The following is a 288,358-nucleotide window of genomic DNA, read 5'->3' as shown; positions in this document are numbered from 1 at the left end:
CAGACCCCCTTTGTTGTGTAATAGTGTACGTGCATTTGCATGCAAGTATAAGCATGAATTCATAATTTTACAATTCTTCTCTTTCTTTTTTGCACTTTGGGCTGGGTTGAAACAAAAAAAGATGTTTCGTTTAATAGCAATCTTCATTTGTTCAATATTGACTCTTAAAATCACAAGATTTAAGATACATGCTTAAACGGTACAATAGCCTACTATTCAAAATTCGGTGAAAATGCCCATCTTGGCGAGGTATTAATGTAAACACAGTCATTTATGTCCAAATTAAATGTATGTATTACAATATTGTACTTGAATTGTAAAAGTAGTCTACTAGACCTGCTGCTGTCTATTATGTTGTTGTTATTAATATTGATCAAACAACAATTCAAGAAAATGTGAAAACCCTTCACTGCTCTTGGCTGGATAACTTAAGTAGCTTTAGATAACTTTAGGAGACATAATGTTGATAACCACAAAAAATTATTTTGACTTGTCCCTCCTTTAAAAAAAAAAAAGAAATAAAATGAACACTAAAATTTGTGTTACAGTGAAGCACTTACAATGGAAGTGAATGGGGCTAATGCATAAACGTTAAAATACTATTTCAAAAGTATAGCCGCAAGACAAACAATATGCATGTCAACATGATTTTAGTGTGATAAAATCGCTTACTAATAGGGATGGGACGATATATTGAATTTTGATATATCGTGACCCCAAAAAAATGACCATGGATCATGGACGAGGATCATTTCTTCTGTGTAATGTGTGTCCATCGAAGATGAGATCCCGCACTCCACTTTTATTGAATAATGTGTCTTAACACAAATAGTAGGGGGCCTGGATAGCTCAGTGGTAAAGACGCTGGCTACCACCCCTGGAGTTCGCTAGCTCGCTAGTTTGAATCCCAGGGCGTGCTGAGTGACTCCAGCCAGGTCTAAGCAACCAAACTGGCCCGGTTGCTAGGGAGGGTAGAGTCACATGGGGTAAACTCCTCGTGGTCGCTATAATGTGGTTCGTTCTCGGTGGGGCGCGTGGTGAGTTGAGCGTGGATGCCACGGTGGATGGCATGAAGCCTCCACACGCACTATGTCTCCGTGGCAACACGCTCAACAAGCCACGTGATAAGATGCGCGGGTTGATGGTCTCAGACGCGGAGGCAACTGGGATTCGTCCTCCGCCACCCGGACTGAGGCGAATCACTACACGTCCACGAGGACTTGGGCATTCCAAATTGGGAGAAAAAGGAGAAAAATAAAAAATAAATAAAAATAAAAACAATTTGCAAATAGCACAGCACTAAAAAAACTAGACTTCTCTATCGTTAATGAATGAACAGAAACACATGTGTGAGTCTGTGAGATGCGTGTTAAACTTTTAAAGTGACAGTACCATTATAGCACTTGTTATAGAAATGAACTTAATGTTATTACTTGTAAATTGTACACATTATTTCAAACATTGACAGCTCATATAATTATTATATATATTAATTGATAGAAAGTAGAAATTTTATATTTTTAAAAAGTTAACTTGTTATTATAATAATCAAGATAATTTATTACTAAAAATATACACATTCTCATACTTTTTTTCAGGACAGGTTCTGTTCAGTTTTATTGCTTGTTCTGCACCTGATCAGCCTGAATGTAGTCCACTAATTTTGAATCTTTTCTTATTGTACGCTTCATAGTGCACCACACATTCTCAGTTGGAGATGGTCAGGACTGCAGGAAGGCCAATCTAGCACCCGCACTCTCTGCTTATTCAGCCAGTATGTGGTTTGAAGTTGTCCTGTTGAAAATTCCGGGACGTCCCTGGAAAAGACGGTGCTGGATGGCAGTATATGCTGCTCCACAATTTGTACATATCGGTCTGCATTCATGGTGCCCTCACAGATATGCAGTGATACTAGACACTGGCTTTTGGACCTGATGCTGATAATAATAACTTGGATAGTTCTTTTCCTCTTTGGCCCGGATAACATGACGGCTGTGTTTTTCAAAAACTATTTGAAATGTGGATTAATCAGACCAAAAGACAAAGTTCCACTTTCCATCTAAGATGAGACCGAGCCCAGAGAAGTTGGCAGCGCTTCTGGACAGTGCTGATGTATGGCTTCTCCTTTGCATAATAAAGTCTTAACTTGCATCTGTGGATGCAGCGGCGAGTGGTGTTGACTAACACAGGTTTATTAAAGTAATCTCAAGCCCATGTTCATGATATTCATTACAGATGAATGAAATTTTTTAAGACAGTGACATCTGAGGGATCAGAGGATCACATGCATTCAGAAGTGGTTTTCGTCTTGCCGTTTATGTACTGAGATTTGACCAGATTCCTTGAATCTTTTAACTATATTGTGCACAGTAGAGGATGAAATGGCCAAAATCCTTCCAATTTTTCTTTGGGGAACATTGTTCTCAAAGTGCTGGATTATTTGCTGAAGCATCTGTTGGCAAATTGACAAATCTCTAATGATCCTTGCTCTTGAAGAACTAGGCTATTTTTGGAGGCTCCTTATATCCTATGACACGATTGCCTCACCTGTTTAACATCTCCTGTTTCACACTGCTTTAACTCATCAAATTGTTATTAGTCTTAAATTGCCCATCTAAACTTTTTTGGAGTATGTTGCAATCATCTGATTTGAAATTACTGTACATAAAACAAATCTTAAAAAAATTCACATGGTAAAACATCATATGTTTAGTTGTAGTGCTTTCAATATAGCAAAGGGTGAATATAATTTACAAATCGCTAATTTTTCTTTTTATTAGTATTTTTCATACTGTCCCAACTTTTTCGGAATTAGGGTTGTATATTTTAAAACACTAGTGGTTAGGTTTAGGCATTGATTTGGTAAGGATGTCTTTTTTATATGTCTCATTTATATTTTAAAACACTAATGGTTAGGTTCAGGAAAAGGGTTAGGGGGGTATGTTTAAAAAAAATTATATCTAAAATTCACCTTAAAACCGGGTTTGACATCATCCTAATTGCTTTTGGTGCCGCCAGCTGGACATTTCACTGCAAATGCAAAACTGCAGCCGAACATGTTATACAGCGCGTAAATTTTTAATTGCAAAAATGTTGTCATGTTCACGTAAATTTCACGAGACCACGCTAGAAGAATTAATGTGAGTAGTGGTCAACCGATATATCACAGAGGCCGATAAAACGGACGATATTCAGACTTTTTTAATTATCGCATCGGCCGATAAATTTTTCCGTTTGGCCGATTTGTTTCTTGAGGGTGCCAAAAATCGGCTGCTTGCATGTGAAGCGACAGAGACATGTAAACGACAAGTCATGGTTCATTTTGTTGTTACATGCCATCGTGTTACTACAATAATAGACTGGTGTGCAACACAGTGTCATTTAAACGGTCCGCATATCAGAGCTGCGGCAGACACGTTTGAGCTCATAATGTTAAAGTAGTCGCCTGTTTCATTCTCCCTCTCTCTCCTCAACAGTTCCCTGTAAATTTTAACTGTCTTGTCTAATGATAAAAAGGCAAATATCAATAAAACTAATATCATATACCATCTACAAATATGCGCATATCTCGTTAAAATAGATGTAATAAACAAACCTCACAAAACTTGAGCAGATCCAGCATCCATCATTTATTTACCTCTATGTATTCTATCAGCCTCTCCTCAGCAGTTCCTTGTCACTTTAAACTTTCTAATGATAAAAGGCAAATATCAATACAACTTCTATTATATACTGTACCGTTTGCAAATATGCAGATATCTGCAGATGTAATATACGAACCTAACGAAAATCCAGCTTTTTCTTCCTGTTGAGCACTCATCTAATATCTTCCTCTGAAGCACAAATTCGATCAGCCAGGAAGGACAGCTGATCAACCTCGCAGTGGCAGACCACGTGTAACAACACCTGCATAGGATCGGTACATCCGAATATCACACCTGCGGGACAGGTACAGACGCACAATCCCTCCATCAGTGCTCAGACTGTCCGCAATAGGCTGAGAGAGGCTGGACTGAGGGCTTGTAGGCCTGTTGTAAGGCAGGTCCTTACAAGACATCACCGGCAACAACGTCGCCTATGGGCACAAATCCACCTTCGCTGGACCAGACAGGACTGGAAAAAAGTGCTCTTTACTGATGAGTTGTGGTTTTGTCTCACCAGGGGTGATGGTCAGACTCGCATTTATCGTCGAAGGAATGAGCGTTACACCGAGGCCTGTACTCTGGAGCGGGATTGATTTGGAGGTGGAGGGTCCGTCATGGTCTGGGGCGGTGTGTCACAGCATCATCGGACTGAGCTTGTTGTCATTACAGGCAATCTCAACGCTGTGCGTTACAGGGAAGACATCCTCCTCCCTCATGTGGTACCCTTCCTGCAGGCTCATCCTTACATGACCCTCCAGCATGACAATGCCACCAGCCATACTGCTCATTCTGTGCGTGATTTACTGCAAGACAGGAATGTCAGTGTTCTCCCATGGCCAGCGAAGAGCCCGGATCTCAATCCCATTGAGCACGTCTGGGACCTGTTGGATCAGAGGGTGAGGGCTAGGGCCATTCCCCACAGAAATGTCCAGGAACTTGCAAGTGTCTTGGTGGAAGAGTGGGGTAACATCTCACAGCAAGAACTGGCAAATCTGGTGCAGTCCATGAGGAGGAGATGCACTGCAGTACTTAATGCAGCTGGTGGCCACACCAGATACTGATTGTCACTTTTGATTTTGACCCCCCCCCCCCTTTGGGACACATTATTCCATTTCTGTTAGTCACATGTCTGTGAAACTTGTTCAGTTTATGTCTTAGTTGTTGAATCTTTTTATGTTCATACACATGTAAAGATTGCTGAAAATAAAAGCAGTTTCTTTTTTTGCTGAGTTTATATTAACAACTTCTTCATGTGCATATAAATTAAAAAAATGTTACGACTAAACAGAAATCAGAAGAAACTGCTATTTACCATTTAAAATACAATATTCTTTTTTTAGATTATTTTTTACACAGTTAAAATTTTGTATGAAATTTAGTAAATATAGTGCTTTTAGCAATGTTATGTTTCTGTTATTTACTATATTAAATTGTGTGATATATCAGCATTGTATCGGCCACCTTGCTCTCTGGATATCGGCATCGGCCATTAAAAAACTCATATCAGTCGACCATTAAATGTAAGTGCTTTTATAAAATGATAAGCTTCACATTTTTGCCTTCAAATATCGGCCCCATTTACTTCTATTGTAAGTCCCTCACTATAACCTCGATTTCTGCTGCGTCTTTTTTTTTTAAAGAAAAGGAAGGACGAGTCGAAATTATTTTTTTGATGTAATCAACATTATGCCAAAAATGCTGTCCATTGAAGTTAACTTGTATTGAACCCAGAATTTTTTTTTCCTGCAATGCTCTATGATCTAAGACATCCTAATCCTCATTTCACACACTACATAGTATGGATATCATGCATATTACATTATTATGCAGCTTTCCTATCTCAAAGGTACACATTTCAATGAAATACTGTGTATTTCAGAAACATCTGCATCCATGTAACACTGGTCCTGACATGCAGAAACAAGGCATCCTTCTGAAAGACAGCCATTTATTCTGAGAGACACATTGGGATGCTGTAGATCTGAGAGTAAGCCCTACTGATTAGAATCTGGTATAATGAAACACTCATTCAGTGAAAACATCCCGTGACGGTACCGTTTCTGTACAGACAAATGACAAGAGTGACTCTGAGAAAGTAAAATAAAATGACTCTTCTTAGTCATCACTCCCTCGACAAACACTCTGAATGATGGCAAGCAAGCAAACACACACACACATACAGACTCACACACACAAAGTGACAGGCACTCACTGTAACAAGTTCTTCTGCATCTGCAGAGTGGTTCAGATCTCCAGAAACATCCATCTAATCAGATCATTAAAGGTCCCTCTCTCTGTTCATGTGCTCATTATCAGCCACTGAGTGACAAAGAATCAGATGGTTTTCAGGGTAGACCTAATTTAGACAGCCTACTATCATACCGCGGAAACACTCAATGTGTGCCTACACACACACTGCTGTGCTGACTAGTTTTACAAGGTGACGGCTTAAGATGATGTCACATTATGCAATCATTGTTATAAGCTGCAAACTGCATTGTCAGTGCAAGCCACATGTTGTGGGTGTTCATTCTCTCTCACACACACACACACACACTGTGCACCAATTCTGCAACATCTTGCATCATGCCTTGCCTCTTGTTGACAAAGCAGCATCACTCAAGACTGTTTCAGCACACTGTAAGAGTCATTTCTATCAAGACTACATCCAGGATAAAGACTATTTACTCTGTGCTTTTAAAGTCAACAAACGTTTCACTTAATGTTTAGCAAACAGTAGCCTACATTAGGTGAGGCATTCTTTAAACTGCAAATAAAACCACCATAATAGCTCGAGTAGAGTTTCTATTTTCTTGAGAAGTTAAATTATTACCAGTTCGAAACCTCAAAATAGCAGGATATCCCTTTGTGGAGGTATGACTTACCCTTGATGCTTATTAAGTAATAAACACACCAGTGATTGCACATCAGTTCAGTTGTATTCTATATTCTATATTAAACCAAGTTTGACTGATTGTTACAAATCTTGAATAATAGTGTACATGTTTTTGCAAGAAAAGCGGATTACAAAATCATTTCACCCTCATCTAGTGGGCTACATCTATAGCATCATATAACCACAAACAATTATGGGGTACAAAACAGTCTCTATGGTTGTTTCTTCAACTTGTGGGGCATTTTCATGTCCAATGGGCTGATTTTTATTTAAAACAAAAATATTTCAACTTTTTCTTTTTGTTATAAGAAGCTCTCATTAAAACTAAACTGGAAACTTTTTACCATGCCTTCATTTATTTTTGGTACAAATGATTTCTAGCAAGTTTTCGAAAATTACGACCCACAGTTGTGGCATCATTTCCATGATTCAAACAATTTTGCCACCAATAAAGTTCTTTCAAAAGTTAGTGTACTTGTCACCAAGTCAACAAACATTCAGTAAAGAGCATGCTTGAGATGAAATATGAGAGCAAGTGATGTTTGAAGAAGGTATATCACTTGTGAGCGGGATATTTTAATTGGCCATCATTTTCAATCGAGCTGTCACATTGCCAAATTATGCAAAACAAAAATTGAAAATATGATTTAATTGTGTGTTTTTAGGATACATAAAATGTTAGCTATAAAATTTGCCATAGCAAGACAAAAAAGAAAGTCGGCCATTTTATTTGAAAAATATTTTAAAAATGTAATTTTCAGCAGCGTCACTTCCACCACACAATTCTGTTAAACACAATGGGCCCATTTCATACTTCCGGGTTTTGTAAAGGACTGCACGGCAAATATAATTTTTGCTTATCCATTTTCTCCAACATCAAAAGAAAACTTTTCAAATGAAGAAAAAAATTTGAGAGTGGTGGATTACGACAGTCAGAAGAAAGAAGTAAAACGGGTCCATACATGACTTTCAGGGGGGAAAAATTACAAAAATGACATAAATCTCATGAATGTACACTGTTGAACATTGTAACTAGATAAACAAAAAGCTCTTTCAGAGTTTAATTTTTGAAGTTCACAGTGCTAAAGGGTAAAAGCTAAAAAAAATAAAAAATAAAAAAACACCCATATATAAATAGCTAGGTGTACAGTTGTTTTGCACAAGTGCTTAAAGGTGCAATATGTAACAATTTTCATGTAATATTCGCCTTTTTTTTGCCAATGAACCTTGAACGGCTTGTAACGCAACTTAAAAAATGAGCCCTTCCCGGACTTCCTAGGTTGCCTATTAAAACCCTCTAGACTGATTTTCATGTGAAGGGAGCGGGTCAGTTTTACCGGGAAAATCCAAAAGGATGTGACGTTTAGGCGCACTCCCGAGAGCCTTACCTCAGACAGTAATTGCTTCTCTTCCGCTATTCAACAGCGACAACAAACTGCAACACTAGGTAACATTACCTTACAGATGGAATCCAGCAAACGTCCGGCTCCCAGCACAACACCGACTCCTACACAAACTCAGAGTAAGCCCAAAAAAAAAAAAAACATTTATCTACTGAATAGAGCCCGTCTGGCTAAGCGGGAACGTGATCGTGGTCGAGTGAAAACTAGAGTGAACATCAGCAGGGTATTTGATTCCTGGAGGGACCTTCGTTCAGTTTTGGGGATCAAAACCGACCCTGAACTGGCGTTCTTCTTATTGGACAGGTAAGCTTACATAACTGCAAAGCATGTGAAATATAGTGCCATAAGGATTGATCTGTGTAGTTTTAGCTAACTTGATCTTGCCTGCTAATGCTGACGAATTACAAGCTACCTTGCTTCGTAACTTTCAAATAATTTAATGGATCTTCTCTTTATACTAAAAGTCAGGTATGCAGGATAAACTTAAGCAAATACGCTGGTTTCTTGATCGTAGCACAACATAACACACATAACAGTCTAGTGCAACAGTAAACTGTCTGGTGTAGTTCGGTAGTATGTAGCTGTATGTGTGTATCAGTATGCTATGTTAGCTGATAAGTAGTTTTAGTTTAATTTCAAAGTTTGTAGTAAAACAATCATAACTGTAATTTTAATTATGTTACCTCATCTGTCAGCATGATGCCGGTGGATCACGTTCAGTCTCTTTGTACGTTACGTCATTGTTTTGGCCGATGCTCACTCGCTCGTGTCCCTATGGAGTGCGTGCACGAGCGCGAGCAACATGTAGCTGACTGCAGTTCACTTAACGGCCACAGGTGTCACTAATAACAAGGGTTTCTGAATCTTACATACTGCACCTTTAATAGTGTGTATTTTAACAAACTACTGACCAATCAGCATTCAGGACCAGAAGTAACATTCTGCAAATTAAATCACAGCATAACACAACAAGCAGCTGTACATGACGGTACCACTATCTGAGTGCTGATTGGCTATGAAGAACCAGAACCAAATGTCACCACTCAGTGATTGGCTAGGTCTAACGCTGATGTAAATATCTGACCGACTTTCTCTCATGGGGTAAAACATGAGGTCAGGGGGGTCAGGCAGCAAGAATCACAATGAGAATCTATAAGTTAACTTATAGCGAGACAGTATGCACTGAAGCCATGGGTCAGAAACACAATGCAATTAAGAGCCCGCATGAATTATTGAGACGTGTGCCGCTACATTTAGCCGGCTACAGGGCACTGGTGTCGAGTTTCCATGGCAACTCCATGACGGGCTGCATACCATTAATGCTGATCACTTAACGAAATACCTCACTTCCTTCTGAGCAGCTCAATGATGACTTGCCAGACAAGCTTTAAATTAAAAACTTTAGTGGAGGCAAACAGCTTTCTTTGCTGATGATCTGCATGTGTTTATGTGTTTCTAATGGCAAAACATTGGACATCAAGAAGAGAGAGAGATAATGAGAGAATGAAGGAGTGAGAGATCATTATGGGGTCAAAATTGTTTCTAATTAACATACAAGTGGAAAGAGTTGATTGACACATAAATAGAATGAGATCCTCAAATATATGTTAGGAGTTTCACAAATAAATAAACTGAGATTTGTGGATCACAGCTAAAATGTGTGGATTTTTGAAACACTCCTCGCTGCAAGATGTGCCCAAAAATCCACAAATAAGTAGACTCCACCCACTGTCTGTCTACTCAAGCCAATCAGATAACACCCATTTTACTCTGACCAATCCTAGCACGTTCAACCAATCGCGTTTCATTTTAGAATCAGGACCAAGCACTCTTTTTAGCATGGTTTCTTCACAAGATAAAGTCTTCTAAACTTTACAAAATCCACAAATGTGTGCTGCGATCCACAAATGCACAGGTTCAAGCAATCCACAAATAAATGTGAGCGATTTACAATTTAATGCTGGTCAGAGTTGTGTTTGTGAGTTAAAAAACATATTTGTATATTATTATTTTTTTATTATTTGAAAATCTTATTTTATTTATTTGTGAATTCACTCAATCTTTGTGAAACTACTAACATATAGTTGAGGATCTCATTCTATTTATTTGTGAACCAACCCTATATTTGTGCATTTCCTTCCATTTGTATGTTAATTAGAAACCATTCTGACCCTATGAGTTGACAGAGCATGTCCTGTCCGACAGATCATAAGTCACAATCTGCTGTGCATGAATTAGACAAACATTTGTCCCACTACAACTTTCAAAGGCCAGTCTGGTCCATCTGTGTGCGTCTGTTACACCTGTAACGTCACCTGTAAATTCTTGTACTCACATCCTACCCAGTGAATAAATTTTTTTTTTTAAAAAAACACAAGCCATATGGCAGATGTGTATAACTAATTTACAAAGCAGTGTAATTCCCTCAAGATCCACCAGATCACCAGCTTTGATGCATTATGCAGACAACAAATGCTGCCATGTTTTCATCAATGTAGTTCTGACTGCAAATGTAATATCTAGTCTAGATCTACAGTTGAAGTCAGAAGTTTACTTACATCTTAGCCAAATACACTTAAACTCAGTTTTTCACAATTCCTGACATTTAATCGTAGAAAACATTCCCTGTCTTAGGTCAGTTAGGATCACTACTTTATTTTAAGGATGTGAAATGTCAGAATAATAGAAGAGAGAATGATTTATTTCAGCTTTTATTTCTTTCATAACATTCCCAGTGGGTCAGAAGTTTACATACACTTTGTTAGTATTTGGTAGCATTGCCTTTAAATTGTTTAACTTGGGTCAGACGGTTTGGGTAGCCTTCCACAAGCTTCTCACGATAAGTTGCTGGAATTTTGGCCCATTCCTCCAGACAGAACTGGTGTAACTGAGTCAGGTTTGTAGGCCTCTTTGCTCGCACATGCTTTTTCAGTTCTGCCCATTCATTTTCTATCAGATTGAGGTCAGGGCTTTGTGATGGCCACTCCAATAGCTTGGATCACTCTGTAGCTCAAGACTGGTTGCCTACTGAAGCTAAGCAGGGCTGAGCCTGGTCAGTACCTGGATGGGAGACCTCTTGGGAAAACTAAGATTGCTGCTGGAAGAGGTATTAGGGAGTCCAGCTGGGGGTGCTCACCCTACAGACTGTGTAAGTCCTAATGCCCCAGTATAGTGACGGAGACACTATACTGTAAAAAAGGCACCGTTCTTCAGATGAGACGTTAAACCGAGGTCCTGACTCCCTGTGGTCATTATAAATCCCAGGACACTTCTCAAAAAGAGTAGGGGTGTAACCCTGGTGTCCTGGCCAAATTCCCCCCATTGGCCGTAATCAATCATGGCTTCCTAATAATCCCCATTGGCTCTATCACTCTACTCTCTTCTCCACCAATAGCTGGTGTGTGGTGAGCGTACTGGAGCACTATGGCTGCAGTTGCATCATCCAGGTGGATGCTGCACACTTGTGGTGGTTGAGGAGAGTCCCCTTGTTCACTGTGTAAAGCGCTTTGAGTGTAGTATCAGAAAAGCGCTATATGAATGTAACGTTCATTCATTCATTCGTGTTGTCAAATGTACCGGTACTTCGGTAACAAGTCAATGCTAAAATAAAAAAAGATATAAGGATACCAATGTTTCTGCAATACCGGAAATACCGAGCACCGACTCTATCCGGTACCAGCAGACTGACACACGACTGCTTTAAAATGCTTACAGGCTTATTTTGAACGTGTGCTCTATTACTCCTTGTACATTGAAATTAACAATTAATCAAATTAAAATCGTGACATGTCCTAGTGTGATTTATTAAACCACTAAAAGGCTGCGATCTTACTGTGGACAAGATGCGTAATTTAAATAAATCTGACCGCTCATCCACTGGAAACTCCAGTGACATAAAGAATCATTCACGTTGTATGAGATGACAGAGCAGAGCACTAACCTACTGTGAACCGCGCAGCACATGTAAAATATATATTTATATAATTAAAATCACAGCATTTGCGCTTTAATCTCAGCTCAAACTTTATTTATATAGCATTTAAAACAACAGAGTTGACCAAAGTGCTTCACAGTAATACAATTTAAAACATAACATTTCAAAATTACCACATGCACAAACACCAGTCATCTAAAATCCAAACACTCCAAAACTGTGTCCTACATTTCATTTGTCAGACTCAAAAGGCCAGTGTAAAGAGATGAGATTTCAGATGTGACTTAAATGTCTTCAATGATCACACTGGGCCGTGGCACGAACTATTTATCCAGAAAAGTGAAGCATCCGGCAAAAAACACTCATCATAATAAAAGCACGATTCAAAATAAAATCTAGATGCCTGAAAATGAAGAAATTGAATACAAATATATTGCAACTGTATAGTAAAATGTAAAATTCACTTTAGTATTTTCGTGGGACATTGGAATGATTATGTCATCTGCTGCACTCATCAGCTAGCTCACTGAAGATTAGTTTGTCTGTCCGAGGAAACTGAATGGCTTTATATCGGCTGGAATTTGTTTTGTGAAGGAACACACCTTCGAGATGGTTCTGTGAATGAATCTAAACATTCTTTGTGTTTATTCTGCCTATTGGCTGGGGTTTGTTTTACAAAATATTTGATGTTATGTAATTTTGCCTTACAAATTTGTGAGGCAAAATTGAGCAATCCGATGGCAAAGTTGTCGCGGGGGCTTTCGTAGGCATACATGGACTCTTTGAGTTTAGAGGGATTGACGCAGGTTGGCGCTTTCGTGCGCGGGGTTAATGTGCACGTTTTTCTTTTTTCTGTTTGTTTTGTTCCGGGGTATGTTCGGGGTTTGATTATTTCACTAATGGGGAATGTGGTCTGTATAATTTTGTTTTTGACACACAATTTATTTTTTCTACTATATCAAAATGTCAAATGTTAATATGAGTGGATTATCTTTCTCCACATGGAATGTAAATGGGTTGGGGCACCCCATAAAAAGAAGGAAGGTTATTACTTTTCTTAAATGTAAGAAATATGATATAGTGTTTCTTCAAGAAACACATCTCTCCCCGCAGGAAGCTGAAAAATTTGGGAAGATATGGGGTGGACATGTTTTCTTTAGTGTTGGCTCAAGTAAGCGCAAGGGAATCATTATATTGGTAAATAAACTTTTACAATTCAAATGTTTCAAACAGTTTAAGGATAAATTAGGAAGTCATTATTGTTTTAGCAGAAATTCAGGGGCAAAGGTTGATTTTGGCTAATATTCACGCACCTAACGCTGATGATCAAGGCTTTTTTATAGATCTTGAAGGGATGTTGCAAGCTGCTGGCAACCCTCATGATATAATATTGGGAGGAGACTTTAATCTTTTGATGGACTCAGTCCTTGATCATAGTGAAGCAAAAGTGTGTAAGCCCCCTAGAGCAACACTGACACTTCACAGGATGTGTAAAAATCTTGGTCTTACAGATATTTGGAGACTTTTGAACCCATCTGGAAGAGACTATAAATGTTTTTCATCAGTCCATAAGATTTACTCTAGAATCGATTTTTTTATATATATATCCAAATCCCTCATTTCATCTGTTGTTGATTGCTCAATTGGAAATATCTTAGTCTCAGATCATGCCCTGGTGAATTTAGAGGTGTTGCCATATACAGAGAAAAAGAAATCATATAGTTGACGCCTTAATGTGTCCCTTTTGCAAAATCCTGATTTCCAACAAATGTTAAAGACTGAAATCAATGTTTATATGGAGACCAACTGGTCCTCAGTATCCTCTGTGGGCGTGGCTTGGGAGGCACTTAAGGCGGTTCTTAGGGGTCAGATCATACAGTATGCCCCATTCACCAAAAAAATCCAAAGCACGAGAACTCGTGGATTTGGAAGGAAATATTAAAAGTGCAGAGGCAGAGCTGAAGCACCATATGTCATCTGATGGCCTCAGAGAATTGACCCAATTGAAATATAGATATAATACTATTTTGTCGCGGAAAGTGGAGTTTTGGTTGTTCAGGGCAAGACAGTTATACTTTGAGTTGGGTGACAAAGCAGGAAAACTTCTGGCTAGATATATAAAGCAGAGAGAGCCTTTTCCTACCATTACCTCAGTGAAATCTGCTGGTAGTGAAATTTTTATCTCAGATATTAATAATGCTTTTAAAGAGTTCTATATTGATCTTTATAGTTCCACGTGTTCATCTACTGATGAAGATATTAGGAACTTTGTGGAACCATTAGATCTCCCTAAACTGACGACTGAGCAAAAAAATTATCTTGATTCTGAGATAACCTTGGAGGAGTTTGACGAGGTAATTAAGTCCCTACCTACAGGCAAAGCTCCGGGGCCAGATGGTTTTGCCGCAGAATTTTTTAGATCCTATGCTACAGAACTGGCCCCACTTTTGTTAGAAGTTTATACTGAATCATTAAAGAATGGAAAGCTTCCTCCAACCATGACACAAGCCCGGATCAGTCTGTTTCTTAAAAAGGACAAAGATCCAAGCGAGTTTAAGAGTTACCGTCCAATCTCCCTGATCCAATTAGATGTAAAAAATTTGGTCAAAAATTTTGGCTAACCGATTAAGTAAGGTTATGACATCTCTAATACATATAGATCAGGTGGGGTTTATTCGAGGCCGTAGCTCTTCTGACAACATCAGGCGTCTCATCAATATCATGTGGTCAGTAGCGAATGATCAGTCTCCGGTCGCTGCCATCTCACTTGACGCCAAAAAGGCATTTGATATGGTAGAATGGCATTATCTTTTTAAGATTTTGGAAATGTATGGGTTCGGGAGTACATTTATTGGTTGGATTAAGTTACTTTATAAACACCCTGCAGCAGCGGTACAAACAAATGGATTAATTTCAGATTATTTTACTCTGAATAGGGGCACTCAGCGGGGCTGCCCTCTTTCCACATTATTGTTCTGTCTTGCCCTGGAACCATTAGCAGCCGCGATAAGAAAGGAGGATGATTTTCCAGGGGTGGTTGCGGGAGGTGTGGCTCATAAACTTCCGCTTTACGCAGATTATATTTTATTATTTGTCTCTGAACCTACTAGATCTATGCCTTGCCAGAATCCACAGAATTATTAATTCCTTTTCCAAGTTCTCAGGATACAAAGTCAGTTGGGCTAAATACGAAGCTTTGGCTCTGACAGCGTACTGCCCAGAAACAGCTTTCCAGCCAGGCGCCTTCCAGTGGCCCAAACAGGGCATTAAGTATTTGGGGATTTTATTCCCAGCAAATTTGTCCGATTTAGTTTGTTATTTTTGACCCTTTAATAAAAATGTTTTAGAGCAATGTGGGCAGGTGGGCTTCATTACATTTATCGATGATTGGGAAGGTTAATGTTATTAAAATGAATTGTATTCCAAAATGTAACTACCTGCTACAATCTCTCCCTGTAGATGTCCCCCTCTCTTATTTCAAGCAATTTGATAGCATAGCGAAGTCCTTCATTTGGAATGGTAAACGTCCCAGATTGCATTTTAATAAGTTACATAGGCTGATAGACAAAGGTGGGCTAGGCCTACCCAAGATTTTGTTTTATTATTATGCGTTCAGTCTTAGACATTTGGCTCATTGGTCACTTCCACCTGAGAGAGCCCCTCCGTGGTTTGTTAATGAACAGGCAGTCCTTGCCCCTATTTCGGCATTACAAAGCATCTCTATCGAACTAATCGGAAAAGTTAAGTTACACCCCGTTATTTCACATTTACACTCGGTATGGACTAAAGTGTCCACATTGTTTAAATTGGACACTTATTTAAATGTTGCCTTGAGCATATGGCAGAACCCAAGATTGTGTATTGGCAAGTCCCCTTTCTGCTGGCCAGAGTGGATTGTGAGGGGGGTTGCTACACTCGGTGGCCTATATGAAAGTGGAGTGTTGAGATCGTTTGAAAACTTGGTCCAACATTTTGGGATCCCCAGACCTCAGTTTTATAGGTATTTACAACTGTGCCACCTGCTTTGTACTATTTTTGGGAGTAGCACACACACCCCTAAGGAGGCAGATGCTTTGGGAAAGGTGATTGCGGCTTTTGGAAAAGGTCATGAGGCATCAGTGTATTACTCCCTGTTAATTCAGAGTCTGGATTCTTAAAAACGTTAAGTCTGCATCTAGAGATGCAAGGGTGCGTCTTATACAATTCAAAATTTTGCATAGATTTTATTGGACCCCCTCTAGACTGCATAGGCTTGGTCTTAAAGACACACCCACCTGCTGGAGATGCCAATCGGAGGATGGAGACATGGCCCATGTTTTTTTGCTTCACAGTTGGGATGGTGTTCTTCGGCTTGCCAACCTCACCCTTTTTCCTCCAAACATAACGATGGTCATTATGGCCAAACAGTAGGGTTGGGTATCATTTCAATTGGATCGATTAGCCTACCTTTTATTCTTGGCACATTTAGGCTATAATCAGTAAACTGCCAACTTTGACAGGAAGGTTCCGTTCCTTTTCCCTTCATTTATAAAAATAAATATTACTCTTTCTTAAAAGGAATGATCAACCAAAACAATTACAAACCAAAACTATTTAAATAATGGAAAAATATAGCACATATATAGCATGTTTCTGATGTGCACAGGAGAATATCAAAGAAGGCTAAAGTCCATTGATATGGCTGTGAATAACCAGTTATCAAGAATGCATTTTGCATACCTAAATGGAGGAGACTCAACTGTAGCAAAGGGATGTAACCCCTTCACCACAAATCCACTTTTTCCTTGCTTTTCTTCCCCTTTATGGCTAAAGTGAAAGGAGTTTCTGTACTAGAGGGGGGTCTCTAGGGATGAAACGGAGTAGAGGTGTGCTCTCTGAAAAAATATATAAATTAAATAATTTGTAGACCATTCATTTACCTTCAATATAAAAGGCAAATGTCAGCTAATCTGTGTTTTGTACCTGAGCGTTAGATGCTGCTACTGCAAATGTTAGCGGTATCTGGGACGTTTTTGTGGCTGGGAGATCGCAACAGATCGAACACAGTGCATTACTACAGATTTACGCCATGTTGAAGTAAATGCTTCGTCATATTGGAGGTGCTTCCTTCCTTGCATGAAATATCCTTACTGCAGGTGTTGCATTTTGTTGTGTCGGTATCTTTTTTAGTGAAGCTGAACCAAACTTCTGAGCGTTTGCTGCGGTCAGCCATGGACTAGAATGTAAACATGTCCTGCGCATGTGCGTAACTAATGATGTGACATTAGGTCCTCGTGGCAGGTCCTGGCAGATCAGTGCAACTTTTATGGACTGTAAAATGCTCACTGCCATTCACCTCGCAAGCACGACTGAAAACGTTAGGAAGAATCGAAATGTTAGGCAGAATCGAAATGCACGTGTCTTATCAAATCCACGGTTGGAAACAGTTCTTGATACCCAACCCTACCAAACAGTTACATTTTTGTTTCATCAGACCAGAGGACATTTCTCCAAAAAGTAAGATCTTTGTCCCCATGTGCACTTGCAAACTGTAGTCTGTCTTTTTATGGCAGTTTTGGAGCAGTTGATTCTTCCTTGCTGAGCAGCCTTTCAGGTTATATCGATATAGGACTCGTTTTACTGTGGATATAGATACTTGTCTATCTGTTTCCTCCAGCATTTTCACAAGGTCCTTTACTGTTGTTCTGGGATTGATTTGCACTTTTCACACCAAACTATGTTCATCTCTAGGTGACAGAATGCGTCTCCTTCCTGAGCGGTATGATGGCTGTGTGGTCCCATGGTGTTTATACTTGCGTACTATTGTTTGTACAGATGAACGTGGTAACTTCAGGTGTTTGGAAATTGCTCCCAAGGATGAACCAGACTTGTGGAGGTCCACAATTTTTTTTCTGAGGTTTTGGCTGATTTCTTTTGATTTTCCCATGATGTCAAGCAAAGAGGCACTGAGTTTGGAGGTAGGCCTTAAAGAGCATCTATTATTGATTTAAAGGTCTTATACAATAGATTTACATGCATCCAAGGTCAAAAAACATTTTAATTTGCTCATAATTTAAATTGCAGCATTACCTTTTTTTTTCCAGTGTCAAAAACGATTCATTCAATGATCCGTTCTAAAGGATTCATTCTAAACTCCTCCTTTCAGAAAGCCTACTCTGCTCTGATTGGTCAGATGTCCCAGTCTGTTGTGATTGGTCTACCACTTAGTGTAGTGTTTGAGGGCGGGTCAAAGCTGTTTGCGAGCAGCCAATGAAGACCAGAGGTGGGTTTTTTGTTACCAAATTACATAGGTTAGTACAGGAAGTAAGTCTGGAATTACTAACGACTCGTTTCAGGTGTTCAGAATCGGTTCTTTCTTTTGGGAGTCAGTAACTCCATTTGTCGTACACTTTGATTTTTGAAACTTTGCAGACTATTTTACATTCACAAACAGCTATATAACACACTACATGAAAGGGAATATTTGAAAAACCATAATAGGTGCTCTTTAAAATACATCCACAGGTACACCTCCAGTTCAGCACACCTCCTATCAGACGCTAACTGGCTAATTGTCTAAAGGCTTGACATCATTTTCTGGAATTTTCCAAGCTGCTTAAAGGCACAGTTAACTTAGTGTAAGTAAACTTCTGACCCACTGGAATTGTGATATAGTCAATTAAAGTGAAACAATCTGTCTGTAAACAATTGTTGGAAAATTACTCATGTCATGCACAAAGTAGATGTCCTAAACAACTTGCCAAAACTATAGTTTGCTAATATTAAATCTGTGGAGTGGTTAAAAAATGAGTTTTAATGACTTCAACCTAAGTGTATGTAAACTTCTGACTTCAGCTGTATCTAGATAGCTTGGAAAATATAAAACAGGCTGTCAATGATCTAATTCACTCAGCTGACCAGATCTTCATACAGTCATATCACTTACCAAAACAGGGGCAAAACAGAGTCTTTTCACCAACAGTCCAAACTTACAGACACACAGATAATCGTTTATTGACCCTAAACATCATTATTAAGCCAAATATAACTGAACAAACAGACATCAGAGTATGACTGTTTATTACATCCAGACACTGACAGCACTACCACCATCATATAATTTACTAGTTGACAGGCTAAGCACATACAACCCAAAAACGTATAGTATAAATCACAGGTATCTCATCATCTTAATGAATTAATATAATCATAATAAATCCATAACAGATGAAAACGTCAATGTGGTCGAATACAGTGAAAATAAAACCCATCTGAAGTGAATTAAAGGCTTGTGTTACACTAAGTGAGCAGAAGCAGTACTACAGAACTGGACCAGAACCTCCAGAATGACAATAACAATATTTAAAGCCATAATAAGCAGAACCAAAGACCCACTGATACCATATTGACATACAGCTGACTGCTCTATTCATTAACACAAGAGCCTGTTCCGCTAAAAAACAAGCCAAAAACAGCATTTATGGGGCATTACCTGAAACGGGTTGCTAAAGTCCGGGTCCGCGAAGGGGTTGCTGTCAAAATCTGACATTTTACCGGTGTACTGGGACCGTTTTGTGCTGAAATGTGAGGTTATTTTAACGATGTTCGGTGAGGGAATGCAGACCGATCCGCAATGGCAAAATGGCAGAACCGGAAGTGACGTAATGCAGCGGGTATTTTGATATTTTTAATTATTATATTTTATTTATGTTCATTTTATTAAGTTTCGTTTTATGGCATTCTGTATCAATAAAAAAAATAACTGATTATTATTATTATTATTATTATTATTATTATTATTATTATTATTATTTTGTGCCCATCAGAACACAAAGTCCTACTTTAGCTTGAATCTTTTAAATGTTTCTTTTTTTTTAATCTTGTAATTGTGTTCCCTTTATTCTTTTTCATTTTGTTACACTATATTTTGTCTCATTCGATTTAACTTTATTGATTGTTTAATATAATTCTCCACGTTGTTACTGTTCATTGAGCTATTTCACGCAATTTATTCTGGTATATACAGTTTATACTAATGTTTATTTTATTTATTTATTTATTTATTTATTTTTAAATAGAAGAAAAGAGCTAAAACTGTTAGAAGACTAAATGTGGACATTGCTGCTACCTAGAGTCCATAAATATCCATTACAATTCAAGCAGAAATTTCGGATAATTATCCATTCGTAATTGATTGTTTATTAACTGAGACAATAATAGTATCTCATATATAGGTTAGCCATCTTATTTTGAATTTTTTAGATTTTCATTAGATTTTTGCATTGTAATCCAGAAATTCTGGCGTGTTTTTGGTTTGGTCAGGATAACCAATGTTTTTTTTTTTTTTGTTTGTTTGTTTTTCCTTTTTTTACAAACTGATTGAGAAAAATATGATTGGTCTTTTGATCTCAGGGGCTTAAATAACATATAAAATAACATTGTCTAGTTCTAGTATCAATGGTCTCAAGAAAGTATTGATAAGACGTTGGTGCTGTACACAGCTGCACCAGTCAAATTTCAATAGCAGTCAGACTGGTTGTAAGGAAGTATTTTTTTGACTCTGTGTTTGATTAAATTAAACTGTCCTAGCCTTAAGGGGAATTTTTACTGGGACAAACTCTACAGCATAAGAAAAGTGCAATATGAACAGATGAAGAAAAAAAAAACAGAATTATGCCCAATGCACACCCAAAAGTGTTCAAACTGAATCCTTAAATCATTGACCCTAAAGATTACAGATAACTCAATGGCTATGTACTGTAACTGAATATGTTTTTGACTCTTTCATTTTATTATTTTTTACCAGGTTTTAATTAGGGAGTAGCTGAATGGTGTCATGGTTCATTACAAGGACACTACACATCAAGATGCTTCTGGCATCTATATATATATATATTAAACATTAACAAACTGTGCCATAACAAGTGTTGCTGTGCAACAGAAAACCATAACATATTGACACAGCAATTCATTTCTGTTCACTGTGGCTATCTGTTTATATATATATATATATATATCATATTATTATTATTTGATATTATTGACAATATTTTAATTAAATATTTGATCAAATATAGTGTGATAATCACTTTATATAAAAATTATAAAATATAAATGCAATATTTTTCAAAGATGTTTATATAAAATGCTTCTATGCACAAATGTTTAGTGACTTTTTTAACTTCATTGTTTTTAATTATAGTTGCTTCAGCAAATTACAATGGAAGGTCTTTATACAAATGGTTGCTACAACCAGTGTTGGGTAAGTTACTCTAATTACTAACTACTAATTACATCTTCTACAGTGTAATTAGATTACTGTACTAATTACTCTGTTTGAAAGTAACTGCATTACTTATTACTAATGACTTTCTAAAACCCTGATCAACCTCGACCAGATGAAAATACAAGGATAGACATGAAACTGTTCTTTTAATTCTTTCAAATAAATCATATAAAATCAAATAAATTATTAATGAACCGGCCAAAGACTTTAAGGGGGCAGCGTTAAATTAGAAAACATATATTTTAACATTAGACGTTAAATTTCGATTTTAAATTCACTATTGTTTTATATAGAATTGTTCTATAGTCTATACAGTATTTAACGCAATTACATCAGAAGTAACTAATTAAATTACTGAAACATTAAGAGTAAACCCTTACTTTACTTTATTTTGTCAATGAAAAAATAATTTAATTACAGTAATTAATTACTTAGTAATGCATTACACCCAAGACTGTCTACAACAATTATCAACTGAAGGAATAACATTAATAAAATAACACATTAGGCAAGAAATGAGAAACAATAGAGAGGAAAAGAACAACAAAAAAGGAAACGAAAAGAGGGCATTAAAGGAAATAATAATCCAAGCATCTAAGGTTAACGGCAGTGCATACTGTAATTGTTCGAAGTGCTTTTTTGTATCAAATAATGTTTACAAATTCTACATGTTCCTGCTATCTATGACTAACATATATATGCATTAGCATGGAATTAAACTTATTTTAATAATGACAAATATGAATGTAATTCATTTTAGTAACGAATCTAATCTAAATTTTGCTGGGTTGAGTGTGCTGGGTCATTTTGTTGGGTTATTTTAGCACAGTGTTGGGTAGTTTCTAACCCAACTTAATGGCTGGGTTATTGTCACTGATAGTAAAATTCACCACAGCCAATCTGTACACAGGTTTATCTGTGCCAAACTGTCATTTTTGCCTCCTGTCCTGAGAAAACGTCCTGAGGGAAATCTTCCTCATTAAAAATAAGGTTTGTATTCACCTGTATTCCTATCAGTCATTACTGTACAGACAGGAACAACTTCTGTTGTCTCACACAGGGGCGTAGAGTCCAGGGGGGATGGGGGGAGGAGCCACCAGTGACAGTAACAGTCATATTGATACCAGTTGTCTTTCCACAGGTACCAGTGCACTGAGGTTGCTCCTTTTGCTTCTGCCACCTCCTAAAACATAATATAACTGTTTTTACTTAAAGGGATAGTTCATCAGAAATGTAAATTCTCTCATCATTTACTCACCCTCATGTCATCCCAGATGTGGGAACACAAAGATTTTTAGAAGGATATCTCAGCTCTGTAAGTCCATACAATGCAAGTGAATGGTGACTAGAACTTTGAAGCTGAAAAAGGACATAAATGCAGTATAAAAGTAATCCATACGACTCCAGTGGTTTAATCCATGTCTTCTGAAGTGATCCAGTTGGTTTTGGGTGAGAACAAACCAAAATGCAACTCCTATTTCACTGTACATTTTGCCATTGCAATCTCTAGGCACGAGCATGATTTCAAACTCAATTACTCTTCCTAGCGCCATCTAGCGGCTGTGCACATGCGTCAAGCAGAAGGAAGTGTAATCAAAGATATTGATATTACAGAAGATCTTGATTAAACCACTGGAATCTTATGTTTTACTTTTATGCTGCCTTTTGCTGCTTTTTGGAGCTTCAAAATGTTGGCACCCATTCACTTGCATTGTATGGACCAACAGACCTGAGATTTTCTCCTAAAAATCTTATTTTTGTGCTCTGCAGAAACAAATAAAAATAAAGTCATACACATCTGGGATGGCACAAGGGTGAGTAAATGATGAGAGAATTTTCATTTTTGGGTGAACTATCCCTTTAAATGTTTTATGAACATGTATGATTACTTTATGGATCTTAATGAATTTTTCATAATCATTTTACTTTTTAATTTTTGTCCTCAAATAAAAAATAAGTTAACCTAAACTGTTCTTGTGCTTATTTCATTCTTATCGAATCTTATCATATATATATATATATATATATATATATATATATATATATATATATATATATATATATATATATGCTATATTTAAAACAATTTAAAAAAATAATTTTTCATTTTATCTTACAGCAAAATCTCTATATACAGATTTTTCTGTAGAAATAAATGAAAACAATAACCATTTATTAGGTAAAATTAACCCAGCATATTGTCAATATGAGCTGACATGTTGGGTTAAATGTACAACCCAGCTTGTTGGGCTAGTTTAACACAACGTATGTTCTGTCCAATATTTACCCAGCACTGGGTTGCCAATTGTGTTATTTTTAATGTTGACTATAGTCAATATCTTGTGTTTTTTTAATCATCAAGCATGCAGATGTAATGCATTTGACATTTATTTCATAGCCTCTATAATAATATAATGAGCCAAATGAATATATCATCTTGTAATGTGTTGCCATGAAAAGTATTATAGCTGTAAATCTGGTATTGACACTGATTATGTAGTTTATTTATTTATTTATTTATTTATTTATTTTTTGTTAAATCAGCCAGCAATGTTTAATTAACCTGATATTTTTATCATATATTAGTATAGTATAATTCGTAAAAACAATTAAAAAAAAGATGTCATCTGATAATATGTTGGCATGTATATAAGTACATTTTTTTTATTGATACTAATTAAGGATGTTTTTGTTAAATCAGCAGTCTTACAGCAGTCAATTTTAATTAACCTGACATTTATATCATCTTTAATAATATATATTTTTCACCTAAGAAGCATAAATCATCTAATAATATATAGACATGCGTTGTGTTGACACTGTTTTGTTTTGAAACCAACCGTTGACACTTTAAGAGGAGTATATATTATGTTTAAACACGTTTAACCCTTGAGCGTCAATTTAAAAAAGTTACTCAGAGGTCCTTAGAGGACAAAAATGTCTGCGTCAGAAACTGCTATAATATTATATATTAATATTGTTTCCACTTTCAGTGAGTTAATTTTTTTAACCAACATCAGTTCCGATCATAACTACCAAATATTAATTAATTTTCAGGATTTTATCCCTTTAAATGCCAGTTTGTTTACATATTGCCACTACTGTTTTTTCACACACACACACACACACACACACACACACACACACACACACACACACACACACACATTCAAAACATACTCTGACATCCATACCAACACACCCACACAATTTTAGCTGCATCATTTATTCAGTTGTCCTGCAGTGCTCTATAATACAGCAAACAGAAAATAGGAAAAAAGCATGTATTTGCTCCATAGGCTAAACATGAGAAAAATGGCGCCATCTGGTGGAAAATATTTAAAATGTACATTTTGAAGCCAGGGCTCCGGAATGATAGCATAATATCATATAATTCATGATCTTATGCTTTAATGGCACTGGGATCAAATATTACAGTTTTAATGGGTTTCAATTGGGACATTTTTGTCCTGAAGGTCCTGAGTGTAACTATTTTATGTACACAGTGTATTACAGATGTATTATAGGAACTGAGGTTGAAATGTTATGCCGTTGGCATTAACACAGCCAAAATGACCGGGGAAAAAAGAAAAGACCAAAATGTCCCATAGTTCGTACAAAGGTTAATGTATAATATGTAGACAAAATATGACCATAACTGGCTTAACCCGGAGAACAAATGCACCAACATGCACCGTTGAACTCGACGGCTCCCAGGCGCGCAGGCGTCATACGTCATGCGTCATACGTCCTACGTCATGCGACGTGCGTCTTATGTCACGCATATACGTCATGCGCCGCACGCAAATGACACCACTTTTCCCAGGAAGTAACGGCTGTGAGTTGGAACCTGCAGGTTGTTTTCTTTCAGTTTTTAATCAAAAGTATCGATGACTCCGTAGTAAAATGACAGATCGGCAGCGTCGCACATACACTACCCTACTGCACTGCATCCTGATCTCAGGGGTGGTTGTGAAAGCCATAGAGCCCGTGTCCACCTCTCTAATAGTGGGCGCAGGAGCTGCTGCACTGGGGAAGAAACTCTATCGATATTTATTTGAGGTGTGCGATGAGAACTGGATCAACTTTAATGCAACAGGTAATATGGATTTTTATTAGTTTTTAAGTATCGTAGGTTGATTTGATCTGGATCAACATGCTTTTATGCATCATTTTATGCTCTGGTTGCACTAAAATACCCTTCTCGTGCACACTTAATCATTCTTTTCATTGCATTCTTATACTATGAAGTGCAGTACAGTAATATTTGTGGTTGGAGATGCAGGTTTATTATTGTTTTCATTGGTTTATTATACCGGTGTATTTTTGTCACGTACTATTTTAAAATTAGATAAATAATGGAGCCATATGCTTGATATTTATTTTCAGATTTTTTCCCCCTTTGTAAACAAAGAAACTTGTTTTGTAGTGCCAGTAATTTATTAGCAATGTGGATTTATCCAGGCATGAATAGTTTTGGTTTGATCAGTGTGTCATTTGCTAATTTATAATATTTTATAGAGCTGTCACGATTATGACATTTGGCTGACAATTAATAATTGCAATTATGATGATTAATTTTCTCTTTAAGGACTTTCACGATTAATTAGCATGTAAATTGTCATATTTCTTAAGGTGTGCTTTTTTTTGCATGTGTGTTTCATAAACCTTAAGAAGTCATTTTTACATATTTAACTTCAAATGTATAAATCAAATAATAAAAATGGGATATATGATTTCCTTTTAAGGCTTTAAAAACATATGAATGACATGAAAAATAATGTTTTAAATATCAAAAATATTTTTAGACAAAACATGTCTCTCTTTAAGGTCAACTTTAGTTTTGGTCAATTTTACATTTACAGTTTTGTTTTGTGAACTCATATATATATATATATATATATATATACTTTTATTATATTATGCAGTAGTAAAATATTTCTGTCCTAATTTCTTAACGTTCATATGTTATTTTAATGCTCCAATTAAACCCACAAGCCCTTATTTGTCATGAAGCAAAACCGTAGAGATTTCATTTCATCACTCCGCAGAAATAGAGTAAGTGTGCGTCTCCTCCGTGTCACTGCCTGTCATTAACACTGCGTGTATAAGTGGGGCCTGGGTAGCTCAGTGGTAAAATACGCAGGCTACCACCCCTGGAGTTCGCTAGCTCGCTAGTTTGAATCCCAGGGCATGCTGAGTGACTCCAGCCAGGTCTCCTAAGCAACCAAATTGGCTCAGTTGCTAGGGAGGGTAGAGTCACATGGGGTAACCTCCTCGTGGTCGCTATAATGTGGTCCGTTCTCGGTGGGGCACGTGGTGAGTTGCGTGAAGCCTCCACACGCGCTATGTCTCCGTGGCGACGCGCTCAACACGTGATAAGATGCACGGGTTGACGGTCTCAGATGCGGAGGCAGCTGGGATTCATCCTCCGCCACCCAGATTGAGGTGAATCACTACGCGACCATGAGGACTTAAAAGCGCACTGGGAATTGGGCATTCCAAATTGGGTGAAAAAGGGGAAAAATCCACAAAAAAAACAAAAAAACGCTGTGCGTATGAACCGGATACGGCCAAGGTAATTTGTCATTACACGATCATTTAAACCAGCTTCCGGACAGAAGCTGGTTGATGTCCGTGGCTCAATGACGCTCCGAGTTCAACTGAATGACACACACATATTTATACGATACATTCGCTTAAAATTCACTTTCTTTTTTTTTATGTTTTTATGTCACATTGAATGTGCCCATTAATAAGTGCTGCTTATGTCAAGAACATTCAAACTTGCAACATACACAGTATTCCTGCCTTCATTTGTCCTACAGTCCGCTCCACTGACAGTCATGTTCACCTTGTGCTGTGGTGTCTATTAAAGGTCCTTAGTGCAAATTCTATGAGATAAACGCAGACTACAGTACATCTCTCAGGCAGTTACTGCTGTTGTATTACATCATCGAGTCTCTTTCATTGAAGTCCTCATCAGTATCTGCAGTGATCATCAGTCGCTGTGACAATAAAGTCCATCCAGATTCTCATGGCTTCTGTGCAGTGAGCTACAAGGAAGAAGAGTCACTCGTACATTTTCACACAGAAGGTGAGACTCGGGCGTGGAGATGTTGAAGCCGTTCGTAGATGATCATAGTAAATTTCCTCAATGGCCTGAAAGTAAATCACTCCTTTGAGTTTCTTTTCATCGAGTTTGGTGTTGTATGCCAGTCTTTGGTGGTCGAGATCGAATATAAACCCCCTTATTTGGGTATCAAAATGTGATTGGAATTTGAATGCCCAATAATCACGGTTATCTCAAGTAACCGCGATCAGACGGTTATTTAATAATCGTGACAGGCCAGCTATTTGATTAATTTTACATTTATTTTAGCTTCATGGAAAAATGTAGCCATATTTTTACTGATTACTTCTTTTTATTATTGTAAACATTTAAACTTATAGAACATTCCATTTTTATTTTGTGCTTATAAATGTATCTTTTATCGAATCCAGGGTGTGCTGAGTGACTCCAGTCTGGCTTCCTAAGCAACCAATTGGCCCGGTTGCTAGGGTGGGTAGAGTCACGTTAGGTTAACCTCCTCGTGGTCACCATAATGTGGTTCTCGCTCTCGGTGGGGCGTGTGGTGAGTTGTGCGTGGATGCCGCGGAGAATAGCGTGAAGCCTCCACAAGCGCTACGTCTCCGTGGTAACGCACTCAACAAACCACGTGATAAAATGCATGGATTGACAGTCTCAGACGCGGAGGCAACTGAGATTCGATCTCCACCACCCGGATTGAGGCGAGTCACTACACCACCACAAGGACCTAGAGCGCATTGGGAATTGGGCGTTCCAAATTGGGAGGAAAAAAAAGAAAAGGAGAAGAAGAAATGTATCTTTTAAAGACCTCGATATACTTCCGTAGAAGTTCTTCTTCGTTCTTCGTTCAGGTGTAAAAAGAAGTTCTAAACAGCCGAGCAACGATATACTGTTTGCGAACATTCAGACACCTGCCACACCGATGTGGGAGGCATTTAGAAGAACATTTAAATATCAGGACACTACATGTAAAACCTTAAAAAAGTAGAATTCACATGAGGTCAGTAAAACAAGCTGTTTTAGCCACTCGATGATGATTTAAATTAATATATATGCAGTAGAAAATGTTTCATTTGTCTTGTTTACATTATGAATTCATGACACTAATGCGCTAACATGCTATACTATGCATGTATATATATGTGCCATAATACACTCTGCTATTGTAATTTATTATGACACTGATACCATTGCAAAGACGAGTGTATAAAAGTGTTAATGTGCAGAACAAAGGTAAAACAATGATGATTGAGGCATATCTTACTTTAGACAGATGTGTGAATGGCTTTTGCTGCAGATGGCACAAGAGTAAATGGGCACTTGAGAGTAATTGAGAAGATTTGATTCCTTTAGTAGACTAAAAAAATCACATGACATGGTCTTGGAAAATGTCTGAGTGAACGGATCGTACATGTGTAGGTACATTTGCATCAGCTCGCTAATAACTCTGCACATCGATGTGTTCATGTTGACTTATTTTGACTCACTGAACAACATAAAAAGAATTAGCCATCGGCCTCAAGGTAGGTGGAGCTCGGGGCCTGGGTAGTTCGGTGAGTATTGACGCTGATTATCACCCCTGGGGTCGCAAGTTCGAATCCAGGGCGTGCTGAGTGACTCCAGCCAGGTCTCCTAAGCAACCAAATTGGCCCGGTTGCTAGGGAGGGTAGAGTCACATGGGGTAACCTCCTCGTGGTCACGATTAGTGGTTCTCGCTCTCAATGGGGCGTGTGGTGAGTTGTGCATGGATCGCGGAGAGTAGCATGAGCCTCCACGGTGTCATGCACAACGAGTCACGTGATAAGATGTGCGGATTGACGGTCTCACTAAGTAGTGGGAATTGGGCATTCCAAATTGGGAGAAAAATAAAAAATGGTAGGTGGAACTCTTCGTCACACCTACCAATGATGTGGACCAATGACAGTAAGAAGGTGTTTAGCAACCGGTCAGAAGTTTTCCGAAAAGTTCACCCCAGCAAACTGTTACTAACTACAGAAACGAACTCAAAAACACCTTCTTTTTGGCCAGATTTTGTTCTGAATGTCGTCACACCCGTTCGTTCTTCGATTTCGTAGGAATTATATCGAGGCCTTAAGTTTGCAGTTAAAAGAATAATCCGGGTTTAGATCAATGGGACTTAAGTTATGATCAGTTGAAAGCATTTGTTGCATAATATCAATTACCACACAAATTTGTTTAGACTCAGCCCTCCATTTCTTAAAAAAAAAAAAAAAAAAAAAAAGAAAAAATCTGTTTTACAGTTAGGCACTTACAATGGAAGTGAATGGGGCCAATCAGTAAACATTAAAATACTCAGTGTTTCAAAAGTATAGCCACAAGACATAAACAATATACGTGTTAACATGATTTTAGTGTGATAAAATCACTTAATAACTTTTTCTGTGTAAAGTTATATATAATTTTCTAACTTCGTTGCCATGACGACATAAAGCCGTAAACCTTAAACCTAAAACGACTGTAAAAAAAGACAATTTAAACAACTTTACAGCTCAAATAATACATGAGTTTTAACAGAATAGTTAATGTAAGTGCTTTTATCAAGTTATAAGCTTCACATTTCTGCTTTTAAACCCTCCAGAAATTGGCCCCATTCACTTCCATTGTAAGTGCCTCACTGTAACCTCGACATTTGCTTTCTAATTCTTCTTTTTTTTTTTTTTTTTTTTAAGAAAAGGAGGGACGAGTCTTTTTGTGTGTGTGATCAACCTTGTGCCACAAATGCTGTTGACTGAGCTCAACTTGTATTGAACCCACGTATGTTCTTTTATATATAATTTTTTTTAAAGTGCAGTTCTTATTCTTTGTCCATTTATTACAATTGTAATGCAATAAAAGTGTGTGTGTGTGTGTGTTGTGGTGTAGTGGACTTTGGCTAGTAACCATATGGTTGTAGGTTCAAATCTTGCACTGGATGATCTTAAAATTGTATTCTGTGAGGTTGTGTAGTTGTGCAAGGACGTGTCATTGTACCCTCGAGCAAGACACTCAACCACTCAACAGGCCTTTGTTGTTAATGGTGTTAATGGTGTCTTTTTGTAATGCAACATTGTGAGTCTAGGAAATACATTGCACCGCTCCTGGCCATGGGGTGATAAATAAGATCCTCTTCTTTAATGTACTGTTCTCACTGAATGCTACTGACATGTTGCATGTCTTGTAAATTAATACCACATTTCTGATCATGCAAATCTGTCCTCTCATCCACAGGACTGAAGCATGACCTTGACACGAGGCTGTTCGGGCAGCACGTTGCTACGCAAGTCATTTTAAAAGCCGTCACGGGATTTATGAGCAGTGAAAACCCAAAGAAACCGCTGGTTCTGTCCCTTCATGGCTGGACTGGGACGGGGAAGAACTTCGTCAGTCAGCTCATAGCAGAAAACATTTACCATAAAGGCATGTCGAGCAGTTTTGTTCATCTGTTTACAGCCACAGCACACTTTCCTCATGAGAAGCACATAGATTCCTACAAGGTAATGTCTTTTTATATACACACAAACACTGAATGCACACTGACATTATATAAAATATTCTGTTGCACCACAAAATACCTTAAAGCTGAAGTGTGTAACTTTTTCAGTGTTAAAATACTTTCCCTTATCTCAGCATATTATGCAGACAACTATAAGAAAGCCATTTGTAAGTTAATTTCTTGAAAACTGTAAACACTGTGTCTCTGTGGCACTATGAAAATTGCTCCGTTTGTTTTTGAGCAACCAGTCTCTCAAGAGACAGTAACATTGATTCGACCAATGGCGTAAATTGGGGGTGGGACTGTCTGTTTGTTTGATCATCATGGGGTGTTTTCAAAAAGCTGATTTGAAAAGTTAATGTTTTATTTTTACAGTGGCACTCATGGCACAGAAATTATATACTTCAGCTTTAAAAATACAGTATTTTGCTGCAAATAAAACAAATGCCACGTGTCAAATTGAAGTGTGAAAATGCATCAATTTCAGTGCTTTTATTACAGAATACAATAGCCAATTAATATTACTATAATAACACCCAAATGTATTGTATTTTCTTAATCTGAAATACAATTCTTGACCTGTTTTCAGTTGTAAAATTGTTGCAGATTGTGCTGAAATCAAATGGAACCAAATTTCATATTTCATGATGCATAGTAAACTAAATATCACACTCAAAAGTTGTCTCTGCATTGTCATATCTATATTTAATTGTGTACATGTGTGTTTGTAGACACAGTTACAGGAGTGGATAAGAGGAAATGTGTCCAACTGCGCACGTTCAATGTTTATCTTTGATGAAATGGATAAAATGCATACCGGACTGATCGACAGTATAAAACCATATCTGGACTATTATGACAATCTGAACGGAGTGTCATACAGACAGGCCATCTTCATCTTCCTCAGGTCAGCTTAAAGGGATAGTTCACTCAGTCATGAAAATTCTCTCATCATTTACTCACCCTTATACTATCCCAGATGTGTATGACCTTCTTTCATATGCTGAACTCAAATGAAGATTTTTAGAAGAATATCTCAGCTCTTTTGGTCCATACAATGCAAGTGAATGGGAGCCAACATTTTGAAGCTCCAAAAATCACATAAAGTCAGCATAAAAGTAATCCATAAGACTCCTGTGGTTAAATCCATGTCTCCAGAAGCGATTTGATAGGTATGGGTGAGAAACAGATTAAAAGTCCTCTTTACTATACATTCTCCTCCCTGCCCTTTAATCAGTCAATGTCCACTTTAACTTTCCCATTCTTCTTCTAGTATTTTTGCTGATTCATATTCTTCGTGCACATCGCCCCCTACTGGGCAGGGAGGAGAATTTCTAGCAATATAGGACATAAAAATGTATATGTTTCTCACTCACACCTATCATATCGCTTCAGAAGACATGGATTTAACCACTGGAGCCGTATGGATTACTTTTATGATGCCTTTATGTGTTTTTTGGAGCGTCAACATTTTAGCGCCCATTCACTTGCATTGTATGGACCTACAGAGCTGAAATATTCTTCTAAAAACCCTAATTTTTGTTCTGCAAAAGAAAGAAATTCCATCACATTTGGGATGGCATGAGGGTGAGTAAATGATGAGTGAATTTTCATTATTGGGCAAGCTATCCCTTTAATTTAGATTGTTTATTAGCCTTTTCTTTTCCAAAGGGTTTTGAATGTTGTGCCATGTTTTAACAAAATCTGCTTGATGGTTACTGTGTAGATGCATTTTGGCAGTCGGATGCAATTGTTTGTTTTACATACTTGAATTAGCATTAATTTCATTCATTACACTGATTTTTGTGTTCATTTCTTTAGCAATGCAGGAGGAGAGAACATTGTTCAGGTTGCTCTGGATTTCTGGAAAGCAGGACGAGAACGAGAGGAGATCAAGCTGAAGGATTTAGAGATGGCGCTTTCACTGTCTGTCTTCAACAACAAGAATAGTGTGTCTCCCTGTTGTTCTCACTGTGTAGTATAGTAAAGGAAAGCAATAAGCTGTGAGACACCATGTGTTAAATGATTTTATCACAGTTAAGTGTTGTTAGGCCTAGTAAAATAAATGTAACACACAGCCTTAGCTTTTTTCTCCATATTTTATAAAAGCAGATTTACACTATAGTAAGCTGAATGCAGTTACTACTAATAAATGTTTACTTTATTATTTTGTCGTCTTTCCGTCTGTAGGTGGTTTCTGGCATACTAGTTTAATCGATAAGAACTTAGTGGATTTCTTTGTGCCATTTCTTCCGCTGGAGTACAAGCACGTCATTCAGTGCGGTTTGGCCGAGATGGTCACCAAGAATCACGTGCCGAAGCAGGAAGTAGTTGAACTGATGGCCAAGGATCTGAACTACTTCCCAAAAGAGGAACGTGTCTTCTCCATGCAGGGCTGCAAGATCATCTCCAGCAGACTGGACTTCTATATTAACTGAACGAGAGAGAAAACAGAATCGAAAACAGCGATTCATTATTGACTGTGTGATTTTATTTAATTTTTTTTTTCCCCATGGAACTGTGCGACTCTGTCCATCTAAGATTTGCATTTTTATACAGACAGAGTGAGTTGGGAATATTGTCTTGCTCATCTAGTACAAATCAAACAGTACTGCATTCCATGATGTCACAATCTCGGATGAAAGCAGGAGGACGATTTTGACTCAAAGCAAGTGTTCTCTTATGGAACTGTTTTATTAATTTGGGATCTTGCAGGTTAAGTCCTTGTTTCAAGGATGAGTCCGATAGAGGAAGCTTTTTTTAAAACTTTGCACATTGTGGCGCTGTGAATCACTGGCTGTCAGTGAGTTTTTTAATTTTATGTAATGTTGTCAATCTGTATTAATTATCATGAGAAAACGTGTATTTGCCTTTATCTTGAAATGTCAGATAAACATTTATTTCTGCCTTTTTGAAGAAGAAGAAGAAGAAGAAAAAAAACAAGACTTGGATGCTTAAGATGGTGATGATCGTCAGATGTCTCACAATTGTTAATTTCAATCTCGTTTTTGAACTTTGAAACTAAAGCAAAATTTTCTGAAACATGTAGTCACCGTCAAGGTTTATATTTGGGTTTGTCAAAGTTCAAGTTTGGTCGGAGGTGCTATTAAGCAAATCAGTGCCTGTTTATCTTATAAGAAGAACACTTAAATACAGTTGATGAGCATGTCAACATGCTATTTTCATATTTGTCATTATTTGATCATCATCTGCTTGGAACTTGTGCGTTTGAGATATTTGTGTAGGAAACCAAGATAAAATGGCAAAATACTTGAAGGATTCAATGTACATATTGATTTTGATAAAAGCTTTATGAGGTAAACAGATTTATTTTGTCTTGCAGAGAGTTATTCTTATACTGGCCTGTTGGAGATGTCTTTTTCTGATCATATTTATTTTCTTTTAAAAGTCTGCAAACTTCAAAATGTGCTTCATTTTCAGTATACTTTAAATTGCTTGATTTCTCAGCACCAGTTTGGCTAAATAATGTTCGGATAGATATTCACTAAATTACAATAATTTGACGATCGCTAGCCCTTGTAACTGGGCTCTTATCAAGCTATGGAAAAATGACAACGTTAAAGGCCTAAATACATTTGTTTTATAACTTAAAATTCTAATTATAGAAATTAATTCGTTTTAATAAAGTCCTTTCGTCACTTTAATTGTGTATGGCCATCAGTCATTTTTACATAGAGACTTGAACAAGAACGACTGGTTCACTTAAAACACATATTTTCAGAAGCAAAGATTTGCTCTTGAACGAAACACCTAGCCAGTGTTACTCTGATCAGTTCTCTGGGATAGTTCACTCAAAAATCGGCATAAGGGCAACAGAAGTGCTCCAGACGACTCTAGTGGTTAAATCCATATCTTCTGAAGGGATAGGATAGGTGTGGGTGAGAAACATCAATGTTTAAATCCTTTTTCCTTCACTTTCACTTTCTCCTTCAGTTTTTGGTGATTCACATTTGTTGTTTCATCACCAAAAACTATCGTATGTCTTTAGTAGACTTGGAATATGAATACTTTTATGACACTTTGGGTTCTTTTATTAAGCTTTAAAGTGAGTCACTAATAGCTGGCACTATATTAAAATTAGCAAATGGGACATCCTTCAAAAATCCTAATTTTATTTTCTGTACAAGGGTGAACTGTTCCTTTAAACTGTTGGCCAGTCTTGATATTAGATTATACATCTCTCTCTCTCTGCCAGCATGGTTATGATATAATCTAAGGTTTTGGAGTTATTGGGAGTGTTTGCTTCATAATCAAAACTATTAGCAGCACCTACAACACTTCTAAAAGATCACAAATATCTGATAGCGATAGGTCATTAGTGATGGTGTCTGCAGAGGTGCTAAAGCCATAACTAGATAGGCCTAGAATAAAGTATTTTGAAATGTATCTAATGTTATATAACAAACATCTTTTCATATGTATAATCTTCCAAAACTTAGCAACAAAGTTTCAGGTTCTTGGATGAAATCCAATATCTGGGCAGCTACAATGCTACAAAACAGGTTTTCTGATTATAAACACATGATGATAAATAAGCTGCTGTGACTGTGAGCTTTTATTTTCTCAAATTATCACTGAGTTAGTTGTTAAAATGAAAGAAAGGGACCATCTCTTTTACACTGTACTGCTGCTCTCCATCCTCATACAAGGCACCATTGGAAATGAAGTGATCATTGCCGTTTCTTATGGAACTTTAGGGGCTTTATTGGCACTGGGTTTTTATAATCAATATAATTGCGTACATGAAGCTTGTGATGGATACTGCATCGCCTTAAATGCCACCGGTAAGTCAGTGTGTAGGCTACATTTAAGACTATAAAAACAATATAAATGTGTAAAACACTTATCTCAGATGTTATTTATTATTTGACTTTAAGTGACTTTGCCTTGTATGCAGTGATATGAGGTGTGATGGTCAGTGTCAGTGCTGCTGGGTACGGACCTGGATTATGTAATCAGATCACAAAAAATAATGTACTTGTAATTAGATTAAATTACAATTTAATATACTCATAATCAGATTACAGTTTGCCTACTTTTTATGGATAACATGATTACATTTTAATCAGACAACTGCAGTCAGTTGTTCATCATTTATTGATCCCTCTTAAAAAAAAGTGTTATTTTTTTTTCTCGCCTTTTCTCCCCAATTTGGAATGCCTAATTCCCAATGCGCTCTAAGTCCTCGTGGTGGCATAGTGACTCAATCCGGGTGGCGGAGGACGAATCTCAGTTGCCTCCATATGGCAAGCCAAAAGGCTCAGAATATGCTATAGACTAATCGCGTTTTCATCCAAAACGCCATATTTAACGCCGTTTTAAACGACCTTAGCATCGTTAAATACGCCATAGTGATTGCAAACGGCGTAAAAAACACGCGAAAAATGTTAAAAACGCCATATTTCATGGGGCCTGGGTAGCTCACCCCTGGAGTTCGCTAGCTCGCTAGTTCGAATCCCAGGGCATGCTGAGTGACTCCAGCCAGGTCTCCTAAGCAACCAAATTGGCCCTGTTGCTAGGGAGGGTAGAGTCACATGGGGTAACCGCCTCGTGGTCGCTATAATGTGGTTCGTTCTCAATGGGGCGCGTGGTGAGTTGAGCGTGGTTGCCGCGGTGGATGGCATGAAGCCTCCACACGCGCTATGTCTCCGTGGCAATGCACTCAACAAGCCACGTGATAAGATGCGCGGGTTGACGGTCTCAGACATGGAGGCAACTGGGATTCGTCCTCCGCCACCCGGACTGAACCTCTGAGCCACAATCATTCTGCTCTTAGACTGCAAGTCTATAAAGTCTTATCACATCTAAAGTGAAATCATAAAATCTCCTCTGCTCACAAGTGATTACCCATCTATGCATTTTAGTGGAATACTGCAATGGATATTAAATATTTTCATCATATACCCTCATTGGCGGCTGAACTTCCTAAGACTGAAATCCTAGAATCATCCCTGACAAAGAGGTGCAAGCATTTCATTTGGAAAGCAGACTAACAATATTTGTCATGTTAGTAGAAGTGAACAGGCTATATCAAAGTTACTTCACACAGGCACATTTGTTTGGCAGCGATGAACTTGTCTGTTCTGACTCAGTTCATTGTTGATTGGGTGAGAACTGTTCAAACTTACTGGCTGTGGAAATCAGCGGGCGCGACTCATTATACTATAAGGAAAACGCCGCAAATAACGCGCGTATTTGTGCTACCAAAACAGCGTTTTAAACAGCGTCGTGTGGCAATCCAAACGGCGTTTAAAGCGGCACTTTTCACACACAGGAAAACGCTGTGAAATATGGTGTTTTTAAAGTTTTTTGTGCATTTTTTACGCCGTTTGCAGTCACTACGGCATATTTTACGGCACCACGGCCATTTAAAACGCCGTTAAATATGGCGTTTTGGATTAAAACACGATTAGTCTATAGCATATTGTGAGCCGGGGGCACTGGCTTATCCTACTCAAATGCATGTGACATCAAATAAACAAAATTTGGTCAGAAGTAATACAAAAGTAATCTAAAAGCAATAAGATTACTTTAAAAATGTAACTCAAGAGATTTGTTTCTGGCTACAATAACAGTCATGTCACTTGTAATCAACAAGTGTGCTGCCTGCCTGCCTGCCTGTCTGTCTGCCTGCCTGCCTGTCTGTCTGTCTCTCTGTCTGTCTGTCTGTCTGTCTCTCTGTCTGTCTGTCTCTCTGTCTGTCTGTCTGTCTCTCTGTCTGTCTCTCTGTCTGTCTGTCTGTCATTCATTCTCATCTCTGCTTGATGTCCTGTGAATTATTCTCTCATCCACAGGTCTGAAATATGACCTCGAGACAAAGCTATTTGGACAGCACATTGCTGCAAAGGTCATCCTACAAGCAGTCACAGGCTTCATGACAAATAACAACCCAAGAAAACCGCTGGTTCTGTCCATCCATGGCTCTACCGGGACGGGAAAGAACTTCGTCAGTCACCTCATAGCACAAAACCTTTACAAGAAAGGAATGTCGAGCAGTTTCGTTCATCTGTTTACAGCCACAGGTCACTTTCCTCATGCGGTGCATTTAAACATTTACAAGGTATCCTACTGTCTTTAAATATACATTAGATAAAGATACACTTATGAACTATGGCAAATTCATTAAAGGAAATAAAATATTTTTAAATGTTAACTCAAAACAAATGCAATATCATATTACAAATTACATCCATTTTGTACACGTGGTGTTAAAAAATGTGTGTTTGTATTAAGAATTATTTACAGGAGCAGATAAAGAGAAGTGTAATGAACTGCCCACATTCTGTGTTCATCTTTGATGAAATGGATAAAATGGATAGCGGACTGATTGACAGTATAGAACCATTTCTGGACATTAATGAAAACCTGAACGGAGTGTCATACAGACGTGCCATCTTCATCTTCCTCAGGTGGGTCTCAAACATTTATATCTGAGTAGAGGTCAACCGATATGGGTTTGCAAATGAGATGTACACAAAGTTGTTGTACACAAGACTTATCTTTCACAATATTTAGTCAAAATACCCTGAAAGTATTTGGAAACAGAAAATGTGCATCATCCGTTATTATAAATTATCAAAAATTACAATAGTCTCACTCTGATTTCTCTGATTAATATGCCTCGCCAATACAGTGGTTTATCATCATATTTGATCATAAAATCGTGCATATCAGATTTGTGTTTTCTTTTACATGTTGAGCAAACAGAAAACAGGATGGCATTATTTTTGTGTTCGTGTCTATAGCAATACAGGAGGAGACAACATCGCTCAAGTGGCCTTTGATTTCTGGAAAGCAGGAAGAAAACGAGAGGAGATCCAGCCGAAGGATTTAGAGATGACACTTTTTCAGTCTGTTTTTAAAAACGAGCACAGTATGTTTCCCTCTCTGTATGACCATCTGGCAGTATTGTAAAATGTATTATATTAGGATAAAGTATTAAGGTATCAATAAAGACTAGAGAAGTGACATTTTTACTTTTTTTTTTCTCTGTAGGTGGTTTCTTGTATAGTAGTTTAATTCCTAAGAACCTGGTGGATTTCTTTGTGCCGTTTCTTCCTCTGGAGCACAAGCACATCTTGCAGTGCGGTTTGGCAGAGTTGTACACAAGGGGTCTCGGCCCAAACATAGATGTTGTGGAAAAGATGGCCTGTGACCTAAACTACTTTCCTAAAGAGCAACCTGTCTTCTTGGTGAAGGGCTGCAAGACCATCCACAGCAGATTGGACTTGTATATTTAACTGAACAAGAGAGAGAATCAAAACAAAAGCAAGAATGAAAACATGAACAGATGTGTGCTGTGAATGAAACAGGGCAACAGGGTCATTCTACAATTGCTTAAACTCATTGATTATACATTAAACCTGCTTTATTATATTACTGAATGTCTCCTTTCTCTAATTTAATTCACAATTGGTTGATGTCTCCTAATCAAAGAACCGACAACCACTGATGAATTTCATGATAAAGTTTATTTCCATGATTGAGGATGGCCTTGCAAAAAACAAAAAGACTACCATCTATCTTAATATCACTGAAATATCAATATTTTCAGAAAGTATGATTAACAACCTACAGTAAAATACATGGCATAACAGGGTAAAACCATTTACAGTTCAAAATGACCCTTTAGTGTTTTGTTGTATATGCGGTAACACCACAGATTATTAAGTGATATAAATTAAACATACTAATTTCAATCTATGTCAATCCAAATGTACAGATTACATATTTTTTTCTACTTTTACAGTAATGTCTTTAAAACTTTATACTGTTCAAGTCAGAGTCTTTTAAATATATGCATTTCTATAGCAGTTGAGTACATTGCAGTATGACTATGAGTGAAAGTATCTGCCATCACAATTGTAGATTGTACAATGACTCAACTAAATTTAAAATGTACTATTAACGGGGGGTCTGGGTATCTCAGCAAGTATTGACGCTGACTATCACCCCTGGAGTCGCGAGTTTGAATCCAGGGTGTGCTGAGTGACTCCAGCCAGGTCTCCTAAGCAACCAAATTGGCCTGGTTGCTAGGGAGGGTAGAGTTACATGGGGTAACCTCTTTGTGGTCGCGATTAGTGGTTCTCGCTCTCAATGGGGCGTGTGGTGAGTTGTGTGTGGATCGTGGACAGTAGCATGAGCCTCCACATGCTGTGAGTCTCCGTGGTGTCATGCACAACGAGTCACGTGATAAGATGCACAGACTGACGGTCTCAGAAGCGGAGGCAACTGAGACTTGTCCTCCGCCACCTGGATTGAGGTGAGTAATCGCGCCACCATGAGGACCTACTAAGTAGTGGGAATTGGGCATTCCAAATTGGGGGTGTAAGGCTGGCACCGGAATGTCTACAACCAAAAGGCGCCATTTCTGGTAAAAGTCAAAGAACTCTGCGAGAATCAACGTCATAGAACTCTCTCACAAAAGCTGAAATCTACACCTGAATATCACCACAGTGTGATAAACTGCAAATCACCTTGCTGCCCCCCCTTCTCTCTCCCCCTTCTCCCCTTCATCAGCTCTGGACCAACACAATATATGTAAAAATATAACAAATACCATGAAAACAAAGAATGCAACTGTATGTGTTTGATATAATTTAAGAGGTCTCTGTGTGACTGGTATAGTGGTCTCTTTCCCATGTTGATAAAACTAATGGTAACAAAGTTATAAGGTCTTTGCCAAATATTGCATAATTCTGGAGGTCTATCCCCCTCCTTGACCTACAGTTGAAATGATCTCCTGTATGTTAACAAGGTTAAACCCCATGCAGTCAAGAACCCATTCACCCCCAAATCCTCATTGTTCAAAGGATAATACCATTTGGTACACAATGTTTATTCTGTCTGGATATTTAAGGAAAATTGGCATGAAGCTCTGGGAATCTGTAAGCAGATCTCCCATGCTATACCGCTGCATGTAGTTTTGTCAGGTATGTTTCTTTGACTTGTCTTTTATTTTTAGTAATGCTTGTTTATTCTGATCATGTGAAATTGGCTTTGATTTGAATTTCTGCAACAATGTTTTATATCCAACCAGACAAATAAATTGTTATTATTTGATTTATTCTGAATTCCTCTGAAATCCTTACTGGAGCTTTAATATAGGAGGAAGCCATTTAAAGACTCTCAGTCTGAATTTAAACCACTCAGGACAACCAGGTAGGACAACCACCTAGGACAGCCGTGTAGGATTTGAATTTCAATAGACCAGGGTAGACCATACTGAAGCTTTAATATAGGAGAAACCACTCAGGACAAGCGGGTAGGAGAAAGCCATTTAAAGACTCTCAGTCACTGCTCACCGCCCGTCTTAGCAAGTTGTATGTACATGACTAAGCGGCAATATCGTCTGGTTATAGTATAGTAGTAGTTAAAGACACCTGATATAAAGTGGGTCCATTTCTTTCATATCATTTTATTATCCATAATATATACACAGTATATACTCATTTCTTTATATTAATTTTATATATTAATTTTCTTATATGTTCTCATTTTATATTTTTCTTGCTATTATGGTTTATTGTTATGTTGTGTGCTGTATCCTCTTCCGAGATCACAAGACAAGAGTCAGTTTTCATTGTCTTTGCTTGGTATTTGAGAGTTGCCAGTTACTGGTTCCAGCTCTTTAAATTCCACTTGCTGATCAATTCATAAAATTTGGCTCTTCAGGAAAGCATAAATGCCTGTTTTCTCTTAATATGTCTGTAAATAATGTGTTATAACATTACCTGAATTATCTGATTGGGGGATAAGAAACACTGAGGACTAATGAAGTATGAAGACTAAAAAAATTGTAAGCAGAAACAAACAAAACAAACTCCATTTTAATTTATGCATTTGGCAGACGCTTTTATCCAAAGCGACTTACAGTGCACCTATTACAGGGAAAATCCCCCCAGAGCAACCTGGAGTTAAGTGCCTTGCTCAAGGACAATGGTGGTGGCTGTGGGGATTGAACCAGCAACCTTCTGATTACCAGTTATGTGATTTAATCCACTACGCCACCACCACCAATTTTATTTGAAAATAAACAGCACTTTATTACTGATCCACGTGATCCACGCTAAAATGAATGTGGGCGACTGTTGCCCAAAACAAGCTACAATGCCACAGAACAGACTTTCGTAATCACTTCATGATGACAGTCTGCATGGTCGGGTCTAAGGGGAGGCTGGGGGGGCATTGTCCCCCTAAATTTCCTTGTGCATTTAGTGAAGCATTTGGTACTGCATTGAAACAGATTTTGACGGATGTTTCTGTTTCTGTTCACATTGTCAGCCTGTTTTCTCTCTCAGCCAAAAAACGAAAACTGCCAAATTGTTTGGTCGAAATTTTGGAGCACATCATTCAGTGCGGTTTGGCAGAGATGTCCACCTGGGGTCTCAGACAAAGCATAGACGTGGTGAAACTGATGGCTTATGAACAGAACTTCTTCCCAAAAGAGGACAGTTTGTTCGCCACTCAGGGCTGCAAGAACATCCGCAACAGATTGGAAAAAACAAAGAATCAAAACAAAAGTAAGAATGAAAACATGAACAAATGTGCATCATGAAGGAAAACAGGGCAACGGGGTCATTCTACAATTGCTGAAACACAGTCTTTTCAATAAAACTCACTGATCTTAAAATAAACCTGCTGTGTTATATTAATCAGTTCACTGAATTATTTATCTTCTCTCTCATTTCTTACAAGGCCATACTATAAATGTTGGATTTCTAAAAAATGCATTTCAATTGGTGTCATTTTTTGCTCCCACATTTTTATTATCTGGGAGAATTTGGTCACTGTTGGCTATTTTGCTCAAGCTTTGGTTAATGCTGGTCTGTATAAAATGTGTATGTGGTATGTATGTGGTTCTATATGTGGCTTCTGTGCCTCCTTTGCAGTTTAAAGACTGAAGTGGGCGTTTCTTGCCCAGAATAAGCGTCAATGCGGAACAGACTTTATAATGATAGTCTAAAGTCTAACTCTGTGAGATTAAGTGGCTTTGAATGTGAGTTTGGTCCTTGCAAGTATTTAGTTATTAAAATGAAAGAAAGGGACCATCTCTTTTACACTACACTGCTGCTCTCCGTCCTTATACCAGGAATGGTTGGAAATGGTGTGATCATTGGCGTTGTTGGTGCAGCTGTTTGTGGAGTATTGGCAAAGGGTGTTTTTTATGTTTTTAATTATGCATATGAAAACTGTAATGATAACTGGATCGCCTTTAACGCCACCGGTAAGTCCTTTATAATCAGTCAAAGAGCAGCTGTCGATGTGGAGTTTGATTTGATCCCACATCATGTAACACGTTCTTTCTCTGATATAAATAGGGCTTTAACTAATTGTGACTGTTTCGATGATTTTGATAAACGATTCATCAGAACTGATAAACATGGGACTTTATTTTTATATCAAATAGCAATCTGTTCAAATCAAATCAAAATCAAATCACTTTTATTCAGGCCCTGATGTGGCAAAATCTCATCCCAACTTTAAAGTATGGTGGAGAACATTTTGCAATTGGGATGAGATTTTAATGTTGGTCTACTGTGCCTTTTTTCTTTGTGTTTTTCATCTATCTAATGCTTTATCTATGAATTCCAGATTTTCAGTATACGTGGAGCAGAGAGCTCTTGTTTCACACTGAAGGGGTTTATATCACGATAAAGACTGACTTATACATTATCCAGCTTATTACACAGCTACTTACCAAATAAATAAATATGGATTTTTTTTTTATAATTTGTGTTGAAATTATTTTGTGTTGAAATTATTTTATTATATGAGAAGAAAGAGACCGCAGAGTCTCCAGAAACAGCTGAATTCAACCTCTGGTTCGTGTGTAGTTGGTGTTTGTTTTGCAAAAATAACCATCTAACTACTCGTTATCCCACTTATAACAAGACTACTTACCAAATAAATAAATTAATGGATATGAAATATTGATTTGTGGTGAAATGATGTTATTAAATGAGAAGAAAGAGACCATGGAGTCTCCAGAAACAGCTGAATTCAAACTCTGGTTTGCTTCAGAGTTCTATTGGTGTTTATATTTTGTAAATTCGGGATGTCCCGATACTGATATTGATACTGGTATTGGAATCGGGTCCGATACTGCGCTCATGCACTTTTACTAATGCTCGTAAAAATGCTCAGATACCAAAACAAATATCATCTGACTTGTGAATGTCATTTAGTAAAGTAATCATTCAGTGCACAAATCAAAATCACATTATGTCCTACAGTGTTATTAAACCACAAAGGCTGCGATTTATTCAGATAAATACATAGTTTGCATGTGCTGCATGCTTCAAAGTGAATGTGTGAACGGCTGCTCATTGAAATATAGATATCTGTATGAAAAACACCATCATGAGCATCACACAGACTGTTTGTAGCAGATGACAGTGAGCAGAGTATTCACTTTGTAGTGTGCAGCACATACAGACTACATATTTATTTAATAGCTACCTTTTGCGGTTTAAAAATCATACTGTCTCTGCGATCCAAACGGGATAAATCAGCCTCCGACGGGCAGTTCGAGGGAAGAGCAATCATGATAGTCATGTTATAAGATCACAGCATTTCCAAAAAAAAAAAACTGAGAGTTCCAAATGAATGTTATTTTTGAGCCACACACCTTTCATACCTCCAGAAAAGTCTATGAAGGGAATAAGGCATCGGGATGATCACTTCTGAATGGAACACACCCAAAAGTCACGTAGCAACCTGCTTTTCCAGCGGTGAGAAGCTACCATCAAAAACATATAGAAACGGAAAGGGCTTCACTCCAAAATAAAAGCTCCATTTAAACAGAAAAATAAATGTGAAAAAAATAAATCACTACTGAATAGTTAAGCACTTTAATACTACTACTACTGCTAATAATAAAATAATTATTTTATATTGTATTTAAGCAATATCTCACATCTGTGATGCTTTGTTGTGCAGTACTTTATTTGACCAAAAAAAAAAACCCACCAGTGTTGTATTTTGGATTGTGCTGTGAGGTTCTGTATGAAAAGCACTTAATTTCATTAAAACAATACAATATTATGTGGAAAAATAATTTTTACATTTTCATTTGTTTTACATTTTAATTCATTTATTTAGACACCATTTTTCATGGTAAAATTTAAATAAACTGTTGATATAGAATAAAATAATAATAATAATAATAATAAACAAGGTATCGCTATCGGCGATTACCGAAAAGTATTAGTACTTGTACTCTTTCTCAAAAAATTCTGAAAAATGTCTGACTGCCCATTATGCATATATTATCTTAATATATGACTACTTGCCAAATAAATAAATGGACATGAAACATTTAAGTTGAAATTATTTTATTAGCTTATTTGTAGACATTGCCGAGTGATATAAGTAGGAAAGATGTCTCGAAATACCTGGATGGCCACTTAGATGGAGCAATTGACCAATCAAATTCGAGTATTCCAGAGAGCCATTTAATATATAAAAATGTATACGTGTATATATATTTTAAGAGAATATATGCAAGAAATTGGTCATCATTTATTTTTAATTTTATTAAAAATATGTACATATTAAAATATTCTTTTTTTTTAATTACACAAATTTTTACAGGTATTAATAAAGTAAATGCTATAAAATCAGTGGACAAATTTGGGCAATATCTTCTGCCATTTTCCAATGGAACTGCATTATTGGCAATGCATTGCAATACATTGGCAATGCATTATTAGACACTATACGTACAGATATAAAACATATTGAATGCGAAAGTTTAATTTGCTGAAGTCTAAAATCTCAAAACTATCATTTTCTCTGGCTGCTGTTCAGTCTGTCTCTACAAGTATACCTGGCTGCAGCTTGCTGAACGTCCAGGTCCTTCAGTAGGGCCATTTCTAGCTATAAGAAGTATTTATTTTTAAATATGCTAAAAGCTGCAAGTAAGACCCAGGCAGCTGTTTTGGCTCAATTAGACAGTTATAGGGGGCCCCCTTGTGGCCCGAGAAGGAAGGGAGAATGTGACCTCAAGGAGAGAGTTGTAGCTAGAAGTGACAGGGGGGCCCCTCCCTCCCCCTCCAATCCAAAGTGGATGCAGTTTCACACGCATGGCCTGTTTTAAACTGCTGCTCAGAAACTGGTCCAGTATGGCGGCTGGTTTCTCTCTCGTCTGGATAAGAAACTGAGCCAAAATGGAGGCCAAGAATGGATTAATGGACCGTGTTGCACAATGTTTTCCTTTAGAATTCTTGAGAAAACAGGTACGAAAAGATGACATATATCAAAGTTTTGTCTTCAGAAGCATGGCATTTCCAAAAACATCTACATATTACTGCCATTAGAAATTTTCACTCATATTTAATAATTTAATAGAGAATGAAGGCCTTTTTAGAACGACAAAGAGAGAGAAAATAATTTTGGTCTCAGTTGCCAAATGGTAGATTCATTTACATCTTGTGGTACAATCAACACACATGAATGTTAGTCATTGAGCAGCAGCAGACTTCAGACAATAAAAATGGAAATTTGAAGAATTTTACAATATTAATGACATATAATGAATATAATGTTTTATTTTGTAAATAAGGACGATGTAAATTGTTGTTCAAAAAAGTATTTTTACATGTTTATATGGTGTTAAAATGTCCTAAACAAGAAAACATTGCAAAATAACACACATTTTTAAATCACAAGGGAAAGGGTCATTTTAAATCATCATTTTCAGATATACAGCTCCTTGTGTACTTTTGGGGTGCCATGAAAATGTCATTTCAGTATTGTATACCTTTGCTCAGACCTTTATGAATTCCTTTATAAAGTCCGATCAAATTTCCACTAAAGTTCTAGAACATTGTATAATTCCATATAATTCAATTCACCAACAAGCCTAAAAATGTACTATATTCATACACACATACATTCATAACTATGACAAACAAACTGTCGCCAAATTTATAAGTGATGAGGCCTTTAGATTTATTATTATCATTTTTACCAGGCAGTTTTCATGTTGATACGTTTTACAACTTGAATTCTGTGGCTACAGCTGTTAGTACACACACACACACACACACACACACACACACACACACACACACACACACACACTTAAAGGAATATTCCTGGTTTAATACAAGTTAAGCTCAATCGACAGCATTTGAAACCCTCCAAAATTTGGCACCATTCATTTCCATTGTAAGTGCCTCACTGTAACTTTGATTTTTGCTCTTTTTTTGTTTTTTTAAAGGAGGGACAAGTCGAAATAAATTGTTGTGGTAATCAACATTATGCCACAAATGCTGTCGATTGAGCTTAACTTATGTTGAACCCGGAATATTCCTTTAAATATCACGCTATGACTTGCTTTTTTTAAATAAGTGTTTTAATAGAACTATCGGAAATGCAGTGCTCTGATTGGACAACGCTGTTTATGGAACTGTGCTTTTATTGGAGAACTCAAGTTGTCGTTGGTAACGGTTTGGGTAGTGGTAGTCAAGGTAACCTCCTTGTTTTGCCTTTGATTTGAAGACCCATATATCCAGTGGTAGTCCTACTCGAAGAGCTGATTTGGGATCAGCAATAGTGTATGGATAAACACAACAGAATCACGCGGGTTATCCTGACCAACCGCCGGGCGGTGCCATGATGATTTTAATCACCGCTGGACTGTTTTCTGGTCTCCATAATAGCAATGTAAAAACTACCGGAACAAGTGATCCACACAGAGAACAACAATCATTTTAAATGTTAGTTGTAGTAAAAACAAGTTCAGGCAAAACTTGACGTTGTTGCTGTCGTTGTTAACGTAACTTACCTCAGCCCATCGCTTCATGTCATCAACCAACTCTTTAAACTTGGACGGGTGAGATACTGTCAAAACACGGTCATTGCGATTGTGTAAAGTATTATGGAGCCACGTTTTTTTCTTTGGAAAGTTTTACAAATTTAATACACTAAACATCACATTATTTACATTTACATGTTTTCATTTGGCAGATGCTTTTATCCAAAGCGACTTACAAAAGAGGAATATATTATAAGCGAATCATCTTAAGGAGACAGTGGTACGAAAAGTGCTGAAAAGAGCTTCACGGATGGAGTTGGGAAGGTCGTTCCACCAACATGGTACGATGAAGCCTAAAGTCCGGGAAAGTGTTCTGGTGCCTCTTTGTGTTGGTACAACAAGGCGACGTTCCTTAGCCGACCGCAGTCTTCTAGTGGGCGTGTAGTTCTGCAGAAATGATTTTAGGTATGCTGGAGCAGACCCAGTGACTGTTCTGTATGCCAGCATCAGAGCCTTGAATTTGATACGTGCATCAACCGGCAGCCAGTGAAGATAGACAAGGAGTGCTGTAACATGAGCTCTCTTTGGTTCATTAAAGACCAGACGTGCTGCTGCATTCTGGATCATTTGCTGGGGTCTAATTGTGCATGCAGGGAGGCCTGCAATGAGAGCGTTACAGTAGTCCGGTCTAGTTATGACAAGTGACTGAACAAGAAGTTGTGTGGCATGTTCAGAGAGGAAGGATCTTATCTGCCTGATATTGTAGAGTGTAAATCTACATGATCGTGCATTATCCACTAAAAACGAGGGATGTGACTGAAAACACTGGAGATCGGAAAACAAAATTAGGCTTGCATTATGAGTTGTGCAACACTTCCACGTTCTGAAGAAAAGTAGATAGTTCACAGTGAATTCTACATCAGCCACTAACTGTGAATTTGATACACTTGAAAATCGTCCCATACAAAAATACGACAACACAAGAAAACCCTGTTTACGTTAGATTTACGTTATTCTCTGCTTTCAATATCAAAACGTAAACAGTCACAAAAATTTCGCACATTGGATAAACCAATGAGAACGTTGGTAAAGGTGTTTACATGCAGTCCAAAATCGGGGTGATAGACCTTATTCAAGCTAGCGCCATCTTTGATTTTTTTATGGGAATGACAACGAGGCTGTGAGGGATTCAAAACGGTAATTGATCTCAATTCAGCTAGCTCAGATGACAGCATTTGTGGCATAATGTTGATTACCACAAAAATAATTTCAACTTGTCCCAAAAAAATATAAGTAATAATCTGGGTTACAGTGAGGTACTTATAATGGAAGTCAATGGGGCCAACCTGTAAACGTTACACACGTCCATTGACGTGACGCAAGGCAACGGTTTGAGGCTTTCTACACTGGACGCGTCAACACAAACGTTCTAAACCGTTTAATTTGTGTAGTAGCACCAGCACCTGCTGCGCAAAATGGAACGGATCACCCGTTTATTGTCGGCGCGTCCAACGGACGCTTCTAGTGTAGACAGCATCATTGATTATAATGATATTACGAGTCCAGAATTTTATCTGTGAGGTTTTAGATACTCAAATTTCATTCTGCCCCAGACTATGTATACTGGGTGTTGGGGCGGTTATTAAAGTAGGCAACAAACATACAAAAAATCTGGGTCAAAACTAGTGTAATGATTGGCAGACAGATCATTCTTAGAGGACGGAAGTCAAATGGCGCTCCCTCATTTCAAGAATGGTTCACCGATTTGGGCAGGGTGGCGGCATTAGAAAAGATGTCATACAAAGAGCTTTGCAAAATAGATGCATATGGTAAGAAATGGGACAAATACATGATCCTTCTGGAAGGCTCTCGGTGAGGGCCATGTGGAGAGAAACCCTTTTTTCTCTCTCTCTCTCTTTGTGTTTAGATGTGTATATTCAGGCTTGGACCACGGGAATGTTTGTTGGGGGTTGGGGATTGGGATAGGGAATTAAGGGGGATAATGGTTGACTCTGTGCATGTATATTTTGCTTTGTTCTGTGTTGTGTTTGACAATCAACCAATAACAATGTAAATATGAAAAAAAGAAAAGAAATTAAAATAAAAAAATTGGCCACACTCACTTCCGTTATAAGTGACTCACTGTAACTGTTTTGTTGCTTCTTTTTTTTTAAAGAAAAGGAGGGACGAGTCTAAATTAATTTGTGGTAATCAACATTATGCCACAAATGCTGTCGACTGAGCTCAACTTGTATTGAACTCCGAATATTCCTATGAGAGTACTACATCAAAACCTGTGTCAAACATTAAGCATGAAATCTAGTAAATAGTCAAATGCCCTTTTGTTGTAAACATATAAAAAAAATAAAGTCAAGTCCTGACCAGCGATATAAATAATCGGCCAGAATGTTGAGATCTTCAGAGAAATTACCTGGTTGTCTCCATTTATTTAGTCTTTTCAAATTAATCATCAGCCCTTTGCGGAAGGGCAGAGGGATTCTGGGTAATGGCCCCTCAGTGAAGGGGTCAGTGTTATTATCTGGGGCATTTTTAATGAGATTTGTATCACCTATTGATTCTGTTCATAGCTTAATTATTCTCTCATCATTTTCTCACCCTCATGCCATCCCAGATGTGTATGACTTTCTTTCTTCTGCAGAACACAAACAAAGATTTTTAGAACAATATCTCAGCTCTTTAGGTCCACACAATGCAAGTGAATGGTGACCAGAACTCAGAAGGTCCAAAAAGGAGTCTTGTGGAAGTAATCCACAAGACTCCAGTGTTTTAATCCATGTCTTTAGAAGTGATATGATAAGTGTGGGTGAGGAACAGATCAATATTTAAGCTGTTTTTACTATAAATCTCAACCTTTGACCAACCCTGACCAGTAGGTGGCTGATGTGGAAGTGAAAGTGTAGATTTACAGTAAAAAAGGACTTAAATATTGATCTGTTTCTCACAACTATCACATCACTTCTGAAGATATGGCTTTAACCACTGGAGTCTAATGGATTACTTTTATGCTGCCTTTATATGCTTTTTGGAGCTTCAAAGTTCTGGTCACCATTCACCAACAGAGCTAAGTAACAGCTCTAAAAATCTTCATTTGTGTTCTGCAGAAGAAAGTCATACACATCTGGGATGGCATGAGGGCGAGTAAATTATGAGAGAATTTTAATTTTTAGGTGAACTCTTCCTTTAAGTGTGAAACCAGTATGAGGAATGTACTATTATCATAATTATTACTCTGACTGCAGTAATATGACAGTATGATGACTGTTTTGCTGTGCTCGTCTCTCATTATGAATGTTCTTTACATGCCTGTGTTAAATAAATAAATGTACAAGTTTGAAAACAGAAGTTTGGGGTTCATGATTCGTTTGTTTACTGTTCGAAACAATATTCATGGCAGTTCATTGAATACAGACAGATTTTTAATAGAAATTGAAATACAAAATGATACGAAACAAATGTGCATTGATAAAGAGCTCAAAGCATTTTTCCTCTTTAAGTTTGTTAACTCAAAAACAATGTGTGGCTGCATTACGAGTATACGCTTGAGTATAAACCTGAAGACTTCACTTCCTCGCTTAAGCCAATCTGTTGCTGACTGTCAAACCGCAGAAAACAAACTTCCTGTTCCAAAGAGTCGCAGGGTAAATCTACTACCTGTAGTCATCCTTTAGACACTTCAGGGAATACTGCAGCGATTTTTTGCCTCAGTCCTGACAGAGAGATCAATATGGCTTCCTGTAACACAGAAAAATCAAACATTTAATGAAATAGATGACTTTGACCAGTTAAACAGGAAGAGAACAAGAGCTTTGCCCAACAAAAGAGATTTTTAGCTTTTACGACAAAAACATCCTTTTTATTTTAATTTTGTCCCTGTCTTCCTCTCTTATGGTGTCAATTTAATGCCAAAAGATTTTAAAACTGTTTAAAATTAATTCATAAACATAAAAAAAGCTATTGTTGGTGTCACACAGAGGTTGCGCTAGAAAAAATGGTTTTAACCGTCACTCTGACGGACTGAGTTTTAAAATTTCCATCATAGTGTATTTTTATCCATAGGCTTAAATTATATATTTTTTGACTTCCCAAGCACAAGTCTGGTGAAACCAAGGAGTTCCAGGGTGAAAGTTCTACCAGTCAATCAACATTTGCGCTAAAACAAGAATTTTAAACTTTGCCAGTTACGTGCAGCTTAAAATGGAAATAAACATTCGATCAGAACATTTGAAAATGCGCATACATACAACTGAAGTCAGAAGTTTACATACACTTAGGTTGAAGTCATTAACTAATGTTTTAACCACTCCACAGTTTTGATATTAGCAAACTATAGTTTTGGCAAGTTTAGGACATCTAGTTTATGCATGACATGAGTAATTTTTCCAACAATTGTTTACAGACAGATTGTTTCACTTTTAATTGACTATATCACAATTCCAGTGGGTCAGAAGTTTAAATACACTAAGTTAACTGTGTAACTGGGGACCACGCAGCCATTATACCGCTCAGGAAGGAGACGTATTCTGTCTCCTAGAGATCAACGTAGTTTGGTGTGAAAAGTGCAAATCAATCCCAGAACAACAGCAAAGGACCTTGTGAAGATGCTGGAGGAAACAGGTAGACAAGTATCTATATCCACAGTAATACGAGTCCTATATCGACATAACCTTAAAGGCTGCTCCGCAAGGAAGAAGTCACTGCTCCAAAACCGCCATACAAAAAGCCAGACTACAGTTTGCAAGTGCACAAGGGGACAAAGATCTTACTTTTTGGAGAAATGTCCTCTGGTCTGATGAAACAAAAATTAAACTGTTTGGCCATAATGACCATCTTTATGCTTGGAGGAAAAAGGGTGAGGCTTGCAACAAAGTGTTCATGGTGATGGCGCCTGTTATTACACATTTTAATACTATAACAGGCAATAAATAGGGCACACACACACACACACACACACACACACACACACAGCATGAGTGTGTCAAAAAGACTGATGCACTAGGTTCAAATGTTTTTCTGACGGACAGCGTTTGAAATAATCTCTCAATGTTTGAAAAAAAAAAAATGGGTAAATGACGGAGAATTTTTGGTTAACGCAACCCCTGGTATCACAGTAAACGTATTCTCAAATGTAACAACATTATGTTTTTAAACATTGTTTTGGCGTTTCTGTACTGCTCATTGTTGCTCTCTGTCCTACCTCAGTGCGAATGGTGCGACTGCCCTGCCCTGGACAGGTGTTGAGGTAAAGGTGAAAGAGCAGGCTGGGGTCCGTGACATCCAGATTTTCATCTGCGTCAACACTCGCCTCCGAACCCTGAACACCACCAAACACCACCAACATGTGCCTGAGAGAGAGAGAGAGAGAGAGAGAGAGAGAGAGAGAGAGAGAGAAAGAGATTTGATTTTCATTTCTCTTCCAGTCTAAACAAGAACCAATCATTAGGCACTTCATTCAAAATAATGAAAATTTGCAGTAAAAAATAAGATGCACAACTCACTTGAATGGAGACAGAGAGATCTGATCTGCGTTTTGTCCTTTCTCTGATGTACCAACGGTCAGGTCATAACCCTCTTTATATGGACACTCTGTGAACACTGCGCCTAAAAACACACACACACACACACGGACACAATTCACACAGATTATTTAAAGGAACAGTTCATCTAAGGATGATAATGGAGGCACGCAGAGTTATACGTCCTTTTCTTATTCGGTGTGGCATTAAAATTTATTTTCTGTCTTGTCCCCTAAAAGGCCATGGCTGGACATTCTCATGTACCGTAGGGCCCATCTGCCTCCAGCAACTTGGTACTGAAAGAATTGTACACAATTTGTTCACTTTTAAATGTAAATCTGTGGTGTGAGATGATGATTCGTGAGGTAAAGATTGCTTTAAAAGTATAATATTGTGCATGATCTGAGCTTCCATACCCACTGTATCGCTATCAAAAGAGCACGCATGCACCGACAACCTTTGAAACGTCCTGAGATTTACCTGAAACAAACTAACGCTGGAACATGACCTTCTCCGGAGCAGGTTATGTTCATAGAGTAAGTTGCTGTGGCTATGAACATTTTGGAGCTTGAAAGTTTTAGAACCCATTAACTTGTGTTGTATGGAGAAAAAACATATCATTAAATTCTTAAAACCTATTCCTATGTTGAATTTACCTTAATTTTATTAGCTGCTGATGAATAAGGGATGAAAATTGGGAAAGATGGATGAACAGATGAATAAATGAGAAGAACTCACTAAGACAGGAAGCCAGACGCACGCTGTATCCCCAGTACAGCCCCCCCTCTGTCCTCGGGACATGAGGAGCCACAACTGCACCTTTACGCACTTTACTCTCTGAAACACACATATACACACAGTGTTCAGATAAATGTCACGGTCCAGTTTACTGCTGTGCTAACAGTGTAGAAATACATGTGCGGAGTGTGTTTACCTTTGTTTTGGATCTTGTTGAGCTGTACAGTGACTCTCAGTCCAGCTTGTAGGTGTTTATCAATCTGAACTTCCTGTGCACAGTATAAACAGACTCCGGTCACTTACTGTTCAATGAAAGACAGGTATTGTTTCTTTCTCTCTCTCTGACGTTCTGTTGTTCTATCATTCTTTTTCCTTTCTATCTATCTATCTACAGTTAAAGTCAGAAGTTTACATACATCTTAGCCAAATACATTTAAACTCAGTTTTTCACAATTCCTGACATTTAATCGTAGAAAACATTCCCTGTCTTAGGTCAGTTAGGATCACTACTTTATTTTAAGAATGTGAAATGTCAGAATAATAGTAGAGAGAATGATTTATTTCAGCTTTTCTTTCTTTCATCACATTCCCAGTGGGTCAGAAGTTTACATACACTTTATTAGTATTTGGTAATATTGTCTTTAAATTGTTTAACTTGGGTCAGATGGTTTGGGTAGCCTTCCACAAGCTTCTCACAATAAGTTGCTGGAATTTTGGCCCATTCCTCCAGACAGAACTGGTGTAACTGAGTCAGGTTTGTAGGCCTCCTTGCTTGCACACGCTTTTTCAGTTCTGCCCATAAATTTTCTATCAGATTGAGGTCAGGGCTTTGTGATGGCCACTCCAATACCTTCACTTGGAGTTATGCTTGGGGTCATTGTTCATTTGGAAGACCCACTTGCGATCGAGCTTTAACTTCCTGACTGATGTCTTGAGATATTGCTTCAATATATCCACATCATTTTCCTTCCTCATGATGCCACCTATTTTGTGAAGTGCACCAGTCCCTCCTGCAGCAAAGCACCCCCACAACATGATGCTGCCACCCCCATGCTTCACGGTTGGGATGGTGTTCTTCGGCTTGCAAGCCTCACCCTTTTTCCTCCAAACATAAAGATGGTCGTTATGGCCAAACAGTTCAATTTTTGTTTCATCAGACCAGAGGACATTTCTCCAAAAAGTAAGATCATTGTTCCCATGTGCACTTGCAAACTGTAGTCTGGCTTTTTTATGGTGGTTTTGGAGCAGTGGATTCTTCCTTGCGGAGCAGCCTTTCAGGTTATGTCAATATAGGACTCATTTTACTGTGGATATAGATACTTGTCTACCTGTTTCCTCCAGCATCTTCACAAGGTCCTTTACTGTTGTTCTGGGATTGATTTGCACTTTTCGCACAAAACTACGTTCATCTCTAGGAGACAGAATGCGTCTCCTTCCTGAGTGGTATAATGGCTGCGTGGTCCCATGGTGTTTATACTTGTGTACTATTGTTTGTACAGATGAACGTGGTACCTTCAGGCATTTGGAAATTGCTCCCAAGGATGAACCAGACTTGTGGAGGTCCACAATTTTTTTCTGAGGTTTTGACTGATTTCTTTTGATTTTCCCATGATGTCAAGCAAAGAGGTGCTGAGTTTGAATACAAATTGTATTTGAGCCTTAAATACAAATTGCCTAAAGGCTTGACATCATTTTCTGGAATTTTCCAAGCTGCTTAAAGGCACAGTTAATTTAATGTATGTAAACTTCTGACTGACTTGAATTGTGATAGTCAATTAAAAGTGAATCAATCTGTCTGTAAACAATCGTTGGAAAAATTACTCGTGTCATGCACAAAGTAGATGTCCGAAACAACTAATATGAAATCTGTGGAATGGTTAAAAAATGAGTTTTAATGACTTCAACCTAAGTGTATGTAAACTTCTGACTTCAACTCAATCTATCTATCTATTTATCTATCTATCCTTTTTTATCTAACTGTCTGTCTGTCTGTCTACAGTTAGACACACCTTCGTCATCCCACAGTTTACAAATGAACCTTTCCCCTGTTTGCTCGGCCGATCAAGTACCACCCCCTCACGAAACTCCGCCTCATCATTAATGCGCATGTGGTGAGGGCTGTCCAGAGGATTCAACAGACCTTAAACACACACACACACACACACACTTGTAATATTTTTGCAGGCATGCGACTCTAGACATTATATTTTAAATAAAGTATTCAACCTCTGTCATACTCACCAGCAAAGTGCAGGTCATAATGCTTCGGGAAGAAATATTTGCGCAAATATCTGCACACAATGTAGATCTCAATGTATTGCTGTTTTCTACAAATGCTCATAACACTGGACATAAATACATTTATATTGATTGTGATGGCACTCACTGTGGACATTCGAGGTACTGCAAGATCCGTGCGAGCTGAACGCAGGCCTGACCTTTCTTACCAACACCTTTGAACACTCCCTCAACACTCCTGAAATATGAAAACAAATATTAAACATCTTTTTAAGAGTCAATCTGAAGCAAAATTTCAATGTCACTATCTCATAATCAGTGACAAAAATTATCAGAAGTAGCCACTCACTTTGTGTCCTCTCCCTGCTCATCAAATATGACGACCTCATCCACACAGAACACGACACATGCCCGAGCGATCTGACCTGCCAGGTACGTACGCAGCTCTGGTGACTGCGCATTATCCATCACTGATCCAGGCAGAGCCACACTCAATGTGTACGCACGACCTGACAGGAAAAATAAAAGTAAAAAAGCAAGGCTTTACTCACATATTGTACTTCAGTAACACAAATAAACGGGCTTGGTGTGTTGTCTGACCTTTACTTCCTTTTTGTTCCTGCTGAATCTTTTGTTCATTCTCCTCCTCTTTCTTCTGTTTCTGTTTCTCTAGCTGCTGAATCAGTCGGCTCTCTTTCCGTCGTCTCTTCTCCTCTTTTTCTGAGGATGAAAACAAAGATATCAGCCATAAAATCAACACACACTGTGAGAGGAGTTTAACATCATGATCAGTATGCAGTTTCAACTTTTAAAGGCTTACATATACACTAAGACATTTCTTTGTTGTTGTTTTACAAAGAGCAGGGAAGATAACTGACATTTAGGATTTACTGAAGTGCTGATAACCTTCTTATAGGAAATGTAAAATTATATCATGATTATATGAAGCATAGAGCACAAACTGGTGTACGACAGTCCTAAAGCATTGAAAAAAAAAATATATATATATATTATTATTGTTTAGATTAGCTCTGGTTTGTTGTTATTCCAGCCATATGCAAGCATACAGTAGGGTGAAACATTTATTTCGGCAGGTATTCTTTGTAAAAAATGACTGTCACTCAAAACGTAGTGTGCTGTCTAGACAGGATTTTTTATTTATTTTTTTGCATCACTGACAGGATCATGATTTAATACACGATCTACAATTAACACAATGTAAACAATAAATTTAAATACTAGTGCCCAACCGATATATCTTTTGACTGATATAGTTTGTGAAATACATACTGGAAAGTTAATAAAAAATGACCTCATCATTTTATATAACTAAAATAATGTTAACCCTGTCCCTGATAACCATGTCACTCATGTTTATCACATCTGTTTGCTGTTAGCCAGCTATAGTTTGTCAGTGCAGTCAGTAATGTAGCAGATTGAAAGGAAACCATCAGAGCATATTTTTGCAGCTTAGTAGAAAACGGTGTGGTGGTGGATTGTGTGTGGTGAGTGTTGATTTCACGCTATGTTGTTGCCTAGTTGGTGAGACACAATGCTGGAAAGTAAATAAAGTCCATCTTTTACTCTCCGTGGCAATGAGCTTACAGCTAACTAGTTAACCACGTAGCTACTTTCATACCTTGTGAGCGTGTAATCATGTATTCACCAAATGGTTTTGTTCAGGATTCACAGTTTGGTACCCCCTTCAACCGAACAATTCCAGTCGTTGCATTTATAAAAAGTACTATTTAAAAGTCTGGTTTTCCAGACATTAAAATAGGATACATAATAAAAGTAGATTTAATAAATCTTATATTCACCATGTGTAAATAATAATATATAGGAACTGTATCTAAAATAAATGAGGGGTGATACATACTAATACAACAGGCTGGAAAAATAGACATTTATTCATTTTAATATCCTTTATATATATTTTGAATGTGTTGAAACTTGACACCGGGCGACGCACACTAAAAACGGCAGCGTTAGAACGGTTTCATGCTGAATAGCCACTTAAAAGTACATTTTTTTTTCTCTCTTGTAAATGTAAATGAGTGTAAATGCCAACACCATCATATATGTCGAAAGGATTGATGCCTGTCAACCAAAATATGAGCTCAATGATGTCATTCCATCAGTTACTCCTGGTCGGAGGCTTCCATAAATATTTAGTTCATAAGTAGGGTTACGTCCTACCTAATTTTAATGGTGCAATACTCAAATATTTAGTAGAGCGTAAATTGTGACTTAGTGCCCATTTACACCACAACTAGGCTAAGTTGTAACGTACGTATAGCTGGTGCAACCAGCCCCTGATGTTTATTTAGCTATTCATTTTATTTTAATTTTTTATTTATTTAAATGGTCAGCCATTAACTGATACTAAACATACAGTACTGATGTTTATTTAACTATTTATTGTATTTTTTTTATTTTTTATTTAAATGGTCAGCATTTGACTGATACTAAACAGTACTGATGTTTAAGCTATTTGTTGTATTTTTATTTATTCTTTATTTTCTCAGTGTTCATTTCTTGAATTTGTTGACAATGTATAATAATAATGTCAAATGTTCTTTGATAAAAATATTTGTTTAAAAAAGCAGCCTTCTGAATACCTTTGCATAGTCATATTGGTGCAAAATTGGTGAAAAATCCACATAGAAAAAGTCTGTTTTCATTCTAGCTCAAAAATTTGCTATGTCACCATATCGGTAATCGGTGAATTTTCCCCCTCTAAAATCGGTATCGGTCTAAAAAAAAATCCCATATCGGTCGGGCTCTAATAAATACATATACATATTAATATTTTTAAATCACTCACTTCGTGCTTTCCATTTACGCCAGTCTACTTTCTCCTCACCCTAAATTGAAAATATTACAAACACAACGTAATTTATTGTGCCAATTATAGTCCATTAATGTTACAGCAAGTAACAACGTACAACAAATAAGACACAAATCAATACAACAACATGATAACGAGGGCTCATTGTTTATCTTTTAAACTACATAAGAGCACATAAATATAGAATACACTATAAAAGAGTTCAAACCGCTTTATTTTTCTTCACTGGAGGTTCATCGGCCATGCTGTCTACACTGTGTTTCACCTGTAATGATCGTCGTGGAAACAAACTGTCGGCATATTTCGTTCCTAACATTTCTCGACATACTCAGAATTACGATTTTATTTAAACAACGGACATACATTCCTATATTTCTGAAAATATATTTCACATTTTTATTTCAAGAACATTTGTGGTGTCTGTTTTACTCAAATGGGCGACGGTTTGCAGATGTTGTCCTTTTGTTCAAAGTGTTTCACACGGACGGATTTACCGGGCGCGCTTCCTCTTAAGAACAGGCTCTGAGTGAACAACATCGCGAGCTCGAGCCTCAAATAAAATATCAGAAATAACATCAGATAATAATATCAGAAATCTGTGAAGATAACAACACAACATTATGGTAAGAAGATAAATACTGTCGGTGTCGTTTAATGTGTTTGTTTAGCGCGAGTCTGACATGCCTGTGTGTGTGTGTGTATGTGTGTATGTGTGTTTTGACATTGTATCATAAGCAACAAAAAAATGTAATCTTAATTTCAATGTTTACATGTAAGGTGAGTCAAGTTTTGAAATGTTTTTGATCGTTTAAACACCACCCTTACAAAAAGTTACCTTGTTTTTATTAACCTAACCCTAATTTCTGAAATATGATGTTTTTATCATATTAAATCGTCTACTGAGGGAGTGAGGGAACTTTATGAAATTAGAAATAGTAACTATTTTATATACAGTACTGTGCTATAGTTTTAGGCACTTGTGAAAAATGTTGCATAGTGAGGATGTCTTCAAAAAATAATGACATAAATGGATTCGGTGTTACCACCTTTGTCTTTAAAACAACACCAATTCTCCTACTTACACCTGGACACAGTTTTTCTTGGTTGTTGGCAGATAGGATGTTCAAGCTTCTTGGAGAATTCACCACAGTTCTTCTATCTATTTCGGCTGTCTCAATTGCTTCTGTCTCTTTATGTAATCTCAGACTGACACGATGTTCAGTGGGGGGCTCTGTGGGGGCCATGCCATCTGTTGCAGGGCTCCCTGTTCTTCTATTGTAATCTTTTCTATTTGCAAAAGTAATGTTTGGGACTCTAACATTTTATATTTCCTACTGACACACTAAAGCTGAAGATATAAATAACCATCTTAAGACAAATCCTTTTGTGAAACTTCTTATGTGCCTAAAACTCTTGCACAGTGCTGTATATATTTATATATATGTATATTATATTGTCATTGCAAAAAGATGACTGATTTGGAACATGGAACAGCACTGTAGTTTTTATTTTATCTATAAATGTTTATATCTGGCATTTTATTTACACATATTTTAGAGGTCGACTGATAGTGGATTTACTGATATTGATAATAACTAAGGTTGTGGAAAAGGCAGATAACCGATTAATTGGCCGATAGTTTTTAAAATCGATTTATAGAATGTTAAAAAAAATGAATTAAAAAGTCTTTACGTATTATGACGGGCACAGACACAGAGGCTACAAGAGTACAAAATGAATAAAATCCCAGATTCAGTTTATTATTCAACCAAAATCCCAATAATAAAGATTTGGTGCATAAGTTTTAACTATAAACACTATAAATAAGCTTCCTTATTTTAGGACTCTTATTTTGAATGGAGCATTTACCAAATTAAGCTAATTGATAGCCTAAATATTCACCAGATTAAGGATTTTGTTTGTACTGTAAATATTTCACCAGATGATTTTTATTATTTTTGATTTTTTTAATCTTTCACAAGATGTGAAGCTGGAGACACAAGGAAAAAAAAATTTTATCGGCAACTATTGCCTTTCATTTTTACTGATAACCGATAGCTTAATAAAGCTACTCTCGGCACCATTTAGTCGAAAAAAACGTTTTTATTTGGTCTATCTCTAACATATATGTTTAACCACAATCATGTTCTATTTAATCACCTGTGTAATGTAGACAAAGGTTAGTGGACTCATCATCAGTTCAGTTATCAAATTAATATATTGTCAGATTTTCCGTTATTATTACATAGCTCTTTAGCCTTCTTGATTTTGATTGGTCAATCATAATAAAGTATGCAAATATACAGACATTTTTGTACATCAGGTAATCAATTTCCCATATAGCTGTGCTAGTTTCTGTCTATGCTCTCTTTCATAGACATAATACAATAATTTAATCTCAAATCAAATTAAGTAGCCTGTAATAAGTGTGATAATATACAGTCAGCCGATCATTGTCTCAAGACCCCTGATCACACTGTTAGAGTTCATTTTAAAGACGACTAACCGTATATTATCCCACTTATTAGATATTCAGTTCTCAGAAGCAGTTTGCGGCTTAACTGTCATGTGTCTGCCTACAGCCTCAGAACGAGCACATCGAGTTACACCGTAAGCGTCATGGATACCGTCTGGACCACCAGGAGAAGAAGAGGAAGAAGGAGAGCCGTGAGGCGCATGAGCGCTCGCACAAAGCCAGAAAGATGATCGGCCTCAAAGCCAAACTCTACCACAAACAGAGACATTCAGAAAAGATCCAGATGAAGAAGACGTGAGTACACCTGTTGCTATGGAAACAAACATTTGGAAAAGTTGCATGGAAACGGCCCTTAGCGACGCAGCCTTCCATCCTACCACACTAAGTAAACATGAAATAGCAATGGACCCCTTTGGTCTTACTGCGAAAGATTCATCAGTGCACGTTATTGACGCCACCTGTCAGTCAATTCCCCATAAATTTAAGTTCTACTGTTTCACTTGGAAATGCATCCCATAATGTTAGTAAAATGAATTGCAAAGTGTCATTTTATGTTGACTTCAAATTCTAGGCAAAAAAAATCTAGGTGGTTTTGCAGAACTGTTACATGTTTATTTATGTCTGTATTACAGCATTAAGATGCATGAACAGAGGAAGAGCAAACAGAAAGATGATGACAAGACACCAGAAGGGGCGGTGCCAGCTTACCTGCTGGATAGAGAGGGCCAATCGCGTGCCAAAGTTCTCTCCAACATGATCAAACAGAAGAGGAAGGAAAAGGCTGTAAGTATCCAAACACACGAGATTGATGCTATTGGTTCTGTTGTGCCCAAGTAAAATTCTGTTTGGTGCAATTATTAGATTCTTGCACCAAATATTCGATTATTGGAGCCTGAAAACACCTGTTCTGTCTGTTCACGACGTTGAAATGAATGGTGGAAACTTGCAGTCATGTTTTTGTGTATACAAAACCTAGATTTCAACCAGTTTGGGACGACATTGTGCTGTTAGGATGTGTAAAGCGTTTATTTTATGATGCTCAAATCTGCCCTAGGCATGTGTTGTGAATTTAGGAAATCTGTCTCTTCCACTGAATACAAGTTTTGTTATTTGTCTCTTTAGGGTAAGTGGGAGGTGCCTCTTCCGAAGGTCCGAGCTCAGGGTGAGACGGAAGTCCTTAAAGTCCTCCGAACTGGAAAGAGACAGAAAAAAGCCTGGAAGAGAATGGTAACCAAAGTGTGTTTCGTCGGAGACGGTTTCACACGCAAACCACCCAAATATGAACGATTCATCAGACCTATGGTAAAATATCACAGTGCTTTGCATTCTTCTTCTGTTTATTAAAGCAGTTCTGATTGAAAATGCCTGACGTAAGCGTCTATTTTCAGGGTTTGAGGTTTAAAAAAGCACACGTCACTCATCCAGAACTGAAGGCCACGTTCTGTTTGCCCATCTTGGGAGTGAAGAAGAACCCCTCGTCCTCTTTATACACCACTCTGGGGGTCATCACCAAGGGAACAGTCATTGAGGTCAACGTCAGCGAACTCGGATTGGTCACACAGGGCGGAAAGGTCATCTGGGGTAAGTGACTGATTGGCTGATGAATTGAATAACTTTATTTTTATTGCAATACTATAAAAAAAAAGAATTTTTTTTTTACGAGTATGTAACATCATCTTGTTCCAGGGAAATATGCCCAGGTGACGAATAACCCAGAAAACGATGGTTGCATTAACGCTGTGTTGCTGGTATAATGGAAATGAAATGTTTAAAATGGAACTGTGCATCAGAGTACAGCTGGGATCAGCTCTTCTGTGGATTTCTGTTGTCATCCTCTAAGGAAATTGAATAGTTCGGTAAAGGACATGATTTGGAGACAGCTGACCATTTGCCTTGTAATGGAGTTTCACCTCTGGACCAACACTCGCAAGAACACGTCGATCAAAAAATAAAGTGCTGTTTATTTTCAAATAAAATGATCAATGAATTTTCCTTGTTTGATTCTGCTTAAATGTTTTTTTTTTTTTTTTTGTCTTTATACTCCATTAGTCATCAGTGTTTCTTATCCCCCAGTCAGATAATTCAGATAATGTTATAACACATTATTTACAGACATATGAAGAGAAAACGGGCATTTGTGCCTTCCTGAAGAGCCAAATTTTACGAGTTGTTGAGTATGTATCAAGTGAAATCTACAGAGCTTGTCTCAGTGATGTCACAATGACATTTGTCAGCTTCAAAGTTTACATGCCAATGTATGATTGCAAATTTACAAGACAGAATAGAGATGTTTTTGTAGATGATGATTTGAGTCAAATCTTTATTAAATCTGCATGTACATGCACTGTATATTGAAGCAAGTATTTTGTAATTGTGTCTTAGTGTGTATCGGGGCATTTCAAAAATAAAATTATTTTGTTCAAAATTCAAATGCAATTTAGTTAAAGCGCAAGACAGAACAGCTTATAACTTACAATATAAACAAAGGACTGACATGTTCAAGTGTAACAAACATTTGGTTTTACTTTAAAATTAATCCAAATGAGATTCAAACAAAGGTTAAACTAGTAACTGCCTTATTTGTCATTTTAAACATTGCTTTTTGAAGTTGAAGAAAATAGGCTAAATATTAAATTTCAAGATTAAGGCAAGCAAAAATTATTATTATTATTTTTAATTTTATCCCCTTTTCTCCCAATTTGGAATGCCCAATTCCCACTACTTAGTAGGTCCTCGTGGTGGCGTGGTTACTCACCTCAATCCGGGTGGTGGAGGACAAGTCTCAGTTGCCTCCGTTTCCGAGACCGTCAATCTGCACATCTTATCATGTGACTCTTTGTGCATGACACCGCGGAGACCCACAGTATGTGGAGGCTCATGCTACTCTCCGTGATCCACGCACAACTTACCACACACCCCACTGAGAGCGAGAACCACTAATCGTGACCATGAGGAGGTTACCCCATGTGACTCTACCCTCCCTAGCAACCAGGCCAATTTGGTTGTTTAGGAGACCTGGCTGGAGTCACTCAGCACGCCTGGATTCGAACTCACGACTCCAGGGGTGGTAGTCAGCGTCAATACTCGCTGAGCTACCCAGACCCCCGCAAATTATTTTTAAAATTATTATTGACAAACAATTATGCCCAATAACATGACAATGATCATTTACTTGTCAATATACAATATATGTCAATTTACTAAAAGATTAAGGGGAAAAAAACAGAACAAAGACCTAAAACAGATAGACAGTTTCACTTGACTATTTTTCAAACCAAGAAGTAACTCAATACAATCTCTATCTTAAATAACAAAATATTGTTTTTTCCTTTAGCCCAATTTTGTTTATGCAGATTGTATTTTCACATAATTAGACAAACTAAGAAGAAAGTCCATTTCAAACTGTCCCTTTAACCACCGTAGGCAATAAATGTTAATTTAACGATCTGGAACGATTTCACCGTGATGCCACCTGACCAGCTTAAATACGGGACAAATCGTGTCTCATGATTTGATACGGGATGCGTCATTTCATCTTTAAATATGGGACGATCCCATATTTTAAGGGATGGGTGGCAACCCTATGTGGGTGAGAACTGATCAATATTTAAGTCCTTTTTTTTACTATCAATTTCCACTTTCACATTCTTCTTCATTTGTTTTTGGCGATTCGCATTCTTTGTGCATACCGCCACCTACTGGGCAGGGAGAAGATTTTACAATAAAAAGGACTTAAAAACTGACCTGTTTCTCACCCACACCTATCGTATCAGTTCAGAAGACATGGATCTAACCACTGGAGTCGTATGGATTACTTTTATGCTGCCTTTACATGCTTTTTGAAGCTTAAGAATTTTAGTCACCATTCACTTGCATTGTATGGACCCACGGAGTGAAATATTCCTCTAAAAATCTCTCTTTGTGTTCAGCAGAAGAAAAAGTCGTACACATTTGGGATGGCATGAGGGTGGGTAAATAATGAGAGAGTTTTCATTTTGATCTGTTCCTTAAACAACACTATGGCTTCAGAAAAATTATAGCGCATGAATGATATGGATGACTTTATGGTGCTTGTATGCTTTTGGAGCTTGACAGTCACAATCATGATCCTCTGATCCCTCAGTCTTGTGCTGCACGGATGGAAAAAAACGACATACTTGTGTTGAATGATCTAATATATATCTAAATCATTAAAAATGTACAGTAGCTACATGTAAAACTACATACATACCACATAAGAGTTTTAAACAGACCAGGGTCAGAAGTTAACCAAAGCTCAAGTGAAAAAGCTTAACAAAAATAAATGTTAGATATTTAAAATGTAGGGGGAAGTCTGTGAGCGTCTGAAGTCCTCAAATGAGGTTTTTGAGGTGTTTCTTTGTCACTCTGTCCACTTCAAGATGATAATGTGTCTCATCATTTTCGGAGAGTAGTCAGTAGTCCAATAATGGTGGTGTCGTCTGTGTATTTTATGATTTTAACAGAGATGTGCTGTGAATTGAAGCCATGGTGAACAAAGAAAAGAGTAATGGGTAGAGTATGCTGCCCTGTTTTGATGGCCAGAAGGTCAGAGGTGTGTTTATTAACCCTGAATGACTGCCGTCTGCCTTGGAGGAAATCCAACAACCATAGGGAGTCAGGGGGCATTTGAGGCATTTGCTGGATGTTTTGAATGGCTACCTCTCAATCTAGTGCTCTGAAAATCAAGAATTGTTAAACACAAGTAGAGGTGGATCCTATTGTAGGGGATTTTCCCTGAAAAATTAAACCAGTTGGAACAGACTAATCTCACTGTGAATTTGGTGACTGTAGGTCAAAAAGTCTGTGCTAAAATCAGTCTGTGCTTACCGAAATTGTAACAACTGCCCTAGTGGCTGAAACAGGAGGTGTTTTTGATCATAAGGGCACATGTGACCTCCAGATTCTGGGTGAAATGCCCACAGAGGGTTGACAAAAGCGAGTTGTAAAGCGAATTGCTTTTAATTGACAATGATGTAATACAGTGAAAAGGAATGCATTTTTTTTTATTAACTCTACCCTGAAACCCTAAACCTAAACGTCTGTGGAGTAAAAATTTAATCTTAGAGGGAAAATGGAACTTCCAAATGGCACTCGGCATTGATTGTGAGCATGATTACTTCCTGGTTTTAACACGTTACACGAATCCAGGTCTGTGACACTGCTGACCCACTTCGCATTCAGATGCACCACATGAGAAGATAAACGTACTTGAACTGATGCAGAAATGTCTGATGGGAGATGCCGCTTGACAGTAACTCGGCAGATTAGGGTTGATGTCAGGGCACTAGAACATTCTGTAGCAACACGTTGACTTCCTTTGTGATTATGTTGGTTTGAATTGGAACTTCATCCCTCCTCTAAATTCACTCCCTGGACTCTGTCCCCCCAATTGGTTTTAGTATTTCAGCATTTATTTTAGACATGACGATAAATGCTATTCCCAATGTATCATTTTTATTATCTATGTGAATGTTGAAGTCACCAACAATCAAGGCTCTATCCAGTTACAAATAGTTCTGACAGAAAGTTTGCAAATTCTTCGAGGAAGTCGATATAGGGACCTCGGGATCTGTAAACGTAGCAAGAACAAAAGACTACAGAGATTTTTCACAATCACTTCAAAAGAATCAAACTTAAATCCTGACCTCTGAGTAACACCATGAACATCACTGTAAACTGTAGTAACACCTCGTCCTCGTGATAAATGCTTCAGTAATTATCATGATATTTTTAAATTATTTTTATAATAATATTTACAATTAATTTCAATTTGAAAGACTCTTAAAGCATGAAAATATTTCTCACTGCTCTGCTAACAAAACAAACAAACAAACAAACAAAAAAGTGGGGAAAAAATTTGGTAAAATAAAGTTTGACATAAATTGAAATAAATTGAAAACGTTTTATTATAAAGTATAATGGACATGAATAACCATTGCCATCAATGGTTTTACTACAATATCAAACACCAAAGGGCCATTGTAAGAACTGTAAGTTGTTTTATCCTGTTACCCCATGTATGTACAAAAAACTATTTATAACTGAGTCATGGTAAGATGTCATAGATGTTAGCCTTTTTTATTTTGAATGGTCTTCCTCCATCATGAAAATCTACATTATCATGAAACTCATCAATGTTATTACAGTTTGTGTTAACTTTAATTAGATATATTTAACCCTTATGCACAGTTCGGTAATGTTTGACCAAAATCAGTTTTGTTTCTTCAATAAAACTGGTTTCCCTTATCTGACGGGTACGAGACTTGATGACTTTTCATCCATTTGATATCTTAACACACAAAGAAAGGGTTGATTCGATCAGTCTAAGTGGTAGAAAAAAAAAGTTACACTTGTAATGTTCCTGATCAAAAGTGACCGCCAGAGTTTTTTTTCCCATTATTTGTTATATAAAATCTAAAAAACAAACAAAGAAAACAGCCACAATGCAGAAAAAACACACAGACATGAAAGGGTGAGACTACCAAACATCAAGTGTTACACACACAAAACTGAACTGGTCAGACTATAAAACAGAACCTTTTTTTAATTATTATTTGTCCCAAAAAAAAAAAAAAATCAATAAATCCCTCGGCTCCGCCCTCACCCCTTTGACTCCTCCTCCGACGGCTCCGCTCCATCTACGGACATGAAAACACTGAAATTAAGATTCAACTTATTTGTTGCTTATGAGACAATGTCAACACACACACACAGCCACATATCAGACTCGCGCTAAACAAACACATTAAACGACACCGACAGTATTTATCTTCTTACCATAATGTTGTGTTGTTATCTTCACAGATTTCTGATATTATTATCTGATGCTATTTCTGATATTTTATTTGAGGCTTGAGCTCGCGATGTTGTTCACTCAGAGCCTGTTCTTAAGAGGAAGCGCGCCCGGTAAATCCGTCCGTGTGAAACACTTTGAACAAAAGGACAACATCTGCAAACCGTCGCCCATTTGAGTAAAACAGACACCACAAATGTTCTTGAAATAAAAATGTGAAATATATGTTCAGAAATATAGGAATGTATGTCCGTTGTTTAAATAAAATCGTAATTCTGAGTATGTCGAGAAATGTTAGGAACGAAATATGCCGACAGTTTGTTTCCACGACGATCATTACAGGTGAAACACAGTGTAGACAGCATGGCCGATGAACCTCCAGTGAAGAAAAATAAAGCGGTTTGAACTCTTTTATAGTGTATTCCATATTTATGTGCTCTTATGTAGTTTAAAAGATAAACAATGAGCTCTCGTTATCATGTTGTTGTATTGATTTGTGTCTTATTTGTTGTACGTTGTTACCTGCTGTAACATTAATGGACTACAATTGGCACAATAAATTACCTTGTGTTTGTAATATTTTCAATTTAGGGTGAGGAGAAAGTAGACTGGCGTAAATGGAAAGCACGAAGTGAGTGATTTAAAAATATTAATATGTATATGTATTTATTAGAGCCCGACCGATATGGGATTTTTTAGACCGATACCGATTTTAGAGGGGGAAATTCACCGATTACCGATATGGTGATATAGCAAATTTTTGAGCTAGAATGAAAACAGACCTTTTCTATGTGGATTTTTCACCAATTTTGCACCAATATGACTATGCAAAAGTATTCAGAAGGCTGCTTTTTTTAAACAAATATTTTTATCAAAGAACATTTGACATTATTATTATACATTGTCAGCAAATTTTAGAAATGAACACTGAGAAAATAAAGAATAAATAAAAATACAATAAATAGCTTAATAAACATCAGTACTGTTTAGTATCAGTCAAATGCTGACCATTTAAATAAAGAATAAAAAAAAATACAATAAATAGCTAAATAAACATCAGTACTGTATGTTTAGTATTAGTCAATGGCTGACCATTTAAATAAATACAAAATTAAAATAAAATAAATGGCTAAATAAACATCAGTACTGTTTAGTATCAGTCAAATGCTGACCATTTAAATAAAGAATAAAAAAAATACAATAAATGGCTAAATAAACATCAGTACTGTATGTTTAGTATTAGTCAATGGCTGACCATTTAAATAAATAAATAAATTAAAATAAAATAAATGGCTAAATAAACATCAGGGGCCAGTTGCACCAGCTATATGTATGTTACAACTTAGCCTAGTTGTGGCATAAATGGGCACTAAGTCACAATTTACGCTCTACTAAATATTTGAGTATTGCACCATTAAAATTAGGTAGGACGTAACCCTACTTATGAACTAAATATTTATGGAAGCCTCCGACCAGGAGTAACTGATGGAATGACATCATTGAGCTCATGTTTTGGTTGACAGGCATCAATCCTTTCGACATATATGATGGTGTTGGCATTTACACTCATTTACATTTACAAGAGAGAGAAAAAAAATGTACTTTTAAGTGGCTCTTCAGCATGAAACCGTTCTAACGCTGCCGTTTTTAGTGTGCGTCGCCCGGTGTCAAGTTTCAACACATTCAAAATATATATAAAGGATATTAAAATGAATAAATGTCTATTTTTCCAGCCTGTTGTATTAGTATGTATCACCCCTCATTTATTTTAGATACAGTTCCTATATATTATTATTTACACATGGTGAATATAAGATTTATTAAATCTACTTTTATTATGTATCCTATTTTAATGTCTGGAAAACCAGACTTTTAAATAGTACTTTTTATAAATGCAACGACTGGAATTGTTCGGTTGGGGGGGGGGGGGTACCAAACTGTGAATCCTGAACAAAATCGTTTGGTGAATACATGATTACACGCTCACAAGGTATGAAAGTAGCTACGTGGTTAACTAGTTAGCTGTAAGCTCATTGCCACGGAGAGTAAAAGATGGACTTTATTTACTTTCCAGCATTGTGTCTCACCAACTAGGCAACAACATAGCGTGAAATCAACACTCACCACACACAATCCACCACCACACCGTTTTCTACTAAGCTGCAAAAATATGCTCTGATGGTTTCCTTTCAATCTGCTACATTACTGACTGCACTGACAAACTATAGCTGGCTAACAGCAAACAGATGTGATAAACATGAGTGACATGGTTATCAGGGACAGGGTTCACGTTATATTAGTTATATAAAATGATGGGGTCATTTTTTATTAACTTTCCAGTATGTATTTCACAAACTATATCAGTCAAAAGATATATCGGTCGGGCACTAGTATTTATATTTATTGTTTACATTGTGTTAATTGTAGATTGTGTATTAAATCATGATCCTGTCAATGATGCAAAAAAAAAAAAATCCTGTCTAGACAGCACACTACGTTTTGAGTGACAGTCATTTTTTACAAAGAATTGTATGTAATTCACAGTTACCTGCCGAAATAAATGTTTCACCCTACTGTATGCTTGCATATGGCTGGAATAACAACAAACCAGAGCTAATCTAAACAATAATAATATATATATATATATATTTCAATGCTTTAGGACTGTCGTACACCAGTTTGTGCTCTATGCTTCATATAATCATGATATAATTTTACATTTCCTATAAGAAGGTTATCAGCACTTCAGTAAATCCTAAATGTCAGTTATCTTCCCTGCTCTTTGTAAAACAACAACAAAGAAATGTCTTAGTGTATATGTAAGCCTTTAAAAGTTGAAACTGCATACTGATCATGATGTTAAACTCCTCTCACAGTGTGTGTTGATTTTATGCCTGATATCTTTGTTTTCGTCCTCAGAAAAAGAGGAGAAGAGACGACGGAAAGAGAGCCGACTGATTCAGCAGCTAGAGAAACAGAAACAGAAGAAAGAGGAGGAGAATGAACAAAAGATTCAGCAGGAACAAAAAGGAAGTAAAGGTCAGACAACACACCAAGCCCGTTTATTTGTGTTACTGAAGTACAATATGTGAGTAAAGCCTTGCTTTTTTACTTTTATTTTTCCTGTCAGGTCGTGCGTACACATTGAGTGTGGCTCTGCCTGGATCAGTGATGGATAATGCGCAGTCACCAGAGCTGCGTACGTACCTGGCAGGTCAGATCGCTCGGGCATGTGTCGTGTTCTGTGTGGATGAGGTCGTCATATTTGATGAGCAGGGAGAGGACACAAAGTGAGTGGCTACTTCTGATAATTTTTGTCACTGATTATGAGATAGTGACATTGAAATTTTGCTTCAGTTTGACTCTTAAAAAGATGTTTAATATTTGTTTTCATATTTCAGGAGTGTTGAGGGGGAGTTCAAAGGTGTTGGTAAGAAAGGTCATTCCTGCGTTCAGCTCGCACGGATCTTGCAGTACCTCGAATGTCCACAGTGAGTGCCGTCACAGTCAATATAAATGTATTTATGTCCAATGTTATGAGCATTTGTAGAAAACAGCAATACATTTGAGATCTACATTGTGTGCAGATATCTGCGCAAATATTTCTTCCCGAAGCATCATGACCTGCAGTTTGCTGGTGAGTATGACAGAGGTTGAATACTTTATTTAAAATATAATGTCTAGAGTCGCATGCCTGCAAAAATATTACAAGTGTGTGTGTGTGTGTGTGTGTGTGTGTTTAAGGTCTGTTGAATCCTCTGGACAGCCCTCACCACATGCGCATTAATGATGAGGTGGAGTTTCGTGAGGGGGTGGTACTTGATCGGCCGAGCAAACAGGGGAAAGGTTCATTTGTAAACTGTGGGATGACGAAGGTGTGTCTAACTGTAGACAGACCGACAGACAGTTAGATAAAAAAGGATAGATAGATAAATAGATAGATAGATTGAGTTGAAGTCAGAAGTTTACATACACTTAGGCTGAAGTCATTAAAACTCATTTTTTAACCATTCCACAGATTTCATATTAGTTGTTTAGGACATCTACTTTGTGCATGACATGAGTAATTTTTCCAACGATTGTTTACAGACAGATTGTTTCACTTACAGTATAATTGACTATATCACAATTCAAGTCAGTCAGAAGTTTACATACATTAAATTAACTGTGCATTTAAGCAGCTTGGAAAATTCCAGAAAATGATGTTAAGCCTTTAGGCAATTTGTATTTAAGGCCTGCATTCAAACTCAGTGCCTCTTTGCTTGACATCATGGGAAAATCAAAAGAAATCAGTCAAGACCTCAGAAAAAAATTGTGGACCTCCACAAGTCTGATTCATCCTTGGGAGCAATTTCCAAACACCTGAAGGTACCACGTTCATCTGTACAAACAATAGTACACAAGTATAAACACCATGGGACTGGGGCCTGGGTAGCTCAGTGGTAAAAGACGCTGGCTACCACCCCTGGAGTTCGCTAGTTCGAATCCCAGGGTGTGCTGAGTGACTCCAGCCAGGTCTCCTAAGCAACCAAATTGGCCCGGTTGCTAGGGAGGGTAGAGTCACATGAGGTAACCTCCTTGTGATCGCTATAATGTGGTTCGTTCTCGGTGGGGCGTGGTGAGTTGAGCGTGGATGCCGCGGTGGATGGCGTGAAGCCTCTGCACGCACTATGTCTCCGTGGCAACGCGCTCAACAAACCACGTGATAAGATGCGTGGGTTGACGATCTCAGACACGGAGGCAGCTGGGATTTTTCCTCCGCCACCCGGACTGAGGCGAACCACTACGTGACCATGAGGACTTAAAAAAGCACATTGGGAATTGGGCATTCCAAATTGGGAGAAAAAGGGGAGAAAATCCAAAAAACAAAACAAAAACAAAAAACACCATGGGACCACGCAGACCATCATACCACTCAGGAAGGAGATGCATTCTGTATGTAGTTTGGTGCGAAAAGTGCAAATCAATCCCAGAACAACAGCAAAGGACCTTGTGAAGATGCTGGAGGAAACAGGTAGACAAGTATCTATATCCACAGTAAAACGAGTCCTATATCGAAATAACCTGAAAGGCTGCTCAGCAAGGAAGAAGCCACTGCTCCAAAACCGCCATTAAAAAAAGCCAGACTACAGTTTGCACGTGCACATGGGGACAAAGATCTTACTTTTTGGAGAAATGTCCTCTGGTCTAATTAAATGAAAATTGAAGTGTTTGGCCATAACGAGGCTTGCAAGCCAAAGAACACCATCCCAACCGTGAAGCATGGGGGTGGCAGCATCATGTTGTGGGGGTGTTTTGCTGCAGGAGAGACTGGTGCATTTCACAAAAAAGATGGCATCATGAGGAAGGAAAATGATGTGTATATATTGAAGCAACATCTCAAGACATCAGCCAGGAAGTTAAAGCTCGATCGCAAGTGGGTCTTCCAAATGAACAATGACCCCAAGCATAACTCCAAGTGAAGGTATTGGAGTGGCCATCACAAAGCCCTGACCTCAATCTGATAGAAAATTTATGGGCAGAACTGAAAAAGTGTGTGCGAGCAAGGAGGCCTACAAACCTGACTCAGTTACACCAGTTCTGTCTGGAGGAATGGGCCAAAATTCCAGCAACTTATTGTGAGAAGCTTGTGGAAGGTTACCCAAAACATTTGACCCAAGTTAAATAATTTAAAGGCAATGCTACCAAATACTAACAAAGTGTATGTAAACTTCTGACCCACTGGGAATGTGATGAAAGAAATAAAAGCTGAAATAAATCATTCTCTCTACTATTATTCTGACATTTCACATTCTTAAAATAAAGTAGTGATCCTAACTGACCTAAGACAGGGAATGTTTTCTACGATTAAATGTCAGGAATTGTGAAAAACTGAGTTTAAATGTATTTGGCTAAGATGTATGTAAACTTCTGACTTTAACTGTAGATAGATAGATAGAAAGGAAAAAGAATGATAGAACAACAGAACGTCAGAGAGAGAGAAAGAAACAATACCTGTCTTTCATTGAACAGTAAGTGACCGGAGTCTGTTTATACTGTGCACAGGAAGTTCAGATTGATAAACACCTACAAGCTGGACTGAGAGTCACTGTACAGCTCAACAAGATCCAAAACAAGGGTAAACACACTCCGCACATGTATTTCTACACTGTTAGCACAGCAGTAAACTGGACCGTGACATTTATCTGAACACTGTGTGTATATGTGTGTTTCAGAGAGTAAAGTGCGTAAAGGTGCAGTTGTGGCTCCTCATGTCCCGAGGACAGAGGGGGGGCTGTACTGGGGATACAGCGTGCGTCTGGCTTCCTGTCTTAGTGAGTTCTTCTCATTTATTCATCTGTTCATCCTTTCCCAATTTTCATCCCTTATTCATCAGCAGCTAATAAAATTAAGGCAAATTCAACATAGGAATAGGTTTTAAGAATTTAATGATGTGTTTTTTTTCCATACAACGCAAGTTAATGGGTTCTAAAACTTTCAAGCTCCAAAATGTTCATAGCCATAGCAACTTACTCTCTGAACATAACCTGCTCCGGAGAAGGTCATGTTCCAGCGTTAGTTTGTTTCAGGTAAATCTCAGGACGTTTCAAAGGTTGTCGGTGCATGCGTGCTCTTTTGATAGCGATACAGTGGGTATGGAAGCTCAGATCATGCACAATATTATACTTTTAAAGCAATCTTTACCTCACGAATCATCATCTCACACCACAGATTTACATTTAAAAGTGAACAAATTGTGTACAGTTCTTTCAGTACCAAGTTGCTGGAGGCAGATGGGCCCTACGGTACATGAGAATGTCCAGCCATGGCCTTTTAGGGGACAAGACAGAAAATAAATTTTAATGCCACACCGAATAAGAAAAGGACGTATAACTCTGCGTGCCTCCATTATCATCCTTAGATGAACTGTTCCTTTAAATAATCTGTGTGAATTGTGTCCGTGTGTGTGTGTGTGTGTTTTTAGGCGCAGTGTTCACAGAGTGTCCATATAAAGAGGGTTATGACCTGACCGTTGGTACATCAGAGAAAGGACAAAACGCAGATCAGATCTCTCTGTCTCCATTCAAGTGAGTTGTGCATCTTATTTTTTACTGCAGATTTTCATTATTTTGAATGAAGTGCCTAATGATTAGTTCTTGTTTAGACTGGAAGAGAAATCAAAATCAAATCTCTTTCTCTCTCTCTCTCAGGCACATGTTGGTGGTGTTTGGTGGTGTTCAGGGTTTGGAGGCGAGTGTTGACGCAGATGAAAATCTGGATGTCACGGACCCCAGCCTGCTCTTTCACCTTTACCTCAACACCTGTCCAGGGCAGGGCAGTCGCACCATTCGCACTGAGGTAGGACAGAGAGCAACAATGAGCAGTAGAGAAACGCCAAAACAATGTTTAAAAACATAATGTTGTTACATTTGAGAATACGTTTACTGTGATACCAGGGGTTGCGTTAACCAAAAATTCTCCGTCATTTACCCTTTTTGTTTTATTTTCAAACATTGAGAGATTATTTCAAACGCTGTCCGTCAGAAAAACTTTTGAACCTAGTGCATCAGTCTTTTTGACACACTCATGCTGTGTGTGTGTGTGTGCCCTATTTATTACCTGGTATAGTATTAAGATGTGTAATAACAGGCGCCATCACCATGAACACCTATGCATCTCTTTTGACCAATTGTGTTCGGGTATCGAGAGAGCGAGTCTGTCAATTAATAATTGCATACATCAGTCATTATGTTAGTGTGTTACTGCATGATTGGTGTGTTTCTTTATTATAATAAGCCTCACCCTTTTTCCTCCAAACATAAAGATGGTCGTTATGGCCAAACAGTTCAATTTTCGTTTCATTAGACCAGAGGACATTTCTCCAAAAAGTAAGATCTTTCTCCCCATGTGCACTTGCAAACTGTAGTCTGGCTTTTTGTATGGCGGTTTTGGAGCAGTGACTTCTTCCTTGCGGAGCAGCCTTTCAGGTTATGTCGATATAGGATTCGCTTTACTGTGGATATAGATACTTGTCTACCTGATTCCTCCAGCATCTTCACAAGGTCCTTTGCTGTTGTTCTGGGATTGATTTGCACTTTTCACACCAAACTACCTTCATCTCTAGGAGACAGAATACGTCTCCTTCCTGAGCGGTATAATGGCTGCGTGGTCCCCAGTTACACAGTTAACTTAGTGTATTTAAACTTCTGACCCACTGGAATTGTGATATAGTCAATTAAAAGTGAAACAATCTGTCTGTAAACAATTGTTGGAAAAATTACTCATGTCATGCATAAACTAGATGTCCTAAACTTGTCAAAACTATAGTTTGCTAATATCAAAACTGTGGAGTGGTTAAAAAATTAGTTAATGACTTCAACCTAAGTGTATGTAAACTTCTGACTTCAGTTGTATGTATGCGCATTTTCAAATGTTCTGATCGAATGTTTATTTCCATTTTAAGCTGCACGTAACTGGCAAAGTTTAAAATTCTTGTTTTAGCGCAAATGTTGATTGACTGGTAGAACTTTCACCCTGGAACTCCTTGGTTTCACCAGACTTGTGCTTGGGAAGTCAAAAAATATATAATTTAAGCCTATGGATAAAAATACACTATGATGGAAATTTTAAAACTCAGTCCGTCAGAGTGACGGTTAAAACCATTTTTTCTAGCGCAACCTCTGTGTGACACCAACAATAGCTTTTTTTATGTTTATGAATTAATTTTAAACAGTTTTAAAATCTTTTGGCATTAAATTGACACCATAAGAGAGGAAGAAAGGGACAAAATTAAAATAAAAAGGATGTTTTTGTCGTAAAAGCTAAAAATCTCTTTTGTTGGGCAAAGCTCTTGTTCTCTTCCTGTTTAACTGGTCAAAGTCATCTATTTCATTAAATGTTTGATTTTTCTGTGTTACAGGAAGCCATATTGATCTCTCTGTCAGGACTGAGGCAAAAAATTGCTGCAGTATTCCCTGAAGTGTCTAAAGGATGACTACAGGTAGTAGATTTACCCTGCGACTCTTTGGAACAGGAAGTTTGTTTTCTGCGGTTTGACAGTCAGCAACAGATTGGCTTAAGCGAGGAAGTGAAGTCTTCAGGTTTATACTCAAGCGTATACTCGTAATGCAGCCACACATTGTTTTTGAGTTAACAAACTTAAAGAGGAAAAATGCTTTGAGCTCTTTATCAATGCACATTTGTTTCGTATCATTTTGTATTTCAATTTCTATGAAAAATCTGTCTGTATCAATGAACTGCCATGAATATTGTTTCGAACAGTAAACAAACGAATCATGAACCCCAAGCTTCTGTTTTCAAACTTGTACATTTATTTATTTAACACAGGCATGTAAAGAACATTCATAATGAGAGACGAGCACAGCAAAACAGTCATCATACTGTCATATCACTGCAGTCAGAGTAATAATTATGATAATAGTACATTCCTCATACTGGTTTCACACTTAAAGGAAGAGTTCACCTAAAAATTAAAATTCTCTCATAATTTACTCGCCCTCATGCCATCCCAGATGTGTATGACTTTCTTCTGCAGAACACAAATGAAGATTTTTAGAGCTGTTACTTAGCTCTGTTGGTGAATGGTGACCAGAACTTTGAAGCTCCAAAAAGCATATAAAGGCAGCATAAAAGTAATCCATTAGACTCCAGTGGTTAAAGCCATATCTTCAGAAGTGATGTGATAGTTGTGAGAAACAGATCAATATTTAAGTCCTTTTTTACTGTAAATCTACACTTTCACTTCCACATCAGCCACCTACTGGTCAAGGTTGGTCAAAGGTTGAGATTTATAGTAAAAAACAGCTTAAATATTGATCTGTTTCTCACCCACACTTATCACTTCTAAAGACATGGATTAAACCACTGGAGTCTTGTGGATTACTTTTATGCTGACTTGTGTCCTTTTTGGACCTTCTGAGTTCTGGTCACCATTCACTTGCATTGTGTGGACCTAAAGAGCTGAGATATTGTTCTAAAAATCTTTGTTTGTGTTCTGCAGAAGAAAGAAAGTCATACACATCTGGGATGGCATGAGGATGAGAAAATGATGAGAGAATTTTAATTTTGGGGTGAACTATCCCTTTAAGCTATGAACAGAATCAATAGGTGATACAAATCTCATTAAAAATGCCCCAGATAATAACACTGACCCCTTCACTGAGGGGCCATTACCCAGAATCCCTCTGCCCTTCCGCAAAGGGCTGATGATTCATTTGAAAAGACTAAATGAATGGAGACAACCAGGTAATTTCTCTGAAGATCTCAACATTCTGGCCGATTATTTATATCGCTGGTCAGGACTTGACTTTATTTTTTTATTTTTATATGTTTACAACAAAAGGGCATTTGACTATTGACTAGATTTCATGCTTAATGTTTGACACAGGTTTTGATGTAGTACTCTCATAGGAATATTCAGAGTTTAATACAAGTTGAGCTCAGTCGACAGCATTTGTGGCATAATGTTGATTACCACAAATGAATTTAGACTTGTCCCTCCTTTTCTTTAAAAAAAAAGAAGCAACAAAACAGTTACAGTGAGTCACTTATAACGGAAGTGAGTGTGGCCAATTTTTTTATTTTAATTTCTTTTTTTCATATTTACATTGTTATTGGTTGATTGTCAAACACAACACAGAACAAAGCAAAATATACATGCACAGAGTCAACCATTATCCCCCTTAATTCCCTATCCCAATCCCCAACCCCCAACAAACATTCCCGTGGTCCAAGCCTGAATATACACATCTAAACACAAAGAGAGAGAGAGAGAAAAAAGGGTTTCTCTCCACATGGCCCTCACCGAGAGCCTTCCAGAAGGATCATGTATTTGTCCCATTTCTTACCATATGCATCTATTTTGCAAAGCTCTTTGTATGACATCTTTTCTAATGCCGCCACCCTGCCCAAATCGGTGAACCATTCTTGAAATCAGGGAGCGCCATTTGACTTCCGTCCTCTAAGAATGATCTGTCTGCCAATCATTACACTAGTTTGGACCCAGCTTTTTGTATGTTTGTCACCTACTTTAATAACCGTCCCAACACCCAATATACATAGTCTGGGGCAGAATGAAATCTGAGTATCTAAAACCTCACAGATAAAATTCTGGACTCTTAATATCATTATAATCAATGATGCTGTCTACATTGGAAGCGTCCGTTGGACGCGCCGACAATAAACGTGTGATCCGTTCCATTTTGCGCAGCAGGTGCTGGTGCTACTACACAAATTAAACGGTTTAGAACGTTCGTGTTGACACGTCCAGTGTAGAAAGCCTCAAACCGTTGCCTTGTGTCACGTCAATGGACGTGTGTAACGTTTACAGGTTGGCCCCATTGACTTCCATTATAAGTACCTCACTGTAACCCAGATTATTACTTATATTTTTTTGGGACAAGTTGAAATTATTTTTGTGGTAATCAACATTATGCCACAAATGCTGTCATCTGAGCTAGCTGAATTGAGATCAATTACCGTTTTGAATCCCTCACAGCCTCGTTGTCATTCCCATAAAAAAATCAAAGATGGCGCTAGCTTGAATAAGGTCTATCACCCCGATTTTGGACTGCATGTAAACACCTTTACCAACGTTCTCATTGGTTTATCCAATGTGCGAAATTTTTGTGACTGTTTACGTTTTGATATTGAAAGCAGAGAATAACGTAAATCTAACGTAAACAGGGTTTTCTTGTGTTGTCGTATTTTTGTATGGGACGATTTTCAAGTGTATCAAATTCACAGTTAGTGGCTGATGTAGAATTCACTGTGAACTATCTACTTTTCTTCAGAACGTGGAAGTGTTGCACAACTCATAATGCAAGCCTAATTTTGTTTTCCGATCTCCAGTGTTTTCAGTCGCATCCCTCGTTTTTAGTGGATAATGCACGATCATGTAGATTTACACTCTACAATATCAGGCAGATAAGATCCTTCCTCTCTGAACATGCCACACAACTTCTTGTTCAGTCACTTGTCATAACTAGACCGGACTACTGTAACGCTCTCATTGCAGGCCTCCCTGCATGCACAATTAGACCCCTGCAAATGATCCAGAATGCAGCAGCACATCTGGTCTTTAATGAACCAAAGAGAGCTCATATTACAGCACTCCTTGTCTCTCTTCACTGGCTGCCGGTTGATGCACGTATCAAATTCAAGGCTCTGATGCTGGCATACAGAACAGTCACTGGGTCTGCTCCAGCATACCTAAAATCATTTCTGCAGAGCTATGCACCCACTAGAAGACTGCGGTCGGCTAAGGAACGTCGCCTTGTTGTACCAACACAAAGAGGCACCAAAACACTTTCCCGGACTTTAGGCTTCATCGTACCATGTTGGTGGAACGACCTTCCCAACTCCATCCGTGAAGCTCTTTTCAGCACTTTTCGTACCACTGTCTCCTTAAGATGATTCGCTTATAATATATTCCTCTTTTGTAAGTCGCTTTGGATAAAAGCATCTGCCAAATGAAAACATGTAAATGTAAATAATGTGATGTTTAGTGTATTAAATTTGTAAAACTTTCCAAAGAAAAAAAACGTGGCTCCATAATACTTTACACAATCGCAATGATCGTGTTTTGACAGTATCTCACCCGTCCAAGTTTAAAGAGTTGGTTGATGACATGAAGCGATGGGCTGAGGTAAGTTACGTTAACAACGACAGCAACAACGTCAAGTTTTGCCTGAACTTGTTTTTACTACAACTAACATTTAAAATGGTTGTTGTTCTCTGTGTGGATCACTTGTTCCGGTAGTTTTTACATTGCTATTATGGAGACCAGAAAACAGTCCAGCGGTGATTAAAATCATCATGGCGCCACCCGGCGGTTGGTCAGGATAACCCGCGTGATTCTGTTGTGTTTATCCATACACTATTGCTGATCCCAAATCAGCTCTTCGAGTAGGACTACCACTGGATATATGGGTCTTCAAATCAAAGGCAAAACAAGGAGGTTACCTTGACTACCACTACCCAAACCGTTACCAACGACAACTTGAGTTCTCCAATAAAAGCACAGTTCCATAAACAGCGTCGTCCAATCAGAGCACTGCATTTCCGATAGTTATATTAAAACACTTATTTAAAAAAAGCAAGTCATAGCGTGATATTTAAAGGAATATTCCGGGTTCAACACAAGTTAAGCTCAATCGACAGCATTTGTGGCATAATGTTGATTACCACAACAATTTATTTCGACTTGTCCCTCCTTTTCTTTAAAAAAAACAAAAAAAGAGCAAAAATCAAGGTTACAGTGAGGCACTTACAATGGAAATGAATGGTGCCAAATTTTGGAGGGTTTCAAATGCTGTCGATTGAGCTTAACTTGTATTAAACCAGGAATATTCCTTTAAGTGTGTGTGTGTGTGTGTGTGTGTGTGTGTGTGTGTGTGTGTGTACTAACAGCTGTAGCCACAGAATTCAAGTTGTAAAACGTATCAACATGAAAACTGCCTGGTAAAAATGATAATAATAAATCTAAAGGCCTCATCACTTATAAATTTGGCGACAGTTTGTTTGTCATAGTTATGAATGTATGTGTGTATGAATATAGTACATTTTTAGGCTTGTTGGTGAATTGAATTATATGGAATTATACAATGTTCTAGAACTTTAGTGGAAATTTGATCGGACTTTATAAAGGAATTCATAAAGGTCTGAGCAAAGGTATACAATACTGAAATGACATTTTCATGGCACCCCAAAAGTACACAAGGAGCTGTATATCTGAAAATGATGATTTAAAATGACCCTTTCCCTTGTGATTTAAAAATGTGTGTTATTTTGCAATGTTTTCTTGTTTAGGACATTTTAACACCATATAAACATGTAAAAATACTTTTTTGAACAACAATTTACATCGTCCTTATTTACAAAATAAAACATTATATTCATTATATGTCATTAATATTGTAAAATTCTTCAAATTTCCATTTTTATTGTCTGAAGTCTGCTGCTGCTCAATGACTAACATTCATGTGTGTTGATTGTACCACAAGATGTAAATGAATCTACCATTTGGCAACTGAGACCAAAATTATTTTCTCTCTCTTTGTCGTTCTAAAAAGGCCTTCATTCTCTATTAAATTATTAAATATGAGTGAAAATTTCTAATGGCAGTAATATGTAGATGTTTTTGGAAATGCCATGCTTCTGAAGACAAAACTTTGATATATGTCGTCTTTTCGTACCTGTTTTCTCAAGAATTCTAAAGGAAAACATTGTGCAACATGGTCCATTAATCCATTCTTGGCCTCCATTTTGGCTCAGTTTCTTATCCAGACGAGAGAGAAACCAGCCGCCATACTGGACCAGTTTCTGAGCAGCAGTTTAAAACAGGACATGCGTGTGAAACTGCATCCACTTTGGATTGGGGGGGGTGGGGGTCAACAATAAGCCGCCATGTTGGATCCAACTCACAAGGCTGGATATGTGAAACTAGAAGATAAACTGGATTGTTGTCTCACTAGCCTTGGTTTGTGAAACTGGTGTCAATGTTGGATGTGTTGCTCACCACGTTGGGTTGGTGTAAGTGATGTTGTACTTTTTAGCCCAGCGAGCGAACACCTGTTTCTCTGTTATGAAGCGATGATGTGATCCACGGCGCCCCCTCTCGTTCTGCAGGTACATTACACACTCATCCGGACCCCTTGGTTTGTAATAGTGATAGGGCATCCGTTTGGGCTGTGGACGCTTCCTACATGAAAAAGAATTCAGAAAACATCAGGAACTACACATTCTATCTTTAAAAAATATATACTGTGTATAAATTAGGACTGGGAAGTTTAAAGCATTAATTTCTGTGCTTAATATTTATAGATTGATAGAAAAAACGCAATTAATGCAATATCCGGTTTTTGTTTTTTTACTTACTGAAACTTCGCGCGATAGGGGAAAGGTGTCACAAGTTGTTCCTGCCAGGAACTAACCCAGGCACATTTGTAAAATGGGTGAAACTTCACTAATGCTTTCCCCACTTTCTATGGCTAAAATGGGCATATATACATTTTGAGGAGGTACACGCTCCATGCAACTGCACACCTTAGCACAGAATCTGATTGTGTGGAGAAGTGCACGCTTATTCATTATGTGCAACACATGTCCCAACTCCCGGGCATAATAAACACAGGAGCGGATTTACTGTACAGAGAATTGAGAACCAGGCATGCGAGGAGAGGAGTTATTTTGGAGTGAAGCCCTTTCCGTTTCTATATGTTTTTGATGGTAGCTTCTCACCGCTGGAAAAGCAGGTTGCTACGTCACTTTTGGGTGTGTTCCATTCAGAAGTGATCATCCCGATGCCTTATTCCCTTCATAGTCTTTTCTGGAGGTATGAAAGGTGTGTGGCTCAAAAATAACATTCATTTGGAACTCTCAATTTTTTTTTTTGGAAATGCTGTGATCTTATAACATGACTATCATGATTGCTCTTCCCTCGAACTGCCCGTCGGAGGCTGATTTATCCCGTTTGGATCGCAGAGACAGTATGATGTTTAAACCGCAAAAGGTAGCTATTAAATATGTAGTCTGTATGTGCTGCACGCTACAAAGTGAATACTCTGCTCACTGTCATCTGCTACAAACAGTCTGTGTGATGCTCATGATGGTGTTTTTCGTACAGATATCTATATTTCAATGAGCAGCCGTTCACACATTCACTTTGAAGCATGCAGCACATGCAAACTATGTATTTATCTGAATAAATCGCAGCCTTTGTGGTTTAATAACACTGTAGGACATAATGTGATTTTGATTTGTGCACTGAATGATTACTTTACTAAATGACATTCACAAGTCAGATGATATTTGTTTTGGTATCTGAGCATTTTTACGAGCATTAGTAAAAGTGCATGAGCGCAGTATCGGACCCGATTCCAATACCAGTATCAATATCAGTATCGGGACATCCCGAATTTACAAAATATAAACACCAATAGAACTCTGAAGCAAACCAGAGTTTGAATTCAGCTGTTTCTGGAGACTCCATGGTCTCTTTCTTCTCATTTAATAACATCATTTCACCACAAATCAATATTTCATGTCCATTAATTTATTTATTTGGTAAGTAGTCTTGTTATAAGTGGGATAACGAGTAGTTAGATGGTTATTTTTGCAAAACAAACACCAACTACACACGAACCAGAGGTTGAATTCAGCTGTTTCTGGAGACTCTGCGGTCTCTTTCTTCTCATATAATAAAATAATTTCAACACAAATTATACAAAAATTATTTATTTGGTAAGCAGCTGTGAAATAAGCTGGATAATGTAAAAGTCAGTCTTTATTGCAATATAAACCCCTTCAGTGTGAAACAAGAGCTCTCTGCTCCACGTATTCTATATATATATATATATATATATATATATATATATATAATCTGAGACCACACTGAAAATCTGGGATTCAAAATCTAATTTGAACCTGGAAATAAAGTTTTAGGGTTAAAAAAATAAATAAAACAAATAAAGGTTAAAACAAATAAGAAAAATTTAGGATACTGCACTATTTCATGTAAATTTAACAGATAACATAATTTGTCATGAAAAACATTTATTAAATTAGATAAAAAGCTATTTCACTTTTTGGACCACTGTGGAATACAGTCTATACTGTGTAAACACACATATATACACTATATTGCCAAAAGTATTCGCTCATCTGCCTTTAGACGCATATGAACTTAAGTGACATCCCATTCTTAATCCATAGGGTTTAATATGACGTCGGCCCACCCTTTGCAGCTATAACAGCTTCAACTCTTCTGGGAAGGCTTTCCACAAGGTTTAGGAGTGTGTTTATGGGAATTTATGACCATTCTTCCAGAAGCGCATTTGTGAGGTCAGACACTGATGTTGGACGAGAAGGCCTGGCTCACAGTCTTTGCTCTAATTCATCCCAAAGGTGCTCTATCGGGTTGAGGTCAGGACTCTGTGCAGGCCAGTCAAGTTCTTCCACACCAAACTCGCTCATCCATGTCTTTATGGACCTTTCTTTGTGCACTGGTGCGCAGTCATGTTGGAACAGGAAGGGGCCATCCCCAAACTGTTCCCACAAAGTTGGGAGCATGGAATTGTCCAAAATCTCTTGGTATGCTGAAGCATTCAGAGTTCCTTTCACTGGAACTAAGGGGCCAAGCCCAGCTCCTGAAAAACAACCCCACACCATAATCCCCCTCCACCAAACTTCACAGTTGGCACAATGCAGTCAGACAAGTACCGTTCTCCTGGCAACCGCCAAACCCAGACTCGTCCATCAGATTGCCAGATGGAGAAGCGTGATTCGTCACTCCAGAGAACGCGTCTCCACTGCTCTAGAGTCCAGTGGCGGCGTGCTTTACACCACTGCATCCGACGCTTTGCATTGCACTTGGTGATGTATGGCTTGGATGCAGCTGCTCGGCCATGGAAACCCATTCCATGAAGCTCTCTATGCACTGTTCTTGAGCTAATCTGAAGGCCACATGAACTTTGGAGGTCTGTAGCGATTGACTCTGCAGAAAGTTGGCCTCCTCTGCGCACTATGCGCCTCAGCATCCGCTGACCCCGCTCTGTCATTTTACGTGGCCTACCACTTCGTGGCTGAGTTGCTGTCATTCCCAATCGCTTCCACTTTGTTATAACACCACTGACAGTTGACTGTGGAATATTTAGTAGCGAGGAAATTTCACGACTGGACTTGTTGCACAGGTGGCATCCTATCACAGTACCACGCTGGAATTCACTGAGCTCCTGAGAGCGGCCCATTCTTTCACAAATGTTTGTAGAAGCAGTCTGCATGCCTAGGTGCTTCATTTTATACACCTGTGGCCATGAAAGTGATTGGAACACCTGAATTCAATTATTTGGATGGGTGAGCGAATACTTTTGGCAATATAGTGTATATATATATATATATATGTGTGTGTGTGTGTGTGTTTATACAGTATAGACTGTATTCCACAGTGGTCCAAAAAGTGAAATAGCTTTTTATCTAATTTAATAAATGTTTTTGTTTATCTAATATATATATATATATACATAAACCACAGTTAATCAAGAATATATGTATTTTTTGGGTATCCTTGGTGTCTACAGAATTACCATGACAGGATAAAAATTACTGCTGCCTATTTAAAAAATGTAAATTTCTAAAAATGAAAATTTTACTGGCCATTTTCTCTTACCCACAGTGATTGGGCGGCACCATTCCATAAACCTTTATGTTGTCACACATCTCAATGGCGATCACCATGGTGAACCAGCCTGTGCTTAACCAGGACTGCGACTTTTTTCTGTGCAACAGGACACAGATAGTAGTAGTGAGAACAAATATGACAAAAACAATTATTACAGTTGACACCTACATTTTCTCCAAGCTAAATTATTGATGTTAATTAGATAAAAGGTGCTTCGGAATGTCATACTTCATTCAAGCATACGTAAGAGTAATATCCATTCAGTTGTAACAATGTAAAAAAAAATTCTACAATACAATAATAAAATGAAACAGACATGTTAAAACTAGAGTGCAAAACTCATTTGTCTATATTGAAACTTTCAAAACTTGTCTCTTCTGAGAAATAACTTGAAGAAGTGTATGTGTATACCTGTCCCGGCCGGTCTCTTTCTGAAAGAGCGTGTCAAACTTTAGCATTTTGCTGGGGGAGATGATGAAGAACGAGAGGTTACTGTAGGTCATACTGACTCGCTGGATGAGCCGGTACAGAGTTCCCTTCGCTTCTCGTCCGATCTTTGACGACGGGCCCCAGAATATGACAGCAGGGCTCTCTGAGCGATTGAGGAACTCTGCAGGTTTCCGAATGACCCGGAACACACTGGAATGAGCCACGATGCGCACACTGGTCCGGTTCCCCACGTCTGATTCGTATCCAGATGTTGGAGCATCGTTCATTCGGATGACACACTCAGTACGGTCGATCTCCTCTCCTGCGTGAGTCCCCAATACGTGACTGGAGCTCGTCACCAAAGCACACCAGTGACAGTGTAGGGTCATACTCTACAACAACAATATACACAACTTATCAACTTATTAGAGTCATCTATCTATCTGTCTGTCTATCATTCTGTCATTTGATCTGCCTGTCTGTTTGTCTGCCTGTCTGTCTGTCTATCTATCTATCTATCTGTCTGTCTATCATTCTGTCATTTGATCTGCCTGTCTGTTTGTCTGCCTGTATGTCTGTCTGTCTATCTATCTATCTATCTGTCTGTCTACCATTCTGTCATTTGATCTGCCTGTCTGTTTGTCTGCCTGTGTGTCTGTCTGTCTGTCTATCTATCTATCTGTCTGTCTATCATTCTGTCATTTGATCTGCCTGTCTGTTTGTCTGCCTGTATGTCTGTCTGTCTGTCTATCTATCTATCTAACTGTTTGTCTATCATTCTGTCATTTGATCTGCCTGTCTGTTTGTCTGCCTGTCTATCTGTCTGTCTGTCTGTCTATCTATCTATCTATCTATCTATCTATCTATCTGTCTGTCTGTCTGTCATTGTCATTTTATCAGCATGCCTGTCTGTCTATCTATCTGTCTGTCTGTCTGTCTGTCTGTCTATCTATCATTCTGTCATTTTATCAGCATGCCTGTCTGTCTGTCTGTCTATCTATCTGTCTGTCTATCATTCTGTCATTCATCTGCCTGTCTGTTTGTCTGCCTGTGTGTCTGTCTGTCTATCAATCTGTCATTCATCTGCCTGTCTGTTTGTCTGCCTGTATGTCTGTCTGTCTGTCTGTCTATCTATCTAACTGTTTGTCTATCATTCTGTCATTTTATCTGCCTGTCTGTTTGTCTGCCTGTCTGTCTATCTGTCTGTCTGTCTATCATTCTGTCATTTTATCTGCCTGCCTGTCTGTCTGTCTAGCTATCTGTCTGTCTATCTATCTATCTGTCTGTCTATTTATCTATCATTCTGTCATTTTATCTGTCTGCCTGCCTATCTATGTATGTACATATCTGTCTATCTATCTATCTATCTATCATTCTGTCATTTTATCTATCTGCCTGCCTGTCTCTCTTTTCATCCATCCGTCTATCTGTCTGTCCATCATTCTATAATTTGTTCAATTGATCTATCTGTCCGTCCGTCAGTCTTGCTGTATATCTATCTTAAATGTTATTTTTAAAACATCACCTTGTTGCCATAAACAGGTATGTATCCCTCCTTCCCAGCCCATTTCTTAAGGTTAGTGTGTTTGACGGTGTGGTGGAAGCTGTTCACTTTAAAGGGGCTGTAAAGTTCGTTTGAGCTGTTGGAGCTGTAGAGGATGAGGAGGGTCATAATGAGAAAGACTGCCCCATAGATCACCATCCGCTGGCCCTGCTGCCATTGCTGATTACACACACACACACACACACACACACACACAGAGAAACAGAGAACACTGACTATGTTATCAGTTAGTGAACAATAACAGATTGCATAAATGATAACAATATTTTATTTGTGGGTGAACTATCCCTAAAAAGGTGCCAGTATATAATGCACATTGCCTTTGTATTGTAATGTGAACATTTATGGTAAATGTAAGCTAACAATGTACACTGAAAAGTGGAAGATCTATTTAATTTACTAATAAACTGTTGTTTAAAAAAAAAAGTTACTTACTTTATCTACAAACCGTAGTCTCATTCTCCTGCTATCCTTCTATCACGTTTCACTTATCATGCCTAGGAACAAGGAGAGAGATCAGTTTGCCATGTTCTCCGTTTACAGCTCTGTTTTGTTTAAGACAGGATTATGGCATATAATATAAGCCTTCTTTAGCTAGCCTGTATGTTTATAATATTCTTAATCAATCCAATACTACAAAATAATATTACTAATACTACTAAATAAATAACCCCTAGCACATTTCCCGTGAGAAGAACTGCATGACATCAGATACACAAGTCATGTGGCTCTGTTGAACTATGAACAAGCAGCAAATAAAAACAGCTTGTCACATCAGACACACACAAACTTAATATTTTAGTCTGATTCACCAATAATACATGACCACTATACTACCTTGAAATTATAACACCTGTTATTACATTATATACATATATATAACAAAATTTATCTCATAGAAATTATGTTTATATTTATACATTATTTTCACGAGAATAAAGCACATTTTCAACCCAAATTCTCTTACTGTAATCACAATGCAAAAAAGCTCATTCTCATTACTGTATTGCAAAAATAAAATAATGATATATTTAAATTGTTAAACATTTATAAATCATGGCAGAAGGCCTATTTGTTTCACTGTTTTAAATAAAAACAAATATTGTATTACAGTTATAATATTTGAATGAGAAATCACAGTAGGGAACTTTTGGAATAAAAACATTTTCCAGGTGAAATTTAACCTGGACATATTTTTATGAGATTCATCTATATAGATTTAAACATTTTTAAATAATACTACTAATAAATAATAAAGAAGGCAATATTTTAGGCTGAGCAACACAATTTGAAAAGAACAGATGTAAATATATAATTGTAAATAATACATATATAACATATTTGTAAATATATGTATATATATATGATACTGTATATAGCCAAATATATGCATTTAAAAATATTGTCTCTAACAGATAGTCACACCTCAAGGCCTCTTTAACTCAGCAGGCTTTATCAGACCTGTATTTGTGCAGAATTACAGTATCACCTATATACAATCCACAGTGCATTTAAAACAATAGCAAACACATACATTATGAATATGCATTGATGTAAACACACATGCACACATCATAAAGCTATTTGTGACAGCCGTTGATGGTGTGAGCTGGTTCGGTCAGCAGGATAAAGCGTCTGATCTCGAGAAGAAAACGGATTCAGAAGCAGAAGGTGTTTCTTGATCGCACTTCTTACTGATGCATCAGGTTTTGACGTTTGATCCGAGCAGCAGCAGCATCATCAGTCATTCCGTTGCCTTATAATAATCTCTCCGCCAGAGCAGGATTTGCGCATGCGCATTCGAAGCGACGCGAAAAGAACGTTTCCGAGAAAAGCTGCCTGACGTCAGCACCCAGTCAACCAATCAGAACGCTCCAACGGCGCTGGTCTAGTTCGCTTGCAGTGTGGAAGAGGAAAAACACGATAGATGCGGCATATCGTCATCAAAGTACATTTCCAAAGTAAATACATTTATTTTTATATTGGAAAATATTTATATCCATGTTTTGAATGATATACGAATAATAGGCTAATTAATGTCTTTAATATTATGCTATTAGTCCTGACATTACCTACTGTAGTTTCCTTATATTCACATATTAATAATAAATATAGTAAATACATAATAAATAGGTCTGTAAAAAATAGAAAAGACTTTAAATGATTCTCAAATTTAAACTGTATAACATCTGCAACATCTGAGTATGATTGAGTCAAATGTGATATACAGTATATCCTAGTGGATTATCCTATTTAGTTAGTTAACTAACTGACAACTGAGCTTCAGACAAGTAGTGCATTAAGTCTGTGGTTAAGATGGTTAAAGGAGATCGGTGCATAGTATATACAGCTTTGATTCTGCATAGATATGTTCATCACTATGAATAAACAATAAAAATCTCTTGGTTTCAAGAGGGAATGACAATTACATTCTTTAAGTTTGATATAAGAACAATATTAGAGGTATTAAGTGATGTAAATGTATTATACTGTCATGTGACTGCCATCATGAATACTTAGTAATATGTAATAAATACTAGTAATACTAATTCTTTTGATTCATTTCGGACTCTTGCACTCCGAATTTAGACTCTCTCACACTTTGGATTCAGACTCACTTGCATTCTGGATTCAGACTCTCACGTTCTAGATCGGGGTGTCCAACTCAATTTCAGCCCCAGCCACATCAGTGTTATGTGTGCCCTCAAAGGCCCGGTTGGAAATGTGGCACTGGAACCTGATGTGATAGCACCCATGCAATTACCAATAATATTACATATTTTGTGAATTGACATTTACATTTGACAGTAAGCATTGATTTTGGGTTTGGGATGCAGATTAAATTATAATACTCTGATAGACCCGACTAAATTAGGTCTTCTTTACAGATTCCTGTCTGCTTATTAAATCAGAGTCTTCTTGGAATTTATGAAGGCAAACAAAACCTATTACATTTTTCTACAATCAAAGAGCATTTGAAGAAACAGATTTTACACAGAAGGAAAACTGATAGCTTGGTCCATAATGATTATGAAAATTATCCATAGTTCTTCTATAGTATCCATAGTTATAACAAATGTATTTGTAATAAGACCACATGTACAACCATGCATAACTCCTCACTACCATGGTTAGTAATATAAAGAAGTAGAATGGTTCTATATAAAAAAAAGGGTTACTAAAGTGAATCCATTGTTAAAAAAAGAAAGGTTTGTGATGTGTGGATTGAAAAGCCTTCTAATTTTTGTCATGGCACAAATTTGGTGTTTTCTCCTGTTTTCTTTGTCGGATCTGTTTAGAATGTCTGGGCTGTTTAATGTGATTTTAAACTAGTTTAATCACCGAGACATTTAGAGTTTTGCAATAGAGAATTCTGTGCCGCGTTCATACTCTTTACGAGCACTGTTTGCCTGTGCTGTGCGGTCGAGACCATTCCGTGAATAAACGTGTTTGCTTTGTGCTCACGTACCTCTTTTCATTCTGTTGTGCAGGTAAATTATCGGGGTAACTAGCGCTGTTGATAATTATGTGTCCTATGCGGTTGAGACCTGTCTATGTGTAGACGCATCTGCTTTGCGCTCGCGCCACTCTCTCCACTGAACCATGCTGATAATTGGTGCGGATAGTGCCGTTTCATTCCTCTTTTGGAGTGAGCAAAATTCACTCCAAAAAGTAAGGTTAGGAACAGATGACAGGAAAGCACTAACTGGTTGGTCAGTTAAACTTTCTGTTCACCTGCCATTCTATGTTTCTTAGCTCGCTGGCCACATGACATGAGGTGGGGGGCCGGATTTGGCCCTGAGGGCCTTGAGTTTGACACCAGAGCTCTAGATTCAGACACTCTCACACTCTGGATTCAATGTACTGTGCACTCTAGATTCAGACTCTCTGGATTCAGACTCTCATGCACTCTGGTTTCAAATTGGATTCAGACTCTCACGCACTCTGGATTCAGATTCTTTCACACTCTGGATTCAGACTCTCTCGCGCTCTGGATTCAGATTCTTTCACACTCTGGATTTAGACTCTCTCGCGCTCTGGATTCAGACTCTGTCGTGCTCTGGATTTAGTCTCTCACACACTCTGGATTCAGACTCTGTCGCACTCTGGATTCAGATTCTTTCACACTCTGGATTCAGACTCTGTCTCACTCTGGATTCAGACTCTCTCGCGCTCTGGATTCAGACTCTCTCGCGCTCTGGATTCAGACTCTGTCACACTCTGGATTTAGTCTCTCACACACTCTGGATTCAGACTCTCACGCACTCTGGATTCAGACTCTCACGCACTCTGGATTCAGACTCTCTCGCGCTCTGGATTTAGTCTCTCACACACTCTGGATTCAGACTCTGTCGCACTCTGGATTTAGTCTCTCACACACTCTGGATTCAGACTCTCACGCACTCTGGATTCAGACTCTCACGCACTCTGGATTCAGACTCTCTCGCACTCTGGATTCAGACTCTCTCGCACTCTGGATTCAGACTCTGTCGCACTCTGGATTCAGACTCTCACGCACTCTGGATTCAGACTCTCATGCACTCTGGATTCAGACTCTCTCGCACTCTGGATTCAGACTCTCGCACTCTGGATTCAGACTCTCACGCACTCTGGATTCAGACTCTCACGCACTCTGGATTCAGACTCTCTCGCACTCTGGATTCAGACTCTCGCACTCTGGATTCAGACTCTCACACACTCTGGATTCAGACTCTCATGCACTCTGGATTCAGACTCTCACGCACTCTGGATTCAGATTCTCGCACTCTGGATTCAGACTCTGTCGCACTCTGGATTCAGACTCTCTCGCACTCTGGATTCAGACTCTCTCGCGCTCTGGATTTAGTCTCTCACACACTCTGGATTCAGACTCTGTCGCACTCTGGATTTAGTCTCTCACACACTCTGGATTCAGACTCTCACGCACTCTGGATTCAGACTCTCTCGCACTCTGGATTCAGACTCTCGCACTCTGGATTCAGACTCTGTCGCACTCTGGATTCAGACTCTCACGCACTCTGGATTCAGATTCTCGCACTCTGGATTCAGACTCTGTCGCACTCTGGATTCAGACTCTCGCACTCTGGATTCAGACTCTCGCACTCTGGATTCAGACTCTCTCGCACTCTGGATTCAGACTCTCGCACTCTGGATTCAGACTCTCGCACTCTGGATTCAGACTCTGTCTCACTTTGGATTCAGACTCTGTCGCACTCTGGATTCAGACTCTGTCGCACTCTGGATTCAGACTCTCACGCACTCTGGATTCAGACTCTCTCGCACTCTGGATTCAGACTCTGTCGCACTCTGGATTCAGACTCTCGCACTCTGGATTCAGACTCTCTCGCACTCTGGATTCAGACTCTCGCACTCTGGATTCAGACTCTCGCACTCTGGATTCAGACTCTGTCTCACTCTGGATTCAGACTCTGTCGCACTCTGGATTCAGACTCTCACGCACTCTGGATTCAGACTCTCTCGCACTCTGGATTCAGACTCTGTCGCACTCTGGATTCAGACTCTCACGCACTCTGGATTCAGACTCTGTCGCACTCTGGATTCAGACTCTGTCTCACTCTGGATTCAGACTCTGTCGCGCTGTGATCCAGACTCTCTCGTGCTCTGGATTCAGACTCTGTCGCACTCTGGATTCAGAATCTGTCTCACTCTGGATTCAGACTCTGTCTCACTCTGGATTCAGACTCTCACGCACTCTGGATTCAGACTCTGTCTCATTCTGGATTCAGACTCTCTCTCACTCTGGATTCAGACTTTCACGCACTCTGGATTCAGACTCTGTCTCACTCTGGATTCAGACTCTCTCGCGCTCTGGATTCAGACTCTGTCTCACTCTGGATTCAGACTCTCTCGCACTCTGGATTCAGACTCTCACACACTCTGGATTCAGACTCTCACGCACTCTAGATTCAGACTCTCACACACTCTGGATTCAGACTCTCTCGCACTCTGGATTCAGACTCTCACACACACTGGATTCAGACTCTCACACACTCTAGATTCAGACTCTCACACACTCTGGATTCAGACTCTCTCGCGCTCTGGATTCAGACTCTGTCGCGCTGTGATCCAGACTCTGTCGCGCTCTAGATTCAGAATCTGTCACACTCTGGATTCAGATTCTGTCACACTGTGATTCAGACTCTGTTGTGCTCTTGATTCAGACTTTTTCACACAGACCGGTTCAGCCATTTCAGTGCTTTCTTATGAGAGCATCACATCTGCAGTGCTCTTCGGTCAGAATAATATACAAAACAAAAATTGACAATTAAATCTTTGAATGTCTGTCAAGAATATGATAAAGCATTACTGAAATTCAAAATGCTTATTATAGGGGGCCTGGGTAGCTCAGCGAGTATTGACGCTGACTACCACACCTGGAGTTTGTGAGTTACCCAGGGCGTGCTGAGTGACTCCAGCCAGGTCTCCTAAGCAACCAAATTGGCCCGGTTGCAAGGGAGGGTAGAGTCACATTGGGTAACCTCCTCGTGGTCACTATAATGTGGTTTGCTCTCGGTGGGGTGCGTGGTGAGTTGTGTGTGGATGCCGCGGTGGATGGCGTGAAGCCTCCATATGTGCTATGTCTCCACGGTAATGTGCTCAACAAGCCACGTGATAAGATGCGCGGATTGATGGTCTCAGACACGGAGGCAACTGAGATTCGTCCTCCGCCACCCGGATTGAGGCGAGTCACTACGCCACCACGAGGACTTAGAGTGCATTGGGAATTGGGCATTCCAAATTGGAGAGAAAACAAATGCTCATTATAATGTATACTATTCAGAATTAATTTTAACATTAAAAAAAATTATAATAAAACTGTACCAAATAAAACAAAGGCAGAGCAGCACAATTTAAAGCAAAATTGGTGGCTGATTTTCAACACTAAAAGCACCACAGTGGAAGAGTGTTTTTTTTTATTATCTAAACTTAAACGTATACTTTAGGGGGAAATTGCATTTTTAAACCTTCCCAAGATTGACCTAACTCTGAACAAACTCCACAAAGCCTGATTTGGTAACAACTATTGGTCTTGATGTTGTTGTGGTGACCAGGGTGGGTAAACAAACCGTAGTTTCCCCTGTGATGCCCAGTGGCCAAAAATGAGTTTCTCTGTGATGAAGAGATGGCCGCCCCTCTTTGCATGCTCATTGACGTGGTTCATACGGCACTCATCCAGACGCAACAGCTCACAGTAGTGGTATGGTACGAAGGTGTGGTTGGCATGTCTACAACCAAGACATAATAGAGATTGCAAAGTTAGGGGACTACATTATTGCTACAAATCCACAAATTTAAAGTGCTAGTTCACCCAAAAATAATGTACTCACCCTCATTTGTTCCAAACTTTTTTCTTCCGTGGAACACCAAAGTCACATTTCACTTTCATTCATTATGCAATGAAAGTGAATGGTGACTGAAAATAACATTTCCTTTTGTGTTTCCTGGAGGAAAGTAGTTCACACGGGTTTGGAACAATATGAGGGTGAGTAAATGATGACAGAATTTTCATTTTTGGGTGAACCTTTAAGATCAGAACTCAAGACTGAAACTGACCTTAATTCAGCTCGATTTAGTTCAATTTAACTCACCTGCAGTAAGAGCCATCAATCATTCCATAAACCAGAATGCTGTCAAACACCTCCAGTGCTAAAATCATAGTAAAAAACCGTGTACTGAGGAATGCCCCCGATTTCATCCTCTCGGTCCGGAAAAAAATCCCTGCTGTCGTACCAGGTGTGGCACGCTGGTGTGGGAGATGGCACACAGACTCGAACTGTTCCCCACATAAACCTCAAATCCCACTGTAGGTGTTGCATTCATGCGGATCACACAGTCTTGTCTGTCAATCTCTTGACCATGCCCACTGCCCACCATCTGGCCAGAACTGGACACAACAGCACATTTGCCGCAGTGGAAGCCCAGAAACTGAGAGAGAATACAGAGTATAAGAAAAATCTAGAAAGTGAATATACACTACATGGACAAATGAATGTGGACACCTGTTGAGCACTTAATTTAAAAACTAAAGGTGTTCAATGGGGTTCCCACCTGTTAGTAGGTTGTAGCTGAAATAGACAAACCCGTCACTAGAAAGTGGGTGTCCACATAGTTTTGGCCATTTAAATTGAATTGTACACTCAAAGAGTCAAAAGTGTAACTTGCATGTGAACTTGAGCGACTGTATGGATGAACTCTCATGTAACCACGGAGACCCCTTTTCATGGCAACCCCAGACCTGATCACAAGATTATACCACAGTAAAAGAAAGAGAGAGAGGAGGAAGAGGAAGACCCAGTGGAACCTCTGAGAGATGAGAGAGAGAGAGAAAGAAAGAGAGGCTAATTCAGAATCAATGATAAAATAATGAAAAAAATTATAATAAATAAAATACCTTTGCCAAACCCCCAGTTCAGTCATAATATGAAACATAAAAGCATAATACCAGGGACATCATGTCCTATTGAGGCTGAAGATCTAACCCAGGTGTTCTCGTGGGGAGAAACATTCATTGTCCTGAATAAATAAAAAATCACTCCTGTTAATTACTCTAATTCAGCAATCATTAAATAACTGTGAGCAATACATTCTGAAGATTTTGCCACTAATGTAATAATGTAATATAACTATCAATAACCTTTTATTAATATATACTGAATGCAGGGGCGTAGATTCCGGGGGAGATGGGGGTAAGATCCCCCCATAATCAAAACAAGCAAGATATTTACGTTCCGACGTGGAAACGCGGCTTCAACTCAAAATAAAAAAAATCATAAAATAAATAAAATAATGAATGATTAATTTTTTACTATTAACTTACTATTTAATAAATAAAGTACAAATAAAATGAAAATGTGTTTTCTGTTTACTAATTAATAAAATAAAACTTAATAATAATAATAATTCATATTTTATAAAATATAAATATATTTTATTAGCTAAATAAAATACAATTACATTAACTATTTAATAGCTAATAAAATACAATAAAATAAAATCCCTCTTTGCATACATTGTAACTCGTTTTGGAAATCAAGGATTTAGTTATCAAAGTAAAAGATTAAAATTTTGAAAAAAAAAAAAAAAAAAAAAAAAAAATATATATATATATATATATATATATATATATATATATATATATATATATATATATATCACCATACCAGTATAAAAATACATAACTTTCTTTTTTTTTTATAAGGAAATTGACATTAACCGTTATATTTAGTCATTTAGCAGACAATTTTGTCCAAAGTGCAAATTAAGTACAAATTAAGAAAGACATAATTAAAAAAATATGTATTTTTGTATTGTTTTGTGGTATGAATGTATTGCATTGCATAGTATTACATGTTTAGTATAGTAATATTGTAATGTTTTAAACGTTTTCATATTTAAATATTTAAGCAATGTTAATGATTATTATTATTATTATTATTATTATTACATAAATGTCAACACGACAGCTTCGAGAGGCAAGAGTCAAATCGCGACTGTTGATGTGATTGGATAATCAACGCGTTGCGCCCCTCCCTTCTCTCACCTTATTGGTTCTTTCTCAGCCGTCTAATGCAGCTATAGGGTCTTGACGCTGTCGGTCAAATCTCCGCCCCGCCCACCAGGAAACTACAGTTAGTGTGAGCAACGCAGAATGGAAATGTCCTTCCAAACCGGGAGAAAGTGAGTGTGTGCAGTTTTTGAAATATTTCTATTTAGCCACTTAAGCTGCTTTTAATTTCCTGCCCTTATGTTCAATGTAAGCATGCATACATTTGTATTCGAGAGGAAACTGTCAACAACTGTTGTGTGTGTTAAGCTAAGCTAATGTGCTGCTTGGTATCTAAGGACATGGACACACAGAGAGGGTCAGTTTATCAGTAAATTAGTATAAATACAAATAGAAAACTCTTATATGAAACAGGTTCTGTGTCTTTATGTTTATTTTAACTTGCAATCAGTGTTGGTTAAGTTACTCTAAAAAAGTAATTAATTACTAACTACTAATTACTTCTTCTACAGAGTAATTAGATTACTGCACTAATTACAAATTGTCTGAAAAGTAATTGCATTAATTATTGCTAATTACTTTCTAAAACCCTGCTCAACCTCGACCAGATGAAAAATACAAGGATAGACATGAAACATGAAAAGAATGCTTTAAATTAGAAAATATATATATATTTTTATTTTATTATTTTTTAAATATTTGTTTAATTTATCCCCTTTTCTCCCCAATTTGGAATGCCCAATTCCCACTACTTAGTAGGTCCTCGTGGTGGCGCGGTTACTCACCTCAATCCGGGTGGCGGAGGACAAGTCTCAGTTGCGTCCGCTTCTGAGACCGTCAATCCGCGCATCTTATCATGTGACTCGTTGTGCATGACACCACGGAGACTCACAGCATGTGGAGGCTCATGCTACTCTCCACGATCCACGCACAACTTATCATGCACCTATTTAGAGCGAGAACCACTTAATCGTGACCACAAGGAGGTTACCCCATGTGACTCTACCCTCCCTAGCAACCGGGCCAATTTGGTTGCTTAGGAGACCTGGCTGGAGTCACTCAGCACATCCTGGGGTGGTAGTCAGCGTCAATACTCGCTGAGCTACCCAGGCCCAGAAAACATATATTTTAACATTAGATGTTAAATTTCAATTTGAAATTCACTATTGCTTTATATAGATTTGTTCTATAGTCTATACAGTATTTAACACAATTACATCAGAAGTAACTGTAATTAAATTACTGAAAATGTAAGAGTAATCCCTTACTTTTTTCCAATGAAAAATGTAATTACAGTAATTAATTACTTAGTAATGCATTACACCCAACACTGCTTGCAGTGACTTGTGATTGTCATGTGTGGTGCAGTGCAGTGTTGGTAGTCACATTTAATTAATTAAGAATTCTATTTTTGGAGTATTATATTTTTGTCAAAACATATTCCTGATAAACCACCGCTCTTTTCCTCTACAGCAGTTGAATGTCAAATTATAGCTGATTTGGTCTAGCTGTCAAGTTGTGGTATGACAGGTGGAGGTGTGTGTTTTTATTTTGCTGTTAGATGCTTCAGTAATTTTGTGATTTTAGTGCTCTATTTTGAAGCCTATATCTGTTTTGCATCACATCGGATCACTTTGAAAGCTTTAAAAGCAACATTTAAATTGAAAACATGTCCAGGTCACATTTTACCCCAGAGTCAAAAGAACAAATCACAAATTGTAGAAAGAAAAAAATTACTTTTCTTGAAATAAAGAATTTTTGTTACAATATATTAATTTTCATTGTGGCAATTAAGCTTATTTCTAGCAAATTACCGTTACTAGAATGTGTCTGGATGTGTCACTTTGGAATTTGTTGTTATTATTCTCAATGGTGATTCTCATTCATTTAATACAGTATTCATTCTTTTGCTATTATGATGTAGTATGAATAAAATATTTTACAATTTAAATAATATATAATTATTTTTGTGTTACAGTAATGAGAATGAGATTTGTTTGCATTACAGTAATGAGAAAGTGGGGGAATGTGCTCAATTGTCTTAAAATATTGTTGAAATGCAAAAAGATCTTCTTAAAATGGGCTTAATTTGCTTGAAGCAAAATATAATTTCCTATTTCTGTCTTTCGATTTTGAATTTGTAGTGAGAATCACCCTGGCACCAATTGAAATGAACTGGGCCTCACATAAGACAGCAAAATTTGTGGTGATTTTTGATCACACTTCACTTAAAGTGTATGTGTGTGTGATTATTAATATCAGACAGCCCCTCCCTCCATCCTCATGGCACCAACTAAGGAGTTTCACCTTAACAGTAAAAGAAATATGTAAATTGGACATCTGATTAATCTGAAGGATTCATTCGGCCTAACCTTTAGAGCTCTTCTGTATAATCAGCACAAGGAACACACAGTTGTAATAAAATTAGTTTTATTTACAAAAAGATAAACAAGAATAACTAACAAAAACTACAAAATGGTACTAATATGCTAAAAGATCAAATAAACGAATAGGTAAATAATGTGCATAGGATGGAAAGATGTAAGTGGTTGAATTGGATGTAGCAATGGCAAAGTATGACTATTATATTATGAAAGATAATTTGCTGTTTATCTGTTAATTAATAAGGTGAAAACCTGGGGGCCTGGGTAGCTCAGCGAGTAAAGATGCTGACTATCACCCCTGGAGTCGCGAGTTTGAATTCAGGGTGTGCTGAGTGAATCCAGCCAGGTCTCCTAAGCAACCAAATTGGCCCAGTTGCTAGGGAGGGTAGAGTCACATGGGGTAACCTCCTCATGGTCGCCATAATGTGGTTCTCACTCTCGGTGGGGCGTGTGGTGAGTTGTGCGTGGATGCCGCGGAGAATAGCTTGAAGCCTCCACACGTGCTACATCTCCGCGGTAACGCGCTCAACAAGCCACATGATAAGATGCACGGATTGATGGTCTCAGACGCGGAGGCAACTGGGATTCGTCCTCCGCCACCCAGATTGAGGCGAGTCACTACGCCACCACGAGGACTTAGAGCGCACTGGGAATTGGGCATTCCAAACTGGGGAGAAAATCTAAAAAATATAATAAAAAAATAAAAACAATAAGGTAAAAACCTTATTTCTATTTAAACAAATAACTCAACGTTTATTTGCTAGACATTTGATACACAGGTTATGCAATCTAAAGAACATTAGATAATCATAAACTGACACTACAGCCAAAGTCTCTGGAAAGAGGTTTAGTAGTGATATTTATGTTCCCCTTGATCAATTGATGAGTTCGGTGATGGTCTCCCACTGGGGCTCAGGGCCACGTTACAGTGGGGAAGGAGCTGGATTCTTTTTTTAACAGCCTTAGACACGAAGGAGCTAAGGAATGCTGATCTTCTGAAAGCAGAGAGGGTTCTTGCAATCTGGAACATGCAGATATACAGCCCTTATGTGTGTGCAAGATTCATAATCTGGAATGCGCAGATGCACGAAACTTGAAGAGAAGGTTTGCTTGTCAGAGCTAAACTTTGTCGCTGTAGTAATCTCCCTGGTATAGCGATTCCGAACTTGGCGTTGCAATAGTGTTTTGTAGTGAGACTTGAGAGTTGATCTTATTCTGTCTCTTGGATGGAGACTAAGAACGTTGGATGATCTGTTATCCTCTCTCTCATGGAGTGAGACTTATCATGTTGGATGGTTTGTTTTCTGTTACATCTCCTACCACTCAGGCCAGAGATTCTGAATGTTAATTATTATTCTGCTATTGCCTCTCTCGTAGAGTGAGACCAAAACGGAGAAGTGATATTATTCTGTTATTGCTCCCAAACTCAAACAGCCGGGAACTCAGAACATTGATCATTATTCTGTTATTGTCTCTCTCTCTCGTAGAGTGAGACCAGAACAAAGGTCTGGCTGTTGTAAGGATGCTTTATACCTTCCTGATGAGGAGGTGATTTCAGTTTGGCGCTTATTGTTTCAGGGTTATGATTGGCTGCTGAGATCAGAGGGGGCCCACACAGTGTGGCTCACCCTCCCTTATCTGTGTGGAACATTTACATATTTTAAAGTACATTAGTACTTTAAAACAATGTCTTTAAAGTCTCATTTATGCATTGTTCCTTTTCCAAACCTCTTCAAAAATACTCTTGGCATTTTTCTGAAGATATAGAGACCAAACATGATATTGAAAGATTAAATATTATGCATGCATTAATTTATACCACCATAGTTTAGATTGTGTTAACTATTGTGCTAATTGAGCAACTGCAATTTACATAAACAGTTCTGTGAACAAACATGGAGTGGATGTGTTGCAGTTGGTGTCCATGTTAGGAGTAAAAGTTTATGTGTAAAGATTTGTATTTGAGGCTTCTTTGTTTTAACTTTTGCCACTTGGTAAGTTAATGCTGCTTCGATAGGTCTTGAAGAATTGTATGGTCCTTCTCACCTCTGGCCTTAGGATGGGGGGTTTGAGAGGTTGCTAAGAAACCACTCATGGACCAATGAGAAGTCTTTTCCAACGTGTTGGAAGGTCTTTCCTTCCTTGTGAGGGGTGTCTAGCAGTTGTCCGAGCAGCTAATCTGATGGCTGTGCTTGACATTTGTTTGTGTCGGTCCTGCCAGGATCCAATCAAAATGGAGCAACTTTTCTTTGCCTTGACATGGAATGTCATCTGGTCTGATTGTTCACCACAAAGTGAAAATGAGTCATATAAAAGTTTTGTGAGATTCACTCTATGTCGAAACAAATCAAAAGTTATTTATAGATTAAATGAAGCTTTTTGTTGCATGTAAATATGAGTGTGTACATATTAATTTTATGCCAGTATTGACAGTATTGAAACTGTTTTGAATTGTGAGGGGGGAAAAAAAGGAGTTCAATGGAATGTTTTTGTAGGCAAAACTTCTAATCTTAACCATGTGTAAGATATGAATTGTGTTCTGGTCTCTAAGGCAACAAAAATGAAGAACCCTGTGACGCAGCGACGTGCAATGCAAAACTCTATATCTGGACGGGTGCAGCTGGTCTGCAGTCAGTGTTAAGACCTGATTAGAGGGCAGAACTGAGTTCCTGTCTATCTTCAGCTGATCCCGGTATAGTTTGGCAGCATTCGGATGTGGAAGCCTTTGTAGGTGGGAGGGGCGGAACTGAGATGTCAATCGGAAGAGCCGAGAGCATGTCCATCATGCAGGCCTTAGCCATGACCGTGGCTGAGATACCTGTCTTTCTCTATTCCAACTTTGGACAGGTGAGCACACCTGTACACACTTACCGTACATTCTTTTCACATACACATGCAGTGTAAATAATAGTTTTTTGTAATAGTAATTTTTTTGTTTGTTTAGCTGGTCAATACAACAGAGGTCTTGGACTTTTTACAATTTGGGACAAAAAATTTTAGATTTCAAGTTGAACCATAAAATGAAGATTGTGTTTAAATTAACCAATATTTCTGTTTTTCTCTTTCTCATTTTCTTTTTTTACACTAATCTTCCAAATATTTTGTCTTCTGTGTAGGAAAGTGCTGTAAGAATATTTTCATATTTTGATTTTTGCACTGAACATAAATTGTAATCTAATGAAATAAAATACATTTTCTTTTAAGATCACGCTATACCGATGCATTATTAAGGCAGCTGCAGCATAATTACTATTAAACTATGGAGGGTCAAATTACTAAAGATTAAATAATCATTAAATTTAAAATATTTAAATATTTACCCTAAAACCAATAAGGGTAAATATTTACCCAAATCATTAAATTAATAATTAAATCACTAAACAAATCAATAAATGTCCATTGTATTTAATTTTTTTTAGCACTAGTTTGTGTCTGTTTTCATTTTAACCTTATCTTTGCAGTGATTTTTCATTAAAGTTTGAGCTTTGTGTCTGTTCATTTTCATTTCCAGGGTTATATTAATTGATTTATTTTGTGATTTAATGATTAATGATTTTATAGTTAAAAAAAAAATGTTTTATGTATTTAATTATTTATTTACACATTTATTTAATGATTTAATTTTTAGTAGTTTCACCCTCAATAATAATCAACCCAAAGATAATGCTAAAATAAAAAAGCACACAAACTGGTGATAAAATGAAATGCAAGGGACATTTATTGATTTATTTAGTGATTTAATGATTAATGATGTTAGATATATTTTTAAAACAATTTTATTATGTATTTAATTATTTGTTTAAACGTTTATTTAATTTTTAGTAGTTTGGCCCTCAATAATAAATATAATGCTTAAATAAAAAAGCATGCAAACTAGTGCTAAAATGAAATAAAAAAGACATTTATTGATTTATTTAGTGATTTATTCATTAATTGAATGGTTTCATAGTTTTCTTAAAACAATTTAGTTATGTATTTAATTATGTATTTAAAAATGGATTTAATTATTTAATTTTTAGTAGTTTGGCCCTCAATAATAAATATAATGCTAAAATAAAAAAGCACACAAACTGGTGATAAAATAAAATACAAGGGACATTAATTTATTTATTTTGTGATTTAATGATTCATTGAATGATTTTATAGAAAGTAAAATGTTTTATGTATTTAATTATTTATTTACACATTTAATTTAATGATTACATTTTTAGTAGTTTGGCCCTCCATAATAATCAACCCAAAGATAATGCTAAAATAAAAAAGGTGCATTTATTGATTTATTTAGTAATTTAATGATAAATGTAATATTTTTTTTATTTTTTTAAAACAATTTAATTATGTATTTAGTTATTAATTTCAAAAATGTATTTAACGATTTTATTTTTAGTAGTTTGGCCCTCCATAATAATCAACCCAAAGATAATGCTAAAATTAAAAAGTACACAAACTAGTGCTAAAATGAAATAAAAGGGGCATTTATTGAATTATTTTGTGATTTAATGATTCATTTAATCGTTTTTTTTTAAACAATGTCATTATGCACTGTATTTAATGATTTATTTAAATATTTCTTTTATTATTTAATTTTGAGCAATTTGGCCTTCCATATTTAACCGCATTATTATATCATCATGAATCTGATTTGTATTGCAAATGAAGCTTATTCCATTTGTTGATGACAACCGTAACTAGGACGTTTTTAAGAGAGTTTTCTTTCTCTTTCTTTCCCATCTTCCGTACTGACATCACTCATATCCCATTCCATCTTGTCCTTGATATCGCTGTTGTTTCCTTTGGTCCTCCCTGTCTCTATCACATGTTTCTCTGTCTCAGTCTATATTCTCTCAGCTGAAATTGAGCCCCAGTCTGAAGAAGGTGTTGTTCGCCACAGCGCTGGGCAGCGTTGCTCTGGCACTGACCGCACATCAGTTAAAGAGGGGGGGCAGGAAGAGGAAACAGGTGGTCAGTAAAGAAGAGCAGAAACCAGTGGGCATTCCAGAACAACTGCTTCGAACCAGCAGACCGGCCTCGCTCAAGAGAGGTGAGAAAAGCGACTGTGTTTAGCTGCTCCAAGGTCATGCAGCTGAATTTGGTTGGAAGCTTTGAACTAAAGTCTACACCAGAACACAGCCCAGGATATTTACACGTTGAGCTTTTAAAGGAGCAATATTACAATTTTACAATTTGGGAGTTTTTTTTGTTAAACTGTGGGCAGTTTTAGCACTGTGGATTTCTAACAAGTAACACTCTCACTTCTTGATTTGTTTACTAACAATGTCCAACAGTGCCAAAGGAGAGTTATGCCATTTTTGTCATTTTTACTGAAAATCGTGACAATTCCCACCACAGTGTCATTTCTAGCACATCTCAAATTCTGTGTAGTGTTTAATAGAATTCTGTGCTGGAAATTACGCTGAGGAAAATGACATTTTTAAGTTTTTGAAATAAAACGGCAAACTCATTTGTCTCGCTAAGGCTGATTTCATAGCTAACATTTTATGTATCCTTAATACACACAATTAAATAAAATGTTCACATTATTTGCATAATTTAGAAAAATTACAGCTTAATTGGAAGTGACAGCCAATATAAATATTCTGCTCACAAGTGATATTTAGCTTTATTTTTCTTAGTTGTGTTCATACATCACTTGTCTCATATTTCATCTCAAGCATGCTCTTCACTGTTTTTGTCAACTTCGTTAAAAAGTACACTTACTTTTGAAAAAACGTAATTATGGGAATTACGGTCATTCGTTATTTGTGTGGTTGAGATGACGGCACAACTGTGGGACAGTTGTAAATTTGGAAAAAATGTATAGATATTATTTTCACACAATAAATATTGAAATGCTTTGTGTTTATTTCACTCTTTGTTTAGATCATCATTTAGTTAAATATGTGTTAATTTGTATTTTTATACTGGATTTTTAGAGTTTAATATTTGAAGTCTGGAACAAGGCTTCTCCTTTAATGTATAATATATATATATATATTTATTTATTTTTATCCCCTTTTCTCCCCAATTTGGAATGCCCAATTCCCACTACTTACTAGGTCCTCATGGTGGCGCGGTTACTCACCTCAATCCGGGTGGTGGAGGACAAGTCTCAGTTGCCTCCGCTTCTGAGACCGTCAGTCCGCGCATCTTATCACGTGACTCGTTGTGCATGACACCGCGGAGACCCACAGCATGTGGAGGCTCATGCTACTCTCCGTGATCCACGCACAACTCGCCACACACCCCATTGAGAGTGAGAACCCCTAATTGCGACCACAAGGAGGTTACCCCATGTGACTCTACCCTTCCTAGCAACTGGGCCAATTTGGTTGCTTAGGAGATCTGGCTGGAGTCACTCAGCACGCCCTGGATTCAAACTCGCAACTCCAGGGGTGGTAGTCAGCGTCAATACTCGCTGAGCTACCCAGGCCCCTGTAATTTAGCTTTTCTTGACCGTTTTCCACCTTCTCTTTGATGCATAGAATTCAACAGACAGTTTTTGATACTATACCTTTAAGACGCCTAAATGTAAATGACTTCTGTTATCCTGCAGACTTGTTAAAATGCTATATACTTTATAAAAATGTCAGTGGAGTGCGTTAGTATTGGATCGGAGTGCTTTTGTTTTCTTATTAAAAGTTTGTTTCAGGTCCAGTTCCAGGGCGGCAGATGATGAGTCCCAGTGTTCGCAGTAATGACACACTGAGTGCCGTTTCGTCTCTCGCACCCAGCAAACACTCCAGCTCTTCACACAGTATCGCCTCTGTACGAAAATCACATTCTTAAACACATTCTGTTGTATTGTTTATTTGTCACCAAACTGTTAAGCGGCGCAAATAACCCCAAATTGTATTGGCTGTGACTTAGATGCGAGTCTCTTCCTCTCCCAACCAATCAGTGAATGCTGGGATGCCGTGGGAATCGGAGCCAGTAGCTGAAGAGCCAGGAGTTATGGAGGATGCTAATGCAGAGAACCTCTATATCATGGGTAATGTAGTTTAAATACTGTGGTGGACCATTTCTGGTGCAGCACAGCAAAAACAAAATCTTTTGATGGGTATGTTAATTTTATTTTATTTATTTATTTATTTATTTATTTATTTTAGAGAGAAATGTTACATCTATAAGTTAAAAATGTTATTCTACCTATTAAGGAATATATAGGCATACTTGGTAAAAAATAATAAGGTTCACAAAATGTGACTTAGACTTATGAATTTATGTAGTGTGCTGCTTCACTTTATACAGTATACAGTACTAGCAGTACACTAATATTGCATTTGCAACACAGCCATAGACTCCACTAGTGTAGAGTTATTTGCAGCTGATTGGTGGTATGTTTTTATCTGTTGCTCCTGCAGGTATGGAGCTGTTTGAGGAAGCTCTTCGTAAGTGGGAACAGGCTTTAAACATCAGACACAGATCTCACTCCGGTGCCTCTAGCAGTCTCGTCCCACAAGGGTCAGAACTTGTGGAGCGTCAGTCTGTAAATATCACTTCTAAACAACCATCTGCTGTACTCTGTATAAGTGCTGATGTTATAATTTTTTTCTTTATTTATTTAAAATAAAAATCTAATTACAATTTTATTAATCTTATGTATTTTATTCATTTACTTACATTTAAATATTTTATATATTAAGTAAAAATGTGTTTACTTAATTTGATTTTGTCAACTGTGATTTTTACAGCCTGAACTGTTCAATTTGATTTAATTTAATTTTAAAATAAAAATATAAATACAATTTTGTTAATCTTATTGATTTTATTAATGTAATTAAATTTAAATATTTGATATATTAAGTTAAAAATTTGTTTAATTAATTAGATTTTTTTTACCTGTGATTGTTACAGCCTGAATAATTTAATTTACTGAATAATTTAATTTAATTTAATTTAACAGTTCAGGCTGTAAAAATCAGTTAATGAAATCAAATAAAAAAAAAAAAAATGTTTTTACATTTTTGTATTAATTGGATTAATTTAATTAAATTGTATTAATTTACTTAATTTATTTTACTGTCATTGTTGTAGCCTGAACTGTGGAATCATCGGTTTGCAGAGAAGCTGGAAACTCTTCTGCACAGAGCGTATCATCTGCAGGAGGACTTTGGCAGTACCATACCACCTGACAGTCTGCTCGCTGACCTGGGTAACACAAACACACAAGCACAGGCTTATTCTATATGTGTGGTGTTTGTAGCATTTAGATGAATGTGTGTGTGCGCAGAGAGTGAAGGGACGTTGATTCTGCCTCCCCTTGGAAGCTCTCATCCAATCCAAGATGATGATGCCACGACAGTCACATCAGACGATTCATTTTTCTCTGCAGCTGAGGTCAGGACACAAACGCACACAGATGCATTTTCATGTATGGTCACTTGTGACTCTAAATGTTTGGAAATTATGTTATTTTTCTCTTTGCATCTGCAGTTGTTTGATACATTTTCTCCAGATGACACATTTCATCACCTGAAGCCTGCAGCTCTGTATGAAGAGGCTCTGAGTTTAGTTAGAGATGGAGGTGTGGCCTGCAGATCACTGAGGTAGTGCATACTACACTTCATCCCAATATGCTAAGCCCTAGACACTGCATACTAAGACTCGAAACCCTACACACTGCATACCAATACTATAAACCATACACACTGTTGACTAACACCTTTAAACCCTACACACACTGCATACTAACAACCGACAAACTGTATACTGGCACCCTAAATTCTACGCAATTCATACTGACACATTAAACCTACACACTGTATACTAACACCCTAAATACTAAACACTGCATACTAACACCCTAAATACTACACAGTGCATACTGACACATTAAACCTACACACTGTATACTAACACCCTAAATCCTACGCAATTCATACTGACACATTAAACCTACACACTGCATACTAACACCCTAAATACTACACACTGCATACTAACACCCTAAATACTACACAATGCATACTGACACATTAAACCTACACACTGTATACTAACACCCTAAATCCTACGCAATTCATACTGACACATTAAACCTACACACTGCATACTAACACCCTAAATACTACACAGTGCATACTGACACATTAAACCTACACACTGTATACTAACACCCTAAATCCTACGCAATTCATACTGACACATTAAACCTACACACTGCATACTAACACCCTAAATACTACACACTGCATACTAACACCCTAAATCCTACGCAATTCATACTGACACATTAAACCTACACACTGCATACTAACACCCTAAATACTACACATTGCATACTAATACCATAAATACTACACAATGCATACTGAAACATTAAACCTACTCACTGTATACTAACACCCTAAATACTAAACAGTGCATACTGACACATTAAACCTACACACTGCATACTAACACCTAAATACTACACAATGCATACTGACACATTAAACCTACTCACTGTATACTAACACCCTAAATACTACACAATGCATACTGACACATTAAACCTACACACTGCATACTAACACCCTAAATACTATACACTGCATACTAACACCCTAAATACTACACAGTGCATACTAACAACCGACAAACTGTATACTGGCACCCTAAATCCTACGCAATTCTTACTGACACATTAAACCTACACACTGTATACTAACACCCTAAATACTACACACTGCATACTAACACCCTAAATACTACAGAATGCATACTGATACCCTAAATACTACACACTGCATACTAACAACCGACAAACTGTATATTGGCACCCTAAATCCTACGCAATTCATACTGACACATTAAACCTACACACTGTATACTAACACCCTAAATACTACACACTGCATACTAACACTAAATACTACACAGTGCATACTGACACATTAAACCTACACACTGTATACTGACACCCTAAATCCTACGCAATTCATACTGACACATTAAACCTACACATTGCATACTAACACCCTAAATACTACACACTGCATACTAATACCATAAATACTACACAATGCATACTGAAACATTAAACCTACTCACTGTATACTAACACCCTAAATACTAAACAGTGCATACTGACACATTAAACCTATACACTGCATACTAACACCTAAATACTACACAATGCATACTGACACATTAAACCTACTCACTGTATACTAACACCCTAAATACTACACAATGCATACTGACACATTAAACCAACACACAGCATACTAACACCCTAAATACTACACACTGCATACTGAAACATTAAACCTACTCACTGTATACTAACACCCTAAATACTAAACAATGCATACTAACACAATAAATCTACACACTGTATAAAACTAGAAAACTAGAGTTCTGAATTTTAAAATCAAGGCAATTAATATACAGTAAATAGTTAAAAGGAGTGGCCCCAGTACAGATCCCTGAGGAACACCCACTGGTTATCAGTAGAATATTATTTATAGATAACTAGGAAGACAATTGTTCACTGATAAGAGTTTCCAAAACCTTTGAGAGAGCACAGAGTTTAGAAATTGGTCTATGGAGGGCCTGGGTAGCTCAGCGAGTATTGACGCTGACTACCACCCCTGGAGTCACGAGTTCGAATTCAGGGCGTGCTGAGTGACTCCAGACAGGTCTTCTAAGCAACCAGATTGACTCAGTTGCTAGGGAGGGTAGAGTCACATGGGGTAACCTCCTCGTGATTGCTATAACGTGGTACTCACTCTCAATGGCGTGCGTGGATCGTGGAGAGTAGCATGAACCTCCACATGCTGTTGGTCTCTGCAGTGTCATGCAATGCGATCCATGTGATAGGATTGACTGTCTCAGAAGTGGAGGCAACTGAGACTTGTCCTCCGCCACCCGTATTGAGGTGAGTAACCGCGCCACCACTAGGACCTAGTAAGTAGTCAGAATTGGGCATGCCAAATTGGGGAGAAAAAAAAAAATATATATATATATATATATATATATATATATATATATATATATATATATACTACCGGTCAAAAGTTTTGGAACATTTACTCATTCTTTATTATAATTTATTTTCTTCATATTTTAGAATAATAGTAAAGTCATCAAAACTATGGAATAACATGAAATAAAAACATTAAACCTACTCACTGCATACTAACACCCTAAATACTACAAAATGCATACTGAAACATTAAACCTACACACTGTATACTAACACCCTAAATACTACGCACTGCATACTAACACCCTAAATACTATACAATGCATACTGAAACATTAAACCTGCACAATGCATACTGGCACCCTAAATGCTGCATACTAACACACTAAAACGGCATACTGGCACCCTAAATACTACACACTGCATACTAACACACTAAACCTGCACACTGTACACTAACACCCTAAATACTACACTATGCATTCTAAAACACTAAACCTGCACGCTAAATACTAACTCCCTAAATACTAAACTTTGCATACTAAAACACTAAACCTGCAAACTGTATACTAACTCCCTAAATACTACACAATGCATACTAAAACACTAAACCTGCACACTGTATACTAACTCCCTAAATATTACACCATACATACTAACACACTAAACCTGCACACTGCATACTAACTCCCTAAATATTACACCGTACATACTAACACACTAAACCTACACACTGTATACTGATACCCTAAATCTTTCACAATGCATACTAAAACACTAAACCTCCACACTGTATACTAACTCCCTAAATATTACGCTGTGAATACTAACACAATAAACCTGTACACTGCATACTAACTCCCTAAATACTACACATTGCATACTAACACACTTAACCTGCACACTGTATACTAACACCCTAAATACTAAACTAATCATACTAAAACACTAAACCTGCACACTGTTTACTAACTCCCTAAATATCACACTGTGCATACTAAAACACTAAACCTCCACAGACAGTATACTGACACCCTAAACAATATAGACTGTATACAAACACTCCATACTAATTCCTTAAATCCTACATATAATATTCTGAAACCCTAAACACTACATAATAAGTCCTTAGAGTTTACTCCACTACATTTACTCTGATTCTGTTATGAGATGGGACTAACTGTTCCACAGTACAGTCATTATTTTCACACATTCTCCTGTGGGATTTCTGGATTTCCGGTGTAGCTCAGGCAACAACATTAGATGGGAAAACCGTTGATTTGAACCCAGTAACACACTTCATTGTCATTATTTTGCCTCTTCAGGACAGAGCTCTTGGAGTGTTACAGTGATCAGGACTTCCTGGCTAAACTACACTGTGTTCGACAGGCCTTCCAGGTCAGCTCACATCATTGCACAAAAACACACAGATATACACATGGGAACAGAGCAGTTGCTGAGCTGTGTGTGTGTGTGTCTGTAGGTGCTGTTGTTGGATGAGACACACAGAATGTTCTTCATGGAGACGGGGAAGCAGATGATCTCTGGACTCATGGCCAAAGCTAACAAGGTGCATTAAAATGATTTAAAACACTCAGATACAGATGTGTCTCTTAATGACAACATAAATAATTCATGAACTTTTAACTTCTGTAATGTGGTATATTTCTGAGTGAAATAGAAAATATTCACTGGGAAAAATTGTAAACCAAGATTTGATTGGATGGTGAAAAGTGGGCTGTGATATTATTGGTTAGCATTATTTCCCCCACCCACACGGCCTTGGTTACATCAGCAAAAAAACAAACAAACAGGGGGCCTGGGTATCTCAGCGAGTATTGATGCTGACTACCACCCCTGGAGTCATGAGTTTGAATCCAGGGCGTGCTGAGTGACTCCAGCCAGGTCTCCTAAGCAACCAAACTGGCCTGGTTGCTAGGGAGGGTAGAGTCACATGGGGTAACCTCCTCGTGGTCGCTATAATGTGGTTCTCACTCTCGGTGGGGCGCGTGGTAGGTTGTGCATGGATGCCACGGAGAATAGCGTGAAGCCTCCACACCCGATACGTCTCCGCGGTAACGTGCTCAACAAGCCACTCGATAAGATGCGCGGATTGACTGTCTCAGACGCGGAGGCAACTGAGATTCACCCTCCATCACCCTGATTAAGGCGAGTCACTACGCCACCACGAGGACCTAGAGCACATTGGGAATTGGGCATTCCAAATTAGGGGAGAAAATAAAAAATAAATAAAATAAGAAATACAGAAAAAAAAAAAAAACAATCTTAGACAGAGAAATGTGACATTTTGAAGAAAATAAAGAAACATTCTTTTTTAGAATAATGTGCTGATGAATCGTGCACAATGAGACCAGGAACACTTATTAAGAAAATAAATAGAGTCTATTTTGCTTTCATGTGTGTTTAGAGTCCGAAGGCATTTCTGGAGAGTTATGAAGACATGTTGCAGTACACCCAGAGAGAAGAGACGTGGCCAGTAACCAAGAAGGAACTGGAGGGGCGAGGGGTGGGTCTTAACTGTCCATCTGTCTGTCAGTCATTCCTTTTTTGTCCATAAAGGGATAGTTCACACATAAAAAATGACATTTCTGTCATCATTCACTTACCCTCATGTTGTTACACACCCGTTTGACTTTTTTATTTTCATGGAATTTTTTCAATTTATAAAGAATTTCCAGGCCACTCATGTCTACTAGGGCTGTCGAGCTTCTAAAATGACTAAAAAGCACCATAAAAGTGTCAGAAGTAGTCCATATGGCTTGTGCGCTAAATTTCACGTTTTTTGAAGCCACGTGATAGCTTTGTGTGAGGAACGGACTGAAATTTAAGTTGTTATTCTGTTCCAGGTGGTCTGTATGAACTTCTTCGACATTGTGCTGGACTTCATCCTGATGGACGCGTTTGAAGACCTGGAAAGTCCTCCGTCCTCTGTGGTCGCTGTTCTGCGGAACCGATGGCTCTCCGACAGCTTTAAAGAGACGGTACGCCAACACTAGGGCTCAGATCACTTTAGAACCAAAAATGGTTTTATAGACTGATGTCACAGAGAAATGTTTGTTCTCTAGTTCTTTAGAAACCAACCTTTGTACTGGTGTTTAATCTCTTCAACTTAAAAAATGTTGCATTTCTTGGCTCCTGAATTTTGCATTACATCTTGCATTAACCAGCATCTAATGGAGTTTTGTGTTCCTTGCCACAGTCGCCTTCGGCTTGCTCACTGGGGTTCAAAATACAGTTATTATTTAATTATTTAATTATTTATTTTTATACACAATTTATAATCATACTTAATCAGACTACACAATGATGACTCTAAGACTTTATAGATATTACAGTTTCATTTTCTGTTAATGCACGATGATCTGTAAAGCTGCTTTGAAACGATGTGCGTTGTGTAAAGTGCTATACAAATAAAAATGACTTTGATGTTTATATTTCTACATTACAAAAAGTGGCGCTTATTTGTGACACAGAGGTTTTCAGGTCTTATCTTGTTATTTTATTTAACATAAATGCAAAAGTGATGGTATTGTGTGAAAAGTTCAGATTCTAAGCTTTCCAATAGTACCACACATGAGATACTTGTGTATCCAGGGACTTTTATTTTGTATTCATAAACTTATTACATGCTCCTGGCCTCGCCCATTGACCCTTGAAGTTAAAGGACCCAGAATCCGAAACACTGACCAGAAGAACCTATAATGACACATCAATAACCTTTTTATTTCCAAAGAACCATATAGGAACCCTATACAGCCAAGAATGCTTCTTGATAAAAAGAGGGTTCTTAGCAGAACCTATTTGAAGAACTTGTATTTTTTTAACCGTGCATATTAATAATAAAGTCTAAATATAAATTTAGATTCTTTTGAACTATTGATCACGTGTCATTGTTTTTGATTTCTGATCTGTCCTTCCCTTTCTTTTTTCTGTCTCTCTCTTTCTCAGGCGTTGGCAACAGCGTGTTGGTCTGTACTAAAAGCCAAGAGGAGACTACTAATGGTGAGTGTGAACAACATAACACGAATTAAATCTACAATTAGAACATGCACAGAAATACAAATGTGTCTACAATCAGAAAATGCGTTTAAGTGTGTTTCTCCAACTTTGGGTATTTTTATCCCTGTGAAATCCTGTTGAAACATTTTTTACACTCTCATTATCTTATTTAATTTGTCCACTAACAATGTCCATCAGTGCATGTACATGCATCACAGGAGATTTGTCCTTATTGTCTTTTTAAATTCCCACCACAGTGTCATTTCCAGCACATCTCATATTCTGTATTGTGTTTAATAGATTTCTGCGCTGGAAATGATGCAAATGGACATTTTTTGTTAACATTAAATTAACATTTAACTTCTTTTTATTTTTTATGTAAATTGGCTTATTCCTTTGTCGTGCTAAGGCTAATTACATACAGTAGTTAACATTTTATGTACAGTATCCTAAATACAAACAATTCCATAATATTTTCACACTTTAAGCATCATTTGGCAAAATTGCAGCTTAATTGGAAATGACGCCCAATACAAATATTCTGCTTACAAGTGATATTTTCCTTGATCTTTCTTTGTTTTGTCTCATATTTCATCTCAGTTGTGCTCTTCACTGACAGGTTTGTCCACTTGGTTAACAAGTGCACTAACTTAAAAAATTAGGTTTGCAAAATAGTTTGATGTTGTGGAAATGACGACACAACTGTGGGACAGACGTAATTTAAAAAAAAATGTATGGAAATCATTTTCACACAATAAATATTGAAATGGTTCATGTTTATTTCCCTCTTTGTTTAAATGATCATCATTTTAAACATGTAATTATTTGTATATTTATAGTTAATTTTCTTAGTTTTATATTTATATCTGCATCTGGGACAGGGTAAAATGGTAAAATATGTACATAAAAGGCATTTGAAAAGTATCAAATATAAATAATGAAGGCCTGGTAAAAAGTTTCCAAGTCTGTTGTAACGAGACAACGAGAAGATAAATTTGTTTTAATAAAAATCAACCTCTTTGAGATGAAAGTGCCTGAAGTTGAAGTCTAAAAACCACGAATTCTCCTTTTGTCTGATCATAGCTCTTTGTGTTTGTTGCTCAGGTTCCAGACGGTTTTATCGCTCATTTTTATGCTATCTCTGAGCATGTGAGTCCAGTTTTGGCTTTTGGGTTTCTGGGTCCCAGACAGCACCTGAGTGAGGTGTGCACCATATTCAAGGTAAGACACACTGCACAAATATAAACGTCCTGGATATCATTTTTGGACCCCTGAATAGAAGTCTATGAAGGGACTAAGCATTTATGTGTACTCTTCACTTCTTCTTTATACGTGAGACAATAATCGCAGTATTCAAGAATGAAGTCTAATCCAGATCAGCCCATAATCACATGCTAATTGTATCTCTGACACACCGATGCCTGCCATTAGATCAAAACCCGGCCTGAGATTCACAGTTTCTCCTTGGAACGTTCTTGGCTGAAACCAGAAATTGCAGACACCCTGGACTGAAAACAGAAAAACGAAAATACCTTCAATGACTTCATAAGTTATTGTAATTTTATCAAAAGATATAAACGTGATGTGTGTAATTTCTGCGCCACTAGCGTCACCAAATTGGTCTGCAAATAAAAGCACTGTTTTCAAACAGGTTTCCCAAACATTTACCCCATCTGACATTGGTCGGATTGACTGATAGTCCCGCCCCAAACAAATAACATATTTTAACATTGAATATATTCATTTCAGTGCTATTGTGTGTCTCCTTTGGTCTCCACAGCAACAGATTGTGCAGTATCTTAAGGACATGTTTGACCACGATAAGGTGCGTTTCACCTCGGTCCCATCTCTGGCCGAAGACATCCTCAGTTTGTCCCACAGACGAGCGGACATCCTGGTTGGTTACCTGGGCATTGACACTCTACCTGAGACCAATGGAGCTCTCCCCAAGAGCCCGTGCCAAGCCAACACCGGGCATCCAGAACTGGGTGAACAGCTCAACTGAGGTTTCAGAGCAATTCAACACAGTTCTATAATACTTGGACTTGGACGACTTAATCCGTTTTCTTTTGGAAACGCCTTGATTTTGCTACGTTTATGCCTCTCATCCACACTGGAATGGCGTTTTCCACCATCGAAAAATTGTAGACTTTCAAAAGCGCTCTCCATATCCGCATACTTTGGAAAACAAGGACATTGGGAAACTTAAAACGGAGGTTTCAAACTTAAATGGATTAGTGTGGGCGTGGCCTTAATCACATAGACTACATTTATTCATCACCTCAGACCAATCAACGTGACTATTAAGACTTCATAGGACTTCATTCATTTAAAAGACGCTCCTGCTTCGACCTCGTTTCTTTAAATGTTTAGAGAGATTAACGACTACCACGAGGTCATCGGAGGCCTTTTTGTCATTTGCTTCTACTAATTTTCGTTTGCCACCGAATTCCCAGTGCTGCTATTTAGAAATCTTACGTTATCTTAATCTTACATTACCAGAATGACGGCCAGTTTGTACAGCTCAAAATCACTGATGCTTTGTAAACTGATCCTGTCTGGAACCGTCTTGACTTGAAGGTACCAGGCGGCACGAACGGCAAACTTTTAGCCAAACTTGCAGCCTTGTTTGGAGTTGCAGCTCTTGAATTGTACCCACACCACATCAACGGATGCCTCTTACGTCTGAACACGGGTCTTCAGATTATTGTGCATGAACGTGTGTCGTTAAGCATTTATGCTTGTGTTAATGGCCAAATAAAGTCTTGCACTGAATCATGAGTTGCACTGAACACGTTATCTGGAGTGGGTGAATAGAGACGGGTTTTTCTTTGTATGTATTTTAGTGTGAATTACTCAACAGAGACGAGCTTTGGTATAGATTAAAAGGTGAATCTTACAAAAGAAAATGTTCAGGTCATATTTCACCCCAAAATCAAAAGAAAGAAAAAAGAAATTAAATGTTGCTTAAAGAAAATGAAGCCAATTTTAGGACCAATTTTAGGGTTTTTATTTTAATTATTTTTTATTTTTTTTGCATTGTGACATTATTTTAAATTTTTTATTTATTAATAGTTTCAATTATTTTCATGGTGACGTTTTTCAATTTAAGTACATTTAAATCCTCGCTATCGTAATAAAATAAATAAATAAATACATAAAAAATATTTGTGTGTGTGTGTGTATATAAATATATATATATATATATATATATATATATATATATATATATATATATATATATATATATATATATATATATACACACATACACACACACACATATATATATATATATTTATATATATATTCAATTATACTAAATAAATGAATAAATAATACGTGTGTGTGTATATATATATATATATATATATATATATATATATATATATATATATATATATACACACGTATTATTTATTCATTTATTTAGTATAATTGTATATATATATATATATATATATATATATATATATATATCTATATACACACACACACACACACACACACACACACACACACATATATTTTATATATATATATATATATATATATATATATATATTCAATTATACTAAATAAATGAATAATTAATACGTGTGTGTGTGTGTGTGTATATATATATATATATATATATATATATATATATATATATATATATATATATATATATATAAATATATATATAATATATTCATATATTCTCATTGCTGTATTGTGAAAAAATAATCCTTTTTTGTCCTATTTATGTTGTAAAGTATGTCTATTGATTTTGGTTTTATTCGGAGTGTTGGTGTAATTGTTATTATTTTAAATAAAACAATATTGCATTATTGTAATTATTTTACTGTAATGTAAAAAATTGTCTCTTTTATACTAATAAGATTCACCATTGAGAATAATAGGAAATACAAAAAGAACTCAAAAGTAAACATCTGGAAGCGTAACAGTAATGAGAATTCAAAGTTTGATAAATGGTCATTAAAATAATGTCAGAATGCAAATAGGGTTCCTAAAAATAGGCTTCATTTTCTTGCAGAATATAGAATTAGATAACATATTTATTTCTTTTGATTTTGGGGTGAAATGTGTCCTGGACATGTTTACGTGAGATTGACCTTATAACTTGCGCAGAGGATGTGAAGTCTTTGTGGGAAGTTTTAAGAGAGCGAAACACACAGGAAGTGCATCATTGTAGAGGGAAACAGGATGTAGTCACACACTGAGTTCAGTTGTGTCCACTGAGAGCTCGTGCAACTGTTGTGGTTTGTGCTATTGGTATTAAGCTACACTGCATATTATATCACTGTCACAGTGTTTATCAGAGCAGAATCTTAGTTATTTATTAAGTGCAAGAAATGTAGGTTATGTCTGTCTGTGGGTGTGATTTATATTTTCTCTTCAAATCCTACATCATTCTTGCTTCAGAGTTGATTGATACTCCACGTATTCACACTTTGACTATATTCGGGCCTGCTAGTGGACTGTAGGACTAAAATAGCTGATCCTCTACGATGAAGTTGTATTTTGCCTATTGAAAATTAAGCCTATTTTTAGGGTCATTGAGATTTGTTACATTGTGACATTATTTTCATGACAGTTATGCACATTTTACGCCCCGATTCTCATTATTATTATTATTATTATTTTTTATTTTTTTCATCTTTTTGTCTTTTATTATTCCTTAATTTCATTATAAAATAAGAACTTAATTGCTTTCATTCAGACTTTGATCTGTGGGAAAGTACGTTTGTATAAGCCCTTTCCCAGCTCTAATATTGTTTTATTTTTGTATTTTCAGATACACAAATTGTTTTTTAATTTTATTATAATGAAATGAAAATGAAAGGCAGTACCAAGGGAGTACTACTATGATGAATAAGTACTTTACAATTTAAGTAATATATATTTTTTTTCAAATTGCAGTAATGATGATATCATAATGACCTTTTTTTTTTTGTGCACTGCGATATCATCATTACTGCAATTTGAAAAAATATATATATTACTTAAATTGTAAAGTACTTATTCATCATAGTAGTACTCCCTTGGTACTGCCTTTCATTTTCATTTCCATTTCATTATAATAAAATTAAAAAAAATAATTGTAAAACAGCATCTTTTTTTTTATCAATGTATAAACTGTAAAATAATACAGTATATAAACTGTAAAAAATATATCTGTTTTGTGATAATGAGAATCATCAACACTTAAGTGCCCTGAAAATGATGTCACAATGCAAAAAAAATCTAGGCTTAATTTTCTTTATGCAAAAAATATATATTATTGATTTGGGGTTAAATATGACCTGGACATTTTCTTGATAGGTTTCAAGAGAATTAGCCATTCGTATGTATTATAATTTATATATATATATATATATATAAAATATTCATTACAGTGAACCAGTCAAGCTAGCTTCATAGGTATCACAAAAAAAAAAAAAAAACATTTAATACTTAAGTTGCTACTAAAAACCCATTTTGAGTTATGTGAAAATGCAGTTAAAGGAATTTTCCAGGATAATTACAATAAAAGATCTAGGCTGCCTCTGTGGCACATTTTCGATTACCAGAGAAAATAATTTTCAATTCGGGGTGGGCCTCGGTCTAATTTACCCCTTCACTCTGTTTGACAAGACTGCTGTTTCACAAGACTACCCTTGTGTGTAAATGTCAACATGTCATTAGGGGTCAAACCCTGAAAGGGCGAAGACCCCTATTGTGATTGTTAGTGTTCTTATTATTGTTCTTCTGCCATGGGAGTCTATGGCCGCCCATAGAACCGTTCGCAGGAAAGTTTTTTTTTGCACACAGCTAGAGGACAGTCTGAACTGATACCACAGTAAATTTGGAGTCTGTAACTCAGACCCTTTAGCGCCACCAACAGGTCAGATTTTCACTTATGTTTACGCTAATAACTTTTGAACTGTAAGTCCTAGAGACAAAATTCGAATGTATACCTTCGTTTCGATTTCCACCAGAAATCTTAAGGAAACACATTTGTTTCGCTACTTCTACAGTTTTTGTCCGATTTCCACCAAAATTGTTTTAAAGCAATCGTGAGATAGAGCTACACAAAAGTTATCTTTTTTTTTCGATGTTTGAAATCGTTCCTGAGAAATGGCTTCACGAAGTTGACGGCGAAAATGGACTTCATGCTATATCTCCGCAACACTGTGATGGATTGTGACAAAACTTGATATGTGTCATCACCATCATGCCTTTAGATTACCTGCAGCGTTTCGCCACACTGCCCCCTACTGGTCAGGAGATAGCAAAAATGGCTATTTTGGCTTATAACTCTTGAAACGCTTTGGCCAAAAATTATAAAACTGGTCTCTTTAGATTCAGTGAAACATTCCGAGTCAAACGATACCCAATTTTCCCATTTCAGCCATCTTGAACAACTAGTGGTGGAAAAAGGATTTTTTTTTAAAATGTGTGAGCTTATAACTTTTAGTGGCATTGGTCTATTTTCACAGGACTGGTCTCGTTATGTTCGGGAGGACTTGCCGAGCGCAACGATACCATATTTGCTATGGTTTGCTTTATTGCCTGTTGCCACTTCGAAAATAGTTCTGAAACTACTTTAGCGAATTCAAAGCCGTTCATCCAATCGGAACGAAACCATCAAAATAAGAATTGTAGTTAGTAAATTTCCTTAGCTGTAAGAGAACGGCACAATTTTGCTCGTAAATGCCGAAAACATGACGATGAATTTTAAAAGTGGTCTCTGCTTTTACGTAAATTGATATAATTCTTAAGTGAAATGACATATTTTCACCGAACTTGACACACTTATATAAGGGCTCAACCTGAGAACACACAGAAAAAGTTGCGGGGTTTGGCCATTTGGTGGCGCTATAACAGGGAACAATATGAAAGTGGCTCTGAATATAGAAACATTGGTCTGATTAATTTCAAAATTTGCATGCATTGTCTTTGCATTCATTGTCTTTGTGGGAGTTGCCATCACTGATCATGAGGACAGTTGCATATATTGAGAAACATGGCAGCCATTGGCCAATCATCAACAAATTTGACATTGAGCACACCAAAATGGACTTGAGGCTGTATGTTTGCATTTTTGTGGGACTGGTATTGTTAGATTGTGTGGGTCATGCAGAGAACAACCCACCTGAAAGTAATTTCCTGGCTACGCCCTTGGGGGCAACGTATAAGGGGTGCGTTGCCCCATAGACTTTCATTATAAATGGATTTCTGTCATTGCATTTTTTCTTTTGCTTTTACAAACCAATCGACAGTTTAACATGAGTTTAACCAACAACATTCCCTTTAAATGTAAAACAAACACCAAAGCGCAGCTGCTAGCGTCCTGCAGGTTAACTTGTCTTCTGATTGGTCAATTACACGATCATTTGAAATGTAATTACTTTTGCAATGACAGCATTAAGCAAAGCTTGCGCTAAAACGCTAGTAAAAAATAGGCCTGTACTCCGAATTCTGATTATTTTAAACTGAATGTGCATGAAATGTAACCATCTATCCTCAAAATAATACAGCCTTAGCAAAACATGACCTTAAAACCTGCACTCAAAAAAAGACATTTTAGCCTATTTTTAAGATTTACATTTTCAATTTCATAACATCATTCCATCAAAATAAATTGTGTAACTTTTAACAAAATTAAACGAATAAAACGTATAATATTTAGGTTTTTTTTATTTTATTTTGTTAAATATTACACGATTCAATTTGATGGAATTTTGTTATGAAATGCGTATATCTTAAAAAAAAAAATGTTTAATGGGTGTGACAATGTTACTTAATATTATTCAGGAGGAATTTGAGAAATTAGGAATTAGAATAGTTAGTGTTTTTTCCTCCCAATATTGTCCATTTGATATCTTGAAGATGTCACTGGGTGGCCCTGTCTGTGTTGGCTGTCTTGCACTTTATTTGCAACAATAAAAAAGAAGAAATACACATGTTAATTTTCTCTATTTTTAATTAAATTAAATACTTTCTTGTATCTAGTGCATTTGTACATTTCTTTATTTTTTTGGTTACTACATTTAATTTCATATGTGTTTAATGGACTGATGTATAATTTGTATGTACACAGTGAAAAAGTATTTAAAATGTCCTAGTGCAAATGTGAATGGTTAGGTTTTACGAGTTTAAAGGGGGGGAAATTATGACCTTTTTTGAAATATAATGTACAGAATTATATAAAATAAATTTAAACTTTGAATGCAATTGGACAAAGTGAAAAGCAGGGTGATGAATAAGTGACTGAGAGTTGTCTTGTGCCTCCGCTATTATTGATGTATTATATTTCTTTAATTGAGTTACACACAAGCACACACACTAGATATCTGCCCTCCTTAAATTTAAATGCATTTATGCAACCTAAATGTATTCAAAAGAAATTTTAAGCAAAGACATAATTTCATGATTAACTTGGCAAACACATCCTTATTCCAATGATTGTCATCAGTTATTAATAATTGTATAATTTTAGAAGCACAATCTTGGTTATTCAATCATAATGTGTTTTTGTTTTGTTTTTCTACAAAAACTGATGATAACTTTATTTTCAGTGTTCTAATGTGAAATGAAGTAATATCTGATATGCATATGTGTGCCTGCTTAGCTAAAATTAATATATACATGACATCTTGTACCTACTAAATAGTGCAGCAAGACTGTATTTTGCTGATTCATTACTGGTAACAAATGTACATGTCAAAGCCTGCTTTTGTTATTATACAGCTGAGACATTATAATGTTTTAGCTAGAATCGGGTGTCTAACGATGGCCAAAGTGGATGAACCAGGAAAGGTGGAAAAGCAAGACTTTCTTTCTTTTAAATCATCTCTCAGTGTGTATATTTGTGTTGTTTAAATGCATTTGGTGTGCATGTTTTTGTTTTTCTCTAATGTTCCTAAAAATGACACGTTTCAATCATTGCACTGCTTTGTTTTCTTATTGAAAACTGTATCGTCACTTTGCCTTCCCTAGCCAACATAAATTGACGTTCTTTTTATCTGACTGTTTTAAAATGTGTCATTCATATTCATGTGTTATTTGTGTCTGAACCCCCTTAAACCAACTCAAAATGACCTTTGACCCCAAGCTGAAGTAATTCCAATATCAATTTTTATTTTAACCATCTAGCAAAGCTGCAGTATTTTGAGAAACGTTTTAATTGCAAGTGTAGTATTTAACTGTAATAGATTAGTATTATTCTTGCAATATAATCTATAATTTGATATATGATTAGGCAGAATAAAATAATGTTTACACATTATACAACTTTGTTTATTTTCATTTTAAATGAAAAAAAATCCAAGATTTTCAATGTGCTCTCAGACTTTGGAACCCACTGTTTTTGTTTATATGTCTTTAATTTCTGTAGTTTATTTTATTTAATACATTATATATTATTCGTACAGTGTACATGATTAATGTTCTATTTGTTATTTTTTTATCTATTTATTTTTTTCATCATGTTTTTAATTTTAATCATATATAAATCATATTTAGTTTATGTCAAGGGCGTAGAAGATGTGGGAGACGTGTCCCCCTCACTTTCGATAAAACCAACGTTCGTCCCCCTTTCATACAGCAAATGTCTAAATGTGTAAATGCAAAAGTTAAAATTCACTGTTCATTCATTTAATTAATTCAATTAAACATTTTAATCGATTGAGGGCCCTAAAAATACATATCTTATATATTTACGTTCGTCTTGCGCTAATCATTCTGTCCCCCCCACTTTTGAAGTGATTGCTACGCCCCTGGTTCATGTCCTTTGTTTTGATATTGTCTGAATGGAGTACATTTGCAAACATATACAATGTCTACTGATTTTACCATTCTTAGACGTGAAATTTGGCTTTTTAAATGCGTTTAAACCAGTATGTGATGAACCAGAGTAAGTGCGGGCCGCTGGTTGCCTTGACACAGTAAGCAATAGAAACTGATATCAGTTGAAGAGAATCTGTCCATTCACTTAATTTTTCTTCTTTCATTTGAATAAATCTAATTTTCTAATGTCCAGCCAAACGTCCTCTGATTGGTCAAATCCTCTCAACCACACGCCTCTGATTGGTCCGTTGTTCCCGTGCAGATTTTTTTTTCCTGTGAGAATGCGTTTGGTGAATGGCCGCTCGTGCTAATAGCGTCCGGTGAATCCGATTGGTCTGACGCGTCGGGGTGTCTCATTCTGATTGGTCGACGCCGGATGCCCGGTGTCCGGGTAAGATGGCGTCGGAAGAGCAGTGCTCGGCACCACCTCGATGGCGGTCGATATCCCTAACCCACGTAGAGTATCCGGCTGGTAAGAGCATTTTTACATCGTTATTTTCCCCTCAAAACCGTTCGCATTGCTGCATGCCACTATATTCGCTCCGCGGCGTCCATGGAACATCGTGCAGCTGAATGGACACGACTAGGGCTGGGTTGCCAAATAGTGCGCCCGCGTTGCACAGCACGTAGGGAACGCAACGCCCGTTGTCAAATAGTGTACCTATGTAGTGCACATGCGCAGTGGAGTTTATACGCTCCCTTAAATACCACATCGGGTGAACCTTGTATTGTTTCTCAATAATTTTGACGGCTTATTATTAATGCAATAATCTAATGCATGGTTGCATTGAAAAGCCCATTAACAATACTACCGCTATAGACAAGCCATTGCGTCTAATACAAGCATATTAGCTCCAGTTCCTGTAAGTTTCGATAAGGACTCGTGGCTCTGGTGGGTTAATCCAGTTCAGTCCCGCTTGCATCACACCCTTTCTGGATCCTGTCATTCGCGAGGGTCTCCCTGGATTTGGGAGTATATAAACTGACCCAAAAACCACAGCTGCGCGTGCCAGACACGGAGAAATGATACGAAATGTGAAGAAAACTATGCACATCTTCCGTGTTTTTTCAACTCGTGTCACACAGTTTGACTCGTTTGCATGTTAAATTATCATGCATGATGCATAACAGTGCAACATGCGCGTGCATGAGATAAAACAAGCTTTAATGTGCTGTTTGACAAATGCATATGTATAATATTGGCTTGGCAGTGATGAATATGGGGATTTAAATTAGTTAATTTTGAAGTATGTATTGATGTACAGTAATGTTAAAATGTATCTGATAATGATAAAAATGTATTACTTATATGTGACTTATTATTATTATTATTATTATTATTATGGCTTGATATTATATACTTAGTCAAATGGATGAAAAAATACCTTTATTTGAAGCATTTAAAATTTAAATGAAAACACTCTTGGAAGTGATATCTAAAAGTAAACTATGCACACATTTTTTTTTTTCTCTATAATGTCATTTTTGTTGCTTCACTTTCATGTAGTTTTTTCCCCATATACCCCTGACATATTTGTTTTCAAACTATGTAAATACGCAATCAATCTTAAAGGAATAGTTCACCAAAAAATTAAAATTCTCTCATCATTTACTCACCCTCATGCCATCCCAGATGTGTATGACTTTTGTTCTTATGCAGAACACAAATGAAGATTTTTAGAAGAATATTTCAGCTCTGTAGGTCCATACAATGCAAGTGAATGGTGGCCAGAACTTTGAAGCTCCAAAAAGCACATAAAGGCAGCATACATGTAATCCATGACTCAAGTGGTTTAATCCATGTCTTCTGAAGCGATGTAATAGGGGTGGGTGAGAAACAGATCAATATTTAAGCCCTTTTTTACTATAAATTTCCACGTTCACTTCCACATTCTTCTTTTTTTTGTTCTTTGGCAATTCACATTGTTCATGCATATTGCCACCTACTGGTCAAAGGTGGAGATTTATAGTAAAAAAGGACTTAAATATTGATCCGTTTCTCACCCACACTTATATCACTTCAGAATACATGGATTAAACCACTGGAGTCCTATGAATTATTTATATGCTGCCTTTATGTGCTTTTTGGAGCTTTAAAGTTCCGGTCTCTATTCACTTGCATTGAATGGACCTACAGATTCAAGAGGTCAAGATTTCTTGCACCGGAACCATAATTAGGTTTCTAATGCATAATTCATTTATTTTGACCGTTTTCCACCCTCTCTCTGAGCTTTAGAATTTTACCAACAGTTTTTGCTACTGTACCTTTAAGACCTAAATATGTAATTGACCATTGTTATAAATGTGTATTATACTGTTATAATTGTGTACTGTAGCAGTGTATTTTGCACTGTCATTCATCAGGGCAGGCCAGGAAGCTGAATAATGAACAGGTGTGGGCGGTCATATGTTAATGAGCTCATGGTGGTGACGTAGTAATTAATATGATTCCGGAATGAGACGTTTTTGCAGTTTAGTTTCAATAAATGATCTAGATGGACTGGGTCCCCTCAAGCAGCAAAGCTGCTCGTTTTCAAACTGTGTTAACAGAAACTAGGAATGTCAATATTAGGCTAAAATAATTAAAAAGAAAATATTTAAAATAAATTATTTAAATACCCGTGATTTAGTGATTAGTTTCAAGAATTGTATGTTCCTCAATGAAAACAGATGTTGAAGAGATTTGCTGAAGTTTTTAAATTATTTTTAGACTTATTAGAGCAAGTTAGAATATTATATTACAACTCATTAACTTGTTTTAAATAATTTTAAGTCATCTTCTTGAGACCCACTGGTTTATGCTATGTTTGTGTAGTATATTGGTTCTATTTTATTTAAAAAGAAACTAAAATTTGGTGCTGTATGTAGGTGCTACACCTCCAGTATGAGGTCACATGACTGAGCGAGTGGCGTCTAACCATCATCTCAGAAATAGTTATTTTTAACCCAGTTTTGTGTAAAACAGTGCAGAAATAGTACGAGTAGTATGCTATTCCGAATCCAAACATTGCCCAAGTTGGTTCTTTTGTTCAGTGTGCAAAGACGCAGGACTTTTCTAGGATATCTCTGAAGTGCTGACTTTTGACCTGTTTGTGTGTGTGTCCAGGTGATGTGACGGGACAGGTGCTGGCCTACATGAGTTTGTTGCCCATAGCGATCCTCGTTGGCTTTGTCACTCTGATTATCTTCAAGAGAGAACTGCACACGGTGGGTCACATGACTTTACTGCAGGTTATAGGGTCAAATCCCAGACACCACATATATAGATGTGGTGTTTATTGAAGTAAAGATAACGATCCATGCAAGCTTTCTACCCTGTTCACCATCATGTATTGTTCGTCGTTTGTGCTCTCTCCCTCTCAGATCTCTTTTTTTGGGGGGTTGGTAATGAATGAGGGGCTAAACTGGCTGCTGAAACACATTCTACAGGAGCCGCGGCCATGCGGGGGTAAGTAACCTCATTTATTTTTGATATACTTGGAAAATGAACAAAGCAGAGTTTGCTGAGCAAATGATCATTTGTTATAAATCTAAATTTACATTGTGTAATATGTTATAAAAATTTAAGTAAACATCTGTTAAATTATGACCTTAAAAAAAAAATGTTATTTTAAATCTGTTAATAAATGGAAAACAAAAAAGATGTATATATGTAATAATTTGCAGTTTAGACCTATACATTTTTTTTTTTAATATGTCTTTTAAATGGATAAAATTAGCCATTTTATGCTGAGAAATTGCTAAATAAACCTGTTTAATAGAGGTATTGTTATCGGTATCAACGATATTGGCCTTGATAGTACTTGGCATCAGATCGAAAATAAGTGGTATCGCCCATCCTTACTGCCTGGAAAACCTGGAAAGGTGTCAGAAATTCAGATAGTAAAAGATTTGTGTTGAAATTGTGCTCAAACTTGCCACAAATTTACTGTTAAAGGAATATTCCGGGTTCAATACAAGTTAAGCTCAATAGACAGTATTTATGGCATAATGTTGATTACCACAAAATTAATATAGACTCATCCCTCTTGGGTTACAGTGAGGCACTTACAATGGAAGTCAATGGGGCCAGAAATGTGAAGCTTATAATTTTATAAAAGCACTTTCGTTTGTTCTTCTATTAAAACTCATGTATTATTTGAGCTGTAAAGTTGTTTAAATCGTCATTTTTACAGTCGTCTTAGGGTTTGTTGACATTACATCGTCATGGCAACGAAGCTGTAAAATTGGGTAAAACTTTACACAGAAAAGGTTAGTAAGTGATTTTATCCAACACATTAAAATCATGTTTACATGCATATTGTCTTGTGGCTATACTTTTGAAAAAGTGATGTTCAGAAATTGGCTCCCATTCACCTCCATGACTCTCAAGTGGCTTTGAATAAAATGCACAAGTCATATGGACTACTTTAAAGGTGCAATATGTAATATTTACTGTACTAAAGCATAAAATTATCATAATATGTTATCAGAGAATTAGGAAACATGCTAAGTTGAAATACTGGCTTTCTACTTTGTATATTCTACTTTGAAATGTGCATTCCGGGACGGAATTTCTGTTTGTGTTTTGGCCTGTATGATCCTGCCCACTGCCCATTTCCCAATAGTATTTAGACACCCCGGGTTGCCAGATTTGAAACAAGTTAGTGGGCAAACAACAGCTGCAGCCATGGAAGCCAGCAATACATCTAGCTAACACTGACAGAGATATAAAAAATCCACATGAGCTGGTTTATAATTTGCAAACAGTAAAAACATTGCAAACGTATACATTAGCTGATCAACTTACAGTGTAAGGCTAGTCGCTTGCCATTGTCAGTTTGTTCGTTCCTGTTGCGTGTCCTCAACCTGGAAACCCGTGTGAGCTTCGAGTCTGGGGAGGAGGAGGCGGGGGAGACAACTCTCTCCAATATTTTGAATTTGGACTGCAGTACCCATTTTAAACGCTTGATGCAAATGTTACATATTGCTCCTTTAATGTTGCCTTTATGGTTCTTTTATGTCATTTTTGGAGCTTGACAGTAACAAACATGACTAACACACAATATCGGATTTGGATGGAACATCCCTATTTTAAATTGCACCTGTTCATCCGGATTCCTGTTAATGGAGTCTACGTGCCGGCTGGGTACACGTGATCATTTCACAAACTGGTCAGTTTTGGATCATTATCTAAAGGTAATTGACTAATACTATTCAGACAGGTCACTCCCGCCTCACTCCTCTGAATAGTAGTTTTGTTTAGTCCCCTTAGATCTTCGTACACTTAAAGTAACACTATTCTCAGCCAGAGGAAGTGACTAATATGATCTGAATAGGCCGACCAACACTACCATTTACAGATAGTACATTTGATTAGCCTCCATAGTGTCTATGTACCCTTAACTGGAATAATATTACAGTAATCAGAAGTAATGAGTAACACTGTTTAGACAGGTTGAAAATGTTTTTTCTCCCCAATTTGGAATTCCCAATGCGCTCTAAGTCCTTGAGGTGGGCGTAGTGATTCACCTCAATCCGGGTGGCGGAGGACGAATCTCAGTTGGCTCCGTATTTGTGACCGTTAATCCACGCATCTTATCGTGTGGCTTGCTGAGCACATTACCACTGAGACATAGCGTGTGTGCTGGCTTCACGCTTCTCACCACGTGCCCCACCGAGAGTGAAAACCACATTATAGTGACCACGAGGAGGTTACCCCATGTGACTCTACCCTCCCTAGCAAACGAGCCAACTGGTTGCTTAAGAGACCTGGCTGGAGTCACTCAGCACGCCCTGGGATTCGAACTTGCGACTCTGGGTGGTAGTCAGTGTCTTTACTTGCTGATCTACCCAGGCCCCCAGGTCGATCAACATTACGTTGTTCTAAATAATGATTATGTTTAGTCCCTACAGTCTAGATACACTTAGTTGATGCCAAATAGTAAGTCAGAAAGCTAAGCTTACATTCTTTGCTTACATGGGATGAGATATTTTTTACACAGGATTTAGGTGAGTTTGATGTGATTCTGTGCTGGAAGATAGAGGAGGGGGAGAGGGGAGAGAGGAAAAGATGTGGGGATTCAACAATGAAGAGGGAGTTTTACAATCCTTGCATTGTGTGGTGTGTTATTGTAGGTGGAGGTGTTAATTGTGTGATGGTCTATGTGTCCATTCTTGCAAAGGCTCTCTGCCTCCCTAGTGAGTTGTGCCCTGTCAATTCAGACACTTGGCACTATGCTTTACAGAATATAAAATGCTCTCTAAAATGAGAATATCTTGTAGAGATAATCACACGGACGCAAAATTATATAGAAGACCTCATACAACACACCTATATGTGGTGATTTGTGATTACACATCACTTATAGTTTGTGTGTGTGTGTGTGTGTGTGTGTGTATTGTCAGATGGTCTCTCCCTCAGTTTACCTTGGCGCACCAGTGAAGACATTTAACCTTAACAGTATAAGAATCATCTGAAAAGACCATTCAATAAATTAGAAATGTGGAAATTGAAGCGAGTTGGTCATCTGAATAATCTGATTCTGAAGGATTTCGCGATACTTTTAGAGCCTCTCACTGTGATGGCTTTTATCTTATGGAAAGACAAACTGTTGTTTCTTTGTTAAATAATAAACTGAAGGCCTTGTTTCTAGTTAGACAAATAACTCTGAGTTTGGTGATAGCGACGTCTTCCACTGGTTGTTCTGGGCCGTGTTGCAGTGGGAAAGAAGCTGGATTCTGTATCAACAGTGTTGAACACGAAGCACTGAGTAATGATGATCTGGAGCATCGAGAGGGTCCTTGCAATTGGGTCAGTCCATCTCAATTGGTCCAATACAGGTTGCTTGACCATTTTTAATTTTCCCAATTTTTTTTTTGAGTGATTACCTCTATGTATTGGTATTGCAAAACCACCTGTTTTTTATTTTATTTTACTTTAACCACGTCGCAAAGATGGCTGTCATGGTTAAACCAAGTAAAATAAAAATCTGGTGGTTTTGCAATGCCAATACATTGAGGTAATCACTCAAAACAAATTTTGGAAAATTAAAAATGGTCAAGCAACCAACTTTACAATTATTGGACCACTTGAGATGGACTGACCCAATCTGGAACATGCAGATGCAGGAAACTTGTTAGTGTCTCCTACTGCTCAGGCTGGAGACACAGAACTTTGTGTAGCGTAATCTGTTAGCGTCTGTCTGGACGTGAGATGCAATACATTGTGTGTCTGTTGAACGGGTACTTATCCCTTTCAAAAGAGGAGGAGATTGCAATTTGGTGCCTTTCTGTTCCAATGTCCTGATTGGTTTTGGCAGGCACAGTGTGGCCCACCCTTCCTTCTCAGTGTGGAGCTTATTTGCATAGTCTAAAGCAGAGGTTTTCGAACTGCAGTCTAGGGACCCCCAGGGCCCCGCAAGGGGGTGCTAGGTGTCCGTGGAAAATTTCAGAGAAAGAAAAACTTTTATAAATGTAAAAAGGCAAAAAATATATTTACCGAATTTGATATTATTGCCATTTCAGTTTAATCGAAATGTTTTTCTTCAGGTTTATAAATGTAACATTACACAGTTATTGGGTAGAAGATACGATGTCAATGTACTACAAATAAGGCAAACAATTTTCCAGAAAATTAGGGTTATGAACATTTTTGGCCGATACAGTACAGATTTAAAATATATATACATAAAGTACTGTGCAAAAGTTTTAGGCACTTGTGAAAAATGTTGCATAGTGAGGATGTCTTCAAAAATAATGCCATAAATAATTTTCATTTATCAATTAACATCATACAAAGTCCAGTAAACATAAAAAAAGCTAAATCAATATTCGGTGTGACCACCTTTGCCTTTAAAACAGCACCAATTCTCCTAGTTACACCTGGACACAGTTTTTCTTGGTTGTTGGCAGATAGGATGTTCAAAGCTTCTTGGAGAATTCCCCACAGTTCTTCTATCTATTTCGGCTGTCTCAATTGCTTCTGTCTCTTTATGTAATCTCAGACTGACACGGTGTTCAGTGGGGGGCTCTGTGGGGACAATGCCATCTGTTGCAGTGCTCCCTGTTCTTCTATTCTAATCTTTTCTATTTGCAAAAGTAATGTTTGGGAGTCTAAAATGTATTTTCCTATTGACACACTAAAGCTGAAGATATAAATAACCATCTTAAGACAAATCCTTTTGTGAAACTTCTTATGTGCCTAAAACTCTTGCACAGTGCTGTGTGTGTATATATATATATATATATATACGTGTGCATATATAGATATTTTGCCTCTTACTTGCCTTTTTATTATAATCAGATCACTGTTTTGCTTATGATTAAAAAATTTACAAAGTAGTACACAAGCTGTTTAATTGTTCTAACAAACATGGATTGGATCGGTTGAACACATGACTGGCCAAAGTTTAAGCAGAGCCACAATGAAAGATAAATACAAGATAAAGAAATATAACCTTTTTCCTCAACATAAATCATTATTTTGCACTTCTAAAACATTTTTACACGTCTTTTTGCAGTTCTAAACAATAGAACTCATATTTTACACACAGTATAATGAGAGAACTTTACAAATTCATATTATTAATTATATTCAACATGCTTAACTTTTTGGGATTTCATTTATTTTGGTAGGTATTTTTTTTATATTACACAGAAAAGTAATCAAACTTGATACAATGCAAAAATGTAGTTAATTATTAATAAACCATCGATCATAAGCCTGAAACGCTGATATGAAAACACGATGGTTGATATTGGCGGTTTATATCGATGGTTATAGCGATGGTTTTAATTTGGTCAATTAAAAAAAGCATTTCCGCTGGTCTTTATGCACAAACAATATATAGCGACCTTTATATATTTTTGGAGGGGGTCCCTTGCAAAGTGGTTGTCATATTTAGGGGTCCTTGGAATAAAAAAATTTGAAAGCCCATTGACTTTCAGTTCAGGAGCACAAAACAGCAGGTTGTTCAAAAGATTTCCAAAGGACCTCCTTCAGTTTCTGACAGATGACATCACCTCCAATTTCCATAGCTGGAGCTTGTCCCTACAGAATTACAGCAGCAATGCCAAGTTGAAGCATTTCTATAGAGTGCTGACCACAAATGCAGACGGCAAGAGAGGGTTCATTTCCACAATGGAAGCGTACTGTTACCCATTCTACGCAGTGCAGTGGCACCCTGAGAAAAGCCCATTTGAGTGGATTGAGAAATCTGGGATGGTGCACACCTTCTCCGCCATCAAAGCGGCTTTCTTCACTGCACACTTTGTCTCTGAAGCAATGAAAAATCATCACCATTTCCCTTCTCGAAACGAGGAAGAATAAGCTCTCATTTACAACTGTCAGCCAGTCTTCAAAGTCCTGAACAGCATCTTTCTGCAAAATTACTACTTCGATTAAGTGTTTTAAAACTTTCGTTACTCATGGTATTCATCATGGTAGGAAAGTTTGTGATTTCAAAGTTCACAGAACAGTGTCTTTAAGGATTTAACTATGCATTGCTTACTTTTCCAAACCATTTCCAAAATACTCTTGGCACTGTGCTGAATGCAGTGACTCCAAATATGATACTGAAAGATGAAATATCACCCATGCATTCATTTCTGCCTTAAGAGTAACATTTTTGTGAACTATCGTGTTACTCAACTGCAATTAACATAAACAGGAGTGGATGTGTTGCAGTTGATGTCACTGGCACGGTGCCACCCATTCATTGTCTTATGCCCCTTGTCTACAAACAGCCAAAAGCTTGCTGGCCATGAACCATGAACTGCTAACGTCAGAGGCTGTTGGGCTGGATAATGTCAGCGTCAAAGCTTTCAAAACAATAGCAGCTCAAAAAACGAAACTAGATTGCTGTCATTGACAAAGCTATTTACACACCTGATGGCGATCAAACGCACATTCAGTTAAGGGCATCCCCTATTCTTCAGTGGTTCCAACCACTTTATTTTCCCCGTCTAATAAAATATTTGTTACAACTGTCATAAATGTGAAGTGATTGCTTGGAATTGTTTTAATTAGACTATAGGTATTAAATAACTTCTAACTTGTTCATTAAAACCAGATCGTTGACATAAGATGCTGAATTAAATAACTTTAAATGTTAAAACGCTCTCAAAACTTCTAAAACTTTTGTATTTATTTATCCCCTTTTCTCCCAATTTGGAATACCCAATTCCCACTACTTACTAGGTCCTCGTGGTGGTGCGGTTACCTCAATCTGGGTGGCGGAGGACAAGTCTCAGTTGCCTGTGCTTCTGAGACCATCAATCCGCGCATCTTATAACGTTACTCGTTGTGCATGACACCGTGGAGGCTCATGCTACTCTCCGCGATCCACACACAAATTACCACGCGCCCCATTGAGAGCGAGAACCACTAATCGTGACCACGAGGAGGTTACCCCATGTGACTCTACCCTCCCTAGCAACCGGGCCAGTTTGGTTGCTTAGGAGACCTGGCTGGAGTCACCCAGCACGCCAATACTCGTTGAGCTACCCGGCCCCCATCCAATTTATTTTTTGAAATAAAATAATGTTAATTACAAATATCTTATGTATTAATTTATTATGAATTTAATGTTTTATAACTACAATTCATTGCATCAAAAGCCGCTCGTGACGGCATAAATAAGCTCCTCTGTATGATAAAATATGCTCTCAAAACTCCTAAGACTTCTAAACTCCACCCTCTTTTCCCCCCGGTATGACTGAAATAAAATGTTATTTTCAGATATCATATGCGTGCATTTATTGCTATGGATTTTTGAAACAGTTACGGGTGTTTCTTCTCTTTTACCGCACTAGTCAAGGCAAGTCATTTAATTTGTTTTGCGCTTTTCACAACAGACATCGTTTCAAAACAGCTTTACTAACATTTACACTATCCCAGCAGCGTCATCTCTTCCCCGTTTTAACGAGAGTAGAGCTGCAACGCAGTGACACAGTCAGAGAAAAAAAAAGCCATTTTATTGACAGTAAACGAACGTTTTTCTCCATCATTTTCATCTGTACAATGACATGGCAGCAAATTGAGCTAGGAAAAAAATGACCAAAAACGGTCCATTCTATGGTTAAAATGTCTATTTTGTTTTTTAATTTTCTAAAATATCTAGGGTAAATCCCCCGAATCCCCGTATAATATTAAATATCTGTTCTCAGCCACAAGGCCTCCTAACGTTGCATATAAAATAAAGACATTTCTGAATGTACCCACTCCCGAATATTGTTGATCTTTAAATATTCTTAAAATAGACGGCCTTTAGTAGCTAAATGTCCTATGTATGCCCCTGGCTGGAAGCAACTAACTAAAGTTTACATTTTTCATGCAATCAATAAATTCTCTTGGCCCACCCACCCAAAGGTTTCTGCCTACTCTAGTGGTTGATGTCCATTTAAGTAGTCCAAGCACATGTATGGATTAATTTATCTTTCTTCGTGGCCTCTCTTTGTTTCAGCCACTGCTGCCAAGTGGGCAGTTCATTAACATCCTGCATCTGGAGGTCCTGAGGATTTTGTATGGCCACCTTAGCTTAAACCTTTAGGATGGGAGTCAAGATGTGCAAAAAGATTTTGGTGATAAGAAACAATCAGTGGACCAATGAGAAGTCCCATCCAATGTGGAGGTGGATCTGGGGCCTTCCTTCCTGCCCCGTAAGAGGTGTTTGGCAGTTGTTTGAGCATCTTGATCTGATGGCCGCTTGGCAATTGTTTGTGTTGGTCCACCATGATCCAGTCAGAATTGGGCAACTTTTTTTCTCCATGGCCCTGCAATAAACTGAGACCCCTGGAATGCCATCTTTCCATTATTGACTACAGTCCCTCCAGTATAAAACAAGCCACCACCTTGCAATAGCAAGATTGCTATTGCTGCATGTTATCAGCTTTATGCAGTCAGCCTTGAATACTATCAGTTGTGTATAGGTTGTAATTTGTAAGTCTAATAACAAAACACCTGCTAAACAACTTGGCCTTGCTAACCGGAGGTACTCTCTCAGACTAGCAGATAATACACTTAATACATGCTTTTTCAGCTCACAGGAAACATGGACATGGGACGATAACACTTCTCTTCCTTTCGGCTCAGTCAAGCTTTACCGACAGCTTGGTTACAATAATGGACATACAATGGAAGTCTATGGGGCAAGACATTGCACCAGATGTTGAAGGGTAATTGTGGCAGACAAGCCTCTCGTTCGTTGGTAAAGGAGGAAGCAGGAACCGGATTGACAATCAACAAGACTTTAATTACAATTTAAAACACTGAACTGGAACATAACAACATGACGACACACACACACACACACACACACACACACACAGCTCCGTAAAATGTCTTTGTGTCCTGAACAAAATGTCACAATGCAAAAACTATGAATGCTTCCAAATGGTGGCTTAATTTTCTTTATGCACAAAAAAATTCATTTTTTATTGATTGAAGGATTTCATATGACCAGGACATATTTTTGACAGGTTTCGTGAAAGTCACCCTAAAATACACACTGTTTGGAAAGTATAGCCACATAAAATCGCTTACTAAACTTCCCTATGCAAAAGTTACATAATCTTTATTCTCCTCTCCTGATCATGTAAAGTCAATAAACCTGGTAACTAAGGATACCAGAAAGGACTGTTTACTTGGTCCACTCTTTTAGGAATTATGTTGGTAATGCATAAATAAAAGTTTATCTTCCTTGAACATTAGTAGCGATTAAAACAACGTTAAACCTTAATTAACATATTTGTATGGGCTTAAATTTAACTAAAGTACGAGCTACAAATTTCTGTGTTTAAACTCTCCAGAATGCGTTTCCCCATAGACTTCCATTGTACACTTGTTAGTGTAAACACAATTTCCGTTTGAGGAATGAGTACTGAAATGTCATTGTTATGTGTCATTAACAGGAAGTCGCAGTTCACTCACGACAGAGTACGGGATGCCCTCCAGTCACTCTCAGTTCATCTGGTTTTTTGTTGTATACTTTTTTCTTTTTCTTTATTTAAGGTAAGTCTTAATATTTCTTATTTGGCATTTGGTAGACTCTATTAAATAAAATCTATTATTGTTTTAAAGCTATTAAATTACGTTGTCACTTACGTTACATTGTAAAATAAGTTTCTTTTGCATTACTTTTTACACTGTCATTTGGATGAAGCTCTCTCTCTTCCAGAACAGTATTTTAATTTTTTTATATATTTTGGCACTTTGTAAGGATGCACCGATATAAACATTTTTGGCCGATTCGATACAGGTTTTAACAAAAAAAATAAAGGCCAATACTGATATTATGCCACTTACCTTATTTTGTCATCAGATCGCTGTTTTGTTTAGGAATGATGTAATTAAAAATGAACAAAGAGGCACAAAAGCTATTGTATTGTTCTTACAATTAATAATTTCCATTTGAGTATGGATGTTGAACACATGACAGGCCAACATTTTAAGAGAGCCACAATGGTAGATGAATACTAAAAAATTATAACGTGACGATTGATGTCGGGAAAAGGGTTATTTTGCACTTTTAAAAATGTTTGCACGTCAAATGTTTTTCTAAACAATAGAACTCACATTTTATATACTGTATTACACATTCATATTATGCATATTTGACGTGCTTTATTTTTTCGGATTACATTTATTTTGATAGGTGTTTCTTTTTATTATACATAGAAAAAAATATTATAAACTTTGTACATCCATCCAGGGGCGTTTTTAGGACTTGAGGAGGTTCAGGGCTTAGCAGGAGCGGGGGGTAGCAATACTGTTGCGTAGCCTACATTTAAAATTACATTCGGGGCTACAGTCAAAACATTCGGGGCTGAAGCCCTGGAAAAATGGCCTGGTGACGCCGATGCATCCATCCTCTATTGCCGCTTGTCCTGTGTAGGGTCGCAGGTAGTGCTGGAGCCTATCCCCGCTGTCCCAGGCCGAAGGCAGGGAAACACCCTGTACAGGTGGCCATCACAGAGCTAACACTTAGATATACACTTTCACACTCTCACCTACGGGCAGTTTAGAGTTTCCAGTTAACCTGCATGTTTTTGGACCATGAGGGAAACCGGAGCACCCTGAGTAAACCCACACGAACACTGGGAGAACATGCAAACTCCACTCAGAAAGGCCCTGGGTGAGCTGGGACTCAAACCGGGGACCTTCTTGCTGTGCGGCAACAGTGTACCCACTTTTTTTTTTTTTTTTTCATAGAATGCATCAGACCAACAATGCCAGGTGTGTTGAATTGTTATGGCGGCATATACTGTCCATCATTCTACTGGGTGCAGCTCTCTCCGTTTCATACAGCAGGTAATGTGAGTTTTGTTATTTGTGTGTAAACTTTGGCGTTTGTTTGACGTTGCTTTTCACATATTGTTCTGTGCATTTATAGAGTCTACCTCCTGTACCACACCTGGAGTCAGGTGATTTATGGGGGTGTTGCCGGTATGGTGATGGGCGTGGTGTGGTTTTTAATCACCCAGGAAGTGCTTACGCCACTCTTTCCCAAGATAGCAGCCTGGTAATGATGCAAGCACACACAGATGTTCATATACACAGTCCTAAATATATTAAACCCACTAATATATATGTAGATGTATTTCATAACCTGTTTCTCTCTTTTGTCTCAGGCATATCTCAGAGTTTTTCCTGGTGAGAGATACAAGTCTCATTCCAAACATTCTGTGGTTTGAATACACAGTAACGAGATCAGAGGCCAGGTAAACACACCTACAGCATCTTTTGGCAAATATCACATGAGCATATTTTTAGGGCGAGCTAATTGGGAACAGTTTTGATTTGGGAAATGTGTATTTCTCATATATATACAATTAGCTATTTGAGAATGTATTCTTACAATAATGTTGGTAAAAAGGTTGATCTTGATAAATGTGCCCAACACTGGCAATTTGTAAAAAAAGAAAAAAAAAAAAACATATATATATATATATAAGATTAATGTTTTATTATTTTATTATTACTTGTCTTTTGACGTTCCAATTCCTGGGTGTAAAACTAGTGAAACTTGTGTTCTTCTACCATAGGTGTTCATATTAAATAATATACAAGTATTGGTTGTTTTGGTTCCTATTTATTCATTTTAACCCTGTTATCAGAACCAGAATCAGAATGAGCCAAGTATGCTTACACACACAAGGAGTTTGTCATGGTGACAGAAGCTTCCAGTGCAAAGAGAATACAAAAAATGTACATATACAACATATACATATGTAGGTTCTACTGGTTGTTTAGATCAGTGTTACTGTCAGAAATAATTAATAATTATTTCTTTAGTTATTAATTAATATTTAAATTAAATAATAGAATCTAACTCATTAAAACTTAATACGGGGCACCAGTAAATGTAGTACGCTACGTTCAGGAGCGTACTACATTTATGATTAGATATGGTAACCAAAATAATCCTATAACACATGAAAGGAAGGTGTGTGTGTGTGTGTGTTTGAGAGAGAATGGGTGTATGTGTGTGTGTGTGTGTGTGTGTAAGGAGGGACGCGCACAAAATGGCGGACATGACTCTCGTGGAGAGTACGTCACGCGAGATTTCCGGCCAGAGAATATGGCCGCGAATGTGGGCGGAGAGAAGCCGGTCAGTGGCGTCTGCCCGTTTACCACGTGTCTCCGCTTGTACGATAACTTGGGGACAAAGCTGAGCTTTATCACGAAGTTATCTACTAGCCAAAAGTGTGTGCGAGAATGTGTGTGTGTGGTTTGTACAAGAGAGAGTAAGAGAATAAAGTGGGGGCACCAAAGCCGGTTTCGCGACCGTGGGAAAGAAAGCAACTGTTAGTTTATCACTCAGAGACGTGGTGGACGGCTCGTAAACCGTCCCGTGGTCTTTGGTTCTTTAATGGATAAACTCAGTGTGCCGGTCTCACCCGCGATGGCGGAAATACACAAAAGTCCAATGTGGTTGGACTACAACACAGCAGATCTCATTCGTGATAACAGTACATTACAGTAATACCTTGAGTATTATTAGCAGCAATGAGTGGACTCGGCGGTCCGTATACTGTACAAGCAATAACCTTGATACACAAGAATAACACACTATAATATTCTATTTCTGCCCAGACGTAAACCTCTTACTTGAATCGCATGAGGATGCAGAATGTGTGTTCATCCGTCCTTTAACACCGACTCGGCTCCTCGAGGCTCGGGTGATGACGGGAGGCCGTTTCCTCGCTCTGTCGGCGGGCGGTACGGCTGCTGATTCTTGGCGGGCTGGTGGAGAAATCAGCGACGTCGACTTGATTGAAGAGGGAAGAGAAATCTTTTTTCTCTTCAATTCTGCAGGCAAACGGATGAAAATGCGGATTGCTCGGCAATCTCCTTCGGATCTGTTAGTGTTCGGTGGAACACAGAGTAATCTCAACTCGTCCAGCGAGATGGAGGTTGTTTGGCCACAGTTTCAAGTCGTACGTTACTTCCTTGTGCCACGAGGCTACACCTGAGAGCAGCGATGAGCTGCGTCTACGCACGGCGAGCAAAGTTGCTGGAAGCAAATCCCGGAAGGATCTCAGAATTATTTCTACTCCCGATGACGTCATGGTTGAGGGCGTTCTGTTGTGTGCCTCATCCAATAGGATTTGAGAGATCGATCCTTTAGTGAGCAAGGCTTCATGGGATTTGTAGTCTGTTTTGGACTCCCTTTGTTTGATTTTGGCACGGTTTTTATCAGTAAGATTTATGACTTTTTGTGGGTCTCAGTCAGGTTTTACGACTGTGTTAGGCCTGCCTTTGTCTTCTATCTGAATACATGAGGCCCAACACATACAAACATTTGAAATATACATATAAACATATATACAGGTGCATCTCAATAAATTAGAATGTCATGGAAAAGTTCATTTATTTCAGTAATTCAACTCAAATTGTGAAACTCGTGTATTAAATAAATTCAATGCACACAGACTGAAGTAGTTTAAGTCTTTGGTTCTTTTAATTGTGATGATTTTGGCTCACATTTAACAAAAACCCACCAATTCACTATCTCAAAAAATTAGAATACATCATAAGACCAATAAAAAAAAACATTTTTAGTGAATTGTTGGCCTTCTGGAAAGTATGTTCATTTACTGTATATGTACTCAATACTTGGTAGGGGCTCCTTTTGCTTTAATTATTGCCTCAATTCGGCGTGGCATGGAGGTGATCAGTTTGTGGCACTGCTGAGGTGGTATGGAAGCCCAGGTTTCTTTGACAGTGGCCTTCAGCTCATCTACATTTTTTGGTCTCTTGTTTCTCATTTTCCTCTTGACAATACCCCATAGATTCTCTATGGGGTTCAGGTCTGGTGAGTTTGCTGGCCAGTCAAGCACACCAACACCATGGTCATTTAACCAACTTTTGGTGCTTTTGGCAGTGTGGGCAGGTGCCAAATCCTGCTGGAAAATGAAATCAGCATCTTTAAAAAGCTGGTCAGCAGAAGGAAGCATGAAGTGCTCCAAAATTAATTGGTAAATGGGTGCAGTGACTTTGGTTTTCAAAAAACACAATGGACCAACACCAGCAGATGACATTGCACCCCAAATCATCACAGACTGTGGAAACTTAACACTGGACTTCAAGCAACTTGGGCTATGAGCTTCTCCACCCTTCCTCCAGACTCTAGGACCTTGGTTTCCAAATGAAATACAAAACTTGCTCTCATCTGAAAAGAGGACTTTGAACCACTGGGCAACAGTCCAGTTCTTCTTCTCCTTAGCCCAGGTAAGACACCTCTGACGTTGTCTGTGGTTCAGGAGTGGCTTAACAAGAGGAATACGACAACTGTAGCCAAATTCCTTGACACGTCTGTGTGTGGTCTTGATGCCTTGACCCCAGCCTCAGTCCATTCCTTGTGAAGTTCACCCAAATTCTTGAATCGATTTTGCTTGACAATCCTCATAAGGCTGCGGTTCTCTCGGTTGGTTGTGCATCTTTTTCTTCCACACTTTTTCCTTCCACTCAACTTTCTGTTAACATGCTTGGATACAGCACTCTGTGAACAGCCAGCTTCTTTGGCAATGAATGTTTGTGGCTTACATGATTGTCTTCTGGACAACTGTCAGATCAGCAGTCTTCCCCATGATTGTGTAGCCTAGTGAACCAATCTGAGAGACCATTTTGAAGGCTCAGGAAACCTTTGCAGGTGTTTTGAGTTGATTAGCTGATTGGCATGTCACCATATTCTAATTTTTTGAGATAGTGAATTGGTGGGTTTTTGTTAAATGTGAGCCAAAATCATCACAATTAAAAGAACCAAAGACTTAAACTACTTAAGTCTGTGTGCATTGAATTTATTTAATACATGAGTTTCACAATTTGAGTTGAATTACTGAAATAAATGAACTTTTCCACGACATTCTAATTTATTGAGATGCACCTGTACATAAACAGTGAAATAAGAATAAAAAATAAGATACAACAGATAAATATATAGAGGGAACTACAGTAGGGCAATAATGTTGTTCAGATATGTTATATACAGATATACAGTTATGTGCAAGGTGAGCCAGCCATTCAACCTCCCTTCTGTAAGCAGACACGTCATAATCTTGGATGAGACCTATAACTGTAGTGTCATCTGCAAACTTCAGGAGCTTGACAGAGGGGTCCTTGGCAGTGCAGTCATTGGTATACAGGGAGGAGTAGTGGGGAGAGCACAGATCCCTGGGGGGCACCATTGCTGATTGTACATGTACTGGAATTGAATTTCCCAGTCTCACTAACTGCTGCCTATCTGTCAGAAAGCTGGTGATCCACTGACAGATAGAGGTGGGAACTGAGAGCTGAGCTAATTTATTCCATAGGAGAGCAGGGATGATGGTGTTGAAAGCCGAACTGAAGTCCACAAATAGGATCCTTGCATAAGTTCCTGGTCTGTCTAGAAGTTGCAGTATGTAATGCAGTCCCATATTGACTGCATCATCCACCAACCTGTTAGCTCGGTAGGCAAACTGCAGGGGATCCAAAAAGGGTCGGTGATGTCCTTCAGGTGGGCCAACACCAGTCTCTCAAATGACTTCATGATCACAGATGTCAGGGCGACAGGTCTGTAGTCATTAAGTCCTGCAATCTTGGGTTTCTTTGGGATGGGATGATGGTGAGGCGTTTGAAGCAGCTGGGTACTTCACACTGCTCCATTGATGTTTTGAAGATCAGTGTGAAGGTGAGGGCCAGCTGGTCAGCACAGGCTTTTAGACAAGTGGGTGAAACACCATCTGGGCCCTGTGCTTTCCTTGTCTTCTGTTTCCGGAAGACCCAGCACACATCCTCTTCACAGATCTTAAGTGCAGGTTGAGTAGGAGGAGGGGGGAGAAAGGGGGTCGCAGGAGGTGTTAGTGTTTATGTGAAGTGTAGTGAATGTCAGAGTGGGTGTGGGGTGTGCCACTGGGCTTTTCAAATCTACAGTAAAACACATTCAGTTCATCAGCCAGTTGTTGATTTTCTACTATGTTGGGGGATGGTGTCTTGTAGTTGGTAAACTTTAGCAAACTTTGTCTAAATGCCGATTTTCTGGTTTGTGGGATTTCGCTGCTTTCTAGCAGTAAACATGAAATAACCATTAAGCAAGCAAAAATAAAAAATAAAAAAGTCAGAATGGACAACAGGGTTGAAAATTACAGGGTCGCAGATTTATTAAAAAAATTAAAAAATTAAAAAAATTTAAAAAAGCTATCCGTCTGTAGGGGTGAACTAATTTGGGACCAAATATTGGTTTGGGAAACCTATTCTTCCCCATATATATATATATATATATATATATATATATATATATATATATATATATATATATATCATTTGTATTTATTTTTTTCTTTAAAAAAAACTTTGGTAACAGGGTTAAATGATTTGTTTTGATTAATGTGGTCAACACTACAAAAACAAAAAACAACTTTAAATAAATGTTCTTCTACCTAAATAAACTTAATATTGTTTGAGCTGTTTCTTCTTTCTTTATTGATATTTCAACCCTGTTACCACAATTTGGGACATGTCTAAATATAGTTTTAAACCCTGATTTGTGTGATCTCATTATTTTCTATCTATACACAATTAATAACCATTAATTATTCAAAAATTAAATGAGATTTATAAAATTAAAAATTAAAAAGGTTAATTTACAGAGCTCGCTGCCAAAGTTTCTTGAACACAGATTTAGTCACTCAAGCTAATCCGAGACCACATGTTGGTTGGGGAAACTTATACATTTGCATTCAGAATGTATTCAGACCCCTTAATTTTTTTCACATTTTGTTATGTATTCACATCAATCTACACTCCATACCCCATAGTGATAAATCAAAAAACTGCTAATTTTTTAATTTGCAAATTTATTAAAAATAAAAAACTGAAATATCACATTGACATAAGTATTCAGACCCTTTGCTATGACACTTGAAATGTAGCTCAGGTGCATCCCATTTCTCTGGATCATCTTTGAGATGTTTCTACACTTTGATTGGAGTCCACCGGTGAAAATTCAATTGATTGGACATGATTTGGAAAGGCACACACCTGTCTATATAAGGTCATACAGCTGAAAATGCATATCAGAGCAAAAACCAAGCCACGAGGTCAAAGGAACTGCCTACAGAGCTCAGAGACAGGATTGTGTCGAGGCACAGATCTGGGGAAGGCTACCATTTTTTTTGGCTGCATTAAAGGTTCCCAAGAGCACAGTGGCCTCCATAATTCTTAAATGGAAGAAGTTTGGAACAACCAGGACTCTTCCTAGAGCTGGCCATCCGGCCAAACTGAGCAATTGGGGGAGAAGGGCCTTGGTGAGAGAGGTGACCAAGAACCCGATGGTCACTCTGATTGAGCTCAAGAGATCATGTGTGGAGATGGGAGAAACTTGCAGAAGGACAACCATCACTGCAACACTCCACCGATCTGGGCTTTATGGCAGAGTGACCAGACAGGAGCCTCTCCTCAGTGCAAGACACATGAAAGCACCTGAAGGACTCTCAGACTGTGAGAAACAAGATTCTCTGGTCTGATGAAATGAAGATTGAACTGTTTGGGCTCAATTCTAAGAGTCCTGTCTGGAAAGAACCAGGCACCGCTCATCACCTGCACAATACCATCCCAGAGGTGAAGCATGGTGGTGGCAGCATCATGCTGTGAGGTGTTTTTCAGTGGCAGGGACTGGGGGACTGGTCAGGGTTGAAGGAAAGCTGAACGCAGCAAAATACAGAGATATTCTAAATGAAAACCTGGTCCAGAGCGCTCAGGACCTCAGACTGGGCCGAAGGTTCACCTTCCAACAGGACAGTGACCCTAAGCACACAGCCAAGACAACGCAAGAGTGGCTTAGGGACAACTCTGTGAATGTCCTTGAGTGGCCCGGCCAGAGCCTGACTTGAACCCAATTGAACATCTCTGGAGAGATCTGAAAATGGCTGTCCACTGACGGTCCCCATCCAACCTGACAGAGCTTGAGAGGATCTGCAGAGAAGAATGGCAGAAAATCCCCAAATCCAGGTGTGCAAAGCTTGTTGCATCATACCCCAAAAGACTTGTGGCTGTAATCGCTGCCAAAGGTTCTTGAACTAAGTACTGAGTTAAGGGTCTGAATACTTATGTCAATATGATATTTCAGTTTTTCTTTTTAATAAATTTGCAAAGTTATAAAAAATCTGGTTTTTGCTTTGTCATTATGGGGTATGGAGTGTAGATTGATGTGAAAGGGGTCTGAATACTTTCTGAATGCACTGTGTTTGCCATACATGTAAGAAATATTTTTTGATCATTTTTTCTAACAATAACTTCAGCAACAGGGTTAAATGGTTCATGTTGTTGTTCTACCTGATATGGTCATATTTAATATTATATAAGCCATTAATTGATATTTCAACCCTGTTAGCAAACTTTGGGACATGTCTGAATAACGTTTAAATCCTGATTTGTGTGATTTCATAACTTTCTAGCAGTAAACTTTAAATAACCATTAATTTAACAATTATTAAATGACATTTATAAAATTAAAGTTAGAATGGTTAACAGGGTTGAAAGTGACAGGGTCACAGATTATTTGATTAAATCAAATGAATCTTTCAGTAGGGGTGAGCTAATTTGGAGTGGTGGTGGCGTAGTGGGCTAAAGCACATAACTGGTAATCAGAAGGTTGCTGGTTCAATCCCCACAGCCATTACCATTGTGTCCTTGAGCAAGGCACTTAACTTCAGGTTGCTCTGGGGGGATTGTCCCTGTAATAAGGGCACTGTAAGTCACTTTGGATAAAAGGGTCTGCCAAATGCATAAATGTAAATGTAATGTAATTTTGTCTAAGTCTAAGAAATATATTTATTTGATAGCTTTTTCTTACAATAACTTTGTAACAGGGTTGAATGGTTCAGCTTGATGAATGTGCTCAACACTTTAATTTGTAAAAATATATATATTTTTATTATTTTATTATTACTACTTTTTACATTGTCCCACTTCCTGGGTGTCACAATTTTAAGTTAAACAAAAATATTTATTTTATCAATTTAACAAATGAATTTTAACAAAAGTTTTAATTAAATTATGACATTTTTGTATGATTTTAAATGTTGGATACAGTCAAGAAGGCCACCATTTTACTGTTTTAAATGTACATTATATTATAGAGTGTTTATCTAATATATTACTTTTCCATAAAATTTGTTTTCTTTTCAAAGATTATGGGATTTGTGCCTTTATTGCTTTAAAAAATTGGACACCAATTTTTATACTGTTCGATGAAAGTGTATTCAAAACAGTTGACTTCTTGTTTTTTTTTCACAGAAACAGACAACGAAAGCTGGGAACAAAGCTTCAGTGATATGCTGCGAAACCCCAGTGAAAACTGACGGAAAGGACCACATACATACACACTCACACACAGACACACACTGTACATACTCTCAAACACACTGGAGTTTCATTGTCTGGACTGTTCTGGTTCATTCGAAAGTGCAAAATGGTGTACTTATGGACCAAAGGTGCGAGTTTGCATCCCAGGTTATCATACGACCCAACTGTTTGTTCGCACGACAACATGGCATTCTCATCCCCCATCCTTAGACTGCTCCTGTGATCCTAATGCATGCGGACTGTGCTAGACACAAAAACGATTTAATGAGAAATTTAATATATATTTGATTCATTAACGATCACTGGGAAAATCTTAATAGTTTGAATCTGATGTGAACGGGGTAAAAGGTGGAAAGAAAGGTATGAAAGAAAGTTTTACAATGTGACAAATCTATCAGCTTGACATGACTTTTATTTAGATGACACTTTAAAGGACCAGGGACAGGATACTTAAGGCTGGGAGGTAATAAACAGGAGATAAGTGGGGATTGGGAATGCAGAAACATTGATAGCGGACAACGGGTGGGTTTAAGAAAATAGCTTTTGCTCATTTGTATATTTTGAAAGAAGATAAATATTAATTATTGGGTGAATCTCACGAAAACATGTCCAGGGCACATTTCACCCCAAAAATCGAGAAAAAAAAAAGATACAAATGTATATTTACTTTGCATAAAAAATTACTCATCCATTATGATTTTTTTTGTGACGTGTATTGTAATTAATAAAATAATATATATATTTTTTTGTAATTCCCATTATTCTCAATGGTGATTCTCATGACTGTAATATAGTCTCTCTTTTTTTTTTTTTACTGTTAGAAACTGTATTTTTTCTGCTGTATTATAAACATTTTTATTTAAAGGCAGTTGATGTACCATGATGTATAAATGCTTTACAATTGAAATATTTTTCTTTTCTTCACATAACGGAAATGAGAATTGAGGAAATTTGCAGTTGGCATAAGTTTAATGTGTCAATGCAAAAACTCTTAATGATCGTCTAAACAGCCTTCACTTTTATAAGCTAAATTTGTTTTTTAATTTTGGGGGTGAAATTTGACCTTAATTCATGTGAGATTCTCCCTATACTATTGTTTAAAAGTGTAATGTAAACTAAAACAATTTGCACTATGTGAATTCTTTTTATTATTATTATATTAACACTAGTTATTTCATTGAGGCAAGTGTTCTTTTTTTGTTTTAGAGTTTGTCCATTGACAGACGTGTCCCTCAAGCAGATGTTTTGCTTTTGCTTTTGGACACGGATTGGTAAATGTCTTGAGCATAGCGCCATTGCAAAATATGTTGATGTTACAGATAGTACCAGGTTCATCTGTCTCAAGTGGTGTTGGAACAAAATGAGTGCCTGCTTTTTGTAAGAATGATGTAGTACTTTTGTTTATGTGTTGTAGTTACAAAATCTGTTTTGTACTGCACAAAAAGACGGCTCTTCCATAATGTGTGTTCAGTGTGTTCTGAAAGATATGCAGCATATTTTTGATCGACATTCCTTGTTTATTAGTACCAATCCAGGTCTCGGAGGATGCAGTTCTGACAGAGGGCAGGAAAAATAATGCTCTGCTTTTATATTTAATGTTTATTGTCATTCCGTTTATGACTGACTTTGCTTTCATTGGTGCAGACACAAAGACATTTTTTCTCCAATCTGTCCCATATGACAATCCACAATATCACTGTTGAGTATTTAAGGACAGTGCGACTGCTACATCTGAACGAGAGTAGATTACAAATGGAAATAAGAAAAGGACAAAATAACAGAGCCCTAACCTCAGGTGAACTTTAGCATGGGCCGAGGCCTCTGTTCTCTTAGAATGATGTAAAAATTGTCCGTGATGGGGTGTTTATATAAAGGGAAGGGAGGTTATTGCATTAAGATAATCCTCTCTTTTATTCATGTGTAATTCATATCAGGCTGAATAAAAAAACGAAATGTTCATGTATGAAATGGTGCCATTATTTGTGTACTTTCTAATTTGAACTTGTGTTCAATACATACCCACACATACAATAGAAAAACATTATTTTCTTAATTAGTATTTTGTGTGTGTGTGTTTCCAGGAAAAGTATCTAAACATTCTTACACTGGCGGCCAAAAGTTTGGAATAATGTACAGATTTTGCTCTTATGGAAATGTATAGTCAGGACATTAATAATGTGAAAAATTACTATTACAATTTGAAAAAAATGTTCAGAACTTCTTAAACTACTTCAAAGAGTTCTCATCAAAAGATCCTCCACGTGCAGCAATGACAGCTTTGCAGATCCTTGGCATTCCAGCTGTCAGTTTGTCCAGATACTCAGGTGACATTTCACCCCACACTTCCTGTAGCACTTGCCATAGATGTGTCTGTCTTGTCGGGCACTTCTCACGCACCTTACAGTCTAGCTGATCCCACAAAAGCTCAATGGGGTTAAGATCCAGAACACTCTTTTCCAATTATCTGTTGTCCAATGTCTGTGTTTCTTTGCCCACTCGAACCTTTTCTTTTTGTTTTTCTGTTTCAAAAGTGGCTTTTTTTTTGCAATTCTTCCCATAAGGCCTGCACCCCTGAGTCTTCTCTTTACTGTTGTACATGAAACTGGTGTTGAGCGGGTAGAATTCAATGAAGCTGTCAGCTGAGGACATGTGAGGCGTCTATTTCTCAAACTAGAGACTCTGATGTACTTATCCTCTTGTTTAGTTGTACATCTGGTCTTCCACATCTCTTTCTGTCCTTGTCAGAGTCAGTTGTCCTTTGTGTTTGAAGACTGTAGTGTACACCTTTGTATGAAATCTTCAAGCATTGTATAGCCTTCATTCCTCAAAACAATGATTGACTGATGAGTTTCTAGAGAAAGCTGTTTCTTTTTTGCCATTTTTGACCTAATAAAAAAGGGAAAACAAGTTTATTTTTCTTACCCCATTAGCATGAAGTTCACTTAATTTTGCAGATTCCTCTGAAAACAAAATGTATAAAATCTTATGCAATTTTGTTTGACAAGTAAATTAATTATATAAAGTTGGTTATATATTTTTGCTGGAAAATTTATTTATTATTTATTTTTATTTTTTTGCAGTGTATCTTAGTTTATTTAATTTAACTTTCACTTTGATAAACATTTTCAGTGTTCAAGTATATTTTCCATTATTCGTATCAGTAACAATTTTTTTTTTTGTGGTTTTTCATCACTTGCTTATTTTGCATGTATGCTAATTTGCATATTATTAACAATCTGTAGAAGTGATGTTTACTGAAGCGTTGCCACAGAAATGTTCTTGAAATGTATTCTTTACAGTAAATTTGTTGAGCTCATCATTGCATATTAATGAAGCATACTGACGTGTGGGCCATAAATACACATGAATGATTAGCTAAATAAATTATAGAAAAGTAAAATCTAATGTCACAAGTATTGCTTTTTCACGTCATATTTTTTTTTATTTTTTTTTTCATTTTTTGTGGGTGTGTTGGTATGGATGTCAGAGTGTGTTCTGAATGTGTGTATATAAAATGTATATGTGTATGTGTGTGTGTAAACAAACAACAGTGGCATTTAAAGGATTAAAATCCTGAAAATTAATGAATATTTTGTAGTTATGATCAGGACTGATGTTGATTAAAAAATCAAAGTTATTGAAAGTGGAAAATAATATTAATATATCATATTATTATGGCAGTTTTTTGACGCGGACATTTTTGTCCTCTAAGGACCTTTTTTAAATTGACGCTCAAGGGTTAATAGTGATGACAAAAGGAACAATTAAACGAGATACAGTCATTCAACTCTGTCTGTAATTTACTGGGTTCCAACATTCTATAACCATTTAGTTCTAATAGTCTACCAGACCTAAATAATGACGTCAGCGCCCTATAAATTGTGCAGCCCGCGCTGTTGACCTGCGCAGGCGCAAAGGACAGTTTTGCTTGTCGGCACAGTGGCGGAATATTAGCGCGACTCGCCAGCAGGCGTGTTTGAGTGCAAAATCAAGCGCAGGAGAGAAGCAGCATGTAAATCACACTACTGAGTGGATATAGGGTATTTACTCTGACATTAAACAGGCTTGAAAGATAAAAGTTTCCTCTGTTGGAGCCGTGTGGGTAATAAGTTAGTTTGAGTTTAAGTGCAGGCCTTTGTTTTGCTTACATTTGAATTCGTGCGTCTGTGAGGACCTAAAGTTGCTAACTTGACACGGACTGTTTTTCGCTTTAACAGGCCAATACTTGCTAAGGTTAATGCTCTTGTTTTGTTTGCTTTAGAGGTTGGCAGCATGTTTAGTACTAAAACTTCGGGAGCTGTATGTTTTAATGCTTGGATGTCTTGGACTTTAATGTTGGTACTGAACATATCAACATATTTGCTTTTTAACTGGTGTTTGGTTGCTGGAACATTTGCACAAATCAAAATAATATCCATTCAGTATTTGTTGGTTGCTGAGTGGTTTTCGTTGGTTGTTTTGGTTTAAGAGCATGAAACCCGGTTACTGGGAGTGGTAAGTTTCATTTCATGTTCATTCATGTATTATGGCATTTTTGCTTTCGTTTCGCTTGCACAATAGTTTGTTAATCCTAGAGGATGAATTGCATAACCAGTGATTTTAGAGCACTCACTATTAGAAATGGAGTGGTTTCTGTCTGCATTTTCGACTACTCAAGAATAGTCTTAACTTTAAGACCTTAATTCCAACAATCATCCATGCGATTATCTAATCAGCCAATCATGTGGCAGCAGTGCATAAAATCATGTAGATGCGGGTCAGGAGCTTCAGTTAATGTTCACATCAACCATCAGAATGGGGGAAAAAAGAGATCTCAGTGATTTGGACCGTGGCATTATTGTTGGTGCCAGACGGGCTGGTTTGAGTATTTCTGGGATTTTCACATACAACAGTCTCTAGAATTTACTCCAAATGGTGCCAAAAACAAAAAACATCCAGTGAGCGGCAGTTCTGTGGACGAAAACGCCTTGTTGATGAGAGAGGTCAACAGAGAATGGCCAGACTGGTTTGAACTGACAAAGTCTACGGTAACTCGGATAACTGCTCTGTATAATTGTGGTGAGAAGAATATCATCTCAGAATGCTATTCTGAGATGCGGGTTGGCACTGTTTTGGCGGCACGAGTGGGACCTACACAATTTTAGGCAGGTGGTTTTAATATTGTGGCTGATCGGTGTATTTTTATAATGTGTAGTTCTGCACTGGCTTAATCTTTGTACAAATATGAAAAACCGGCTGTTCTTGACCTTGATTTGTAGCTCAGACAGATGCTTGTCTTATCCGTTGAATATTATGTCTTTTTGCACTGTTTGGGAAATTTTAAATATAATTTGTACTACGCTTTTATCCGCTACGTTCAGGATTTCATAGCGTCCGTTAGAGTTTGTCTGGATTAATTATTTGGAAAATGTGTACAACAGTGTCTCCGTCCTTTCCTGGAGTACCATTAACACTACATATTTTGCATGTGTCCTCTATCTAACATGCCTGATTCTACTGATTGGATCATTATTAGAGTGCTCCATGATCTGGATTGCGTGTCAAATAAGGGAGTCGTCCAAAAAGTGTTCGTGGTACTCCAGGAAAGGACTGAGAAACACTGATGTACAAATTAGTTTAATTTGTACCATAAGTTTCAGAGCGTGTTCGCTTACAAAAAAATGGACCCTTTTCACACTTCTGGGTTTTGGAACGGGAAAGTAATTGATAGCTGTGTAAATGGGAGACCATGGCAAATAAACTTTTTGCTTACCCATTTGCTCTAGCAAAAGAAAACCGCCACTATTTCCTTTTTACATTTCAACAACTTTCCAAGTGAAGAAATAAATGGAGAGTGTGGATTACGACAGGATGGCAACTTTATTGTCAGTCTTTCTACAGCAGTGTTAGAAACCTCATCGCATCTGTGGTAACGCATTTTTTAAAATAATTCCAGGATAATATAATACAAAGTATATGAAGTTATGAATTTATAGGATAGTTAAATTGCAAATGTAAAAATGTTTGCTAGAATTACGCTGCTAAATAATGTGGAAGCGCATCATCACAGTCTGTGAAAAAGGTCCATACAGCGGTAGTATCATTAGTAAATAGATGTTGCTAGATAATACCATGGTAGGGGTGTTCTGAGTGGTTGCTGGGGTGTTGCTCTGTGGTTGCTAGGTGGGTGTTTGCTGGCGCAAGTCAAAATATACTGTTGATGAATTCCTGCTCGTACAGTATTAGCCTGTATGACATATGATATTGTAATACATTGTAGATGATTGTAAGATGATCCTTGTTACTAGGGGTTGATAACGATTATTAGTAATCAAGGAGACCGATAGCTGATATTTGGAGCTGATATACATTTGCAGTAAACCTACACTAAAATTTACACAAACTCCAACACAAAATGTCCTTTAAAGGTGCAGTATGTAAGATACAGAAACCCTTATTATTAGTGACACCTGTGGCCGTTAAGTGAACTGCAGTCAGCTACATGTTGCTCGCGCTCGTGCACACACTCCATAGGGACACGAGCGAGTGAGCATCGGCCAAAACAATGACGTAACGTACAAAGAGACTGAACGTGATCCACCGGCATCATGTTGACAGATGAGGTAGCATGATTAAAATTACACAGTTATGACTGTTTTACTACAAACTCTGAGACTGCTGGAACAGGGCTAAAACAAAGTGTGGATATAGGTCTGACTATCCGAGACTGTAGTTTGAAGTAATCTCTATTCTTTGCATGATACATAGGCTATCATATAAATGCAGTCAATGTCGGCGTTAGCTAGCTAGCCAGCTTTATTAATAGCTGTTAGCTAAATTTGGTGGATGATGACAGTAGCTGTTTATAAAATAGACTGTACATTATAAATGTTGACACAATTCAGTATTGATGTGATTCCATCACAACTGTCATTTTGATATATCGATGCGCTATTGTTTTATAATAATAGAGGGTTATACAGAAGATATATATGAAGTTACGTTATGCTAATTAATGGAGCTTTTTGCATTATCTTGAACATTGTCTAGCATTCATTTCATGTGTTATTGTAGTTTAGCTAAAATGACACAGATCAATCCTTATGGCACTATATTTCACATGCTTTGCAGTTATGTAAGTTTACCTGTCCAATAAGAAGAACGCTAATTCAGGGTCGGTTTTGATCCCCAAAACCGAACGAAGGTCCCTCCAGGAATCAAATGGCCTGCCGATGTTCACTCTAGTTTTCGCTCGACCACGATCACGTTCCCGCTTAGCCAGACGGGATTCAGTAGATAAATATATAAATTTTTTTTAATTTTTTTTTAATTTTATTTTTTTGGGGCTTACTCTGAGTTTGTGTAGGAGTCGGTGTTGTGCTGGGAGCCGGACGTTTGCTGGATTCCATCTGTAAGATAACGTTACCTAGTGTTGCAGTTTGTTGTTGCTGTTGAATAGCGGAAGAGAAGCGATTACTGTCTGAGGTAAGGCTCTCGGGAGCGCACATAAACGTCACATCCTTTGGATTTTCCCGGCAAAACCGACCCACTCCCTTCGCATTAAAATCAGTCTACAGGCTTTAATAGGCAACTTAGGAAGTCCAGAAAGGGCTCATTTTTTAAGTTGCGTTACAAGCTGTTCACACATTGGCAAAAAAAGGTGAATATTACGTGAAAATTGTTACATATTGCACCTTTAAATGCCTATGAACATGTGTTTTGTGAAATACTGCATAACAGAACATTTCAATATTATCTTTGAAAAATACTGGAAATACTTTTTTAAATAGTTTTGAACTTAAAATATATAAAAATAATTAACTAAACCGCTCATAACAGAATGTTATGTATTAACGTGATAACAGACGAGAATCAGTGTTATTTTATTCCCAACTGAGGTGAAGGGTTTAACACTTGCCAAGTTGATGTTACGTTTGCCAAACCTCCTAACGTCTGTTCTACCACTATCAATGCCATCATCAGCTATAACAAGTAAAAACTCATACAGGCGAGTACTCTGTTAAATCAGTCCTTATCTCTGCCACCCTTCTATATTGCTGCTCACTGTATTTCTCTGTTACGGTCTACTGTCGTTAAAATAAACTCATCTGCAGCTCTACTCTGTGGCGCCTCATGTTGCCTCTCTCCCCCGGCCAGCAACATGTGTGGAGCGCAAAAGGGCAGCATGTTCGATCCTAGAGAAAAATATTCAAAGATCTAGTGCTGAAAGATCAGAAATGGTGAGATGGGGCATGGGGACTGGTGGTTGGAGCACTCCAGATGGAACAAATCCGGGGTCCGGACCATGGTCTGCTAATTGGTGCCCACTGGCATGGAGCATTGTGATGTTTATTGCAACTTCGGTATCTTCTTTCTTACCTTTTGAAAATGGCTCGTCCTCTTGGATGCATCTTTCACTTTATCTAGTACCCAGTTGAATATTGCATAATACAAAAATATTACTGTGGGACCCAGTCAAGTTTGTTATATAATATTATTTATTTATTTATTTATTTTTTTTAATTATTTTGAGGATTAGATTTGTTTTTATATACAAGTCAAATATTTCTGTCCTATTTACTTCACCTGAAGCTTTTATTTTGACACTTCACCTTAGCCTAGAACTTTTATTTTTATTTCCTGTCATCTAAAACTGATTTCATAGGGTCCCATTAATAAAAAAAAAAAATAGAAGCAATGTTTACTTGTATAGAATCAGACTTATTTTGTGGTATCGAAATTGGTATCGAGAATCATACAGTTTTACTGGTAATTTTGGTATCATGACAACCCTAGTTATCGGTATCAGCAAAATCCTATATCGGTCGACCTCTAGCTTCTATGTTAGCATAGTAATCGTATCTCCTTCCCTCAACAAGCTGCTTGATTTATGCCTAGAGACAGAACAGTCTGGGATGAGTTATGCGACTCAGTTTAATACTTGGGGTTAGGGCTAATAATGATCAGGAGATTGTCCTTTGTCCTTTGTAATTGGAAAGTTGTTTAGAGTTGCAAATGACTTTCAGTGTATATTTCAAGAACATTTTAATATTAAGCTGTTCTTCTCTGTATATTTGCATTCATGCACAGGTGCTTATGATGGAGAAGTGTTTGTGGTGTACCACATCCCTCGAGACGGAGGGTGATGCAGCCATCGTCAACTTGTTGCATCGCTACAGCTCCGGGCAGCTGTCTGAGAGAGAGATGGACGCTCTGAATGAAGATCTGAGCTGTTGTCTGGAGTGTGTGGTGGAGTATCACAGAGCCAGAGACAAGGTCCCTGAACTGCACAAGGTACACCAACACAGAAGAGCTGAGGTTTTCAAGTTGCAGGCATACACATACTTGTCCATCTGTTTATGTAGAGCAAAAGGAACTGTTTTTGGTAAAGTTATCCTGAAGAAAGTCAGCTGTAATGTCATCAGAAGTGCCATAATCTGATGCTGCATCAGAGAAGCTTGCCGTTGTCATGGCATTTTGTTTTCTGCCATTTCTTTTGTGGTGTAAAGGAACTTTTATGGTTAAATGGATGCTATAAGGGAAAAAAAGACCAAAAACAATTCTGTATGCATTACTATACACCTTATGTGGCACAGAAACTAGTGTGCAGCCATCTTAAAAATTTTGGTCTAGCAGTTGTTATATAGCTGTCTATGGTGTTGATGTTAAGAGTGTATCATGAGTATTTTGAATTAAGCGGCTGTCATAAAAACTGGTAGATTTACAAGAGCCCACCCAGGGACGTAGCAGTCTCTTCAAAAGAGAGGTGGACAGAATGGCTCTGTTCTAAAACTTGGTGAGCTTTCTTGCTTTCTCCTGCCTACATAGGCAGCTGTCTTCTATGGCAGCATCCTTACTGAAAAGATGCCTCATAAGAGAGCAGTTTGGAAAGCCCTATGTAGGCGGCAGCTCTGTGCATCATTCAAACAGCGCTCCTCACACGCAGCGCACGGGACATTCAACTTGTAACTGATTTCAGTACGGTTGACGCAGAAGAAATGACAATCCTCTAATGAGCTTAAATATGCACTGCACACACATTTTGGGTAAAGTATTTGGTTTTGTGTCATGTTATTTATCAATACTTTTCAGTATTGAATGGATTAGGGGCCTGGGTAGCTCAGCGAGTAAAGACACTGACTGCCACTCTTGGAGACCCAAGTTCAAATCCAGGGCATGCTGAGTGACTCCAGCCAGGTCTCCTAAGCAACCAAATTGGCCTGGTTGCTAGGGAGGGTAGAGTCACATGGGGTAACCTCCTCGTGGTCACTATAATGTGGTTCTCGCTCTCGGTGGGGCATGTGGCGAGTTGTTTGTGGATGCTGTGTGGAATAGCATGAAGCCTCCACAGGCGCTATGTCTCTGTGGTAAGGCGGTCAAGCCACGTGATAATATGCACAGATTGACTGTCTCCGGTGCAGAGGCAACTGAGATTCATCCTCTGCCACCCAGATTGAGGCGAGTCAATACACCACCACGAGGACTTGGAGCACATTGGAAATTGGACATTCCAAATTGGGGAGAAAATGGGAGGGGGGTAAAAGTATTGAATGGATTATATTTATAATCCAAATTTCGCTCTCTTTATCCGCCAACTTGGATTTATTTTTTCCGCCGAGCTCATCACAGTGCATTCTGGGATCATCTACCCAGGGAAGAATACATACGATGCTACCTTAGAATTTGGCCAAAATGAGATCTTAAGAGGCAGCAGAATTAAGATTACATTTGTGCATTTGGCAGACCCTTTTATCCAAAGTGACTTACAGTGCCCTTATTACAGGGACAATCCCCCTGGAGCAACCTGGAGTTAAGTGCCTTGCTCAAGGACACAATGGTGGTGGCTGTGGGGATTGAACCAACAACCTTTTGCTTACCAGTTCAGTGCTTTAGTCCACTACGCCACCTCTGGAGGATGCTCCCTAGGTTTTGGAACAGAAACAGAACCAATGTTTAGCGCAAGACTATCATTAGTATATAAGATGTATATTTGGGGTAAGGGTTGGGTTAGATGAAATTTAGTCTACACTGTTTTTTATGGAGCGTCTTTTTGCACCACAGTGTAACTAGCATCTGCCACACAGTGCAGCTATTTGCACACCAATAGTCTGGTGGAACCACAGAAATGTACAACAAACTGACCAATATATGTCGCTGCAGTGGCGTGGGGTGTAAAGACGGTTTGTGACTGTGTACTGTTGTCCTAGCGACCGCGGTTGGAATCCGCCTTTTGTCCCACTCTTTTTCCCATCCCATTTCCTATTTCCACTTAATATTTCATTAAAAACTACTTAAAATAATAGAAAAATGAATATAAATGTTAATTTCATCACCGTGATTTGGTAACAGTGAATGTCAGAGTGCAGAGAAGGGTTTCATCCGGGGGCAGGGTCTGTCAATCGCACTCGTTCCCGTGTGAATCCATGGTTATTGTAGTAAAACCAAGGTTGTTTTTTCTAAGGTAAGGTCAAAGGTGCTGTAAGGTTTGCTTTTTCATGGAAAAGTATGCAAAAAATGTTTCTACTCAAAGATATGAATGGGGAAAAAAAGTGTCCTGAGATACAGTTGGAATATACAATTAATGACTTCAACCTAACTCATTTTTTTTACCACTCCACAGATTTTGAGTAAACTATAGTTTTGGCAAGTTGTTTAGGACATCTACTTTGTGCATGACACAAGTCATTTTTCCAACAATTGTTTACAGACAGATTGCTTCACTTTTAAATGATTATCACAATTCCACTGGGTCAGAAGTTTACATACACCAAGTTAACTGTGCCTTTAAGCAGCTTGGGAAAATTCCAGAAAATGATGTCAAGCCTTTAGACAATTGGCCAATTAGCTTCTGATTGGTTAATTGGAGTCAATTGGAGGTGTACCTGTGGATGTATTTTAACTTCAAACTCCATGCCTCTTTGCTTGATATCATGGGAAAATCAAAAGAAATTAGCCAAGACCTCAGAAATAAAATTGTGGACCTCCACAAGTCTGGTTCATCCTTGGGAGCAATTTCCAAATGCCTGTAGGTAACACATTTATCTGTACAAACAATAGTACACGAGTATAAACACCATGGGACCACGCAGCCATTATACCGCTCAGGAAGGAGATGCATTCTGTCTCCTAGAGATGAACGTAGTTTGGTGTGAAAAGTGCAAATTAATCCCAGAACAACGGCAAAGGACCTTGTGAAGATGCTAGAGGAAACAGGTAGACAAGTATCTATATCCACAGTAAAACGAATCCTATATCGACATAACCTGAAAGGCTGCTCCGCAAGGAAGAAGCCACTGCCCCAAAACCACCATAAAAAAGCCAGACTACAGTTTGCAAGTGCACATGGGGACAAAGATCTTAAATTTTTCTGAGAAATGTCCTCTGGTCTGATGAAACCAAAATTGAACTGTTTGGCCATAATGACCATCGTTATGTTTGGAGGAAAAAGGGTGAGGCTTGCAAGCCGAAGAACACCATCCCAACCGTGAAGCATGGGGGTGGCAGCATCATGTTGTGGGGGTGCTTTGCTGCAGGAGGGACTGGTGCACTTCACAAAATAGATGGCATCGTGAGGAAGGAAAATGATGTGGATATATTGAAGCAACATCTCAAGACATCAGCCAGGAAGTTAAAGCTCGGTTGCAAATGGGTCTTCCAAATGAACAATGACCCCAAGCATACCTCCAAAGCTGTGGCAAAATGGCTTGAGGACCACAAAGTCAAGGTATTGGAGTGGCCATCACAAAGCCCTGACCTCAATCCGATAGAAAATTTGTTGGCAGAACTGAAAAAGCGTGTGCGAGCAAAGAGGCCTACAAACCTGACTCAGTTACACCAGTTCTGTCTGGAGGAATGGGCCAAAATTCCAGCAACTTATTGTGAGAAGCTTGTGGAAGGATACCCAAAATGTTTGACCCAAGTTAAACAATTTAAAGGCAATATCATTCTCTCTACTATTATTCTGACATTTCACATTCTTAAAATAAAGTAGTGATCATAACTGACCTAAGACAGGGAATGTTTTCTACAATTAAATGTCAGGAATTGTGAAAAACTGAGTTTAAATGTATTTGGCTAAGGTGTATCTAAACTTCTGACTTCAGCTGTATCTCACTTGTCTCTGTGACAGCTGTAGACTTTGTCGGCATATAAAAATGTGTCAGCAGTTGCTTTTCACCTGTCCATAATTTTGCTTGTTCTCAGAGCGTTGTATTTGAAGCGGATCATTGAGGCTATGATTCGTAATGTTTGTCAGTTGAGGGCGCTATTGTGCCACTGAATTTGACAGCAACGGGAAAAAACAATACTTTGTTTGGTCTCAGTTATCTTTTGGAGGGCAGAATTTTGGAATGTGGGGGCGTGGCTAGTTCAGTGGCTTAGTCATGTGAATGCTTCCGAATGTTAAATTTGCTTACAGCACCTTTTAAGGTTGGGTTTAGGGGAAGGGGTTAATGTAGTGTGTCTGTGGCACTCTAAACAAACACTGCAGTGTTTAAACTGCAGTGATGCCCATACTGTATGTTAGTATTTAAATATGGGTGCAAATAATATCTGTCACTATTTGCACTGGGGTGTAAATGGCATATACCATTATTTGCACCAGGGTGCAAATAGCTTCTGCCTAATTTTTACACCGAGGATCTATAGTATTTCTACCTAAAAGAACTTTAATATAAGAAGTTATATCTTAAAATTTAACTTAAAGTAATCGGGTTGATTTAGTCATAGGCGGGCTGTTTGGAGCGATCGCCATGGGGACCCCCCTGAAGCGTGGGGCATGGTGTGACCACTGGTTGCACCGCCCTAAGGACGGCCCTTTTTATATACATGTGACATGTGTTTCATTTAATATTCCCTTTACTACAATTTTAATCTCATTTAAGCGTTTTAAATTAGTTTGTCACCTCATGTATAAGTACAAACATTTAACACATTCAACAAAAATTATCAAGTTGAAACCTAAGCTTTTAAGCAGAATTAAATGTCTAACAATTAAATGCTTGTATCATGAAATAGTTCAGTGTATCATAGCTGTCTGAATGTGATCTGCTAGGTCCAATTTATATACAATATTTGCTAAACCATAGACTTGTAAATCTATCTTTCTCTGAAACTTTTTTTTTCTTTTTTTGACCACAGAGTCAGGACCTCGGTTAAAAGTCTCATCCGAAAGACTGTGCCTTTTTGTTTTTTTACAGTACAGTGTCCCCAGGGGTGCCGTTTGTGTGTGGCAGTTGCCATACCCTAGCATGCAAACAAATCCAGAAAAATATATGCTTCATTAAGATGCAGTTTGCTCGTCACTTCAGTCTGTTGGCCTCGTTTCCCCATGCATTATAAGCCCAGTTATATCATAGAAACCACCATATGAATCATCTTGGAATTATGGGCTGTTTCCCAAAAGCATCATAATTTAAGTACATGAAAATGGTCTTTAATCTAGTGTTCTGGAGTAAGGACATATTGTATTTGACTTATGTAGACACCTGCAGGACAGTCGTGAAATTACACCTCATACAATTTAATACGGTTAATGTCTTGCACTTTATGCAGACGTATACAATGTGACCATGATAATTAAATTTAATTGTATTTATTTAAATAGAACATGATTGTAAAGGGCTACTTGTATCAACTAGCCTACTTTTTTTTTTTTTTTTTTTTTTAAATCTAATATATAGTTTAAAATTAAGGCATAAAATGGATAAATGAGAAAAATCGTTGATTGTGTAAAAATAATAGCTCGTACTGTACTGATTGTTTGGTAATAAATGTTTAGTTAAGTAGTTAGTTATTTTAAACCTTTCCCAGCTTGGTAAATTACATGTAAAATGTATAAAATTATGCGCCAAGCTGTGAAAAAAAAAATAATTACAATGACGAGAGGCACTACACGGTCACATTTCAGCACTCGCACAGGGACTTTTTTGTGAGGTGGGGAGGGGGTTGGTGGGAGTTGGTTATCCAAGGGTTTTTTGCCATACCCTAGGTTTTTGTGAAACGCCGCTGTTGAGTGTCACTATACTGCGGCGTTAGGACCCACACAGACCACAGGGTGAGCACCCCCCTGCTGGCCTCACTAACACCTTCCATTTCCCAATCTGTGGGCATTTTCAAACCAGGATGGGTGATTCTGGACTCTCCAATGAAAGTAGGGAATTTGAATCTAATGGGCATATTGTGTAAAGCGGTGGAAAAATGCCTATCCTGGTTTGAAAATGCCCACAGATTGGAAAACGGCCATTTTTGTTCTGCAGAGACACAAGTCTTGTAAATTGCGGCAAAAAATAACAATAGAATGTTTGAGAAATGACAACACAGTCCGCCTTGCAAGCATGGATTGTGTAAAATTTAATAAATAAATCTTTGTAATTTGTATCTTTTGTAATTAAACATCACACATGGATCTAAGGAGTATATGCATTAATTCTCTCTTAGCGTTTGTGGGAAATGGAGAAGGCTCGACTCTTACGTGTGTTGGGGTCCATGTTGGATCAGGAGCTGGAGGAGGATGATCTCTTCATCATTGAAGATGATTGTGAACAACCAGTGTCAAAAATCTCACCTACAGAATTCCAGAACAGTCTGCGCTTCCCGCTGTTTGAAGTTCTGAAATACCCGTACCTACTCTGCTACCGTGAGCTGGGTAAGTCACATGTCTGTGTGAGTGGTGTGGTGTGGTGTGGTGTAGGTTAATACTCAATATTGATAAATGGCATGTGTTGTGGCGTTTTCTGTGAGCAATGAATAATCAACTCTTGAAAGACTTGTGAAAAGAATAGAATACAAATCTTCTTAAATGTGATGTCTAAGGGATGTGAATAGAGATCTTCTACATATTGATTTCCTCTCTGTCCTTCTCTACAGGTGATATGGTGGTTAAGGCCTTATGTACATTGCAGGATATGAAACAGTCTTTGAATGTGTTTGACAAGTATCAAGGAACATATCTGCTGCTTGTTCATCCCAATGAAAAGGTAATTCAGTCAAATTGGTCCTTCAACCAAAGCTACATCTTGCTAGACCATAGACTTCAGATGATGCTAGACCATAGAATTCCTCTTCTTTCCTATTCCTCTTAGCTCATGTTCTTGCTTCCCTTTTCCGTTCCAGGTGCGTCGTTGGGCAATTGATGCAGCGAAAACCATGAGGAGTGTGGACAGAGATGCATACTATGACCTTCAAGAAATCTTCTCTTGCATGTTTTATGTCATCGAGCTGGGAGTTTCTCTGGATTTTCCAGATTTGGATCCAGGGTCTTATGCAGGGGGCACTGTACCGAGGCTTCCCTCTCACCTCTATGACTCACACAATAAGAAGAACTACTGGCTAGGTCTGTTTTCCCAGATCCTCTTTTTCTTCGTCTTTCTTTTCATTGCTTCTGTTACTAAATTGTACTTCAAGATATTTTGGCATACCTTCAAAGCGCAGAAGTAAGAGTTTTGTTAGTGTGGCGTTAGTTAAGTTTTTCCATTTATTGAAGCAGTTTTATCTTCGATTTCTGTGAATTTGACATTTGCAGTGTACATGTATGTGATGTGCTCTCTGGCTTTGGGACGTATGCTGGTGGCAGAATGCAGGCGTTTGCCAAGTCACTTTACAGTATTTGTATAGCACATATGCTTGGGGTAGTGTTGACCTGGATGTCAGAGTTTAGTTTGATTTAAGCGGTTTTCTGAGCTCAGGAGTCATTTACCAAGAGTGATAAACAGATGACACTACTAAGGTGGTACGCGTGTTCATGGTGCCAATGTGCACTAATGCTGATACGTGCCTGAATGGTCAAATATATTTCAAAATTCCACTACAATGCCCATCTTGATGAGGTGTTCAATGAAACGCTGTGACTTGTCTAAAGTGAATGAACCTTGTGGAAAATGTGGATTTGTATGTCGTACATGTAAGCGTTAATGTAACCTAATAGACCTGCTGCTGTCTAGTGTGGTGTTAAAATTAATCAAACAAACATAACCAAAAAAAATAAAAAGACTCCCTGATCTTGGCTGGATAACTTTAGGTTTAAAGCTAACCTTTTTGAAGTCTTCATCTTTGTTCCCTATAGGCATCTGCATGTTACTAACGCAGCTAAGCGCTGAAGCAATGGACTCTTTGTTCATGGGACAGTTCAATATTCCACTCTGCATAATCAACACAATGGAAGGGTTGAAAAAGGGTACGTCATGGTTTTGCAAGAAACTGGATGTAATTTTCTTCTACCGATAAACACGAGAGGATACAGTGGTTGTCGCCAGTATTTAAAAAGGTCTACTTGCAAAGTGTGTGCGTTATATTTTTCAGAGGATGACCCAGCTTCTGACCCATTCTGGCCAGCTCTCCACTGTTTTATGGTAATTCTGGACCGGCTCGGTTCTAAGATCTGGGGTCAGATAGACCCTAACATGGCTTTCCAGACCGTTACTGGAGCAGCCAGCTATGTTGCAGAAATAAGAAACATTCAACAAAAAACTATGGGGTAAGAGTCCTACGTTGGCCCAAAATTTAAAATCGAGATCTGTAATTGCTGTAAAAAAAAATTAGGAGTAATTGTCCATTAGTAATGGACAAACACCCTAAAAGCAGCACTCCCTAATTTCTGCTTGAATTGATCCTGCCTAAATTTTAGCACTAAGCAAATAGTTTAAATGATCCCATTTTGGCAGTAAATGACTGTTTTGAAAAGCCAAATATTGTGGAAGTGGTGTTGGTGCTAATAAATTTGGGAACTCTTAACAAGTTATAAGATATTTAAGTCTTTTTAAATGTGTTTATGAACAGGAGAATGGTTAAAGTAGAGCCAGAGTATGAAGACAATGTGGTGACTTGCAGTCAGATGGTGTATGACTGTTATGCCTTGGAAAAGCCAAGCCAAGTAAGAGTTCCTTTTACATTTCTCTGTACTGCACCACAGTATCTTTTATATTGTTTACTTTGTGTAGTAATTAACCCTCACAATGTTCTTTGTAGTCTTTTTGCTTTCGTGTTTGTTAAACAATACAGCTTTTTTTCTTTACCTTGTAGGCATCTGGCTCATCGTCCAGCAGTGGTATTTGCAACTATGTGGTCTATGAGGATATGCAGTCCCTGGTCAGTGTGCTTGATTCTGAGATGGGCCAGAGTATGCGTGTATATGGCAGCACTTTCCTGTGGTTCATTCCATTTGTCCGTTCCATAATAGAACTTCCAGAGCTGAACGCCTCCTATATTAGTGAGGTCCTTCACTACCTTTGTGATAAGATACGGGATAATCGACACATGCTAATTGGACCGACAAATGTATATGACAAAGTGACAGAGTTTTTCACCCGCATCCTTATTCAAATAATTGAGTTGCACGTTAGTAAAGGACGTATGGGAATACTCTCTCGTTGTGCCCCCAAGTGGGTGGAAGTGATCGTCATGTGTACGCTCCTATCAGATGAACCATGGAATGTTGTACCTCAAGACAGGATGGGTGGGATTCACCGAGTCAGTTCAACCTCAAAGTCTCTTGCCGTGGTAGGGCAACTACCTGCATCTGAAAGTGGCATTGGTGCTATAATTCTAGGCTGCATGATGCTGATTCGACAACTGCTGAAGGAAAAGCTTCGGTCGGGATCTGACCCATGCTCTACCCGTTTTCTGAATTTACTTAACAAGCAGCTGCGTGGAGTTCCAAATAAACGATGGAACCTTACATCATCTGAATCTTCCGAGCTTCAACAGTGTTTAATAAGAGTGGTCCGGTCAATGCCAGAACGATCTGCTTCTCCGCCCTCTATAGTTCCTGTCCCATCTACACATTTAGTGTCTCCAAATGCTGTTATTTCCAAAAATTCAGTGCCGACCCTACATCAGCAACACGTAGACCAGAAGGTAGGTCCAAGCAGAGCAGGAGATGCATCTGCTTTTATCAAAGAGGAGCCACTTGATGATTATGAAAACTGCATTTCTAATGAGGATTACTTGAGTGGTCTTCAAGACATGATAAAAGCTAAAAAGGAACCTCCCAACCCAGCACTGATTTCAGAGATAAATCCTTGTGTAGAGTTTGTGCACGTTAAATTAGACTTGGAAAAACTGCAGGAAATTAAAACCAGATTAAATGATAACCAGAATTTGTCTAAGATTGAAGCAATTGCCAAAAGAAAGCTTTGTGAACCAGAGGTTAGACAATGCAGAGTCAACAGTGGCCAGGAAGAGCTAGGGCACTTGTCTGAGAGTTCTTGTCCTGTAAATTTGCAACCTGTGACCTCCATTAAGGAGGAATGTCGATTTAGAGCTGAGGTGGATCATGGTAATGATGATGATGATGATGAACCTCTTGATATCACATGGAAACGATTGAAAAAATCCCACAAGCTTGAATCTAGTGATTCAGAAGTTTATGGTATTGATGTACAATCAAATACCAGAACCACGGGAACCTCAAAGGAAAACTTGGAGTCCAGTACAATCATCATCTCTGATGATGATTATGACGAAGTTTCTGAAAATGATGAAAGGCCAACAAAGGAGATCCAGGGGTCTCTCGACAAATTATGTCCAGTAAAGAATAGACCTCTAGAAGATCCAGTCTTGCCTGAGAGTCCAGTGCGAGACTATGATGATCTCAGTGAGTCACAATTATTTGAGTTTGAGACCCAGCAATATGTGGCATCCGCCTGGGATGATTTGAATGTTGACGCAACTGTTTTGACGATGAAGCCCAAATTAGACCAAACACTCAGGCTGGAGCCTGCTCCTAATGACTCCTCTCCCTCGTGGAGTACAGAGACCGAACTAATTCCAGATGAGGACATTGAGAGGGCCTGTCGGCAATCGGAAGATAAGATCAGACAACAGCTACAACCACAAGAGCCAGCTGTTTCATGTGCATTGTCATCGTCCAAAGTAGCCAGTACGGCAGAGTACTTGGATAAATTCACGAAACCAAAACCTCCACCAGACACAAGCCAAAAAACAAATCCGTCTGATAAGAGAGACATTTTGCAGGCTAAAAAGCCATTAATAATTGAGACCCTTGCTCAAAAAATCAGGCACAAACCCCGGAAACGCAGCACTTTTTCGCGGTATGAAGAGGATCATTCAGGTTGGACCAATCCAGCTTCATCTGGTCTGCCATCACACTCTCCATCCTCCAGCTCCATTTCTTCTCCTTACGTTTCTACCTTAACATCACGTGACACACCTGCCATTGTTCCACCAAAGAAGGTTCGTAAAGCTGTTGAGCCAAAATCAACAGCGGAGCGTTTGGGATTGAAAAAGAAGGAAAGAAAAGCTTTTGATCTTTCTCAACGTTCCCTGAATTGTGTTGCTAAACTTCGGTGCCATGGCCAGAAAGTGCAAGTGGAGCCACAACAAAAGAAAAGACGAGGGTGTCGCACCACTAAGACCTCTCCGCAGAAACGTATAGTAAAGGGCAACAAGAAACTTTTGGCATCTCAAGACATGCAGTTTTTCAGGCAAATTCGTGAGAAGCATCAGAGGCCAGCAACAGTATCCCCCACAACACTGGCTCCCAAACCAACAAGGAGCACCCAACCTGGTGAAATGCATCTGTTAAATTCAGTTGCAACTGAAGAGGATTGTGATTTCTTCCCCTATCCTCAGCCAGATCCTGACCATCAGGAAGACAATGAAAAGGCTGCAGCCAAAATTAAAACCAACTACACTGGTGAAACCAATGAGGCTAGAGGTGAAGGGGTTGGAAATGGTAGTATAGAGTCCAAATGCTTTCAAAACTGTGAGCTTGCTGATGTCGCTGTCAACACTGAAAGGGGAAAAGTTGCAAAAGAAGAGGTTGATGATGAACACATGCTGCTCACTCAGATGGAACCTACAGACATTGAACTGTGCTCTCAAATGGAACAATTTGATGAAGAAAATGGTGAAGGATTACTTCTTACCCAGAGAGATCCTGTTGACATGGACCTTGATCCAGTTAGCGAGTCAGAGCAGCCAATTTTGTTGGCACATAAACCTCTGCAGACTACTCCCACCCCACTTTCGGAAGCCATACGTAATGACGATCATTTGTTCTTGAAGCCTGGCATGTCACCCTTGTCTCAGAAAAAGGCCAAACCTTCCACCACAAAAATATACACCCCCAGCTCCCGCAGTGCTTCACTTGTCCTGGAAATGGAAAAAGAGGCAAAGCCGCCTCCTGCATCTAATGTTGCTAAAGCTAAGGGTGCCCGACTGCCTTCAGCAATGGCACCCCCAAAAACAATTCCTACTTTGCCTTTTCCACAATTGCCACAGCCATTTCCTTCCAAACAAAGTCCCCGGCCTCTGAGCCATGCCCCTAAATCAGTAGTTTGTTCTAAAATGAGCCTTGCCTCTGAACCACCATCTTACAAAATATACCAAAGACCTGAAGCTCCAGTTCACAAACCAGTGCCCACGATGGATCAAAGCCAGAAATTTGACCTTTCAGTCTTGACCCAAGCAATACTTAAGTGGGAATATAGGATGCTTGCTAACTACAAAACGTTTGGGAGTCCAGATGACCTGTGTCAACTGCCACTGAAAGAAGTGCCAGAAAAATTCCATAGCTACCTGGAGTACTTCAACACCTTGTACCCCCTGCTGCTAATGAATGTTTTTGAAGAGGTGGGACTACAACTTATTTCCATAACTCTTAAATCTTTGGTTGTGGTCAGGACTGTATTTTATACGGTTAACATCTTTGTTCATTTAACTTTTCAATAGATAGCCAATGAATGGCTCAAAGAGGGGAGAGTCAAACTATATCTCAAGGTCCAGGGTATTGAATACAGCAATCGCACAGCTAGCGCCAGCTTTATAGGTAAGTCCAGCCTTGTTGGGCGGTACAAAAGTTCATCTGAGATTCATTTATAGTATCTTTTAATACAATAATCTATGATTGGTGCAGTTTATCAGAATTATACCCTGACTTTGCCCATGTTTATAGTTGTAGAGCAAATGCCATTTCACATGATTATAAATTGCAGCTTTTGAAGTGGTGTTCAACCACTTTCTTGAAGTCATTTGGGAAGATCGGGCTATCTCTGTAGAAGATCTTATGGTTATGAAAGATCCCAAAGAACTATTATCTAAAGGTGTAAGCTGTAAAACAAAAGGGCTCTGTCTTAAGTGTGAGAATTTCTGTCCATGCTCTTTGGTAAGAGTCTCTCCGGAAAGCGAATTGTTTAGACCCAGATTTAGTGCCAGCCCTTCACAATGTTTCTCTATTTGAAGCAGGCCTTACTCCGGAGAGTGAAATAAAACAACAGTATCCCAAAGAAGATGACCTTGTGCTGCTTTGGCTGCCGGAGAACACTGGGGCATATGCACACGATGAACCTGATTTTCACGAACCACAACCTCATTTTGGATACGTATCCCGGTCCATTGTTTCCAACAGAGATCCAGGTCTGTGGCTTTTATTATGGTGTTAAAGGTGCTGGAAGTGATTTAAATTTTTAAATGGACGACATGCAGAAAATGTGTCTTATCTGTCAGATAGGGGCAGTGGTGGCTCAGCGGTTAAGGCTCTGGGTTACTGATCAGAAGGTTGGGGGTTCAAGCCCCAGCATCACCAAGATGCCACTGTTGGGCCCTTGAGCAAGGCCCTTGACCCTATCTGCTCCAGGGGTGCCGTATCATGGCTGACCCTGCACTCTGACCCCAACCTAGCTGGGATATGTGAAAAAGAAGAGTTTCACTGTATATGTGCAAATGTATAATGTGTGATAAATAAAGAAAATTATAAAATTATTAAAAATTATTAGATATCACTAGACCTCATTCACACTGGGCTCTGTTCCCGGGATATTCCCGGAATAATTGCAGAGTTGTCTTTGATGTGAACGCAAGCCGGAATGCCATAAAATGTATTCCTGGGATCAGACCCTATTAACATTGCTGGGATCAATCCTGCAACCTTATGATTTATTTTCTTAACCCTATAGGCAAGAACATAATACAGAAAATAACTTTATTTCTACAAACTGTAAAATTCAAATTTAATTATGAAAATAACCTCAAAGATGACCTTTGCCTCAAGGCTTCACAATGCTTAAGTGCAGCGCAACAGTTAGCACAATTTTTTTTTTTTTTTTCTTTAAGTACTTTTACAAATAAAAGTTTAAAAGTGCTTTAGGCATATAGAAAAAAATGGACATAGTGGAAAAAACAAAACCATGAAATGGCAATTGAAGTATAATTTTTGATTGCAATGAATGCTAATGTCTGAAGAAAATGCATTTTCAACTTGTCTGTGTGGTTCGTTTTCTTTGAACGTTGCATTTTATATAGTGCTTTTCTGACACGACACACAAAGCACTTTACACAGTGAACAGGGGACTCTCCACAACCACCACCAGTGTGCAGCATCCACCTGGATGTGACGGCTGCCATAGTGCGCCGGTACGCTCACCACACACCAGCTATTGGTGGAAAGGAGAGAGTGGACTGATATGGCCAATTAATGGATGGGGATTATTAGGAGGCCATAATGGATAAGGGCCAAAGTGGGAAATTTGGCCAGGACACCCTGGGATTTTTTTTTTAATGACCACTGAGAATCAGGGCTTCTGTTAAACATCTCATACAAAAGACGGTGCCTTTTTTACAGTATAGTGTCCCCGTCAATATACTGGGGCGATAAGACCCAAACAGACCTCAGGGTGAGCACTCCCAGCTGGCCTCGCTAACACCTCTTCCAGCAGCAACCTTAGTTTTCCCCAGGAGGTCTCCCATCCAGGTACTAGCCAGGCTCAACCCTGCTTGGCTTCAGTGGGTAACCAGGTGAGAGCTGCAGGGTGATATGGCTGTTGGCTATACATTATACCCTGGTTGTCCCCCCCCCCCCAACTCCCAAGTCAGGTGGAAGTTCCAGAAAGGTTACAAATCGGGTGGGGGTGTGTGGATGTGGTTCCAACTTCTCATCCCTTTGTTCCTTCTCAGGTACTGCCTCAACCCTAAACCTGACGATTCAGACTCGTGGTAACGTATCTTCGGTGAATTCCCAGCTTGTGCTCTGCGAAGTAATTGGATCTTTGATCAGCACATTACGGGAGTTCCGTGCACTGTGTTTGCTGCGAAATGGACCAATGTTGCGTCCTGTTCTTGCTCCACATGTGGCATATTTCACTGACACTAGGAACAGCCCATTAAACCTGGATACACCAGTGAGTTTGGGAACATGTGCTATTCTGCTCTTTATTTTCTTGTTGGGGTGCATGTGTATATCCAGTTTTGGTACTACTGTATGTATTCCATTATAATGTTCTTCCTGCATTTTAGGAGTACAATGATGACCAGGCCAGGGGAATAGCCTGTGGTCTTGCCATGATAAAGAGACCACAGAAGACACCAAATTTTCTCGTCATTCATGGTCCTCCAGGAACTGGGAAGAGTAAAACCATTGGAGGCCTGCTGTTTAAACTACTGTCTTCGGTCAGTGTTTGTATAGTGCATGCTTGCAGCGACTCACTGCCAAGATGCATTTTATGTTGTTGCTGTGTTTTTTTTTTTTTGAGGATATTGTGTGTTTATTTCGATAGGGTGGTAAAGCTGTTGCTCCAGTGGGGAACCTTCCCGCCAAGGCTCGGCGAACACGTGTTCTGCTCTGTGCTCCCTCTAATGCTGCCATCGACAGTCTGATGAAGAAAGTCATTGTGATCTTTAAAGATAAATGCTGTGACCTCAACAATCCACAAGGTTCAGAGCTTGCATGCACATCCATTACATGTTCACAAGTCACAACATTACATTATTAGCATGCCCCTACCTGCCACACACATGAACACCTGCTTGGCCTTGGTTGCACAGTAAACCGGTACTAACGAAGTATCGCAATGTCAAAAAAATATAAATAGTACGATATCATGTTGCTAATTCTGTTAGCATGCTACACTATTTTGCTGTTGGCCAAATTTACAGGATGTCACCTTTTTTGAGATTTAAATCAATGATAATTTGACAATCGAATTCAAATCTTGAAATGGCCAAGTGTGATCAATAAAGAGCAAAAGGATGTAATTTAATTCAATAAATATAGCTGCAAGCGGCAATTATTGGGGGTTAAGCACATATGGAGAGATGACCATAATAATCAGATTTAACAGGAAAGATCCAGTGGAACCCTAATGCTAAAGCTAACCCTAACTGCCTTAATCACAGTAGCACCAATGGGATTTTAAGTTATAGTGCCCCCTAGCATCGCATTGAAATGTTGCATGTGACCTCAGTTTTAAGTTTTGAATATTGCGCTTACAAGATACAGGCCAATTAGTCAAAATAGGCCACGTATCAATTCTTTTCATACTTTGTCAAGAGGGTCTGTAGATGCTGTAAATCCCAATTTCGTGCAAATCGGGGGAAACTGCCAAGGACGAGTTTGGAAAAAGTAGGTTTTTAAAAAACATCAAAATGGTAGGAAAGTTCTTGCGGAAATGGAAATCTATGTGACCATATGATTTTGGGGCACTTAAGGATTTGGAGAAACAAAACAAAAAAAAATGTTCTAGCCTATACAGTTCAGGAGTTATTAGCAAAATGCAAATTAGCTTATAGCGCCACCGTATGGCCGCTTATCAAAATTTGATATACAGCTTTGTGGAGAGATGCTTTTTATGGATGAGTTTCAGGACCATCAGCCATTCACAATTCATGTTAAGTGCTGAAATTTGATTGGCTGCTGGCGGCCATTTTTGTTTTGTAGAATTGATATGTTTAAGGATATGTTAGCACTTGAACCAAAGAAGGTGCATCTTGTTAGTTGTAGCGTCCCCTATGGGCAGAAATGAACAAATTTGCGTGCATCCTCAACATGGCCTTTTGACTGTGTACCAGGTTTTGTTACATTTGGGCTTTGCATAGAGTAGATATTGATCAATTAACCAAGTTGTTTTCTGCCAAAGCAATTGTATCGCTAATATCGTCAGAACGAATTTACATCATTCTTTTGATAACTTTTTGTTAGAAGGGTCTGTAAATGATGTATACCTAATTTCGTGCGAATCGGGCAAACTGCCTTTTGAGTTTAAAAAAAAAATAAATAAAAAATTCCAAAAAATTCAGCCTTAGAATTAAATGGACTAAAATGAAGTATGTTTTGTAAGGCTTGACTCATGGAATCAGGGGGCGAAATAATTCTGATTCTAGCCCTTACGGCTGCAGAGATGAGTGAAAACTTAAATGTTTTTGTAGCGCCACCTAGGGTCGGATGGAGGTATGTGTATGCGCCTGAGTAGCGACTGGGATTTGGGACCATCCTGCCAAGTCTCTGGGATCTCTATGACTTATGGTTTTTGCTGCCCAGACTCTTAAGGCAGAAAAATAAGGAAAAACAGAAAATCAGTACAAATAGAAAATGGTTCCAGCACCTTCAGTGCTTGACACCCTAATAAACAGTCTGTATGAGAAATTCAAACGGAAAATACAGAATTTGTAACTGCAAGAATTTATGCATGTCTTAAGTCATTTTCTGTGTAATTTCATCAGAAATATGAGGCTATTTATTTGTTGCCTAAGTAACTGATTTAGTATCGATACAGAGGTACCAGGGCTGGTATCGGAACAACCCTACTTGGCCTTTTAATCTTTTTTCTTTGTGTGTGTGTGCGCGCAGGTAACTGTGGTGACATAAACCTGGTAAGGTTAGGAAGTGAAAGAACCATCTCAAGATCTCTGAAACCCTTCAGCCTTGACCACCAGACTAAAGCGAGAGCACGTGAGATAAATGCATGCACCAACACCATAAAATTCTTCTATATCAGTTCACGCTTGTGCGTAAACTCTTGAATTCCGTGTGTGTGTAGAGCGAGCCCAGCAGACTGTAGAAGCTGATGTACAAAGGCAGAAGGAGCAACTGGACCAGAGAATTGAAAATCTCTCCCAGCGCTGTGCAAAGACCAAGAAAGATTCGGCTGATGTAATTTATCCTACACACACACACACACACGGGACAATTGAGAACCACATGGTCTTCAAGAGATTTTAAAATACACAGAAAATAGGGCTGTGTGGAATGGAATACTAACAAACTACTAATTGCATTATTATGGCTTACTATAAAAATAAAATTGAATGGTATGTGAAATGACATGCCACAAAAACTGTATATTAAATACTTAATTTAATGCTTTCTTGAATTTGTTACCAAATGGGTTGGCTGACAGTTCAAGACATTTAAGGAGTCCAAGTTGCAGCTTCTAAACGAAAGAGAAAGACTGAGTCGGCAGATTAAAGAGGTACTGTAAACGATTGCATTGCTTTATAAACATGGCTCACAGTAGTTTCTGTGGTAATATTAACAGATGTCTCTGTCTCTTGTTCAGTGTCGTGGTAAGAGACATGAAACTCAGGCTCTGGTGCTGCAGAATGCTCATGTGATCTGCTGCACGCTCAGCACCAGCGGAAGTATCGTTCTCGAAAACGCATTCCGTCGACTTGGACATGAACCCTTCAGCTGTGTCATCATCGACGAGGTACTAAAATTAACCTTTGCTTATGGTACTATGAAAGCTGTTGGTGTAGTGTTTTGTTTTAATGGTTTCATTTTGTTTTTGTTTTGGATTCCCCTCTTTTTTTTTTTTTTTTTTTTTTTTTGGTCAAAAGACTAGTCAGATGGCAGCCATATTTAGGGTTCCAAACAGCAAAGCTGGAACCCTATTGCATTTGTACTGATTTTCTTATTTTTGTTTTCTGCCCTAAAACTATCTGGGCGTCAGGGCCGTAAGGCCTAGAGATCTCAAACTCTGTGGCATTTAGCAGATATGAGCTGACTTTATTTTTTTATGAAACTTTGTACTCATTAAAAGGACATTTTAGGAGGCTTTTTTTAAATTCCTCTTTCAGTTTTCTCAAATCTATTAGTCATGTGTTTGTCCATATTGACTATAACAACATTACACCTTTTTACATTTTCTGAAAAAGCTAATTTTCGAATTTCTAAGTTATTTGTTAAATTTCACAAAATTTGGAATGTCATATAGAACCCCTCATGACAATCTTTTTTTTAATTTTTATTCATCACTTCATTTAGCAGATTTAAGTCGTTATTTTCAGGCGTGGCCCATAATGCCTGTATCTTGTGAGCACAATATTAAAACTTCACAAAACATGGCATGCATTGTCACCAGGACAGTCTAAGGACGCATGCCAAATTGAATCCATTTATGATAATAGGGTGAGCTATATTATAATGATCAAATTAAGGTTGGGTTTAGGTTTAGTGCTAGGACTAATTGGCCTGTATCTTCAGAGGCAATGTGCAAGTTTTCACAACTTGGTACACATAGGTGCTAGGACAATCTGATAATGCATGCCAAAAATGTAAGCAATTTACAAGGCTAGAAGGCACTTAAATACCCTGTCTACACCGGGCACGTCCAGCGCAAAATGGTACGGGACACCAGTTTACTGTTGGCGCGACACGCTGCAACAGATGTTTCCAGTGTAGATCTAATGGGTTCTATTACTTTTGACGCGACACTCCGCCCACATCTGGTGTAGGCAGGGTTGAACTTTAAGACAATCCTCCATACTGTTCCAACAAATCTATTCCTATGAATCCAAAGCATTCAAATGATCTGTTCTTTCAAAACTGGCAATTTGGCCAAATTTAGGTCATTTTTCCAATCCTGCTTGGACCTCGATAGTTGCCGCTCGCGGCTGTATTAAGGTGCTTTGTTTATATAAATTTATTTATTGTATCATATATTACTGCAAGTACAAATCAGTCAATTTAATAGTTATGTATGTTTTACTCTGACATTTGCCATGGTGCTCCATTTTTCTATCTGCATATATGAATATGAAGGTTTATAATATGCTAACACACTGCCCATGAAGAGTAATGTTTCTGCATGTCACTGTCTTTTTGCACATTTGTAGGCTAGTCAGGCAAAAGAAACGGAGACGCTGATCCCAATGTTATACCGATGTCCTGCCGTAATCCTTGTTGGTGATCCCAATCAGCTTCCACCAACGGTGGTCTCCCAGGTAACCCAACAATGTAGCCATAGAGGATTATGTGTTACTTACCAGCGTGTATATTGAGAAATGTTAATACATTTCTGTATGGGCCTTTTCTCAATTACCTCTGGCGAACTGGTTCTCTACTTGAAGGAAAACATTTACTGTTAAATACCAGTAGTCTTTTTGTTTTTGTTTCACAAAACATTTTGAGGCTATGATGTGGTATCTTGTGTGTTGGAACAGAAAGCAAAGGAGTTTGGCTATGGTCAGTCTCTTATGGCAAGGTTATGTAAAAACCTTCATCCATCAATCCCGCAACACTCCCCCATCCTCTCCCTCAGCGTGCAGTACCGCATGCACCCTGACATCTGTGAATTCCCCTCCAAGTACATCTACAGCAATGCGCTTAAGAATGACCGGTAGGTACTCGCACACACATGCGCACCGCTATTAGATGAACAAGGGTTTACAATTCGGGTTTTTGAAGGGAAAGATAGACCCCTTCCCATGTTTAGGATGTCACAATGTGTGGGCAGGGGCAATGCAGGCAGTATGAACAGGAGGGTAGGACTTTGACCCAGTCTGAGTTAAAACTCCTCAGGCTGGTGAGTGCATGTTGAGCTGCCAAGCAAACTAAACCAGGAATCCACAGCCCCTATGATCTAAAGAAATGCCCAGTGATGTAGATATTATCGTCCTGCTTGCGACGTACTACCACCATGCTGTGAAGTCCTACTCATACCAGTAATGCAACACGCACAATGTCTCTAATTCCGCAGATTCACTCTTGCGAATACATTGGGTGTCTTTCACTTATAATCTGATTATAATAGCGCAATGCATCAAAATATCCATTTGTGACATGTACTGTAAATTAAGCAGCTGTTCTTATTTTTTTTTATGAAATTACTCTTTAAATTCACTCTGTCATCACACTATTTTTCGTCCTCTATGTGTGAATGTATTGGGCAAAGTGACACATCAGCTGTACCACAATTGGTAGATTTTGATTGGGAACACCAGACTGATGTGTTTGTGTGTAAAAGCATATAGTCCCAATTTGATCACTTAGTTCAATTGTTTGGTCCAAACCCGGGTTTGATTCTACCCACATTAGGTATCTCACATTATTTATGTTTGAACTTTGGTACGCTTGCATCATCAACATGAGTACCACCAATGTCCCCAAAGTTTTCCAATTGTCTATTGCAGGCGCATTGCGATTTGATGCGAAGGATGTGTGCTGCGATGCAAAGGCAATTATTTTATTTTTTTCTGAGACAAGCAGCAATGAGAAGTACATTAAACTAAACTATAATAAGTGTGACAGAGCATGCAAATGTGTGGTTCACTTCTGTGAGTTGGTCCGGATTGCTTTCATACTAATTGCCAACTGTACTTTTTGAAGTGGTCTCTGGTGCGGTTCACTGGTGTTTCACGCCAACCAAATGCACCACACACTGACATCAAATGAACCAAAGCTCTTGTGTGAAAGCGCCCTAAAGGGGGTCACACACTGGACACATCTGTTGGATGACACAGCAAATTCTAAAATGCATTTTTTTTTTTTTTTAATCAATGTACGCACGCCGCCGCTGCTGCTGCTTCTGCTCCGGAGGATACTCAAAATTTTTGCAGCGCCAGGGAGTGCAGCTCTCATAGTTTTCCATTAAATTCAACCCAAATCATTATCAAAGGACAGATTATTTACTCTAGCCATTACTGGATGATAAATTTTGTAGGCTATATAAAGGATACATGTGTACACAATATATTTTCAGTTACAAGTATTTTAGTTAGACAGCTTGAAGATGCTATTCAAGGCTTAATTATAGAGACATTTAAGTAATAAATGTTCAGTTTGGGCAGTTGCATCAGTTTCATACTCTAACCTGCAAACTCATCAATGGCACTGTTCATTCTTGAAGTAAAAAAAACCTTTAACTTTTTTGTATTGTGATTAGATTCGCAAACTTGGACTGCCACCTTCACCATATCAATGTGTCCTCTGTGCGATACCTGTGCCTTGTCCTACCTGTGATGGGGTGCGTGCGTGCATGTGTGTGACTGGCTTAAGTGGATAAAATGTGGTATTCTGATTGGTTCATCTGAGCATGTTTTGTCCTTTTTAGTGAGACAGCTCAGAAGCGCTGTTCCTTCAGCTGGCCCTTCAAGCCCTACAGAGTGTTCGATGTGACGGATGGACAAGAGAATAAGGAGAGAGAGTGAGCGATGGAGGGATATGGGTGGGCTGGGTGAAACTTTACTGCCTTTTGTGTCCGAACACTGTTAACTTGCTCTGTTTTCTCCATTGGTCAGTTCATTTATAAACCCCAAAGAGGTGACGCTAGTAATTCTTCTGTTGAAACTGATTTGTGAGAAGCAGTCGGTGCGGGTGGGTGTCATCACACCCTACAATGCCCAGAAACAACGGATACTGGATGACATCAGGGAGTCGGGCATAGAAAAAAACAAGCTCCTTCAGTGAGTCTTTTGTTATATCTGTTTTTGTTTTTTGTGCTGTCTTTTAATGTTAAAGAGAACATGAACTCAAAATTGACACTTTCTAAAATAAATGTCCACTGGTCCCTGGTCAGCTATTCTACATTAAGAGCAAATTTAAAATTCAATTATTTTTTTTTTTTTTTAATGGAATATTGCGGGGTCAATAAAAGTTCAGCTCAATTGACAGCATTTGTGGCATAATGTTGATTTACCACACAAAATAATTTTGACTCCCTTCCAATGTAAACATAGTGTAATTTTTACTTTAAATCATCAAGTAGTTAAAACAGCTTTTACTGATCTCATGTGAATTCTGCTCCTAGAATGAGGCATACACATTTTAATGTCTCATTCGTGGATGTTTTGTCTTGAACATCCTCCTATATAAATGCTCCTCTAAACACCTCCCCCAGAGGCATGGCCAATGTCTGAATGTCCGCAAACAGTATGTTGTTGCTCAGAGTAAAGACGAACAATTTTGTGAGTGTGCTGGCGCCTTTTACATTGTTCGTAAATTCATTCTTGTATATATTGTTGCGTAGAATTGAATTCAACCATTTAAACCAATTTGCTCTGCTTGTGTTTAATGATTGAGGCTCAGTTTCATACTGTTGTTGGGAAACACAAATTTCCCCAACCTATGTTTTGACTCCGTTTTATCTTTTCAATTGGATATTTGTGCAAGAGATTTTCCGTTTTTGTTCTGCTAGACAATTGGTACCAAGTATCCAGGTAGGTGTTTTATACTACATTGAATTTGACTGTCTTTCAAATAATGTATGTAATTGTGTGCTTTTAGGGTGGAAGTGGATACTGTCGATGGCTTTCAGGGCAGAGAAATGGACTGCATCATTGTGTCTTGTGTGAGAGCGAGCAGTGAAATGGGTTCCATCGGGTAAGTGCGCATTGACTGCAATGATACCTGAATATTAGTGTCCAACTTTGGAAATATCAGGTTTCTTTTTGTAACATTACGATATTTCCAACTTTAAGGTTTGTTGGAAATCGGCAGAGGATGAATGTGACCATTACGAGAGCCAAATTTAGTCTGTTCATACTGGGACATCTACGCACACTCAGGGTAACGTACACTCACTCAGACTAGCTCGAGTCAACCCACCTCAAGGGTACTTGCAGAATCCTGTAAGAGCTTGACGTTTTAATAAAATGTATCTGCTTCTGCAGGAACAGAGCGACTGGGGAGCGTTGATCGAGGATGCCAGGAGGCGTGGAAATATAATCAAGACAGTGGAGAGAGATTTCCGAAGCGACGCAAGAAAGATTCTTAAACCAGATCAAAGTCTCTCTCATTCGCCTGTTGGCAAACCGAGCACTGTGACATCGCATGCACCCATGGAAACAGTTCCTGCCCCCACGTCACATAACCGCCACAATGTTGACTACCATCTGAGCGGCTCTTCCACCTTGGGCAGTGGTCAATCAAGACCGCAGATGCCACGGCTAATACCTTTGGACTGCCCTAGAGACCCACGAATGACTGAAAGGCCCACAGACCCCCGCTTTGGTCGCCGCTCTGCAATCGGAGAACAGAGGCCGGACAGAGAGAGGCGGGGCTTAGTGTCACACCATCCAACACGCAGACCCACGCTGCATAATAGGGACTCTCGTAATACCGCCCACTCTTCCCGATACTCTTCAAAACGCCACAGGAGATAATTGAATTATCCCTGTTTTTATTTGTCATTAAAATGTCACAGAAGTGCATTAAGAGAGCTTTTCTTCCTCATGTCCTCTTCAATATGTTTTGAAAGCTCTCCATGTGCAAAGGGTCCGTATTAAATCTTTCTCAGGCAATAGTTTAATAATTGGCGACGTGATCTAGTTTCATGACAATGCTTACCTTTTGTGATCTTGAAAATGTCTTCCTTAAATTTGCTGCTAAGAGCATGATATGGTTATCAAATTATCTTCATGGAGATACTTTTTGTTTTTCTTTTTTTTTGGGGGGGGGTGGGGGGGGATTTTGGGCTTCTCTCCAAAGTTAAAAACATTAATGCAATAACTCTAAATACTATCAAAGTTGTTCAAAAAGAACTGTCTTTTGGTGTTCAAGTCTCTAAATTGTCACTTATTGGAATGTAACATTTTACAAGGTTTTTTGCAGGGAAGAACTTGGTGTGTAAATGCATTTGTGTGTGAATGCAGTGGCGTTTGTGTTTTTCACTGGTTGTTTTAGACTGACTTTTTAATGTACAGGATGAGGCAAGTTGGCCTTCTGTTAAACATGGCTTATTTTTGATTGAGGTGACTGTTAGAATCATATTTGGAAAGGATTGATTTGATCACTGAGGAAGCAAAAAATGGAACCAAGAAAAAAAGATTCCTTTAAATTTATTTCAAATGTAAAAAATGTCATGGTGTGTTTTGATTTGTAAAGTTGTAGCGAGATGTTTGAAGTTAAAGTATACTTGTCAGATGCCTGGAGACTGAAAATTGACTGTGTTTGAATATATTTGTGACAGTTTTACAAAAGTGTAGAAAGAGGCTTGTTTTGTACTGATGCACTTTTTGTATGTGAAATTATGCTCCCTCATAGAGCAGTGCAGATGTGGGACATAAAACAAAAATGTAATATATTTTTTTTTTTTTTTGTGTGCGTGCGTGCTTTGTACATGCTGGTTTGTTTTGCAGGCATGCAAATTCTGTTGCTGACTGAATTATGATTATATGTGCCACAGTAATACCATGGTATTCTTTGAAGTATTTTGGATTGTGTTAACACCTTGGTGTATAGCAGTCATTTAGGATTTTACCACCTGATACCATTACTGTACCATGCTACTGCCACAGTATAAAGGTCATTTTCTTTCTAGCCCATCATTTGAGTCGTTCCTGGCTTTGAGCTTTGCTCGTTCAAATATAGATCTGTGTGTGTGTGTGTGTGTGTGTGTGCGCGCGTGCGCCTTGCAAAAGTATTCAGACCCCTGACCAATTATCTCATATTACTGAATTACAAATGGTGCATTGAAATTTCATTGTTTGATATTTTATTTCAAAATCGGTTATTGTTAGGTGACACTGGTTTTATGTTGGGAAATAAAAAAAAACAACTGAAATATCTTGCATAAGTATTCAACCCCTGGCTGTGGAAGCTGTCGGGTTACACCGATGAAAGAAATTGCCTTAACGAGGACACCTGTGAATCATTAAAGTTGCAATCACATTTTCTGGATTAAAAAAAACCCATTCTTGAAGGATCATTGGTCAGGTTGAGAATCTGAAGACCAAAGTGTATTCCACAGGAGTTAGAGATGAAATAATAAAAATGTATAGATTAAGGAAAGGGTACAAAATAATATCCAAATGTTTGGATATCCCAGTGAGCCCAGATCAATAATCAGGAAGTGGAAGCTGCACCATACCACCCAGGCACTGCCAAGAAAAGGACTCGGCACTCTAACAAAAAGGAGACTTGTGAGAGAAGCCACAGAGAGGCCAACAATCACTTTGAAGGAGCTACAGAGTTCAGTGGCTGGGAGTGGAGTAATGGTGCACCAGTCAACCATATCAAGAGCACTGCGTAACGCTGGCCTCTATGGGAGGGTGGCAAGAAAGAAGCTGTTACTCCAGAAGTACCATCTGAAAGCATGTTTGGAGTTTGCCAGAAAGCATGTGAGTGACCCAGCTGTGGGAGTGGGAGAAGGTTTTGTGGTCAGATGAGACCAAGATAGAGCTTTTTGGCCAAAACTCAAAGTGCTATGTGTGGCGTAAACCTAACACTTCCTATGCCTCAAGACACACCATCCCTACAGTGAAGTATAGTGGCAGCATCATGCTGTGGGGATGCTTCTCAAGCAGGGATTGGGCATCTTGTTGGAATTGAAGGAAGAATGGATGGAGCAAAATATAGGGAAATACTGCAAGAGAACCTGCTTCAGTCCATTAAAAACTGAAGGCTGGGAGGAAATTCATCTTTCAGCAGGACAATGATCCCAAGCACAAGGCCAAAGCAACATCGGAGTGGCTCAAGAACAAAAAGATAAATGTCCTACAGTGGCCAGTCAAAGTCCTGATCTCAATCCTATTTGAAAAGTGCAGTCCACAAGTGTCACCTGAACAACCTGGAGCAAATCTGCTGAGAAGAATGGGCCAAAATCACTTCGTCACTGTGTGCAAAACTGGTACATATGTACCCCAAAAGATTTAAAGCAGTTATTGCAGCAAAAGGTGGCTTGACCAAATATTAATGTGTGGGGGTTTAATACATATGCAAGCAAGATATTTCATTTTTTTATTTTTCATAAAAATATTTCCCAACAAACAACAATTTCACCTAACAATAATTGATTTTTGAGTTTCAGTGTTTTAAAATAAAATATCAAACAGAATTAAAGTGATTTTCAGAATGAAATCACTTTCTCTTTTTCTCCCTGAACTCTCAGGAAAAAGTTAATGTTATTTACTTCAAATTGAAAACGCTCCCTAAAATGTATAATTGTAGTTAAAGTTCACCCAAAAATGAAAATACTCTCATCATTTAGTCTTCCTTTTGCCATTCCATATATGTGACTTACTTTCTTCTGCAGAACACAAAGATTTTTTAGAAGAATATTTCAGCTCTGTAGATCCATACAATGCAAGTGCTTGGTGACCAGAACTTTGAAGCTCCAAAAAGCACAGAAAGGCAGCATAAAAGTAATCAATATGACTCCAGTGGTGTCATCCATGTCTTTAAAAGCTATATGATAGGTGTGGGTGTGAAACAGATCAATATTTAAGTTTTTTACTATAATTTTCCACCTTTGACCAGCCCTAACCAGGTGGTGATATGCAGAAATAATGCAAATTGCCAAAAACAAACGGAAGAATGTGGAATTGAAAGTGGAGATTGATAGTAAAAGAGGACTTAAATATTAATCTGTTTCACATCCATTATTATACTCCAATGATCACCCATTATGTATGAGCATCATTTTAATCATGCTTCTTCCTATAAGTGGACTGAGGAAGAGGCATTGGACTCATAAAGAATCATCTTGACGTATTCTCCCTATATACTGTATTGATATTCTGAGGAAGGTAATCAATGCTCGCTGACTCAGGTAAAAGCTCTGATCCTCTCAGGTGCAGCAGCTCTGCGCAATAGCTCTGACACTGCTACTGTGAGGTGACATGGCATTTTTCTCTCATCAAAAAGAGCGTGGTCAGCAAGGACTTTGATTTTGCTCTTGTTGTAATTTTACATTATTGGAGCAGCATCCTGTTATGTTGTCCTACTGGGTTACCTCCCCCCATCCTCCCCGGAATCCACGCCTCTGGCTCAGACCAAAAATAAATCCAAAATTCTCTCTGTGTTCCTTTACAACTGATGTCATTCCCCTAAATTCTGTCTATTTTACAAGACCAGATAGAAGACTATGAGTCATTCCTAATACGCTGTACATTATCATGTCCCCATCACATTGTATATCTAAATATATACTGAATACGTTTAACTCACAATTTTTGATGGAATTCATATTTGTTGATATACTTTATTTGATTTATAATAGTTGAACCGAGATTGGCTACACGCTAATTTATGTAAATACACTAAACTGACAAGTTTGATCGTGACCCTGCGTCTTGCTGGCTTTCCAGTGTCTAACAAAGGTGCATTGTGGTTTTTAGAGGCCGTGTCAACTTTAAAAAATGTTTCTCAAAACACCTGCATTCTGTTATACTTATTGTGTTGTGTCTAAGCTTTTTTAGCATGGAAACGCATTTGGTCTGAAAGGCCCCTTAACCCTATTAGGCTGTTCGGTCATTTTTGACCGATTTCATTTTTGTTTTAATAAAAATGGTTTCCTCAATCTAAATGGTTCAAAACTTGGTGACTTTATTTAGATATGCAATCTGAATAAAAAATAAATAAAATTGGACTTCATTTGATGAGTCTAAGTGGTCATAAAAAAAAAAATGCAACACCTTGGCTGTTAGCGGTCAAAATTGACCGACCATAGGAAATAAATGGGAAAGACTCTAACACAGAGCAATTTTTAAAATATGTGTTGAATACAATCTATATATCAGCCACAACGCTGAACGAACACACACAGAAATGAAGAGGAGAGACTACAAAACATCCAGAGTGCAACACACACACACCACACACACAATTGCAAGCAGAATGCACACACACAGTCACAAACATTCCCATATACATACAGACGAACATTAGTTCTGTGGCGGCACAATAGCAAAACACTATACTGTTCATGAGACCCTGGAACAATTGCTTGACTCCAGTGATGAAGAACAAGGGCTTGCTGAGGTGGCTGCATAGAACACTGCAGCTGCACTACTGGCTATTATTGTCTCAACATGATTTTCAAGTCATTTTCTTTTTCTTTTTCTCACCAGATGGCAGCAGTCTGCCTCAATACATGACACATTCTCATATTTTCTTTATGTTTAAGTTTATAGAAGTGTAGAATTTTGCTTATTTGCATATGCAAATGATTGTGTAATTGAAAAATGTACATGTAAATATGATCTAAATAACCTAAAATCCCAAAAGAAGTGCATCATTTTATTGTTACTACTTCAGGGAAGTTAGTGTTATAACATTTCATAAAAAAAAAAAAAAGAGGGTACACTTTTATTGTACCCGGTCAAAAATGACCGCAAACAGCCAAAGTGTCGACCATTTTTGAACAGCTTAGGAGGGTTAAGGCCAAAGTGTATTTCAGTTGTCCGCACGGCGCTACATTTCACGACTTAAATTCCATCATGAGCACAATCTGCGTGTACTGTGCACAGCAAGATTTTTTAGACAGGCAGACAGTCCACGTCTGTGTGTGTCATTTGCACATTTGCCTGGTGTTGACTGTCCTAAAGAGTATCACAATGCTGTGCACACACGTAGAACAAGTCGGTATGGGGTTGAGGTCAAAAGAGTATACTTTGAAAGGCTGAGCATTCGACTGCCTGAGGCAGAATGGCAAGTGGAAAAACAAAGTTTACATGCAGAAAAATCTGAGATATTACCACACGATACATTAGATGGCCGAGTGAATCGTGTAAAGTGCAGCGTATAGTGCGTTAAGACATAAATGTTGTTGATGTAGTGCTCAAAGAAATGACCAACACAGAAACAACTCAGAGGTGGCCAAGTAACAGTCACATTTACTGCAATGTTTACAGTGATGTAAAATTTCATCCATTTATTTTAATTTTGTAAATTCATTAACTGCAAGTTTTACAGTGCAATAAACCCCATCCTACACTTTTGCAATAAATTCTGTATTCTATTTTCACTCTTGGTACATTTAGTGCTTAAATTCATCCTTTGTAATACCTGACTGTAAAGTGTACAGTGTAAACTCTACGTTATAGATTCATACTATATAATTTGTGTGCTGTAAAGTTTACAGTATAATAAAACCTTTTTGCCTCTTATGTATAGATGTAGATCCAAACAAAAATATTCTCTACCAAAAATAATCCAATAATGTGTGGGTTTACAATAATTAGATTTGATTAGATATCTTCTCATAAGAGTTGGATACTTTGTTTGTGTCCTGAATACTTTGTAAATATTAATGCTCTCTAACTGTGGCAACAAACATTCCTATAACAACCAGCGGTACAGTGCCTAAAATCTTAATATTCATGATAACAAATATCACAATCATATTCATAATCTTTGCTTTTTTGGAATAACAGTGAGCGCTCATTACATACATCTGAATGTTAAAAAATGCATCGGAAGAGTGTAGAAATGTGAAGCCGCAGCTTTCCCGTCTTTCCGTAAAGACAGAACCTTCTAGACGCCACGGTCAGACTGTCCATCCATGTGAGAACATGCCCTTCCATCGAGCCAATCAGAGCAAAGGAAGCGCGGTGAGCATTGAATCTCACAGCAACTGATGAAGAAATCCCTTCTTGTTGGTTTATTTTAATTTGTGTGTAGTGTGTATGTGTGTGTGTTTTTGGTATCTTTCATCCTTGGCGTATATGCGAGGAGTGCTTTGAGTTCCTTTTATTTGTAGCCCTACTAGAGTCTTTTAGTCTCGCTCTCGATCTTGATCTCCTGCTGGGCGATCTGCGTCCTTTTGAGGGCGATGGTGAGCGGCATTCCCTCTCTGTGGCCGCTGGTGCTGAAGCAGGGGTATCTCAGGAGGTGGCGGAGCCCAGCAGGATGGCAAGGAGCGGGCAGAGCAGCAGTGCCAGGCTCAAAGTGAGTGCGCTGGCATGGTTACACTTTTTACCTCCATCGCAGCGAGACTGTTGGCACAAAACACCCTTAAAGTCCGGTGCGCAAACACAGCGCTGATTTTGAAAGCATGTCCCCCCGTTCTGGCACAATAGTAACTCCTCGTCACACACGTTTGCTGTGGAGAAGATGAGAGAATTTTTTTTACTTACAATTTTTATGAACATACTGTACTAAAAGATTTCTCAAGAAGCAATTGTGAAAGTCTGCCTACACACTAGAGAAGGATTTGTCAAAGCGTTTTGACTGATACAGCATTCTGACTCAAGAGCATTATCAGTTTGTAATCAAGCGGGAATACAGCGATTCTAATGTTTACAGACAGTAATGAGAACACATATAGTTTTGTTGTTATTCGCTCTCTTTTACACTATTTCATAAATGCAGCCCTGATTATTGCTTGGTGGCTTGTATCTGTGTCAAATTTAATATGGGCGTCTGGTGTCATTAAAAAGCAAAATAGGGTCGCAGGAGTCTGGGTACTAATGAGACCAGGTGCTGCACACCTGACCCCAAACTGTCTCACTGCCTCAGCAGTGAACAATGAGTTTGTGTCTGTGTGTGTGAACGAAGACCGAACATGATAGAAAAACAGGAAGACTATGTCAATGCTCAGAATAGCATACTACCATAATACTCTTACTATTTCTGCAGTATACACTGTTCATTGTGCACAATACACATAAGCTCTCGAGCACCTCACACACACTTGATTCTTACAACGTCATGCATCATTGCACTTGACTTGGATTCCATTTCCTATGTGACAAATGAACCAAAATAAATATTTACCATGATTTTTTTTATCTTCTATACTAATTTGATTGGACTGCCAGAAAGTTAAGACTTTATTACACAAAACTGAAAAATTGTAAATACACTTTTTTTTTTCAGAGAAATAATATTCTTTGCTTGCAGAATACAGCGCAACAGTTCCCGCCCACTGATTCCGGAAGTATTTTCCCCCTTTTTTTCCCCATAGGGATTTCATTAAATCTTTCATAAAAGAGTTCTAAGCCTTTAACAAAACCAACCAGCTCCGAGGTTAATCACAACATTACAAACTTTGATTTGAAGCAAAACAATTTTTTTTAAAATCAGATAAAAAGACAAAGATGCAAGAAACGTTTTTAATGAGGGAATGAACGATAATCCAATGAAGCATTACGAATGACGTAATCAAATTTAAAACAATGGGAAAATATAAAACTATTGATTCAAAGTTGTTGGTCATAAGTATACAATCAAAATATTTAACATTTCTGGCTAAATATTCAGATTACTCGATCGTGTCATTCGCAGTACTTCATGAAAGTGGGTAGTAGCTGCAAAACTCTTTTGGCTCGCTTTGTTAGCTCTGACTGAAATTCTGCTATTTTAAAAAAATTACATTGAAATAAAGCAGACTGATGGCTTCAGCATAAGCATATACAGTTGTGCTCAAAAGTCTGCATACCCTGGCAGAAACTGTGAAATTTTGGCATTGATTTTGAAAATAGGACTGATCATGCAAACAAACTGTCTTTCATTTAAGGATAGTGATCATATGAAGCCATTTATCATCACATAGTTGTTTGGCTCCTTTTTAAATCATAATGATAACAGAAATCACCCAAATGGCCCTGATCAAAAGTTTACATACCCTTGAATGTTTGGCCTTGTTACAGACACACAAGGTGACACACACAGGTTTAAATGGCAATTAAAGGTTAATTTCCCACACCTGTGGCTTTTTAAATTACAATTAGTGTCTGTGTTTAAATAGTCAATGAGTTTGTTAGCGCTCACGTGGATGCACTGAGCAGGCTAGATACTGAGCCATGGGGAGCAGAAAAGAACTGTTAAAAGACCTGCGTAACAAGGTTATGGAACTTTATAAAGATGGAAAAGGATATAAAAAGATATCCAAAGCCTTGAAAATGCCAGTCAGTACTGTTCAATCACTTATTAAGAAGTGGAAAATTCAGGGATCTCTTGATACCAAGCCAAGGTCAGGTAGACCAAGAAAGATTTCAGCCACAACTGCCAGAAGAATTGTTCAGGATACAAAGAAAAACCCACAGGTAACCTCAGGAGAAATACAGGCTGCTCTGGAAAAAGACAGTGTGGTTGTTTCAAGGAGCACAATACGATGATACTTGAACAAAAATGAGCTGCATGGTCGAGTTGCCAGAAAGAAGCCTTTACTGCGCCAATGCCACAAAAAAGCCCGGTTACAATATGCCCAACAACACCCTGACACGCCTCGCAGCTTCTGGCACACTGTAATTTTGAGTGACGAAACCAAAATAGAGCTTTATGGTCACAACCATAAGCGCTATGTTTGGAGAGGGGTCAACAAGTTGTGTTTTGGGGGTGTGTGAGCTCTAAAGGCACGGGGAATCTTGTGAAAATTGATGGCAAGATGAATGCAGCATGTTATCAGAAAATACTGGCAGACAATTTGCATTCTTCTGCACGAAAGCTGCACGAGACGCTCTTGGACTTTCCAGCACGACAATGACCCTAAGCACAAGGCCAAGTTGACCCTCCAGTGGTTACAGCAGAAAAAGGTGAAGGTTCAACAGTTTTATCTAGTGCATTTATTACAACCAGTAAATACTCCCTGCATGTAGATCCACTTAACCATAGAACAAAACAAATGTTCGTGAACTAGATGACTAATCCTGGTCCGGAAGTGTGTTCCCTAATGGATTCCCCCCGTTCTCTCTCCTCACAGTGTTAGCGGTTCTGGCTGTGGGCCAGTTTCATTTTCAAGATGGATCACAGGGAAAATGCATAGCGCAGGGGTTCTAAAAGCATCCTGGGAATCGAGGTACAAATGTGATCATTACCCCACAAACCAGTTTCCAATGAGCTTCTTACACTCTGCAGATGCGCACAGCAGCACCTTATTTGAATACTCAAGTAGTGGGAAGTACAAGACAAACCTATTAGATGCAGACCAATACTGCTTTGAGGTGTGGCAAATATCTAAGTAGAGTTATTTACTGTGCGAGAAGTTCAGAATAGCTTACCACCGGAGGCCTGGGTAGCTCAGCAAGTAAACTACCTTGGACGCTGACTACCACACCTGGAGTCACAAGTTCAAATCCAGGGCATGCCGAGTGACTCCAGTCAAGCTTCCTAAGCAACCAATTGGAACGGTTGCTAGGGAGGGTAGAGTCACATTGGGTAAACTCCTCGTGGTCGCTATAATTTGGTTCTCGCTCTCGGTGGGGCGCGTGGTGAGTTGTGCGTGGATGCCACAGAGAATAGTGTGAGCCTCCACACGCTCTAGGTCTCTGCTGTAATGCACTCAACAAGCCACATGATAAGATGCGTGGATTGACTTTCTCAGACACAAAGGCAACTGAGATTCATCCTCCGCCACCCGGATTGAGGCGAGTCACTACGCCACCATGAGGACTTAGAGTGCATTAGGAATTTGGCATTCCAAATTGGGAAGAAAAGGGGAGAAAATAAATAAAAAAAAAAAAAAAAAAAAAGACTATATAATATGCCACTATACTACTCTTACTACATAGGGCAGAATTAGTTTGTAGTATAGTAGGGGCAAAGAATAGCATACTATCTCTTGTCAAATCAAATTCTCTTAATTTTGAGGCCACTACCCTTTTTGTGCTTTTTGTAAAGTTTTTTTTTCATTCAAATAAAAGACTATACAAACATATCATTATTTTTAAATAAGAAGCCTAAGTTTTTATTTTAACTTCAATGATGTCAAACATCATTGGTTCTCGCATGTCTTGTGACCAATCGTCATTGGCGTCAAATCTAGTGCGACATATTTGAATGTACGCAAACCTGAATTAGATTTGAGTACTGCAGCGGAGGTGAAGATTCTCAGTAAACAGCGGTTTAAATCTGTTTAGGTCTGTTCATTACACAAAGCTGTTGTATGGCTGCAGAAGACTTGGAGTGTAATGCATGAGTCGTATGCTACTGTTTTGGTTGTTTATTGCCATTTTTGGAGCTTGACAACCCCCGGCCACATTCACTCTTGTTTTATAAAAACAGCAGCATTATGGACTTTCAGTAAAATATCTTTCTTGTTCCACAGAAGAAAGAAAATCATATTGGACATGTTTAACGGTAATCATTTTCTTTTTACGGGAGGATGCAATGCTAGTATCTAACTAATGATTGCAAGCCAGAGCCGGTAATGGTATTACACACACTGTAACTTTAATATCAGGTAGCTTTCAGTAAACAAAAGCTTTGTAAAAGTGCCTATTAACATCTGATTTCAAATGTATATTGGCCGAGGAGAATGGAAATGCCAGTGCACACATTGACATTGATTTGTTAATTAGATGGTAGAGTTGAATGAAGTCTAATTGGAAAGTACTTAATGAATCTGGGAGGTACTTACGGAAGCAGCCCTGTTTCCAATAGTAACCGGGGAGACACTCATCACATTTGACTCCAGTGGCGCCATCTTTACATTGACAGAACCCGGTACCGTTACAGCGGTCATGAACTGAGCCTATTGTATTACAGTTACACTCTAAAAAGGCAATGAAGAAGAAAAGAGAATTAGAGGCTGTTTCAGTTTACAGTATTTCTGAACATTTATGTTCATCACAAAGTAATGAAAATGCTTGTTTGTTTTCACTGTAATAGACACTTTAGCCTGCCTCCTTTTTTGTTTTGCTAGTTCACTAAATCTCTGAACAAATTGTAACCTGCCAGCATAAATGTGTGTTGCGTTGAGTTATTTTAAACGCACCTGTGGACATTTCATTCATTGCACAAGGTTAAAAACAAGCTAAGAATTCGCTGATCAGTTAGCATGCTAATTGTTTAAATTGTTTTCTGTTCGTATCATTTCATCTCACTTCACATATTAATGTCTACAGCAGCAGCATATGTCATGTTGGGATCATGTTAATTTCATATAATAATTTATTACCATTTTGGCAAATAGACAAATTGTCTTTAAGCCATTTAGATTAGTGGTCAACCAATATGTGTTTGTCAATGTCTGATGGACAATAAAATGCTGATAAATGGGTGTTTCTTTACTTAACTGAGAACGTCCTTTAAAATTAAGTCTTGTTAAAATATTTTTCACACTCTTACTAGTTTATTTAATTTGTCTACTAACAATGTCCAACAGTGTATACATGCATCAGAGTAGAATTGTGTCATTTGTTTTCTGAAAGTCATGAAAATTCCCACATCTCAAAATCTGAATTCTGTGGTTGAAATGAAGGTGATGGAAATTACACTTTTATCGTTTTAGAAATAAAATGGCAGATGACTTTGTTTTGCTGAGACTAATTTCATAGCTAACATTTTATGTATTCTAAAAACACACAATTAAATAATATTTTGACACTTTTTCCACACAAAATTACAGCTTGATTGGAAATGATGCCCAATAAAAATATCCTGCTTATATTTAAATGATATTTACCTTGATTTTCTTTGTTTTCTTCAAACATAACTAGTCTCATATTTAATCTCAAGCATGCTCTTCACTGACACTTTTGTCCACTTGGTTAAGAAGTACACTAACTTTTGAAAAAACTTTATTAGGGGAAAAACTGTTTAGAAATGACGCCACAACTGTGCAACAGCCAACATTTTTGAAATATTGATAGAAATAATTTTTACACAATAAAAATTGAAATGGTTTGGTTATTTCACTCTTCATTTAGATGATCATGGTTTTAAATGTGTAATAATTTGTATTTTATAGTGGATTTTCATAGCTTCATAAGTCTGGTTCTGAAACAAACCTAAAACTAAAAATCTATACATAAAAGGCATTTGAATAGTATCAAAAATACATGATGAAGGCCTGGTAAAACATTTCTAAGTCAGTTTTAATGTGATCTTCATATAAGAAAAAGGAAAAAGTTGAAATGTGTTTTAATAAAAATCAACCCGTGAGACATGAAATTGCACAAAGCAGAAGAAACAACCAAAAACGTAATACAGTTTGCATTATACAATTTGCCGAACTTAACTTATTTGACAGTATATTTAATCAGGTGTCATATTAAAAGACTTTAGGTAGATTTAAGACTGGCTCAATGAAACTACCACTTTGTTTAATCAACCAAACAGGCACAATTAACATCTGATGCCGATAATCTCAAAATGGCCAAAATCAGCCTGGCTGATATATCTGTCTGTACATAATTTAGATGGCTAATATTTTTTATGCGCCTTAGTGATTAATAATAATAACACTATTGTTTTTAGTACAACCTAATGTTGTGCCACCAAAGAATTTGTGTTTTAGTTAAGATTGTCACTATAGCTTTAAATAAATTATTTTCACGTTTCTTACAAATGTCAGCGTATATTATTGTGGGATAGAGCGAAATGTATTAGAGGACAATTCCCTGAACAACTGCACTTGTGTGAAAAATCCTGAAAATAGACAGTGTAAACTCAGTGCAGCTGGGAGCTCTGGATGTGGTAAATGTTCTCCTCATGGAGATCTCAGTGTTGACCCTGTGCCATGTTGGCACCTGGCACACACCCGATGAGGGCGTGCTCATTTGTGCTGACTTCACAGCATGCTTTCGTTTACCCTGCGCCTTGCCTCATTGTGCTGCCGGCCAACATGATCACACGTGAAACTGGCATGATGTTTCCGATAGTTTCGGTACCCTAGGATCGCCGATTGGCAGCGCGTTGTATCAGTTGCGTGGGAGAGACTTGGGTTCAAAGCCAGGCAGTAACCACGTTTGAATAATCAATGACGAGCTTGATTCGGAGGTTTCACTTTTCCCTCTAACATTACTTACTCCACTAATAGTTAAGGTAAGGTTTGGGTTTGGGAATAGAATCTATATATATATGCTTTTCTCTTCATTGTATAACGTCCGGTAAAGCTGAAAACAACTTGCTTCACTACTAGCTTTTGGCGACCTCTTCTGGACATAAATGAAGCTCACACGTGCTCATATGCCCTACAGCACTTACCGCTTTGGCCACTGGGGGCAGCGTTTCGAAATTTCGGTCAACGTATTCCGATTTTGACGAAAGAAAAGTCGGTCTACTCTTTCCGATTTCACTGTGAGATCAGGTTGGTGCTGCAGATGGACTCCCTCTTCTGTCCTGCTACTCTCAGTGTCGGTTTGGAACCAGAGTCGCTGATTTAGATGCTGTCACATCCAGATTTATTTTTGGAAATCTATTTAAGGGCCGCTGGGAATCTCTTTTATGATGTTCCCAGGAAAATAATGTCACAATTTAACTTTGTTTTGTCCTGCATTCTCTATCTGTCTTCTTTCTTTCAGTTCTTTATACAGTGGCCCCAAAAAGTACAATATATGGACACTTTTGGACACTTAAGCCACACTTTCTAAGTTGTATGAATGTTACTGCATTAGATTAAAAAATGTCAAAGCAAGTATTATCTGCTCTGAAAAAATGCTTCTAGATCTTTTCTCAGAAGTAACTTTTTGTTTAGCCAATTTTGCAATGGCATTTAATCAACTCAAGGTGATTTTTAGTGGATGATAAAGTCAGTTCCCCTTAAGTTCTGACAGATGTCCTTTCAGAATAACCACAGGTATAGTTCAATACATGAAATATGGACATGTTCCACTAATGATTGAAAAACTCGAAGGCTCCGATTTACTTAGATCTCAAATAATGGGTGCTGCTAATTTGCTTGTGCAATCTATGAAATTGCGTGTGCGCTGTTGTGAGCATTTTGCATGTGATTTTAGAACAATTGCACAAATAACTACACATGCAAATATGTTGGACACACCCTCCAAAAAGAGGCTTTTGTGTGTGGTACTTGTACCAAATGCAATTACAGTACAGCTCTAACTAAATACCATTTTACTTTTATTCAATATGGCATTTTTATGTTTATAGGGTTGTATAATATCATCATAAAATCCCTGTTACTTAACAAGTGTAAGAGTAGTTGATGAGAATGCACATGACACTCTTCACTTGAAATGTTCCTAATACACAAAATAAAATACAATATTATGTACATGTTAAGCCATCGCACCACTGAAGCCTACTTAAACGAAATCTGAATTTCAAACCGCTATTATCTTGACCATGGCAAACGTAGCTGCGCACGAGAGAGACACAGGAAGCTGCATGATACAGAACTTGCGCTCCCTGCTCGTTTCACAGGATCAAGACAAAACCTGTTCGCCATACAGGTGCGTATCGGCCTTCTTCGAGTACTGGAAAGTATTAAAATGCTTAAAATATTCTGCAATATTTCGGCAGTTAAAAACAAAGTTTAAAACATGAAATTACGACATAATTCGGGCATAAATTGTTAGTAGGCTTATGATGTTATCAGTTATGATATCGAGTTTTACAATAATCTAATAAAACATTTTTTTCATGAGTATTAATTTAATTTCATGTTAATGTGTGTCTATGTATTATCTGTTCTCAAAGTCTCCTTTTTGTCACAATGACAGCAATAATACCTGCCTTTCATTTGTATTAATTTGCTCTCGTAGTTTCCGATTCTGAAATGACTTTCAGGCTTGATAAATCACTTTGCGGATGCAATCTGATTCATTTGCATCTACACCGCCCTTTATTATGTGCATTTGGAGGCACGCCTCTAAATTGCATATTAATTTCGGAGAAACACGCAACACATGCTATTTTGCGCATCTACGTTGGTAGATCAGCTCAGAACTTTTTTTTATCGTGCAATCAAGTTTGCACATGTTTTTATACATATAAACCTTTAGTAAATCGGGGCCAAAGTGCCACAATACTTTTTGTCTCAGTTTTAAACAATCCATATATTGTTTTAGAATCTGAAACCAAAAAACTTCTTTTTGTGAAATGTTGTGCTTGAAAGGTGTTTTTGCTATATTTCTTTAAAATGAATACCACTTCCTTTGATATTTTGATAAATAATGCAAAGACATTCATACTCTACATTTTTAAGTGTGTTTTAAGTGTCCAAATGTGTCCAATTTTTGGGGGCCACTATTTGTTCTTTGTTTTTATCTTTCTCCTGTTCCGATTTTCTTATTATGTCCTCGGCATCGCTCTCTGAATGTATCACTATTTGTTACAGTTGGATGGGGTTTCCTGGTTATTTTTCTCTTGAAGATTCTTTGATGTAGACTCCTGACAGTTGGATTTCCCTGGTGCCGACTTCAGTGTCTACACTGCTTGGACAGGACAATTGCTTTTAGTGTCTTAAACAGACAAAATAATTCAACTGCCTAAGACTGAGTATTGTGTAGCACAACCCACCTTAGTTTTGCAGCATGAAGGTGAAGTTTCAGTAATTGTAATTTTGAGTTCATGCACATTAATGACCAAGCAAAGTCATATTTATCAGGGAAACTCATTAGGCCACGTCCACATTCATCCATTTTTGTTTGAAAACACATTGATTTTGCTAAATCATTTGAATTTGATTTGGCATATTTCCTTCACTGAAAACTAAGACTTTTTATTTCTGAATATGCTCGCCATAACCACATGCAGTACTTAGGAAAACGATGACGTTAGGAAACTGACAACGGTGGTTTCAAACTTAAACCTGCTTGTTGTGATGTTGGAAAGGGCGTGCCAGCTTTAAAAATGGCTGAAGGCAACTTGGCAGTAAATAGGAGTGAATGATTTCACGAAGTTATTTTTATTTTCAGTGCTTTATTTCAGTAGTATTAAATAAGGGATAATCCACGGCTAAGTGTGCGTTAAATGATTTTAATGCACGATGTGGAGGCAAAAGAACCACCCAATGCGAAGCATTTAACACACAGTTAGCCGTGGATTATCGTGCTTACCATGGTCACTTGCCAGCATTGATAAGTTAAAGCTGTTATGGATTTTTGTAGCACAAATTTCAACTGGAAGGATTAAAAATAACAGTCCGCTTTATCTACGGGTCATTAGATAGAGAGTTCAGCCTGTTATAAATGAAGACTTGTGATAATATTACATTTATTTGAATGAATCAAATAATAAGCTGTATGAATAATTGGAAAAATGAACATGAGATTTTTTGGAAACCACACACTCTGTAAAATCTATGTGAAATTAAATGCACAATCCAGAGATAATAATAGCCACAAAATGTTGAAGGGTTGGCACTCCAAAGAACATGCAATATTTCATTTCTAGTCTTTGTCATTTTCACATTAATGTGGAAAAACCAGCATTGCGGACGTGGCAGTTGTAAAAGTGGCACTTACTGTCCATGATGAGGGGGAAACCATTCAAAACACTTTGAAACCTGCACACTTTGACCTCTGAGACATCGGTGTGGTATCCATTAAGGTTGCACGATTGATTGAATAAAGAACTCAATCGCGATATGGACTTGCACGAGTACTAAACCACAAAAGTCTGCGTTTTATAAAACAGTCTGCATTCAGCGCTCCAGTGCTCATGTTTCTGTGCGAGCAACTCGTAAGTTTTCTTACGATTTCGCAACCTGTACTATTTATTACGACTTGTCATAAGACTGGGCTGTCTATTTAGTGCATAGTCTAGCCAGTCAGTGTGAGTGTAAGTTAAAATATTTTCTTCAGGATATGATTGCAATTTCCACTGATTCCTGTGGATAACCTGTTGCTTATCTTAAAAAATAACTGTGTAACATTTCAGATTAAATCCTCTTGAAAACACACACACACACACACAGTTACTCACCGACACAGACATTCTCGTCATCAGGCTCCGCAGAAGTGTTTTTGTAGAAGCCCATGCGACAATGCTCGCAGTTTTGACCACGCGTGTTGTGTTTGCAGCTCACACACGTGACGATGTTCAGGAAGTCTATATAACTGCAGCGGTTAGAGTGTCCATTACATTCACAATCTGAGAGCAAAAGAGAAAACAGCGAAGTAAGAAACACTGGATTTAAATTAAGAAGGACCGGAAGAATGAAAGGAGAAAGATAAAAACAGATAATGGGATGAAATGGATGTGTCCATGCTATGGAGACCAAATCTGATGGCGAATCAATGAAGATCTATTGCTTCTTTTTTGTGTCTTTCTAGCTGAACCCGCAGTACTGACAGCTGAAATTGAGATGTGTGTGTGTGTATACTGCTGACAGAGCGATATCTTGAACACTCTTACGGGAGTCTTCCCCACTTCTCCTGCATGTGTGTGGCGTTTGTGAGGGTGTGTATGTGTGTTCTACCGGGATGTTGGGAAATCTGATGACAGATGTGTTTCTCTAAAACAGCTGTTCCTCCATTTTCTAAAACAGATCTTTTTGTCACACTACTGGGCTTCTCCCTTTCCTGTTCACACCTGTCCTGTATCCTCTTTCATGTCTTTTCTATACTGTCAATCAGAGTTTCAATGTTCAGTGCATAGGTGAGACATGATTTCAAGTCGCACTTACAGTATTTATTGAATCCGAATCATTTTGAGAGGTAAATTCCTTGTGACATGACTCTCGTCATGGCATCATTGCATCTCTTAATAAAAGTGTCATGTTTCTCTTTGATGTCCTTATGAAAAATGTTGCAGATAGCATAACAGAAGGACGATTTTACGAGGCTGCTAGCTAGCAAGAAAGTGGGAACTGTTCACAGTTAATAGTGAAAATAGCCAAGGTAAACGAAAGGTGTACTGTAATATTTATTTGAGCTTAGAACAAGAAAAATTCTGGCAGATTGCTTCGATACATTGTAGATAGAAAAAACATGGATTTCTCTAAATGTAAAGATACACCTTTAAAACTGTCTTGTACACATTAATGTATTTAGATGCACACAGGAGCAGTTGCACCTGATTTTCGCACCGACACCGACCACATAATGATATGCATATTGCAAAGAGTTCAGAAATCATTAGCTGCACTTTAAAAAGTCAGTGGTAAATGGGGTCAAAGTTGAAATTGTTCGACCTACACGCAACATAGTGCCAGGGTTAATATAATAGCTTAATGTTTAGCTCCTCAGTGTATTGGGAAGCATTGACACAAATCGTGTTGAAGGGCCTTAATTTGGCAAACTCAAACAGGATAAAATGGTATCTGGATCTGTGTGAATTAAATAAGATGGTGAGATGTGTGAAACATTTCACCAGTGTTTGAACAGAGAAACTATATATAATCCATTGTAGGATCCAGGCTACACATAGCAAATAATTAAGGTTGTATAAATCTTTAAGATGTTTGTATTGTGTGTCTGTTTGTGTTCAATGAAAAGCTTGCCAGTTCTCTAATGATCTTTAATACTGAAGTCACTTTATACAAATGTACATTTAAATGCATATTTACCAGACCATTTAATCAGCATTCAGAATTCTTAGTATTTCAGAAATTGTTTTTTTGTTTTTTGTTTTTTGTCAGAAGTGTTTCAAATATTTATGTGCACTTTAAAAGAGAGAGCAAGATCTCAGTACAGACTAGAGCCTGTCTCAGCACATAGGAACAGGCAAAGCAATTAAATATAAATGAAAGCTTGCCACACACACACTTACCTTACGTAACACATTATAGAGAGAAGCAGCGTTGGAGGGATTGATGAAAGAGAGTTAGAAAGGAGGGGATAGGAAATTGACTCATTGAAAAACTAAATGAGACGGTCAACTTGTGACATGTTATGACATGTTCTAGAACTCTCTACAGTACAGCTCACTGATTGACAAATCCACTGGAACATGTTCTAGAACTGTTATCTATCATTCAAATAAATGCTAACATGTTCTAGAACTCTCTACAGCTCATTAATTCTCAAACAATAACATGTTCTGAAACCTTTCCCAGTTACCTATACTGTACATCTTAGGCCACTTCTACACTAATTTATTTCCCTAACATGCATGCTCCATGTAACACTTTACACTTAATTTTTCAGACCATACCAATCAAAATGCAGAAATAGAAAAACAGTTTGAAACTTTTATTTTAAATGTTTTTCCGGTTACTTTAAGAATGGATAATTTATCTTTTATCTCATTTTCTTCCATTTTACTTTTTCTTAATTGTGACTTAATAACTGTCTCATAAACAATTTTCTATTTTTCAATTTTTTTGTGTCTTGCAATTTGCTCTGTAGGTGGGTGGCCTGTACCATTAGCACAGGGGTGTTGGTTAGGGAACGGACTGCATATTACTTACTGCATGGACGTTGAGGAGTTTAAAAGGGTACAGGGGTCGCAACCTAATTAATATTATTATTATAAGTAGTAGTAATAATAATAATATTTTAATGTATTAAGGCCTTTTTAAGGAGCATATATTGCACTTTACCAGGTCCATTTCTCCTTGTATGATATTCACTGGAAGATCAAACCCCTATCAACCACTGCGCAGAGCGAACAACATAAAGCCAAACCCTTTATGCTTGCGCGACCCACTTAAAGTGTAGATAGCTTGGCGCCAAGTTTGTTGCACGAATGATTTGTCCACTCTCTTGCTATTGCCTGCGTTCCAACCCCTCCGCGTGGCAGAGGTGGCACGTGTGCCTTTGGTTGTCGATCCCTGGGCAAGCCTGCTCCTCAACGTACAGTATATGCAGTTCGTTCCCTAACCCACACCCCCGTGCTAATGGTACAGCCCACAGCGCTAATTGCAAGACAAAAAATATATAAAAAATGTAAAAATTGAAAATTGGTGATGAGTCAATTATTCAAAAAATAATTTCTAGGGGTCCTGGGTAGCTCAGTGGTAAAGACGCTGGCTACCAGCCCTGGAGTTCGCTAGTTCACTAGTTTGAATCCCAGGGTGTGCTGAGTGACTCCAGCCAGGTCTCCTAAGCAACCAAATTGGCCCGGTTGCTAGGGAGGGTAGAGTCACATGGGGTAACCTCCTCGTGGTCGCTATAATGTGGTTCGTTCTCGGTGGGGCGCGTGGTGAGTTGAGCGTGGATGCCTCGGTGGATGGCACTATGTCTCCGTGGCAACGCGCTCAACAAGCCGCATGATAAGATACGCGGGTTGACAGTCTCAGACGCGGAGGCAGCTGGGATTTGTCCTCCGCCACCCGGATTGAGGCGAGTCACTACGCCACCACGAGGACTTAAAAGCAAGAAATTTATCCATTCTTGAAGTAACCGGAAAAAATGAAAGTTTCAAACAGTTTTTCTATTTTTCTGAAAAATTAACTGTAAAGTGTTACACAGACCACACATTTCCTAACGTCATCATTTCCAAAAGTATGCAGTACTAGAGAGCGTTTTCAACAGTGCCTCCACCAGTTCCAGTGTGGATGAGAGGCTTAAACATAACAAAATCAAAGCATTTTCAACCGAAAATGTATTAGTGTAAATGTGGCCTTGACACTGTAAAACACTGTAACATTTTACAATCTGTGCTGTCATTAAAAGGATAGTTCATAATAAAAATCGTTTACTCACCCTGATGTTATTTACTTTCTTTCTTGAATGGAACACAAAAGGAGATGTTAGGCAGGATGACTGCCTTAGTCACTGTTAAATTTCAATGTATGGTGAAAAAGACACAATGAATGAATGAATGAATGAACGTTACATTTATATAGCGCTTGATATCTAACATGTCATTATGTGTTCCACTTAAGAAAGAAAGTCAAAACGTGTGGGAGTAAATGAGGACAGAATATTCATTTTGGATGAACTGTCCCTTTAATTAAAAACACTCTTCACAGTTACCTTTATTTTTAAAAAACATTATTATACGATAGATCTTTTGAACTCTCAAGAGTAAAAATGTTCAAACTATTTCAGATGTTCTCGAACTCTACATAGTTATCAACCTCTCATAATTGCTGTAATGGACCCTTTTCACAGACTATGGTGCACATCTTTATTTTGCAGGATAAATCTAGCTATTTTTCTATTTGACTTTTAAAAATAAATTATTTAATGTATATTTATATTATTAAACTTTTCATTATTTTAACCTGGCATTAACTATGGCCAACTAGTCACCAATGCTGTGACCACTTGGTTTCAAATCCAGCTGTTGAGGAAGTGACAGTAAATTTGGCATCTTTTTCTCTTCTGACTGTTGTAATCCACCTCTCTCTATTTTTTCCTCTTTTCGATAATTGTGGAAAACGCAATAGAGGATTTTCTCATTCTCTGTTGAAGCAAATAGGAATGCAAAAATAATGGTGCCCATGTTCCGCGCTATTCCTCACACTGCGCTAAACCCCGGTTTATTGTCTTTTTAATCCCCACTTTTAAACCCGGGTAAAGCAAAGTTTCACACTTGTAATTTTGACTTTTATCCCGGGGTGGAAAGGATGTGAGCAACGCATTTGTGGGGTTAAAATGATGCGGTGATAGGATGTTATAGAAAGTTGTTTAGCAACACACAACCAATGGTCCCACTTTATAAGAGGTGTCTTTAACTAATATGTACTAACATTAAAACACAATCAATACAATGTACTTCTTGTGTAAATACATGTTGTTCTGAAAAATTCTAACAAGATTCACATTTGCTGCTACTAAGGTTGAGGTACAGGTACGTTTATGGGTAGGGTTAGGGTTTAGATTAGATTTAGGGTTTAGGGTAAGGGTTGGGGTTAGGTTTAGGAATAAGTTTAACAGTGTAACTACAGTTGTATTTAAATGCAGGTACTTTAAATGTAAGTACAATGCAACAACACTTATTACGTACGTAATTAATAAAGTACATATTTGACACAAAGTACATAATAAGTACATTGTGTCAAATTCTTAAGTACATAGTAGTTAAAGAGACCTAATATAAAGTGGGTCCTAACCAATCATATAATTCCTCGTCACTTACCTCATTTAATATTCATGCACTTTTTACAGTTGCAAAAACCTTCACTCGCTGTTTACTTTCTCCATTACAAGGTACCTAAACCGTTAAAATGTTAAACAGTGACGGCAAACTGGTGTGATGAAGAGGCAGTATTACAATCCTTTTGCATGTGTTTTTTTCATCGTTTCAGAAGACGAAAAACAAACAGAGCTGATTTGCTTGGCGACATTTCCACAGAAGAATAGCTCCATTGATAGGTTGCGTTGTAACATTTGTCTTATCGACCGTGTAACACACAAATAAGAAAGGGGTTCTGATCTTAACTGAGAGAATGTGTGTGTGTGTGTGGAAAAAAGGGAGACAACCAACAATACAATAATTACCCAAACAAACAGTGTATTTACAATATACACATTGAACAATTCACAATAAAAAAATACTCTATGTCTGTTAACAATATATTGTTCAATGTGAATTTTGTGAATGTTGCAAATACACAGTTGGTTTGGGTAATTATTGTATTGTTTGAATGTCTCACTTACACACACACACACACTCTCTCTCTCTCTCAACTCTCACTTAAGATCAGAACCCCTTTCTTATTTGTGTGTAGCACGGTCGATGAGGCCGAACGTTACATAGCGGTGGCCCGTACGTGGAGTTTGTTTGATCTGTTACGCTGGGTAGTGTTGTGTATAAAAAGGAAATGGAGACCAAAAATTATGCTGGTTTTAATGAGGACGTTGATTTTATCAACTCTTAAGGGATAAAAACAGCTCTGTGAGGGACACAACTTCTTTGTTAAATTATTTATACCAAAACAATGTTGATGATGATGTAACTGAAATGGAGGTTTCACTTCATTAGTGTGACTGTGTCCAATTAAGAACTGAGGTAAAGGCTCTTAAAGACCAGTTGGTTAAATTGGAAAAAGATTTTAAAGACTCTGTCAATAGCACTGTGAATCGAGAAATGGCTTATAGAGAAATTATGGAGGTACGAATTGGCACGTTGTAGAATTTTATGCATCAGGCTCTGGAGACACTAGAGAGAGAGGTGGTGAATTGTGTCTATGCAGGGATCGGCAATGGAAGAAAAAGCTAGATTCGAGCAACTGTTTCCCTGACTCACCTGCCTACTACACATGCAGCTACATCCAATCCTCATTCACCTGGTACCATCCATACTTCATCTGATGTACCGACTCATGACTCTCCTTTTGTATTCTTTCAAGGTTACACCTAGCCATGGACTCACTGACGCACTCAACTAGAAGAGCTCAGAGAGAATGATTGGTGAGGATAACCCAGATCATAGCGCTGTTGAGAGAGCTTCCGGTGTAGGAAGGGGATGGGATAAAATGGCTCAGTTAAGATCAGAAACCCTTTCTTATTTAGCACGATCGATAAGGCCGAACATTACAGCGTGTGCGTTGCAAACTGTATTTGTCCAATTCTCCAATTATTGACATGGCAAATAAGAACGTTATCCCGGGGTTTACGAATGAACAGTGTGAAACCTCGGAACATGGATACCCAGGGGATAATTATTTACCCAGGGTAAAGTATGAACAATGTGAAACATGAAACATGATAACCCAGGATTTCGATTACCCTGGGTTAACAATTTCAATTGTAAAAAGCCCTATAGTTCACTTCTGCGTTCCAGAGCTGGAAATGTGAAAAGGGTCCATAAAAACTGTTCTAAAAGACACCTACACAGAGCATTCTGAATTCTCTCACCCTTTGTTGCATCTCATTATCACTTCTTTCTCACCTTTAAAGTCATCATATATGATTCCTTTTAGTTGCACTGTCTGCAGCCCTCCAGATAATAAGAACTTCTGAAGCGCTTCAAAGGATGAAAAGTCATATTTTACACTTTTATCTAGAAACACGACGACTGAGTCAACGACAAGCAATTCTTCATCTATCAATACACACGATTACACACACACTCACTCAGGAGGTTGTCTACTGCCATCATAAGGCACATTTATTGGTGCAAACTTACTATATGGAATTTCTTCTATAAATTAAGCAATATAAAAGGCTAGTATACAGAAGTACTTCAATGCTTGAGCTGATGTTCTAGTGACTATGCTATGCATACACAGTGATTGACTTCACTACCTACAGTTCGGGCTGGGCGATATGTCTTAAAAAATTATATCTCAACATTTTTCGGCCTATTGATGATATTCGATATATATCTTGATAATTATGTATTTTCTCTGAAATGGCTCAAAAGTGTTTATTTATTTATTCTTAATCAAAGGAAATATCATTTCATCCAAACAGTCATTGTAGCCAAATAGATTCAATATTTTAAAGACTTTAAATATAAATCTATTTAACATTTCTATTTAGTTTTTCACTAAATAAACACAAAGGAGAATGAAATTCAATAATTTTCATTGAGATGCACTTTTATATTTATAATTCATACACAATGACTTGTTTTTGAAACCCAGTTGCAAAATACAAAATTATGACTGTGGGACACGCCAGGTTTATTATTATAATATAATGCTGAATTATCATGATTATTCTGATTATTAGGCTTGCGCAATATATTTCTGTCCTGTTTACTTCACCTTCACCTGGAGCTTTTATTTTTACACTGAAAGTTCTGTCGTATTTACTTCAACTTCACAAGGACCCTTTATTTTGACAGAAAAGGAGATATGTATTTGATAGTTTACAATGTATTTCCTGTAACGCTGTAATCTCCTCCTATCCTGTTATTCTGTGCCACGTTTATAGATTTGTATAATAACTTGTAGCGGTTACTAATGTTTGAAATTGCACGAATGCTTGAACCTGCATTATTTTGATTTCACAATGCACGTGAACTGATCTGACAGTGCTGCCACACGTGCACAGATTAGCACGTCACCGGTTTATTTGGAAGCGCTCACAGACCATGTTTATCTGTCTTTATATCGCAGCCTTTTGAGGATTAATAATCACATATGGCCCACTCGCCATTTTTATGTTGTTTTGATTAATTGCACAGCCCTTACGGATCGTGAAATTAGTCTACTGATGTGCTCTTTATGAAAAATATTGGTCAATTTTACATCGTCAGCAAAATTATCGCGATAATATCGTTAATATTTGATATATTGCCCAGTCCTACCAACAATGCACTCTGAGTCTTCCTCACTGTGTGTGCAAAAATACCTTTTTTATTCTCTTCATCTTTGTCCTCTATTTTATCTTCCTTTTTCCACTCCTCTTCAAAAGTCTTTACTTCACGCTCTTTTTCATATGGTTTCTCTCCTTTACTCTCTTTTTCTAAAAAATCCTCTTTTTCCTCATCTCCTCTTTCACCCTCTTCCTTAGAGGGTTTGGGCGGCACTAGATGAGCAAAGAGAAGGACTGAGCAATCCTTATATAAATTATGTCTAAATTAGCCACAAAAAGATGATTTACCTTTTCTACATAGATCAGAAATGCCATTTTAAAGCATGCAATTTTCCATCTTAGTGGATAAATTATGTCAACAAGACATACTCTTTTAGGGGTGATAATATTTTTACAAGTCTACAAATGTGTTTATAATTTTTTATAAGGTAAAGACTTTTCTTGCCATTATTTCTACACAATGGCACTCAAGAAATGAAGAGAACAATTCCAAAAGATTTTTTCACTATTCTACAGTCAGTTTGATACCACTTAACAAACCATACCTTCAGCATCTGTCTGTTTATCAGTCCCTTCATTTTCCCTTTCTTCTTTATTTCCTTCCTTCTGTGAGGATTTTTCTGCTTCCTCTGATTTTTTGGGTTTCTCTAGTTTTGGCATTACAGGTTTTGCTACTGAGATTTCAGGCTCTAGTACTGATTCATCTGGCTTGACAACAGGTGAAACTGGCTCTTCTTTTGGTGTGACTGACTCCGATACTGGCCAGAAAGACTCCAGTACTAGTGGGCCAGATTCCATTTTTGGTGTGACAGATTCTGATATTGGCTTGACAGACTCCCGTATTGGCTTGATAGGTGCCGGTTTTGGCGGGACAGATTCCCGTATTATCTCAGCAGACTCTGGTATTGGTTCAACATATTCCGTTATTGGCTCAACAGACTCTGGTATTGACTCAGCAGACTCTGCTATTGACTCAGCAGACTCTGGTATTGACTGGCCAGACTCTGGTATTGACTCACCAGACTCTGGTACTGACTCACCAGACTCCGGTATTGACTCAGCAGACTCTGGTATTGACTTACCAGACTCAGGAATTGACTCAACAGATTCTTGTATTGATTCGCCAGACTCCGGTATTGACTCTGCATACTCCGGTATTGAGTCAGCAGACTCCAGTATTGACTCAACAGATTCTAGTATTGACTCACCAGACTCTGGTATTGACTCACCAGACTCCGGTATTGACTCACCAGACTCCGGTATTGACTTACCAGACTCGGGTATTGACTCAACAGATTCCGGTATTGACTCGTCAGACTCTGGTATTGACTCAGCAGACTCCGGTATTGATTCAACGGACTCTGGTATTGATTTAGCAGACTCTGGTATTGACTCAGCAGACTCCGGTATTGATTCAATGGACTCTGGTATTGACTCAGCAGACTCTGGTATTGACTCAATGGACTTTGGTATTGGCTTGAAAGACTCTGGCATTGATGCAACAGGTTCAAGTATTGGTGTCACTTGTTCACTGGTGGCTAATAAAATGATTCAGGGATTTAAAACACAGCAGATAAACAGTTGAATAAAAAGATATTAAAGTACTTCTTTGAAAGTGTATTTGTACCAATTTCCTCCCTGTTTCCCTCATTCTCCTGAACACTTTCCACTCTCTTCATTTCTTCATCAATTACTTTGTCTTTCCCAGAAGGTTCCGCATCCTTCTTAGAAATCTCCTCACCCTTCCCAAAATCCTCCACTGGAGGTGCTGTAGGGAATGCTTGGGGGCAATTAATTGAGATGATCATTATGTTGGTACTTATAAACACACACAAACACACATGTAGTGAGCTAACTGTGCTCTACAAGCAGCAGCTGAACAAACACGAAACTAACCAGCAATAACTTGCCACTATACTCAATAAATATGCTCACTTCTCAAAACAATCACAAGATTCATGATCTACTGTGACTACAGGCCAGATCAGACCAGACTAAAATACATTTTGTCATCCTTACGTTATACTTTTCACTGTCAACCACAAATTCATCACATTGAGAGGACATCTACCACGTCTATGCACTTAAAATTACCTTTCTCAGTCTTTTTCTCCATTTCTCCTTTGTTATTCATCTCTTTTTCTATGGGTGCCATGTTTTTTATAGGTTCCTTGGGATGGAGTTTAGGTCTTTGAGGGACTGCAGTTTAACAGAAAGCTAATGTCACTTTGATATTAAAGGCTGTAAGAAACTCTCCAAAACGCACAGGTACAGAAGCATTTCTGTGTATCCATTAGGGATGGGCATGAGTACTCGAATATTCAGGTACTCAGACGTGGCAGCAATGACCGATCATGAAAACGATGATCGATGGTGATCATGCATGATGTGACTTTTCACTTAATTCGAAATCCAGTGACAAATACCTGACAACTAAACACAATCGTGTCAAAGAGGGAGCTTATTTTTAATTTTGAGAATGATTACGTTGTGATTTTGACAGGTACATTGATTGTCAGAGACGTCTCATAGCAACCAAACTGATATACAACGTTGAAATGCTATCGTTACGATCATCAAAAGAGAGTGTAATTACCGTGTTTTGAACACCTGTCTCTGCAAAACATTTGCTAAACATGTTTTATTATCATTTAATGTAAGATCTTTGACTCATTAATGGATATTATTTAATAAAAGTGAATGTTTGTCACCGACTGTAAACCTCCCTGCCCTGGGAGCCGACATGTTTGCGTGATGTAACACACACCTGCATCTCGACGAAATGGGAGTTTAAGATTTCTGCACGAGTTTCCAAGTTAGAAGTCCGACATAAAGTGTCATTCCGTTGCACTTTTCCCAGCTGAAAGGTGAAAATTCTGACTCTCCGAGTTGAATGGAACGCTCCATGAATCATCACAGCAACAACAATACGGAGTATCACGGCTTTCCCCACAGGAGCGAACACTTGGACACACACACACACCAGGCGTGTGGCAGTGGATTCAACGTGCTGAAGCAGCGCATATACAGCAGGCGAGTGTTTCAAACAGCTAGAAAGAGCGCAGTTAAATGGAACAGAATGCAGCGTCTTCAAAACTGAACTTCAACTTAACACGCATATTAAAAACACGATGGTTATGGCGTCTTCTGTTAAGCCCACCACGATTTGAAAATAGACAGTTCAGACAGTCACTAAAAAAAACTGGTGCGCGCTTACTAAGATTGCTATGGTAACCTGAAGGAAGAACAGACAGACGCGCTTTGTGCACATTCTGTCATTGAGTTGGGCAGTGAATCTTCACATAATGACAAAATATGATGCATTATATTTTGATTATGTAATCTTTTGTACATTTTGTAACAGATTATTTTATAACAGCCTATAATAATGAATAGACGATACACTGGAACAACAAGATGCAATGCAGCAGCCAAAGACATGTTATTATATATACAGTTATGTACATGTCAATGCCCCTTGAGTACTCGACGAGTACGAGTAATTAGTCTGAGTACTCGAGTAGACAAAATTACCAAAATGCTCATCCCTAGTATCTATACAACAAACTAATTGGTACCTTCTTCTTTCTTTATGTATTTCTCTTTGTCAGCTTTTTTATCGCTGGGTGCAGGAATCTTTACTCGTTCCTTCAGTTTCGGTGGGACTTCAGACCACCAGGCAGAAATGTTTTAGAAAATGTGAGATTTTTTGGAAATACAAAATTATGTTTGCAATTCTAAAACTATAAAGGGGTCAACATGATTTTAAAGACTCTATGATTCTAGATTCTGCATGTTTAGCTTAGTTTGTCTGTCTACTGACCTGGCCCTTCTCAGCAGGAATTATATTTTATTTTATTTTACAGTGCACATATAAAAAGACCTACACCTATATGTCTACAGCTATCTTACATTGGACTAATATCTACTAGTCTCACCACCTCTGAAATTTATACCTTTTTTCTCATTTGCTTTTATTTGTGCTTCTTTCTTTTTTTCCTTTTGTTCACCTCTGACTAGAGGTTTAACCTTTTTTCCAGGATCCTTTGCATTAGTCTTTGGAGGTGCTGAAACAGTGATATATCCCATTAGAGTCCAAAATATCATACACCAACTCTCTCATCCACATTTCTTTCATTTATTGTGTGTTAATGTGGTTTCCCTCACACCAAACGCATCATGAATTGCTCTTAAGCAGTCTGACTGAATGCCTACGAGACCTAATCGGGATCCGTTTAATAAACCTGAAGTTAGGAAGTAACAATCAGGTTTTGAACTGCTTTTGAACCACGTCAGTCACGTTGTCTTACAGCTTAACACCCCATTCACCCTTATGCACACAAGCAATACTTATTCCAGACCTTTTAGTCAACACAGTCACACCAGTACCATGAGTACCAAACAGCACAAATCCTCAAATTCAGCATGCAATGTCTAAAAACTTGAACATTTCAAACTATAAACACATACAAATCATCTACTTTCTTTGTGGATTGTGAGGGATTTGGGTCAAATGAAAGGCAGCAATCTATTTGCACTAAAAAAAAGTGATTTCAGCATTTAGTAGAGACAGCCAAGGAAACAGCTACATCGCAGCTAAAACACTACCTCATTACCTTTCATATCTGTCTTTTTCACTGGCTTCCCAGGTTTACCTGAGTCCTTTTTCTCAGGTTTTGAGGCTTCTAGAGGGAAAAGTTAAAGTTTTAATATTCAGAAGATATTGCATCAACATATTGTTTGACTAATTACCACTTAAGTTTCGTAAATGTGATGACAATATTACTGCTTGAAACTACACTACCTACAAGTATGTGACTAAGAATACAGGTGGGGACAATTTGAGGGACCAAAACTAAATTTGAAGAAATTTCTGTTCAGATGGTTTTGATTCTCTGATCTGTACCAATAGTGCATTGGCTTTAAAATGTATGCTTTATTAATGTGATTAATATTTGTGCACATACAAACATGGTGTGTCATGATTGGTCACAAGACATAGGACTATGAGAACATGTTTTTGCTCTCACTGATATCAAACTTGGTGTGAAGTTTTATGAGGTGCAGAATATATGCAAGCACCATTGAGATTTGAAAGCTATGCTGGAGAGGAAAATGTTTAGTAAATAATGACTTTAATTTTGTTCTGGTCCTCACACAAAGCAACTGTATGACTTAAGAAGACTTGGGATATAATAAACGAGTCGTAGGAACTATTTTATGATTCTTTTATTTATTTATTTTGTCATTTTATAAGCTTGACATCCACTGGTCACTGTATGCCTTTGTTGTATGATTTAATTGTATAGAAAAGAGCAGAATGAACATTCCTTAAAAATGCTCCTTTTTTGTTTTAGGGAAGAAAGAAAGTCATACGGGTTTGGAACGACAATGAGGGTGAGTAAATGATGACAGAATTTTCATTTTTAGATGGACTATCCCTGCAATAGCAAATGCAATGGCTAATGTTTGTTCACTAAGTCTCGGACCATTTAAGGAGTAGTTGCTATAATGTAAAAATACCATAAAAATTATTTGGTGCATAATTCTCAAGCACTGTTAGAGAAATATTCTGGGTTCAATACAATCAACAGAATGTATGGCATAATGTTGATTTCCACAAAAATGGATTCTGACTTGTCCCTCCTTTCTTAAAAATAAAAAAAAAAACGCAAAAATCTGTGTTACAGTGAGGCACTTACAATGGAAGTCAATGGGGCCAACCCGTAAACGTTAAAATACACACTATTTCAAAAGTATAGCCACAAGACATAAACAATATGCATGTTAACATGCTTTAAGTGTGATAAAATCACTAACTAACCTTTTCTGTGTAAAGTTATATCCAATTTAACAACTTCATTGCCATGACGACGTAATTCCGTAAACTGTAAAACTCTAAAACGATGTAAAAACGAAGATTTAAACAACTTTACAGCTCAAGTAAAACAGAAAAAATTATGTAAGTGCTTCTATAAAATTATAAGCTTCACATTTCTGCCTTAAAACCCTCTAAAAATTGGCCCCATTGACTTCCATTGTAAGTGCCTGGCTGAAACCTCAAATTTAATAGATTGAAGAAGTAGAGTAGAAATAATTTTTTATGGTAATCAACATTATGCCACAAATGCTGTTGATTGAGCTTAACTTTTATTGAACCCGGAATATTTGACTTTAAACAGTTTGACTTTAAAGTAAGAAAATGAAAGCAATAAGTATTTAACAAATATATCAAATGTGATATGTAACGTTAAACAGACAAAGAAACTACAGGGACTTAATTGCGAACATTATTTCCACAGACAGATTTGTTTGTTTACAAGTTGATGCTTCAGGTACACAAAAGCTCATACATGTAAACATCAATGACCATACTGTAATTGCATCCACACACGTACATGGCTGCATGCCACTGGGACTCTCAAAGAACTCCACCTTGATTAAATCCATCCGAGGAGCTACTTTGTTTTGCGTCTCAGCTGAGCAATTTATTAATCCCTCTGTTTTTTCATGCCAGCTTGAAGTTTTCTGATCTGAGCTTGCGCATCTCATGTTAGCTGGACTTCACTCGTTAAACAACATGCAGTATTCATTCCTCTTGTGTGTACGTGTGCTTTGATCAATGTGTGTGAGCATGTAGCGGATCGTTTATGTTTTATATGTGCAGTCCACCCTAATCTGCTTTGTGCTGAAAGATGCAAAGTCACCCTATATTATGACAGAGGAAAACATTGTCTAATTGAGCATTGATTTCCTACTGTGCACATGCTTTGCAGCCGTTACCCGCAATACTCATGGGGTCGGTTGGAGTAGATGACTTACTGGCAACACAGTCACTGAGCTTTGGCTTGGCTGAAACGCTCTGAATGCCAGAACAATTGCAAGTGAAAGAGGCTTCTATAGAATACTAACATCGCTAGAGCACACACAAACCTACTAGTGGCCATAACATACCTTTGCTCTCTGGAAGTTCAGGAACAGGCCCCTCCTCCAGGGCTGTGGCTTTGAGAGGCGTGGCCTCAGTGAGAGCAAGTGGTTTAGGTAGCTCACTGAGAGGACTAGGAGGGGGTGTGTTTGGGGGTGGGGCTTCAGTAGTGGTAGGAGGGGTCGTAATCTCTGTTTTAGCTATGGTTTGTGTTTCAATGGTTGGTGGAGGGACATCTAACGGGATTGGAGAGGTTAATGTAGTAGAAATAGGGTAGAAAAACACAAGTCAGTATGGAACACACACACAAACAAACTCCTGAGTTAGAAAAAAAAAACCATGCATTTTAAAATCTTGGCTCTTGCAGTTCCTTTTAAGTCACATAGGGGGCGTCCCACTACAAATGAGATCCCACTCTGCACTGCAGAGGCAGTTATGAATGTGTTGTGTTACATCCATGTAGAGTTAGAAAATTAAATCAGTGTGTCATCGGTTTATCTGATTAGAGCACATTTTCAAGGTCTCAAGTGATATGCAGTTAGATTATTTTAGTACATTATTTAGTACAGATTGGACTGTCGGTGTGTTTTGTTGCATTTGCAGTTGTGGTGGATTAAGGAACATTACATCATCATTAAGCTCTATAGTATACTAAGGGAAAAACTATAGTCTATGTAAAGTACATTATATGGTATGATATATTACTCTGGATATGGTAATCCATGACAATGGTTCCCAAACCTTTTAGACCGTGCACCGTCTTCTTATCAGACAATTGTCAAGCACCCCAATTACTCTAGAAACAGATGTATTAGCTTTTATAACTAAATGCAACTTGAATATAAAGAAAAATACATATATATACAAAAATAGACATAAATACAGTTATTTAGTGAGATGTGGACCTGAATGGTTGTATAAAGTTCTTAAAAATTGAGAGTAATGGAGGACAGTTTTTACTCTTAAATTGTTATTTAATCATGCATTTTTGCAATTGACTTTGTATTACAGAAGTAACGCAAAAAAAATGATGCAATTGTTTTGTGACAAATGTGTTTGTTCATTGCAAAAACAATAAAAAAAATTTAAAAAAACAATAGCTAAAAATTAGGGCTGTCAGTAGATGAAATTTTTTAATTGCAATTAATCTCATAATTTTTCATAGTTAATCATGATTAATCTCAGATTTTAAAAGTAGTAAAATTTGACTCTATATAACTTATTTCCTGTCATAATGCATTTATTTGTTCTTTGGCAAGAACAACACAATAGAACAAAATACAGTATGTAACAAAAATGCTTTAATAACATTTTCCAAACTCCCCAGGATAAAGACAGAAATTCACTAAAATAGCTCGGGCACAAAGTTGAAAAATCTTTCTAAAGCACTTGATCATTGGCACGGACTCACTATTGTGTGTTTGTTTGTCGTGTGTATATGAGTGTAATGTCCCCACTAAACACACTGCAAAGGCCCGCCATCTAACTGTATTTACAACTCACACGGAGCTGAACAAAATGTCAGAATCTAATGTCAAATCGGTACATGCCTTAATCGCGATTAAGAAAAATTAACGCGTTAAATATTTTAAATTAATCGCATGCATTAATGCGTTAACGCTGACAGCACTACTAAAAAACCTGAAAACAAGAAAAGATTACTTGAGAAGTGGAATGATATGATATTAAGTCTGGTTTTCAGAGAAATCTAACACAATTTAGTGGGGTGTATGCTTTAAACAAGAAAAAGTATTTGCCAATGGGGTAAGAAAAAGAAACTTGTTTTCAATTTGAATCAAGTTCTTTCTTACCCTTCTTTCTTCCTTTTTTTTTCTCTAAAAAAACGAGACAAAATATCTTGCTACTTTGCATCTCAAGTAAATTTGTCTTGTTTTAAGAATGTTTAGATATTTTTACAGTAAATTTGTGCTTGAATGGCTGATATCAGTACTGCTTGTAATTTGAAATTGTATTCGTCAATAAAACACTGACATGTACGTTATCAAGTACATTTATAGCTAGATAAACTTTCTGCCATTACAAATACTTTTTTAGCGCACCCCCAGAGACTCCTAGAATGGAATTCACTGAACTATGTCATATTATTACTATTAGTTTATATTAAAGGTTTATAGTAATATTTACATATTAAACTACAGTATAAGGCTATGTCCACACTAATACATCTACATCTGAAACCTCCTTTATCAGTTTCCTAACGATACTGTTTTCCAAAGTATGCGGTAATGGAGAGAATTTTAAAAAACCTCTGTTTAAGGTGGAGAAAGATGTCGTTCCAATGTGGATGATAGGCGTAAACATAACAAAATCAATGTGTTTGCAAAAGAAAATTGATTAGTGTGGATGTGCCCTATGTAAGTTTCCTCTAGCTCTATTTCTCTAAAATTCTACATTTTTTACATTAAAATTTAATTAGGCTGCTACTTTATCTCTACAACTACTGAGGCCTTTAAGGGTCACACTGTCCCACCTGTGTTCAAAGCTGGAGAATCAGTTATTGTTGTAGTGAAATCTTCAGAAGATGCATCAGTCACTGTCAGCATTAAATATGAACAACAGCAATTCATAAAATATATGATAATAACTGCTTCAGGCCTTTAGCTGAAACATACCTCAAGGTCCACAAACAGACAGACTCTGATACACAGTAAAACTACATATACTGTATACTACGTTCCAATCAATGCCAGATGTTTGTGGCATTATACTCCAGCATCTTGGCAAAGTCAGGTTTGAACATTTCTGCCGGAGTTTCCAAGCTGTAAATCCTTCAAGTGGCATTCTCAGGAATTCTGACTTTTGAGTTTAATGGAACGTAAAATTAATTTACTACCCAGAGACCAAATATGATGTGTGATGTCATTTCATGTGGTGTTTGTGTGTATGTCTGAGTGTGTGTTGGTTTGTTCTTCCTCTTGTGGCTGTCTGCCCAATTGACCAACCAGCAGCCAGACAATCAGGCTCACCATGGTGACCTCGTAATCCCTGTCTGAACACACTCACACACTGATCATATAATCCCTGCCTGCCTGTGTGTGTGTGTGTGTGTGTGTGTGTGTGTGTAAGAAAGGGTATTCAACACACTGGCCTGCATATCATCTCCCCCGTTCGTCTTCTTGTTTGTACATATGAGAGTGTGTACATGTGTGTGTTTGTGTTAGTGTGGCATGTGCATGCTACATGCTTGTGTGTGTTTGTATGAGTGTAGTTGTGCCCCCTATTTGCTAGACCCTTGGACCTTAAGACTACAGGGGAGAGAAAAACATGGACATGATCTATGAGTTTGAATTCTCTGGGCCATATGCTACACATACACACATGTTTGTTTTTCTATATTGGTGGGGTCTTTCCATTGACTTCTGTTGTTTTATACTGAGCTAATGGTTTTTTCTATCCCTTACTCCTGAGCCTAACCTTCACAAAAACCTTTTTGCAATTTTTTATTTTTATGGGGACATTATTTTGTGTGTTAATTACGTGGTTTTCCTCATGGGTACCGTAAACTGGTCATCACAATGTAGATAATATCAGGTTTTACTATTCTTATGGGGACATTTGGACCACATCATGTTGGCAAAATTTGACCCCACAGATAGACATTTACTTAGCTATCTAAATGGGGACACACCATAGTCTTACTGTATATAGTTTTTATACAAAGCTTCTATAATTACTATAGACCAACCCTACCTAGTGGTGGGCAATATAAGCAAGAAGTAATATTTACATTTACATTCAGTCATTTAGCAGACGCTTTTATCCAAAGTGACTTACAAATGAGGAACATAACAAGCAATTTGTCATACAAAAGTTAACAAAATCTGCAATATCACACTGCCAAGCTCTCATATTACTTACAGTACAATATAATTAAAAATTTTTATCGATAATGATATACAGTATATCACAATATACATTTTTTTATGGAAAGTGATTTAAAAACATATTAAAAATAATAACAATTATTTAAAAGTAAATAATAAAAAAGTATAGTGATAGTGAAGTATATGCTCTCATCCAAGCCCGTGAGAAAAAGGCCCCTTTTAATGCAAAAAAATAAATGTAAAAGTAACTAATGACGGAAAAAAACCCCATTATAACTGATTATTTGTAGTGCAACTTCTGATTGGAATGCGCATTCTTTACCATGCAGCGACATTTTGCACGACCACTTTAGAAACAATTTTGCTGGTTGACATTTCTACCGGTATATCGCCCACCCTTAACACTACCCCTAAAACGTATTGCATTTCTTTATATTATTTTCTGTTTTTATAAATCAATTTTCTAATCGTGGATGTCCCTTAATGTCCCCAAAGGAAGGTTTTGTCAAAAAACTGAGTTCTTCAACTATAGCTTAGTTCGTACACACACCACACACATTGTGTCTGCCCTGCTGCCCCTTTTTGAACTTATGAGAATTAGAATTGCGCCATTTTCATTTCTAGTTCTAATGTGGATGCAATGACATCTTTTCCTGTGTATACCACCAAAACACTCTGAATCTGGCAAATTATCGTAAATGCCTGCACAGATCAACCCTCGGTCTCTCAGAATAATGATGCACCAGTTAGATGTAGTGTAGTGTGTGTGTGTGTGTGTGTGTGTGTGTGTGTGTGTGTGTGTGATGTGACTGGCAGTTTAAAGCTTTGCGATGTTACACAAACGCTCTTAAATTCCTGACATCACAGCGTTCTGGACTCCACTTCCACTAAGTGCTTTTCCACGTGAACACAGACAGATTGCGATTTAAAACTTAGACTCATAACCATCACTACAGTGACAAGAGGGGTAGGGATCTACTCCGCATCCTTGAAACTCACCCCATCACAATGCATAAGGTCAACCCTGTCTGTAAGTGGGTGTGTGTGTGTAAGGGAGGGAGGATGTTAAAAAAAAACTTTCTAAAGTTTAACCTTATGTACTTCATAGGTTGCACCACAGTTACAGTATAAGGGCTTTGTGATCCTTCATATGTGTTCAAAACAGCGCTAACTAGGTTTCAAACACAAACAAGCACTTCCTGTACCTACACCTTCACGTAGTTACAACCAGGGTCCAAAATGAAAAGTTGCCAAGTTCCAAAAGCGAGTAGAAAAACACTGGCTGTTCCATGTTAATCTGAGTTTCTGTCCTAACCAGCTGCGATTGTGACAAAAGACGGGACATTTTGCTTGGTTTGTCACATCACACTTAGATTTCTCCACCTACAGTGAAAACTCATTGGTCTAAAATCCCCCTTCACATAGCTTTACCTATGTTGATATGAAATATGTTCTGATTGGCTGAGATTGTTGTGTCATGCAGCATTTTCGCTTTCAGTGGGGAGAGTAATTACTTGTCGCTCAAAATGTGTCACATCACGCCTGGTTAGGACACTCTGTTAGCAACAGGTGACAGAATGAATTGCGCTATTTACTGAGAAATCCTGCTGAATAATTTCTTTGTGAATTTTTTTATAATATGAAATAATGCTGAATACTATGGAGCCCTTTAAAGAACAGGGTGGGAATTTTTTTTCTGTTAGTTTTGCATTCCCTCACAATCATTTTGGTTCCCTCACAATAGCTATTTTACAAAAATATGGTTACTGTAGTAAAACCATGGTTAATTTTCATAAGGGATGGATGGCGCTATTGCGACGGAACCCAAAATATTTGTGAGGGAACGCAAAGTATTTAGAGAGAACGCAAAACTATTTCAGTAAATAAATTCCATCCCTGTCCTCCACAGAATACCATCTCATGAATGGTAGGACATTTTTATGGCCTGTAGATTTTTTTAAAATTGATCAGCCATTTACAGGTGTGGCAAAAAGTGAATTTTGTACCATGATTACACCGTCCTGCTCTCTGTCCCACCTGCAGTGGTTTGCTGTGCGGTCAGGCTGTCTGTTTGAGGGATTGTTGAAAATGAAGTTGGCTTGAGGGCTGTAGTTACGTCAGGGGCAATGGTTGTAGAAACCATCATCATGGTTTCTGTGGTTGTCAGGGGCAGTGCCATGGTGGTCGTTGCCATGGAAACAGTCTCCACAGCAACCGGCACAGGAAGAGTTGCTTTGGTAAATGAAGGGGTAGTTCATTAAAACCTCTTTTTGTAGAACAATAATCAGAATCTAATATCGAGAAAAGCAAAATAACATGACTACTGACTGTTGTAAAAACCTGTGAGGAAATCGATCTTACAGATACTATACAAAAATGTACCATGGTAACCATCATTTTTCTCCAATATACCATAGCTGGACGCCAACAAGATTAAATGATTGACAGCAGCCATATCACCCTGCAGCTCTTCCCTGGTTACCTACTGAAGCTAAGCAGGGTTGAGCCTGGTCAGTAAACCTTCTGGGAAAACTAAGGTTGCTGCTGGAAGAGGTGTTAGTGAGGCCAACTATTCCTGCTCACCCTGTGGTCTGTGTGAGTCCTAACACCCCAGTATAGTGACGGGCACACTATACTGTAAAAAGGCACCGTCCTTCGGATGAGATGTTAAACTGAGGTCCTGACTCTCTGAGGTCATTAAAAATCCCACTTTTTGTAAAAAGAGTAGAGGCGTAACCCTGGTGTCCTGGCCAAATTCCCCACATTGGCCCTTATCAATCATGGCCTCCTAATAATCCCCATCCATTAATTGGCTGTATAACTCTACTCTCTTCTCTCCACCAATAGCTGGTGTGTGGTGAGCGTACTGGCGCACTATGGCTGCTGTCGCATCATCCACTTGTGGTGGTTGAGGAGAGTTCCCTGTTCACTGTGTAAAGTGCTTTGAGTGTACTGTCAGAAAAGCGCTATATAAATGTAACGTTCATTCATTCATTCAAATGGAGAGCAAATGGAGACTTTTGCACTACTACTTCTTTTTCTTTTCCTGAGAAAAAGAGCAGAGTAATCTCACGTCTTCCCTAGAGTTTAGAGTTTGTGTTAAATTGCTCAGATTTGCCAATATACCAAATTCTGCAATCAAGAGTCAGATTTCAGTTTGAACTCAACTCATCAAATCCTTCCAATATTAAATTAATTGCATAAGTTGAGCTGTGCTATCCACATGAATTTTTTAGCTTAGTACTCTTACTGTATGCCAACAAGTGTCTCATTTGTGTCTGATTTTATTTATCCTTTTAACCCTTATGTTGGGCTCTGGTCATTTTGACCCGGACAACTTTGTTTTGTTTTGTTTTTTGTTTTTACTTAACACAAAAAAATTGGACCATTTTCTTTACGCGCATTTCATTTTGTTACATCTGTTGTGTTCCCGGACAAAAATGACCAGCCATTGGAAATGAATGGCCCGGGCTACAAAAAAAAAAATGTACGTTCAGGAGCCTGTCCAACCATCTGATGAGCACATATGTGCATATGTACTTGCACACATAAAGTCTTCAGACATGTGTATACACTCATACAAGCACACACACACACACCCGCACACTCACACAAACACACACACAGGGCGCGTGCGTGAGTGTGTGTGTGCTCGGACATGTGCACACATACACACATCTGTGGTGTTCCTGGTCAGAAGTGACCGACCATTAGGAATGATGTTTACAAAAAATAAAAAATGAGTGTTCAGCAAATCTGTGAGCAAATCTTTCTTCGAAAATAAACACCCTTTGATTCTTTGACATCCCAGGAAACTTCTGAACCTTTCTTGACTCCATAGGAACAAATTAACATTGGAAAAAATATTATGACAACGTGTTTTGGGAACTTTCACATTCACACACACACGCACACACACTCACACACACACACTTTGATATCCCACGCAACTTCTGAACTATTCTTGACCCAACAGGAACAAAGAAACTAAAGGAAAAATATTATAACAATGTGTTTGGGAACTTTCACATTCTCACAAAGAGTAAGAACAACGTTTACTAAAATAATAATCGTGTTATAAAAAGCACATAACATTTTGTGAATAGTTTTTTATATAGTCAAAATAATCAATAAATAATGCTATTTTAGTTCCAAAGTTCCAAAAAGAAGTACAAAACCTGTTCTAATGACTAGAAATCAAGTTAACAAAAAGATTGAATGCGGTATCTAGTGAAAATATATTAATAATGAGAGATTTATATACATTTTAATGGGTCGGTCATTTTTGACCGGGAACACCACGAGTGTGACTTTCTGCCATTTTTACAAAATAAAAGAGTTAAAAAAAATAATAATTTCAGGTTAAATATTAAAACAAAGTAGTGTGATAAACAGGACAGACAATTGTATATATGTGTATTTAATATAGTAAAAAATATCCATAAAAAACACTTTTTTTAATGCAAAAATTTACTTGCATTAGTATTAAAGTTAACACTTTAAGGAATCATACTGTAACTGAGAACTCTTTTTTCTTCTTATCCAGTAAAATTATCTAAACATTCTTAAAACAAGATATATTAACTTGACAAGCAAAATGGCATTAGATAATAAGTCTTGTTTTGAGAAATCTAACTAAATTTAGAGAGGCTTATGCAGCAATCAAGAAAAAACGGTTTGCCAATGGGGTAAGAAACTTAATTCAAAGGGAAAACAAGTTTATTTTTCATACCCCAATAAATATATCTTGTTTTAAGAATGTTTAGATATTTTTACTGGAAAATAGGACAAAAACTCTGAGCAATAACATTTTCCTCTCAGAAAAAATCTGTTTTACAGTAGTAACTTTTTTGGTGCAAAATATGGTTACCATAGTGACATTTTTTAAGAGTGTGTCTGAGGTAGAAGTGAGCCATTCAAGCCTACCAGCTGTACTGTTGGTTTCTGGGAAAGCCCTTTTCAGATGTTGGCTGATTTTCTGGTGTGTGTGTGTTGCTGTGGGGATGTGTCCTCAGAGAATATCCCTAATTGCTCTCCTTCTGCTCGAACCCTTAAGGAATCACTCCATCTTTTCTGCTTTTCTATCATTCCTTTTTCTTTTCCCTCTATCCTTTATCTCTCTCTATCTCTGTCTTTCTCCTGCTCTCTGATGTTGCATTGAAGTGTGGGCAGATTCTGAGTTTTGATGATGATGAAAGCAGCGGGACAGGAGGCCCATGAAAAATGAAGAAGACATAACGAGGGATGGAGCACAGAGACAATGAAAAGAGAGAGACAGAGAGAGAGAGAGAGAGACAGATGATTGACATATTAGGTAGAGAGAGAGAGGATGAAAGAACTCATCCTCTCCTGTGTTAAGGGTTCTGTACTTACTGGAACCAGAAGAAGAACCAGCCAGGGCCTGAGAACCTGAGAGAAATAAAGATAGAATGTAAATGTGTCATTCATTTGTGTCATTCTGCTCTTTTTTGTAACTGTTTTTCTATATTAACATGCGCTATGTTGTGACACATCTCGCTGCTATTTCAGCATCTTGTGGCATGAGCACAGAGGTTGTTTCAAGTTATTAAAAGTACTTAAACTTTAAAACATTACAGATTTCATGGTTAAAACATGGTTACTGAAGTAAAACTATGTAAAATTTTATGGTTACTATGGTTTTACTACAAATACCATAGTTGAACTGTGGTTACATTAGTAAAACCATGGTTCATTTTCTTAAAGGATGGATAAAGCTTTTGCAAGGTAACACAAGATAATTGCGAGGCAATGCAAAGGTCATTGGGCCTTATTAATGAAACACGAGCAGAACAAATTTGTGTGTAAATTGTTAGTAAAACTACTCTTGCGTAAATTGTCCCATTGAGTTCAAGGGTACAATTTACGAAAGAATGCATTTACATATTTTCTGCTCATGTTTCATGAATAAGGCCAATTTTGAGGGAATTCAAAACTTATTGCAAGTGAACACATTTTCTTTTTCTCTCTATGTGAGAGAGAGAATGCAAAACTATTGTGAGGGAATGTAAAACTTCATTTAGGGGACAAAACTTTTTGTGAGAGCTCGCAAATCATTTGCGCAGGAACACAAAACTTTTTAAAGGGAACACAAAACATTGCGAGGGAACACATTTTTTGGAGAGAAGGCAAAACTTTTAAGGGAAATACAAAATTTATTGTGTGGTTTGGATATTCCGTTCTTTATTTATTTATTTATTTATTTTCCTCAACAAACTAATTTTAAAATGAGGCGTAAAAAGTTCATCTCCTTCCACTCTATAAATAAGGCTTAAAGGAACAGTTCACCCAAAAATGAAAATTCTCTCATTATTCACTTACCCTGATGCCATCACAGATGTGTATGACTGTCTTTCTTCAGCAGAACACAAATTAAGATTTTTATAAAAATTTTGAAGCTCTGTAGGTCCTTATAATGTAAGTAAACGGGCGCCATCAGGCTGCTGGCTGTTTGACGGTCCAAAAGGTATTTAGGCAGCATAAAAGTAATCCACATGACTCCAGTCGATCAGTTAATGTCTTCTGAAGCAAATCTATAGGTTGGTGTAAGAATCAAATCGACAATGAAAACTTTATTAACTTCAAAAATTCGCTTCCTGCCAGCAGTCGACACATCAGTGATGTAAGCGCTATGGTGCGTTCAAGCGAGATGTCGGAAGTGTGCGCTTTGTATACAACAGAAGAACGAATGTCACGGGAGAGTTAGTCATCCCAGCACTGGCCAGAAGCAACAGTTTAAAGTTAAAATGTTTTAATTACCGATTTGTTTCTTACACCAACCTATTGATTTGCTTCAGAAGACATTAAAGGGATAGTTCACCCAAAAATGAAAATTCTCTCGTTATTTACTCACCCTCATGATATCCCAGGTGTGTTTGACTTTCTTTCTTCACCAGAACACATTTGAAGAAAAATAGTAAAATTTCTTAGCTCACTAGGTCCTTAAAATGGATGGAGATTTTTCTTTTGAAGCTCCAAAAATCATATAAACGTCATCCATACGACACCAGCTGTTAAATTATTGTCTTCTAAAGCGATACGATCGATTTTGGTGAGAAAAAAGCTAAATATTTAAGTACTTTTTAACTATAATCCAACGCTTCAGTAAAGGGTGGAATCCAAGCGGTCACTCGTGTGACGTATTCGTGTTGCCATGGATACTTTGATAATCTCATGTTCTCTACTCGGTTGAGACATCCAGGATTAGCATACAAATGCACAATTGTGAGTAAAGAAACATATAATAACAGATCAAAATCAAAATCAACCAAGCTACTGTAAACCATTCCTCCTTCTCACTTGTAAACAGCGCTGCTCTTCCGGCTGTGACGCACATGTCTCAGTTCTAGCGTGTTTCAAATGTCAATGCGATTACATCAAACGCGTGTACCGCTGCCGACAGGAAGCATGATTTAGAGTTAAAAAAAGTACTTGAATATTTATATTTTTCGCACCAAAAGCGATCGTCTCGCTTTAGAAGACATTAATTTAACAGCTGGTGTCGTATGGATGAAGTTTATGCTAACTGTGATTTTTGGACCTTCAAAAGAGAAATCTTCATTCACCTGCATTTTAAGGACCTACTGAGCTAAGAAATTTTTCTATTTTTCTTCAAATGTGTACTGGTGAAGAAAGAAAGTCATACACACCTGGGATATCATGAGGGTGAGTAAATAATGAGAGAATTTTCATTTTTGGGTGAACCTATCCCTTTAATTGATCGACTGGAGTCATGTGGATTACTTTTATGCTGCCTAAATACCTTTTGGACTGTCAAACAGCCAGCAGCCTGATGGCACCCGTTTACTTACATTATAAGGACCTACAGAGCATCAACATTTTTCTAAAAATCTTAATTTGTGTTCTGCTGAAGAAAAACAGTCATACACATCTAGGATGGCATCAGGGTAAGTGAATAATGAGAGAATTTTCATTTTTGGGTAAACTATTCCTTTTCGAAACACCAGTTTTTTGTGGAGGAAAATGGCGTTCTAGTGTGGATGTGTGGATTTTTACACTGAGCTTATTGCAATGCATGAGATTTCCTTCACCACAAGAATAAACGTGATGCCGCCTTTGAGCATGCAGCCTATGATACCTTAAAATACTGTCTAGGTAGGCTGCTCACTAGGATTTGGAACAGAGCTAGTGTTTGATTATGCGCATTTCTTTTTCAGTGTCAGTGATTAGTGCACAGCTGGGAGGTTTTCTTTACAGAGGTGCACACACATGCTACGTCACTGAACTTGAGTGTGTGTGTGTGAGTTTCATTTGGAGTGCTGTGTGTTTCGGAACATTCTGTAGGCTGGGAAGGCAGTATGCGTCTGCGCTTCTCTGTTCTCTGGGAATTGGGCCGCCACACCAGCAGTCTTGATCTTCCTGCGAACTGACAGATCTGTGAAGTCTAAAAGGCTCTGCAGCGCTCAAGCGCACTTCTGTGTGTGTGTGTATGTGTGTGTGTGTGTGTGTGTGCGTGAGTGTGTAAGTGTAAGCAAAGTGAGTGAGAGTTGAGGGCTGCAGTCTGCTGAATTCATCTGTGTCTGTGTGTGTGTGTGTGTGTTTGCTGCCCTAGATTATTATTTTATCATCAGTTCTGCTGGTAAAATGGAGGGATGTTGAGTTCCAAAGGATCTCCCTATGGATACTGTACAGAAGAGGGGGAAATACAGTCTCTTTGTCATCCTCTGCCTTTTCTCTGTCTTTCTTCTGTTTTATCCATCGTTTCAAATCTCAATATTGTTTTACACTATTTTGAGTCCCTACTGATCATTTTTGTTTTATCTTCAAACATAAATCAGACCCAGGCTGCTGGGTAGCCATTCATTTTTGTGAGTGTATTTGGGTAAAGATTCTGGAGAAGGTCTCACTGAACCCAGAAAATAATGAGAAAATTTCAGTATGATGGGCTTAATTAAGAGATATATAGAGAAGATTGATTTAAAGCAGGGGTCTTCAACCTTTTTCAGGCCATCTTTTATATCTACAGTACATGTGTGTTTTGCTCACATGTATTGGGGGATCCGTTCGGTGTGGGTAAGTACGATCCTGCTTTCCAGGTCTTGGCTTTGTATCCTTTTTTGCATCGCTGGCAGTCCTGTCCAGTCGTGTTGTGTTCACACTGACACTGCAAGTTGCCGTCCACATACACGCACTGAGATGCATGAAGATTACACTGACACCTGTTTACAGAGAGAGAGAGAGAGAGAGAGAGAGAGAGAGAGAGAGAGAGAGAGATTTAATTAAAGCTTTAATTGCACTTTTTGTTCTCATGGCTATTGCTTTGGTAATGCTGTAATACAGTCCTGCCAATGACGCTTTCAAGATTCGAATGAACTGAATGGAAAATTACAATGGAAGTGAATGGGGGACAATCCGTAAATACTGTTTCAAAGATGCAAACATTATATGTGTTAACATTTTTAAAGTGATAAAATCGCTTTCTGACCTTTTCTGTGTAAAGTTATATCCAGTTCCCTATCTGTCACTCACTCAACGTTGTGTCGATGTAGTGACACTAGGGGTCACTCTTGGGAGCCCGAGACACATCTGGTCTTTGATAAAAGGCCAATGAAAATTGGTGAGTGGTATTTGCATGCCACCCCCCTGGACATACGGGTATAAAAGGAGCTGGTATGCAACCACTCATTAAGATTTTCTCTTCGGAGCCGAACGGTCATGCTCACTGAGCTGAATTCTACAATTCATTCATCTCTGCTGGATCTGACGGCGCATTTCAGCGGCTTCTCCCTCCTCTGCACTGGTGCACTGCAGAGAACGCCCCTGGGTGCTTCGGCAGAAAACAAAGAGAGTATAGTTTCCGAAAGAGCTTTTTCCTCTAAAAGAGTATATTTCTCTAAAAGAGCGGCACACACGGAACGTCTTTTTAAAGATGCCTTTCCGATTGTGTGTTTGTGGGTTCCTGGTTGCGGTCGTTATCTCTCAACTTCGGATGGTCATGATCGCTGTCTTTCGTGTCTGGGCGCGACCCACATGGAGGCAGCATTTGTGGATGGTTCATGTTCTCATTGCGAGAACATGACCATGGCAACGTACCCCAGCGGCTCCCCGCCTTGGTCCTTCTACCTATGGGTATGAGGCCATCGTGGCTAACACTGGGGGCAATTTGGGGACCCCAATGGGATCGCCTCAGCCGGGTATCCCCCCGCGGACCTCCCATTCCCCAACACGCTCGTCTGCCCCAGTCGGGCTTCCGGATGAGTTCGCCGGCTCATCTCACGGCGAGTCTGGCTTCTTGTTCGGAGCCCGCGAAGATGATGAGCTCTCAAGCGCAGCATCGGAGAGCGGGCTTGTCCAGTCGGACGCAGAAGCCTCAGCTGGGCTCCCCCCTCGGGGACGATTGCCCAGTCACAGGCTGATGCTGAAATGACGGACATGCTTTCCCGGGCAGCCGCGAGCGTCGGGTTAGAGTGGAACCCTCCGCTCTCCCCTGAACCCTCGCGGCTTGATGATTGGTTCCTGGGCTCGCAGCGCTGCTCAAAGCAGCCATGCCCCGCTCCAGTGCCTTTCTCCCTGGAAGTGCACGAGGAGCTGACGAAATCGTGGGAGGCACCTTTTACTGCCCGGCCCCGATTCCGCAGTTCCCCCACTCTCACTACCCTCGATAGCGGGGCAGCCAGGGGCTATACGGCAATTCCCCTGGTGGATAAGGCGCTAGCGGTGCACCTATGCCTGCAGAGCGCCGCCACCTGGCGCGGACGCCCTAAGCTCCCGTCCAAGCCCTGTAGGCTCACGTCGTCCCTGATGGCTAAAGTCTAAAGCACTGCTGGACAAGCCGCCTCTGCCCTGCACGCCATGGCTCTCCTGCAGGTCCACTAAGCCAAGGCGTTGAAAGAACTGCACAAGGGTAGTTCCATCCCAGATTTGATGCAGGAACTGCGCTCGGCGACCGACCTCGCTCTCTGAGCGACGAAGGTCACGGTGTGGTCTCTCGGGCGGACGATGGCCACATTAGTGGTCCAGGAGCGCCACCTTTGGCTCAACCTGGTCGAGATGGGTGAGGTCGACAAGACACGGTTTCTTGCTGCCCCCATTTCCCAGGCTGGCCTATTCGGCGACACCATCGAGGACTTTGCCCAGCAGTTCTCGGCGGTGAAGCAGCAGATGGAGGCTATCCGGCACATCCTGCCCCAGCGCGGTTCAAGATCCCGCACCCCGTCTGCTCGTCGCCAAAGGTGCTCCCCTGCGGTGACTTCACCGGCTCCGCCGCAGCCCGCCCTTTCGGCCCGGCCCCGGCGTGGAGCCCACCGAAGGAAGCAGACGCCACCTGTCTCACAATCAGCGCCTAAGAACCCACGGAGGTCGTCAAAACACCCCTGAGACAGGCGACCCAAGGACGAAGGAACCCACTCACCTGGAGCTGGTAAGAAGACCACTCCATCCCCCGGTGGAGGGCCGGGTGGAAAATCTTTTGTTGCCTTTTTGTTTGATTTCGCCGCATGCCCAAGTGGTTGCGGTACCCAACAGTTCAGAGCGGTTTCCTTCCTCCCTGGGTCATATACCCAGTCGTCATCACGACTATCGTTCACGGGTTTTTCCTTGCAGGATTGGCGCTCCAGCGGTGGTCTTTCCGCCCCTGAGCGCCCAGCTGTGGCACACAGCCGCCCCCGATATGGCAGTCTCCACGGGTTACGAGGACAGGCCTCTTCCTCCCCCGTCCCAGGCTGTTCCAGGGGTGGTCACAAGAAGCCAGGTAAGTGCTTCAATGTCCTTAGACTCAGCACGGCCACAACATGGTGTGGCACCTCGAGCTCCGCCCCGCCGCAAGGCCCCACCAGCCAGTACGTCCGACGATGTTGTCCCCTTGGTCCCCCTGGTGCGGAACTTGGATGCGTGGCTTGCGCTTTCCAATCCGTCACGATGGCTGATCCGGACTGTCCGACTCGGCTACGCGATTCAGTTTGCCAGGTGCCCACCCAGGTTCAGCAGTATTCACTTCACCTTGGTCAAGAACGAAAACGCTGCTACCTTGCGCGTGGAGATCGCTGCCCTCCTACAGAAGGGCGCGATAGAATCTGTCCCTCCAGCCGAGATGAAGAAGGGGTTTTACAGCCCCTACTTCATCATACCGAAAAAAGGCGGTGGGTTGCGGCCAATCTTGGACCTGCGAGTACTGAACCGGGCCTTACACAGACTCCTGTTCAAGATGCTGACGCAAAAACGCATTCTGGCGAGCGTCCTGCATCAAGATTGGTTCGCGGCAGTAGACCTGAAGGACGCGTACTTCCACGTCTCGATCCTTCCTTGACACAGACCCTTCCTGCAGTTTGCATTCGAGGGTCAGGCGTATCAGTACAAAGTCCTCCCTTTCGACCTGTTCCTGTCTCCTCGCATCTTCACGAAGGTCGCAGAGGCTGCCCTTGCCCCGTTAAGGGAGGTGGGGTTTCGCATTCTCAACTATCTCGACGACTGGCTAATCCTAGCTCACTCTCCAGACATGTTGTGCGCACACAGGGACTTGGTGCTCTCACGCCTCAGCCGACTAGGGCTTCGGGTCAACTGGGAAAAGAGCTCCTCCCGGTTCAGAGCATCTCTTTTCTCGGTTTGGAGCTGGACTCAGTCTCTTTGACGGCGCGCCTTACGAACGAGTGCGCCCAGTCGGTGCTGGCCTGTTTGAAGGCGTTCAAACAGAAAAAAAGCGGTTCCAATTAAACTTTTTCAGAGGCTCCTGGGTATATGGCATCCTCGGTGGTAGCCACCCCGCTCGGGTTGATGCATATGAGACCGCTTCAGCACTGGCTTCAGACTCGAGTCCTGAGATGGGCATGGTGCCACAGGACATATCACGTGGTCATCATGCCGGTCTGTCACTGTCTTTTCAGCCCTTGGACCGACCTCTCGTTTCTACGGGCAGGTGTTCCTCTAGAACTGGTCTCCAGGCACGGGAAACTGGTCTCCAAAATGGACTGGGGCGCTGTCTGCAATGGGCACGCAGCCACCGGCCTGTGGACGGGCCCACGACTGCATTGGCACATAAACTGCCTCGAGTTGTTGGCAATTCTGCTCGCCCTGCGGAGGTGTCGGCCATTGATCCAGGGCAAGCACGTGTTAGTCTGGACAGACAACATGGCAACGGTAGCATATGTCAACCGCGAAGGCTGTCTGCGCTCTCATTGTATGTCACAACTCGCCAGCTGTCTCCTCCTCTGGAGTCAGCAGCACTTCAAGTCGCTGCGAGCACTCACATCCCGGGCAACCTCAACACTACAGCGGACGCGCTGTCACGGCAAATTACCCTCAGGGGAGAATGGAGACTCCACCCTCAGGTGGTCCAGCTGATTTGGAGTCGATTTGGACGGGCACAGGTGGACCTGTTCGCCTCCCAAAAATCCTCCCACTGCCCACTCTGGTACGCCCTCACCGAGGCTCGCAAATATGCGTTTCCCCAGTGAGCCTACTTGCACAGACCCTGTGCAAGGTCAGGGAGGATGAGGAGCAGGTCGTCCTGGTAGCACCCTACTGACCTCCTCGCGACAGCCCCCCCCCGGCAAATTCCCCTGAGGAAGGACCTTCTTTCTGAGGGACAGGGCACCCTCTGGCACCCGCGACCAGACCTCTGAAATCTCCATGTCTGGCCCCTGGACAGGACGTGGAAGACGTGGAAGAACTGCGGTGGCAGACACGATTACTCAGGCTAGGGCCCCCTCTACGAGGCGCCTGTATGCCTTTAAGTGGCATCTGTTCGCTAAGTGGTGTTCTTCCCGACGGGAAGACCCCCAGAGATGTGCAGTCGGATCAGTGCTTTCCTGCAGGAGAGGTTGGAAGGGAGGCTGTCCCCTTCCACCTTGAAGGTGTACGTTGCCGCCATAGCAGCACACCACAACGCAGTCGACGGTAAGTCATTAGGGAAGCACGACCTGATCATCAGGTTCCTAAGAGGCGCCAGGAGGCTGAATCCCTCCAGACCGCACCTCGTTCCCTCTTGGGACCTCTCAGTAGTTCTTCAGGGTCTACAGAGAGCCCCCTTTGAGCCTTTGCAGTCAGCCGAGCTTAAGGCACTCTCCTTGAAGACTGCCCTCCTGACTGCGCTCATCTCCATCAAGAGGGTAGGAGACCTGCAAACATTCTCTGTCAGCGAAACGTGCCTGGAGTTAAACCTAAAATGACTGTAAAAACAACTTTAAAACAACAAGATTTAAACAACTTTAAAGCTCAAATAATATACAAGTTTTAGCAGAAGAATTAATGTAAGTGCTGTTATAAGATTATAAACTCCACATTTCTGCCTCCAAAAATTGGCCCCATTATAAATGCCTCACTGCAACTACGATTTTTGCTTTTTAAAGAAAAGGAGGGGCGAGTTGAAATAATTTTTTTAATTATCCCACAATATGTCGACTGAGCTTAACTTGAATTGATCCTGGAGTATTCCTTTAAGAACACATAATGTCATGAGATATAAATTACAGGTGTGAGGATGTGTTGACAGGTGGAAATGCTTCGAGAGAAAGAGAGAGAGAGGAACGCAGGTGTGCTGGTGTAGATTGGGTCCAGTAAAGCAGAAATGAGCATTTGTGTTAGACCAAATGGCCCTGATCCTAAATGAGACTTTTCCACCTGAGCAGTATTGTGTGTGTGTTTGTGTGTGGTACTGTTGAGCTCCAATCCAGTTTGTTCCGCTGGAGTGAGCATGGATCCATCAGCATCAAATATTCACAACATCGTCCTGTACCTTGGGCCAACCCTCATCTGTCTCTCTCAAACACTTTTTTTCATGCTTTCTCTATTCCGCTGCCTGTGAACTTTTTTCTTCTCTTTCTCCTTCCCTCCATTTCTCTTTACCATGTTCTCTGACACCAACACTCTTTCAAAGATGTACAAGGTTTCCACTGTGGGTTACTGTGTACTGAAGTGCTCTGGTTTGAACTGAGCTGTCTGTCTGTAGTGTGATGTGTCCTTGATTCATCAGGCCTCAGTATGTTCTTTGATGATCACACTTACAAACAAAGGTTCCAAATACAACCAAAAAGAGTTTTAAAGTGTTTTAAAGAACTAGAAACGTATTAAGTCATGTGTAATGCCCCTAAAATATCAATAGCATTCTCATTTGATCCTCTTTGTTCTACTATTTTTTGTGCTTTCTTTATTTCTTGAATAGACAGACATCGTTTAGTTTACAATAAGGTACAGATATTTGTACAATGCTGACTTTTAAGTGGTTATATACTACACATACCATTTTATAAGTATCGACATAATTTTATTGTCCTCAAATGGACTTGCATGGTTAGTCAAGGTTTCTTACATGCTCTCTCTGATTCCTACAGTAATATTTAAGTATTCAGACACTTAAGCCACACTTGAAAATAAATGAATGGTTTAGCTGATTTAGGGTTTAGCTCTGGGCTTTGTGCTGGACAGTGAAGTTATCAGATAAACCATTTCTTTATGGACCTCACTTTGTCCTCAGCGTTTTGTGCACAAAAACACTCTGTTATGCCCCATTCTCCTATTTTTGTCTAAGGAGAGTGACTGTATGCTTGATTTGATGCACCTGTTAGTAATGGGTGTATTGTAGTGAAATCTTTTATTTATTTATATTTTCTCCCCAATTTGTAATGCCCAATTCCCAATGCACTCTAAGTCCTCGTGGTGGCGGAGGACAAATCTCAGTTGCTTCCGTGTCTGAGACCGTCAATCCGCACATCTAATCACATGGCTTGTTGAACGCATTACCGCGGAGACATAGCGTGTGTGGAGGCTTCACGCTATTTTCCATGGCATCCACACACAACTCACACCGAGAGTGAACCACATTATAGCGACCATGAGGAGGTTACCCCATGTGACTCTACCGGCCAATTTGGTTGCTTAGGAGACCTGGCTGAGTCACTCAGCACGCCCTGGATTCGAACTCACGACTCCAGGTGTGGTAATCAGCATCTTTACTCGCTGAGCTACCCAGGCTGGTAGTACTGTAGTGTATTTTTTCTCAGAGTCAACTTCGCTTTTGTTAATTTCTCAATTACCTTCAAGCACAGGCTGTCAAGTTGATTTTTGTGAATGTAGATGGTTTTCTATAGAACTTGCGAACAAAAAGTTCTTTATAGAACTTAATTAGGCTCTTCAATGACATCAGACTGTACAAATTTAGGTCTAAATGGAACTAAAAATTCTATTTGGAATTTTAAATTCATTTTGTCTATCTTTCTCTCAGTCTATCTGTTTATCTGTCTTTCTCTGGATGTGGATTATGCATGCGGTCTTATGATGAGTCAATCAAACAAACAAACAGAACAAACATGAAGCCACACTAAGATCATCAGGTGCCAATAACTCAATCATATTCTATCTCTTTCTCTGTTTTTTAGTCTGTCTTGAGTTATGTCTCTCCTCTCCTTTAACACTGTGTTCATTAGATGATAGAGACCCAGCAGTTTCTCACTCTTTTGCATTTCCTGCAACTCATTATGAGCAATTCATTCCCTCTGAGACACTCCAGAGCAGTAGAAAAGAAGGATAAAAGAGTGAAGTAATCCTGGAATGGAGTCATATGCTTAATATCGTTCTGTACACAGAGTTAATTTATTTACAGGACTGACAACTGCATTCTACAATCAAACTGATTCGCCAAACATATAAAATCTTAACAAATTGAATCCTAATCCTAATTCCTGTGTACAGAACCAAACTATACACTAGGCCTAATCCATAAATATATTATATATGATATTATACTGTACATATATTATAATAAATATTATACTGTATATGTGACCTGCTCCATCATTATGAGTCACTTTGACCCAGGAACACATTTTGAGTTTTATGCACTGAAGTATAAAGGACCGTCTTAGCTTTCTAAAGATAAATACATTATGTTTCTACTCCAAATCATTGAGATGTCAGTTAAAACTTGGCAAAATTTGTAATTATTTAAGGGTGTTTCTTCGACTTCCGGCACTTTCAGCACTGTGGACTTCAAGATAAAGACTTATTTAAAAATTTCACACTCTCAGTATTTTTTAAGTGTACTGATGATGTCCATCAGTGTTTGGACATGCACCACAGGAGATTTATATAATATTTGTATGTCATGAAGTAAGTTTTTGAAATAAAGTGGCTGACTGGTTTGTTGTGCTAAAGCTAACTTCATTATGTAACATAATTACATAACATTTTCACACTTCTTGCATAGTTTGGAAAAATTACAGCTTGACTGGAAATGATGCAAGTGATATTTACCTTGAATTTTCTGTTATCTCCAAACATAACTTGTCACATATTTAATCTCAAGCATGCTCTTCATAGTATACTTGGTTAACAAGTACACTAACATTTGAAAACAAATTTAATAGAGGGAAAATTGTTTTGTGTGGTGGAAATTACACCACAACTGTGGGTCGTAATCTTTACAAATGTACAGTATATACATAATTTTCACTCAATAAATATTGACAGTTTATTTTACTGTTTGTTTAGATCATCATAGTTTTAAACATGTAATAATTTGTATTTTTATAATGAATTTTCATAGTTTCATATTGAAAGTCTGGATCTGGGACAAGGCAAAAACAGGAAAATCTGTACATTAAAGGCAATTGAGGAATAATTGTACCACAAATAAATGATGAAGGCCTGGAAAAAATTTTCCAAATTATTTTTATATGAGATCATCATATAACAAAAAGAAAAAAAGTTGAAATTTGTTTTAATAAAAATCAACCCCTGGGACATAAAAGTGCCCAAAGATGAAGAAACACTCTTAAATGTTTTCCATTTTACTTTAGCGTATAAAACTCAAAATGTGTTTCTGGGTCACAGTGATTCAAAATGATGGAGCAGGTCACATATTTAAACAATAGACGTCTATGATTTCTCCTCATTTAGATAGCTACAGTAAGTAAATGTGTGTGTTGGTCAGGTGTGCACACTATTTCAGCATGTGTAAGAGTATTTGTCGAGGGTCTGATTGTACATGTGTTCTCTCTAATTGGACATGAAAGAGTTTTCGTTTGTACATCATAAATTTGTTTGGCTACAAGTGGAGATCGATTTGCTGGCTGCTTATAAAGCCTGTTCAGACTTACACACACACTCTTTCTCTCTTCTGTCTTTCATACTTTTTCTTTACTTGTTTCATAAACAGACTGATCTTTTGATCACAGCAATTCATCCAAATGTTTTAGTTTTGAATTAATCGTTGAGTTTTGTTGTTTCATTCGACTGCGAGAAGATCAATACTACATTCTACAGTCTTTCCTCTGCTTTTCACACACTCTCAACTCTCTCTGTCTCTTTCTCTCTCTATCTCTTGCTCGGCCTGTCTGGTTTGCTCCTCAGTCACGCTTCAGTGAGAGTGGTATTCCCTTTGCGATCCCTTCCACCTCCCACTCATTCACCCTCTCTCTCCTCCCCCATCTGCATACATTCCCATATTTCCATCTATCTATCCACACATTTCCCCATTCAGACTCAGGAAGTTACACACTGGCTCTGTAAATGTGCATATGATTGCTTGATCACAACAGTAACTATCTAAAAGAAGTGATTTAACTCTTAGTATTAACTGAACTACTGTACATTTAAACAACTACACAACTACTATACTGATTTTAAAACGATGCAGGGCTCCAGAATCAAAAATGACTAAGGAGCCAATGGCTCCTAAACTGAAACATTAAGGAGCCAAATGGCTGTTTTTAGTCACCAAATCACAGAATTACTCGATTTAGATTGCTGTTCAGAAACAAGATAGAAAGCCGAAGGAAGACAGCTGATAACCCATTCATTGAAGGTTTAATAAACAGTATATATAATTGAGAAGATAATTTACATTCCCTTTTGTCTCAAATGTTCACACCCCTTTCATAATTTATACAAATATAAGAGATAAGATTTTTTATTTTATTTAGTACTGCTCTTCAGAATCTACATTACAAGTATTTACATAAAGTATAGTATGCATATAGTAGTGTGTTGTCTTCTTGAGCATCAATGAATGTTTGCACCTTGTGTAAACCATATATATATATATATATATATATGAGTTCAAACCCTCAGTTCTTTTCTGGTGATTCATTAAAAAGATCCGGTTCACAAGAGTAATTTGGTCATGACTCTCTCGCGCTGGATTTGTTGTTGTTGCGTGCAGTGCAGCGAGCTCATCACAACATCACACATTTTAGTCGCAGTCTGGAGCCCTGTGATGCAACTTTTTCCAGCAACAAGCTAATTTTTTGAGTATCGGTGTAGTGTGGATTCTCCTAAAATGTCTTCTCTCTCATATATGGATGTTTATTCAACTTCGGGCACTTTCATGTGCTAGGAATTGATTTTTCTTAAAACTAACAGATTTTAAATCTTTTAAGGTCACATTAAAACTGAACTGGAAACTTTTTACCAGGCCTTCATCATTTATTTTTGGTACTTTTCAAATGTACATATGTACTTTTATGTAAAGATTTGACCATTTTTAGTTCAGCAGTACACTTTTGAAGTAGCTTTCCCAACACTGGATCACGGAAGTCGTGTGTGTTTGTGCACGTCTTAGCATGTGTCTGTGCGTAAGACTTATTATTTACTGACCCTCATCTAAGACTTGGCCATTGCCCTTAATGCCACACTGTAAAAGCATTAAGGTCACGAGGTCACAAAACATGCTCAAAATCCAGAGGAATTTACACAGAGCTTTTAGAAATTACCTTCATCCGTACACACTGAGTGTGTGTGTGTGAGTGAGTATTAAAAGTTGTGCTGCTTTTTTATTTTTTACCTGTAACGGGTAACACTGTATGGGTGTAACTGCTGCAGCATGTATGACTGTGTGCTTGTATGAATGTCATTGTATGTATTTTATGAAACCTAGTCTCATAGAATGAACGTTACTATAACAAAAATTTTGCGAACTGACTTTTTTGTGACAAATTCTATGTTTTGTTGCAGTTTCCTGGTGAAATAACACTTGCATTTTATTCACTTTCATGCAAATCCCGACTACAGTGGCTGATTATGACTTTATTAACACTAATTTATTAACATTAATTTTTCTTACGATTACTCACTGCTATCCAACATGATTAGCTTACACGCTAGTTCGCCTCATGGAGTGTTGGGCTCTGGACTCTGAAGACCGCGGTTTTGAGCCCAGCCAACCACACAAGCTGACACGTGAGAAAAAAGTGTCATAGAAGAGACACAAAATGACATGGTTGCTTCAGAAAATTTGCTTTTCATGTTGCGTTTGCTTTTAGGACACTATCAGTTAGGTTTAGGTTAGAGGTCAACCAATAGTGGGTTTTGCCGAGATCGATAACTATAGTAAGGTGGGAAAACAGGCCAATAGTCTGATAGTTTTTCAAATTTATAATATGAATTTAATGAAAATATTCATTTAAATATTACAGGACAAATGAGTTTGTTGTTCAGCAGTAACATCAAACACTGCCTAACAAAGCCAAATAGCGACTGTATGCTTCATCTCTACTGGCAATCCTTATTATATTATTTTACTATTAAATCTATGAATGATGTATAGAATAGTCTTGTCTTTTTAAGGATAATTTTAGAATGGCATTGTCTATATTATAAATCCATGTGCCCTCACATGAACACATTGTATTACATAACAATGTGCCCTCTCATGAATATCAAATTTATATTTCAGAATGTGACGAGGAGGAGGGCGGGGCCGGGCCATAACTACGCACGCCCGGCCCCCAATCGGGCTAATCAGCCGAGGAGAGGGATAAGTGCAGCGGGATGCGGCAGTTTGAGAGAGAGAGAGCCACACGCAGCTAGCGTGTGTGCGTTTGTGTTTTGTGCCTTTTTGTTTTATTAAATATTACTTTGACTGTTCAGCCGGTTCCCGCCTCCTCCTTTCCCATTTTAATCTTGTTACATTGGTGCTGAGGCCCGGGAAGGAGGAGGAATGTGCTGTCGTGGAGTCCTCTCCACTGCCATCCGCCCAAAGGAACAGCCGCGGCCATCCGCGGGGGGACAGAGGAGTCGCTGCCGGCCACTTGGACACGGAGGAACAGCCGCCGTCTGCGAGGGGAGGAGGGGCTCGCTGCCGGACGCCTGGGGCGGAGGGGCTACCTACCAGCCACCAAAATGCGAAGGGGCGTTCCATCCGCCAGGGGTCGGAGGACTTGCTCCGGTCCGCCCGGGGAGGAGCGGTTGTCGTCCGCCAGAGGGTGGAGGAGTGGTCGAGGACCATGCAACAGCGTGTCTGGGAACCGATGAGCAAGATTTTTTCTCTATCTCCTCTCTTTCTCTCTCACTGTCGCTCCGCCTTGTCCTTTCCCTCTCCTCTTTTTTTTTCCCCTCGTCCCCCTTCGCAGCTCTAGAGAGGCGGGGAAAAGCCTGCTGGCAGGCGGAGCCAGAAGGGCAGTCCCACCCCCCCACCCCCGCCTGAGACAAAGGAGCGAGGAGTGTGACTACGCATGCCCTGCCCCCAATCGGGCCAAATCAGCCGAGAAGCGGGGCAACTAGAGAGAGAGAGAGAGAGAGAGAGCCACACTCAGCTGTCGTGTGTGCGTTTGCGTTTTGTGTCTTTTTGTTTTATTAAATATTACTTTGACTGTTCAGCCTTTCCCATTTTAACATTGTTACACAGACATATATGTATGCCTGATGTGTGCCTGATAGATGTATGTATCTGTATGTATAGATGTATTACTGATGAAGGTTGTGTGACTGAAACGTCGTGTTTTGCAAGCTATGGTAGTGTGCAGGATTTTTTCTCTTTGTCTAGACATATATATTTTACCATTCTTACATTTTTTGGGGGTTTTTTTGTACATAATTACATCATACGTTTAGGAAACTTGGACATAGTTCATTTTGTCAGAACAGATAAAAGTTTGGGAAACAGAAAACTATAAAACTGTTCCTGTGCACGTGCATTCAAACTACCGTGCTTGCGCTTGGTCTTCTTAAGCATGCGAAAACCTCTAGTTCAGGTGTTGGTTAACAGTAAGGTTGTCTGTTTTGTTCACCTCTCATTTACTTTTAGGACACTATTGGTTAGGTTTAGGTTCAAGTTTTAGGTTAGGGAGGTACATTTTACTCATTAAAACCTCCATCTAACATTTACCTTTAAAACCTTATCTGATTACGACACCATTTCACTCACTTTTGGCGCCCTTTGCTGGACATTTAACTAGGAAACTGCAGAGAAACGTAATGAAGCACGTAATTTTGTATTGCAAAAAGTTGCCACGGTCACAAAATTTTCATGAGATCAGGCTGATTTTTTGAGTGTATGTGTGAGTGTGTTCAACATGTGGCAGCATGTGGCTTCCGTCGGGCGTCTTGCTGCATGCCAGAAAATGAATAATTTACATAAACTCAAACTCTCTGTGAATGTGTGTGTTTGTTTGTATTGTATGCATGCATGTATTTATATATTTGTGCGTATGCCCTATGAAAGATCCAAGGTAAAACTTCAATGCATAATATGGTTTTTTAAGTGTGTGCAAGGGAAAATACATAAAATACAGAGAAACACAGCCTTGTGCACAGACACACACACAAACATTTTTCAACATGCAAAGAAAAAGAACAAGACGGGGGAGGTGAAGAGGAGAAATAAAGCAGGGGGTGAAGTTCACTGAGCATCTTTTTCTTAAAGGGATAATTTACACAAAAATGACAATTCTGTCATCATTTATTCACCCTCATGTTGTTTCAAACCTGTATGACTCTCTTCTGTGGAACACAATAGGGGATGTTAGGCAGAATGTTAGCTTCAGTCACAGTCACAAACGACATGAGGGCGATGAGGGTGAGTCATTTTTTGGGAATGACTGAAGGCACCATATCATTATGTCTAATTATCTAATTCATGTGAGATTTGAGAGATAACCAAGATGATATATAATATAATGCTTATTTCTCATCAGAAACAGAATCAACTTCTATTTCAAAACTAATATTATAAAAATATTTGAAAATTATTATTTTGTTTTAAATACTGTAACTATTTCAGCTGCTTTGTCAGATGTCAGGCGCATCATAAGCAGTGAAAGATTCATGTTGCCTTTTAAAACAATAAAGACAACTTAGTAGACAGGATGTAATGCAAACACTGAATTTGTATGTGTCTTAATGCCTTCCTGCCTCGTATACCTCTTTACAAGGCAGAATTTTTAAGGTTTCAGACACTATACTGATTAATGTAACCAATTTCCTATAGAATTATGTTTTTGCAAGGGGAGAGCCAGTTAACTTATCGTTAGTTTGATTCAAACAGATTACTTATGAGTTTGTGAGACTTTTTGACCAACTCATTGAAAGAACTAACTCATATGAGTCATTCATTTGTGAATCGCACTTCACTGGTCATACTGCATGTCTTTTTTGGAAGCTACGACAACACAATATAAAAATGTTTTTTGTCTTATTATTATTAGCTAGTATCTCACCACATTCAATTTAGACTGCAAACTCAAGAACTCAAAAGTGTATATTAACACTGAACTCTTTATAGAATCAAAGTGTATTGAGTACATTAACAATGTATATAACACTATATACTGTATATTAAATAAAATTGTATATAGTAATATTGATTTGAGTACAGTAACATTGTAACATTATACTCTACATAGAATAGAATCAAAGTGTACAGTAATATTGTGTAGAGTACAGTAACAATGTATTGTAACAAAACTGTATATAGAATCAAAGTGTACAATAATGCTGTATTGAATATAGTAGCAGACAATACAGTTACACCTTGAGTATATACAGTAGTGTAGCACTATACTATTTTAATAGAGTGTATAGTAACTTTATTAAATATTGCAACAGAGTGTTTAGAAAAACTAGGCTGTGATAGCTGTGTAGTAACAATTCACTGAGTATGGTAACACTTAAAGAATATTGTGCTGAAAAGTGTGAAATCTTTGAGTATATTAATTAATTATTATTAATTAATTTTTATTTATTTATCACACATATACAGTGAAATTCTTTTTTTCACATATCCCAGCTAAGCTGGGGTCAGAGTGCAGGGTCAGCCAGGATATGGCACCCCTGGAGCAGATAGGGTCAAGGGCCTTGCTCAAGGGCCCAACAGCAGCATCTTGGCAGTGCTGGGGCTTGAACCCTGACCTTCTGATCAGTAACCCAGAGCCTTAACTGCTTAGCCACCACTGCCCCTTTTTTTTAATTTTTTTTTTTTTTTATTATGCTACTGTTTTGAACATCTGTGAAAACAGACCCTTTTCAAGGACATCCTCATACCTCTCTCTCTCTCTCTCTCTCTCTCTCTCTCTCTCTCTAAGTGGCTCTCTTGAGAAATAAAAAGTAAATATGGGGATTACTAAAGAGAAGGCAGGATACAGAGACAGAGATGGAAAAAGAGAGTTATGGGACTCATTGCTAGTTTGTTTGTTTTACTTTGTGCATTAAAAAAAATGAGGAGGTTTTCCTCAGGAAAAGAACAACATTAAAAAAAGATGAAAAAGAAAAAGGGAGGAGAAAGACAGGATGAGCAAAAGATTTGAGAAAAATGCTGACTGAGTTAAGGGGCAGTGGAGGAAAAATACACTCTGATTATCAAATCAGCTGTCTACGTGGGAGCATAAATCATTCCATCTGCACTGAAGTGGTTTCCTTGCATTATCTTTGTATCTCTCTTTTACCCCCAAATTCTCCCTTATAATTTCCTCCAAGCAGATTTTGCTTTCTCCAAAAATATTACTAAGTTAAACATATTAAAGTAAAACGTAAGTAAGCCGGTCATTAAGACAAAATCAACCCAGACAGGGCGAGCAACTTTTTACACGGTTACTTAATGGACATAAAAAAATTATTTGAAGAAAGACTGTGATATGAGTAATACGAGAGACATGGAACTGGCACAGCTATGTAGGGAATTGGTTGCCTGGGTAGCTCAGCAAGTATTGATGCTGACTACCACCCCTGGAGTCACGAGTTCGAATCCAGGGTTTGCTGAGTGACTCCAGCCAGGTCTCCTAAACAACCAAACTGGCCCAGTTGCTAGGGAGGGTAGAGTCACATGGGGTAACCTCCTCGTGGTCACTATAATGTGTGATTCTCGCTCTTGGTGGGGCGCGTGGTGAGTTGTGAGTGGATGCCGCGGAGAACATTGTGGGCCTCCACATGCGCCATGTCTCCGCGGTAACACACTCAACAAGCCACGTGATAGGCAACTGTGATTCGTCCTCCACCACCCGGATTGAGGCGAGTCACTACGCCACCATGAGGACTTAGAGCGCATTGGGAATTGGGCATTCCAAACTGGGGAGAAAATCAAAAAATCAAATCAAATCAAAGATGGTGTAAGCGTGAATAAGGTCTATTATGTCAAAATCCACAGCTGGCAAAGACATATGACAATAACAGTGGCTTTACGAAACTTCTCTGAAATGAAGTCTAAGGATCACTCTCCAAAATGAAGTAAAAAACGTTACAAGAGCGACATTTTGGTCATGCACAGATAAAAGCTGCTACAGTGACTTGTTAAATTACTTAATTTATTCATGGTTTATATTAAAAAGTTTAGCTATTATATGTGATATTGCAAAAAATATATAAATGTAACGGGATGAAAACTGTTTCTTTACTGTAATACAAAGACATCTGACATTCACCATAAAAGTAGATTCATCAAAATGAGATAAAAACAACATTTTAGTGGTGTGCAGTTAAACATTGCTATGGTGACTTTTGTAAGATTTATATTTAGCGATATAAACTTTTCTGTCCACTTTATTTCTTGGATTGTGTCTCTGTAAAAACATTCTCATGGTCTGATTTTTAACATCTTTCCTCACTGATTTCCCTTTACAACTCCATCTGTCTATGTCTGTCTATGAATCTGGTCTGGTTTGCTCTTTAACCGACCGCACCTCCTGAGAGAATTCTTTAATTCAATCTCTCCGGGGGTCGACCACATACAGTTAACACAATCTCAACTCTCTCTTCTGATGTCCTTCGGGGGGGGGGAGGACACCGTGGTATAGTTTTTACTCAGATAGACAGACATCCCGGCTTTTCACAAAGTCACAGTGTTACACCTATAGCAGCTGCAGTGTATGTGTGTGTGTGGTCCCTCATGTACTGACACCAGACAGCCCTCCAGAGCTTTGAGAGCACAGATTATTATAGTTGCTGTCACACTCCACTCTTAAGTATACAGTACGTTGTTGTTCATATACAGTACAGAACATTTGCATCAAGTGTTGGGACTTTAAATATTTTGATACTCATGACTAAAACATACAAATATCAACAAAAATATTTGTTAACGGAGGAAACACCGTAAACATCCAGCTAATCTCAGACTTTATCTGTCAGAAAGGCTGAACCTCAAATGCAATTCTTGATACCTGGAATTTCCTTTACCTGGTAATAGAGCAACATTTTACACATAATGCCCAGCAAGATTATTTGTACAACAAAGTTAATACGTAGATGTTTTCTAATGTCAACAACACAAAGATGCAAAAATGGCTTGTTCAGAAATCATCAGGGGTATGACAACACAACCATGAGCTCATTAACATATGACCACCCATATTTACATATCAACATCTATTAAGCCACTTGACATTTTATCTTGTTTCACTTATGCAGAGTCAATCCTAACAGGTCATTTATATATGGAAATCTCAAAGGTGCAGTAGCAAAAAAGTCTGTTGAATTCTAAGGGTCAGAGATAATTTAAAACTAAATTATGAGTAAATACTAACTAACATTATAAGTGGACTTTACTCAATAACATTATTTTAGCCTATTTTTAACAATTTTCACATTCCATAATGAAATTTTAATTATAAGGTTAACTTAGAGTGATAAATAAAGTAAAAGAATAATTGTGAGTTTCTTAAACTTCTTTGGCTTAATAATCCATAAAATTAAGGTTTAAGTACTACTAACTGAAACAATCAAGTATGGAAACTGAGGTTGTGTGGAATACCCATAAACCCTTGCACTCGAATAACTTAAGCCAGGGTTTTTCCTGCACAGAGAATTATGAGGCCGCCTCCAAATATCGACGAAACTCAGTCAGGCAGTCACGTGCACAGATAGACCCCAAGTGGTGCTCAAGCACCCGCCCTCTTTCACTAGATAAGTGCCCTTTTTGCAAGTCATTTCTTATTTTTTTATTTATATTTTAGTATTTATTTAAATTTGGCCCTTGGCATCAATTCTCAATTAAATGTGTGCCCAACATCTGCATTTACAGTTGCAATCAAAATTATTCAACCCCCCTGACCAGCAATACATTCTGGTGATGTGAATTAAAACACATCAACTAAAACCTCAGTAAACAGTCAAAGTTTTTTTTGAGTGATTTTGAGAACAAAAAGTTCAGTTTACCCAAATTTTTAAATAAAAAATAACTAATTCTCTCCACAAATGTCATGTCAAAAATATTCAACCCCCAAAGTCAATCATTTGTGGAGCATCCTTTATCCTTAATAACATAAAATAAATGTTTCAGGTAAGTGTTCTCAGGCTTCGGATACCTCTCTATTAGAATTTGTACACATTTCTCATGAGCAAAAGCTTCCAGCTCATTGACATTCTTTGGTTTCTGTGCTGCCACTGCTTCCTTGAAATCCCAACAAAGGTTTGCAATGGGATTTTAAATGGACTGAATGGGCCTTTTAAGGACATTCCACGACCTTTCCCTGAACCAGATTTTGGAAAATTTGGATGTATCCTTGGTGTTATTGTCTTGCTGGAAAGTCCAGTGATCACCGAGCTTCAATTTACACACTGAAGACATCACATTTTTCATGCCAAAATGGCCCGATACCTGAAAGAATCCATGGTGTCAGTCACATAGTCAGGATAGCCGTTTCCTGCAGCCGCAAAACACCCCCATAACAGGACTGACCCACCTCCATGCTTGACTGTGAGGATGGTGTCGTTCTTGTCATCATCTTGTCATCTTACTCCAGACATACTGCTGACCCATGGGTCTAAAACTCATTTTCAGTTTAGTGTCATACGTCTATAAAACCTTCTTCCAGGACTCCACAGGTCTTTCCTACTTCTTTCCTATTACTTCTTGAATATTCAAGTCAACATTTCCCTTGGTGAAGTTTTGCTTTCTTCCACACCCCAAGAAGGTTGCTGTTGTACCATATTTAAAAAATGTATGAATGGTGCTGCTAACTTTGTCTATTGGAAACTGAAGTGCCTTGGAAATGTACTTTTAGCCATGACCTTTCTTGTGTAATGAAATAATCTCCTCTATTAGCTTTTGAGACAGCTTATTTTTAATTGCATTTTTTGCGTAGAAATACATTTTTGCTTACAACGCTAAACTTAAATTTTCAAACTTAAATAAGTGCCATTGCAGATTGATAACAATTTTGTTTTAAAACAATTATTTGTGTAGCCTTACATATTTAAGAAACAGCTACATGCAATAGGGGTTGAATAATTATGACATGGCTATATTTAAAAAACATCCTGCTATTTAGAAATATTAGGTTATATATTCACACTATGACAACTGATATAGATGTAAAGTTTAAAAATACTGGGTCATCAGAAAAGCTTACCTTTGTAAATCCTTACTGTCTGGGGGGGGGTTTGAATAATTTCGATTGCAACTGTAAATTGTAATTCTGCGAGACCACACGAGCCCCTGCCCCTCCACCCTTTGACATTCAAAGTCTACCTGACCAGCCTTCATTTCTGACAGCCAGGTAAGGATAATGTTTGCCCTAAACTTCAACATTGTTTGCCACTGCTGTGAAATTAAACCACTATAAAAAAAATCTCTATAGAGCCAGCAGAACCCTCCATTAAGCTTAACAATAAGCAAGTTAATCAGGTGTTGGCTCAAACATCATCCCCACACCCACCCACATATCTGAAATCAGAGATTATATTATTATCAGTTTAAGAGGTTAATCAAGTTTGCTGTTTGTTAACTATAAATGAACACGTTAGCTGTTATGTTGTATTTAATTAATTTAATGTTGAACAGGTTAGCTTTTTTAATTAAATATGCTATAAGTTGATAATTGTCATTTTCGTCAATCATCTAATTATTAGAACAACTAAAATATGTTGCTTGTAAGAGTTTGCTTCAGCCAGTGGAAGGCATGGTACAAGTATATGTGTGCACATGATCAGGATGGTACCACCTCTGCCTCATTTTGAGCCAGGAAAAACCCTGCTTAAGCACATTTGTTTGGTCAAAAAAACTTACTAGGACATTTAATTAGTTGTTATTAAGAATTCATTGAGATTTGAGCTCTTTTTTGTATTATTGATGTTGTTTTACTGTAATTACATAGTTGTTTTGTGTGAAGTCAACATTAGGGTGATTAGTTTTCCCTTTGGTGAAGATGGATCCTGTTCAATCCAAGTAATTTTTCTTGCGCATATGAATGTGAATAGCTAAAGTCCAGCTTCATCTGCGCTTCTTTGTGGACTCAGGTTTAATGCCTGACCTAAGCCATTATTTTCTTCTGGGTCAATAAAATTAAGTAGAAACAATAATATAAAAGTTAATTTGAAACAATGTGCTATTAGTTGTTAAATTTTATTCATGTGACATCCTCTTGACACCCTTTTTAAGTAAATAAAGCTGAACTAACTGATACATTTGTGTATATCTTACAAAGGTTTTCTAGTTATGCTGACCTAAGATCATGACACAAAAAGACTACATATCCACCTTTTCTTGGGGGTCTTACTGGGGAAATGAATGTGGGTGTGACATCCACTGGAAATCGTTCTATAGCATTCGCTTACTTCGGCTGCAGTTATTTTAGACCCTGTTTACAACTGGTATTAAGACCCATTTCGGATGATCCGATTGCAAATGGTCAGTGCTAAATATATTTGTAAACTGGGAGAAATTTGTGATTGAATTACAAAAACACATACAGAGGTAGTCAAAAACGCATGTGACCACATTGCATTTGAAGTGTAAACGCCATCCTGAATGATGCATCCCGGACTGCAGCAAAGCACCACCTCTCACAAGTCAATCAACCGCTGCGCCCAAAAAAAGTTTAAACTTGCGTGCGGATTTGGAAGGAAATAACTGTCCGATCGTACAACTTAAAAAAACTATTACGTACCCATGCACAAGAACTTCAAATCTCTTCCTCTGTGTGTCTGATATCAGCATGCAGGGTGACAAAATGGCAAGCACACACATCTGAAGCTGAACTAACAGAGGTACTACAAATCATGATGCAACAATTGGTTATGTGAACCTACAGGAATGTCTCTGATTTAACAATATGGCTTGAGTTTACAGATGGGAAAAATCACTTGCAGGATTTGAGGAAAAAGATGCACTTCCTGGTTTAGATTGTAACAGTGATACAATTTCAGCATATTGTTTCAATTTGCCTTTTTCTTTTTCTCTATCTCTTCCATTCTCAGTTTAAAACTCTCATCTCTGCACGTATGGTCTCACCTTCATAACTCATGCGTGTATTTGTGATTGTGTGTGTGTGCGAGATAGCGATGTATCACATCCAGTCTGGTACTCCAGAGCTTTAATTACTGTATCAGCTTCACAAACTTGTGATCACGCTCCATGCGGAAAACCTGGAAATTCCCTAAGAAAAAAATTATATTTTAGCTCTGACTTTGATATGCACACACAGACATAGTATTCACACACTCACACACACACACACACACACACACACACACACACACACACACACACACACATATTACCTGCCTACTTCAGGAAAGACAACACACACTTGTGATCGATGCAGAGCGGTCAGCCCTATCTTACCCAGTCTCAGCCTAAGAATAACTTATTGATCATCGGATTGTGTTACCAAGGGTGTGTGTGTGCATCAGTGTGTTTAAATGGTTGTATTTAGGACTAAATACTACAGGAAATAGCTCACCACGGTGGTTTTAGATACACCCTGATATAATATATTTATACATAGTAACAAAACATAATCTTCGCAATGATATTTGAGAATAGGCTCTGGGTAGAGGTCTTTTTCATTTAAAACAATTAAGTTTTCAGACAACAATACAGAAATTTGTGTCTGTGAAAGAGTGTTGTCTCTTTGTCTCTCTCTCTTACACATATTGTATCATCACTCACTGTCATGTAGAACTGCACATGTCAGGATTCTACTGTATCAGTTCAGTTTTGTGTATGTGTGCGCGCGTGTGTGTGTGTGTGTGTGTGTGTGTGTGTGTGTGTGCCTTTAAATGCAACTAAACGTTTGTCACATTTATCAAAGCTATTTGCAACCTCAGCAGCCGAACGCATAGAAACAGGGTAATTGTACCAAACTGTGTGTGTGTGTGTGTGTGTGTGAGACAATATGAGTAAGTGTGTGCAATCACGTTTTATAATATAAGTGAAACTCAAGTGCAATGTAGTATATCTTAATACAGTTGTCTGAAGGCTCTCTGAGTGCGGAAATGACAATCCATATATTCTGCAATAAGGACGTACTCGCAGTATTCATGTATGCATCATATACTCTATGGTTCTAATCTACATTTGAGTGTGATCTAACACACAAACTTTCACTCATTCTTGCCATAGGCAACCCTCTTTCTCTCTGAAACACCATTTGTCTCATTAAACAGTGAGTTACACACAAAAACACTCACAAATGACAGCAATGCTCTTTGTGATTTCTGCTACATGTTCTTGTGTGAAGATTCAAAGTGTCAGTAGAACCGTTCATGTTCTCTATTTCTAATTCTGTTTTATATCTGATACATCAGATTTTGTTGAAAAGGGGATGCATTTCTATGTTGTGGTCGCATTTAACTCTTCACTTGCAATGTTAGTCATAGTTGTAGTTTTTCATGATCGTTTTTCACCTTCTCTCTGACCCTTGCAATTAAGCAGACTGAATTAAGGAGACTTTTATTCAATATGAACTGTATATCTATTCTATAGGTAAGTTGTCTATACATTTGTTTTTTTTAAAACACTTTCAAATGTTGTTTTTAATCTAGTAATTTTAAATGTATTAGTTCAGTGATTTTTCACTTCAGTGAAGTTCAGACCAAGACTTTGATTGGCAGAGTCTGTGTGAGATGAGGCAAAAAGGTCCATCTTATTCTCCATTACTGACAGAGAATATGAGAATTACAAGCGTAACTTCAAACTTTCATAATTATTATTTTTTTTCCACTTTGTAGTCAAACAGATCTTAGTCTTTATGATTTCATCTTGGTGGTTAACCCCAATCCTTACAAAAAAGTACTATGGCAGTTCCATGATGCATTGATAATAATGGTATTACCATGGTACTGAATGATTACCATTGGTATTCCCATAGTATAAGTACTTCAGTGGTCCTTTCTGTAATTTTTGGTTAATGAACAGCACTATATTTCATTCTTATAAGATCTTTAGGCCTTTCAACACAAATAACGAGCAACTTATCTTACTTTAAAACTTTGAAGACACAAAACTGTTGCTAACTAGCAATGAGAATTGAGTCTGTGGCTAAAACAAAGGTTGGTGAAGTCGAACCTTATGTCATAAGTGCTATTGTTAACAGTCTGTCAGTCAGTATCACTATTATATCATAATAGCAGTCATAGCAGTCCAAGTAATCATTTGATCATTATTTCAAATCATTTGTGGGTCTCTTGGTAGTTGTAATGGTTATTGGTAATGATAATATACCTCAACACTAGAGATGAAATAACTGTAACAAGCATCTGTTTGCCTCTATAACAATACACATTGCAATCTCATTAGATGAGCTGTTTCAAACGGTTTATGAATAATAATTGCCCTGACTAAGAAGAGTCGCTTAACTCACAATGATAGCATGGGGTAGATTACACCTTGTCTAATGCGAAATGCAAACAAAATATAATTACTGCTTTGTCGAGGTGTCTGTTAGTGTCACTAAACAGAATTGAAGGAATAATGTTTTCAAACACATTTTATAAACAGTTTCCCCGACTTCCATTAAGCGTACAAACAGGCAATCCCGCCCCAGACTCATGTCATCGGCAGTGGTAATTTGCACACGCTTATTTTTTTCTAGTCATAATTTTTGTCTTTTGACGAAAATGCTCTTTAAATTTAGTCAGTATTTCATCATGTCATAATCATTCATTTTAGCTTGTTTTCTAAAATAGCTTATAAAGTTTGTCACCAAAAATAACATATTTTAGTTGACAAAAATGAGCAAAATAACAAAAAAAAGGTGTTCAAAAAACTGTAACAGGCAAAACTTTAACCACATGTGTATACATACACAAGCATGTATAAACTACTTCAAATTATTTAAACATGTACCAAACAAAATAAAGATTATTATGTTTAATATGTAAGAATAAACAACATTAGAAAACTGTCCTGAAAACCAGAGCTCCTGAAATAAAAGCATATTATGTATAAAGTGAAATATTAGCTACTTTTTAGAAGTTACTCTGTTTTCACGTTTAGACAGTTTAGGACAGGGGTGGGGAACGTCAGGCCTCAGGGCTGTATAAGGCCCACTAGATTATTTTACCCGGCCCACGAGGCCATTTGAGAAATAATCTGAAAAGCAAAAAATGGCCTTGATTCAATTAACTGTAAAAAAAAATTAAAATAAATACAATCAAAATAATTACAAATGATAATTGGTGCGTGAGCACATAAAGGAATACGTACACTTATTTTAACCCACAATCAGAAATTGGAAGCAATTGTATGGCCCGTGATTCATTTTGTAAATACCTGAATGGCCCTTAATGGGAAAAAGGTTCCCTACCCCTGGTTTAGGATATTGCGTTACCTGTAGCGTGTTTTAAGGAAACGGTGTATTCACAACGCAAGTTATGCGCTCTGACTAGCCTGAAACTTAGTTCAAGTTCATCTGTTCATTTGCTTCATTGTCTGTGCAGATGTAAATTGTAATATTAAGTTTATGTTGTGGATAGCAAGATTCATGACGCATACCCATATATAGGGTGCGTTTGAGTGAGGTAATTAACCCTTTGGTTAATTTAATTGTACAGATGTTCAGCTCTTTTAACTTGAGCAGCTCCAGTGGGGAAATCCCCAACATACTATGATTGGATAATTTCAATCAATTCTTTCTAGATTTTTCATTCTTTAAAATAAATTAATTAAAAAACAATGTTAGTGCATTGTTAAAGGAAAAGTTCACCCAAAAATGAAAATTCTCTCATCGTTTATTCACCCTTATGTCATTCCAGACGTGTATGACTTTCTTTCTTCTGCTGAACACAAATGGGAGAGTTTAGGAGGAATATCTCAACTCTTTAAAGTAAAAAAACTGATTTAAATATTGATCTGTATCTCACCCACAACTATCATATCACTTCTGAAAACATGAATTTAACCACTGGAGTCGTATGGATTACTTTTATTAATTTTGGACCCTGCTGACTTGCACTGTATGGACCTACAGAGTTTAGATATTCTTCTAAAAATCTTAATTTGTGTTCTGCAGAAGAAAGAAAGCCATATATAACTGGGATGGCATGAGGGTGAGTAAATGATGAGAGAATTTTCAGTTTGGGTGAACTATTCCTTTCAAATCTTGCAATATTATATTTGCTGTATACAGTGTTTTAATTAAAACAGTTTGATTATCATCATGATGCGTCTTTTTCTACTTGTCTTCTTTATCGCTGACAAAATTAAAAAACCCTTTGTCAACATTTTGTTGATGAGATTAACACTGGTCATTGTTTGAGCCAATGTTGCTATGTCAGGCCTGACAGGATGCTAAATCAAAGAGTTGACTAATCTGACTGATAAAAAGTTTATTGTGTTCTCACCTGGCTAGTACCTCTACATTCGAAATGGCGTAGAAGTATTTGAGCAGGTTGTCTCTCTGGACGTACGTTCCACCGAGGGCGGGTCTAAGTAGGCGGAGCCTCAGATTCGTAAACGTGAAGAAATCTCGTAGACCCTTCATGCTCTCCATCCGTGTGTACAACCCTTCCATATTCAGCAGTCTCGGGCCGGCAAATATGGCGAAACGTGACCGCACCTCGAACCTCACGACCTTCTCATTCTTAGACCCGACCCAGCGTGAATAGTGTTCTGTGCAGATCACACGCGTGGCGTTGGCCGCGTTCAGATCACGTACACGTCTTGCCGGCATGTTAAATGCGTCCACACAGTCGTCTGCGTAGTACTGGTAGGCCTGCCATGTGCGGCCGAAATTAAGCGATTTTTCTAGTACCATGATAGTGGGTCGGCCGTACTCAAAGGTGATTTGAATATCGTCGGTGAGCTCAAGGGTCTTGTTCCAGGTCAGGGTGATGTTCGCTTGAAGAGGTTCAGGATATCGCCGCCACGTGACCGTCTGCCAGTAGGTGATCAGACCACTGCGCTCTCGATCCTGCATCAGCTGCGGCGGGTGTGCCAGGTCAGGGTTGGATGCATCACATTCATCACTGCAGAGGTATGGATTCTCCTGCAGAGAGACAGAGAGAGACAGGCAGTGAGTAAAATAGAGACAGGTGAAAATTGAGAGTAAGACAGATGGTGAGTAAGAGCAGGGTTGGGAGGGTTACTTTTGAAATGTATTCCACTACAGATTACAGAATACATGCTGTAAAATGTCATTTGTAACGTATTTCGTTAGATTACTCAAGGTCAGTAACATATTCTAAATACTTTAGATTACTTCTTCAGCACTGGTAGATTTTTTCACTTGTTTTGACTATAAAAACTCTTATCTATCTTATGCAGTGTTGTTTCTAATTGATCTTGTTTTAAGGATTTTTAGATATTTTTACAGGAAAACAATACAAACATTATTATCAAGAATATGATTTTTGCCCTAATATCAAAGGTCTTACTAGAAAAAAAGAAATTATGATCCAACGTGAATTTTCTTGATAAAAAATATGATTGTGCCTGGTAACGTGCATGTAAAATTGCTAGAAATAGCATTTTAGCTTAACGTAAAGCTGACAATTTACACAAGCTTTATTTCTATTTCTTCTGCTCCAAACTTACTTCAAACTTACTTCTCTATCTGCTCGTATGAATGTAACACATCATAAGAAAGTGTTTCACTGCTGTTCAAATGCACTTTGGATCACATCATTTATATGTATAAATGTTTTCCATCTGAAAGGACTAAATATTAAATGAAACAAATGAAGTCATCTCTTCAGTAATCAAAATACTTTTTGAATGTAACTGTATTCTAATTACCAATTATTTAAATTGTTACTGTAGTGAAATACAGTTACTTATATTTGTATTTTAAATACGTAATCCCGTTACATGTATTCCGTTACTCCCCAACCCTGAGTAAGAGACATACAGACAAAAATAGGGAGATACACACTGAGAAACGACAGTCAGTGACATTATAGTTTATGTTAATAAAAGTTATTATAAAGCAATATCTATGGTTTAAAGTGAAGAAAGATATGTTTGTTCTTTCTGAACTATTAATAATACCAGCTTTGACTTGATACAAGAGGCCTGTAAGATTTTGTTGTACATGTAACAGGTTAATAAATACTCACACATACTAACACACTTCTAAAGCCTGAGAAATGTGGCAAAAAAAGTAAAATAAAACTACCATCAGAAATGCAATATGTGTCTTTAATGCTTAAATTATTGGTCTAGATATAGTAAATAATAATATTTGATTAATGCAACTTAATAAAATGCAGTTAAGAAGTTACTTAATGAGATCAAAATAAATGCAAAGACATATATTATTTTTATTTGCATATCCTTGAACAAACAGCCAGGTCATGCTGTAGTAGTGGTGGAAACAGGGTCACAATCGTCCCATTAGATCATGCATAGTGGTCTTGTTATATAAGATCACCATTAGATCATATTTAGCATATTAATATTAATATGATAATATTATCATATTAAATATTTTTGTGATTCCTTCGTGAACAGTTCAAATCTACAAACAGCAGCTGTGGGTCAATAGGGTCAGTATGGGCAGCGTGATAACAATGACAGTGATCAGTGAAATATCATAATTTTTGTCAAATCCTGGGTGTGTCCTGATCCACCAATCTGGATGAATATCTAAAGAAGCCCAAATCTTCATTAATCTTTTGGAAACGGGGTGTTTCAAACCCAGAAATAGCACTTTTTGGGACATTTTCAGGTCAATTTGAACGAAGCACCCTTTGAGAGCAGTTGCCAAAACAACCCGGAAGCACCAGCACCGCACGTTTCTAAACAGTAACTTCATCTACACTTTGGCCTTAAGAGTGAGAGACAATGTAAGTGTGATAGAGAGACAAATGAAAATAGAGAAATTGACAGACAAAAAAAACAAAAACAAACAAAGAGAGAGACAGGCAGAAAGTATGAGTGTGTTAAGTACAGAGACAGACAAAAAGAGAGAAAGAATAACAGAAACAGATTGATAAGACCCAGAAAGACAGAAAAGGGGACACAAAGAAATAGAAAGACAGTTACAGAGAGAGTGATAAGACAAACAGAGACAGAAAAATAAAAATAAAGTACACACACACTTCTCATTATAAAACTACAGTGTTATTTTATTAAAAACAAAGACTGCAGGGAGTCCTGATTTGTGAGCACAGAGAACTGCTGTTGGAGACACACCACCACATCATTAAAAATCTGGGTCAATTCTATCAGCTCGCCTTGTAAAATCATGCAGGAAAATGATCTAACCATCTGACTTTAGCGCACATTTACACACATACACACACACAGTGTTTGTGCATATGCTCGGCATGTAGGCAGATATGATAGGTTAGAATTTGCCCATTCAGCAGGTATTCGGGGCTCTGTCGCTGTCAATATATCTAATGCGATTCCATCAAATGCACTGATACCTTAATTCAGGGCTGCAACCCCCCCCCCCCCAACACACACACACACATACTTCTAGTGCAACTCTTCAGTATTTTACCGCCCACAGAGAGATGACATAGAAATAAACATGCTGCCTCTCATTTGTTCTCCATTTCACAATGTTAGGGCCCATGACATACACAAATGCTGGTTAATAAAAAAAACGTACACTCGCACACTTGCACAAGACTCATAAGAGAAGCTTGTTACAGAGCAGTGCGTCTTGGGAAATTCATCATTTGATTTATGAAGGCACATGGAGAATAAAAAATAAACCGAAGGGGAGATAAAACAAAGTGTGTATGAAAGGGAGAGATGGGTGGTGAAATTATAAAGCAGTCTTCAGTTCTCAGTCTTCTTATTTATACTTTCACCAACTCTACAGTCTAAAACCATTTCAACTCCTAGTCTTGTGTAACCAGAGTTTTGACTATCAGCATAAAGTCTGGTTCAAATTTCAGCTTATTTTGGCCAAGAACTGCCCACTTAGACAGAAAGAGACTGTCTTTCTGAAATGTAAAGTGGCCAATCACAGTTCTTTTGTATTTAAATTAGGTTTTAGACTGATCGCACTGTGAATTCGGCAACAGTACGTCAAAAGTTCTTCATCTGAAATTGGTCAGTGGCTGAAGCTGGAAGTGTTGTTGAATGTATGGGCATGTGTGAGCTCCAGTTTCTGGGTAAAATGTCCACAGAGTGGTGCCAAAAGATACTTGTATTTTTATTTGTGAATGATGTAATACAGTCAACAGGAACGCATATTTTATTAAACCTACACCCTAACCCTAAACTAACTGGCAGTGGAGTGAAAATGTAATTATAGAGGGAAAATGCAACCTCCAAATTGTGCTAACCATCGTTTATGTTAATGCAATTACTTTCTGGTGTCCACTGGACCAGAAACCACGTCTCTGAGGTTACTTGCACAATGTGCTATCAGTACAGGAAATGGTGAACACATTAGAATCGATGCAAAACATGTCTGATGGGCAGGCCCAGATGGACTCTGTTGACTTTTTATTATTTTCTGTGCTGATTTTGTTAAGAGTCTCCAGAATTCTGGGTTAAATGTGGTAAAATGTGTTAAAATGAGTTGAGAGAAGTACGGTCTTAATTGCTCCTCAAAGCTTTATCAAATTAGCTTAAATATTTAATACAATAGCACACAAGTGGCAGGGAATGTGTGGAAATTTGAGACTGATGGGCTTCCCAAATCAGCAGAGTATTCTGCAGAGCTCTGCCTGCGCACTTCCATCTGGGCCTGCTGATGAGAGATGGTGCTTGTCAGTAATTCAACAGAATGTGTTGGATTTCCGGGTACATGAACATTAGGAAGCAACATGTCAAGTTCCCGTCTGATCATGTCGGAGGTTTAGAGGTGAATAAATCTGAAATCAATGATCCCACAAAAATAGTCCTTTGTGCAACAACATGACTTCTTATTCAAATAATAGCACAGCAGTCTCAGAGAAAGGTTATATAGAAAATGTGATTCCAATTTGGGATAAGAATTTGTCAAAAAAAATATTAAGTAACAAGTATTTCACTATTATAACTCTAGCAAACAAAGTACATTCAAAGTTGCACTTGTGGATATCTTGTTTTCTTGCTACTAAGTATCTAGAACAAAACTCTTTCCATATTTGATGCCACAGACTTTGCTAACGTTGTTGTTAGCTAGTTGTTCTGACTGCGGAAGCAACCTGATACTTTGTAAACACGACTTTTTAAAAAAAAATCTTGTGTGCCCTGATTCCCGGACATTGCGTAGCTGCCAGCCAATCAGATTCAAACTGATAATTTTGCAATCTTTTGCCATTTTTGTGTACAATATGCATTAGACAGTCCATAAACGGTCCATGGTTGTGCCTCATCTGAGATGTCTTCAACTCTGCAGCCTTTTATTACTATTTTACTTTTAACAGTCTAGTTACTTGCAACGGAACATTTCTAATGCCTTGCAGTGGTGCAGTTGACTAAAAGTCACTATTTACAAGTGTTCATTTCCTGTACTGTACATTTATAACATAATTCTTAGTGTTTTGTTACCAATAGCATTGATTACAAAAACTAGTCAGCACTGCTGTGATGGGATTTCAAATGCAGCTGCTGAGGGAGTGACAGTAAATTGGTGTGTTTGTCTCTTCTGACTGTAGTAATCTATCTCTCTCTATTTATTCCTCTTTTGGAAAGTGCCAAAAAAAATAATAATGGATTTTTTCTTTCTCTGTTGGAGCAAATGGGAATGCAAAAATAAGATTTACTATCATCTATATAAGTTTACCCAACTATAGTTTACTTCCATGTTCCAAACCCAGAAATATGAAACAGGTCCATCGATTATTGCTGTAACTTTTGCAAAGCATTGCACTCAAAGAACTCAAGACACCTTCATCCTGTCAGACACAGATTCTACACTATTATGTTCTGTACTAGTGTCTGACTCCATTATCTTGCTCTAGGACGGGAGTTTGTTCTGTAGAAAGGTGTAACGTTGGCCTCTTCTCCAGGATCACATTACCACTCATGTCTTACAGACCTCGGTGCTGCCACTCATTTCTGCTGAACATAATGCTATTTCCTCATGACTCTCTCATCCGTCTCTTTCCATCTCTCTTGTAATCCCTCTTTTCTTCTCTCTCCTCCTCTTTTTTTCTCTTGCTAATGTTATTAGAGAGAAAACCTCATTCTGTGTATTACAGCTGTCAGTCTCTTAGACACTGTAGACAGCAGACAGACTGGATCACACATGAACATCTGACCTGACTAGAACATCTGCGCACACATGCATTCAAACATGCAAACGTGTCAACTCTGACCCCCAATACTCTAAAACTATAGTTGGATTTAGGAAGGGCATGTTAGACAGGAACCTTTAACCCACAAATCCACTGAAACCTAACCCTCTGACACACTTAATGGTCTGTTGGCGTGCTTAGCGGTGTGTTTTGTGCATTGTGCATCTGGAGTGTCTCTCTGTGTGTGCCTGATTGCATGTACACTAGAGCTGGGCGATAGGATGATGTTATTGGATATCGACAGGGTTGGGAGGGTTACTTTTGAAATGTATTCCACTACAGATTACAGAATACATGCTGTAAAATGTAATTTGTAATGTATTTCGTTAGATTACTCAAGGTCATTAAAGTATTCTAAATACTTTGGATTACTTCTTCAGCACTGGTAGATTTTTTCACTTGTTTTGACTATAAAGACTCTGCCAGTACAGTAAGACAAAATACACATGTTAAAAATACATTCTCTGAAAAACCTAAATATCGTATGCAGTGTTGTTTCTAAAACAAGATAAATCTAACTGATCTTGTTTTGAGGATTTTTAGATATTTTTACAGGAAAACAATAAAAAAATTATTATCAAGAATATGATTTTTTCCCTGATATCAAAGATCTTTCTAGAAAAAAGAAATTATGATCCAACGTGAATTTTCTTGATAAAAAAAAATATGATCGTGCCTGGTAACATGTGCATGTAAAATGGCTAGAAATAGTATTTTAGCTTAACGTACAGCTGACAATTTACACAAGGTTTATTTCTATTTCTTCTGCTCTAAACTTATTTCAAACTTCTCTGTCTGCTTGTATGAATGTAACACATCATAAGAAAGTGTTAAATGGGTTAAACTTATACCTATTATAAAAACTGGTGTTTTGTAAGCACAGACTCAGTGAAGTAACAAACTGTTTTAGCTGTTTTGAAAGTAGAAATGATGTGGGTTGTGTTGAACTTGCTATAGGTAATGGTTTATTTATTTTTAAATATGATTATTACAATTATTATCTTTACATTTATAATTTTCTTTAGTTCTTAATTTTTAGGCTATTAGTAATTTCCCACCTGCTATTATAGATGAATACTTGCGTGATGGCAAATGGAGCTGTTGGAGACGGTAAATTTTTGAATTTGGGAAGGTGGTTATATTAGACTTTTTGATCACTTTGCTATTTTAATTGCTTTTTTCATTTCATTTAAAGTGCAATTTGAATTTATAAACATCTTTTGTTTAAGTTTTTCATGTTTCAATAATTGTATTTATTTTTAAAGTAAAAATATTCAAGGACCCTCGGCAGGGGTTTGACGATATAATCGGATATCGCCATATATTTTAGGCGATTATTGATTCAATATTTTTTACATATCACCCAGCCCTAATGTACACATGCAAGTAAGTGTATTTTGTGTGCTTGCATGCATGTGTGTGTGTGTGCATGTATATTTCAGTATATGTGTGTATTTTGATGTTTGTGTGCATGTATTTGCATGTTTGCATGTACCAATACAATTCATGTGCCTCCATGCACGTATTTGCATGCTTACTGTACATGTGCATTTGTGCATGCTCTTGCTTGCATACATGTGTGTGTGTGCATGTATTTGCATTAATATGTGTGTGTTTTTGGGTGCTTGCATGCTTAAACTGTATGTATGTATGTATGTATCTGAATCATTGCATGTGCACGTTTACATGCATGCTGGCATGATTTCGTTCATGTGTGTTTGTGTATGCTTGTGCATGTAGGTCTACTGTGAAATAGTTTTATATATATCAGGTTTTCTCACTAATTTCTTATCTTTGTCATGACCTAACCGTAACCTTCACATGATAATGCATATGGCAAAGATGCAAAACTAGAATGTATAAGCCTTCCCTTCCACCCTATCCTCCTGCCCCATATACAGTAAACACACACATACACACATATACACACACACACAGCCAACTGTAGCGGCAGGTGGTCCACATCACTAAGCTCCTAGAGCAATTATCCGTGTTGGAATTCCGTAGCTGCGACTATAATCAGCATGATGCTGGATCCCTGTCACAACGTCCACATAGCAGCCTGATAAAACCAACCCAATGGGACATTACATCACTGTTAAACTGGAACTGTACCTTGTACCACCTGAATCACATGCAATCAGTTAGATTACAACATCAGTACTGTAAAATCTGTTAAAGGAATGTTCCGGATTTAATACAAGTTAAGCTCAATAGAAAGCATTTATAGCATAATGATTACCATATAAAATGATTTGAACTTGTCCCTCGTTTATTAAAAAAAAAAAAAAAAAAAAAAAGCAAAAATTGTGGTTACATTAAGGCACTTACAATGGAAGTGAATGGGGCCAGTCCATAAACATAAAAAAACTCACTGTTTTAAAAGTATAGCAACAAGACATAAACTTTATACATGTTAACATTATTCTAATGTGATAAAAAAAAAAACTCTGCTCTGCATGATTTTAGTGTGTTAAAATGGCATACAGCATTGGGTCGTCATGGCAACGAAGTTGCGATATTGGATATAACTTTACCCTGATAAGGTTAGTAAGTGATTTTATCACACTAAAATCTTTTAAACACATATTATATTTATATCTTGTGGCTATACTTTTGAAACAGTGTTTATTTTAATGTTTATTGATTGGCCACACTCACTTCCACTGAAAGCGCCTCACTGCAACCTCTATTTTTGCTTTTATTTTTAATAAACGAGGCACCAGTCGAAATTCTGTTTTGTGGTAACCAACATTATACACAAATGCTTTAATCCTTTAATCTCCTCTTACAGTCTTTGTTGTCTCTCTGTGGATTCATACACCTTTATTACTCTGTGTGTGTGTGTGTGTGTGTGTGTGTGCGTGTGTGTGTGTGTGTGAGTGTGTGTGAGTGTGTGTGTGTGTGTGTGTGTTTGTGTGTGTGCGTATGTGTGGGCAGGTTTAAGTGGTTTATGAGGACATTTCTAGTGTCCCCATAATTCAAATCACTTAAACATACTAAATGATGTTTTATTGAAAATGTAAAAATGCAGAACATTTTTTGTGAGGGTTAGGTTTAGGGGTAGGGTTAGGGTTAGGGGATAGAATCTATAGTTCATACAGTATAAAAATCATTATGTCTATGGAGAGTCCTCATAATGATAGCTGCACCAACATGTGTGTGTGTGTGGGCGGGTTTGGGTGGTTTATGAGGACATTTATGTAGGTTAAAAACTGGTAATTACAAGGGTATTAGGCTATAAATGTAGTTTATGAGGACATTTCTAGTGTTCCCATAATTCAAATCGCTTATAAAACATACTAAACGATGTTTTATTGAAAATGTAAAAATGCAGAAAGTTTTTGTGAGGGTTAGATTTAGGGTTAGGGAATAGAATCTGTAGTAATACAGTATAAAAATCATTATGTCTGTGGAGAGTCCTCAAAAGGATAGCCACACCAACGTGTGTGTGTGTGTGTGTGTGTGTGTGTGTGTTATAGCTGTCTTTAAGAAACTGAGAACACAATGTGAGCTCCATTCAGTTTATGAGAACATCACAAAGAATACAACCCTCGGAGGAATACATCCAGAAGTGTAAGATCTGTTCCAAACTCTAGTGAACTGCCTCTACAATCTACCTAGATAGCATCCTTCTAAGGCAGCATCCTCGCCAAAAGGAACATCAAAAGTGACTGATCTGCAACCATAGACAGTATAGGATGAGACGACTCACTGATATACTAATGAATTGGAGAAATCATAATGGTAAATATGGCGGCTGTTGGAATGGAGGTCCCAGAAACATCATTAAAAGAGCCAATAACCTTTTTGATAGAGACATCATCTGTCAGTTTTCATCGAAAACGCATATGCACATTAACTGGACCAGCCTGAAAAATAGCATTTTAGTTAATGCTAACTGAGCAAAAGAATCTTATGATACCATTGCTGTCAGATTTTACTGCTGATTTTAAATATGTTATTTGATCGTAATCTTGACCAACCTTCTTGGAGATTTTGGTCTTTCCTCATTAAAGTAGACAGGAGCTGTACTTGCGTCCTGAATACATTACAAACATGGCTGCTGAGTGGCCTGACTTGCCATTGACTTGAAACACTTTCCATGGGTATCATCTCCATTACTGTGAAAGCACTTAGAAACTCGACAATGGTATGGTCATTTCATTCATACACATGCAAATGATGGAGAGTGGAAACGTAAGCATATACGTATGTGGAGGTTCTGTCTTTCGCTGTGTACCAAGTTTGGTGAACTTCCCCTGCAAATTTGGATCTAAATGACACAGATTGACTACATATACAAACTTCAAAACTACATGGTTTGCATTGTTGCAGTAATGTGGAGAATAAAATATATTTTAACATTTTGATGTATTATTATTTGCTATTAATGATTGATTTTAATTTGTTTTATGTACCTGTGTGACTTTCTTCTGTGGAACGGTAAAGGAGATTTTAGGCAGAATGACAGTCTCAGTCACCATTTATTTTCATTGTACAGAAGAAAAAGATGCAATGACACTGAATGGTGACTGAGGCTAATGTTCTGCCTAACATCTCCTTTTGTGGTCCACAGAAGAGAGAAAGTCATACTGTTTTGGAACAAGAACAGGGTGAATAAATGAGACAGAATTTTCAATTTTAGGAAAACTTTCCCTTTAATTTCATAATCTATCAACTACAGAAATATTGTATATTGTTCACTCTGGTAAATAGTTTGTGTAAATAACTTTTAAAGGAGCACATTAAATAATAGATAAAAACAACACACCAGCAAACAGAAGTACTAACAGCAGCGCTCACCTGGTGTTTCGGCGCAGGTGTGAGGCATGAAGTGTGAAAAAAGCAGGTGGAAGATATGTTGCAACCACATTTCACGACACGATCCAGTGAGACGGCAAAACTTTAAAAAGCAGTCCCTTAATAACACTTTTGGAGCATCAAAAACTGCTTGCGGACATATTAGTCTTTTCGAAATGAAAAACATTTAGGTCAAAGCTTTTGGAAAATGTCTTCATAAGTTCTTCGCATTAGCATTCAGCATGAACAGTACCAGTAATACCTACCATGTGATCAATCATCTTCATTGTTATTGATATTACAAAATACAGGGCAGACAGTTTGATAAGTAGATTGGAATATTTCCACTATTATCCAGTTTAAAGCAGTTTTACACTAGTAAGCGCATCATATAACTATTGTGCTATGAATGAAAACACTCCTTACTCAAACATAACTGTCACGAAAAGAAAACAGTACTCCAAAGCAAACTTGTACTATTATAAAACATTACCATTTTTTGGTTTGTCTATATTAATACTATGGTTTTATCATTAAAATCATGCTAAATTTTGTGGTTACTATGGTTTTACTATAAATACCATTGTTAGGTTATTGTAATAAAACTATGATTAATTTTTGTAATGGATAAATAAAGCAATTGCGAGGGAATGCAAACATTTTTGCGAAAGAATGCAACTATTTTAAAAAATAAATTCCCTTCATGTCCTCTAAGGAGCTCTGTAATCCAGGTATTCTATGTTTCCAGAACATTTGAACTATATAGTTTAACTATACTATACTAGAACTATGCATATATACTGCTACTAGAAACTGTAAAAGTAGTATGGTAGTATGCTATTTCAAACGCAGCATTAGTGAAGTGCAGTTTGAGAGTGTGAAGGATGTCTCCTATCTTCGATCATTTCTCTCTTCTTCCTGTTTGTACCCCTCTCTCTTCTTCACTTGCCCCTTCTCTCTTTCTCTCTCTCTCTCTCATTTCTATTTATAGCACTGGCTCATTTGTGCCTCTAAATCAGAGAGCACCGTAGTGTAGCGGGAGTTTTTTTTTACTTTCATACACACACACCTATACGTTTCACACCCATATGTTCTCACGTTAACACATCTTGTTGTTTCATGTGCATCGTGGCTGTGTGCTCTCAGAGACTTGCATGCATGAACAACACATGCCTGTTTAGTGTGTGTATGTGTGTCTATGTGTGCTCCTTTTTTCCGCTGAAGTAAGCTTCGATTCGACCCTTTCTTTAGGGAGCTCTCTCTCTCTCCTTGTCTCTCACTCTCTCTCTCTCACACTCTCTGTCATTTTCTCTTTCCATGAAATACTAACAAGCTTAGAATAGAGCACTTGAAAACAAAATAAAAACTATGGCATAAACTGGGACAGACACAGGGATATGCATAGGAATAAAGCCTGCAAGCACTTACACAACAACAGACACAAACACAAAACATAAGAGCAGCAAACAACAATAGTATTGAGTGACAGCTGCTGCGAAATGTGTACAATAAGAAATATCACACTCTTATGACTTAATTAAAAAATAAAGTTCATGATCACTAACAATTATAATATCATGTGTTAGTCTAGCATATTACACACAACCTCAAATCAAGGCTATAATATTTAATTTCATTCCAAAACATTTTAATATTGTACCACTAAAAGTGAAAGTTCACCCAAAATAAAATAAAAAACTGCCAACATCAACCCTCTTATCATTCAAAACGTGTATTTTTTTAAAGTGCAATACAAAATAAGTTATTTTGCAGAATGTTCACACTGCTCTTTTCCAATCCCAGTCCCCATTGAATAATTTATTTTGAGTTCCCCATAAAAAGAAAAATCATATGGGTTTAGAAGGACATGACGGTACAGTAAATACAGTCTGTTACTTCAGTCACTTGTTACTTGAATTACAAGTCAGTCATTATGTTTCCCCATTAAACTATTCAAAATCTTCCTCTCGCAAGATGAGAAAAGTAGCTATGAAAATCACTTTGGTGATTTCCAAAACATTGGCTTGCAAGTCGCTATGGATGTTTTCACCTTTGAGTCTTTAAATCTGTGCGTGCATGTAAGTTATTTCCCTGCCAAGCGGGCTTTTTCAAGCACAGGATAATTGCCTCAGGCAAGGCATCCCGTCTTTCACTGGACCATGTTGACATTAATTACGCTAACGTTAATTTTGAACATCAAAGTTTTATTTTTTATGTTGTTTGTTTTTTATTATTCAAATTAATTTTGCCCTGCTGACCTAGAAGGCTACTGTATGTGCCGACTGCTTAACTGGTTGAACTATCTTTTGTTCTGTGTGCACGTCGATGTTTAGAACAATAAACATCCCCAATCTGGAATGCCCAATTCCCAATGCACTCTAAGTCCTCGTGGTGATGTACTGACTCGCCTCAATCTGGGTGGCGGAGGACTAATCTCAGTTGCCTCCACGTCTGAGACCGTCAATCCACACATCTCATCACGTGGCTTCTTGAGCATGTTACTGCGGAAACATAGCGCGTGTGGAGGCTTCACGCCATCCACCGCGGCATCCACGCACAATTCACCACACACCCCACCGAGAGTATAGTGACCACGAGGAGGTTATCCCATGTGACTCTAACCTCCCTAGCAACCGGGCCAATTTGGTTGCTTAGGAGAACTGGCAGGAGACACTCAGCACGCCCTGGATTCAAACTCACGAACTCTAGGGTTGATAGTCAGAGTCTTTACTTAAACTGTTATTGGTTAACGTTCTTTACCAAACAGCTATAATATTAGATCACTGGCTAATGCACGTTGTGAAATATGTGCAACTTTTCAATGCATCTTTTTCTCTTTTCATCTTTTACAGGTTTGGCTTTCCTGTCAACAATGTCCTGACTGTTTTGATATGTTAAGTAACTTTTAAATGGTGTATTCCATTTAGAACAGGCTATTAGGTTTGCTCTATTGGTCCTGCACTATTCATATTGTGTATATATATATATATATATATATATATATATATATATATTCAATTGTTTTCATTAAATATGCCTGTATTCACTAATGTTGATTCAGTGAATGCGTGTCATGTTCTATAATTAATGTACAATTATCATAATGCAAGATAAATCGCAGATAAATGCCCCTTTTCAGCAGAATTTAGTGTCTGTGGCTGTTGAAAAAGATTAAGTATTTTAAATCGGTCGCATAAACACACAATGTTTTTTAACTGTTTTCTGAGGGTTTCTTACTTTTTCTTACTCCAAAATTGACATTTAAAAGTCAAAGAAATTTGTCGTTACACACATCCCTAATGCAAACGTTAAAATGTAATGCCTCACAAGTTATGTGCTAAAGTAAAAGTGTATAAATGTCATAAGTTAGCATTGTGTGAGGAACAGATTAAAAAAGTGTTTATAAGCTTAAAATCTGCCGTTTTACTCGTGATATGCGTGAAAGAGAATTGTCATTGTTGCAGCGCATCTAGTGTTTATTTCATCAGGAAAGTGGTACACAACGAGCCACACCAAAATCATTTTGCAAAAATGTTGGTATGCTGTAGTAACGGGATTCTCATAGATTCTAAAGGATGATAACAGATTTGTCATTTTTGGGTAAACAATTTCTTTCACTCTCTCAGATACTTTAACCATGTTGCAGTTCTTATATCAGTTTGCAGAACTTGGTTTCCTCCCCTCTTTTTCTCTTTCATATGAGTTTGTCATTTTCTTGGAAGGAGACATGCTATGGAGGATCACGTCTGTTGTAAAGTGCTGACTCTGCCCGCCTGCCTGCCCTCGTCATGTCTAGAATGTAAAAGGGAAACGCTTGGGCATGCTGTGGATGCTTGCGTGTGGGGCCATTAAGGACCCCATTAATATTAAAGACCTTGGGACGTCCTGAGGAACATTCCAGAGGCAAGTCCATTAGCAGAACTCCAGCAGAACAACTCAAGACTCAAGGGTTTGTGTTTGTGTGTGTGTGCACTCATTTAAGGGGATCTTAAGAGAGAGTTCACGCAAAAATTAAAGTTCTGTTATTGTTTAGTCACCCTCATGTTGTTCCAAACCAGTGTGACTTTCTTTGTTCTGTGAAAATCAAACTGAGAAGTTGAAAAGAATGTTTACGCTGCTCTTTTTCATACTGCAAAAGCATATAGTGAGCAGGTCAAGCATCTTAAAACTGGTCCATATGACCTGTATACTATACTATATAAGTCTTCCGAAGCCATACAATAGCTTTGTGTGAGGAACAAACAGATTGAAGTCGTTATTCACTAAATATAGCGCACAAGTCATATGGACTACTTTTACATTGCTTTTTTGTCCTTTATGTAGCTTGACAGACCCTGGTCACTATATGCTTTCAATATTTGGAAAAGAGTTAAAAGTTCTGTTTTGTGCCTAAGCATCTTCTTTTGTGTTCCACAGAAGAAAGTCATATGGGTTTGGAACAACATCAAGATGACTAAATGATGACAGAGAATTTCTGTATGTGTGTGTGAGAGACAGTGAGAGAGAGAGAGAGAGAGAGAGAGAGAATAGAGTTGCCTAACATTAAACAGATCATTGACTGTTACATGTCTGAAAGCAGTGTCCATTTCCACCTCTAATAACTGTCTGTATTTTCAGTTCCATAATCATTCAGGACCTCCTTTGTTAAAAGGCTCAACTCCTTCACAATCTTCTGCAATAAACAAAGTTTGTGTGTGTGTATTTGTGTATCTACTGTACGTGTGTTTATGCATGACTTTGCAGTGCCTGGATAATTTGATCTGGACTAATCAGTGTTGTATTACCTCTTTTCCCCTGATACTAGTATTTGTTTAAGCTCTAGTACTCTTTCCAGCCTGCACTCTCCACTTCCCTCTCTTCTCTTTTGACTTCCTTCTGGCCCTTTTTCTTTTCCTTTTGCCTCTTTTTTTCCCTTTACTAAGCCAAGCATCACTATCACTAATACTTACATAATATTCGTATCACTTTAAAGTCTCAATTTCTTATACCCAAGGTGGACCTCGTAAACACATGACCTCTGTGCCTTTGAGAATAACCCGCTGACCCTGCTGTTAACAAGGCGATATTTGACATCCTCCCGTTCCTCTGTCCTTGCGCGCCTAACTCTGCCAACAATCCCATGTGGGTGAGCAACACCTCGGCCTTCTGCTGTCCATGTGTGCTGACCTCAGCAGCATTTTTTCTGCTGCGGTCGGTGACCTGCACGGCAGATCCTGCTCAAATTAACACTGCTTCTAGACCTACGCCCCCATGATGGCTGCTGGTTGGCACCGTTCTGCAAGCACCAATTGTTTTGCATGGACACCACAGCTGGTGGTCAAAAAGGTTCGGAGAACAAACTGTAAACCTGTGCAAATACATCCACCTGAGGTCCCTCCTAACTGGTTACTAATTGTGACTCGGATTATTGCACTACCATGTTACTTATTCCACATATTGTCCTATGTTAGTTCACCCAAAAATGATCATTCTCTCATCATTTACTGGCCCTCATGCTATCTCTTCATGGCTTTCTTTCCTTTGTGGAACACAAACGATGATATTTTGAAGGATGTATAATGTGTTTTTATCCATGCAATGTAAGTCAACGGGATCCAAAAATGTCAAGCTCCAAAAAACACATGAAGGCATCATAAAGGTAATCCATATGACTCGAGTGGTTTAATCCATGTCTCCTGAAGCAATATAATTGCTTTGGGTGAGAGACAGACCAAAATTTAAGTCCTTTTTCACTTTAAATCTTGACATCTGTAGTTTCCTTGACATCCGTAATTTCATGAGAGAAGCTCATTCACACACGTACTCGTGCTTGACGCATGAGCGCTGTACACAAGCCAGACACAGTGTTGCCAGGTTTTTACGCCCATCTGGGCTATTTTGAAAATGCAGAGTTAAAATTATATAGTAGTGGGTTGTTTGTTTTTTTTTTGGAAAACTTTTAAAATGCCCCCCAGTCGCCAAAAGGTTGATTATAAACACTAGAAAATGAAAATGCAATGTCTATTTGATATATAAAGATACAGGGATTGGGGGGTCTGGGAAGCTCAGCAAGTAATGACGCTGACTACCAACCCTGGAGTCGTGAGTTCGAATCCAGGGCGTGCTGAGTGACTCCATCCAGGTCTCCTAAACAACCAAATCGGTCCAGTTGCTAGGGATGGTAGAGTCACATGGGGTAACCTCCTCGTGTTTGCGATTAGGGGTTCTCGCTCTCAATGGGGCGCGTGGTAAGTTGTGCGTGGATCGCGGAGAATAGCATGAGCCTCCCGTGCTGTGAGTCTCCACGGTGTCATGCACAGCGAGTCACGTGATAAGATGCACGGATTGACTGTCTCAGAAATGGAGGTAACTGAGACTTGTCCTCCGCCACCCGGATTGAGGTGAGTAACCGCACCACCACGAGGACCTACTAAGTAGTGGGAATTGGGCATTCCAAATTGGGAGAAAAGGGGATAAAATGTAAAAAAAATAAAAAAATAAAAAAATACATAAATAAATACAGGGATTGGGCACCTGGCAACTGTGTGCAGCATCGAAGAATCACTGTCTTGAATATTGTACTGTGCTCCAATTGGGTAGGATGTCAAGTTTGTAGTGAATAAGGATTACAATTTTGGTCTGTTTCTCACCCAAAACAATCGTATTACTTCAAAAGTCATGGATTAAACCACTCAAATCATATGGATTACATTTATGATGCCCTTATGTGCTTTTTTTTTTTTTTTTTTGGAACTTTAAAATGTTGGACCTTATTTACATAATGTTGATGAGCACAAAATATTATTTCCTCTTGTCCCTCCTTTAAACATGTTAACATGATTTTATTGTGATAAAATCACTTACTAACCTAATCTGTGTAAAGTTAGCCAATAAAATACGGTGATTACAGGGTTTTGTTGTCATGGCAACGTAGTTGTAATATTGGATATAACTTCACACAGATGAGGCTAGTGAGCGTCTTATGACAATAAAATCTTCTTAATGTGCCTCCACTCACAGTATACATGTAGAAAATAATATGAAATTTACCTGGATGGTAAATTATTTCTGTTGGATTTTCGAAGTGTGCATCCATGCACTGTTTTAGAGAAATATTGCTCTGTATCACTTACACTACAGCAGAGAGTTTGTGATGGCTTCAGTTGAAGCTTATGAATTGAAAGAAAGTGGCAAGGAATTATTATTATTTTTTTATGTATGATCCTGGAACTTAATAATGCTAATGCCTATACTTATGCAAATGCAAATGCAAATGCAAAAAATACGCAACTGAAAAAAGCCGATCCTAGGGTAACAGAACTTTCGGAAACAGCATGCCGACTTCCCGTGTGATCATGTTGGGATGTTTGGGGTATTTTGATTTTTTGATTTGGTAGTATTTGGTAGTAGCACAGTGCATGGTAGTATATTAACTTTAAAATTACCAACAAAGTACATACTTTCAATTTGTATTGTATGAGGATTTAGAGGGAGATTCTAATTGTGATAAGTAGTAATCAGCATGTTGTGCATTTAAATCACACGTTTATTGTATTTTTGATTTCTGTATTAGGAACATTTTATTGTTTCTATAAAAAAAACAAAAAACTTTTAAGTATAGTTATCTCCAAAATATTAATAACTGCCTCTTAAGTAAGTTTATGAAAACTTTTTTCCAATGCAACACAATCAGTTTTGAAAACTCACCAGTGTGCAGAATCTCTCCGGCGGGTTCCCACAAGTGATGCCCGGTGGCTCAACCTGGATGCGCATGTACTCCTTCATGAACTGGGCTTTGGGTTGGCACGCATAATGCTCCCACATGGCGCCTTCGTCTGTGCTCACGAGCGACTTGCACTGGTCATACTGGCCTCGGGCTCGCGCCAGTAGGTGCACAAGCAGGAAGAGGAGCCCGGTGCATGCACGCATGGCAGTCGCGCGACCGAGAGAGGATTTCCGTGGGTCCAGAGAAACAGGAGAGGGACCACCGTGGGTACAGAGGGGTGACGCTTTAACATGGAACAGCAGCACCGGTGGTCAAGTTAAAGCATCCCATAACCTCACCACGGTCATGCTTTGATTTATTCCAAGAGAAAAAGTAAAATCTAGAAAAATATGTGCATAAAAAGGGTGTTTATAATTATACGTTTGGGGGGAATCCTTGTAAATCTAATGTATTGAGTTTTATGTCGTTTGCACTGCGAGGGCAAATCTTATATTTGTGCGCTTGGACACTGTCCTGATGTGCTTGGTCAAAGATGCTGATGCTTTCTCTCGAACCTACATCCATAGCAGATCCTTGTGCATGCCGCTGCAGAGCATATTTACAAGCTAGAACTCGAGTACAAGGGTGCGAAACTCTGAAAGCAAGAATCAGAAATAGCCGTCAAGTTCCATCCTTTACTCCAATATGACTTCAGCAGCCGCTGTCCAAGGTCCTGAAATCAAAACACAGACAATTTAGTGCTCAGTTTCCCTTATCTTTCTTGATGTCAGCCTGTTTTTCAAGTGATGCTTTTTAGCTGACGGTCTAATCTGCCACCCCCCCCCCCCACCAAGACTTAGAAAAAGGCGGTGTATATTCGATATCATGCAGATACAGCGATGCAGATATTGCACACTCTGTGCTGAATGTTGCATTAGTTTCCTAAAGTAACTACATTTTGATTTTGTCCATTTCTCTGCAGTGTTTACAGTAATAAAGGAATAGTACTCCCAAAAATGTTAAATCTATCATAATTTACTCACCCTCATGCCATTCCAGATGTGTATGACTTTCTTTTATCTTGTGAACACAAAGATTTTTAGAAAAATATATCAATGTAAGTGAATGATGGCCAGAACTTTGAAGCTCCAAAAATCACATAATACGACTCCAGTAGTTAAATCCATGTCTTCAGAAGTCACATGATAGGCGTCTATGAGAAACAGATCAATATTTATGAACTTTTATACTATAAATCACCACTTTCACCAGACCTCCTAAACGCTCTCTTCTCTCGTTCTTTTTTTTGGCGATTCACATTCTTCGTGCATATCACCACCTACTGGGCAGGAATGAGAATTTATAGTAGAAAAGGACTTAAATATTGATCTGTTTCTCACCCACAACTATCATATGAAAAGCTAAAAAGATGGCACCACAGATGGCTGCTTAGGTGTGGAGCTCTCTAGCGTTTTTGTTACTTTTGTTTGTTTGTCATGTTTTTTGTCACTCTTTCTCGATCAGTTTCACCAGAGATGAACTGATTGAATATTCGGCAGAGCATACCTGATAATTTTTTGCCAGTGTTTGATTATTCTGACGTTTTATTAGACATCTTAGTTGGAGGTGCAGCGGTGATCTACAAGCGATCCAAAAGACGTATGCGAGGGAAGCAAGCCGGCGCGCTTGTGAAGCTTTGTCAATGCGGCTTTAGGACTCCTCTGCCGAGTATTCATCTGCCAGGCTTTCAGCTGTTCAGAGCGGATCGCGTTGCTGAGTTATCAGAGAAAATGAGAGGCGGTGGAACATGCTTTTACATCAGTTAAAGTTGGTGTACAGATATAATAGCATTGAAGAAGATGTCCTAATTTAGAGGTGTTCTTCATCAACTGTAATCCTTTCTACTCGCCGCAGAATTTTCCTTGTTTATTTTGGTGAGTGTTTATATCCCGCCACAAGTATGCGTGAATGCAGCGTTGCAACAGCTGGCTGATCACATCACAGGCACGGAGCAACAACACCCAGACTCTCTTATCATTATTCTGGGAGATTTTAATAAAGCTAACTTCACCTGTGAACTGCCAAAATGCAAACAACACATCACATGCCCCACCAGAGAAAGAAATATATTGGACCACTGCTACACCACTGTAAAGGATGTATATCGCTCTGTCCCACATGCAGCTTTAGGACTCTCTGATCACTGTCTGGTTTACCTTCTCCCGACCTACAAGCAGAAACTAAAATCAAGCCTGTAGTACGGACTGTAAAGAGATGGACTAATGAAGCAGAGCTGGAACTACAAGCCTGCTTTGACTGCACTGATTGGAGTGTTTTTGAAGCTGCAGCCACAGACCTGGACGAGCTCACAGATACTGTGACATCATATATCAGTTTCTGTGAGGATATGTGCATCCCTACTAGGACATTTTTATCCTTCAATAATGATAAACCATGGTGTACAGGAAAACTCAGACAGCTTTGTCATTTTGGAAACAAAATACTAGGAAAGCTTCAGGCCCAGATGGTGTTTCACCTGCCTGTCTGAAAGTCTGCGCTGGCCCCCATCTTCACACAGATCTTCAATAGATCACTGGAGCAATCTGAAGTTCCCTGCTGCTTCAAACACACCACCATCATTCCGGTCACCAAAAAACCCCAAAACACAGGACTTAATGACTACAGACCTGTCACTCTCACGTCTGTGGTCATGAAGTCATTTGAGAGACTGGTTTTGGCCTACCTGAAGGACATCACTGGACTCCTGCTTGACCCCCTTCAGTTTGCTTACCGAGCAAACAGGTCTGTGGATGATGCTGTCAATATGGGACTGCATTATATCCTGCAACACCTCGACAGACCTTGGACTTATGCAAGGATCCTGTTTGTGGACTTCAGTTCAGCCTTCAAAATCATCATGCCTGATCTTCTCTTAACCAAACTGAGCACTTCGTGCCCACCCCAATCTGTCGATGGATCACCAGCTTTCTGACAGATAGTCAGCAGCTAGTGAGACTGGGGAAACTCACATCCGAACCTTCACTATTAGCACTGGTGCTCCTCAGGGATGCGTTCCCTCTCCACTGCTCTTCTCCCTGTACACAAATGACTGCACTGCAAAAGACCCCACAGTCAAGCTCCTGAAGTTTGCAGATGACACCATGGTCATCGGCCTCATCCGCGACGTTGACAAGTCTGCATACATATGGGAGGTTGATAAGCTGGCTTTCTGGTGCGGTCATAACAACCTTGAGCTGAACACGCTCAAAACAGTGGAGATGATAGTGGACTTCAGGAGAAATCCCCCCGCACCCCACCCCCCCCACCATCCCGAACAGCACCGTGGCAGCTATGGAGTCATTCAGGTTCCTGGGCTCTACCGTCTCTCAGGACCTGAAGTGGGACACCCACATAGATTTCAATGTGAAGAAAGCTCAGCAGAGGTTGTACTTCCTTCGCCAGCTGACGAAGTTCAACCTGCCACAGGAGCTGCTGACACAGTTCTACTCAGCTGTCATTGAGTCTGTCCTGTGTACATCTATAACTGTCTAGTTTGGTTCAGCCACCAAATCAGACAGAAGGAAACTACAACGGACAATCAGGACTGCTGAGAGGATTATTGGTGCCCCCCTGCCCACCCTCCAAGTCCTGTACATCTCCAGAGTGAGGAAACGTGCAGGTAGAATCACTCTCGACCCCACACACCCTGCCCACTCCCTCTTTGAACTGTTGCCCTCTGGCCTGCGCTACAGAGCACTGAGTGCCAGGACATCTAGGCACAAGAACAGTTTTACTCTCAGGCCATTTTCCTCATGAACAATTAAACTGCCTCAGTACTCCCCTATAGTGCAATAATGTAAATACATATCTCATCTACATATGTAAATTCACCAGATTTACACACTGCACAGCTACCTACCAGCTGGCTAGCGTTACATATGGAACTACAAAGCTGAAATATTTTTTCTAAAAATTTGTGTTCAGCAGAGAAAAGAAAATCACATCCTAAATGATGAGAGAATTTTCATTTTTGGTTGAACTATCCCTTTAATGACAGTTAAGATTACATTTATATCAGTGGTAGGAGTGCTCTCTGTTTTTGCAAATATAGTGCAAGTATACTCTGTAAAAATTTTTAGTCAGTTAACCTAAAGATGTATTCATAGATTCTAGATCAGGTAGAAATAGGCTCATTAAGCTAACAACTACACGTTCACTTATTATAGTGTTAAAACGACGACATTCTTGCTTTTAATTCCACGTTTAAACACAAATTAGATATTTTCTGAGGTCCAAGTAGCACAGAAAAGTCATCAAAATTCTTGTATTATTATTATTATTATTATTATTATTACGTCAAAATGTATCAAGTAAGTTCCTTTCGCTACCAGAATCCATTTAAGTCGGAAACAAACTGAAAACAACCATTGATATTTCACTTACACACTCTGGAGGACATACAAGATGGATAATCTGAGGTAAATCTGACTAAACTTGATAAATTTGGTCCGAGTTTGACAGTTGGAAATCGTTCTTCCCTCCGCAGAGCGGACGGCATCGCGCGGGGTGTGTCGCGCGCCTCCCGCCATAAAACGGCGCGAGGGAGCCATGATTAAACCGTTTCCTCGGTACAACTCGCGTTTATCGACCGAGAATGGCGGTGGGAGAGCTGATTTTGCGATTGAATAGACCAGAAACAACTTTTCAGCGTTTCAAGCATAAATCAAAAGTAAGGCGCCGTGACATGCTCGTGGGAGGTTCGGCCCGTTTCGGGTTGTTGAAGTAGTTGAGATGTACTCACCGAGCGCGTGACGTGCGCGCGCGCTGTCCTCCGCTCACTTGGAGCCGCTTCGACTCCCGCAGCGAGGATGCGGTCCTTCCGTGTTTGTTTTTATTTTATCCCTATCTACCGGAGAGTTTTCCAACCACCCTGAGAGATGCACACAGGCGCGCGGGAGGTGCCCTAGTTCTGCAGGAGATGCTGAATTACCGGAGGAGGGTGTGCGTGTTGTGAAGTCTCCAAAAGTGAGAATGTCGACTTGTACGCGTCCTCTCTACTACTTCACTAGATCGGATTTGCCCTGCGTGTGTTCAAGGGCAGCAAGCTTCATGGTAAACCTCCCTCCCCCTCTCGTTCCCCCTCCCTCTTTCTCTAATCCTTTTAAGCATCACTCTCAATCACTATCTGAGCCTTTATCTGCGGGCTTGTGCCAGGCTGGCCCGGCTGCTGAACGGGCTTTGAGGGTTTGAAGCAACCGTCCCGCCGGTGCTGAGCGCACGGTCCCGCACTCAGGGACACCGAGGAATTCACATTTTAACGCACTTAATTTTTTTTAATGAATGCTCATATTTTCTTAGGACATTCGTTCAGAAATGCTGGTCGTGTAGGAATGGTCATTAGCTTTGAAGTTACACACATGACAAATTGTATGGATGTCATTATATAAGATCAAGTATCATTTATTTGAAAGAAGGCCTTTTTTTCTTTTTTTTTTCTTTTTTTTTTTTTTTTGTGTGTGCAAAACATGCACAATAATACGTTGCATATGTTTTTAAGTGTTAAAACGACTGACCAACTGTTCAAAATTAAGACAGAAAAGTATTCAGACACTTTTTGCATACACATTAGTGGAACGTGTCAATAGTTGACTAACACTCTTAGAAATAAAGGTTCTTTAATGTTCTTTAGGTTCATCAAAGACCCCTTTTCCTATTAAAACCATATTTGTCTGTTTAGTGTTCTTGAGTTAAAAATAACTTAATGTTTAATTATAGGTTCTGCTGATTAGTGTTTCTAAGTTATTTAAGGAATATTCCGGGTTCAATGCAAGTTAAGCTCAATCGACAGCATTTGTGGCATAATGTTGATTACCACAAAACTTGTCCCTCCTTCTTTAAAAAATGCTAAATTACAGTGAGGCACTTACAATGGAAGCGAATGGGGCCAGTTCGTAAATGTTTCAATAGTGTAGCCTCAAGACGTAAACAATGTGTGTGTTAAAATGATTTTTGTGTGATAAACCGAAACCTGAATATAACCCTAAAAGCCCTAAAATGATAGTGAAAGCTAAGGGCATAGATTTGGCTTGAATATTGGGGGGGGGTTACAGTGTGAAGAATTTACATGTTTCCATTGATCATGGTATAAATATTGGGGAGGTTGTACTTGCTTGTTTTATTCCCTCTGGAATCTGCGCCCCTGGTAAAAGTGACAATTTAAACAGGTTTACAGCTCAAATAATACACACATTTTTTACAGAAGAATTAATGTACAATCTGATTTTATAAAATGATAAACTTCAAATTTCTGCCTTGAAACCCTTCAAAAATTGGCCCCCATTCACTTCCATTGTAAGTGCCTCACTGTAACCGGCATTTTTGCTTTTTTATTTGGTAAATAAACAAGGGATGGGTCAAAATGTTATTATATACATATATATATATATAATTGTTTTTTTTTTTTTTTTTTTTTTTTTTTTTGTGGTAATCAACAATGTGCCACAAATGCTGTCGATTGAGCTTAATTTGTATTGAACCCGGAACACTCCTTTAAAGCAAAAGGTACTAAAATAGGGAGATAAAAGTTCGTTGTGGGACTTAAAAATGTTCTCCTAGCCTTCTAATTATAACCTTAATTTTAAAATTGTTTTTTAAGTACTTGTGGTTACTCTGCTAGGACGCCCGTGGAAACTTGAGAGGAACTGACTTCATACATCCACTAAAATCACCTTGACACCAGTTGGTTAAAAGTCTTTTTAAAAATGGCTTAGAAAATGAAGTTAGTTCCGGGAAAAAGTCTAGCATCGTTGCAGATGCCTTTTGGTTTGATAGTATCATACACATAGGCATTTATACATTTTAAGTGTGGTAGAATTCCCATTAGTGCCAATCAAGTGATTTAAGTGTGACCTGAAATCTCCAAATCATTGAACTTCTGTAACCGTTCTGTGCATGCACTTATTATGAGACAATTTAAGTTCAATTTTCTCAACTTTACAGTAAACTGTATAATAGCAACACTGTAACTTTACAATACAATTCTAAATTTACTTTAATTTGTCAGAAAGGCAAACGTTTACCCAAAACAAACAGAATACATCTCCAATGATCCAACTACTGTCCCCCTGTGCTATCTAATATATGGGAAGCCAAATGCTCGAATACTAAGGAAATATCCAGCAAACCTTCCCTCGTTTTCTTTATTTCTCAGCTTCCTCTCAATTACACACCCACAACACCTTTTTTATTTACAGTATACTGTTTACTTCTTGGAGCAGAAAACTTCTTAAAACAGTCTAATACACGGAATGGAAATTGAAAATCTGTTATACATTAATTCATAAAGTGTGTGTGATGTTTAAAGAGAATGAGAGAGAGAGAGAGAGAGAGAGAGTTGGCGTGATTCTGTGCCCTGTACTGTCTGCATTGACAGGAGCACGGATCAGATCGATAGTTTGTCCTTGCTGTGTCTCAACGGAAAGATTTCCGCATCTCTCTCTCTCTCTCTCTCTCTCTCTCTCTCTCAGAGCTGACTTGACTTCCCCCTCCTGACACTCCTCCACCCTCTTAAATATCTCTCTAAAAAGCAATTCATAATACATTCATGTGCGTTAAAAAAACATCCTGCAGCTATTAACAGCTCTAAAAGGAAAACAAAGTCATTTCTGAATGATTTCCATTGATCCTTGTCCACACATTCTGACCTGAAACACACAAATCAGCCAGGATTAGCCATCAATGATTCTGAAAAAGGAAACTCCCTTATTCCAGCTCCATTATGACATCACAGTCCGTCCGCCAAACTTTACAAGGGTTCACCATCTGTTTGGCGCGTCTGCTCCATGATTCAGAGGAAGTTTGTAATCCACTGGCACCTGTCACAGTGTTGACATATCATGCTCTAATAAACTATAGATTACGGATTGTAATCAGTGAAATGAGGGAAAAGCCACGTACATTGTCCCAGATAAAACTTCTAAACCTAGGAAACACTCATATAGGTCATTACTTTTCTGAATGACCAATATGTATGGCACGCAACACAATTTAAGATTATTCCGCACTCATGGTTAAATTGTGTAGGAATATAATTTCTCCACAAGAAAAAATTCTCCTAAAACTAATAAAAGGAATAGTTTGCCCCAAAAATATTCTGTTGTCCCCTCATGTTGTTCCAAACACGTCTAAACACAATACCGTAACTTCATTTGGAATGACATTAGGGTGTGTAAATGATGATGGAATTTTAATTTTTGGGTGAACTGTCCCTTTAAGATTTTGAAAACCTCAAAAAAGAGCAAAAAAAGAAATTCCTCTCTTGCACTGCCGTCTCTCTCTCTCTCTCTCTCTCTCTCTCTCTCGTGTGTGTGTGTGTGTCTTTTGCGTAGGAGGCCACAGAAGTCATTTACACACGCACTGATCAGACAGACGCCGCCTGTATCAGAGTGTAGGGTTGGCGTCATTCACACGCCCACAACACTCTCATCCACTTGACTGAAAAAACACATGCAGAACTAATTCATAGATTCATAAGTTTCGGGGGAAATGACACTTTAGTCATGCCGATGCGTTAATCGAGGTCTAAAACTGCACTGTTGTTTGGCAAGAGTTCACATCCTCCTAACGACTGAAAGGCCTGTTTTTACTTTGACCCAGAGTGGCAGCAAAATACAGTATTCACAGTTTAACTTTGAAATAAAATTTGAATGTTGCCTTTACAGAGCCTGGTCTGAAATTTTCAAACAGCTTTAAAAAGTCTAGAATCCTGGAATTTAGATGTTATGTAGTTTGAACACTTGAAGGGAGATTTAATGTTTAAAGGTTATATAAACCTTATAGATGGGTATAGGAATTCCTCTTAACAATTCCAGTTCCTTAACGATTCCATTAACAATATTTTGAGAAACAAACAAACAAACAAAAAAGTCACTTTCATTCAGTCACTTTTTTTATGGAAAAATCACTTGCTACAGCAAAACTCATAATGTGTATGTTTAACTACATATTGTCATATGAACAACCAGTGATTACACTGATTTTATTTCATTTTCCTTAAGTAGGCCTATACATAACAGTAACAGTTCTTTTTCATCTGGAGTTGCACATGATAAAATGTATGACTTGTGTTTCAGTAAGTGAGTCAAAGTAGTTCACTAACTACTCCAACTGATTCATATATATTTTTGATTCCCAAAAAAACCCCCCCAGCTCATAAGAGTCATTTGTTCGAGAATCAGACTACACTGTTCATACTGTATATTTTTGATTCACCAAATAAAATCGGTTCATAAGAGTCAGTTGTTTGCAAAACGGACTACACAGGTCACAATGTATGTTTTTGATTCACTAAAAAGAATTGGTTTATAAGAGTCATTATTTCGGAAATTGGACTACACCCTTTGTACTGTATATTTTTGATTCACTAAAAAGAACCGGTTCATAAGAGTCATAAGTTCGTTTATTATTTTACACTGTTCGTACTGGGTATTTTTGATTCACTAAAAATAATTGGTTCATAAGAGTCAGTTGTTCGACAAACGGACTACACTGGTCGCACTATATGTTTTTGATTAACTAAAAACAAAACAAAAAAACAGGTTCAAAAGAGTCATTCATTCTGTAATTGGAATACACTGTTCTTACTTTATATTTTTGATTCACTGAAAAGAACCAATTCATAAGAGTCATTCATTCGGGAATCGGACTACACTGTTTATACTGTATATTTTTGATTAACTAAAAACAAAACAAAAAAACAGGTTCAAAAGAGTCATTCATTCTGTAATTGGAATACACTATTCATACTTTATATTTTTGATTCACTAAAAAGAACCGGTTCATAAGAGTCATTCATTCGAAAATTGGACTACACTGATTGTGCTGTATATTTTTGATTCAATAAAAAGAACCAGTTCAAAAGAGTCGTTCATTCTGTAATTGGAGTACACACTTCATACTTTATATTTTTGATTCACTAAAAAGAACTGGTTCATAAGAGTCATTAGTTCGGGAATCGAACAACACTACTCGTACTGTATATTTTTGATTCACAAAAAAAATAAATAAATGGTTCATAGAAGTCATCGCTTTGGGAATCGGATTACTCAGTTCTTACATTATATTTTTGATTCACCGAAAAGAACCGGTTCATAAGAGTCATTCATACGAGAATCGGACTACTCTCTCCGTACTGTATATTTTTGATTCACTAAAGAGACCCAGTTCATTAGAGTCACTCGTTTGGTAATTGGAGTACACTGTTCATACTGTATATTTTTGATTCAATAAAAATAACCACTTCATAAGAGTCATTCATTCAGGAATCGGACTACACTGTTTATACTGTATATTTTTGATTAACTAAAAAAACAAAAACAGGTTCATATGAGTCATTCGTTCGGTAATCGGACTACACTGTTCGTACTGTATATTTTTGATTCACTGAAAAGAACTATTTCATAAGAATCATTCATTCAGGAATCAGATTACACTGTTCATACTGTATGTATTTGATCAACTAAAAGGAACCAGTTCATAAGAGTCATTCGTTCCGGAAGCTGACTACACTGTTTGTACTGTATATATTTATTTCACTATAAAGAACTAGCTCATAAGAGTTATTCGTTCGGGATTCGGACTACACTATTTGTACTGTATAGTTTTGATTCACTAAAAATATCTGGTTCATAAGAGTCAGTCGTTCGGAAATCAAACTACATTATGTGCACTGTCGATTCAGAAGCAAGGCAAATAGCAAATTAAAGTCAGAACATCATGACTGTACCCAGTTTTGTGGATATAAGACCTAAATTTGCAGGTTTTTATGTTGGCTTAACAAACATAGCTATTGACAAAATTAAGTTTTGCTTTAAATACATAGAGTGCAAGCCAAAGATTGATCCGTCAAGTGTAGCTGTGTGTGTGTGTGTGCGCGTGTGTGTGTGGCCTGTTTGGCAGACCTTCATGAAGGTATACCCTTCACAAACACACCCCACTGTGGCCTGACTCTGTTCATCACACACACACACACATTAAGAAAAGAGTGAGAGAGCAGACTCAGATGCAGAGAGAGGCTAGAATGCAGTAAATAAATTAGTATTTTATGCAGGTCAGACTCTCGGGGTTTAGTGCGTGACCTGCAATGTCTATCCTGAACTTCTGGGACTCCCAACTCAAACAAGAAGCAATACGCATACACACACATACACACACGCTCACAGAAACTTCCAGATGTATGCACACTTTTGTGGTAAGGACTGGAAATGTAGATTCTAGGCTCTCACCTTTATGTGTTGACTCAGAGGTTGTGACAATTTTAAATCTCCACAGTGACATCGTGCCCCGTTATTATTTGAAACCTTACAAACTTGTAAAGCCTTTTACAACTTGTTTAAGCCTTTTGTGAAGTCTTTTGTTCGAAAATTATATTTTGTGCGATATCTCCTTTTAAAAGCCACTTGGTTTGATATTTTGTAACCTGCTACATGCACAGACATTTAGGGGGGGGAGACCGGGGCTAGTTGTCACAAGGGCTATATCTCAGTAACGATATCTCAGAAAGATTTGGAACATAATCAAATCACATTGGCATATATTCAATTCAAGGCTCAACTATATTATGAATGCAGATTTTTATAGAAAGGTTTAAAAGTCTGCTTAGGACAATGGTGTTTTTCATGAAAGTCAGGTGTTGTCACATTTTTTTATCGGAGCATGTGTTTTAAATATCATAAATGTATATAATTTATAAATTGCAATATTTGTTGGCCAAAACAATGATTCATGAATCGTTTTGTGCTTCATAAGTGTCTTACTTTTTAAATTTAGCCTTTAAATCAGGCATAGATTTAAAGATTTAGTTTTGCTGGTTACTACACCATGGTTTAATGCCAGGTTCCATTGTTTCAACTTACCCCAACTTGCCCCAAAAGGTCAATGTGTGTTCAGTGAACTCTATCTTTTTTTGTGGGGCAATATTGGTGAAAATGTTTAATGGCTTCTTTTTAGCCAAGACTTTAAGGTATGTGGCTATGCAGAAATTGACTTTCAAAAAGAAACCTCAAGTGCGACAACTAGCCCCGGTCTCCCCCATAAATAAATTGCCTGTATATAAGCCTGCATATAGATCGTCTTATTCAAAATCCCTACTGACTTTCTGACTGTGATGGTTAATAATATGACCAAAATTTTTATTTTTATTCAACATGCAAATTATAAACTCTTATGTAAACCATGATCATAATGATAATATAATTGTAATGGTCACATATGTTGTGCAGCTGCCTAGCAACCATTTTTTTTACATAAAATGGCGTTTAATAATAACGGCATTTTGGCATTTAATAAAAATGCCAGTAACTTTGCACTCAATTCCAGTTTGGCCATACACCGTGGTGTGCAGTGACTGATGGGTCTACTTCATATGTAATGAGACTGTATAGTGGTGTACACTTTTTTCTATACACTCCATGTGATATGAAATCTCACTTAAAATGTCAAAATACCGTTGTGTGATTGGAATGAATCATGTGTGTTTGTGTGTGTGAGACAGATATGAAAAGATACAAACAGTTCTGTTTATTTAGCAATAAAATTGTTGTTTTACATGCCTAATTCCCCCCTAAACATTCAACATAAGTGTAAAGGATAGACGCACACATATAAATCTTTTGCTGACCAAGCTCCTCTGCTTTTTTTAATGAAGTGTTATTAAGTCATAAGGATCTATGTTTCCCTATTAAAGTTCACACAGTGTCATAAACTGACAACCAAGCCGGCACATTTTGCCGTACATTAGCCCGCCAGGATGTCACCATCGAACTTTTTGAAATTCTGGTGTCAATATTTATGGGCCTTGATGGAGCTTTGCTAATATCCTTACTTCGCATTTTGTCTAGTTTTAATAGGATTTCAGGCTTAACTTCTGACCCGTGTAAACTCAAGAGACATCTCGGGTCAGTTCTGAAATGTGAACTGAGGGGTACATAATTTGTCATCTTTACTGAGGTCGTTATCATGCAAGCTAGAGAATATTTGGACCCACTTTATAGTAGGTGTCTTTAACTACTGTGTCTTTAAGCATTTGATACAATATACTTATTATGTACAGATGCATTGTACTTGCATATAAAGTACATGCTTTGAATTACATCTGTAGTTACACTGTTAACCCTAAACCTAACCCTAACCTTACCCCTACTCCTAAACCTATATGTACCTCAAACTCAGTAGCAGCATATGTGAATCTTGTGAGAATTTTGCAGAACAACACATAGCTACACAATTAATATATTGTATTGTACTGTATGTATTTTAATGTTAGTACATAATAGTTAAAGACTCACCTAATATAAAATGGGACCCAGTATTGTTTTGAATAAGCCATTGTGAGCAGACTATGACACCCTGTCAAACAAACAATTAAGCACTAATGCAATGATGTGTTTATGAGAACAAAACAAGAAGAGTTTATGAAAGATGACATAATGTTGGCATTTCTCGATGTTTTTTTGGTTGTCACAGTAGAGTTGACTGGTTCCTTGTAAAGTCCATGAAGTAGATGACCCAATACGCTCTCTCTCTCTCCAGATCTTCCACTTGACTGAACCCGGCTCAGGGTAATCGGCATGACGACCTTGCGTTTCACCAATCGATTTGGACCTTTAAAGGTGCCTTTCAAACAACTCCTGTGTTTGAGTGTGCATAAATGTGTGTTTTGGGTAATTACGTGCATGCATGTGTTTGCATTGTTTAGTGAATCTTTGTGTTTGTTTAGTTTAAGTGTCTCTAGTGTTGTGTTGTTTGTGTGTGCGTGTGTGTGTGTTCTCAGAGAGATATAGATGGATCGGTCAATGTCTTAAGATTGATTGGTCAAGTTCTCCCCAGACTCTGACCATTTTATGCTTTCTTTAACCACAGATCACCTTCCTCACACACGTTTCCATCATAATGATCTTTACTTTTCGTTATTCAGAACATTCTTGAATTTCTTTTAAGAACATTCTTGCATCACTAAAGCAGATTTTCATTTTTGAGGCATCCTGCAGTATGAAGTATTTACTGTATAACAGTAAAAACTGTAATACTTTTTTTAATTTAAATTAGCGTTACATTAGCATTGAATGCAGAACAACAACCACTACTATGATGTATAAAAACTTTACAATTAATTTACAACATTATATTGTTGTTTGTATTTGCATTATAGTCATGAGAATAAGATTTGTTGCATTATGAAAATGAGAATGAAGAAGAAAATGTATTTAAATTAATGTGCTTAAAGGCAAAGTAATCCAAACATGAGAATTCTGTCATCATTTACTCACCCTCATGTTGTTCCAAACTCATGATTTTTTTTATCTTCTACTGACCACAAAAGGTTATAATAATAATGATAATAACAATTACAATAATAATAATAATACACTTTTTTACTGTGTACAGTAGTGCCTCTAAAGGTAGCTTCTCAAGGCACTTTACACAGAAAAAAATATATATATAAAATAAAAAAGGATAAAGAAAGAATAAAATAAAATGTAAACAATATAAACACAAAAAAAAGTATTAAAAAAAACAAAATACAAAAATAAAACAATCACATAAAAGATTTTCTGAAACAATACATTTTTAAGATAGGGTATAAATGTACTAAAATATAATAATATTTAAAGAATGTTACAATCGCTAATTTTCACACAATAGCAGTTGATCGTGACTCACTTTAAAGCTTAAAAAACCACCCAAAAGTGGTCCATGCGTCATATATTCCAAGTCTTCTGAATGCATACAATCACTCTGTATGATAACTAGACCGAAATTGAAGTCGTTATTCACTTTCAGATCAAATCAAGCATTGATAAACTCATATATACAGGGCACAAATCACATGTCAACACATCAATAACATTAAAACTCAACCAATACGGTTCTTATTTAATCTTTAAAGTGAGTAACTAACAACTGCTATTGAATGCAAATCGTTACATTATTTAAAATGTATATTTTTGTGTTCCGCAGAGAGAAAGGGTTCGGAACAACATGAGGGTGAGTAACTAATCATTTTTGAGTGAACTAGCTCTTTAAATATGCTTAATAATGTCACAATACAATCTATAAATAGCCTAATTTACATACAAAGGAGGCATGTTTGAGCTGAAAAGAATTATTGCCACTGGTTAAACATGGATTGTGGGTGGTTAGTGAAAGAGTTGAAGGTTTTTGCTCTGAAATGCAGCACACAAAAGTCCATGTCAAGTTAAACATGTCCAACACTTGTCTAGGATACGGTGTAAGACTGAACACAGTTTGGGGCCTTTTGTGTGCCTATGGCCCATTGGGTAACTGATCACGTAAGCGGTGGCTCGAGGTGAGAGTTGGAGATTTCCACAAGACTCCTGGCAGGATCTGATCCGTGTTCAGGGAACATCAGAGCAGCTGCTGCAGTCGGCACCGCAGACACAGAGTCAGAGCCAAGTGACACGTTCTCCCTGGAACAGTTGTGCTTTTTATCCTTCCTTATGTGACAGATGAACAGAATCGGCCCTGAAGGCCTTCAGCACAGCTCATCCATTCATTTCTCTCTCTCTAACTCTCTCTCTTTTTCTATCTCACTGTCTGTCACTATCATCATGCACTTCTGTTTTGTGTCAAAGCATCATTTTCAGCATAACTAGACACAGGCACTAGACAAAAACTTTTGCCCTTGCTGGAAGGGTCTCATGTACAGCGGTCTGTTTATTGGACTGGTGTGTGTTTGATGAAACAGGACAGCAGTAAGATCACTAGATTTTGCTCTCATCGCCTCTATCTCTCTCTGGTTCTGTTCAAAAACCTAGTGAGCTGCCAATGCAGGCAGTATTGAAAGTCAACATAAAATCAAAATTGATCCAGAATTGAATTTACTTTCTAAATATTAGGCTTGGGATCGATGCCTTTTTCATGCATTGATCATCAGAAAAATGTTCTGATGATTATCGATCTATATCGCCATTTTTTTCAGTTGTAAATGGGGCTCCTCGTTGCACAATAGTCTTTGTCTCTTCATGCATATTTCTCAACACAACTTTGAGGATGTGTGAGTGGCAGGGTAATTTTATGGGGTCGCACACTGAACGCCAGATGCACGCTCTAAAATGCGAAACAGTTATTTTCTAAATTCCATTGAAATTCGACCCAAATCATTATCAAAGGACATAGATTACTGGATGATATATTGTGTATATGTATCTTTCATATAGCCTACACAATGCATTTTCAGTTGCAAGTATGTCTTTTTGACGTTTGACAGCTTGAATGAAATCTATTCAATGCTACATACAGAGAAAATGCATAATAAACGTCACCATTTCTAATCGTTCAGTTTGCGCAGTTACACAAGTTCCATACACTGACCTGCAAACCCATCAACGTTTGTTCACTCTTGTGAAGTACTAAAACATTTGTAAATTTTGTGTGCATTGTGATTAGATTCACAACTTTGGACTGCCAACTGCACCACATCAACTCATCCTGTGTTCAATACATGTGCCTTCCTACCCGCAACGCAGTGCTTTTCGTCCGGTGTGCGACTGGCTTTGGTAAATGTTATATCGCCCCCTTGTGGTCTCCCAAAGCTATTATGCCAGACTACATTAAACAGAAGACCAACTGAATTGGAAAGCACTCAAATTAGGCTTCTAATGTAAATTTCTTCTATTATTAATATATCTATGCCTCAAATACGTATCGAGAATTTAACGTGCCAATCGATAATCGATATAGCGATATTTTATGACAGTCCTACTAAATGCACTTTCATGGTCTTACTGTGAATGATTCATTGGTGATGCTGTTCCAAAGAACAAAAAGCATATTATTAACTCACATTAACTGAATTGTGAATGATGAAGCTTGTCGCTTTTTCTCGGCTTTTAATAAACTCATCATATTCCTTGCTGAATTGAGCTTTAAGGTAATCAAATTAGTTGTGTTAAAGGAATATTCCATGTTCAATACAAGTTAACCATTTATGACATAATGTTGATAACAATAAAAAATTAATTTTGACTTGCCCCTCCTTTTCTTAAAAAAAAAAATCTGGGTTACAGTGAGGCACTTACAATGCCAAGTCAATGGGGGCTAGTCCGGAAACATTAAAATTCTCGCTGTTTTAAAAGAAGAGGTGTGTTAACATGATTTCAGTGTGATAAAATTGCTAACTGTCCCCGTGTTTGCACTGACTCTTATTTTGAAATTCTTGTTCAGTTCCTATTTCCTGTGTCAGTTTTGTAGTTTTTGCATGATTGGTTCTCCCTGATTGTTTCCCCAGGTGTTCCTTGTCTTCCCTTGTGTATTTAAGCCCTTGTTTCCCCTTTTTAGTTTGTCAGTCTTTACATGTGTTGACATGTTCTGTGCTTGGTTTCCCGTATTTTGTTTTTTATATTCTGAGTTTCTTAGTTTATCCTTTTGTTAATAAAGCTGCGTTTAGATCCTCATTCCTTGCCTGCCTCGTCACACTAACTAAGCTTTTCTATGTAAAGTTATATCAAATTTGATAACTTTGTACCCTAAAACGACTGAAAAAATAACGTTGATTTAAACAACTTTACAGCTCAAATAATACACCATTTTTTTAACAGAAGAATTAATGTAAGCACTTTTATGAAATTATAAGCTTCACATTTCTGCCTTTAAACCCTCCAAAAATTGGCCCCGTTCACTCTTATTGTAAGTGCATCACTATAATCCAGATTTTTGCCTTTTTAAAGAGAAGGATGAGATTATACTAATTTATGCAGTAATCAACATTATGCCACAGATGCTGTCATTTGAACTGGGGACATTCCTTTAAAAGTTTTGACGGTAGTTCCACCTAGTGATATTCTGGCAGTGCAAAGCTTTCAAATTGCAAATCTGCTGTTGTCACCCGATTTAAAGTAATTCCACACAAGAGATATTTTCTTTCACACAACATAGCATGAGTTGTGGGCTAACTGTCAGATGAGTTTTTCTGCCCCCTTTGTGATTTAAAGGACATAATCGACCCTGTTCATCAGCTGTTTTTAACAATCTGCCAATGTCTGATAGAGCAGATAATTGCTTTTATCGTCCAATATAGTGCTGTATCTATTATTTTACTCAGCATTTAAATGTATGTTATTTTATTTTGACATGCTAATGCCAAAATCTGTTTAAATTGTAAATCTCCCGTATGCTGACAAGCACTATTTCTACAACACAAAGAATTGTTGCTTATGAAGAATTTTCTAAAT

The 288,358-nt window shown here is 38.1% G+C and overlaps 11 protein-coding genes, 1 long non-coding RNA gene and 1 pseudogene across 31 annotated transcripts in view; 7 read left to right on the top strand and 6 right to left on the bottom strand.

Annotated features, from left to right (window-relative positions):
• The window catches only part of LOC127431037 (secretory carrier-associated membrane protein 1-like), a 50,493-nt gene extending 30,357 nt beyond the window's left edge, over positions 1-20,136 (bottom strand). The window contains exon 1 of one of the 3 annotated variants that reach the window (XM_051681234.1): positions 19,349-20,136. In XM_051681234.1, the coding sequence (XP_051537194.1) occupies positions 19,349-19,405 (57 nt within the window). In that variant the 5' untranslated portion in view covers positions 19,406-20,136. Of the gene's footprint in view, positions 1-1,588; positions 1,672-3,595; positions 3,638-19,348 lie in introns of those variants that run through there. The other 2 variants (XM_051681235.1, XM_051681237.1) reach the window with 2 other exon arrangements.
• Positions 20,137-24,950: 4,814 nt separating this feature from the next.
• Positions 24,951-34,052, top strand: LOC127431136 (torsin-1A-like). The gene is made up of 5 exons (XM_051681413.1): positions 24,951-25,241; positions 30,462-30,727; positions 31,458-31,633; positions 32,548-32,675; positions 32,917-34,052. The coding sequence occupies exons 1-5, from the start codon at positions 25,049-25,051 to the stop codon at positions 33,162-33,164; spliced, it is 1,011 nt and encodes a 336-aa protein (XP_051537373.1). The 5' UTR covers positions 24,951-25,048; the 3' UTR covers positions 33,165-34,052.
• A 3,473-nt stretch (positions 34,053-37,525) lies between these two features.
• LOC127430965 (torsin-1B-like) lies at positions 37,526-38,987 on the top strand (the record flags this gene model as incomplete). Its single annotated transcript, XM_051681093.1, has 4 exons — positions 37,526-37,807; positions 37,981-38,156; positions 38,493-38,620; positions 38,743-38,987. Coding segments are annotated over 4 exons (831 nt in total), but the record flags the coding sequence as incomplete, so codon positions are not given.
• Positions 38,988-50,415: 11,428 nt separating this feature from the next.
• LOC127431199 (putative methyltransferase C9orf114 homolog) lies at positions 50,416-59,144 on the bottom strand. The gene is made up of 12 exons (XM_051681512.1): positions 59,079-59,144; positions 58,847-58,886; positions 56,620-56,739; positions 56,369-56,528; positions 56,168-56,257; positions 56,023-56,072; positions 55,791-55,921; positions 53,978-54,050; positions 53,782-53,880; positions 53,026-53,128; positions 52,725-52,872; positions 50,416-51,262 (listed from the first exon to the last, which is right to left on the bottom strand). The coding sequence occupies exons 1-12, from the start codon at positions 59,112-59,114 to the stop codon at positions 51,188-51,190; spliced, it is 1,125 nt and encodes a 374-aa protein (XP_051537472.1). The 5' UTR covers positions 59,115-59,144; the 3' UTR covers positions 50,416-51,187.
• Positions 59,145-59,357: 213 nt separating this feature from the next.
• LOC127431189 (ribosome biogenesis protein NSA2 homolog) lies at positions 59,358-63,333 on the top strand. The gene is made up of 6 exons (XM_051681501.1): positions 59,358-59,493; positions 61,453-61,640; positions 61,979-62,129; positions 62,469-62,648; positions 62,735-62,927; positions 63,033-63,333. The coding sequence occupies exons 1-6, from the start codon at positions 59,491-59,493 to the stop codon at positions 63,098-63,100; spliced, it is 783 nt and encodes a 260-aa protein (XP_051537461.1). The 5' UTR covers positions 59,358-59,490; the 3' UTR covers positions 63,101-63,333.
• Positions 63,334-67,255: 3,922 nt separating this feature from the next.
• On the bottom strand, positions 67,256-68,416 carry LOC127430471 (uncharacterized). The gene is made up of 2 exons (XR_007895451.1): positions 68,145-68,416; positions 67,256-68,005 (listed from the first exon to the last, which is right to left on the bottom strand). It is a non-coding gene; the product is annotated as an uncharacterized LOC127430471 (long non-coding RNA).
• A 52-nt stretch (positions 68,417-68,468) lies between these two features.
• LOC127430467 (putative methyltransferase C9orf114 homolog) lies at positions 68,469-77,446 on the top strand. Its single transcript, XM_051680256.1, has 12 exons — positions 68,469-68,559; positions 68,752-68,791; positions 71,080-71,199; positions 71,291-71,450; positions 71,562-71,651; positions 71,748-71,797; positions 71,905-72,035; positions 74,206-74,278; positions 74,376-74,474; positions 75,125-75,227; positions 75,351-75,498; positions 77,060-77,446. Exons 1-12 carry the CDS (start codon positions 68,524-68,526, stop codon positions 77,132-77,134), a joined length of 1,125 nt encoding a protein of 374 aa, XP_051536216.1. The 5' UTR covers positions 68,469-68,523; the 3' UTR covers positions 77,135-77,446.
• Positions 77,447-78,693: 1,247 nt separating this feature from the next.
• Positions 78,694-90,137, bottom strand: LOC127430468 (alpha-N-acetylgalactosaminide alpha-2,6-sialyltransferase 6-like). 7 transcript variants are annotated; one of them, XM_051680259.1, is made up of 7 exons: positions 89,895-90,116; positions 89,757-89,792; positions 88,767-88,828; positions 88,293-88,490; positions 86,750-87,159; positions 86,327-86,434; positions 78,694-82,861 (listed from the first exon to the last, which is right to left on the bottom strand). In XM_051680259.1, the coding sequence occupies exons 3-7, from the start codon at positions 88,788-88,790 to the stop codon at positions 82,675-82,677; spliced, it is 927 nt and encodes a 308-aa protein (XP_051536219.1). In that variant the 5' UTR covers positions 88,791-88,828; positions 89,757-89,792; positions 89,895-90,116; the 3' UTR covers positions 78,694-82,674. The 7 variants fall into 7 exon arrangements, with proteins under 7 accessions (XP_051536219.1, XP_051536223.1, XP_051536220.1 ...); XM_051680263.1 differs by having other exon boundaries at positions 90,027-90,087; XM_051680260.1 differs by lacking the exon at positions 89,757-89,792 and having other exon boundaries at positions 90,027-90,137.
• Positions 90,138-90,201: 64 nt separating this feature from the next.
• LOC127430466 (mitoguardin 2) lies at positions 90,202-118,339 on the top strand. 4 transcript variants are annotated; one of them, XM_051680252.1, is made up of 17 exons: positions 90,249-90,292; positions 97,913-98,030; positions 102,793-103,088; positions 105,075-105,282; positions 106,891-107,006; positions 107,109-107,229; positions 107,603-107,727; positions 108,276-108,393; positions 108,472-108,578; positions 108,675-108,787; positions 112,476-112,548; positions 112,634-112,720; positions 113,579-113,677; positions 114,018-114,152; positions 115,120-115,173; positions 116,275-116,391; positions 116,951-118,339. In XM_051680252.1, the coding sequence occupies exons 3-17, from the start codon at positions 102,993-102,995 to the stop codon at positions 117,173-117,175; spliced, it is 1,794 nt and encodes a 597-aa protein (XP_051536212.1). In that variant the 5' UTR covers positions 90,249-90,292; positions 97,913-98,030; positions 102,793-102,992; the 3' UTR covers positions 117,176-118,339. The 4 variants fall into 4 exon arrangements, with proteins under 4 accessions (XP_051536214.1, XP_051536212.1, XP_051536213.1 ...); XM_051680253.1 differs by having other exon boundaries at positions 102,767-103,088; XM_051680254.1 differs by lacking the exon at positions 97,913-98,030 and having other exon boundaries at positions 90,202-90,292.
• Positions 95,374-96,278, bottom strand: LOC127430964 (alpha-N-acetyl-neuraminyl-2,3-beta-galactosyl-1,3-N-acetyl-galactosaminide alpha-2,6-sialyltransferase-like; annotated as a pseudogene).
• A 1,868-nt stretch (positions 118,340-120,207) lies between the features above and the next one.
• Positions 120,208-149,803, top strand: LOC127430470 (dolichyldiphosphatase 1-like). The gene is made up of 8 exons (XM_051680264.1): positions 120,208-125,479; positions 128,114-128,214; positions 128,371-128,455; positions 137,899-137,998; positions 139,199-139,297; positions 139,380-139,508; positions 139,618-139,707; positions 147,767-149,803. The coding sequence occupies exons 1-8, from the start codon at positions 125,404-125,406 to the stop codon at positions 147,801-147,803; spliced, it is 717 nt and encodes a 238-aa protein (XP_051536224.1). The 5' UTR covers positions 120,208-125,403; the 3' UTR covers positions 147,804-149,803.
• Positions 149,804-151,769: 1,966 nt separating this feature from the next.
• LOC127430463 (probable helicase senataxin) lies at positions 151,770-182,086 on the top strand. Of its 6 annotated transcripts, none has more exons than XM_051680244.1 (26): positions 151,770-151,875; positions 156,905-157,108; positions 163,253-163,460; positions 163,682-163,791; positions 163,928-164,147; positions 164,877-164,987; positions 165,113-165,287; positions 165,590-165,683; positions 165,833-169,405; positions 169,505-169,601; positions 170,015-170,188; positions 171,725-171,948; positions 172,064-172,216; positions 172,324-172,480; positions 174,393-174,494; positions 174,583-174,695; positions 174,943-175,014; positions 175,102-175,251; positions 176,660-176,767; positions 176,987-177,162; positions 178,708-178,788; positions 178,876-178,968; positions 179,063-179,227; positions 180,048-180,143; positions 180,242-180,329; positions 180,434-182,086. In XM_051680244.1, the coding sequence occupies exons 2-26, from the start codon at positions 156,911-156,913 to the stop codon at positions 180,923-180,925; spliced, it is 7,230 nt and encodes a 2,409-aa protein (XP_051536204.1). In that variant the 5' UTR covers positions 151,770-151,875; positions 156,905-156,910; the 3' UTR covers positions 180,926-182,086. The 6 variants fall into 6 exon arrangements, with proteins under 6 accessions (XP_051536204.1, XP_051536205.1, XP_051536203.1 ...); XM_051680245.1 differs by having other exon boundaries at positions 151,806-152,329; XM_051680243.1 differs by lacking the exon at positions 151,770-151,875 and adding an exon at positions 154,408-154,437.
• A 4,277-nt stretch (positions 182,087-186,363) lies between these two features.
• LOC127430465 (netrin-G2-like) lies at positions 186,364-275,157 on the bottom strand. 4 transcript variants are annotated; one of them, XM_051680247.1, is made up of 16 exons: positions 274,912-275,157; positions 270,113-270,843; positions 251,780-252,423; positions 226,064-226,236; positions 222,413-222,448; positions 215,686-215,748; positions 213,224-213,430; positions 210,886-210,954; positions 210,226-210,336; positions 207,897-208,049; positions 206,815-207,807; positions 206,306-206,482; positions 204,897-204,971; positions 198,096-198,263; positions 191,842-191,976; positions 186,364-187,584 (listed from the first exon to the last, which is right to left on the bottom strand). In XM_051680247.1, exons 2-16 carry the CDS (start codon positions 270,332-270,334, stop codon positions 187,367-187,369), a joined length of 3,444 nt encoding a protein of 1,147 aa, XP_051536207.1. In that variant the 5' UTR covers positions 270,335-270,843; positions 274,912-275,157; the 3' UTR covers positions 186,364-187,366. The 4 variants fall into 4 exon arrangements, with proteins under 4 accessions (XP_051536207.1, XP_051536208.1, XP_051536209.1 ...); XM_051680248.1 differs by lacking the exon at positions 210,226-210,336 and adding an exon at positions 208,364-208,468; XM_051680249.1 differs by lacking the exon at positions 210,226-210,336.
• Positions 275,158-288,358: the final 13,201 nt, after the last annotated feature.

The sequence above is a fragment of the Myxocyprinus asiaticus genome, chromosome 40 (assembly GCF_019703515.2).
Source record: "Myxocyprinus asiaticus isolate MX2 ecotype Aquarium Trade chromosome 40, UBuf_Myxa_2, whole genome shotgun sequence".
Taxonomy (NCBI): Eukaryota; Metazoa; Chordata; class Actinopteri; order Cypriniformes; family Catostomidae; genus Myxocyprinus; species Myxocyprinus asiaticus.
Note: the sequence above shows the minus strand (reverse complement) of the source record. Positions and strands in the feature narration are given on the sequence as shown.

What these genes read in the sequence shown, in the direction of transcription:
- LOC127431136 (XM_051681413.1), top strand. Translation starts at nt 25,049, where the DNA reads ATGACAGATCGGCAGCGTCGCACATACACTACCCTACTGCACTGCATC. An exon ending in GATCAACTTTAATGCAACAG is followed by an intron (nt 25,242 to 30,461) that starts GTAATATGGATT and finishes TCTCATCCACAG; the next exon opens with GACTGAAGCATGACCTTGAC. An exon ending in GCCATCTTCATCTTCCTCAG is followed by an intron (nt 31,634 to 32,547) that starts GTCAGCTTAAAG and finishes TCATTTCTTTAG; the next exon opens with CAATGCAGGAGGAGAGAACA.
- LOC127431199 (XM_051681512.1), bottom strand. Translation starts at nt 59,114, where the DNA reads ATGGCCGATGAACCTCCAGTGAAGAAAAATAAAGCG. An exon ending in GAGCAGGGAGAGGACACAAA is followed by an intron (nt 56,258 to 56,368) that starts GTGAGTGGCTAC and finishes TTCATATTTCAG; the next exon opens with GAGTGTTGAGGGAGTGTTCA. An exon ending in TTATGACCTGCACTTTGCTG is followed by an intron (nt 55,922 to 56,022) that starts GTGAGTATGACA and finishes TGTGTGTTTAAG; the next exon opens with GTCTGTTGAATCCTCTGGAC.
- LOC127431189 (XM_051681501.1), top strand. An exon ending in AAGATCCAGATGAAGAAGAC is followed by an intron (nt 61,641 to 61,978) that starts GTGAGTACACCT and finishes TCTGTATTACAG; the next exon opens with CATTAAGATGCATGAACAGA. An exon ending in GGGCGGAAAGGTCATCTGGG is followed by an intron (nt 62,928 to 63,032) that starts GTAAGTGACTGA and finishes ATCTTGTTCCAG; the next exon opens with GGAAATATGCCCAGGTGACG.
- LOC127430467 (XM_051680256.1), top strand. Translation starts at nt 68,524, where the DNA reads ATGGCCGATGAACCTCCAGTGAAGAAAAATAAAGCG. An exon ending in ATCTCTCTGTCTCCATTCAA is followed by an intron (nt 75,228 to 75,350) that starts GTGAGTTGTGCA and finishes TCTCTCTCTCAG; the next exon opens with GCACATGTTGGTGGTGTTTG. An exon ending in GTCGCACCATTCGCACTGAG is followed by an intron (nt 75,499 to 77,059) that starts GTAGGACAGAGA and finishes TCTGTGTTACAG; the next exon opens with GAAGCCATATTGATCTCTCT.
- LOC127430468 (XM_051680260.1), bottom strand. Translation starts at nt 88,790, where the DNA reads ATGAGACTACGGTTTGTAGATAAA. An exon ending in GACTACGGTTTGTAGATAAA is followed by an intron (nt 88,491 to 88,766) that starts GTAAGTAACTTT and finishes GTGTGTAATCAG; the next exon opens with CAATGGCAGCAGGGCCAGCG. An exon ending in AAAGAGACCGGCCGGGACAG is followed by an intron (nt 86,435 to 86,749) that starts GTATACACATAC and finishes CCTGTTGCACAG; the next exon opens with AAAAAAGTCGCAGTCCTGGT.
- LOC127430466 (XM_051680254.1), top strand. Translation starts at nt 102,993, where the DNA reads ATGTCAATCGGAAGAGCCGAGAGCATGTCCATCATGCAGGCCTTAGCC. An exon ending in TCTATTCCAACTTTGGACAG is followed by an intron (nt 103,089 to 105,074) that starts GTGAGCACACCT and finishes TCTCTGTCTCAG; the next exon opens with TCTATATTCTCTCAGCTGAA. An exon ending in AGGAACTGGAGGGGCGAGGG is followed by an intron (nt 113,678 to 114,017) that starts GTGGGTCTTAAC and finishes ATTCTGTTCCAG; the next exon opens with GTGGTCTGTATGAACTTCTT.
- LOC127430470 (XM_051680264.1), top strand. Translation starts at nt 125,404, where the DNA reads ATGGCGTCGGAAGAGCAGTGCTCGGCACCACCTCGATGGCGGTCGATA. An exon ending in TCAAGAGAGAACTGCACACG is followed by an intron (nt 128,215 to 128,370) that starts GTGGGTCACATG and finishes TCTCCCTCTCAG; the next exon opens with ATCTCTTTTTTTGGGGGGTT. An exon ending in GTAACGAGATCAGAGGCCAG is followed by an intron (nt 139,708 to 147,766) that starts GTAAACACACCT and finishes TTTTTTTCACAG; the next exon opens with AAACAGACAACGAAAGCTGG.
- LOC127430463 (XM_051680241.1), top strand. Translation starts at nt 156,052, where the DNA reads ATGGTGAGATGGGGCATGGGGACTGGTGGTTGGAGCACTCCAGATGGA. An exon ending in TGACCTCAACAATCCACAAG is followed by an intron (nt 172,481 to 174,392) that starts GTTCAGAGCTTG and finishes GTGTGCGCGCAG; the next exon opens with GTAACTGTGGTGACATAAAC. An exon ending in CAAGAGAATAAGGAGAGAGA is followed by an intron (nt 178,969 to 179,062) that starts GTGAGCGATGGA and finishes TCCATTGGTCAG; the next exon opens with TTCATTTATAAACCCCAAAG.
- LOC127430465 (XM_051680247.1), bottom strand. Translation starts at nt 270,334, where the DNA reads ATGCGTGCATGCACCGGGCTCCTCTTCCTGCTTGTGCACCTACTGGCG. An exon ending in CGGAGAGATTCTGCACACTG is followed by an intron (nt 252,424 to 270,112) that starts GTGAGTTTTCAA and finishes GTCTCTCTGCAG; the next exon opens with GAGAATCCATACCTCTGCAG. An exon ending in AATGTAGAGGTACTAGCCAG is followed by an intron (nt 226,237 to 251,779) that starts GTGAGAACACAA and finishes CTCTGTAAACAG; the next exon opens with GTGTCAGTGTAATCTTCATG.